This window comes from Platalea leucorodia, assembly GCF_965183815.1.
Source record: "Platalea leucorodia genome assembly, chromosome: 18".
In the NCBI taxonomy this organism is placed as follows: domain Eukaryota; kingdom Metazoa; phylum Chordata; class Aves; order Pelecaniformes; family Threskiornithidae; genus Platalea; species Platalea leucorodia.
In genome coordinates, this window is record NC_138840.1 from 3,649,721 (window position 1) to 3,930,013 (window position 280,293).

A 280,293-nucleotide genomic window follows, 5' to 3' on the forward strand; every position below is an offset into this window, starting at 1 on the left:
AAGGAGCTTGGATGCTGAAGGCAAGGTCTAATCCTGCACAGGCTGCACAGGCAGCCTGGACGCTGGGCATGGGGTGGGGATCTGAGCAGCACATGATGGGGGCTGGTGGTGGGATGGCAAAATCTTGCTTCTCTGCACTATCGTCTCATCATCACTTTGCATCTCTCCCGCTGGCCTTCAGCCAGTCCATCACCTTCCCCTCTTGTGCTTTAACTGGTCATCGCCACAGCCGAATGACGTTACTGAGCATCCCCAGCCCGAACCAAGCAGCTCAGCACGTGCCCACGGTTCTCACCCCTGTGGCACGACAGCGTCAGGGCTCAGCGGCACCACAAGGACGGAGCTCTTGTGCTGGGAGAACGCTGTGTTGCATGAAGATGCCCGAGGTTTGGGGGCATCCCAGCCTGGATACGGCCTTGTAGGGCACTTTCTGGTGGCCTCTGTGCAAGAGGCAGCTTTTGCCATGATGGGGCTGGCTCGATTCCCAAGAGACTTGACCGAGGGGACACGACACATCCCAGCACTGTGTCCTCCCTCCACCTCTTCCCAGTATCTTCCACCGCAGCCCATCTCCAGGAGGGATTAAGGTTTATTTCTGCCCTACCCTCCTGTATCCCATTAGGGGCATTAAAGCAGGAGCCAGCGGCCCCGAGGACCTTCCATGTGACTCCGGGAGCTTTGTTAAGTTGAGCCCACATTAAGCCTCGCAGAAACTATCCCTGCTTAGAGGGGGAAATCGCCGCTTGCTGGGTGGAGGCCCAAGGTTTATGCAACGTCATTTGCCCAGCACTGGGTTGGATTTGCTGCCTGCGGGGCCGGGAAGACGTGGCAGCGCTTGGCAGGGGGTGGGCATTGGTACCTCGGCTCTTGCTCCCAAGGGAGCCCAGGGATGCAGGGGGACGGGGGACAGCCCGATGGGCTCCCCGTGACAGTGGTGCTGCATCCCAGGAGCGCTCAGGATCTTCCCCCTGTGACAACCCCCAGGGGTTTCGGTCCCCTCTGGGGTCCCAGCTGCTTTTCTGTCTGCGCCAGCATGAAAGTCCTGATCTCCCTGCACGGCTCTGTGGTGCGCTGGGGGAGCATATGGGGTGTAAGCCCTGCCTGCGTCCCGGGCACCCCGTCCCCGGCATCCCTGGAGATGTTCAGCTGCAGGAAGGAGACGGGCCGGATCCAGCCTGGTCTCAGAGGCTGTTTATTGCCTGGTTCTCCAGTGCCCGAGCCGGCAGGAGCCGCTGGGGCTGCTGGGAAGGCAGCTTTGATCCAGCGCTGCAGGGCTCCCGTCTTGCTGGGGTGTGCAAAGAGCCAGTCTGTGTCTGTGTGTGTGCAGCGTGCGTGTGCACGTGTGCATTCATGTGTATACGCATCTGTGCATGCATGCCGCGCATGTGCATGAATGCTTCGTGCGTGTCTGTGTGCATGCGCGGTTGCATGTGTGCACGCATGACTTTATGCATATGTGTGAACATGAGTGTACACACATATGTGCATGTGTGCACGCTCACGTGCTCGCACCATCGCGCACGCCAGGCGTGTGACCCCGGCTCACCCCAGCCCCTGTTCCCAAACGGTTGCCAGGGCGACACGGCGGGTGCCGCGGTGCTGTCACGGATGCTACGCGCTGCCTGCCCGTGTCCCGCTGCCTGGAGCAGGGGCTGCTGGGCCGCGGGCTCCCGCCGGGGGAGCTGGCGTTGCTGTGGGGCGCTTGGTGCCAAATGAGGGACGTGAACTTGAACGTGTGGTGTGCGATGAGAAACCCTGTGAGCAGGACATGACACGGCTCCGGTGCTAACAGGAGCTGGCAGGAGCCCTGGCGCTGACAGAGGGGTGCACACGTGTGCGGGCGTGCATACAGTGCACATAGCATGCACACGTGTGCCAGGGGTGCCATGCATGCACATGCATGTGCCACGATGCAGCATGCATGCACGTGTGTGCCAGAGGGTGCCACGCATGCATGCTCACATGCCAGGGGGTGCCATGCAAGCACATATATGTGTCATGGGACACCATGCGCGCACATGTGCACCAGCGAGCACCACGCATGCACACCCTGGGGCTCAGCTCCAGCTGCACGTACACGTACACTCACACACAACAGCCCAGCCAGAGGTGATGCACGCAAACGTGCACATACACGTGCCAATGCACACGCAAATGCACACAGCTCCAGAGTGCCATAGAAGGTGCACGCGTGCATGCACACCTGCACAGGCAGCATCACACCTCTGCTGTGTCTTTGCCACGGCTCAGCCACTGCTCGCAGGGCCGCCAACCCTGCCCTCGTCACACACCCGAGCCTCGCTCCGTGCCTCAGTTTCCCCACCTGAGAAGGGCCTGGGTCCTGCCCCGCGCCGGGCAGCCGCCCCATGACTAATCACCGCCCGGGTTAATCATTCATTTCTCCTCCTCGCAGGCAGCCGGGGTCGCTCGTCCCGCTCAGCACAGCGCCTGTGCCCAAGGACTCGGGGACCTTGGCTCGTCCTCTGCCGGAGAGTGATTCCCAGGGCGGCACTGGTGAGTTCATGCCCCCCACAGCAGGACAAGCTCCCACTGCCACCAGCTTGGGGACACCAGTCCCATCGTTGCCACCAGCATCTGGCCTGGAGGGGACAGGGCTGCTCGGGTGATGGCTTGGGGGTCCCTGAGTCCCATGAGGGGGTTGAATGGGTTTGGGGAGGGTGGAGGCCACCCCGTCCCTGCAAGGTCCTGGGCCAGCTGCAAAACCCTTCTGCAAAAGTCAAAAATACTTACCAGCGCTGAGCAAACATCCCGGTAAGGTCCCGGCAGCGGCGTGCACCGGGGTCGGATCCACGCCGGTGGGATCTGCACAGTGCCGGGGGCTTCCCAGGAGAGCCCCCCGCCCGCTTGAGGGGACCCCAGTGTCACCAGAGCCTGCCCTGGCTCAGCAAGAGCCACTCTCCAGGGGACACGGTGTTGTCCCCAGGTTGAGGACGATGTGCCCTTGTCCCATAGCACTGCAGCTGGTCCCGCTGTGCCCTCTCAGCCTCCCTTGCCATCCCGCCTCCCAGCTGGGTGCCACCTCCATGTCCCCATCCCGGCTGCCATCCATGCCTTGCTGCCATCACCTCCTCCTGCCTGCCCACCAGGGACGAGGGGTCCCTGCCCTTCACAGCCTGCCTTGGTGTAGCCACGAGTGCTATGGGTGCCCCGCATGGGGACACAGCCTCTCCCACCCCCAGAAGGGCTCCCTGCTCCCTCCTTCCCACCCCATCGGCACCAGCCTCAGGAGCCGTTGCTGACCCCCTGCTCTGCCTCCCCCCAGGTCGGAGCAGAGGGGACCCACTGGGAGCCCCCATCTCCCGTGGGGTCCCTTGCTGGCTGGGAGACGTCCGGAGGGGGAACCGCCGAGCCGAGGAGCAGAGGATCCACAGCACCAGGCCAGGCTGGAGGGTGCCCGGTAAGGCTGCTCGGGTGGGGGGTGCTAGTGGGACCCCTGAGGACCCCCCCTTCCTCCATGATGTGGTGACCAGTGGAGGTCACAGCACCCAAAGGTGCCAGCCCTGGGGACAGGGGAGTCCCACGGGCAGCGTGGCCCCTGCCTTCGCTTGTGGAGAGCCTGCGCAGGGTGGGCAGAGGGCTTAGCCCTACTCCCGGGGCAGCTGCAGGCAGGGGATGCTGCCTGCCCTGAACCAGAGCACCCTGCCTGCGCCAGAGCCACCCTCCATGCTCGGGGGCTGGGTGCCACCTTGCCCAGCGCTGCTGACGGGGAAGGGGACCATGTCTCTCCAGGGTTAGCATGACCGAGGTGGAACCCGTGCTGGACTTCGCATCCTCCGGGAGAACGGGCCGGCGCAATGCCCTGCCCGACATCCTGGGCTCGCCGGCCGGCGTCAGCCCCTCGGACCTGCCCCTCAAGCTGGCCGAGATGTCCCTGAACGCAGGTAGGCGATGGGGAAGATGGAGGACAAGGCGGGGAGGGCAGGAACCAGGGTTGCTCATATCCTCCTCTCTCCTCGCAGGCAGCGCCCAGGAGATGCAGTCGCCCTCGGCGGAGGTGCCCCCTCCGCAGCCCCCCAGCCCCGAGCTGAAGGACACGTCCTAACCCCGCTCAGAGGGGGGACGTTGCTGACCAGCGGAGGAAAGAGGAGGCTGCAGAGCATCAGCCCAGCTTTCCTGGCACGGCCGGAGTCCGCTGGGTTTTCCTCGGTGCTACCGCAGCGAGACCGTCGGGTGTCATCCCACCCCGCCATGGGGGGAGCGTCGCGTGGCGGGGACCTACCGTGACGAAGGGGCGATTCCTACCCGCGCCCTGGGCGAGGACCCGGGGGGGGGGGGATTTTTTGCCTCCCTGGAGGGGAGGAATATTTTTCTTCTGGGGCATTTGGCAGAGCCGAGCGCAGGGGGTTCGCCAGGGGGGTTCCTCCTCGTCGCAGGAGCAGCCCACGGGTGTTTCTAGCTGAGTGTGGTGTTCACTGTGATGTTTTGGGTACCACTGCCGTCTCCTGGCCTTTCTTCCTGGGTGATCCAGGAGCCTTTTTCAAGAAGAGGAGGGGGGAAGCACTGCACAACCCCAGCAGCCGCCCCAGCCCATGAGCAAAGCCCCTTCCCCAGCAGCCGGCACCTTGCTGAGGGGTCCCACCATGGATTGGAGCACCCCAGGGTGGTCCCTGCCCCGGGAGTGCAGGGGTCTCGGCTCCCTGTCCCCAGTCACCCTCTCCGCTGGCTCCGGGTCCCCACGGGAGGGAGGCAGCTCTGCCTCTGGGGAGGGTGCGGGTGATTTCGGAGCGGGTGAGCAGGGTGATGCTGTTTTGGGCATCCCCAGCCCTGCACACCACCCCGGCCCCCCGTGCTGGGGCCACCCATGGCTCCCCATGCCTGCTCCCCTCCTGCAGCCCTGGGATCCCCCGCTGTGTCCCCGGAGAAAACCCGGGGAGGGGGGCGCAGCAGAGAAGGGGGCCAGCCGGGTGCTGCAGCGCTTTGGGGATGTGCAAGAAATGGAGTCGGGCTTTTCCAGGCTCTGGCCATGCTCCCCAAAACCCCTGCTTCTGCTGGCGGGTGGGATGGGGACCCTCCCGCCCGGGCACCGAGGGGCTGGGGGCGGCGAGAGGTGGGAAGGCCTTGGGTTGCCCGGACCCTGCCCAGGCCAGGGGCTGCTTGCCCAGGCTGGGCTTTGCTGGCCGGAGCCTGGAGCCGGGCAGGGTGGCTGCAGGCTGTGCTGGAGCCAGCTCCATCACGGATGGTCACCTATAGCTGTCGCTGTGGGACCAGCAAATAAATCCCAAAGCCCAGGTCCACTCTGGCCACCGCCGGGGTGGTGACCGGGTCCAGGACAGCTGTCCGGGGCCATGCACAGGGCCACCGTGTCCAGCAGCCCCCTCCCCAGCACCCCAGGGTGGCCCTGGCCACCCCCAGGGCTCTTGGGCAAGGACACCGGCTGCCTGTCCCTTGGTGTGGAGGCCAGCCCCAGCCAGGACGTGGCGTCCTGTGTGCGTGGGCACCCGTGTGCGTGGGCATCCATGTGCGTGGGCATCCATGCATGTGTGTGTGCGTGGGCACCCGTGTGCGTGGGCATCCATGTGCGTGGGCATCCATGTGCGTGGGCATCCATGCATGTGTGTGTGCGTGCGCACCCATGTGCATGGGCACCTGCGTGCATGGGGGCCTCCGTGCATGGAGCACCCACATGTGTGGGCACCTTTGTGCATCCATGTGCGTGGGTGCTGTGCACATGGGTGTCAGCGTGCGTGCGTGGGCATGGTGGGCATGTTCATGGGTGATCCTGTGGGTGGGTGCTGCTGTGGGTGGGTGTCCGTGTGCGCGTGTGTTCATGTGGGTGTCTGTGCTTATGTGCATGGGCACCCATGTGCGTGGTGGCTCTCTGTCAGCATGACTGTCCGTGCGGGTGGGTGTCTGTGTGGGTGGGTGTCCATGTGCATGGGCAGCTGTGTGCATGCGTGTTCATGTGCATGTGTGTCCGTGTGCGTGGGTGCTCATGCGCATGGGCACCCATGTGTGTGGTGAGTCTGTCAGCATGGGTGGCTGTGTGCGTGGGTGCTCCTGTGGGTGGGTATCCATGCGCACAGGCAGGCATGTGTATGCATGTTTATATGTGTGGGTGTCTGTGTGCATGTGTGCTCATGTGCATGGGCACCCATGTGTGTGGTGAGTCTGTGTGAGCACGGGTGTCCATGTGCATGGGCGTTCCTGTGGGTTGGTGGGTGTCCATGTGCATGGGTGCTCCTGTGGGGGGGTGTCATGTGCGTGGGCAGCCATGTGCGTATGTTTTCATGTGCGTAGATGTCTGCGTGCATGGGCACCCATGTGCATGATGGGTCTTTAAGCATGGGTGTCCCCATGCATGGGAGCTTCTGTGGGTGGGCGTCCGTGTGCGTGGGTGTCCACGTGTGTGGGTGTCCATGTGCATGGGCAGGTGTGTGCATGCGTGTTCACGTGCATGGGTGCTCGTGTGCATTGGCACCCATGTGCATGGTGAGTTTCTGTCAGCATGGGTGTCCATGTGCGTGGGTGCTCCTGTGGGTGGGTGTCTGGGTGCTTGGGTGTCCATGTGCGGGGGTATCTGTGTGGGGGGTGCGGCTGTGCGTGTGTGTCCATGCGTGTGGGTGTCCGTGTGTGGGGGTGCTCCTGTGGGTGGGTGTCTGTGTGCATGGGCAGGTGTGTGCATGCGTGTTCATGTGCATGGGTGCTTGTCTCCATTGGCACCCATGTGCGTGGTGAGTTTCTGTCAGCATGGGTGACCATGTGCATGGGTGCTCACCCATGTGCGTGGGTGTCCATGTGTCTGGCTGTCTGTGTGTACGGGCGACCGTGTGCGTGGTGCATCTCTGTGAGCATGGGTGTCCACATGCATGGGAGCTTCTCTGGGTGGGCATGTGTCTGTGTGTGTGGGTGTCCCTGTGCTTGGGTGCTCCTGTGGGTGGGTGCCCGGCTGCATGGGTGTCCATGTGCATGGGTGTCTGCGTGTGGGGGTGCTGCTGTGAGTGGGTGTCCATGTGTGTGGGTGTCCACGTGTGCGGGTGCTCCTGTGCCTGGGTGCTCCTGTGGGTGCGTGTCCATGTGGATGGGCAGCCGTGTGCACGCGTGTCCATGTGCACGTGTGTTCACGTGCGGCGGTACCCATGTGCGTGGTGGGTGTCTCTCGGCATGGGTGCCCACGTGCGTGGGTGCTGCTGCGGGTGGCTGTCCCCGTGCGTGGGCAGTCACACCGCTGAGCGTCCCCATCTCACGGTTCCGCTGTCGGGGGGAGCCGGGGAGCGCGTGTGGGGACCAGGCCGTGCAGGTCTGGGACACCGACGCCCAGGAGGGTGAGGGGCCAGGGGCCAGCCCCTGCCCTCGTCGTCCCCTCCAGGGCCACCTGGGTGGGTGTGAGCGGGGGCTCTGGCTCCCGGGGACTTGTCCGGGGAAGAAATCGTCCATCTTCCCCTGGGGAGCCGTGCCCTGCGGGCTGCCCCAGCCGGGGCGGGGGGACACCCGTGCCGCGGGGCCTGGTGCCTGTCCCCCCGGGGGCGCGAGGCCAGGGGTCCCGCTCGCAGACACTGCCGGCGGGAGGAGGCTGAACATGAGCTCCCGGCTATTTTTGGGTGTCCGCGATGACACCTTGGGGCCAGGGAGAGGGAGAAAGCGTCCCCGCGTCCCTCCCGGACCTGGTCGCTTTGACCCCCATGTCCCCAGGATGGCGGGGGGACACCCGATCGCCCCAGCTGGGACCCTCCGCTGCCTGGGGACGGGGGCAGGCAGAGGCGCGTCCCCAGGGAGCCGGGGCACAGGGGACACCGAATCCCACGGCCACAGGTGACCCCCGGCACGCTGGGAAGGGACTGGGGACACGCTGGCCTCGACCCCACTGCCACCGGAGCCCGAAGCAAGGGGAGGCGTGGGGGGACATGCTGCGGGTCCCACGGCCCCATGGCTGCCCTTGGCCCCAACATCCCCCACACAGAGCATCTCTGGGGGCACACGTGTGTGTGTCCCCCAACCACACGGGGCGAGGACAGGGCCACACGTGTCCCCACGCTCCCCTGACCTCCCCACCCTGGTTCTTGCTGCTTCCCGTGCCTCAGTTTCCCCAGCTCAGCTTCCCTGTCCCCAGGAGACGTTCCCCTGAAGGACACTGCCATTGCTGCTGTCCCCGTGTCCTGGCTGTGCCCCACCGCCCGCAGCCCACGGGCAGCGCCTGCCCCCCACCTTGGGGCTGCCATGGCGGGCACACAGCTGCCGTGCCCAGCTCTGCCCTGCCTCAGTTTCCCCATATCCCACGCCCTTTGGCCACCCTGCAGAGACTGTACCCAACTCGTGACACAACTGACCCGCTCTGCTCTCCCCATCTTTCACCCCACCCAACCTGACCCTCTGCGACCAGGGGGTCCGGGCAGAGGCTGGTGGCCGGTGGCGGGTGGCGGGTGGCCGCTGGCAGCGCTGCCGAGGAGTATTTCTGGAGCGTGGTTGTGCTCTTTCCAATCATGTGATGAGGACATTATTTAAGGCGGGCGCGAGGCCGGCGGCAGCTGCGAGCTGGGCTGTGCAGCGCGGCGCTCGCAGGCGGCCGGACCCCCGGGCCCCCCGTGCACGCGCGTGGCTCTGTCCCCCCGCACCCCTCGCCATGGTCGACGCCTTCGTGGGCACCTGGAAGCTGGTGGACACGGCCAATTTCGATGAGTACATGAAGGCGCTGGGTGAGTGGGGGGGGGGGGTGCGGGGGGGGGGCTGGAGTCGGGACATCACCCCCTTTTTTTTCTACTCCCCCCCCCCCCCCCGTTTGCCTGGCCGAGCCCCCCCGCAGACGGGGCTCTGGCTGCGGGGGGGCTGCAGGCAGTGGGCGTGGGGTTTGGGGGGCTCTGGGGCTTTCTGCTGGGCTGGGGAGGGGGTGTCGTCCTCCCCCTGTCCCCCCCCCGGGGACAGCCCTTGGCAGAGGGAGGGGATGGCCCCCCCAGGGTGCAGGGAGCTGCCCGGGACCCCTCCAGCCTTCATCCCCCCCCTCCGAGCCCCCCATCACCCAGCCCCTGTGCAGCTCCTGGGCAGGGTGGGACCCCCATCCAAGAGCAGTCAGGGGGGTGGGGGTGACACCAGTGCCCCCCCCTCGCCCCCCCCCAGCCCCGGAGCTGGTGGGTGCTGGTGCAGGATCCTTCCCCGAGCAATGGCAGCGTCCCCAGCCCCCCCCACCCCCGCGCTCCTGCCCCGGAGCCTCCCCAAGTGTGGGGGGCACACACGGGGTCCCCTGGGACCGCAGGTGGGGAGCGGTTTTGGGGTTCCCCCCCCAATATCAGAGGGAGGAAGGGCTCCGGAGCGATGCTGGCAGGGACCGGAGGCTGACGGTCGCATCCCCCCACCTTGCACCCCGCAGGCGTGGGCTTCGCCACCCGGCAGATGGCCGGCCTCACCAAACCCACCACCATCATCGAGGTGGAGGGCGACAAGATCACGGTGAAGACCCAAAGCACCTTCAAGAGCACGGAGATCAGCTTCAAGCTGGGTGAGGAGTTTGACGAGACCACGGCGGACGACAGGCACGTCAAGGTGAGCCCCCAGCGCCTGCTCCCCTGCGTCGGACCCCCAAAAAGGGTTTGTGGGCTCTGCCGGATCCGGCCATCAGCTCTTGGCTCTGGGGCTCCATCCTTTTTGCCTTTGGAAGGGTAAAACAGCTTTGCCCGCTGGGGCTGGTGCTCAAGCCCAGTCTCACCCAGCCGATCCCCCCCTCCTCACCCCGTTTTGCAGCAGGGTTTTCCCCCGGGGAACAGAACGGGGCCGGAGCTGCCGGGAAGGTTGTGCAAGAAGCAGGCTTGCAAACGCCAGCTGCCGCCCAGGGGCTTGCTCAAGAGGCGAGGGGACGTGGTGGGGTGGCAGCGAGTGTTGTCCCTGCTGCGGGAGGGGAGAGGGACACGAGACCTGCTTTTGAGCCCCCTCTTTGCTTGCCCTACAGAGCAGGCAGCCCCGCAGGCAGGGATAGAGCCGCTGGTGATCCTGCCTGGCCGATGCCTCCCCAGGGGCGGGGGGGCCCTGGGAGGCCGATACCTCCCCGGTTGGGTGGTTCCTCTCGGTAAGAGCAAGGAAAAAACCACCTCGAGAGGGGTCAGAGCTGCTTTCGTGGCCTCTCCCACCCTGCAGAGGTGCTTCCCCTCGCAGGGCAGATCCAGCCCCTGCTTTTTGCTAGTTTCCCAGCTGCCAGTCCCACGCACCATTAAATACGCTGTGCATGGAGCAGCGGGCAGCCCCATGCCCCCCGCCTGGCCCAGGGGGGCCTTGGTGGGGGATCCTGGGGCTCCTTGGACCCCAAACCCCTTCCCTGGCCCCGAAGGAGCAAACGCAAGGGCTGGGCGCAAAGCGGGGACGGGCTGCAATGGGACGAGCGCGAGCAAGGCGGTAGCGCCGGGCAGACCCAGGGCAGCACGTCCCTGCCCGCAGCGCTGCCGCCGCCCGGGCCCGCCAGAGCTGGTGGAAACTGTTCAAAGCTCCTGCCCGCAGCCCGGGGAGGTGCCCTTCAGGTGCCCCTCGGATGGTGGCCAGAGGGCACAGGGCAGGGCAGCGGGGGCCGGGCCGGCTGCCGGAGCCATGGGCGGCGTGGGATGGGGCAGGTGGGGCCTGCCCCGCCGTGGGGTGCGCCGAGGCGCGGGGCACCCGCGCTGCGCAGGCAGCCGAGGCGCGGGGAGACCCAAGGGGTGCGGAGCCCCTGAGCCATGGGGAGACCCGAGCTGCAGAGGCACCCGAGGGGCAGCACCCGGCTCTCGAGGGGCTGGGTGGGGGGCACGGGGCAGGATGGGGCCGGGCAGCCGGTGCCGCTGCCTGTCCCGGCACAACCCCGCACCGCGCTGCCCCGCGGCCGTGCCCAGCCGGCTGTCACACCAACCTTGGCACCGGACGGGCTCTCGGGGCTGAGTCAACAGCTACAGCTGAGCAAACAGCAGCCCCGGCGAGCAGAGGCGTGTTTGCCGGATCAGCCCCTCCAAAAACCCTCGCCGGGCCGTCCAGTTCAAAGCACCGATACCTGCTCCGATACCTGCCCTGCCTCTTTGATTCCCTCCGGCACCGGAGCCAGCGAGCCGTGCTTGGGAGCGGCCGGGATCAGGTCCCGGAGCAGGATGCGGCCCTGGGCAGGGCTCCCTGTGCTGCCCTGGGTCAGGGAGGGCAGGGTCACCGTGACAGGGCCCACGGTGGGGTTACTGGGGGGCAGCCGAGGCCGTGGCCCGGCCGGTGGCCAGAGAAGGATCCAACCTGTGCTGAACTCAGCTGGCAAAGTCAGGCGGGGTGCTGGCAGATGGGCACCCCGATGGTGGCACCCGCAGCCCGTCCCTGAGCCCTGCGGGGCTCCAGGGCGAGCACGAGGAGGCCCAGCGTCGTCCCCTCCGAGGGACAAAGCCCGCAGAGCCGAGGAACCCCGGGGAGGAGGGTAACGGCGGGTTGTGCTCTCTCCCCGCAGTCCTTGGTCAAGCTGGATGGAGGCAAACTCATCCACGTGCAGAAGTGGGATGGGAAGGAGACGTCACTGGTCCGGGAGCTGAAGGATGGGAAATTAATTCTGGTAAGGAAATAGAAATGGGTTTAAATTGGGGGGGTTCAGCCCGGGACACGGCAAGCTGGGAGCTGAACCAGCTCAGCACCACTAACCCCCCCATTTCTGCCACCAGACTCTCACCATGGGCAACGTCGTCTCCACCCGCACCTACGAGAAGGCGACATAGGCGCCGTCCCCAGCTCCCCCGCCCGTCACCCGGTGCCGCATTCGCCCCCCGCCTCGCCTCCACCCTCGCCCCGCGCCGGGCACGGCTCGCCGCGGCCTCGGAGCTCGCCGCGCCCGCCGGGGCTGCCTGCTGCCCCGCTCCCCATCGCCTCCTGGGGCTGCCCGGGGCTTGGGTGGTGGTTTCGTGGTTTGGGGTTCTTTTTTGTATTAACAGTGGGAAAACCCACATGGAAAAATAATAAAGGCCATGTTGTTACAGCTCTGTGATCAGTTGACTTGGAAAAAGGCTTGACTCTGTGTGAGCCCTGCTCAGCAGTAACCAAACCATCCCCGTGTTACCAACACTTGCCAGCACAAACCCAAAACACAGCCCCATACCAGCTACTGCGAAGAAAACGAGCTCTGCCCCAGCCAAAACCAGCACAGGGGGTTAAACCATCAGTGATCCCAGTAGCCCTTCTCAGCTGGTTCTCCGAGCTGTGGAAATAAGAGGTGGTTATGGTCAGAAACGTGCTTTTACGGGGGATAGCATTTTACTCCCACCGCAGCTCTGCCATCAAGGGCCCGGGATCCAGGCACGCTCCATCCCAGCGAGAGCGATCTTTCCGCCACCGGCGCAGGCGGGCGCGCTCTGCCAAAGCATCAGCTGATGGCGCGCACCCGGCAGCGGCCGAGCCGGGAATCAAGGTCACGAGCACTTTGTCTCTGGGTTTGGGAAGGGAACCGGTCCAAAAGGGGGGAACTCGGCCCTGGGGCAAGGAGCACTGGAAAGGGCAGAGCCCAGGGAGAGGGGGCGGGCTGCCTCCAGCAGCCCCCAGTCCCCCTCCTGCTACAGCAACCGGCAACCATCAGCCCCACTCTCGCTTGCCCGTAGCCAGCCCGGCCCTCTGCCATCCCACCCCCCTGACCTTCAGCTCCAGTTACAAGATTTATGCTCCAGTTGCTCGTTACCAGAAGGCACCAGGCTTCTCGGAGGGGTTACCTCATCGCACACCCCCTTCCCACCCCGGGGAGGCTCCGAAAGCAGCCAGGACTGCCAAAAACCCCTTTAATGCAGGTCACGTCCCCCCCCAAACAGCCAGCCCTGTTCTTTCACCGCCCAAGATGAAGCGTGGAGCACGTAGAAGAAAAGACGCAGTACAAAGTACAACTGGAGATCGAAGACATTTATTTTCCATCACTTACCAAGGCGGCAAACACACCACAGTTAATGTTTACTTAAAATATCTCCACTCCCCCACTTGCTTCTTACTCTTCCACTCCCAATGTTTGCAGACAAAATGAGCGAGGCCGGGGGAGGGTTTGCAGTGCAAAGCCAAGCGGCTCTGCACCGTTACTGGCGGGGAGGACGTGGCCCCATCGCATGGCCCAGCAAGAACCAGCCCCGTGCCCGAGCACGGTGCGGGGACGGGCAGGGAGAGCACAGCCGCGCAGCTCCAGCTTTTACAGGCAAGCGGATGGGGGCCGATGTCACGCAGGCTCGGCGCGGCCGGCCGCGCTGTCCAGGGGAGCCGCCGAGCGCTGGCAGCTTCCCCAGCGAAACATGAGGCTACAGGATGGGAGCGGTGCCGACGAAGGGGTGCAATGAGCCAATTTTGGCAGGAGTGCCTACCAGTGGGAGAACGGCAGCCCGTGCCTAAGGCAACAGAGGACAGCTTGTATCAAAGTCAACGCCTGTAACGCCGAGCGCTGCTGTTAGGAGAAGGAAACTCCTTGTCCCCGGAGCAAGGGGAGCGCCGATTCAGTTCTGCTCGCTCCTCGTGGTGTGCGCCAGGGACTCGTGATGCCGCTACCCCTGCCTGCCCGCTCAGTCCCGGGGCTTCTTCTTGTGCTTCTTTTTCTTCTTCTTCTTCTGGGCCTTGCTGGGCTTCCCCGAATGCTTGGGCCTCTTGCTGGCCGGCTGAGCCCCATCGCTCTCCGAGTCCGAGCTGTCTGAGTCCGACTCGGAGGATTGCTTATTCTTGTGCTTCTTTTTCTTCTTCTTTTCCTAGCGAATGAAGGAAAATAAATAAAAAGCCTTGCATGTGGGAAACCTGTCATTCATGCTCACCGGGGCAGCAAGACACTTTCTGGAACGAGTGCCTGGCAAGCTGGGACGGGCCGAGCCCGTTCCGACACAGAAGGTGCACACAGCTTCTGCCCCGTGAGTCAGGATTTAACCACGGCTGCTGGTCCGGGCAGCACCGGGCGGGGTACGGCAGCTTCCAGAGCAGAGGGGCACCCGAACGCAAACCCAAGCCTAAAAACTGTTTGTCAAATCCCGAGAGGCCTTGCCATCCCTCCACAGTCAGAGCTTACTCCGTTATTGAGGGCTATTCTTTACGAATAGAGCTTGGCAGGATGAAGCCTTTTTGCCAAGGAAATGGGCTTCTAAAACAGGCAGCTGGACGCGAGCGCCATCCCCCTTCCCCGCACCACCGTCGGCCCGCGGGCTGCCAGGAAAGCGCCAACGACAGCACGCCCTGCTTGCAGGGAAGCCCAAGCCCAAGCCACGCCAGTCAGAGCTTCTTGCAGCCGTCCCCGGAGGGGAGCCGGCGTGAGGCAAGCGCGCTTTTGCAAGCAGCATCTCTTTGCGCAATCTCACAACAGATTGCACCCCCTCCTGCTCCTGCGGCTTCCCGCCCTCTCCCCCCGCGCGCAGGCAGGGTCCGGGGCAGCGCTGAGCCCCCCGGCTGCGCATCTGCGAGGCCCTGAAGCAACAGCAACGCAGAGCTCAAGACCGGACATTTAGATGCAGAATAACAACAGCTGCTGCTGGAATAAAGCTCACGAAAGGGATCTCAACCCCCAATTTTGAGGCATCTGACAGTACCTACCAAGCAGAGAGTACTCCGAGATCAGTACCGCAGTACGCCTGCCCCGGGATCGCATCGGGCAGAGCACCCCAAAGCAGATAAAGACGCAGTACAGCAATTTGTGTATATTTAATTCGAAAGCAGCACCGGGGGAGAGGATCCGATCTGCCTGTGCTGGCAGCACGCAGCCCCGCTGCTAGCCCCGCTCTGCCCATCGCTTCACCCGCTTCCAGCGAGGAGCGGGAGGAGAAACGCTGAGCGCCGCTCTCGGGAACCTCGAGCACCACGGCGGCCTAACGGCTCGGTAAACCAGCGCCCTCCGGCCCGAGCGGGCCAGCGCCGGGGCGGGTGGGCAGCCAGCGCCAGCCCGAGCGGTGCCGGTGCCAGGAGCACCAAATCTGAGCCCAGCACAACTCACCTTTCTCATTCTCTGAATAACCTGCAAAACCATCACATAGACCAACTCTTGGAACAAGATGAAAGAGATCTTTTTCAGGTATATTTTAGGAAGATGCTTTGAAAAAGAAATTATTTTCCTGCAAAAGTGAGGTATTATCTCAGAGCCCCTCGTTTCTGGGAAGTAAAGGAAAGCAGCATGCAGGTGAGAGGGCCCATAAAAAAGTAATTTTAATATTTTGAAGTGCTTTGTATTAAGCACGTGCAAGATTGCTAAGATCAGTAGGGGTTCCAGCTTTCCCTCCAAGCCCAGCAACACTGGCCTCCAAGGAGGATCCACTGATCTCATCCACGGTCACATCAACATCAAAGAGAGACCTTCCTGTGAAAATGGCTACTGTGAATTTCCATTCCATTCAAGGCCGTAGAGAGGACACAAGGAAAGAAGCACGGGAGGGTTTCATGAAGCGGAGAGGGGCCAGCAAGGCAACCCAAGCCCGTGCGATTGCCTGCGACAGGCTTAGACGACACCAGTCAGGAATGCAACCCAGCCAGCAAAGCCTGCTGCTTTGGCTGAGCCATATACCGGCATTTTTGCTTAAAGCGAGCTGCACCTTCCCGGCTGACCCGCGTCTGCTCGCTGCTCTGGAGCTGGTGCACCCGCAAGACTGGGTGCACTCCCCAAACTTGCTGCAATCCAGCATCCTCTTCTCTTCCATAATTTAACTACGCAGCCGGGCGCCAGGATACACGTCCTACAGCCAGCTGCACTAGATGAGGTTTCAGCCCCTAGCCGTTGCCCACTCCTTTCCCCCTGCGCGTACTTCATCCTTACTGGATGCATCTCCTGTAGACCGGTGTCACCCTGGGTTTGTAAAAACATGCCCCGCAGTCGAGAGGGCACAGCGGCACTGCAGCCGGGGTCAAAGCGAGTCCTCGAAGCAGAGCGTGAGCAAGGAGCCATGGCACTGCCTCCCAGTCTGACCAGCACCTCTGCAGGGCCGAGCTCTCCCTTAGCAGCAGTAAAGTCTGCTGAGCCTGCGCCAACGGGTGGGAGAAGCCCAGGGCATTCACTCCAAGGCATCGCCAGACCAGGAGGAGGAGCCTTGGTAAGCCAGACAAAAAGCTGTGTTTCCCCCCCACACCTCTAATTTAGAGGCTGAATGACGGCTTGTTCAGAGCGCGGCTGTGCGCACAGGGAGCAGCACAATAGGAGACGGACAGCGGTCAAATGACAGTCCCAAACATAACACAAACGTGTTTTACATTCCACTACGGAAGGGAGCGTAATGGGAGAAGCCTGGAGCCCCCAGGCCAACAGCTCCACTTATTTTCTTTGCCAAGAGTGTCCCCAATGACCTCAAGGCCACCCTTGGGCTTGCAGAGTTTTACTGGGAGGGTTTGCTGTAAGTCAGCCCTGCCTTGGCAGGGCTGCTAGGGCCACGCTCTTGTTTCATGAGAAAGCAGCAGCGAGCCCAAGGGCATGGTTATGCCAGTCACAGGACTACAGGCAGGACGAGTCCTTGGGGAGGTGGCCCTCCTTGGCCAGCAGCTGCAGACATCCACAGCCACCCGAGAAGCTAAGCCAAGGGAGAGAAAACAAACGCATGATTAGATGAAAGGAACAGTGGCAATCAGCCACACGTACACGAGATACCTGTACAATATCAGAATGGCTGGTGTGGGAAGTATTTCTACCCGCTCCAACGCACCCAGGCGCAGCTCAAGGCTGGCCAAAGGTCTGAACCCGGTGCCGACATTGGTTTTGTGGGTCCAGCGTGAGATACCGCCTCCTCCCTCGGGTGCCCGCAGGTGCTGCCTTAGGCCTGCTACACACCCACCCTACCCAGGGGAAAAGAACAGCCCTGGCTGGAAATGGGTTGGAAAGCATCCACGTACAGAAAACTCGCTCCACAGAAGGAAGCCCGAGACACGGCAGCACGTGCACATTCACCCAGAAGACTCCAAGCTAAGAAACCAGCACTCATCTGTTCGAAACAGAAGCCAGAAGCAGCTGCTGAGTGCAGCAGGAAAAATGAGGCAAAGAGGCGGGGGAGAAATCCCCTGCAGTAACCGACTTTTACATCCCGACTCTGCTTCGCCTGCTGTAGGCTTGGAGGTGCTCAGGTAGCTCACAACAAGGCAGGTGAGCACGTCAAAGCCAAGCCTACGCTGTATTTAGGTATGCGTTAACAGCCAGGGCACAGGGTTGCTGGCAGCCCTTCAGTGCCACCCACAATCTTCCCCTGAGGGCAAATTGTCTTAAAATTGTTTGGGGAAAAATAAGCGTCCCAATGCAGAGAGCACAGAGGTTCTGGGTTCCCCCCTCCTCCCCACAAGACATTTCTTCCATTAGCTTTGGCCACTTTCAGACAAGCGCAGTTTCCATATGAAGATCAATATACTGGCTTACGGGAAGGCAAGCCGAGTCTGCCTATATTTCATTTAAAACCAATGTATTCTCCCGTAAGAGGGGGGACACAAAAGGCTCAGCTAAAGAGAGCAATTTAGCATGGACTGTGTGTCGCAGCACCAGATACAGGCTATCAGTTAGGGACAGCAAAGGAAGGGAGCTAGTAGCTTATTTAATGTGAAACAGAACAACTCTTTTAGAGAGGTGGAAGAGCAAAGACAACACGTGGCTTGGAGCTGAACATCAGGCAGAGCCCTCTGGGACTCCAGGGAAGAGAGCAGACGACTGAGTTCACTCCACACCTCACAGACCCGGGGCAGGTATCGGTTTTGTAGCTTCACCATAGCACTATGATCATTGATGTCACCCAAAATTTGACAGTCTCAATTTTTCTGTGGGACAATGCCAGACTCACTACAAAGTCCCCTACCCACAAAGGGCAAAAGCAAATCATAACAGTCTTCAGAAGAGGATGGTAAAGAGTTAAGTCTTCTAGAGAAAAGGATGCAGCAAGGAGAATTTTCTCAAGCTTTTCCAGCCTGTGCACATGGTGAGAAAGTTTGACAAGACCTTAACAACTAACAGAGTTTCATTCCAGAGCTTGGGAAACTTTCTCAGCATGTGCAGGATGTCACACCAGTCCCTTCAGGATGACTGGGGAAATAAAAGTACACACGTGGACATTGTGCTGTTAGGAAAAAAAAACAAACCACAAACCAAACCAAAAAAACCCACTTCAGTTTCCCCTTTTTGGGGGATTTCTAACAGCAAAACCACTCACAACCCCACAGCAAAAGGACTTCCAGTGCAGTAATGCAAGCACCACAGCATAAGCACACGCTGGACTGCAAATACTGCAGGGAGCAAGCCAGCGACAGAAGAGCTTAACATTTTCTGTAGCAGAAGGCAGCGCTGCTGTGAAATCATTCTGCACAAGCAGCATCCTTCTATTAGACCACAGATTTCTTTAAACTCCAGCACCCCCGTACTGGGAGACAAGCACTCCGCTGGTCACCAGTTAACTCACCGTTGCGCAAGCGGGAGCATTTCTCCAGTCTGTGTTTCTTTAGTTTACGTATGGAGAGGGCACTGCCAGGGCGAAGGCCAGATTTCTGCCTCCAGCAACAGCAGCAAAGCCCTGCCACACCCTGAGCGTCAAAGTGGTCTCCAGAACCCATGGCTGCTGATGGATGAAGCTCAGCTCGGCTCGCAGGCACACCCAGGCACTCCCCCCGAACCGCAAACACTGCGCTTGTGTCAACATTTTGAGCGGATTTTGCCTAAGCAGACTCCCCGTGTAAAGACGCAGAGGCCCAACAAGTCCGAAGACCTGCACGTCACAGCTCCTTGCACGTTCTGTCCAATTTACGTAGCGATTACAATTCTACCAAAACAGAACAAATTTGCTTCAAAATCTCTCATCTGTCAACCCCGTGTCGGGAGCTGGCACACAGACGAGCACCAGCCTGGGCTACGGCCCGACAGTGCTGGTTCTCCTCTGCTCTAGTTATTTTTCAAGGCTGGCACTAAGAGGGGACCACGTTAGCACCCCAGGCTCCCTCCGGTCCTTTGTAAGGAAAGCTGCTCGGGGCTAGGCTTTAAGAATGTTACAACAGCTCATTCCTTCTAAAGGTATTTGATTTTGAGATAAGAGGAGAGCGCCCAGAACTCTCCAAGAAGTTTAAATATTTTTCACCAGACCCTTTTGTGGAGTTCTGGTCTTATTTGGAGACTTTATGTCTGTCCTTGTGAAAAATTAGAATGGATTTCCAGATACAGGTCTTTCTGCATCTCCAGAGAGGTGCCAGTATTCCTTCTAGGGTTTTTTAATTCTTAAAAAGAAAAGAAAAAAGTTAAATTCCACGGCCCAATTTAATTCCAAACAAGATTCATTACGTAAATCTAAAGGTATTATTGCATCCCTTGTTTGAGGACCAGTCAGAATTAATCTGATGAGAAGAATCCAGTCCGTGGTCATTAAATAAATACAACAAAGTTCAGAAAAGCACAGATACAGACAACAAGAGGAGAGCATAGTGTGTGAAGAGCTGTGCCCTACGCTAATGCCATTTAAGAACCAGCAAAACAAGTACCAGCTACAAGTGAGGATGGACTAAGGCTTGATGACCTACAGGTCACTGAACAAACAATAATTAAGAAGGTGCAGTTTATATGTGAAGAGACAACATCTGCAAGCAGATTGCCTGGAAATCTTTTGCACAGTGGGAGGAAAGAGCAGCAAAGTCTGCCGAAAAGCCACCACAGGTCACATTTACCATGCAATTCCGATGACCGTTGCAAAACTACCCCAGGGATAAGTAAGTTAATCAATGTATCCGAGCAGAAGATGGGACACTTGTGTAGAATTCCAATTAAAGGAGTTACTCCTAGTGGGAAAACAGCAAATCTTTAAAGAAAAGACAGACAGGAGAGAAGAGTCGGAAGGGTTAATTTCTTCTCCGCACACTCTCTCCCAGGCAAGCTGAGCACAGGCAAGCTGCCCCGTTCCCATAGGAGCTTCTTCACCCTGCGACCCAAAGAGTAAAAGCGAAAGGGAGGCAGCCTGCGCAGCTGCCAGCGGCTCCTCGGAGATCTCCGGTGCTTCCTCACAGCACCGCGACAGCGGCGTCTCCGCTTCTCCCCCAAGTCGCCTATTTTCTCAGGGGTCACGGGAGGCAGGACAGGGCTCTCACGTGCAGAGTAGTACCAGGGCACTAACGTCTGCCACTAGCACTTGTGCCCTGGGTCGCGCCAGAAGCCTGGGCCAGTGCAGAGACCTGAAGCCTCCAGCTGTCTTACTCCTGTAAATGCTGTAGGGCTCAGGCAGGAGGAAAGCGAGGAACTGAGGAACCGCTGGGAAGGCAAGCCGAGAAAACAGGGAGCGAGGACCCCGGCGTATCTCTGGAAGGAGTCTCTGGGGAGAGTGAAGAGCACCAGGGGACTGCAAGGAAGCATCAGGTCAAGGAAACAGAAAATATTGATCATGAACAACCAAAAGTGTTAATACCATTGCTAGGACACTACACGGATGGTTGGTAGGTAGCCCTATCTACTCAAATATAAGCTCTTGCATAAATATAAATTTATAATATTAAAAATATAAGCTCAACATAAATGTTATGTTACAAGCATCAGAAGGGATGGGGTCAGCAAGGCCACTGTTAGTAGGTAGACTGAGCTATTTCCACTTCGTGTAAATCCCCCGGGGCCTCCAGGCAAGCAGGGAAGCACATGGTGGCTCCCAGACAAGATCACAGCAGGCACTCGAGACAACAAGGGAGCTATTCATTTCAAGGATCCCACATCCTGCCTCCAGAAAGCTCAAAGTTTTGTTTTCCAGCACTGGAAAACATCTGAAAACTTTTGATCTCCTCCTTGAGAAGGGAGGAAGATCAAAGGAACAAGCAAGACAAAGGAAGGCTGTTAACCCACAGACCCCCAAAAAATCAGTAACAAATTCAGGACGGTGACCCACGTATCCTGCAGTCCCAGCAGGGCAGGACTCCACAGGGACTCCCCACCCCAGTGGATGGGCACTGATAGGACAATGCGCTATTTGCGCACCTTAGTGTAATTTTTCCCCCATAGCATTTAAATGGCAGTTACACAGGCCTTTACCAGACAAACCATCACCACTGCTAGAGGGAAGAGAACCCAAGCCCTGCTGAGGTATTACCGACGGCCTGCTCTCACACCGCTCCACGGCAGGAGAGAAGCCCAACGTCTGGAGTCCGGAAAGGTCAGAGTCGCAGTTAGCCGGGGATCCGAGACACAACTTGGTTCAGTCGTGCGCTTCCAAGATCAGAATAGAAAGGAGAGTATGTGTATTTTCTGTCGCAGCATAACGACACTCTGCAGACAAGTCCAAGACATTCTTGAATACGTGCCTAAGTGGTGGGGAAGCAAAGCACATCTCAGGACGGAACCAGGCGACAGGATCTACAGTCAAGAGAGATCCTGTTCCCACTACTGGATCAGCTGTCCAGAGTGCTACTGAGCAAACAAGAACTGCAAATTAGGCATCAAATTAACACTAACTTCATTTTGTACTGACTGTAGGGCAGAAACAGGTACGCAACAGGGCAAGGGCTGAGACAAGGAAAGTCACAACACACCTGGCTCTTCTACTCTGCCGCAGTCATCACCTCCAATCCCACAAACAAAATCCCTACTCCTCTCTCAAATAAAAGTGTACCAAAGTGCCAGAAACCACAGTACCAGTGAAAAACACGACTGGAAGCGAAACTTCAGCGACCAGCGCCAGTCACTCTGGACTGGTCTGAGTGTTGCCATCAAAGCAGACTCCTCTGTTCCCTGTTGCCAGCCTCTCCTACCAGCAGCTGTACCGCGGTGCTGCACAGGGAGCTCCGCAGCGAGCCTGGGAGAACCGAGCCCTCAGAGGTTAGTTCTCACTATGTGATTGCTAACAGCGTCCTTGTCTCTCTCCTGTAAAAATGAAATCCACCACCTGCTTGTTGCCCTTCTCCAGGGCTACAGACAGGCCACAGAGCTAGAAAGAGAAAGGAAAGAAAAGAAAAAAAAACAAAGGGAAGTGTAATTAAAAAGTTGGACATCAGTTGTGAAGGGGCTGATGAAACAGTTTATTTACTGAAGTCTAGAGCTGGAATACTCATTGCTGTATAAACAGACTGACCACCAAAAGCTCCCGTTTGGGATTCAAGTCTCCCCTGCGTTTTATACCAGCATGCTCTGAAGCTAGAGTTCAAACACTGGCCATAAAAGGTGTCTTAGCTCTTGACATTTTCACATGGACAAAAATTGCGTTAGAGCCTGGAAATGGAGTACACTCCCTGTGCAAATACAGCCAGCGATTTTCCCCTGGTGTGTGCAGCTAAGCCCGGCTCACATCGCACTCACTGGGTCAGGATACCTGCTGCAGCAAGGCAGCAGGGCATTTACTTCAGATTAAAGAAAGGTGTGAGGGCAGGAGCAGCGAGAAGGGAGGGCAGCCAGCATTATGGGCAAGAATCATAGAAATTCAGGACACGGAAGCAATTTCTATAAAGCCTCACAAAGACCAAGAAAAAATTATAATCCTTTTCTCACTATAAGAAATCTCTTCTGAGGACTGTGCATTATAGCACAAAACCCTGTTAGAGACAGTTGAAGAAGAACAAAGGGAGAAAGTATAAGAATTACTAAAAAGTCTGCAGATTCCTGTTTTGCTACAGAATCTGCACAAAACTGAGCCACCTTCTCAGCCCGTTACTGGCAACTCATAACCACGTCACTGTAGTGAATCACAGATGTAACTACACAGAACAAATTATCTGGCTCACTTTTCCAGGCCAGCAGTAGGGCACCTCGTACCTTTTTCCTTTTTTTTGAAGAATCATCAGCCAGGCTGGTCTTTTTCTCTCTTTCATATCCTGCTGCTGCCACCTCCTCTTCCTCCTCTTCTGGAATGAGGCTATATTTGGTACCTCCAGGCTGCACGAAACACTCCTTGGCAAAGTGACCTGTAAAATAGGGTTTGAAGAAGCAACCCACCTCCTCTTTTTTTTTTCTCTCCAAACAACTGCATTTCAGACCCCTGAAGTGACACCAATGATCTTTTTATTATCAGTCACAGTAAGAGAATCTACACATTTTTTGTCCTAGGATTTCAGCTAGTTTAATGTGCCCTGATTAAACAAGCCAGGGGAGCAAACGCAACCCAGGTCATTCTGGAAAGATTAATCAGGCAACAACTAAGATGCTCTTGTCTGAAGAGGGTAATTGGTAGAAACGTGTCTGTGCAAGGGCTTAAAATGGTATTTTAAAGATAGTTATCTACCACTACAGAGAACCATGCTTATTATTAACCTCCTCCAGAACAGCATTAACTCCAGCTTAACTATTTACTCTATGGCTAAACAACGTAAGACAAGTAGGGTGCAGCAAAAACTCCATGTACAAAAAGCTACTTTATGCCTCAGCAACTTGCAAAAAGCTACTGGAAAAGCATCACAGAAGACAACTTCCCATTGCTGTATAGGCAAAACACAAATTTCACCAGGTTAAAAAAACCAAACGCTTGTTTTCAGCTCTAAGACACCGCTCACAAGCTAACACTGCGTTCCCAGCAACCGATCAGTAATTTCCACTGATCATTCTTCATCACAAAATCGTCTGGTGAAGGCATAGGTTTATTTCTTAAAATGCAAAACTGGATCGAGACCTCAGCTATAAGTCACATTAAGACAAATACTGGAAGAAGGGAACCTGCACTGAGCCTGTACTCAGTAGGAAGGTTCTTCACTGGAAGCTCAAAGGGATGCAATTTTAAGAAACAAACCTTTATAAAAGGAATTCAGCTAAGTCTTTTCTTTTCATAAGAAGTGATAGAAAATGTAGTTCTCCTCTAAAAGAGACACGTGGAAGCAAAATCCAGTCCTTGTACACAACCATGAGAGGTGTGTCAATGCAATCCTATCTACAGGTCACTACCTGGTTAGAAGGAGGCTACATCAAAAGAACAAGACAACGCCGCACAAGCGTACCTTTGCAACCGCATTTCTTGCACACAGTGTTCAAGACAGCTTCAAGCGTGATCTTCTGGCTAGTATAGTCTCTGAACGTGCGTTTTTTCCTCTCATCCTGACTGGAAAGAGAAGGACAGCTCCATTTTCAATCCACTCTCACCTTTAACCCGACGTATTTATATGGACACAATCTAAACACAAGTTTTTTCAAATGTTGCTCTAAAAGCACCACTTAACCAGCTAAACCAAAGAACGGAGCTGACCAACTGCTCATTAGTATAAACCACATTGGTAACAGCATATTACCTGTCATCATCTACTTTTGATATTAACTGAGCACTCTCTACACAAAGCAAATGCGGGGAGCTGCAGTTACACCCTTTATATTAACATCTGTATTACATATGTGAAGATACACACAGATATATACTTGCACAGTATGAAAACAAAGCAATTTTACTTGACCTGCGAGAGGCATCGCAAAAAAAGGTACACAAGGAAGCTCTGAAACATCCGAGCAGTTAAGATTTGATTTCGTAGTATGTGAAAACGAGACAAATCCCCAGCTGGGATGAAGAGTCCTTCGGTACAAGCACACGGCCATCACAATGCAGGAATGAAAATCCTGCCGTGGTACGAAGGGCTGGAACTCGCTGCAGCCTCCTCCAGCTCCTGCCTGCCTCTAGGCAGCGTAACCGCGGGAGCGCCTTCAGTCAACCGCCAGCCAGGGCATCGCTGGGGGGCTCAGGAAGAGCTCCAAAGGAGGGGGGGCCGAGAGAATAGGTATGGCAGGAGAGCCAGGCAGGAAAAAGCAGGCAGTAGCAACCTGTTATATTCTGCTCAGGAGATTTACCTACTCAAGAGAAACGTTGTTTGGATCGAGGTCTTTTCCTGTGCCTTGGTTAACAACCTTCATGGAGAGGGAAAGTTTCAGTTTGTCATCTTTCATCTGAAGAGGAAGATAGGGAACAAGAGGAGTAAATGACAAAGATGTCTGGAGGCCTACAGAGAAGGAAGGAAATTGGTTAGCAAAGAGCAGCACCACAAAGGAGACTCCATAGAAATGCTTTTGTTCTATTGTTTTGTAGCTGCATTTGGAGTATTCCAGCTAATAAAACAGCTCCTGTTAAGCAGCTATCGCAGTAATAAGACAAGATCAAACTATAGGTCCGTTCAGATTAACATTCTGCTTTCAATATGACCAAACCCAAGACCTGCAGACGAAAGTGCACGTTTGGCAGCTTTGCTGTAATTCTCAAATCATCCACCCCCAAGGCAGCTCCCCCAGACCAGTAATTTGGCCGACTTGCATCCTGAAAAATAAAACTCGATATCCTTTTTCCCATTTCGATCCTCTTAGGAGACTAAAAATGTTTTCAGTATCTCTATTAGGGACTTACTCTTTTCTGAATCCTAGTAAAACCTCTCTTGCCACATTATCACTTTAGAAGCAAGAGCAAAAGTTGTACGTTTGGAGTTTTTTCAAGCCTTTCTTACACCTGCCTGCATTTTTACCGATGCTGCTTTTGAAGGTATTTCTGTTTTGTTTTTGACATCTGTGCAGTTATTTGCAGGCAACCTAACAATGAACTCTTCTGCTGTCCACCTCTCCAACAGGCTTCCACCCCTTGCCTCTACAGCAAAGGCAGCAGGAACCCAACAACTGTGGTCCAGATAAAGAAAACAGTGGCTTAATAAAAATTTATGCAAACAAAATGAAAAAAAAAGCACACCACAGATTGCTAAAAAGCTGCGAAGTCTTTCATATCGTTTTTCTATACTGTGTAAATAAGACCAAGTTTCTCAACCCGTTTCCCTTATCTCACACAAAATTAAGTCCTTGTTTTGTACATCAACCCGACTTTCGTCTTTGGGAAAAAAAAAAAAAACGCAGAGCATTTACAGCCAAATCCTGTGCAACTTTGAACTGAATGCTTCCACCTTGACCCCAACAAAACACAGTCGGCTTGCTTTGTTTTCATGGCTCGCCAAAGCAAGAGCCTCTGGTTTTTGTTCCAAGTAATCCTTAGACACAGACGATATGCCTATTGTCACATCTTCTGCAGAAGAAAAAGCAATATAGATTGTAGGGGGAAAATAAGGTATCACGGTCTTACTTCAAAACAAACAAAAAGCCTCTATTTTCTCTTGGGCGTAATGCACTGCCACTGATACTTTTTTGAAAACACACACACAAAAACCTCAGCTTCTTCTAAGACCACGCCTGTCTCACAGAACAGTTAATGAACGGTGTTTATACTGGCTCTTATCTTGGGATCCTCTCAAATTGCTCATTTAGCCACCAAATCACAGCGTGAAAGCGATGCAAGCTGCAAAGGGTGTGCAGGGGAAGAAAGGGAAGCGTTTTGTTGCTTTTAATCCAAAAGCTTTTCTGAAGTCCCTTTTCCTGAACCGCGCTGTTGCTGGTCCCAGAAGCGATGTGCCCGAAGTCACGCCTGGAGGTAAAGAGAATTCACCTGTCCGTAAAACAGAGCCCGTCAAACCCCAACACAGCGACAGGAACACACGGCCTCTGTGCGCAGAAGTTCTCAGTGTTTTTGCAGTATTTTTTATCTACACAGCACTAAAGAAACAAGAATTAACGTTACCTCTTTTCCGATAAGCTTCACCCATACTTTGTCTCCAACATCTACTATCTCTGAGGGTTTATCCACGCGGCAGGAGGACATGTGAGTCTTATGGACAAGGCCTGGTCGCGGTTTTGGAAGAGAAGAAAGGGAAAAAATAAAGACAAGTCTCCAGTGAATCGCAGTTTTGTCCCCTAGGACAGCAGTCTCCAAAGTGGGGTGGATGCAAGACAATCCTTTGGGGTGTGGGAAGAAAATATTTTTGTACCATTAATGAATAAAATAATAATAAAAAAATTAATAGTGCTTATTTCATCTTTAGCTCATCCTTTTTTAATGTCCATTTTTGAGTTTGTTTTACAATGCACATAACATTAGTACCGTAGTACACGTATATAATTTATAATTAAATATACGTATATCGGGGGGCATGTGCCCAGAAGTTTTTTAATTGATAGGGTTAACTGATTGTAACCGATCATGCACTGGGGGTGCACAATAAAAAACATTCGGAGGCCACTGCTCTGGGAGACAGGGAACACGTCCAGTGGTTGCCCTAAACAAAACTAACCATTTCCTTCCTCCAGTACACTGTGCAGGTGAGAATCAACTAATTGCATCAATCAAACATATAAAAGCTCATCAAGATCTGCTCCAAATTACCTCAGAGAAGCAGGCCCCCAAAGCAACGTCTTTGTACGCAAAATATCAGGCGTCCATATGGAAAACTGCAGCAGGCACTAACACCTCTCCCTTCCCGCCTCTCCTCTGAGGCCGCCCCAAGCGCCGGAGAATAAAGAGCCCATTTCACGCATCAGCAACACAATACTTTGCTGGCAAAGCCAAAAGCATGAACCACCAAGGCTGCCCTGATCTCCTACGCTTGCAAGGTCACGCAGCCCCAAAACTGTATTTTTAATTTGCACGAATGACACGTGGGCTCCAGGGTTATACAAGGGAGAATAAATATGGAAACACACCTTGCTGTCCAGGCTCATATTTCAGGGCCTGTTCGCGTCTCAAAGCAACTTCCCTCCAGCAGCCACACTTCTGTCCAAAACCTTTTATTAGAACTGGCACTACAGTGACCGGGCACTTCAAGAGGAGTGGAGCAGGGGTTATTTCTGGGCCTACCAGCACCTGGCAGAACATCCACCGCAAGCTGCTTCGCTTGTAAAATGAGTTTGTCTGACTTTGCAAGTTTCCCACAAATGTAGACAGAGCTTTAAGTCAACTTTTCTGGTTTATTTTTTATTTGAGCTTTATGTCAGTCTGTTTTTATTTAATTCATTCATATCGGTCATAAAAGAAACAAATTGGGCAAACTATCTAACTGTAGAAAGGTTCTATAGTTTGTCCAACACCTTAAAATGATTCTCTAAAATACCCTGAAGTTACCAAAAAGCCCTCTGAATCGTTTTGGTATTCATGCAAACATACCATCATATTCTAAATACTTTCTGAGAACCTCAATTTCTTCCTAATTTAGAAAATAAAACTTTTTCTGAGCTTTTTTTAAGAGCTAGCAAGCCTTTAACTCCAAGAACAACCGCTTGGCTGAAATATGCCAACGTGAAACTAAATCTGAACAAAATAAGAGAAACAAACCTTGTTTCCTGCAGCCTGGAATTTTTATAAATGCCCCATATTCCGTCACTGTAGCAACCTGTGAAGAAAATCGACACAACACCTAATGTACAGCCCTTCACAAAACACCTGTTTGCAAACCACAGGTTAGAATACGCGCAAGAAGTCTACGCGGCTCTCCTGCTTTCCTTCAGCTTTAGGTTTCAAGGCCGGTTAGGCACTGCAAGGCTTGGGAACTCTGGAGCAGGTGTGGTCAGCCAAGCACTCCTATGTTATTCAGATAAGCATCTGAAGCATACAAGTGTATGTGTGTATATCTATACATATGTACATAAACACACAAAAACACAAACAGAGGTGTGTATATACATGGAACAGAACCGTCAGCTACCCAAACTGAACTAAGTAGTGCCTAAAACAACAAAATAGAGAGATAAAGAAGGACGCCACAGGCCCGAACGTCTGCCAGGGCCGCAGGCAGCAGCGCCGCACACCTCGCCCTGGAAGATGGCGTAGAGCTCGGGCAGCCCCTCCATCGCCGCGGGCCTCGCGGGTCCAGGCGAGAGACGCTCCGAGGGTGCCGGGCCAGCTGCGTCCACCCCGGGCTGCTGCACATCCACCGCCCGAGTTCAGGGAGCCGCCTTGAAAAAGAAAGAGCTCGTTACCACGGGAAGCCACCTGCGGACAGGCCCATCATCAGCCAACAGCGGTGACTTCACCTTGCCTCAGGCTGCAACGCGCACCGACCCCGAGCGCCCCGCGGGGCCGCTCACAGCGCGCCCCGACGCCCTCTGCCCTCGCACCGCGGGGTTCAGCGGCTCACAGCGGCTCACAGGGGCCGAGGCTGCGGGGGAGCGGCTGGGCTGGGCCCGAGCCGGGGGCCGCGGTGCCGGCCCGGCCTGGCGCGGTGAGGCGGGATGGGCCCTGCCCAGCGGCGGCGGGGAAACCGGGGCCATCAACGCCTGGCGCAGCACTTGCCAACCACCAGCATCACTCTCCCCGCCCCGGCCGCCGCCATTTTACTCCCTCCCTCACCTTACGGCACCTCTTCACTCCGCCAATCGCCGCGCGTAATGATGGAGGGTGGCAGCCTCCAGCCAATCAGCGTTACCCGTGTTAGGCGGTGCCCTCCCTCTGGCCAATCCGCGCGGGGACCGCCCCGCCGGCACCCGGCGCCGCTCCTCCGTCAGCCGCGCGCCGGAAGTAAGGCGGCGGGGGGCGGGCCATCCGGCCGCGCTCTGCCAGTCGGCGCGGCAGGAAGCGACGCGGCTGGCCAATGAGGGAGCGGGCGGGCGGGCGCGCGCGCGGCCGGCGGCGATGATCGAGCAGCACAAGCGGAAGGTCCCGGGCCCCGGCCCCGGCCCCGCTCCCGGCCCCGCGCCCGCCCCCGGCCCCGACCTCCCGCTGGTGCCCGCGGCGGCCAAGCGGCCCCGCCATGAGCTGCCGGGGGCGCCGGGTGGCGGCGGCGGCGGTGGCGGCGGCGGTGGTGGAGGAGGGGGACAGCCCCCCCCGGGGGCCCTGCTGCAGGCGGTACGGCGGGGCGGGGGCCTGCGGGGATGGCGGGGGGGAGAAGGCCCGGGGGGGTGAAAGGGTGAGGGGAGAAGGCCCGGGAGGGGATGGCGGGGGCTCTGGCGTTGCTGGCCGTGCCCCTTGCTCCGCTCCACGGCGTCCCCTCACCCGTCGCCTCCCGCAGGGCCCGCCGCGCTGCTCCTCCCTGCAGGCGCCCATCATGCTGCTCTCGGGGCACGAAGGAGAGGTGTACTGCTGCAAGTTCCACCCCAACGGCAACACCCTGGCCTCCGCCGGCTTCGACAGGCTCATCCGTGAGTGTCGGGCACCGCTGGCCCAGCCGGTGCTGCGCGGGGCTGGGGCTTGCGTGATTTGTGTGGCTCACATCATGTGTGGCCAGCAGGAGCAGGGCAGGGATCGTCCCCCTGTGCTGGGCACTGGTGAGGCCGCCCCTCGAATGCTGTGCTCAGCGCTGGGCCCCGCACCCCAAGGCGGCCATGGAGGGGCTGGAGCGTGGCCAGAGCAGGGCAGCGAGGCTGGGGCAGGGGCTGGAGCACAAGGCTGGGGAGGAGCGGCTGGGGGAGCTGGGGGGGCTCAGCCTGGAGAAGAGGAGGCTGAGGGGAGCCCTCATCGCTCTCTGCAACGGCCTGAAAGGAGGCTGGAGCCGGGGGGGTCGGTCTCTGCTCCCCAGGAACAAGCGCTGGGACGAGAGGGAACGGCCTCAAGCTGCGCCAGGGCAGGGTTGGGTTGGATATTGGGAAAAACTTCTTCACCGAAAGGGTGGTCAAGCATTGGAACAGGCTGCCCAGGGCAGGGGTTGAGTCTCCATCCCTGGGGGGATTTAAAAGCCGGGGAGATGTGGTGCTGAGGGACATGGTTTAGTGGTGGGCTTGGCAGTGCTGGGTTAACGGTTGGACTTGGTGATCATAAGGGTATTTCCCAACCCAAATGATTCTATAATTCTGTGATTTCAGGCCATTGTGCTGTGACAGGGTTTTATCTCAGCCATCAGCTTGCTGGGTCCTGAGCGTGAAGTCCTTCCCAAGGGGGTGAGCAGGAAACTTCTGCCAGCTCCTCCGGCAGGTCGCTGTCCTGCTGGTCCGCAGGTGGGGCTGGTAACACACCTGGCTTGTCACAGCCCCGTGTTCCCAGGTCCCTCGCGCAGGTTGCCATCAGACTGCAGCAGTCTGCAGAAATGCAATTTTTAATGCTTTGGGTTGCTGAGGTGGAGATCGTTATTTTTCTTAGCAAATTTGGCTTGATCTAAAGCCATAAACCAGCTCAAACCAGCTGTCTGTCTTTGTGGAGTTTACACAATGTGTCTTTATGGCTACACATCACCCCAGATTGGAGACAGTAGTGGCGATGGTACATAGTTCGTTTTGCTGAATTCCCGGAGAACGGCTCCGTCCACAGCAGGGAGGTGTTTCCGTCTTTCCTGTGCTTACCTCTCCCTTCCTTCCCTCAGTGCTGTGGAACGTCTACGGGGACTGCGATAACTACGCCACCCTGAAGGGACACAGCGGGGCAGTTATGGAGCTGCACTATAACACGGATGGCAGGTAAGCGGCGTGCAGACGGCTTTTGGCCGCAGGCCTGGCTCTTTCTGAAGGAAAAAAAAAAAAAACAAACTTCTTCATGGAAAGGGCTGTCAGGCCCTGGCCCAGGCTGCCCAGGGCGGGGGCTGAGTCCCCGTCCCTGGGGGTATTTCAAAGACGTGTAGATATGGTGCTTAGGGACATGGTTTAGTGGTGGCCTTGGCAGTGCTGAGTTAACGGTTGGACTCAATGATCTTAAAGGTCTTTTCCAAACTAAATGACTCTGTGATTCTAAGATGCTTTCTGCTGGCCAGAGTCCCTTAGAGCACCTCGTCGTTGCCCCTGCTCAGTCCACATACAGCGAATGCTTGTAGCGCGGCTCTCCCAGATAAGGAACAGTGCCTACTTGAACTTGAGCAAAGGATCCGGAGTCACCTGTGACCCATCAGTGCCCTTGATTTCAGTCTTGAGGAACAGAGGAAAGTTAGTGTCGGTCATCTGGGAGACACCGGGGAGGGAAAGAAAACAAGTGAGGTATTTGTTAATTTAAAAGGCTGTTCCGCTATTGTGTCTGAGCTATTGCCGCTGAGCTTTCCTTCCTGTGTTCGTCCCATATAGTGTTTGAGGAGGTGGAAAACTAATTTATATATATCTAGAAACGGGGGTTAATGGGAGTGCCCCCAGCGTAGCTGCCCCACTGTCAGTCAGCCTCCTCTGGAACACCACCTTAGTCTTGGTGTATGGGGGAGATTCTTCTCCGTGGCGTATTTCCAGCTTTGATCACAGAACTTGAGAGTAAAAAAGGTGGGAGGGGAGAAATGCTTCCAATACTGAGAACCTGACGGCGATTCTTCTCCGCAGCATGCTCTTCTCAGCATCCACAGACAAAACCGTGGCTGTGTGGGATAGCGAGACTGGAGAGAGAGTGAAGAGGCTGAAGGGCCATACCTCGTTTGTTAACTCCTGTTACCCAGCGAGGCGAGGACCCCAGCTTGTCTGTACAGGCAGCGACGACGGGACAGTGAAGGTCAGTATATTGTGCAAGGAGATAGTCTGGAATGAAAGTAAGATAGGATCTTTGAAAGAATTTTGGAGGGTCTTCCTATTTAAGTGGGCTAAATTCAGCCTTTCGTTACTCTTATAATGTCATTATCTAAGAACTTGGATTTCAGAAATAAAAAATTCAAAGTAAAATTTGACTGCTCCCTTTTTTCTGTAATTCTGGGGGGGAGGGTAAGAAGATTCATCTACTCAGTTGTGCTTTTTCCACTGATCTGCATTAACCAAAGATGGGAAAGGCGAGCCGTTACTGAAATCTCGCATGCCAGCCTCTTCTCCCCCCACCACTGCCGTGTTCCTGTGCTCCAGCCACACCAGACTTTTACTTTTTTTTTGTAGAGATCTCCTGAGATCTCAGAGAGGGAATTTCAGGAGAGCAGTCTGAGCCTCTGCCAAGCATCTGTGCAACTTCCTGAAATTTTGTCGTTAAATATCTGTATGCGACTTTTACAACTGCAGTGTCTTTTCAGCTGTGGGATATCAGGAAAAAAGCTGCTGTCCAGACATTTCAGAACACGTACCAGGTCTTGGCTGTAACTTTCAATGACACCAGTGATCAGATCATATCCGGAGGCATCGACAACGATATTAAGGTAGGACGCCCGTGTCCTCGTGTGCCTTTCCAACCGTGTGCTCCTTTTCCATCCCGTCACATCTTGCTTGTAGCAGTGTGCAAGGCACCGCGTTGGTCAAGGACAAATGTGGAAGCCCGTTGGTTAATTTTACAGTCACAAGAACCACGCAGACCTCCTGTGTCCGACCTCGCTGTTGAGATAGGGCCAATAAACGCCGAGGGAGTTGCTCCAGGGCTGTTTGCCATGTGACAGCCTGGGCAGCCGTGGCATTCCTGGCCAGGTGTCCCAGCTCTGCTGTCACCCGCTGGAGCCGATACGGTATGCTGGCTCTTTGGCAGCCTGGGCCCGTCCCAGCGGCTCTAGAGCCATATATGAGGTAAACTAAAGAAAATGTGGTGACACATCCACACTTGCTGCCCTCTGCTCCAGTTTGCAACTTACTTTGTCACCTGCTAGTGTGGAAAGTTCTTATTTAAGTGCGAGCTCAGTGTTTCATTCAGCTGGTAACTGAGATTCTCCTGATAGCTGTACGGTTCAGTCGGTCTTACTGTCCTTTTAGCCTTGGGCTCCAGCCTTAACTGGGCGTGGGGAGCATGTGCGTGTCAGAGGGCCATCGCTAAGTGTAGCACTGACATGAGATCTGTTCTGACCGCCCCTTGAAAGGCAGGAACTCTTTGGGAAAGAACAGCATGAAGTTTTGGGAACTGGGCAACAGCTGCTCTGTGCCGTGCCAGTGGAATCTGGGAGCTGGAGGAGCTATAGACAGGTAGAGAGGGATTCCTGCATGCATGGGGCTGCTGGCGTTTAACTCCTTGGTTGTTGGATACATGCGGTAATAAGTCTTTCAAGGGGCAAATTCCGTTTTCCCTACAGGACACACAAAATTCTAGCCTTACATTTTAGCTATTCAGACCCCACCAACCGAAATTGAAATCTGATGTCATCAGCTGACTGATCACTGCCAGTGTGAAACGCTTTGGAAAGAGCGGTTCCAACAGTCTTGGCTGTCTTTTTGATAAACTGCCATGTTGTGTCTGAAAGGTGTGGGACCTTCGCCAGAACAAGCTCACTTACACGATGAGAGGACACGCGGACTCGGTGACAGGCCTCAGTCTGAGTTCGGAAGGCTCCTACCTGCTCTCCAACGCGATGGACAACACGGGTACGTCCTACCTGATGTGAGAGCCCAGCTGTGCAGACAGCTGTTGGCACTGACGCTACCTTTGCATGGCATTACAAAACAGCTCAAACTGTTTGACGTAGAAAAACAAGAGCCAGATGTGGGGATGGGCTGAAGGGAGTTTGGCTCCGGAGATAAAGCTCGAATTCGTGTTGTTACACCGGTGACAGTCGCGTCCTTTGCAGGGAGGGAGCAGCTGCGTCAGAAGGGTTTGTCGCGTCTCCCGAAGGGCAGCGAGGACGCGAGCTGTGGCACGCGTTATCTGCGCGGACAGTTGAACGCGGTCTCGGTCTGGCTCTTGTCAGGGCGGTTTGGCTCTTTCCCTGCAGCAGGGAATGACAGCACAGTTTCCAAACTGCCTGACTCCTGCGTGGGGGTGCTCAGCGAAGCTGATCTGATTAGAAGCATGATCATGGAGTGTGTTAGAGCAAAGCAAATGCTCATGTAAGGAGACGGTGGCTCATTTGTTTAATAGTTGTTTTGGATTTTTCCCCTCCCGTTGGCAGTGGTCTTCGTGTAATTATAAATGTCTGCATTTGACCTTTCATGTCAAAGCTTTCTGCAGGGGAAAGCTGCTGGTTTCCTTTTGCTTCTGGGGAAACTTAGGCATGAGGAGAACAAGGAGCATGACCAGGTCTTTGCTTGTTAGCAGCATGTCTTAGGAAAAGGAACGTTTCCAGAAGCTGACCTTGCCCCCGTGTCTCTGCCATCTTCAGCTAATTACTGTGAACGCTCTGTTGCAGTTCGCATCTGGGACGTGCGACCGTTTGCCCCTAAAGAGAGATGTGTAAAGATTTTCCAGGGGAACGTGCATAATTTTGAAAAGGTGAGTGAACCGCAGACCAAAACACGATTGTTTGTAAAATGCTGCTGCTATTAACTTTTCTGTAAATTGTTTTTTAAATTCAAGTTTAAACCAGAAAGGCTTTAATAAGAACTCAAAGAAAGATAAATGCACAAAGTGGGATTCCAATTAAAGCTGCAGTAACAAGATTTCTTTGCTCGGTTCAGCTATAATTAGCTATAAATTAAGTATTTTCTACATTTACTATCTACTTTGTGTAAAATAACAAGGCACTGGATGTTTCCAGCAATAAAATAAAATCTGTAATTACCATCTCATTTTCCAAAGGGAGATCATTAAAGTGGTGCTCATGATATTTAAAGTCTCGTGGTGATTTTAATTCAAGTAGAAGGGGAAAACTAAATCTTCCTTTGGAAATAGATCTGCGCATGTTCTTTTATTTTAGAATCTTCTGAGGTGCTCTTGGTCCCCGGATGGGAGCAAAATAGCAGGGGGATCGGCCGACAGGTGAGTTACCACTGCGTTCATCTGTTACCGTCAGTCCCAAACAGTTTTGCAGGCCCTCCTGAAATGAGCTGGATCACGTCTGAAATGAATCTGAAGACTCTGAGTTGTGCCTAGAGGTGTGAAGGCCCGAACAAACCCCTGTGGTCTTCTGTGGGCACTGCCTGCCCTGATTACAGTAGTGATGTCTTTATATATTGCCCTTGTGTCAGTGGAGGAGCACCTTAGAGTTGTAAAAATCTTCTTATTATTGTCAAAAGCTGACTAGAGAACTGGTTTACTGCTTATGTTCGGCCACAGGATCCAACACCAGGACCAGCAGATGACAGGAGCATGGTTGTACCCTCGCGGTCGTACCAGATGCTTGTGAGAGCCTGAGAAGCGAGGAGTCTGGGGAAGTGTGTGTAGTGAGGGGTTACACCGATAAGGACCACAAAGACCAGTTAAATTGCTGCTTGGCGGCTTGCAGGAGGCACCAGTGGTGTTCCAAGGATCATTCTTGATCCTTAATTTAATTAACGAGTAAGAAGAAATAGAGATCTGACTCAATTAGCACATATTGGACTTTGAAATGAGATATTCTGTAAACTAAGGCAACTGAGGAGTAGAACGGGTAGAGGGAGGAAGCCAGCAGAGGGTCCATGCCAGGCACTGAAGGTCACCGTGAAGGATACCAGCCTTCGCTGGAGCCAATCCAGACGCACTCGCAGTGACATCGAGACAGGAATTCCTGCAGGCTGGAGTCCAGGGCATGGAGCAGTAGTAATCAGCTAATTAATGAGTTTCTGATAGAGGACAGGGAGAACTTTAGCTCTCACTGCTCCGATATAGCGGGGCCAGCTGTCACAGCGAGCGGCTGAGACGTGACTCTCCCTTCCAGTCCTGCAGGGCAGTACCGGAGGAATGCTGCGTGTTAGCCTGCTGGGGCTGATGCGCTCAGCGGCGAGCCTTGGGCCGTTAGGTTAGTTCTGCAGACGCCGATGTAGCTCTCTGGTCTGACAGCAACTTTGTGGTGACATCCGTGGGGAAGAGCACGCAGCCAGGTCCCGGGGCAGGTTAGGCAAGGCCACTCAAATCTTCCTGCTATCTCTGAGCTTTTAATTTTTTTTTTTTTTTTTGAGGAGTATCTGCTGGGAAAGTAAAGCGAGATTAAACAAACCTTGCATTTGTCTGAGTACAAAATAGTTCCCCAATGATCACTCTCTTCCTCTGCACTGCGTGGAGTGCGTGTGTATGTTGGAGGGACAATTATCTGAATTTTTTTTTTTTTTCGCTATTGAGCCCTTCAGAAGGGTTATAGTAAAATTGACTACTTAAAGTGCTTGCCTGCTTTGCGATACCAAATTAAAAACACATCAGCAGAGTGCTTCGAGAAAGCGTTTGATACAATTCTTGCTGGCTAGATAAAATAGTTGTGCTTGAAGAAATGCTGCTTTAACTAAGATTTATGACTTAAGTTGCAGGCTTGAATTTTTCCCTTTTATGTGTTTAAAGAAAACAAATTAATGAATAACACCGGCCTGAAAATGAACGCTCCTAACAAAGCAGATCTGTGTTGGCATCCAGTGTCCTCTCTGCCTAGCCAGCAAGTGGTATAAATCATTCAGTGCTTTGGGGGGGGAAAGAAGCTCACTTCTATTTCAACTAAAAGACAGGCTAATTGTAAAAGGAAAATCTTGGGTTTTGTCCGGTCTGCAGAGCCCTGACAAACGGAGAGGAACAGGTGAAACTGAGGAACCCACTGTCGGTGGTGGTGCCTAAGCCTGAAGGGGTCCGGCCTTGGTATTCGGAGCTTGGGCCGATGAAGGGGCTGTTGATCCCCCGCACGCTTGAATTTACGCGGGTGAGACATGGGGATGCGCAGTGGCATTTGCAGCAGCCTTTTTTTGGAGGAGTGTAATGCAGTAGATTGATTTTACCTGTGTTTTACGGGCTGTCCCCCGTGCCCTCGCCCGCTGCAGCCCCCGGTGGATAGCCGGAGTGATGCCTCGGGGCCTGCGGGCAGCGGAGCTGCCCTTCATGCCAAACCCGGCCAGTTACTGCCCTGCCGCTTCCCTTTTCTGCCCCAGCAGATTTCGGTTGAGCTGCCAGTCACCTCCCTAAAGAGCAAAATGAGAAAGCAGAGCGAGTGTAATTCAGAACTGGCAACTTTCCCGAGCCACCCATTTTTTTGCAGAGCTGTGAACCTTGTACCAAATGCCGTTCCCCGTGGCGAGGCCGTTGTGTTTGGGAGGGAGGGATGCGGCGTTCCCGTGCAGGTGGGGTGCAGCGTCGCTTTACCTGGGTTCTAGGATGTTGCTCAGGGCTCTTCTCCTTTTGATGCATTAAAAATCCCCACCCGCTCCTCGGGATGCTTACCGTAACCGGGGTCAAAGCACCGCTCTGCTTCCCAGTGGAGCTTGCACGTGGCCGCCACACCGTGCAGGCAGCAATCAACACCCGTGGGGCACAAGCAGTGACCTCGGGTACAGTGTGATTTGCAGCAAGGCACCGTTTCTCCCACTCTCTGAGACCATTTATAAGAGTAATCCGAAAGCTGGTCCGTGCCTGGTGCCCGCAGTTTCTTTCTGACCCCCTGCCTGAAGGATCCCGGTGGCTTCTGCGCTGCCCTTCAGCCAAGGGGCGGTGCTCGGGCAGCGGGGGGAGCCTGCGGCGAGGCCTGCAGGAGGGTAACCAAAGGGCTGGGCGCAATCCAGTCGGCCCCCTAATAAGTGCTGGGAAGGGAATCATGACTTTAATGGCACAGCAGGAAGAAATCTGTAGATAAAGCTGTTGGCTGCGGGGGATTACACTGTAGCAGGGGCTGGGGGAGCACCCGAGCTCCTCGCTGCTTGCCTGCCAGCCTGAACTGCAGGTGGCCGCCGGGCTTGCAGGCAGGTACTTGCGAGGGTGAGAACCCTCCTCCCCGCTCCCAACGCTAATTTTCTCCCTTAGCCCGCTGTGGTGTTGCCATATTGAGGGTCTCTGTGGCCTCACGCTTTCAAATCCGTCTCCGTGCCCCGAGGGGTGCGATGGGGCTGCCGTGCCATGACGGTGGTGAGGCTTTCAACACCAAGTTGACACGTTAGCTCCTAGCTGCTCAGACCTCTGCTCTCCTGGATTTGACAGTGCAGCATTTTGCTCCTGAGAAGCTCCTTGTTTATCCACACTAAGAGCTGCATCTATTTCAGCCCAGGTGGTGAACTGCTGCAGGAAGAAGCCGTTGGTGTGAGGGGCAGCTGCTTTCCCTTCTCAAATGCCTGCTCTCATAATGACTCTCTTGTAGGTTTGTCTACGTGTGGGACACCACATCCAGGAGGATTTTGTACAAGCTGCCAGGCCATGCTGGGTCGGTGAACGAACTGGCCTTCCACCCGGAGGAACCAATTAGTAAGTCCTCCCCACCTCAAGTCAGCTGGGGAAGTAGTTTCAGGGCTGGCTGAACTGCTGATCCTCTGGAAAACAGCCCCAAAATTGCCTGTGGCCCAGAGCCCCGAGCATCAGAGACAAATTTAGGGCTAGCAGACGCCTGCCTGCTCCTCTCCTGCAGAGTGGAGTTGGGCTGGGCGTGCCCTGGGGTCCTGGGCTGTAGGAAGCAAAGCAAGCTCTTTGTGCGGCGGGTTTTGTCCCCACTCTAGAGGTATCCTGCGCGTGGCACCACGTTTCAGCACTGGTGGCTTTTTCAGAACCATTTTAACCCCCGTGCGTTAGCCAGGACCAGGTTTCTTAGCGCAGCATGCGGCCCAGGCAGGACCGTGGGGTGCTGTTCGTTTCTATGGAAACACTTGCACCATCAGCCAGGTCACCGCGTTGCTCCAGCCAAAATTTGACAAGAGTCAACCCCGGAGTGAAGCCAAGAGCTGGGTTGTGCCGAGGATGACAGTCTCTGCAGCAGGGCAGTGAGTTATGGGTTTGTTCCTTGGTTATTCATTGCCCTGTCTTCAGATTGGAGACTGCTGGAAGAGCGGAGCGATCTCTCCTCTCCGGTTTGGAGCGGATTGGTTGCAGTTGTATTCTGCTGAGCTCCTCTTTGTGAATCAATCAGTCAGCTTAAAATAAAAATTAAAAACCTACCTAGGCGTTGCATGCGAGTTATGCAATTGATTTCTGTTAACATCTGGGAACGTTAATCTTGTAAATCGCTGCACCCGCTCCGCATCATCATCTGCACGGGAGGGTGCGTGGGGAGCCGAAATGCGGCAAGATGACAGACGCCAGTCTGCGAGTTCATGTAGAAATTCCCCAAATCTCTCCCGGACTCGAATGAAACTGCTGTCAGTGTCAAGAGCAGCGCTTCTGGGTCATTCTCTTGATGCTTGTGTCTTGAATCCCCTGAAGAGCCTTTTCGGAGTGAAGGTGGTTCGGTGGCGTGCTGTAGTTGGGCGCCAGCCGCGTTTCGCCCGTTCTGATAAAACCCTGACTTGCCGGCGGGGCTTTCCTGGCCAGCCTGTGCCCTCTAGCGGCATGCAGTCCTGACGGCAGTGCCAGGTTTGCAATCTGAACGCTCCTCGCAATGAAAATAACGTTTCAGGATGCCTGAGAGCGTTAACAGCGTGTTTATGCGCCTCTCTCTACCATTTTAATGCTTAGACATTACATGCGGTACGCCGTTACGCCTGCCTCGGGACAGGGGGAATGGCAGCCACGACGCGCGGCATGTGATTAGGTGTCAGAGTTGTAAATCCATGAACTGTTTTTTGGGGAGCAAATGAAATTTGGCTTTCTAGATCACTTACAGCAAGCAAAATGAGTTGTTCAATTCAAAGGGTGTGTCGTTAGTGGAAGTCTCAAACTGTCGCCTTTAATTTTCATGTTCCTCCCTTCCCCTTCTCTCTCCCGCAGTACTCTCCGCGTCCAGCGACAAAAGACTGTACATGGGGGAGATCCAGTGAAGCCGACGAGGAGACGGTGGATTCGTGCCCTCACGATCCTTGGTTTGCAGAAGCCGGATTGGCTTCCCTCTCACCGGTGCCAGCCCCCCTCACGCTTGTGGCGGTGGGAAAACGTTGAAGCAGCTTGATGTGACAAGCCGCCCTCTCGTAGGCTGTAATGCCTGCGTGGTCTCGCTGTACAGCTTTTTTCCACCCCCCCCCTTCTTTGGGGAGGACGGAAAATTTGGAATTGAAAAGAATTTGGTTTTGGCTGTACCATCGACTATTAAACCCTTACCCAGATCACTTGAAATTGGTAAAATTTGTTTAAATTCCATATGTGGCTTGTATATTCCCTGTCCAGTTTCTCTTGTTGTTTTTTTTATATGGTCAAAACTGAAATAGATAGCTTTTTACAAGAACCGTGTGAGTGGGATTTATTGTTCTGGTTTACTTTTCTATTGTACAATACTAAATCAAGGCTCTCACTCGTATATAACCCGGGGAAACCATAGACGTTAACTTCAGAAGAGCAGCTTTATTTTTTATTCACGGCAATAAAAATGACCACACTTGAAATAATTATTAGGCTACTGCTGGATCCTATTTTCATGTTTTGAGTAAAATCCAGCCTCCTGCTATAAATAAATGGGAAGGGAGTGAGTTTTCTGTGACGGGCGCTGTGTATTCAGAGCTCAGCAGTGGGGGAACCGGCCTGGCCGCGTGTTCCCCTCTCCCCGAGCAGGCTGGCAGCAGGGCGGCCCGAGACGGCGGCCGCTCCTGGAGCAGGCATGGGGAGGTCGGTTAGGTCCGTACCTCCCACACCTGCGGCTGACCCGGGCTGAGCCTCGGCTGGTCCTTGTGAGGACACGCCAGGAGGGTTCCCCATGCCACAGGTCGTTGTCTGATGTTAACTTGCCGTGGGTACCTGCTGCATTTCTCTTCTGAATGTGTCCGCCTCAGCTTTCATCCTTTTTCCTCATTTTTCCCCCCCATTTTCTGCCTTGGCTCAGGTTGTATCAGGCGTTTCTCACCTCTCGCTGCCTTTCTGCCCCATCCCAGAGGAGGCTGCCCGAGGGCTGCAGTTCAGCTGGGACGATGGAGCGTGGACACGCGATGCTCCCACCCCAGCGGTGCCGTGCCCTAGGACTGTCCCGCAGAGGCTTGGCCAGCGTTTGACCAGGAGGAATCTGCTGCAGCTGCCAGGTATTTCAGAGCTGGGAAATGGGAACAGTTTGTGCAGTGAAAAGGGAAGAAGCGCAGTGTCCCCTTGAGAGCGTGTCTTGCCCTGCTTTGCTGCTGTGGGCAGAAGAGAAAAGCCAGAGGATGGGACATTTGGGGCCAAACCAGACCTGTCAGCTTTTAAGGAGGCAGGGAAACGTGGCTGTGTGTTCCCCGGGAGGCGAGATGATGTCTCCTGGGCGTGGGGTGTGTGGCATTGTCCCTGGTCCCCGTCACCCGGGATGGTTCCTGTCCCGGCGCCGTGTGCTGTGTGCAGGTGGCCGCAGGCTGCTCCATCCCTCAGGGCTGCGGGGCCTCGCTCACCGCAGTGTTTCTCTTGAAGCCCTTGGGGCTGGAGCGGAGCTGGTCTCAGCTCCCGGTTCCTAAATCGTCGCAGTTAAAGTGACTTTGGGTGCAGGCAGGGGTGGGGTGGAGAGCACAGACGGGTTTCACTGTTGGGAAACCATCACCTCCAACTGTGCCTCCTTCACTGACCGTGTTCATCCATGGGTTGATGGATTCGAGCATCAGGTTTGAATGCTCGGACTCAGCAGAGCTTAAATCTAGGGAAGCTCAGCTTCACCGGCGCGGGTCTGGTCCCTGTCGGCTGCCGACATCCACCTCCCGTCGTTCCTCCGATTCCCAACGGGAACGGCAGGCAGGAGCCCGCAGGAACAGCTGCTGCAGCCCTGGGACTCTGCGGTCACCCCCGGGCTGCTGCTGTCCCCACGGGGGAACCGTGCCCAGCTGGAGCCCGGCGTCGGGGAGGTGATGGGGCAGACAGGGGGAAGACCCCTCCCCAGATCACAGTGAATGAATGTATCTGAACGCAAACAAATCACCCTTCAGCTGAAGAGGCGGGCGGAGAGAGCTGGAGGCAGGGGGAAGATTTATTTTTAACTCTGCGGAGTATTAAATAACGCGCCCTGAAACGCATGTAAATGAGCGCTGGGACTCCAGCCGCGATTCAGGATGGAGCTCCCCAGAGGCACCGGCGTGGGGACCCTGCGCCCGGGGACCCACACCGTGCCTGTGTCCCCTCACCCAGGGCTGCTGGGCAAGGAGGGTGCCGGCACGTGGATTTAGTGCTTTATTAGACCCTGTTATAATCCTCGAGGGTTTAGGGTTTTATTTGAATATATGCCCAAGTGTCAAAGGGAAGAGAGACTCTCAGGGCTGAGCTGGCGGTGCCGCGATGATAACCCTGCAGTTTGCTGAATCTTTCTTGTTTAAAAGAAGAAAAAAAGGGTTTGGGTTTTTTTTTTCCTAATTCCCAACCCAGGAACCTGCAGGGAAGCGAGGGAGGGGCGTCTCTCCCCGCCGCCCTGAGTCCTGGAGGGTTTTGTTGGGCAGCGGTTGCTGCGCCCCGGGGGTACCGCGGAGCCTGGGGGTCCCGCGGAGCCTGGGGGTCCCGTGCAGGCCGCTCAGCAGGCGGCAGCTCCCAGCACCAGGCAGTGGGGGCTGGATGGATCCGCACCCCCCCCAGGGGTGAGCGGGTGCCCCCCTCTGCCCTCAGACACCCCTCCGGCACGTCGGCACAGGTGTCCATGGAGCTGTGACCCAGATCGGGGAAATGATCCGGATTAATGCTAAATCCCCCGGTCTCGCGGGAGCAGCGGGGCAGATCGAGCCGGGCGCCGCTTTGCTTTCAGGGCATCTTCCCGCTGCACGCACCGCTGCCACCCGAGCACTAGCAAACTCACCGCAGCAGTGAGTGCCCAGCCCAGCTTCCCAGGCAGGTTCTTGCACCCATCCCAGTGCTGCAAGATAAATCTCTGTTCCCCAGCGCCGGGGAACTTGCAGATCAAAGAAACATCTGATGGCAATGGGAGGGTGAGGGGGGAGACGTGGGCAGTCGCAGCTCTGAGATACCGCCGCCAATTACCATCCGCAATTAGGGCCGGATCGATGCCCAGCCGCTTGCATCGGTGATGGATCGGGCCACGTGCCAACGGCCCAGCCCCTGGGGAGAGCCCGAAAGCCGATTTAGGAGAGGCACCTGCCTGCTTCTAACGGGACACACGCTCAGTGGATCGTAACTGCGGCGCTGTCGGGACGGTTTGCGGATTTAATGTAATTTGCTGTGGGCTGGTACCTGGAGCTCAGCAGGTTTAATGCTCTGCAGAGCCCCACGGGGCATCGGTGAGCGCGGCTGGCCCCGTGCCACCTTCCCCCGGGCTCAGCCTTCCCCTGGGCTCACTGCCGGGCCATGGAGGCTGCCGGGAGCACCGGGCACCCGCTGCGGGGCTGGCACCCACCGCGGGGGGCTGGCACCCGCTGCGGGGCTGGCTGGTGCAGTGGCAAACCCTTGCTGGGCAAAGTGAGTGCTGCCAGGCTGCGCCCCGCGTGTGCATGCATGTACATACCTGCACACATGCACATGCACAAGCCCATGCACATGCATGCATGTACACGTGCATGTGTACACACGTGCACATTTGTGCATACACACACGCGTGTGCACACACATGCATGCACATCCATGCATACACATGCTCACACAAATGCCCTCGCGTGCAGACAGGTGCAAACACGCACACATGCACGCACACATGCACGCTCACAGCCAGATGCACATGCACAGGCACCCGCACACGTGCACCCACACGTACCCACGCACCCCCAGACACTGCCAGGGCCAGCACCGCCACCAGGCCTCGGGGGCAGGGCGATGCCCCGCACCGGGCAGCCGAGCACCCGGGGGGATTTGGGGCCGGTTTCCCCCCGGTTCCCGGCTGCTGCTGGCCGCGGCCAGGCGAGCGCGGGCCCCTCTTGGCTCCTGTCCCACGCCGGAGCCGTGCCAGCTCCGGGGCATCGCAGCAGCAAATCGTTAAAGGCATAATCCGAGCACAGAGAAAATTGTTTTCTTGAACAGGTTTATTCCTCCAAGGGAGGTATTTGCTTGAGAGATTTCCACAATAAATTAAATCTGTCCCGGGATCCAGAAAAAAGGCCTCTGTGGGATAGAGCTGCTCTGGCGGGGGGCTGCTGGCTGCTTCCCGGCCTTTCGGAGGGGACTGGGAGGGACTGGCAGTGACCCCGCGTGGCCTCACGTGGCTGTCCCCATCCTCGTCCCCATCCTCATCCCCCATCCCCATCCTGGTCCTCGACCCTTCAGCAACACCAGCGTCAGCGAGTGATCCCGGCCGGAGGCGGCTGCGGTACCCAGCGCACCCCGGCGTTGGGCAGCGGGCCGGATCCTGCGCTGGGTGCTGGTGATCCCCGTGCTGGGCGCAATGGGGGCATCACCGGGAGGTCCCGGCTCAGCCGAGGGCAGCCCTGGCCCTGCCACCCCCTCTGACCACCTCCCTGTCCTTCCCCCAGCGCTTTGCCCACCTTTCCCCGCTGCCGCTTGGAGGCTTCTAATGAATTATGATGGTTACAATAAGCAAGTGATAATTTCTAAAAGAATGGAAAACAATTATTTGCTCTGTTGGGGGATTAGATGATATTTAGTCTCTATTTAATGGAAAACTAATTAAATTACATGAGCAAGTGAATAGGAATTTTTTGTTAATTATGAATTTTGCGAGCTACAAAGGCTAAATGAAGATGGATTCTGTAATCTGCCGCGCTTTTCGCTAGACGCCGAGATAAGATGACAACTGAGAAAGAATGGCGTGAATGCATTTTAATTTCTGTATCGATTCAATAACAGCCGGCTGAACAGCGATCCGTTACCGGTGATCCGCGGGAGCTGGCATTGATTGGCAGGCTGCTGGCTAGTTATGTTAAAATCGGGGAGAGGCTGGTTAAATAGATGGGTGTTTATTGCTGGAGGTGGTCGGGGAAGTCGCTTTGGTTTGGTTCGCCCCGTCCTGGCCCTTCCCGTGGTCCCTGCGGGGCCGGGCGGTGGGGGTGGCCCGCGTCGGGGGACACGAGGTGTCCCCTGGGGCTCCGAGGCGCTGGGCCTTGGGGCTGCTCCCAGGGGAAGCGAGGAGGGACGGGTCTGATGCCCAGATTTGGGCTCCCCATCCCAGAGAGCACCCAGGGATGGAGCAGCCCTGACCCCAGAGCCGGAGCAGCCCTGGCCCTGGGACGGGGCTGTCCCTGTCCCCAAGCCGCTCTGTGCCAGCGCAGCCCGGAGGAGCCGTGTCCGTCCCCGCCGCCTGCTCCAGCCCCGCTGCCCCATGGCAAGGCGCTGGGCTGCACCTCCTCACCCTCCCCCTCGCGCTTACTGGTCACAGTATCTAAATACCCGACGAAATCGCACCGAGCTGCTCGCCACGCCGGCCGCTGGTTCGTTAGGGGCTCGTTAGCCCGACTCCCGGGGACCTCCATCCCTTCGGCTGCAAAGGGCTGCGGATCGGGGCTCTGCAGCCGAAATCCGGCCGCCCACCAGCCTCCGGAGGGATTCAGCTCGAGCCAAGCGCAAACCCCATCCCCGTTAAGGGGAATTACCCGACCGGCTTCGTTACGCACGACCCGTGCCGATGATTTGCACGTATTTACCCCGCGCTGATTTACATAACGCATCAGAATAAATATCTTTTCCCCGTCACCATAACCCAGATAGATGGGGCCCCTTCGAAGATTTCTTTGCCAATAAAGCTGCCAAAAATCATCGTTTTGTCTTGTTTTGACAACTTAGTGCTGTTAATTACTGCCTGAGTGGGTAAAAGATGCTCGTGAGTCCCCTTGGCTTTGTCTCTGCGGGCAGCTCACTCCGAAGCATCGCCAGGCCCAGACGACGCTTTCAGCCCAAAAGAAGGAAAAAAAACATCAACCCCAAGAGCCCAGGAGGAAAAGAAGGGAAAAAAACCCCACCCCAACGCCAGGGCTCAGGGCTGCAAAAGTGTGATGTCCCGTGTGCGTTTTCTATTGCCCTAAAACCTCCCTTTTTTCCCTGGTTTTGCCTTTTTAAAGGCAGCAAACGGCGTCGCAGCCCGCCGTGCCCTGCGGCGGCTTTGCGCCTGCCTCTTCCCCCAAAGAGCTCTTCGCTCCCTGCGCTGGGAGCGTTGCTGATGCTCATCCTGGGGCGATATATTTTATTTTTTGGTGCCGTTTGGAAATATTGAATCATTCTGGTGGTGGATGCAAGTGCCCAGAGTCCTGGTGTCCCGGCAGGTAGCCGGCCCCACGCTGTGCGTCCCTGCCGGCGGCCACGCAAGGGGAGCAGGAGTTGCCAGTGGTGTGATTTCTTTTTGTGACAGATTTTTTTTGGGGGGGAAAAAAGGGAAAAAAAATCTAAAAACACAATCCTTGTGTTGGTTTTCTTGAGCAAAAAATAGCCATTTTGGGGTAAAAATACTGGTTTAGTGAAAAAAACCCCTATTTTCATGTGTTCTGTGTGTACCCCTGGCAGACAGATCTCTCTGGCACAGGGATACAGGCAGTTTTTACTTAAACCGCCCCTTTTTGGTGGGAGGAGATGATTTTGTGCAGCCGGGGACGCGATCCCACCTGGCTCCTCCTGCCCTGGGGACGGAGCGCTTGGCCGGGCCGGATTCGGCCCCGCTGCCGGAGCCCCTGGGCGAGCAGAGCGATCGTCTGCCGCGGTGCAAAAGCTGGGCGCCAGGGTGTCCCCGTGGCTGGTGACCGCGGTGGCCGTGGGGGACACCTCCTGTCACCCCCCCGTGGGATGTGGGGTGGCAGCGAAGCAGAGGCTCAGCCCCGGAGGGAGAAGGTTCCTCTCCCGTCTCCATCCCAAAGGGCCGGGATGGGGGCTGGAGCCGTACCCAGGCTCCTGGAGGGCAGGGATGCAGGATTTGGGATGAGGCTCCGGCATCGCCGTGGGTGTTGGGGAAACTGAGGCCCACCAGGGCTTGGTGGCAGCTCCAGGTGCAGATCAAAGCACGGATCTTCACGGCTTCCTCCCATCCCCATGAATGGGTAACGGGCCCATGATTTAATTTCCTCCTAATATTTCCTCCGTAACTTTGGTCATCTGAGTTTTTTCTTGCAAAAAAAAAAAAAAAAAAAAAGCGTGGGGTCTGGAGGGTGGTGGGTTATGAGCGGAGCAAAAGCCAAAATGTTGGGCTCCTTTCCCACCCACTCGCGAATGAAGTTATCTCCTCGCCTTCTAGGGAAGCGCCTTGACATGCTATATTGACCTTTTTTAATCTAAAATTGATTCTTCACGGAACTCCACCTGGCCAAGAGTCATTTTCATGATTTTACGTCAGGGTGTTTTGCCTTTCTCCGGTATTCTTTGGAGCTGACGGCGAGGGTTGAGCTGAGCGGATTTGCCCAGCCATTGCCAAGGAGATGCTGTGGGGCGGTTGGGTCCTCATCTTTTTTTGACCTGTGGGGTGAGCCCGGTCCCTCTGCTCCGGGTTTCTGCTGTGCTTAAATCCCCGAGGAGCCCACAAGCTCGATGCTGGAGATGGGGCTGGTCCCCCCCGTTACGGCCCCAGATAACCCCTAGGAGCCTGGGACACCTCTCCCTGTGGGATGAGGGCGACGGGACCTCTCTCAGGCTCTTGGTGAGGACGTGGAGATGATGGAGCCAGGAGCGCCAGGGGTGGTGGAGCCAAGCCCCCAGTGGGGATGACACAGGGGGGCCGGGTCCACGGGTGGGACCCTCGGCAGCCTGCATGGCGTGGGCGTACGCAGGGCTGGTGGAGGTTGCAGCTCACTGTGTGCTCAGTTAACCAGCCTGAGACAGCGTGGAACAACTGCGGAGGTCCCCGTGGTTCACACGCCCGCTGGCTCAGTCTGGGTTCAACCACCTCGCCCAGGACCCCTGGTTAAGAGCATCGCTTGGTGAACCCGCTGCAGTTCTGCGGCATGGTTTTTGCGTTCATGGAAGCCAAGTGTTTTCTGCAAAGCCCCGTCCTTCAGCCATGCGTGAGCCTCCCAAAATGCTCCTGGGAGCGCAGAACAGCTGGGAGGGAGAGAAATTCCCACTGCGGAAGATGAAGGGAAAGCTCCAGGTGTGGTAGGTGCTGTAGGCTGGTCCCAGCAGTGCACGGGGATGCGTGGTCTGGCTGCGCCTTTGCAAAGTGGCCGTGGTCTAACCAGACCAACACTCGCACACAAATGCATCTGTAAGGTTGCAGCCCCTCAGATCCTGTGCAGAGCTGCTCTGACACCTGAGAGTGCGGGGGGCTGGTTTAGGAGATGCTTCCTCATAAAAATCAGGGCTGAGGAATAAGAAATCATGGAATTGAAAAGCAGGAAGCTGTTCCCAAGTCCTTCTGCTGGGTGGCATTTCGGAAGGAGGTTTCTAAAGCACTGGAAAAGCAGCATCCCGGTTATTCCTTGGCAGCTGTGCGCTCTCTGATCCCCCTGAAGGTGTGCTGTGAAAAAAGAACAAAGGCGAGCCGGGTGGGTGGCGGTTAGGGGCCATACCCTGCCAGCTCTGTCTGCACCCACCTCCTTGCCCAGACCTGCTGGATCTCAGCCTGCGAGCCCGCTGGGAGCAGAGACCCAAAGGCGATGGCTGGGTGCTGGCTTGCCTCTGGCCAGCGGTCGCTCCCGGGCCTGGAGCCGCGTGTGCTGGGCTGCGGAGCAGGGCTCTGCAGGGGGATCTTGGGGGCTTTGCTCCCAGGGCTGGGCCATCTGCCCTCCCCGCGAGCCCAGCTGCTGCCCTGGCAGGGCCACCCCAGGGAGCCCCCAGAGGAGGCGGCTGCGGGGTCCCTGTGCTGCGGGTCCAGGCACCACCCCCGGGCCGCAGGGCCGAGAGAAGGGGGAGGGCAGCAGCTCACCAGCCCTTTGCATTTGCGAATCGCCAGGATTTAACCCAGGCGCACCTGGCTCCGGAGGAGGAAAAAAAAAATAAAAATAATAACCTGCGATTCAAAAGACAAATACTGACGATAACGAAAGGCGGGCGCGACCAGGAGCCGCGCCTGCCGCCGGCTGCGGCGAAGGGACGGCGCTGCCCGGCGCCCCCGGAAGCCGCCAAGGGCTCGGCGCGGCGCGGCGTGCCCGGCCTCGCCTCCCCCCGCCCGGCCGCGCCGCCCGCCGGGCCCCGCCGGGAGCGCGTCTCGCCTTGTTCCGGCGGCCGCGGCCCGCCCTGCCCGGCGCGCCCCCGACCCCACCCGCCGCCTCCTCCTCCCCGCCCGCCCGCGGAGCGCGGCTGTGCGGGAGAGACAATAGAGGGGCCGGGCGGGCTCCGCGCAAACCTGCGCGTCCCGGGGATGGATGGCGAGGTGTGCGCGGCCCTGGGGTCCCTGCACCGGGGGCTGGGGCGGTAGCGGGCTCGGGGGGAGCGGGGCTCGGCGCGGGGGGAAGGTGGAGAAGGGGGGCGATGGCCCTTGCTGAGCCCAGCCCGCCTCTGTGCTAACCTGGCAGGATGCGGGAGACGGCAGGGCTGCTGTGAAGAAAGTAGCGGGGCTGGCCGGAGGCTGGAGAGCGGGACATGTTGCTGGTGCCCCCCTGATGCTCCCCGGGTGGCGGCTCTGCTGGCGAAGGGGAGGCTGGTGAGGAGCTGGAGGACGGCGACGCGAGGCCACCGTGGGGGAAACCCGAGGCTCCGGCTGGGAAACCATGGGGAGATGCAATGGGAGATGTACGCTGGTCGGATTCTGCTGCCTGCAGCTGGTAAGGCGAGGGGCCGTCTGCGCTCATCAGCATGCCGGGTTGTGCTTTGTGCGAGATGTTGGCTGTCACTGTTACCCACTCCGGCTCAGCGGTGACCTTGCTGTGGGACCAGCTTGGGGATGCTTCGCTGCCATCCAAAAAAAAAAAAAAAAAAGAAAAAGAAAAAATAATAATGAAGGAGGAACGAAATGCCACCCTCGTCCCCTGCCTCAACCCAGCGCTGCCTGGAGTTGCGGCTGGGGGAGATGGATGCGAACCCGTTCCCTGCGCTGTCAGCGCCTGGGGATGCGTCTCCAGCAGGTGTGAGCTTTGTTTCCAACTGCAATCTCTTCCCTCCGAGTTTGCTCCCGCCGGCGATTTCCCACCCCGGTGACTCCGAGGATGTTTCTTGGGGCGCTGGTCCCCTGAGTTGGGGCAAGAGGGAAACTTGGAGCCGCTGCCAGCACTTTGTAAACTCTCCTGCTTTCAAGCGGGACCCGTCTGCCCGCGGCCGGGAGACGCCGGGATGTTGGGGCAGAGAGAAGGGAGAGGTTTAATTTTAATAGGATTGTCGGTCTTCATAATAATTAGGTGCTGTGCTTGCCACCGCCCGCGAATCAATCTTCATCAGGCTGCTGAGAGAGGAGCGGGCGAAGGGAGCATGTGGGGTGTTCGGGGGGTTTTCTGCTAAAACCAGCGCCGCTGAGGTTGCAGTTAATTATGCCGCCGGGTGGTTCATTAACGGAGAATCAGCATCCTACAACTTGCCCCTGCGGCCATGCCGGGGCTCGTCGCAGTGAGGAAAACGAGGAGAGGATGGCCAAAACGTGTGGCGGTCAGCCCGTGGTGCCCCCGGGGACTGGGGGTGATGGGGTGGATGGAGGCAGCGATGGAAACGGGCTCCGGGTCCGCTCTGGAGGTGATGGTGGCATCCTGCTGACGGGCACTTTCCTCCTGGCGTTGCTCTTGTTCATTCTCCATCCTTCGGAAGGCAGCGAGCGGGGAGGGGTCCCCACCTTTGGGTGGAGGGGGGCACCGGGCTTTCCTGGCAGGACATGGGAAGCTTCGAAGCTGGTCCTGAACCTCGGGGGGAGCGAAGCCGCCGCGGGCTCATCCCTGGGCTGAAGTCCTGCCGTTCCCAGCGGGAATGGCCTCTTGTGTCCCCGCCTGTCCCTCCGGTTTGGTCTGTAAAGTCTTGCTCCGCGCTTCACTTACCTTCTCCCTTATTCATGATAAATCCGACGGGTGTTTTCCAGGTGTGCGGGAGTTTCCCAGCTTTCGGTCACTTCTTTTTTTGCCACTCAGCTCCCAAACAGGTTTGTTGGCGTTTATTCCCTGAGATATCCCAGACCCAAGAGATTTTAATCTCTCTATTTTGGGGGAAGAAATGAATCGGTGTGAGCTCCCGGGCTGGGAGAGCAGCTCCTGCTTGCACCCGGAGAAACTTTGTGCCGCAGATCGGGGTCGGGCTCTCCTCCCCACCCCTCGCCCTGTGTGTCCCGGTGCTGCTGGCATCCCCAAAGGCTTGGCTCCGACATTGTCCCTTACCGGTGGCCTTTCCACCCCAGGCTCTCCCCGTACCCCAGCTCATCCCCTCCCAGCCTGCAGGATGCTCTCCCAAGCTCCTTCCCAGCTCCAGAGGCAGCAGCTTGCATCCCACCGACCGTGGGGAGATTCCCCCCAAGCACCCCATCCCACAGCAGCGGCACCCACTAAGGTGCCACTGGGTGCCCTGCCCGGGGTGGGGGGTCTGGGTGCCCCCCCACAGCCCTGGGCTGAGCCAGCCCCAGGGCGGTGGAGGTGGCGGGTGCCATCAGGGCGTCCCCTTGGGTGACCGAGGCCAATATTCATCCCCGAGGTGGCGTGGCCAGGGTGAGCGGACCAGGCGGTGCCGAGGTTTGGGAGGGGACGATGGGGAGCGGGGATGATGCCTGACCCCGGCTCTGCTCCTCTCCTCTGCTTCGGCTGCTCTGTGCCACCCCCGACATGGGGACGGCACCACGGGGCTCCACGCCTGTCCAGGGCACGCGGCACTATGGGACAGCCGTGCTCCCAGTGCTCCCAGCTGCTGGGGCCGGGGTTGGACTGGTGTGTGCTGGGGCTGCTCGGGAAGCTGTACCCCATTGCTGTGGGGCCAGCTCATGCCAACAGTGGGGCTACCCAGCGAGCACGCTGGCTTGCTGAACTTCCAAATCACCGGCTAGCCTGTGCCTCAGTTTCCCTTAAATGAAGCAGCGTGGGTGAGGCTCAGCCTGCCCCAGGGTGATGCCACCATCTCCGGCTGGTCCTCGCTGCCGGGCCACCTTCCCACAGGCACCTTCCCGCAGCTCCGAGGTGCCGCTGTGACCCCCAGGCAGGTTCTCGTATCTCCGCTGGTTTCCTCAATATTTGCAACCTGGGCCCCGGGGGATGCGCCCCTGGTCCCTCCTCCTCCCTGGCCACGGGGGATGCTCGTGGTGGCAGAGGATGCTCCACGGCTGCAGTGTGCTGGGGGGGTGCTGGCACCCACTGGGCGCAAGGTCCATGGGCAGGGTTCCCCATGCTGGGGTGGGAGAAGGCAACAGCCCTGCCCAGTGCAGGCAGAGCCCTGCCTGCTCCACGCCCTGCAGCCCAGACCTCGGGGCAGCGGTTGCATCTGAACCAGTTTGGGAAACTGGTTTTTGGGCCGTGTCACGGCGGGGAGCCAGGGCAGCCACTTCAGAGCATCCAAATGTCCTACATGTTCCTTCTCCACCGCGAGGCGAGGCGATGCTGCAAGCGCTGGGTGTCTCCGTTCCCAAGGGACAAGCAGCACCCGCCAGATTTTGCCTCCATTTATGCTTTTCTCCAGAAAAAGCCAAAACACCGCCCGGGGATCCACCTGCCAGACACGCACCAGCCCTGCCCCACCTCGAGAGATATTTGTGCTGATGAGGTGGGATGAAATCAAAACTCTCAGGTTTTGGCCAGTCCTCCCCATCATCCAGGACACTGAAGAACCGGCTGGGGGGTTTGCAGCGCCTTATTGAACCTTTCTTCAGGACATTGTTGTTGGGAGGATTTATCTTTTCTTTATGCAAAGATGAAAGCTGCTGAGGCGGTTGGATGGAAAACGAACCTGGATGCCGCTTGCCACTGCCAGCGCAGGCACAGGGGTGTGAGAGCCACAAGCCACCACTCTTGTTAACTCTGAAGCCTAGTGGTGTCGGTTGCAGATCCGGACAGCCGTGCTGCTGGGGGGGGGGTGTGTGCCCAGCCTTGGAGGCAGTGATATGGGACATCAGGATGTGGGCTGCTGGAAGTTGAGGTCTGGCTGGATCCGGCCGGCTGCTGTCATGCGCCCCTTGGCCGTCCCGCTCCGCACCCTGGGGCCGTGCTCAGGCCCTGGCACAGGGCAGGCTCCTCCTCCATCCCCAAGTGGTGACCCCATTGCCTCCTGCTGTGGCGTGGGGCTCATCGAGGGGTGGGATGCAGCCCCAGCCCCGGAGCCAGGTGGGGACAGGAGATGCTCAGCGCTCCCACCTCCGCCTGGCGGAGCTCCGCGTCGCTCCGAACTGGGGTTTCATTTCCTTCTTTGTTTCTCTCCTTCTCCTTTAATTGGCTGGAAAAGCAAAGCTCAGTTGGCACCTCCCGCCCGGCTGAGCCTGCCGGAGCCTGCCAGGCTGGCGGTGTGCGGTGCCATGCCACGCTGTGCCACGCTGTGCCATGCTGTGCCGGCACTGGCATCCTTCCTCCCGCAGCCTCCCGGGGTCGGGGTGCAGGGAGAGGGGCCGCCCGTCCTGCCCGCCCGAGCCGTGGGGTTCGCACTGGGCACCGAGAGCCTCCGGGATGCGACTCCCCGTCACCGAGCCTGGAGAAGGAGCTAACGGGGTCGGCTTAACGAAGGATGGGCGAAGGGAGAGGCTGGTCCCATCGCCTGCGTCCCTCAACCGCCCACCGGCCCTAGGTGACATCCCCTTCCCCAGCGGGACCCCGCTGCTCCCTCCGGGGCTTCATGGCCCTGCTGTCCCCTGCTGTCCCCGTCACCCCTCCTGCCCTCATTTGCCTGTTTTTGGCCACCGACCCTCCGGCACCGGCGAGAGCCAGCCGCCTCCGACATCTGCCGGCATCTTTTGTCCTCACGCGGTTGCCATCGTGCCCGGGGACGGCACGAGGACAGCAGGGCCGGAGCTGCCCCCGGCCACCTTCCCACCGCCAGGGAAGGGGGAAAGGAGCCCGGGCTGAACTCTGGATGGGGGTTTTCAATTACACAATTAAATGCACAATTAGGTATAATTACCAGCGCTCAGAAGGCGCGACTGTTCATAATAGGCATGTAATCTACTGCAGTCACTGTTTATACTGCTCGGCTCTGCTCCCTAATGATTATGGAAAGCTTTCACATTTGCATGGTTGCCATGGAAATGGGGGGCTGACGGAGGCCTCAGGGATGGCGAGCCCCTCGTTTCCCCGCAGCCGGCTCCGCGGGATGGGACACGATGGGTGCGGTGATGCCTCTGTGCCTGGGGGTGCTGTGGGGTGGTGGGTGCTGGCGTGCAGGGATGGGGATGCTCCAGGGATGGGCAGCGCCGAGGATCCGGCGACAGCCCCAAGGTGGGAATTGCGTGTGTTAGAGGCATGAAAAACCCCAACCTACCGCGTCACCTCCCCGGGTGACCACCCCAAGAGCCACAGGAGGGACCGCGGGTGCGGGTGGCCGTGGAGAAGCATCCCAGCCTGGCGGGACCTCCGCGTGGACGCGCATCCTCCGGTGCAGCCGCATTATTCACAGGCAGAGCTTTGCTTGACAGGCCGCTATAAAGGTTTATTGGCGCGCGTTTGGGAAGGCAGAGCGTTACGGCTTGCAATTAAAACCGCGATTAAAGTGTAGTACGTCTAAATTTGCAGGACCAGCTAATGTGCACCCAAGAGTATTAACGAGACCGGTTGAAGAACTCTCTAAATCATTCACACCAGTTCGTAACAGAGCTGGGAACGATGGGGACTGGAAAATAAATGTCTCGGAGGGCTGGGTTGTAGAGAAAATAAAAAGGATGAGCCAGAAAACAGCCTGGCCTGACACCGAAGCCATGAGAGCACGGGAAGGAAAGGTTGATGCACAGTGTGATCAGCAAAGCCTAAAAGCCAGTGGCCTAATTGATGCCTGGGAAAATGAGTCTCGTCCAGCCAAACTTGATCTTGTTTCTTATTGAGCTCCCAAGTTTGGCTGCCGAAAGGGACTGAGCTGCTGTAATAGTGTTTAGATGCCGATAAGCAATTTGATTTAATCCCAGGTGGCTTTCTGTTAGGAAAAAAATTAGCACTATAAAAAATCAATGATGCTCGTTTCAGTAATAAAAAGAAAGAAGAGAAGAAATAAAATCATTGCCAGAGAAAACGTGCGGACCGCTGGGACGGTGGCGAGCATCGCCTGGCACAGGGAGCGTCAGGGACAGGCACCCCGGTGCCACATCCCGGCCAGCCCGTGGGGCAGCTGGGTCTCCCATCCCAAAATGCATCGCCAAGACGTTGGGAAGCGACTGGGAAGAGAGATCTGGGGTTGGAAGATGAAGCAAAGTGGCTTCTTGAGAAGCTCAGTCTCTGTGGCTGGTCCGAGGGAAGACGGGGAGGAAGAAGAGATTCCTGGTACCGACGGGCCTTAATATGGGAGCAATAAGGCAAAGGGAGCGTTTTTTGGGGGAGAAAAGTGACTTTTTAGCCACGAAGGGGACTAACAGCAGCAAGAAATTACCTCCAGGTGCAATGGCTTTTCCCTGCTGCCTTTGGCCAATGCTTGCCCTGGGCTTGATGCCGGCGGTTGGCTCCATGCATCCACATGGGATGCGGGCGACCACGGGGATGTCCCCACGCCGGCGACAAGTGGCTGCGTTTGGGAGGTGCCAAGTGCCCTGGGCTGTGAATCGGCAGTGAACCGGTTGGTTTTGCTGTGGGAACTCGCTGCTCATGGATCGATGAACATCTCGGCCGAGTTCCTCGTGGCTTGATTTGTTTGCAGACGCGGAGCCCCGGGGGATGCTCTCCCCCAGCCCGTAGGCACCGATGGCTCCCACCACTTTTTCCCCCTGCAATGGAGATGTCGGCTCCTCTTCCTCCCGTTTCTCTGGAGAGAAAGCACAGGGAGGACCTGGAGGGGCTGAATAATTGAGCGGGGAGAAGGATTCAGGGCTCAAATGGTTCAAAACTCATCGTGGAGAAATTCAATTCCTGATGGGAAACCAACATCCCTTTCTGGGACCCAGAGCTGGCGCTGAGCCCGCGGCACTGCCAGCCCTGCACTGATCCTGCTTCACCCACGGATGTCGATGCGGCGGTGGGTTACGGCTGTTGGGAGGATGCTGGGTGCAGGCTCCGGGGTACCGGCATCCTCCCAGCCTTGTGCCGATGCTCTGGGGCTGGAAAAGGGCTCTGTAACCTGGCACCCATTGCACATCACCCCGGGGAGCGGGGTTCTGCTGGCATCGCCATCCTCCGCGGGGCTGGGGACCCCTTGCGACGCTGCAGCCGTCGCTGGGTACCGAGGCTTGGGGGGTATCCTTACGGAAAGGGGAGAAAACATCCAGGAGCACATGGCAGGGATGAAAGACCCACAAAACCCTGATATCCCCATCAACGCCAGCCGCACATCTTAACAGCTCCATCAGCGCCAGCCGGCGAGATGCGGGTTATTACGTATTGATCGCTGTGGCGCCTGGCCAAGCTGAGCTGCAGGCGGGCGGGCAGCTTCAGACCCCTCCATCCCGGCGGTTCAGGCTGTATCCCCATCCTTCGTCCTCCTGGGATGCCCGGGGATGTCCTTGTCCCCATCGGAGTGTGGAGCTGGGGGCGGTTTTTGGCTGGAAGCGCTGGAGTGTTGGGTGTTGTGCGGGGAGAAAATATCCTTCCTGAAGTGCGGGGGGATGCTCGGAGGGGCAGAGGGGCTCAGGATGGGCCCCTTGATGTCTTTTTTTTCTTCCCCCCATTTGGAAGCAGCTATTTGTTTCAATTTTCAAAATATGTACGTAACAGCCTGGAAAACTGGAAAGGCAAAGTTGGCAGAGAGCAGCCCCGGTCGTATTTAAACAGGACATTAAGCCCCAAGTGGTTTATTAATAAGATTAATAACGGCTCCCATGTGCTTGGCTGGGAAATTTCACCCGTCTTTGGTTTTTGCTCTGCCGCAGAAGGAGATTTGGGGCAGAAAAAACCAATTGCCCAAGTGCTGCTTCGCCTGCACCCAGATGGGAGCAGCGGGGCAGGATGCGGTCTCTGCCCCGGCCACCCTCCCACCCGCCCTGGTCGGGCTCGTGCACCGGCACATTTTGCCTTATTATTTAATAGGGAATTTTACAGCCAGTTGCCCCTGTGCCAGGGCGGGAGGTGCCGCGGGGACCCGTGTTGGGGTGACGTTTTCTCCTTCCCCGTCAGGGATCGGCTGCTGGGAGCCTGCAGGGTGCTGGGGGGCTCCGCACGTCCCGGCGATGCTGGGAGATTTAGCAAGAATGAGCTTCAAGGGAGGGATGCAGGAGGGCTCAGGGTGGGTTTCAAGGGGTGCATTTGGGCTGCTCTGATGCCCAAAAGCGTGCACAAGTATTTGGGGGGCTGGAGGGGGGACCCCCTTGCAGGGGGGACCCTGCCCAGAGATGCTGGGGGCAGGTGCTGCCTCCATCGCTCCTGCGCTCCCACGTGGCCTCCGTCGCTTCGTGGCTTGAGGCAACACACGAGTGAAGAAAATCCTCCCGACGCTGTTTTGTGAGCCCTGGAGGGGACCGCGGGGCAGGCTGGCAAGGGGGGCGTCCCGCCAGCCCCTCGGGGACCTGCGGGGGTCCCCCGGGAGCACCCCATGGTGGCTCGGTCCTGCATTGGCCGGGGGGCACCCGCTGCCACCCCTCCAGGGCTGTGGCTGCGTAAGGGGGTGCAGGATCAGGCCCGGACCCCTCCCTAGACAAACATCTCACCCCTGCGGTCCCCAGACAGGGATGGAGCCGTGGGGGCACAGAGCTTTCCAGGGGCTATTCCCCCCAAAAATCCTCCCCACCACCCGCAGCCCTCCCTTCCCCATCAGGGATCGGCTGCTGGGAGCCCGCAGGGAGTTGGGGGGCTTGGCACGGGTCTTGGGGGGCTCGGCGCAGGTTTTGGGGGGCTCGGCACATCCCAGCAACGCTGGGGGGGTGTTTAGGAAGCAGGAGCTTTGAAGGAGGGATGCAGGAGGCTGCGGCGTGGGCTTGGAGGGGTAAATGCCCGAGCTGCTTGGATGCCCAAAAGCGTGTGAGGAAACACAAATATTTGGGGCTGCGGCAAATCCAGCTGCATCCCCCAGGGCCCAGCGGGACCCCCGAGCTGGGCTGGGGGCTGTTTGCAGCCCATGGTGGGGACGGTTCGGGAATCACCCAACAGGGGACTTCCCACGCAGCCCTTCATCACGCGCGCGTGGGCAAGCTGGTCACCGCGCAGGAGCGGTGCCACATCCTGGCTCCCACCCGGCAGCGGGGACCCGTCCTCGGGCCCCCCGGGGCTGGCGGTGACAGCAATGGCACTGGCCAAGCTGTTGGGCTTCTGGCCTGGCCGTGTCCCAGCACCCTCGTCATCCTCACTGCCCAGACTGGGTGTCATCTAAGCAGGGGACGCAGCTACCGTGCCTGGTCTGGTGTCGCAGCCACACAGGGCACAGCCAAAGGCAGGGCAGGCAGCAAGCTCAGGGCTGGCCTGCTGCTTGGTTCTCAGACTAATTGCCTTGATTAAGGCTAATTAGCGCTCTGGGCTGCTCTGCTCTCTTCCCATAACCGGATCGATAGCGCAGCCCTTTCCCACCATACATGTGTGGGGCAGAGCCCATGTCCTGGGGAAACCAGGAGCGTGGCACTGGGGAGCCGCTGCAGAGTGGGTTTGCTTGGTCTCTTGCCGGGGAAGGAAAATGTGAAGACCTTTGGTGGAAGGGATTTGGGAAGCCAAAGGGCTGGGGATGGCCTGGCTCTGCCTCGGAGAGTGTCCCGGTTTGGGGCTGGGGGTTGCAGGGAGCCATGGGCACATCGTGCTGGTGCTGGAGTGCCTCTGCCTGGCACCTCGTCCCCTGGGCCCGCTCGTGCCATCCCGCAGGGATACCCAGGTACAAAGCCCCAGCTGGGAAATGTCCCAGGGGAGAGGAGGATGCTCGGGGTGGGCGGGGAGGGTGCTTGGGGTGAGCATGGAGGATGCTCAGGGTGAGCATGGAGGGTGCTTGGGGTGGGAGCAGAGGAGGCTCCGGTTGGAGTGGAGGATGCTTGGGGTCATCATGGAGGATGCTCAGGTGGGAGAAGAGGGTGCTTGGGGTGAGCATGGAGGACACTTGGGGCGGGAGCGGAGGGTGCTCAGAGTGGGAGTGGAGAATGCTCAGGCAGCACAGCGAGGGATGCTGAGGCTAACGGGAGCCCACGGGAAAACCTGTCCGCTCTCTACTTCTGTGCAGTAACGGCTCAGATTGATGGTGGTCCTCAGCTATTGCCTGTAAATGTCGAGCTGAGAGTCCTTGTCCCCATCCCCGGTAATCCCTCGGGGCTCTCTCCCGCACACACGTCCTCCCTCTCCTCCTCCGCCGGCCGTGGCCGTGGGGGTCAGCCGGGGTCCCTGCTGCCCTGACCGCATCCCCCAGCCCCGGGGAAGGGACCCGGCACCCACCCCGCGGGGGCAGCAGCCAGGCACGGGGCCGGCAGCTTTGCACAAACCCCTTGAAGGCTCTGATTTATATTTTCTCTTTTTTTTTCCCCCCCATCTTGGCTCAGGAACCAGCCCCGTCCCCCTTACCCACGTCGGGGGCACGGCGTCCCCATCTGCACCTCTGGGACCACCCCCCTGCTCCTGTCCCCTGCTGTCCCCTCCTCTGCCGCCACTTCCAGCCCGTCACCGGCCGGTTGCCAATTCCCCTTGGCAGCTGCTGGGACTCTCAGGCGAAGCCGTCCTTTCCTGGCCCCTTTTTGTAGCATCTGGCACAGTTTTCCCTTGGCTCGGGGCGGGAGGGACACAGCAGGAGCCCTGTGACGGGCACCGGGCTGGCACTGAGTCCCTGTGGCAGAGTGGGGACCGCTGGCACGGCGGCTGGGGAGGTGATCAAAGTGCAGCGAGGTTTGGAGGAGTCTGGGGGTGCCCGTTTGCTCCCCAGGGCTGGAGATGGCACTGGGGGCTTGCTGGAGGGTGGCACGTGTGTGTCGGTGGTGGCATCCCCCCGGCAGCCCCATGGCCATGGATACTGCAGCTGGGCTTTGGTGGGGACATCGCAGGGACAACGCTGAAGGGCTGGGACCGGGTGTGGAGGCCCCCCAAGGGCTGGGGGTCCCGGTGCCCAGCCGTGCCGTGCCTCCATCCCCTCCAGCTCCTGGCTCTCCCGCTGCAGCCCCAGACACGGTCACGTCCCCTCGCCCTTTGCTCCTGCGGGACACCCAGGGTGTCACCCTCCTTTCCCCTGGGAGGGACAGGGGACAGAGCCCGGAGGGACGGGGAAGCACATGCAGGATCAGTGCCAGGACCTGTTTTATTCCCTCCTGGGAATTCGCATCACGTCTCTGACTCGGTGGCTCCAAACAAGGATTTAATTTGGCAGCAGCAGGCTGGTATTGTTACGACCTGCTCGATAAACACCAATTGATTATTAAAGGCTTTATTTATATATTTTTTACATTTCCTGCCCCCTGTAGCTCAACAGCTGCATGGGTGATGGCGAGCAGAGGCTGGGGCAGGTCCCCATGGTCCCTTCCAGTGTAGGAGGGGGACACATCCCTGTCCCACCCCTGGGGCCACCAACCTTCCTCGGGCTGCGTCTCAGCCTGGATTTGGCCCTGGGCTGCAGGGCTGAGCTCAGGACCGGTGACGGGCAGGGTGCTGGCAATGCCCGCGCCTGGCGCTGGGGATGGTTGATCTGGGAAGCGCAGGCAAGTGCAGTAAATTTAGAGTGTCTACCTGGGGTTCCGGTGGGTGTCAGGGGCTGTATCTGGGGACACCCTCACCCATTTTGGGCTGGTTTATGCCCCATCGGGTGCAGGTCCTCCCCATCATCCCGTGAGCACTCCCACCCCACTGTCCAGGAGATGGGTGCTGCCCCAACTTTGGCACCCGCAGGTTGCTGCCACCCCAAACCATCCCCCAAGTTGGGTGCACCCACAGGAGGGATGAGGATTTCCATCTCAAAATTTGGGGGAAGACCCAGCCCAGCAGCACCCATGGCCTGGACACAGGACTGATGCTCCCACCCCCCCCGGTGTCCCCACACGGGTCCCCCCCATGGGAAATGGGGCTCTGGGGCTCTCCCTGTGTCCCCCTGCTCCATCCCCTCCTCTGCCCAGGGCATGCTGACCCCACTAACGACCCCGACCCCGCTAACGACATCGCCTCCCACCTCGCAGCAGCCCCAGGCCCTAATTATTTTTAATTAAGCCCCCCCAAAGAAGGAGCTGCGTGGCGGCCGGGTCGGGGGGGTCCCGCAGGGAGGCAGCACTTGCCAGACAAAGCAAACCCAGCCCTAACAAAGGGGCTTGAATTATACATGGGGTGCGGGCTCGCCGCCTGCCCGGCAATTAGCGGCGCCCTCGTTAGCGGGGTCGATGGCGGGGTTGGTGTCCCCCACCCAGCGGAGGAGGGGATGGAGCAGGGGGACACGGGGAGAGCCCCGGAGCCCCATTTCCCATGGGGGGACCCATGGCGGGACCCCAGGAGGTGGTGGGAGCACCAGTCCTGTGTCCAGACCATGGGGGGTCCCATGTGGGGACCCCAGGAGTCCCCCCCATTCCTGTGTCCAGGCCATGAGTGCTGCTGGGTTGAGTTTTTCCCAAACATTTTGAGATGGAAATCTCATCCCTCCTGCAGGTGAACCCAAAAGGGGGGATGGCTTGGGGCAGCACCCGTCACCCAGCTGGCAAAGCCATCCCATGTGGTTACGGGGGAAAAACAGGGTTTTGGGGAAAATCGCAGCTTCCCTGATGTGGGGCTGGCCCCGATGCCAGGGGAATGGGCTCACGTCCCTGTTGGATGCAGGGGACTGATGGCTGTGCCGGCCCCGCTGCAGGGTTTGGGATGCTTGGGGCGGCATCGTCCCCCTGCTCAGCTGCAGCGTTGTCACCTGTCGCGACATCCCAGTGTCATGCCTTGTCATTAAAGGATGCGGCCGAGCGGAGCGGGAAGGCCCCAGGGTGGGCGCTGGGATGGATCCAGCCCCGGGAGCTCCCCATCCACCACCATGCAACAAAGGGGTTTGTAAAAAGCAACCCCAAAAACCCCTCCCGAACACAGTGGGTATAAAAAGAGGATGAACCAATTAATAAAAGCAATTTTTATGGGTGTTTTAGAAGTCTCTAATGAGCTCTCATCCGCGGCAGCTGCTGGTCGCTGCATTTAATAATGCGCCGGTGGTCACGGCACGCTCTGCTACGGCGCCTTATTAAATCCTCTCCGCGATGAATGGGAAGGGTATCGGCGGGTTTAACAGCACCGGCTCTTTCGCTAAAGGAATTGTTCAAAATATTCAGGTTTCTGGTTTTATTAGGATGGCGCATCCCTCTGGATGCCTCTCCAGCTCCGATACTCCGGTTTGTGATCGTCCTGGGATGCGGGTGGATGGGGTGATGGCAGCGGTCGGACGCTCTGGTCCTGCGGGATCGCAGCCCTGGGCTGGACCACGGTCCCACTGCCGGAGCAGTGGGGCTCCACTCCCATCCCTGGTCGTGGTGACAGTGATGGGGGAAATTTAAGGGAAATGCAGGATGGGATTGTTATTAAATCCCTCAACAGATAATGAGCAGCACTAATGATGTCCTGTGCAGCCCTTCACTCCTTAAAGCACCCCAAAAAGCATCATGGATGCTTGGGGAAACAGCCAAGTCTCTTCCGTGCCGCTCGCTGCCAGCTCTGGCTGCTTCCCACCGCCTGGGTGCTTTTATATTCAGCCCATGGGAAGATTTATCCTTGCCTTGCCAGCACCCATGGGTGCCTCAAGCGTCTTCTTGCAGGGTGCTGGGGTGAGGGACACATCCAGCCAGGAGGAGACCCCCAAACTCCTCCAGGAGCTTGGGCCCATTATTCAATACAGAAATAAGAATAAATCCCCAGTTCTCCCAGAAACTCTGACCCATGAAGGTTTCGCTCACCCGGGGATGAGCGTGGGCATGACAGCCCTGCCAGCAGCGGGCAGCGATGCCCCTCACCAGGCGTCGTGGCTGCCCGTGGGGTGGGGAATCACCCCGAGGAGAGGGAAACCCGCAGTTTATAGTATAAATCCTTTTTGTGCTGGCAGCTACCTCTTCACGGGCTGCTGGGCAGCTCAATCTCTTAAACCCACGTCTCAGGGTGGTTTTATCCTGTATTTTAAGGTTTAAAGATTGGATAAGTGCTGGAAGAAACACCTCCGCTTGTGGGGCTCGGTGGGTGCCCCCAGTCGCCCCTGCGTACCACCTCCGGATGTCCCCTTCATCCCTCCAGGATGCAGGAGCATCCCCTCCTCCTCCGAAACAGCTCTATCTTCCCATAAAAATAAATATTTTGGGAGCCGCGCGCGGTTTCGCCTCCCCACCGGCTGCCGCCGGCTGCTCCTTTCACAGCGGCATCGCTCCAAGGGATTATTTTTGCTCCCCGGCTCATTAACGGCGTTGTTACCAGGCAGATTTCCTCATCCGATTTTCTCCTTCCCAGCCTGCGGGTCGTGGGAGGAGGGACTGCCGGTTTCCATAGCAATGCGCTTGGCTTTAATCAGTATTTCTTTCCTGGGAGAATTGATTACGAAAGGTGTCACTAAATAAGTCAGTAAATTGGATTTTTTTATACGTATATATATATATATATATATTTTCTCCCCTCTATCGGATTATATTAACGGCGTCTTTGAGGCGCCGTTTGAAATCCAGGGAAAATTACCTCTTGCTTCTCGCGGATGTTGGGCTAAAGAACTTAACTGGGAGAATTAACATCGAAATTGCCTGTGGCTTAATCCTTGTCCAAATGGGCTCGGCCACCGCAGGCTGGGGGGGACATCTCGGCCAGGATCCGTCCCATCCCACCCGGCACAGCGTCTGGTGGGTTTTTGCAAATTTTTGGGTACCAGCTTGTCCCACTCGTCTGCTTTCCAGTCGCCCAGAGCTGCTTTTCCTGGGCTCCCCCCCAGCCAGAGCCAAGCAGCCGGGTTCTGCTCACGCCCCAGCCTGGTCCAGCCCCAGCATTTGCCTGTGTCTCACCCCAGAATTTGTTATTTAGGGGGTCAGGCTCCCTGTATCTCTCCATCTTGTTTGCCATCCCTGTGCACCCCCCAGATTTAAGCCCAAGATCCCCTAGATTTAAGTCCCAAATTCTCCAAATTTAAGCCCAAGCTCTCCCAGATCTAAGCCCAAGATCCCCCAAATTTAAGCCCAAGATCTCCCAAATTTAAGCCCCAAATCCACCAGATCTAAGCCCAAGATGCCTCAGATCTAAGCTGAAGATCTCTCAAATTTAAGCCCAAGATTCCCAGACTTAAACTGAAGATCCCCCAAATTTAAGCCGAAGATCTCCCAAATTTAAGCCCCAAACCCCCCAGATCTAAGCCCAAGATCCCCCAGATTTAAGTTCCAAACCCCCCAGATTTACACCCAAGGTCTCCCAAATTTAAGCCCAAGATCCCTCAGCTCTAAGCTGAAGAGCTCTCAAATTTAAGCCCAAGATCCCCAGACTTAAGCCCAAGATCCCCCAAATTTAAGCCCAAGATCCCCCAGATGTAAGCCCCGGCTTCCCTCCTAAGCTGGAGCAGGGCGGGATGACTCCTCCCCTGCGGTGCGTTGATGGCTCCATCATTCCGGAGCACCGAGCGCCTGCGAGGCTCCTCCTCGCCCCGGCGACGGGGGGACAAGGGGTCGGGTGAGCGGTGGGGTCTCCGCGGGCGGTGGGGGATGTCCCCTTCGTCACCGTGTCCCACAGGCAAACCGGCACCGGCGGAGGTGTCTGGGTGCCGGAGATGCTCTGCCAGGGTCAGGGATGCAGCTCCACTTGGCATCTCCAGACTCACAGGGAGAAATCCCCCTGCTCCGAGCAATTCCCCGTTTGCTCAGGGCTTTTTTTAGGGTTTTTTGTTCCATTTTAATTAATTCTCCGCCTGTCAGTGGCCATGCCGCTAATGTGCTTTCTGCTGCGAGTCTCCGGCGTGATGACAAGCCGCGGCTCGTTGTGGCTAATTGAGGCGCTTGATTAATCCCAATTTTCTTCATCGGAAAGGCTGGTTGTTGAAGTCGGCTTTTGCGGGGGCGGGGTTGCCAATGGTTCGGAGACAGCAAGTGCTTCCGAGGCTGAGCCAGGGATCTGTCTTGGACCAGGGCGAGGGGTTTATTTGCTGTGAGACGGGATGGGATGGGACGGGATGGGACGGGACGGGATGGGACGGGATGGGATGGGATGGATGGGATGGATGGGATGGATGGGATGGGATGGGATGGATGGGATGGATGGGATGGGGTGGGGAGGAGTGGGATGGGACGGGATGGATGGGATGGGATGGGATGGGATGGATGGGATGGGGAGGAGTGGGATGGGACGGGATGGATGGGGTGGGATGGGATGGGATGGATGGGATGGGGGGGATGGGAGGGGGGGATGGGGTGGGGTGGATGTGGTGGGGTGGGATGGCATGGATGATGAGTTGGATTGGATGGGATGAATGGGATGCATAGGATAGATGGGATGGGATTGATAGGATGGATAAGATGGGATGGATAAGATGGATGGGATGAATGGAATGCATGGGATGCATAGGATGGATAGGATAGTATGGGAGGGCATTGATGGACAGGATGGATGGGGTGGGGTGGGATGGGTGGATGGATGGGACAGCAGGCTCCCCCGTTCACGCTCCATCCCCGACACACAGCTGGGTTATTCGGGCACGGCACGGGGCTGTAGGGCCCCTTCACTTCCCCCTCTGCTTCCGGGTGGATTTGCTCCGACCCGCAGCCTGACTTCTCTGTCTGTGGCTGCCCGAGGCAGCGTGGCCGCGCTCTGCCCCGCGTCCCCTCGCTCCCCTGCGCCCCTTCCTCCTGCAGCCCCGTGCCGCTGGCCGTTGCCCACCTCTCTTCTCTTGATTTCTCCTCGTGGCTTAACTTAGGCTAAAAGTTGCTATTCAGCAAGATTCAGTCCAAATCCCATCTCTCCGTGCCAGCCCAGCGGTCCCAGCCCTGCTCCCGTGGGTTTGGAGCAGCTCGGCCCAGTGTCCTCAGGGCACAGCCTTTCTCCAGGGCTTGAGTTTCTGGTCTTCTCCACCAGCCCTCTGTGCCTCAGTTTCCCCATTAGACCTGCTCTGATGGAGCTGGTCACCCTGACCAAGAGTCACTGCTCCCCAGTGCGATGCTGGGCAGGGCCAGGCGGGACTTAGCCCATTTTGCAGGTAAACTGAGGCACGGCAAAGCAGTGCACAGCACCCGGGCAGTGCAGGATCAGCCCTTCCCTGGCCATCACCCGCGACCTTGGTGCTTCAGCCCTGCAGGTGTGAAAGCACCTCAGCCTCACGGGAGTGGATGGCTGGGTCGCACTGGGGTTGCAGACCCGTGCCTCAGTTTCCCCTCCACAGCAAGTGCCTCCTCGGGCACCACTGCTGTCCCCGCTGCCCATTCCCCGCCCAGGGACACTGCTGGCACCTCCTTACCCCATCCCTTCTGTGCCACCACCCCACGTCCTCCCCACCCCGGGGTCCTGGGTTGTTTCAAGGTCGTTTGCAAGGTCAGGCTGGGTGGATGCAGAGCGGCACAAGCTCGGGGTTAACGGGATCAGCCCGCTCCCCTCTCCGGGGAGACTGAAATGGGTTTGGAGCAATTCCTGAGGGGATGGAGCAATTCCCTGCAGGAATAAAGCGGGAGGGCATCGCTCCGGAGCCAACCTCTGATGGGCGAGATGGAGATTGAGCTGCGTCGACTTCCTTGGCTTTCCCTCAGCATGGAAACGTTTCCTTGCTGGGAGGCGAGAGAAAGAAAAAAGTCTCGTCTCAGCGTTCATAGGATGGTGCAAATAATAGATGTAATCTTGTATTAAAGTTAAATAGATGCAATATTGTATTAAAGTTAAATAGATGTAATATTGTATTGAGTTAAACCAGCCTGCTCTCGGGGAAATTTGAAATTTGTGATGTTTGCTGGAAAAAAAAACCCTATCAAAATTCCTCGGCGGGTAATGACCCGCTGCGGGTCCTCGCTGGGGACATCGGAGCTGGCGAGAGCCAAACGCACCCGCAGCCCTCAGCCTGGGGAGCCAACGGGCCCGGCGGTGGCTCGGGGCTTTGTCACAGCAGGTGTAAATCAGGAGGAGCCCGGGGGGTGACGGAGCATCCCTCTGCGCGGGGGACACTCGCTGCCCCGGGTTTTGGCGGTCCCAGCATCCCAGAGCACTGTGAAAGTCTGGGGGTGTCTCCCCGTGCCGTGCCTCAGTTTCCCTTCCCTATGACGGAGCCAAACCAGGAGGGGGCTGGGTTTAATCTGCCTTGTGCAAAGGGCACTTTGCAACCCTCAGGCTCCATTTAGGGGATTTATTATTATTATTGTTATTATTATTGCTATTGTTATTGCTATTATTATTATAGCCGTCAGCCAGCCTGAGGCTGTGTTTGCCAGCCCTCCTTGTACGGAACCCCCAGGGACGGATGGAGCCGGGAGCAGGGCTTGGAGGGGACCCAGCCCTATGGGTGCTGGGGTCTCCTGGGGGTCCTGGGGATGGGTGCAGTGGGTGACCTCGAACGCAGGGGTGCAGCCCACCCCGGGGCCGTAGCCAGCCCATGGAGCAGGCTGCCGGCGGCGAGCTCCTGGGGCTCAGCGTCTAGACAAGCGCATCCAGCCGGGGCTGCCGCCGCGTTCCCATGGTAACGCTGCCGGATGCGGTGAAATGAAATAATAAATAACCAGGAATGGGGGGGGGGGAATAGGCGAGAGGAAGGAAAGCCCATGGGATGGGTGGTGGGTGATGGGGAGCTGTGGCGGGGGACCCCCTGCACCCCAAGGCTCTGCCTGTGTCCTCAGCGCCCGCAGCCACCTCCTGGAGAGCTGGGATGCTTGAGCCACGTGCTGGGAGCTCTTAAATCCAGCGATGCGGGTGTTGGGGGGCAGAAAGGGGCTGTGCAGAGGCCAGGAGCCCCCCAAAACCCACTGACATCAACAAGGGGTTGCAAAAGCTGGGAAAGGACCCAATTTGTGCCTCTTTCACCCCACTTTTTGCTCCTGCCATGTTTTGCAATGGGGCCGCTTGGTCCCAGAGCATCTTCTTGGCCAAGGGCCGCATCCTGCTCATCACCACCCGACGCCGGAGAGCGATCAAGGCTCCGGCGCCTTTAATTTCTTTTCCTCTGCGATTTCACGAAGGCTTTTGCAAGTTGGAAGTAGGTCAAGAACTTGTTTCCAAGTCATTAAATGAAGTCCCTGGGTTCACAGCGGTGTTTGCACTTTCTTAATAGTCAATTCGCTCGCTTGCCGTTCATTTAAATCGCAGCCAATTTCCCTAAGTGGAGATGGGCGGCTCGTGGGGACCGCACGATGAAAACGCCTCCGACAGCTCCTCGGGCTCCCCAGGAGCGGGGAGAAGGCGCTGGCAGAGCAAAAATCAGAAAAATGCTTTAAAGTGCCTCAAAAAGAGAGGTTGTCGGGGGTGGGTGAGCCTCTGAGGGGGTGCTTGGGTGCTGCGGGGGCTCAGGGTGGGGATGTGGGGCCCTGTAGCATCCTTTGGTTGTGAATGGAGCTGGGAGCTGGGCTTTGCTTTCCCTCCTGATCTGGCCGGACCCGGGAGCCCTGTGCGCTTCGTTAGCCCCGATGATGCTCCATCTGCTGCGGGAAACATCCCTTATGGGGACCGACAGCACCGGGCATCCCGCTAGCGGGCCGGGTCCTGCCCTGCGCCTCTGCCCGGGGGGTGTTTTCTCCCTAAACCCCAACATTTTTTTGGCCAAAGCTCCTAGAAACGGGGCATTTCTGCCCCAAAGAGCCAGGACGAGCTCAGCAGCGGGGGAGCGATGCTCTCGCAGCTTCTTCGGATACAGCACAGAGGGGAATTCGAGGTGGAATAAAACGCCACATCTCTTCAAAATGCAGCGAAATGAAAAGTTAAATCCCCGGCGAGCCCCAGGCATATGGTGTGCGGGAGGAAATCACCCGGCTGAAGGATAATAACCCATCGGGGGGTACCGAAGCCCCGCTCGGCTCCCGCCAGGCCGCGGCGCGGAGGGGAGGGCAGGGGTTATTTCAGCCCGAGGCACAGATGCTGCTGCTGAGCTCAAGGGCAGCAGGCAGCCGGGGGAGCGTCCTGCCTGCGCTGCCTGCTCCGGCCTCGCCGACACCGCAAACAGAATGCGGCTGGGTGGTCAGGGCTTTTCAGTCTTTAGGGAGAATATTTTCAGGGAGGAAACCTTTTTTTTTCTCGGATGGAACCTCTTCCCATCTATTTTTTTCCTCCTTTCTGGGAAAAAACAGGGGGAGAATATCCCCTTCCCTTGCCCGCATGGCTAGGAAGGGGGTACCCTTGGGAGGGCAATGGGCAGGTTTGCTCCTGCCTGCAAATGTCGGAGCCACATCCCAGGGAGCCGGCAGCAGAAAAGCTGTAGTCTCGGTGATGGGGAAAAAAAATCCCTTAAAAATCCCTTTTCTCCAGCCTCTACCCCTGGGGGGAGCTTGTGGCTCCCGGTGCATCAAACCCCCCCAAGATCTGGGGCGAGGCCCCGTGTGCTCGGGGATGCCGGGTGCACCGCTTTGCTGGTTGAGAATCCCCCCGTTGTGGGGTGTCGTGTTTGGGGGTTCACCCCTCCGCCCCCTCCCCGCCCACGGCTGGGTCCCCGGGGGGCTCCTGGGGTGCTGTGTCCCGGCTGGCAGCGGGGGCCGTGCCCGGATGCTTCCCGCTCTGCCGAAAATGAGGTTGTTGGGGACCGGCGCGGGATGCAGGGTACTGACGCGGGATGCGGGGTACTGGCACGGGATGCGGGGTACTGGCACGGACCCCGGCGTGATGGGCACACGGCAGGCGCGCGAGGCCCACGCACCCCGTCCCGGTGGGGCGCTGGGGAGGGGGCGGTGAGGGCAGGGCTGGGGCAGCGGGGAGTCCTGAGCACCCCGATTTCAGCCGTCCCACTCTGAGGGTGAGGAGGGGGGCAGTGTGCAGGCAGGCCATGTGTGCAGGCAGGCCGTGCGTGCAGGCAGACTGTGCAGGCAGACCATGTGTGCAGGCAGGCTGTGTGTGCAGGCAGACTGTGCAGGCAGGCAGGCTGTGTGTGCAGGCAGGCTGTGTGTGCGGGCAGGCTGTGTGTGCGGGCAGACTGTGAGTGCAGGCAGACCATGTGTGCAGGCAGGCTGTGAGTGCAGGCAGGCCATGAGTGCAGGCAGGCTGTGTATGCAGGCAGGCCGTGTGTGCAGGCAGACTGTGAGTGCAGGCAGACCATGTGTGCAGGCAGGCTGTGAGTGCAGGCAGGCCATGAGTGCAGGCAGGTTGAGTGCAGGCAGGCCATGAATGCCCACGTGCTGCCTGCTCCTGCCACTGGCCCTGAGCCCTCCACAGCACAGGCAGCCCACGGGCTCCGGTCGGCGGCTGCTCCCCGTCCTCAGCCAGCGCCTCCAATGCTGCCGGATCTCCCGGGCTCAGCCTGGAGCTGGGAATCCCAACCCAGCTCCCCCCAAGGGAAGCAGCTCCCCCCTCCTGCCAGGGCACCCGCCATCCCCGAGCAGACAGGGTCTGGCCCCAGATTTTGGGGGGTTTTACCACGCAGCTCCCCCCAGCCAGTCCCAGGGATGAAGGCTGAGGAAAAGAGGATTTTTAGGGAATTTCCCCCCTGCCCCCATCCCCATCAGCTTTTCTGCTGCCGCCTCCCTGGGACGTGGCTGTGACATTTGCAGGCAGGAGCAAACCTGCCCGTCGCCCTTCCGAGGGTTTTAATAATCCACGTGGGCAGGGGAAGGGGACATTTCCACCCTGATTTTTCCTAGAAAGGGGAAAAAAATAGACGGGAAGTTTCCATCCCAGAAAAAAGGGATGTTCCCCGCCCAGAAAGTGTTTTTGTTTGTAGTAAAAATGTGCAAACTCTTTATTCTGCCCCAAAACAGCCCAGCTGAAGCGGCAGCGAGCCCGGGGAGCCCAGGACGGGGAAGGGCACATGGTGGCCTGTCCGAGGCCGTCCCCGTGGGCAGAGGGACGGGGTGACCGGTGCCACCCTGTGCGAATTAACAGGGCTGGACCCCTGTGTCACTGCCCCCCCCATGTCACCACTGCCCCATGCGCTCCAGACGCCCGGGTTCCCCCTTGGGGATGTCGAGGACAGGGGGCTTTTATTTAAAAGCAATTAAATACATAACCATGTACCCAGAAAAATCGCTGCCTGGGCACGGGGGTGGCACGGCTTGAGATGCAGCTGGGGACGGGGGGGTCACTGCCCCGTGTCCCCAGGCATGGCTCCCTGCCCGCTGCGTCCTGGGCTGTTGGTGCACCCCGGGGTGATGCTCGGGGGCCTGGGGCTGAGCGAGGGTGCGGCGAGCAGCAGGGATGGCCCCAGAGCATTGCCCAGCACCCAACCGTGTGGCTCTGCACCTTGGGGGGCTCAGGGAGAGGCAGAGGGACCGGCCGTGAGTGGGCAGGATGGAGGGACCGTCCCCCTCCCCAGCTCCGCCAGGAGATGACCCCCCCGCCCAGCGCCGGAGCGAGCTCCCATCTCTCTCCACCCGTTAATTATTGAGGCTTTGGGGATGCAATAATATATTTATGCATGTGTGTCAGCAAATGTGTCACCTCCATCGCAGCCGAGGCGAGAGGATGGAGCGCAGGGTCGGGGGCAGCGCCGCCTCCCCCACAGAGCCCGGGGGGACCAGGGGCCGCAGCCGGGCCAGCGTCCTCGCCCCGGGCCCTGGTGCCACGAGTGTCACCTCCCCTGGGCACTGCAGGGAAGGACACGGATAAATTGTCCCTGCGATTGCCAGGAGTGCTGAGCAACCGGAGACGTGTGCCCTGGGGTCACTTGTGTCCACAGGTGACCGTGTCCTCATGTCCCTTCAGTTTTGGTGGTAATTAAGTGGGTTTTGGAGATGTCTCTGAGAGCCATCAGGTGTGACAGACATGATGGAGGACCTGCTGCTGAATCCTGCTTCCTTCAGCGTCCATAAATCCCAGGCAGGGTCATGGGCTGGGGGGGGCTGTGGTGGCTCCAGCCTGTCCCAGTGGGGACAGTGGGAGGAGGGATGGCCCCAGGTGGCACGGAGAGCTCACAGCCACCCTGCGGACGTGGTGTCCATCTCGCGAGGCAGAGGCAGGTCTTGGTCCCCACAGGCAGCCTGTCCACTGCCGAGTCACCACGGGGGGCAGGGTTGGTTTTATCTCGGGAACAGAGGGTGGGATGCAATAAAAGGTTCCCCCTCCAACATCCGTGTCTCTAAACTGGAAAGATGTGGGTTTGATGGGACCATAGAAGGATAAGGAATTTGCTGGATGGGTGCATCCAAAGAGTTGCAGTCAATGGCTCAGTGTCCAAGTGGAGATGGGTAATGAGTTGTGTCCCTTAAAGGTCTGTACTGGGACCAGTACTATTTAATATCTTCATCAGTGACATAGATGGTGGGATCGAGTCCACCCTCAGCAAGTCTGCAGATGACACCAAGCTGAGTGGGGCAGTGGATGGGCTGGAGGGAGGGGACGCCATCCAGAGGGACCTGGACAGGCTGGAGGAGTGGGCTGAAGATCAACCAGGCCAAGTGCAAGGTCCTGCACCTGGGACAGGGCAATCCCCAGTACCAGTACAGCCTGGGGGAAGAATGGGATTGAGAGCAGCCCTGAGGAGAAGGACTTGGGGGTACTGATAGAGGAAAAGCTGGCCATGAGCCGGCAATGTGCGCTTGCAGCCCTGAAAGCCAAGCGTCTCCTGGGCTGCATCCCCCGCAGCGTGGGCAGCGGGGTGAGGGGGGGATTCTGCCCCTCTGCTCCGCTCTGGGGAGACCCCCCTGGAGCCCTGCGTCCAGCTCGGGGGTCCCCAGCACGGGAAGGACATGGAGCTGTTGGAGCGGAGCCGGGGGAGGCCACAGCGATGGTCTGAGGGTTGGAACATGTCTCTTATGGAGAAAGGCTGAGAGAGTTGGGGTCGTTCAGCCTGGAGAAGAGAAGGCTGCGGGGAGACCTTATGGCGTGGTCTCACACAATACTTTCAATACTTAAAGGGGCTTAGAAGAGAGATGGAGACAGGCTTTTTACCAGGGCCTGGAGTGACAAGACAAGGGGCGACAAAAGAGGGTAGGGTTAGATTGGACATAGGGAAGCAATGTTGCACGGTGAGGGTGGTGAGGCACTGGAACAGGTTGCCCAGAGAACCCGTAGACGCCCCATTCCTGGCAGTGTTCAAGGTCAGGTTGGATGGGGCTTCGAGCAACCTGAAAGATGCTCCAAAGATGTCATGGCAGGGGGCGTGGATTGGATGATCTTTGAAGGTCCCTTCCAACCCAAACCGTTCTGTGATTCTATATTGGAAGTGTTCAAGGTCAGGTTGGACGGGGCAACCTGACCTAGTGGAAGATGTCCCTACCCATGGCAGGGGCGTTGGATGAGATGGATCTCTGAAGGTCCCTCCAGCCAAACCCATCCCGTGATTCTCTGATTCCAAGAGAGCAAAAATGGCAGCTGCTGGGCAAAAAGGTTTCTGCTTTAGCACCGCAGGGTGGTGGGTTGGGGATGCTCCTCCCGGGGCCCAGCGCTGCCCAGCTTGGTCACAGGAGGGATTTCCAACCTCAAAATATCAAATCGGGTGGGGATGGGACATGGGAGAAGGTGCTCCCTGCTGTCTGTGCCATCCTCCTGGCACAGCTGCAGTGGCTTTCATCTCTCCCGTCCTTGTCATGGGGATCAAAAAGGACTGGGAAAACCGCACCGGTAACGGGATGGGTCCAAGGAAGGTGAAGGTGCCATAACCAAAGGGTGATTTGGGGACAGGCGAGCTCCTTCCCACTTGAATTTGCTGCCAGCACCCCTGAAAAAATCCCCTTTTCCCCCAGCTCTGCCTCACTGGTTCTGCCTGCCCAGAGCCCCTGGGCCGAGCCCCGGTGGCTCCCTGTCCCCAGGGGGCTGCACCGGCGTCCCCTCCTGCCGCGGTCCTCCCCGGGGACGGCCACGCGCTGATGGAGCCCGGCCCCGCGTCTCGCCTGCTTCGATTTCTTGATTAAAATAAAATCATTGCAGGCAACACGTTTCAATTAGCAGGACTCTGGCGCACGCCTGCCCCCGACTAATTGATATGATTTGCTGCAAAGGGAACTTTTGGGGCCGATCGATAAACTAGAGAGTGTTTAATTAAGAGGGAGCCCTAAAACTCGTTGCATTGATCGGCTGCAAGGTTTATCTTAATTAGCAGCGGGATGGTGTGCGGTTCTGGCCCCTCACCCCAGGAGCATCATGGCTTTGATGGCGGAGCAGCAGTAAGAGCTGAGAGGGGAGAGGAGGGTGTTAATGAGGGTGGATCATTAACGGGGCTGCTATTAGCATGGGAAATACCCCTCACAGGAGGAGCACAGGCCGGGGAGGATGCTCTGAGCTCCACAAGTCACCTGGTTTGGGGGGGGCTGGATGCTGCCGGTCCCCAAGTTGCTTGGAGGTTTCTTGCAGAGTGCGCCGAGAGCTTGCAGAGCCGCTTGCCGTGCTTGCAGGCGGCGCCGAGCCCTGCGGCCAGGCTCGCTCGCTGCTCGTGCTTCATTTAGGGCCACCGTTGAGAACAGCTGGCGGTGGCTGCATGAAAAGCCTGGCTGGCTTGAAGTTTGCTGCCGGGGGACATCTCATCCCCAAAGGATCAGGCGAGGATGCTCTGGGTGGTGGACCAGCCTGGGGTCCGCAGCGAGCGAGCAGCGAGAAGCGCTTGGAGCAAGCCAGGAGCATCGGGCTGAGCCGGACGGTGCTCGCTCAGCCCCGCCATGCCCCATGCGAGGATTGCCAAACCTGTGCCACCCACTCCCCCTGGAGCGTGGCCGTGCCTCAGTTTCCCCACTTGTGAAACTGGGTGTAAGGCTGCTGAGCTGCCCTTGGGATGCCCTTGGCGCTTTGCAGGCGGCGAGTGCTGGGGGAGCTGCAGCCGCAGACTCGCTGCGTTTGTGCTGTGTCTCCGTATTTTCCTTAACCTTAAGCAGGATCTGACGAGGCTTAAAAACAAAAATTTTGCTTTTCACATGGAGGGAATAAGCTCGAATAACGGCGCACAGAAAGCAGCGTTTTACCTGCCAGGGTGGCTCCAGCAAAGCTTTTTGGTGCAATTAGCAGCCCTCGCTCATCCGTGGGAGACTGTGGTGTTTGCCGCTTATTTTGCCTCTCCTTGGGATGAAGAAGGATTCGGTTCAACCAGGCTTTTCCCAGCTCCTTCTCCTTCAGCCTGTCCTGGCTTGAGGGACTGGAATTAAGGAGCCGCACGGGTGTAAGCCCATTGCTCCAGCTCGATGGGATGCTTTCAGGGGCTCTTCCCAGCCCTGTCCCTTGACTCGGAGACTCACCGGTACCCAAAACTTGCAGCCTTCGCATCTAGCTCCTGCTAAGCAGCTCTGTCAACAGCCACCAGATCGATGGATGGCTATAAAACCCCGAGCACCACTCTCCTTGTATCATTTATTATTTACATTCCTCAATTTAAAAGATTTACGGCCCAGTTGTAAGTATTTCCAAAGGCTGTTTCCTCGGAGAGTTTAAATAGCGTGGAAGTGAATTAAGTCTCAGTGCAAACAGCCTTGGTCCCGGCCCTGCAGAGCCAAGGGCTGCCCAGGCTCGGCTGCTCCGTGGCTTTGCATCGGCTTTAGTTGAAGCCAGGGTCCTGCCGGCACGGATCCAGCAGATCCTGTCCGCGGCGTAGGGTAGGGGATGGGATATCACAGTCCTTGTCTCTGCCTTTGGCTTTGCTCCCGCTGGCAGGATGGAGCTGGGCTAAAATAGGCATTAATTAGAGCCCTCGCTAAGCCAATTCAATGGGTGCGTGATGCTTTACGGATGGGGAAACTGAGGCACGGCTCTGGGTTGCGCACACGGATGCATTAGCCATGCCGCATCCTCACGAAACGCTTAGGGAAGGACTTTTGCCACCTGATTTCTTTCTACCCTGTAATTAGGACGCATTAAGCTGGGCTGGCTGGGCAGGGCTGCTGCGGGGCCCTGGGGCAGCCCTGCGGCCACAACCCCCGTCGGAGCTTCAGGGAGCGCCAGGACGCAGCTCCCCTGAATCCAGATCACTGGGGAGCTGCCGGTGAACGGCGCGGGGGGTGTAAAGCCCATTTTCTCCTGTGCTTTTCAGGATAAACTCCCGCTTCTCTGCCAGGATGAGAATCATTGCACTGCGGGGGGAAACTGAGGCACGGTGCCGCGGGGAGGACTCAGGGCCCTGGAGCTCGCAGGGTTTATCGGGTGAATCTGGGGCATCTCAAAGAGCGACGAGACAGGGCTGGGCTGTCAAAAAGATAAATATAAAGAGGTTTTTTGGTTTGCAAGGCTGCTGGAGACACGTCGCTGCAGCCCTGTCCCTGCGCCCTTGGGGCCTGTGGCACCTGAGGCACCCCAAAGCTCCCTAAAAGTTCCCTATAAAACCATAGCCTCATCAAATCTCCATTTTTTAACTTAAAACCATTGGCAAATGCTCCGGCGCTCCCACCTCACCTTTGCTACCACTTTTCTTTAAGCTAATCCTGTAATTAAGAGTAATAGACCCTGAGCTGCTAGCAAATGGAGCCATAAATAAGCGCTGGGGTAACAGGCAGATCGCACCAGCTACCACCTCTGATTTTGCGTGCCGTGCGATTTATTAAGCTGCATCACGTCCTTCTTTACGGATTACAAAAGATAATGGCAATCAAAACTGAATGGCGTTAAATAGGGGAAGGCAGGCGACGAGCTGGTGAGAAGGGGCAGAAAAATCACTTGCAAAATACTGGGGGACCCCGTGCATGACCTGGGCAGGAGGTTTTCCCTGGATAAGCTGAGCTCAGGGATAAACCCAGCCTGGAGCGTGATTATCAGCAGTGCCTGAGACCTGAGTGATGGGGAAACTGAGGCACGGAGGCTGCTGGTGGGGCAACAAGCTGGCATCTCCCTGCTCCCCCTTCTCAGCTCCAGTTATTCCTAATAACCCCTCGCTCGCCGCCATGCGTTCGCCCACCGCCGGCCGATGCATCACGCAGACGTTTCAGCCTATTCCAATTAATTATCCATGGGATTTCCCATTAATTAGCGGCTGCTCTTTGCCTTTAGCATCCCAGGAGCTGCTGTGGTGACCGATGCCCTGCTTTAATGCCTGCAACCCCTCCTTTGCTCTCTTGCAGGTAGCGGCGCTGGAGAGGCAGATCTTTGATTTCCTGGGCTACCAGTGGGCACCCATCCTGGCTAATTTTTTACACATCATGGCCGTTATTTTGGGTATTTTTGGGACCATCCAGTACAGATCCAAATACCTCATGATGGTAGGTACCGTCGCGGATGCCGCTCCCCGCACCCAGGTGCAGCATCGTTCCCCCCAGGGATGGCTCAGCCCCCGTTCCCCTCCCGTATCCAAACCCAAATCCCTGTGGATCCGGTGGGATCGAGCGAGCGGGGCGGAGGGGGGATGGACTGAGGGATGTCCGTTCGGCATGGCATGCCCTGACCGGCTCTCTTCTCGGCAGTACGCGGTGTGGCTGGTGCTGTGGGTCGGCTGGAACGCCTTCATCATCTGCTTCTACCTGGAGGTCGGACGCCTGTCGCAGGTAAAGCCCCCCCGCCTGCCTCCTCTTCCTCCCCCCGCCCGCCTTCCCTCCATCTTTCCATCCTTCCTGCTCTCCTGCCCTTGCCCTCCTCCTCCTCCTTCCCCAGCTCCACAGCTCTGCCCCCAAAAGGGACCCAGAGCCTCTGGGTGCCCCCACCCCAGCGGCAAAGCACCCACCTGGGTGCTGGGGGTGCCTCCCCGGGGGCTCCCGGCTGCAGCACCGAGCACCCGGGCACGTGTGGGACAGACAGACGGACGGTTCAGGCCAAGGTGGCAGTGGGGAGGAGGCTTTGAAGAGGGAGTGCAAAATTAATGAGGCTGATGAGTGGGGAATTGCAGGGCGCTCGTTAATCACTGGTGGACCCTCGGCGCTCCCGGGGTTTATGGGGTGCAGAAATTGGACGGTGCCATTTCCTAATGTGCCGGCGAGGAGATGAAGCGGAGAAGGGACACGGGGACTGGGGACGAGCAATGACGGGAAGGTTTGGGGCAGGGTCTCGGCTCGCAGTGCAGGCAGGGCTGGGCAAGGCAGCGGGGTGGGGAGGAGGAGACCCCCCTGCTGCAGATTCCCAATTTTCCGGGGTCTTCTGGGGCTCTGCAAGTGCCGCTCGGTCCCAGAGCACCCAGCAGCGGCAAGAGAGCGGCTGGACATCATTAATGGCTTTGAAAAGTCATCCTGGTGGCGATGGGGGTGAGGATGCTGCGTCCAGAGCAGGGCAGCGAGGCTGGGGCAGGGGCTGGAGCACAAGGCTGGGGAGGAGCGGCTGGGGGAGCTGGGGGGGCTCAGCCTGGAGAAGAGGAGGCTGAGGGGAGCCCTCATCGCTCTCTGCAACGGCCTGAAAGGAGGCTGGAGCCGGGGGGGTCGGTCTCTGCTCCCCAGGAACAAGCGCTGGGACGAGAGGGAACGGCCTCAAGCTGCGCCAGGGCAGGGTTGGGTTGGGTATTGGGAAAAACTTCTTCACCGAAAGGGTGGTCAAGTATTGGCACAGGCTGCCCAGGGCAGGGGTTGAGTCTCCATCCCTGGAGGTATTTAAAGAACGGATGGATATGGTGCTCGAGGACATGGTATAGATGGACTCGGCAGTGACAGGTTAACGGTTGGACTCGATGATCTTAAGGGTCTTTTCTAACCTTGACGATTCTGTGATTCTATGATTCTATGTGAGTGGGGCCCTGCTTCTACGTGTCTCTCTGCCCCACCTTGGGCTCTTATAGCTCTTATACAAAGAAGAGCAAAACTCAATGTAGTGATGATGTGTCACTAGATGGTTTGTGTCTCCTCAGCCCGTGGCCGGGGCACCTGTGCCAAGGATGTGCCCCGCTCCCGCGTCCCGCTCCCGGCTCCGAGGATGCTGTTCCCTGCGCTGTGCTCGGGGGATCACAGGCGGCTCGGGGAAACGGGCTCCGGCTCGCTCTGCGGCTGCCCGCAGCGGGCAAAAGGGCTTCTTGCGGGGTTCGCAAGGACAAAACCACCTTCCCGGGTTGCTGCGGGTCATTTGAAGCTCTTCTGAAAAGCTGAAATGCCGGATATGTGCAGCAGGCACGGAGGATGCAATAGGGGAGAATTCGCTCCCACCAAGTGTTTTCGGTGGAAATCCCCAATTTCTCAGTGCTGCTGCAGTGCCAGCACACCCCCTCCGTGCTTCCCAGCACAGAAACCCACATCCTTTGGGTTTAGAAACCGAAACCCACTTTCTTTCTATTTTTTCCGCCCCCACCCACAAAAATCTTTTAATCCCAGATCGGTGATTTCCCACAAGGAATGCTCAGCGGGTTTCCCAGCCTGCTGCAGACCCAAGGGCTGGCGGTGTGGAGAGGGGCTGGGAGGACCCTGCGTGGGGTGGGTGCTCACCCAGCCATGCCAGGAGGACCCTGCGTGGGGTGGGTGCTCACCCAGCCGTGCCAGGAGGACCCTGCGTGGGGTGGGTGCCCACCCAGCCGTGCCACTGCTGCCTGCGGGAGCCCTGTGCCGGGGCTGCATCCCAACCTGCGCAGCCCCCGTCTCCCTGCCGGATCCACGGGCAGGGGCATTGGCATCGACCGTGCCACGGTGCCTCCTGGCATCGCGCCCAGGAGCTTAGCCTCGCCCGAGCCTGCTGGGGGAAGGGCACAGGCAGGGGCTGGGGGATTGACCCTGCGTCTTATCTGGCCCCGGTGACAGCCCGCAGCCATGCCTTGCTCCTAAAAGCTGCTGGAGATGAAACAGGGAGAGCCCCAAAGCCTGGTACTGTGCTTGCGAGGAGGGGACGTGGGTGAGCAGGGCCCCCACAAGGCTCCATGGGGATGGGGGGATGGCACCCCGAAACCCTCTCAGCTCTGCATCCCTGGAGCACGCTGATGGGGCGATCCCATAGTCCCATCTTTTGGATGGCTGGATGCGGCCGGCAGCATCGCACGCGGGTGCTTCCCTGCCCGAAGGCCAAGCCGGCGCACTGGTGACCGCTCAGTGACATCCGTGATGCCACCTGGTCGTCATGGCACACCTGGGTGCTGCTTGACCAAATGGTCCCTGACACCAGCGTGGGAGGAAGCCACAAACCCCGGGGACGCCGGCTGCGAGTTCGGGAGATGCGGGGGCTCATGGGCCGCACTGCATTAACGCGGTCTGGGTCTCGTGGAGCATCCTTGGGCTGAAAAAGCCCATTTTCTGTCCAGCCTCTCTGCAAAGAGCCTCGGCTCCACGGTCTGTGCCTCCTCCTCTGCTCCCCTCCCGCAGGACCGAGACTTCATCATGACCTTCAATACCTCACTGCATCGCTCGTGGTGGATGGAGAACGGGCCAGGCTGCCTGGTGACGCCGGTGATGAACTCCAACCTGGCGCCCGAGGATCATCACGTCATCACCGTCAGCGGCTGCCTGCTCGACTACCAGTACATCGAGGTAGTGAGCAGCGCCACGCAGATATTCCTGGCGGTAAGGGCAGCTGCCGGCACTTTTCCTCCTCATCCCGAATTGTGAAGCGAGAGAGGAAGGACGGTGGCGGGGACCGGGCTGGGCAGAGCCGCCGTGGTCCAGCTGGAGATGTCCCACCGTTGCGCATCCATTTTATAGCATCAAGTGTGGCGTCGGCTCAGGGGTGGGAAGAGAGGAGCAGACGGAGGCCAGGCCAGCACCCCGGGGGTGCTGCCCACCCCAAAACCTGGCAGGCTGTGGGCTGGATGCTCGGGGATCGGAGGGCTCGCGGTGTAACGCACCCGGGCGCGTTGGCGGAGCGTGAGCCGGTGGGATGTGGCGCTCGCTGGAAAGGGAGGGTCCCCCCTTCCCAGTGGCTGTCGCACCCCGTGGGGAGGTGGGAAGGGGACATAGCTGGATGGAAAGCTCCTGGGGAGCCTTGAGGGCTGCAAGAAAATAAAGCTTTAAAGGGGACTGGGGTCCAGAGCGGCTGCCACGCACCCGCCAAAGGGGCACCCAGCGCTACTTGGGGCTCAGCACCCTCTGCGCTGCCATCCCAGTGTGGTGCCAGCCCGTCCCCCCAAGAGCCACCACCCTTGTTCCCCCGGTGCAGCTGAAACCATCCGGCCTTGCTGCATCCCAAACTAGCACCCAGACCCACCAGAGATGGGCTCCAGCACCACGGCAGCCCTGATCCTGCCCAGGGTCCCCCCAGGATGCTCCCAGGCACCCACCTGGCAGCACCCAGCTCCGTCCCCCCACCGACACCCTGCCAGTCACAATGCCCATCACCCCGATAACTGACTTCTCTCTGCCCGCTTTCGTTTCGCAGCTCTTTGGCTTCGTCTACGCCTGCTACGTCAGCAAAGTGTTCCTGGAGGAAGAAGACAGCTGTAAGTGCTTTTGCTATCAGTCACGGGGGGGAGAGCCGCAGCGCTGCAAAATGGCCTCGGCTAACGGCGGCCAGCGCCTTGCCGGGGCGGCAGCTCCCGGCCGGGGTGGGGGAGCAAGGCCTGGGTCGCAGGTGGGCGAAGGGATCCCTTTAGTTGGGTTTTTTGCCCCATTTTTCCATCCCTGACGAGGCAGATGTGCTGGGGTGTGATGTGCCACCCCGTGCCACCAGCGGTTGCCCCTGCCAGCCTCGGGGAGGCTGCTGCACCCTGGCCGGGGCTGGGAGAGGAGGGGGACGGGGACACCAAGCCCTGAGCTGCCGCATCTCCCATGGGACCGCAGCGCTCACAACCTTCGGGTGCAGGAACGGGACCAGTTTCATCCAACGCGTGGCGTCGGGCTTCATCCCTGCATCAGCCCACGGAGAGGCTGAGGTGGTGCCCGGTCCCCGGTCCCCACACCAGCATTGCGGCACTGGGTCCAGCTCCCGTTGATGTTGGGATGCTCATCCCCATGCGTGGCCGCTCAGGGGTGGATTTGGGGCCGGCATCGCTCTCACTGCTCCCCGCTGACCTGAATTCAGAGCATCTCCTCTGGGACAGAGCGTCTCCTCCGGGACAGAGCATCTCCTCCAGGATGGAGCATCTCCCCCAGGTCCCTGGTCCAGCGTAGCAGTGGGGAGAATCGCCCTTGCTGTAAAAAGCCACCTCCAAGCCCCAATAAATTCACAGATCTGCTCCTCCTGGTGCGGATCCGGCCCCGTGGGGGCTGGAGGAGAGCCGGCCTCCCTGCTCACGTCTCCCGGCACCAGCCATCCCCTGCCTCGCCCTTTCAACAGCCACCTGGGGCTTGGGGACGATGAAATGGGAACTATTATGTCCCCTCGGCCAGCATCTCCATGGAGAGCGGGGTGGCAGAGGCCTCCTCCCCGCCTCGAGGTTTTTCACCCCAAAGCAGGGGGAAAACCAGCAATTTAAGCAAAGTTACGGGCTAATTTTTATACAATCTATATTGTGCTTTCCAATCTGACAACGATCCCTGCAAAAACCCCTCCGGAAGCGCTGAGCACCCCAGCCCCAATTAACCAGGTGGTTAAGGCTGTAGCCATCCAACCGCATTAAATGCTCATCTGCCATTAATTAATTCGCACCAGCTGGCAGCTCCCGGCAGCCGACCACAGGCCGGGATGTGCCGCAACCGCCGGCGTGGCAAAAGCCACCCAGATGCGCTCAGCATCGGGCTCCTTCCCCGCAGTGTCGGGATCAGCGTCCCTGCCGGGGCCGTGGACCCGCAAACAGGCCCAGCCCAGCCCGGGAGATGCCGGGGTTCAGCATCCTCCTGTTTTTCCCCCGCTGCCAGGAACCGGTGTAGCGGAAAAGGAAAATCTTCGTGTGAAATTGGACACTGCCTGCGGTAATAACTTGTTTCTGTACCGGGGGAGCTGGCAAAAGGGTTTATCTACCGCCGCCGGCTTTGAAGCGTGTTTGCATTCAAACAAACTCCCGCATTCAATACACTTTTAATATTAATGCTGCTGGAGCCCAAGATTCAAATGCATCTTTTTTAATGGAATATCTTATTAGATTTGGAAATGGATGGATGGCGTTAAAATTGAGAGCTGGCTGAATATTAAGTTGGGAAGATAAATATGCTGGGAGAACTGGGCTCCCCCCTCGGGCTCACTGCTGTTTCCCGGACACCCGTGTGCGAATCCACCTGGATCACGGCTCCTTGGGGATTAATATAGTTGTTTTGGGGAGACGGTTGTGCGACGGCTCCCGTGACGGCGTGGATACCGCGGCCTGGCTGCGCGTGGTGCCCGTTCCTGGGCTGGCTGAGCAGCCGCCAGCTGTGCCCGTGGGAGGGTTCAGGTCTGGGGGTGCGTAGGATGATCGTGGGAGAAGCTGGGGTACCCCCAGCCACCCATCGCTCCCACTGCATGGAGCCAGGGCCAAGGGCTGGCATCGGCCCCACCATCCCTGCGGCAAGCGCCCGGGGGCTCGGCGGGCGGGTGGTGGGGTCTGGATGAACCACCCGGCTGGGAATGGCAGCCGTGAAAACCGATATATTGGTGTCTGCAATTCCCCGAAATGACACGCTTTAAACGAGATGTAATTCCCCCATAATTCTCCTTAAATGCCCACTCTGGAGACAACGAGAAGGTAATTTTACCCACTTTGTCCAGCCTGCAACGCAAGGGCTGTGTGGTGAGGAGAAGAGAGCCCGAGGGATCTCTGCAAGTCAGTCCAGCTCCTTTCCTCTGTTCCTTGCCAGCACTTTCCTGGGATGCTGCAGTGACCCGGGATGTTGCAGCAATCCAGGATGCTGCTGCGACCCAGGACGCTGCGTGTCCCTGGGATGCTGCTGCGACGCGGGACGCTGCGTGTCCCTGGGATGCTGCTGCGACCCAGGATGCTGCGTGTCCCTGGGATGCTGCAGTGACCTGGGATGTTGCAGCAATCCGGGATGCTGCTGCGACCCGGGACGCTGCATGTCCCTGGGATGCTGCTGCGACGCGGGACGCTGCGTGTCCCTGGGATGCTGCAGTGACCTGGGATGTTGCAGCAATCCGGGATGCTGTGGTGACCTGGGATGCTGCACTTCCCCAGGGTGCGGTGGCGACCTGGGATGCTGCGATGACCCAGGATGCTGTGGCATCCCAGAATGTTGCAGCAAGCTAGGATGCTGCACTTCCCTGGGATGCTGCTTTTTTCCAAGATGCTGCTCTTTCCTGGGATGCTGCTGGGACCTGGGATGCTGTGGCGACCTGGGATGCTGCATGTCCCCAGGATGCTGTGGCGACAGGGATGCTGTGGTGACCCAGGGTGCTACTGCATACTGGGATGCTGCACTTCCCTGGGATGCTGCTGTGACTCAGGATGCTGCACTTCCCTGGGATGCTGCACTTCCCTGGGTTGCTGTGCTGACCCGGGATGCTGCACTTCTCCGGGATTCTGCTGCAAACCAGGATGCTGTGGCAACATGGGATGCTGCAGTTCCCCAAGATGCTGCTGCAGCCCGGGATGCTGTGTGACCCACGCGTGCCGTCGGGGCAGGGGGAGGCAGGGAAATCGCCCCGCTGCCCTCCCCAGCTCACCTCGCTGCTCTCCCCCCTCTCCCCAGTCGACTTCATCGGTGGGTTTGACTCCTACGGCTACCAAGCGCCACAGAAGACGTCGCACCTACAGCTACAGCCGCTCTACACGTGAGTCTGCGCCGGGCCGGGGAAAGCCCTGGGGGGCTCAGGGATGCTCAGGGATGCAGGAGCCCCTCCAGGGTGCCTCATCGCACCGTCGTAACCCAAAAGATTTGGGTCTGTGAGTCCGCTCGGCCTCAATATAAAGCCCAGCGGCTGCGGTGGGGCTGGGGCTGGGCAGTTTTAGGAGGGATCGTGCCCTTGTTTTGCCTTTTGCTGCTTTTTGGCTGCCGAGCCTTGACGCGCCAGGGCTGCCCAGGGGAGCGGCAGCTCGGCAGATAGCGTAGCTGACTTTTCTTTTTTCCTCTCCCTTACCCATTAAGCTTAACTAGATAAATGCTCAAATGAGATAAGGCTGCAAAATCTAGAGGGATTAGCCTCGTGTGGGCTTTGCCAGGTGCCAAAAATTAATTATATTTTGAGCCTTCTATGCAAATTCAAGGGCACGCCACGCAATTAGAGATGCAAGGAGGGGACTGTGGTGGAACAAATGCATTTGTGATATTGCTTGGCCCGCCCTGGGCATTTGGGCCTGTGTACCCGCCCCGGTGCATGGGTGAAGGTAAGCACCCATGGGTGCTGTGCTCCCGGGCATTGAGCTGGTCCTTCCCTGGGAGCCCCCCAGCCCTCCAGGTGTGAGCAGAGCGTGGTGGGATGGGAGCTTCCCGGGATGGGGACATGGATGGTGGCACTGGCATTTCACCACGGTGTCACCCTGGGGTGGGAGTGATGCCAGCACCCACATCCTGGGTGGTGTCCTGCCACCCATCGACATGGGTGTCCTGCCCTTCCCCAGCTGGGTGCCCACCCCCGGGGGGGCCCAGGGGAGCATTGTCCCATGGATGGGACATGTCCCATGGATGGTGTCCCCCAGGGAACCCCTTCAGACCTGCCTTGGTGGGATGGCGCAAAGCCACCGTGGCAAAAACGGGCAGCAGGGAAGGCAGGGACCAGGGGGGAGCCCTGCCTGACCCTCTCCTGCCTGCAGCCTCCGGGGGCACAGGGGGCACGGGGGGCTGCCGCGGGCCCAGCGTTCCCCAGCGGCTGCAGGATGAGTGCAGAGAGCTGCAGCATTTGGGAATATCAGCAGGAATATCAGTTTTAGGTGGGGGCTATATCAATTTTAGGTGGGACGAATATCAGTTTTAGATATACAGAGGGCCCAAAAGCTGATGGCAGAGAAACTCAGCGCTGACATACCAGGATGGGGAGACCTCAGCAGGGTGCAGAGCTGCTGGGGCAATCCCTCTCCTCCCTTTCTGGGAGATGTTTAACCCAAGCCCTGTATCCTCTGCCAAACCCAGCCCCGTTCTGGGGCTCCCCCAGCTGCCCAGGACCTGTTTTGGGGTGATGGGGGGATTTGGGGTGGCACACCCACCGGGGTACCGGAGCATCCCGTCCCAAGGTGATGCTGGGGACGGTGCTGCCTGCCTCCCCGGCACGGATCCAGCCCCTGGCCTCGCTCCCTGCCCGCAACAACCCCGTGGGCAAGCCCCAAAGCCCTTTGCGGGCAGCGTGTTGGGAGCTGCCAGCTCTCGCCCTGCCTGCAGGGCTGGCTTGGGCAGCGCTCCTTGTAATTAGATTGCTTCCTAATTAATCAAGCTCATGGGCCACCCGCATCCTTGTGGCCTTTCTGCAGGCAGAGCCCGGGAGGGGTCACAACTGGGACCCTGCCACCGCGCTGCCAGCTCCCCGCTGCCCGCAGCCCCCTCCGTCCTACCCCGGCAGCTCATTAATAACCCACCACCTAATTAATGCAGCTATAATTTATATCAAGGCACTTTCATCGCCCTGCCAGCAGTGGCGGCTCGGGCTCATGGACTCCAAAAAAGCCAGTGCTGGGGGTTGCCCCCTGTCCCCGAGGCGGAAGACGCCAGGTCCCGCCACGGTGGCACCCGTGGGGACCCAAGGGGGTGCTGGGACAGTGGTAACCCCATCCCGGGGGGAGCGTGGGGGGGCCTCGCTGCCACCCGTCACCCCTGAGGGATGTACAAGGTGCCGTCCCGGCTCGGTGGAGCAGATCTGGACACTTGCGTCCCCAGGGGACAGTCGGGCAGGAGGGACGCGGGGCTGCCGTCCTAGCCTGAGAAATTAAAGCTTATTCTGCAGTTAGCAATTAGCTATAATTGGATTAACGGCGGGCGCGGGGGAGGGTTTCCACCCAGCGGAAGGAGGAGGATGTGCCATGCCAGCACCCGCTCCTCGTCCCCTTGGGTCCCTCCTGCCCGGCCAGGGTGGCAGCGGGTCCCCACCCATGTCATGTCCCCCACCCAGGACGGGGGCTCTCGCCTCCGAAATCCCTCCTGTAGCACATGGGGAAGGGGGGAAACGCAGGCTGGGAGCTGGGAGCTGAGACCTGGGCAGTTGGGACAGGGGTGTGCAGGGGGGTCTGCAGGGGGTCCCCCTGCGCTGTCCGGGGGGGGACGGGGGATTTTTTCCCTTTCAGGTGTGCGGGGCTGCGTGCTTGCCCCGTGCTGCGGCTGTGCGCGGTGCGGCTGTGCGCGGTGCGGCTGTGCGAGCGCCTGGTGTGGCGGGGGCTGCGGGGCTGGGGCAGGGTCCGGCCTCCCCACGCATTTTAAACGTGCGTGTGTACACACGAGGAGGCACAGCAATGCCCGTGCGTGCACACGTGTGCGCACAGACAGACCTGCCGGCGCACACGCTCCTGTGCAGACACACTCACACGCCTGCACACACCAGCACACGTGCACAGGGAGCAGCCGGCCTGCAGGTGTGTGCAGCATCCCCCAGACCCCGGGGGAACAGCCAGCGAGTGCCCCACTGCGGTCAGGGGTCCTGGGCCCCTCCGTGTCCCCTCAGTGCCTGCAAGCAGGCAGGGACAGGTGAGCGGGGCAGCCTCGATGGCAGTCCCCGTGTCACTGTGGAGGGGGACATCAACCCATTGGGGCTTCCCAGCCTGGCCCCAGTTGCTCTCTTATATTTTGGGGGGTGAAATGTGGGTGATGGCCATGCCCGAGCCACCCCAGGTCATCCCAGCAGGTCCCTGTCCCCCGGGATGGGCAGTCGGTGGCTGCCCGTGGCCGTGCCTCCTTGTCCCCTCACTCGGTGGGACACAGGGACACGTGGCGGGGATGACTCCCCGAACCCCGGTCTCACCCCTAACACCTCCTCTCCCCTTCTCTCCCCAGATCCGGGTAACCTCCTCCTGCCCTGGATCCGGCCCCGGCCCGGCGTGGGAGCCCAAGGCGACGGGACCCCCCCTAGAGCGAACTGTCCCACACCCGATGACACGAGCCCCGGTGAGGTGGGGGGACAACGCCGAGCCACCTGGTCCCCTCCTGCCTCCCTGCACCCCACAAGACCCCCGAAAATGGAGCCGGGAGCTGCACATCCATCCCACCCTGGATGCCTCTGAGCCCAAACCACCCACCCACAGCAGGATCGGGGGGGACTGGATACAGGGGGACCCCCCCAAGCTGTGCCACCCCCCCGAGCTCCCACACCCTCCCCAGGATGGGGACACGGGGACACGCGGGGAGGTGGCATCGCTCGCCGGACACCGTTTTCTTCTCTTTCTCCCAGCCTGGTTTTTCCTTGGAGCAGCAGGGCCCTTCCCGGCGTGCCGGGCAGGAGGGGGGCCCAGAGTGGGATTGGGGCGAAAAACAGCCGGTTTGGAGCAAACTGGGATGGGGATGGGATGAACACCGCTTCGGGGACAGCGGGGCACACAGGACAGCTTCGTCCTCCGCGGGGCTGGGACGACTTCATGAAAACGCCAGGTTTGGGAGTTGGGCTGGCCCCAAAAATGGGCTTTTTGCTCCCAAAAGGAATTTTCCAGCCCCCCTGGTTGGATGAAACAGCGTCGAAGGGGCTCAGTTTGGGCCGTTCCCCTCGCCCCGAGGAGCTGGATCCAGCCATCAGCGTCTTGCCTCAACCCCCCCAAGACCTGGGGATGGGGGGCAGAGCACCCCAAAATCCCCCCACAAGCCCCCCCACCCCTGCCGCATCGCGGGGGGATTTTGCTCAAATTTGGCAATACTGACGCTGCTTTCGACACAGCCTCTTTCCGGCTGTTTTAATGAATTTAATGAATGTTTTGGGTTGTTTTTTTTAATTATTATTATTATTTTTTTTAATTTAAAGTGCCTGAGTAGACTCTGGCTGAGCACGACCCCCCCGGCGAGCCTGCGCCGGGTCCCCCCCAAGGCCAACATCGTGCCTTCAGCACCGCCCTGCCCGGCCGGGGCTGCCCCGCTGCCCCCAGCCCCTCGCCCGGGGCTGCGGGGGGGCAGCTCGGGGCCTCTCCGCCCCCCCAGCCCCTCCGTCCATCGGGGGTCTCAGTGGCAAACCCCCCCAGCAGGTTCGGCGGCAGAAGAGGGGCGACGTCGGCGCGTGGGGAATGATTATTTTGGGGTGATGGGCAAGGTGCGTTGGGCAGCGATCGCTTTGCAAGATGAAGATGAGCTGGGAATTAAAAGCCTTGGCTGAAGCTGGAAGGAAAAAAGTAGTTTCACAAAGCATCCCAGCTCCCCCCGACCTCCTTGTTCTTTTTTTCCCGGAGGTGGGATGTGGTTTCTCCTGGATCCCTGGATCTGGCCCCAAGCCCACCCTTTGCATCTGGGAGCAGGGGTATCGCATCAGTTTTCCTTCCCAGGAGTTCTTCCTCCAGTCCTGGGGTTATTTGGGGATTTTTTTTGCACCTTGGAGTGATTTTTTTTTGTCCTTCCCAACAAGCAGCCGTGAAGTGCCAACGACCGAAGCTGCCCGAGCCCAAACCCTGGGCAGGGGACGGGCTCCAGCCCCCCGCCAGCCCCTCCACCACCTCCAGCCAAGCTGCGAACTTTACAGGCAATAATTTTTCTGCCTTTTCCCCTCTTTTTTCCAAGGAAAATAATGTTTTTCAAGCAATGGATCCCCCCCGTCCCCCAAAACACCTCCCCAAGCACTGCCCAGCCCCAGGGACAGCAGCATCTTCGGGGTTTATTTGCCTCTCCAGGACCAAGGATGCTCTTGCTGACCCACGGCGGGATGGGATGGGATGGGATGGGATGGGATGGGATGGGCAGACGCTTGCCTGCTCGAAGCCCTTCTCAAACCCAGCAGGAAGCAGAAGGAAAAGCTTGCCGTCATTTAAAACTCATTCGAAAGAGCTTCCCTCCCTCCTGAGCTCGGCAGGAGCCAGGCACCGGCCCTCCGTGACCTTTTTTTTTTTTTCTTTTCCGTTGGCTTGTTTTTATATGAGACTGTATTTGTAACGTGAACCGAGGATTTCTTTTCTATTCTGTAATTATAAAACTCGAAGGAAAGTTTCATCCGATGGCTGTTCTGGTTTTGGGGCATTTCCCCTGTGCAGTTGAAGTGATTAAAAAGCGGTGGGGTTTTTATTTTGCCTTTTTTTTCCCCCTCTTTAATGCTGCCAGCTCGCTCCCACGGGCTCTGCATCCCCCAGCTTTGTGCTGCCTTACAACCCAGCGCTTTGGTTTAGTGATGCCCGGCGGAGGCTCTGCCTCCTCCCTCCCTGCCCACACAGGTAATTTCCTCCCTGGTAGTAAAATAACAGGAAAAAAAAAAGTTTTAAAAAAGCAGAAATGCAGACAAGCAGCATCCTCCCGGCCGGGTGTGGGTACCACCCGCCCTGCGATGGGCATCGCTGGGCATGGGGCAGCCGGGGGGGTCTGCAGCCTCCCTTCCCCTAGGAGAAACATTAATAATCCCCCCCAAGGAAATATTAAGAACCCCTCTGGGGTGTTTTTTCAGGTCGAGCTCCCGAAATCAAACTTTCCAGCCCTGCTAGGGGCGAGGGCAGGAATTCCCCAGCAGGAGACGCCGGGTCGTGGCCGCAGCCCCATGGAAAAAGTTTCCTTTTCTCCCCAAATATTCAGATTTTCCATCATCAAAGCAGCAATTTTAATTGAGTCCAATGCCACCCTTCGGGGTGACGCTTGCTTCGCACATGGTTTCATTCAAAGCATCCGAAGCCATTTCGCTTGCTCTCTTTTTAATTGATTCCAAACGAAAGGCAGTCGCCTCCTGCTCCCATCCTCTGCCTTCGGGTTTTCTCCCCTTTGCTGCCTTTTCCAGCTCAGCGGGAGAAGGAAGGGGGCAATGACAATGAATTAAATCTTATTTTTTAAATCAAAATGGAAATGTGGTAAGGCCAGGGTGGCAAACACGGTGTCTTCGGTGACATTGGGGACCGGAGCAGCTCCTTCTCCCCCGGGCTCAGCTCCCCGTGATGCTGCTGCTTGGCGACTCCTTGCCGTGGCGTTTTGTCACTGGCTTTTTGGGGACACAGTGCTTGTGTTGACTTGTTCCCACTTGTTCCCAAATCTCTGTCCCCGTGGGAAGTGAGCCTTCATCCCCGTAAGGGTCCTCCTGTGCCCAGCTCCGGCTGGACAGTGGGGACAGGCTGGAGCGTGGCAGTGCTGTCCCCCGCAGCCCTGGGTGTCCCTGGGCCAGGGCTGGTGGCCCTGAGCCGATGTCACCGGGTCACTCTCCGGTTCCGCTAACTCAGCTCCACTGCGGGACCCCATCCCCGGGGTCCAGTCTTTAATAGAAAAGACTAAAAGCAGGTTTCCAGACCTAAAATCCATGGATTTTAGGGGGCTGCCCAGGGATGGAGGAGCCACAGGGTTTGTCCTGGCCATGGGGACAGTGGGGTGTCCCCGCACCCCGGGGACAGGCGGGTGTTGCCTCAAAGCAGTGGGTGCGAGGGGTGAAGGTGGCCCCCACTGGGGCACGGGGGTTTCCCCGTGGGTGGGGGGAGACGAGCAGCCCCTGGCCTCGAATGGGTCCCCAGGGAGGGGACCCAGAGGACCCCCTGGTGTGGGTGCAGGTGCCAGGGTGGGTGGGGACAGCACCCACTGCCGCCATGGGTAGTGATGTGTTTGGGTGAAGCCCGATCAAACGAGCTACCTCATGCCTTGCGGGTGCTAAGGAAGGGGGGAGGATTTTTTTTAGGGGGGAGTGAGCAGGGATGGAGGCCTGTTTCTATGACAACAGTGAGGCCAATCGGACCCTGTGGCCATGGACCAGGGAAGGAGCAGGTCAGCATCCCCACGGTCCCACTGGAGCATCCCATGGCCACGCTGCTGGAGGATCCCCTGGACACGATGCTGGAGCATCCCACGGCCGCACTGCTGGAGCATCCCATGGACACGCTGCTGGAGCATCCATGGCCATGCTCCCGGAGCATCTCATGGCTGCAGTGCTTGAGCATCCCATGGCCATGCTGCTGGAGGATCCCCTGGACGCGATGCTGGAGCATCCATGGCCGTGCTGCTGGAGCATCCCATGGACACGCTGCTGGAGGATCTGTGGCCGTGCTCCTGGAGCATCTCATGGCTGCAGTGCTTGAGCATCCCATGGCCACGCTGCCAGAGCATCCATGGCCACGCTGCTAGAGCATCTCATGGCTGCAGTGCTTGAACATGCCATGGCCACACTGCTGGAGCATCCCGTGGCCACGCTGATGGAGAATCCTGCAGGCGCGCTGCCAGAGCATCCCTTGCTGTCAGAGCATCCCACAGCCATGCTGCTGGAGCATCCCATCGCGCTCCTCCTCCCCCGCCAGGGAGGAAGGGGGAAACCTGTTTGCCTGCCCACACCCATCGATCTGCCTCTTGCAAAACAGCCTCCTGCTGCCCAGCCCTGTCCCAGCGCCGGCAGCCTGCCCGGGCACGCCGGGACACCCTCTGACGGTAACGGCCCTCCAGCCTTCGGCCTCGCCATGCCCCCTGTTCTGCCTCCTGTACCCGGGAGGGTGCCAGTAAGGGGAGGTAAGCACCAAACTGGAGGCTGAAATAGGGTTCTTAAAGTGGTTTTCAATTAAAATCTTTAATTTTGGGAGGCATCTTCCAGTTTATTGCACAGTGTTTGTGGTCATAAAATTCGTTGTCCTTTATCTGACAGGGGTTGGGTCCCTTTGGAGGCGGCTGCTGCAGTGAAAGGGGGTTGGGGGGCTGGGAGACGTCACCCGGGCAAGGGAAATAAAACCCCGTCACGTGCAGGTGTTGGCTGGGTAATGATTGCGACGGGAATTCATTCAGAAACGGGTCTGGAACACACGTTGGGGTTTTTTTCTGCGGGTGCTGCCGTGGCACGGCTGGTGAGATGCCTCCCACACTGGGAAGGTGGCACTGGTGGGACTGGGGAACGCGGGGGATGGCTCCGGGAGCCTTGCTGGGAGGGACTTTATTGGTGTTCCTAAACTGGCCCTAAGTCGGAGCAAGGCGATGGCTCCCTGCAGCCCTGGCCTCGCCTCAGTGCGGGGATGAGGTTGTTTCTAGCAGCCCCTCCAAAAGCCAGGGCCACCGTCCCCCTCCCGCGGCCGCCATCAGGGAGGTGCTTCCCGGCTCCAAAACAGCCCCACAGCGCAGAAAAAGAGATAAGAACACTTGGGAAGCGGCTTTGCAAGCAAAAAACCCATCCTGGCTGGGGGCAGTGCCTTAGTTCTGGGCATCCCCAGCGGGGCTGTGGGACGTGGGTGCGCTCGGGTGCAGCTGAAGCCACCCCACGCACCGCGGGGCTGCAGAGGGGGCTCAGCACCGCTCCGAAGCGGCTCTCCTCCAGAAACCCTTCCGCCAGCTCCGGGGCGAGGGAGGTGAGGGGTTCTGCTGGTCCGGCCTGGGGTCATATACTTAAAATTTAAATAGTTAGCTAGTTTTAAATAACATTTATTTATTTTTAAAACTTATTTACTTATTTATAAATAAATATATTAACTTATTTATTTTTTATGGTAAATAAAAATACTTCATTCATTATAAGTAAATATATTAACTTGTTTATTTATTTATAGTAAATAAAAATTATTTATTATAAGCAAATATATTAACTTACTTATGTATAAGTAAATAAATTAAGTAAATAAATAAGTAAGTTTTAAAAGTGAATAAATAAGTAAAAGGGAAAGTGTGAAACCGCATCCATAGACAAAGAACAAAACTGTACTGGGGGGGTTCAGGGGTTACAACAACTCAGATTTTAATGTCTTATAACAGAGGAGCTTTTTTAAACCAAATCGCCAGCCTGCAAAAGCCGGTTTTAAAGCTTTTCCCAACCTGAGGGCTGGGAAAACACGTTTCGGAGGCGGCTTTGTGCCGTTTGCTCGGTGCTTGTGGCCAGCGGGACGTCCCAGGAGGGCGGGAGGGCTGAGGTTTGCTTTGCAGGTAATAAATCTCCTGGGTTTGGGGCTGGAAATTCGGAGGATGGTCCATGTGCCTCCCCCCGAGGCAAAGCCAACAGCATCCCGGCCCTCGCCACACTGAGACAGAGAGGAAAAATTCAGGATATAGAGGAAAACCAACCACCCACTTCCCAGCGTTTCCCTCCTCCCCGTTTCCTTTCCGACCCTTTTCCCACAGGCATTCCCCTCCAAATTTTTATTTGCAAATTTAGAGCCGCGTTGTCCAAGCGGGATCATTTGGAAATGGCAAAGCCGGCTCGCGACCAGCCGCCGAAAACCAAACTGTGAATTTTTTGGGGGTGTCACAGCTCCTTTTCCCTGCATCTCAAGCAGCATCTCCCATGCCGGAGCCGCATCCCACCAGCAGTACCGCCATCACCGGCTGGCTCCCAGGGAGCCCAGCCTGCCACAGCGGTTATCGCTGCTGGCCGCCAGCTGAACCTGGGTGCCACGCACCCGCCCCGGGGTCCTCGGGCACGGCTGGGCGCTGGCGCAGACCCGTCGGAGGAGATGAAGGCGGTCGATAACCCAACCCAACCCAACTCGCATCCCAACACGACTGATGGGGAGAGCGAACAGCGGGGAGCATCACCGCATCTGTTCCATTATTTGGGCACGCTACATTCTCAAATCCCTTCTTTCTCTTGGGAAATGGATATTAAAACATCTCCTGCCTTTCTGCCTTCCCCAGGAAAGCCTGACTCCTTTCGCCTCCCGGTTTGCATCTGGTGCATCCTTTGCCGAGCGGGGAGGATGCTCGGCACGTGAGCGGGTGCCTTTGCCCCAGGTCCCCGCAGACGAAGGGTTCATCACCCCCGTCAGTTTTACAGCCATAATCTGACTTTCAGAGCCGCAGAGAAAATTCTTCAAAATAAAAACGATGTGAATAATCACCCGAATGGCACCGGCCGTCCCTGATACGAGATGTGCCCCCTCCTGCTCCCACCCCAGGCTGGAGCTGGGACGCGGGTGCAGCATCCCCAGCAGCAATGCTCTTGCTGCCCCCAAAACTATCAAGGCACCCCAAATTTAAAAAGCATGTGAGTGTGAGCATTGCACCACTACCCACAGCCATGGTGGGGTTTGGGGGGGCTTTGCTTTGAACCCCTTACACCCTGGGCCAAGCTGGTCCCTCCTTACAGCCACTGTCCCCTGCCTGGCCACGGCTGAGATGTAATTACAGAGTCCAAGCATCTCTTGCCGCTATCATGTGAAGAAACCCTGTGTCGCCGTAAACAGGAAGGGCAGGAAGAAAAACAAGTTGATTTTCTTCCATCCCAACCCGAGCAAAGAAATGGCTGAGGAGCAACAAAGGATTAATTTACCCTGCGCAGAAACGCCAGCTCCCTCCCGCAGCCGCGGGACCCCGGCGAGTCACAGATGTTAAGGAGTAAAAAAGCCGCTTTCACAACCTCAAACAAAGGCATAGAGACGCTTTTCAGGGACTCGAGGAGATCTGTAGATCCGGCTGCTGTGGTCCTAGGTGTGCCGAGTTAAATACGGCTGGTTCCAGGGAAATGGGAGCGGGAGCGAGGCCGGTACGATGCGGTGGGTCAATGGGAACAATGTTTTCATGCTTGGAGGGAAGCTCACTGCTTGCTTTTGGTGGTAAATTGATTAAGAAACATATTCTGGGCCTTATTTTTCCCCCTTTGATTCCTTAGTGGGGATGGATGGCTCTCCAGTGGTCCCTGCCAGGTCGAAGATGCAGTGACATCCCCAAGGGACACCCTCCTCCTGGCATCACGTCGCCCAGCAGACCTGTGCCACAGTACGGGTGTGAGGCCCCGAAATCCCCAGCCCCACATCCCTAAAAAGATGGGTGCTCCCATCGCCTCCAGTCCCAGCTGGAAGGTGACACGTGGACGGGTGTTCACCCAGACGAACATCGGATGGACGCGACGGCTGCCTTGGTGGGAGTTCTTGGGCTTTCTCTGCCGGCTGCAGTGCATCCGCGGGCATGTGCACAATTTTTGGCTCAGGACGCACAACACATGGCTCATCCTGGGCAGAGACTAAAGCGCGTGACGAGTTCCCTGCAGCCTGCCTGCTTGCACCGGGAACTGGCTTCTCCTGAAAGATGCTGCACATATACATATATTATATATATCTATGCGGACCACTGGCCCCGTCACTCCCCAGGAAAGCAGTTAAGATGCCTTTGCAACATCGTGCTCCAGTCTTGCAACAGAACCAGCTCCACATCTGCTGGCTTTTAGCTCCAGAGCATCAAGAAGGGGGCAAGGATGGGCTGGAGTGTGCCTGGGAGCCAGGGCTGGAGCTGAAAACACGGAGGGGAAAGCCAAGGCACGGTGGGGGCAATGAGGGTGGAGTTTGCAAGGGATTTGGTGCCAGGACTCCTGCCAGCAGCATGCCGGTCCCAGCGCCGCGGCGGGCAGGACAGGGGATGCATCCAGGTGCAGGGGGAAGGCGGGAGCCGGTGCGGGCAGCTGGCGGGGCGGGAATAGCTCCATGTTGCTCCTGCAAGCAGGGCGGGTGCCAGCCGTGTTGCACCATTCCCCAAACTTGTCTCCCTGCCCTGTTGCCATGGGGCTCCCCGTGTTGTTCCTGGCACCGGTGTCTCTTGCTTCAGGTGGTTTGGTTGCCTCTCCGGGGCCTTCTCCATGTACGCGGTGGAACCGCTTTCCCAAACTCCCCCTGCAAACCATGTTCACCCCTCTGGGCTCCAACCAGAGCTGCACAGCCAGAAAGGCGGGTTTTTACCTGTGAAAGCAATGGAGATGCAACTGCCACGCATCACCTCCCATGCAGGGAAAATGCAGGGATGGCGGCTCCGGGGCTGGCAGAAGGATGTACAGCTCTTCGTCACTGCCAGCACAATGCCTGGGTGTGATCCAGAGTAAATCCACCAAGTTACAGTCAAGCTGGGTGCAAGAACAGGGAATAACGGGCAAATGACCACCTGGGGTTGGCTGAACGCGCAGCCAACGCTCAGGATGCTCCAAATCAGATGTCTCTGAGGTCTCTGCAATGCCTCGTCCCTCTGCACGTGCAAAGCTCGGCTCCTGCCGACGCCCGTTGCAGCTTTGCTCAGGCAAATCCCGGTCTGCAAGCAGGCACCCCGAGGAAGGGGCCAGCACTGCCCTGAAGCCTGGGGTCACCCGTGTTAGGCACCTCCGTTGGGTGCTGCTCCGCTGCCCTCGCTCCCTCCGGCCTCACAGGAGGAGCAGGGGCAGGTCCGGGGGGTGAATCAGCCCTTCTAAGCACGGGCTCGCTGCCTCCAGATTACGCTGAGGGCAATCAGGTTTCTAAGCCGGGTGCCTCCAGGGTGTATCCGAGCCTCTGTCTGTGCAATGAAGATCAAACCAGGAGCGCTGGCGAGGAGCTGGGAGCTTGCGGCTGGGAAGCGCGGTGCCGGCCCTGCGAGCTCCGGTGCACGGAGGACATGGGAGCCGAGTGCTGCTCGGGCAAGGCACCGGTGGGCTGGGTTTAGCAAGCACTTGGGAACCATCATCTCTGGCCCCCCAGCAAACCCCAGGCCTCCCTCCATGCAAAACGAGCCGCGCTGGGAGGTTTTGCTGGCAAAGCTGTCGGTCACAAATCGCTCCGCAGCCAGGTCCCCGCTGTGCAAAGCACCCTTGCCTTTAGGCTGAGCCGTTTGTGGAGCTTCGTGGCACATGGGATGTGCAAGCAGAGGCAGGAGGCACCCAGGTCCCTGGGCTGTCACCCCAGGCTGGGCTGGGCTGCAGCAGGCAGGCAGGAGGAGAAGCTGCCTGCATTAGGCAGAGCTGCAGGAACCGCTGGGCTGCCTTCTGCAAGGAAGTTGGAATAAAAGCAGCCTCCACCCAGCGCCCAGGCCCATCTCAGTGTCCAAATCAAAGGTGTGCGTGGGCGGAGGGACGGCGCGGAGCTCGGCTTGACAGAAGGTCTCTGTCTGTGCAAGAGGAGGGGAGGGAGGAGGCAGCCCGGGAGCCCCAGGCAGCCCGGGGAGGCGGCGGCGAGGAGGTCTGGGGGGGATGCTGGTGGCAGTGGCGTTTGGAGCTGGGACCAGAGAGGCTCCACCTTCACCCTTCACTCTTTCTTGCTCAGCAAACCCTCCTGCAGCACCCTGGATTTTAGCAGAATTACTTGGGTTATGAGAGAGAAGAAATGCAAATGCATTTCAAGCATCAGACCTCTGTCCTTCACGTCGCATGCTCCTTCCAGCTTGGGCAGGAGGAGACACGGGGGTCCCACATCCACATCTCCCCCACTGCTCTGCCCCGGGACAGAGCCAGCCCTAACTGGGCCACGGGTGCCGTGGGAAAAACCTCGTCTCTGAAGCTGTAATTAAAGACTGGATCGCAAAGCATGTGCCTAAGGGGGCTGAACTAAGGTTGTGCAGGCAAATGTAATGCTGGTATTTCCTAAATTTGAGCATGTGAGTCTGCAGCTGGGGTGATGTTCTTCTAAACGTGACAATTTGTTGGGTTGTTTTTTTCTTAACTGGGAACATAACAGGAAACACATCTTGAACGTGCGGCATGCAGATAGCTGTGCCCTGGGGAGGGCCCGGGGAGGCCACCGTGACGGCTGGCAGCAGGAGCACGTTGTCAACCTCTCCGGGTGAGGGACAAGAGAGAACTGGACTACTTAAACCCGAAGAAATAAGGTCTGGGAAAGCTGGAAGCAAAGGAGAAGCAGGGTTGGGGACTGGGTAAACCTGGCTGACCCACCGTCTGCAAAGTCACCGCTCATCCCCTTGCTCCTGTCTGAGCATTGCTGCCCTGCGACTCTGCCTCTATACACAGTCTGTATTTTTCCAGTAATAATATACATTTTCCTATATATATATATATTCCAGTAAATAGCTCTGTCTGCAGGTAAAGGATATGCCAGTCTTGATGCCATGCTCCAGCCTGGCTCGGCTCGGGAGACGTTAGAAAGTCGGAGCATCCCTCCCACTCGTCTTCCAGTGCCGAGGAAGAGCTGATGCAATGCAAATGGGAAGCGCGGAGCTGGCAGACGGAAGTCGCTCCCCACAAAACACAATCAGGCTACGGGACTGCAAGAAGAAGTCATGTGGGCTGAGAAGGTAGCAAGCTTCCAAAGGGCTTAGTCATGTAATTGCCTGTCAAGAAAATCCAGCGTTGATATATTTAATGATAACAAACAAGCTGGAAAGCTTAATCAGCCTCCTGCTTCGGAGCTCTAATGATTAGAAATCGGGATGAGACACGGTGTGGGGGATGATCCCCAAGAACAGGAGCCTCACAAGCACTCACCGAGGAGGTGGTGTTGCTCCTACAGCATATGGGGACAATGTGCCACCAGTGGACATCAGATGTCCCCAGGCAGCACTTACCTGCCTCACTGATGGGACAGCAGTAGCAGAGGGACCCCTGTGTCCCATCCCCTTGCTCCTGGTGGGTGTCCATACCCTCCTGGGGCCCATGAAGCAGGGAGGTGGGTAGGTGTAAGGATCTAGCCTGGATCTTGGGGGGATCTAGCTAGACCAGACATAGGTACAATCCTTTGATTCCCCAGGCTACGGCTGGCCTGGGACACATTTGGCGGCACAGCCGCTGTGGGTGGGACACCCTGAGCAGGGACAAGTCTCCACTACGACTTGGCAAGTGCTGGCCAAGAGCAGCCCTGGAGCCTGCCAGCTCCTTTCCAGCTGGGTATTGACCCAGCCATGGCCAGCAGCCCACGCTCAGTGGGGACACCACCGCCACCTCCCCCTTGGGAGGAAGGTGCCACCACCCGAACTCTCCTGCCTGCAGCTGCTTTGCTGAGCCATAGGATTTGTCAGATCCCATCAGCTCCCGGGGCTGGGCTCAACCCAGCTGCTGTCCCCCCGCAGCGCAGCCCTACCTGCCCGCAAGGCTCTCGGGAGGGAGCGGCTGCTCATACCCCAAGCCTTCACTTATTTTATCCACCAGCATCTATCAGAGCTCCCATTTTCTCTGCAGCTCTGGTGTCCGGGTCCCTGCAGGGTTCGGAGGCTGGTTAAAAATGCTGATGAAAAGGTAGGAACGTGGAGCAGGGCTCGGCCCTGCTCCTTGCTGCCGTGACAGGTCTCAGCAGCAAGGTCCAGGGGGAAAATCCACACGGTTTAAAAAACAAACAATAATTTCCTTTTCCCTGGTTTATAGCTGCCATCAGTTGTTTGTGTGGCTGTTTTTTCTGCAGGTTTCTGAATTACCTTGTCATTAATAGACTACACCAGTGGGCTGGCAGAGGGGCACCCAAGGATCCTTCCCAATGACACTCAGCCCCACGTGCCAGTGACCCTGCCAAAAACATTTCTTGCCTCCTGGTCCCTGGGGAAAACACCTTCTTTACCCCATAAGAGTGAGAAGTCCTGTGTGTCTCTTCTCATCCTGGATTTAACTCACTCTGGATCCTATAAATCCATCCCGGATTTATCTCCACTTTTCCAGGGGTTTTTTTGCTGCCTGCCTCTGGCTGTCTTCTTCCGCGGTGGCTCTGTGAGCCGTGGCAAACTGGAGGGAGGACAGCAGAGGACATCACCGGGATGCGGAGGAAGGCATTGGCACAGCTGTTTTCTATCTGTGGGACGTGTGGCGTGGCTTTGCCAGCTGCCTGCCTGCACACAGAGAGGAAATAGTGGGATTTGTTGGTAATGACCCTCAAGACATCACCCAGAGTTGCTTGGTTGTTGTCCCTGCACCCAGGATTGGGGACTCCGTGTCGGGCTTGGTACAACCCTGAGCACAGCCGACTGGTGGGAGTTGCTTAAAAACTTTAATGTTAGGGGGGTGTATTTTTGCAAGAAAAAGTGATTTTCCAGCCAAAATGAAACTTTACTGTTGTCAGGTGGGTCTGCAGCCAGAATTTCCTTCAGCTTACCGTAACCGCAACATTTCACCAGCCGCTTTTAGACACTTGGCTGCTGACTCCTGAAAATGTCTGCGTTGGGTTTCTCAACAAGAGCGTGGAAACCTGTAGGCGAAAAGTGTCGGTGAAAACCACAGTTTTATCTGATCGCTGAAAGCTGCTGCAGAAACGCAGGGACGTTTCCCGTCGAGGTCCGCTGATGACGACAGGTTCAGCCCAGAAAGCATTTACGTGTGCGCCCTGCATCTGCATGCATGTGGGACTGGGCTCTTACGGGGAAGGTCCCATGGGGAAGGTCCGCGATTTTAGGTCTCCGGCCACCTTTGCGAAGCCGCTGATGGAGCAATGGATGGGTCAGCACGCAGCCCATGTTCATGAACAAGTATTAAAGCTGCCCAGCTGCAGGGCTGGTTATTACTTTTTATCTCAAGGCAACGTGGTTTGATGAAACACTGTCCCAAGGATGAAGCTGAATGATGTAGTTTGCTCTTAAAGCTTTTTCGTCAAGCTGGCACATTTTGAAAGTATCCTGCATGAAGATCTCAGCAGGTTTTGGCTTGGTTTAGAAAAAATCAAGTAATTCAATAGATTTTTTTTTTTTTTTTCTGGTGGACAACAAAATTTTGCTGCCCCACTGAAGAACCTGGCACTGGGGAGGAGACGCTCTTTCCTCCCATCTGATTTTTCATTTCAGAGACCAAGTTGTCATTGAAATAAAAGTGCTGGACCTCTCTACACTTCGCAGAGGCTGGGGACAGCCAGGTCCATCTAGGGGCAGTACCGAAGCCACTCATCTGTGATTTATGGAGTCACTCAATCTATTTTCTTTTCCAGCTGAATCCCCTGTCCTGTGCACGTGTCTCTTCTGTCAAGCTGTGGGAAGCTCTGCTCCAAGGAGTATGAATCACAGCAGCACTGGGTTTATTTGCTCTTAGACTAGAAGGCTCCTTCAAAGAGAAGACACTGTCGTGTTGGGCATCGTGCCACCAGGATGGGCAGAGCATGGATGGAGGGTCTGGATTTGGGCATTTGGCTTTGGATGTGTCACTTTGGTGTTTAATGAAGAGCCCAGTTGACTGAAGCCCCTTCTGTGGTCAATGGAGGGAGAAGGGCACTTCTAGCGAGTCATTCGGAGGTTAGGAGGACATCAATCACCTTCTGGAGGCACCTTTTTCTCTTTTTAGACCGAAGACAAAGCCCAGGATAACTTAGGCCAGGACTGCTACAGGGTGAGCCAGGGCCAGGGAGCTGGGGCTTCCCTTGACGACCAACGGTGCCACAAAGATCAGAAGGACATTTTCACCTCCAGGTTTTTTCCATGGAGATGGAAGTTATTTTGCTGCCCGCACTGCCTCTTCCTCCCTGCCTGCCCTCCGTGGCTCTGACGTCTCTGGAGCAGCATGTTCTCCCAGTGGGAGACTTCCTACGGATTACAACAAGCTGGAAGATCGGGAAAGGTCCAAGGGGCAAGATAGCGGATGGCAGCAGTGGGAGGCAGAAGAGGCTGTGGGAGGGGCGGAGGTGCTGGAGGTGAGACCCAAACTTCAACTCAGTCCCACAGCCACAGGGCTGCGTGCCCCACGTGCCATTTCCCTGCACCTTTCTTCCTAAACTGAATAAACTACTACTGGCATAAGTGCGTTTTAACCACTAATGCTTCATCCACAGGAGGACTCTTTCCCTCCCCCTCTCATTATACTGGTATAAATGTAATTATCCCAGGTATAATTAACAGAAACTGTGTTTCTAGTGTCAGCAAGCAGCCTGGGTGTGTGCTGCAACCCGCCGCGGCGTAGCTGTTATCTCTGGCTCACAGCGGAGGGTCAGCACTGCTCGGGGACCTCTGTGCTACCGCCGGCAGGATAGCTCGGGGACGGGCGGCCCCACCAGCAAGGTGGGGTGCTGAGGTTGCCAGTTTGCAAGCACAGCACCTCAAAAGCTGGCCAGCAGAAACAGGTAGGGACCTGCCAGCCCTCCTTCCCCCGGGCTCCGCAGTGAAGACATGGTGTGGGAAAGAGCTCATGCTTTGCAGCCCAAATATTCGTCACCCAAGAGTCAACGCTGATGTCTGTATCAGCCCGGGATGTTCAGGAGATGTTGCAGAATACAACCAACGGAGAAGGATGTCTGGCCAGATTTACTTGCTCTGGTGCCAAGATGACATGTTTTCACTATTCACATCTCCGCTACACCATGACGTCGGCCTTGCTTACACTGGCAGCGTTTTGGGGACGTTGCATGGTCCACTGTGGCATGGCAGAGCCAGGTTTAGGGCTCTACCAGCTAGAAGGTGGAGAACTGATCCGGCCTCCCTCCACAAGCATGCTTCTGACGGGCTGACTGCATCACCGAGGCAGTTTCCTTGTAACAGGGCAGCGCAGCTCGGCAGAATGAGCTGTGTCTTCGTTAGGGATGCTCGCCAGAAGAACCTGCTGATGCTCCTATTCCGGTGAAGAGCCTGAGGCGGCCAGGCCTCGCTAACAGGAGCTACTCATTGTGCAGGATCCACGCCGCAGCCGTTTGCGGAATGCTCAGGGCCCGGCAGGGCTGCGCGGCAGCAGGGCAGGGGGGTCCATGCCAAGTGCCACGCACCCGCTTGGGCAGCATGCTGCTGCGGCGCAGGCAGCTGAACCCAGCAGAGCCGAGTGTATCACAGCAGGGTTTTGCCATGTCAAATAATCCACGCCGGCGCTGGCCAAAGAAAGCTCTGGTGGTTATACAAGGCTTGGCTTATAAAACAGCATCGACAGCGGAAGTCTTTGCTGTTTATCCTGAAGGTCTGCTGTCACGCCCAGCCTGGGGTACTCGGCACCTCCCAGGCTGCAGCCATGAGCTGTAATTCCCCAGGGTTTTGGAGCGTGGCTGGGGTGAGGCCCCGCTTCCTCGCAAGCCCTGGCCGGCTGGGCTGCACACACCATCGCAGTTGTGGGCACCTGGAAGAGGCAGCGTGGCAGCGGAGACGCCCATCACCCCAGCAGCCCTTCAGGGAGAAAATGGATGCAAGCTACGCAGCCAGATCTCAGCTGGATCCGGCCCTGCTCATGCTTTAATGACAGCGATAAACCGGGCTTGAAGTAACTTCTTGTACCTGAACCCACAACCCGCTTGCTTCGCCCACGAAAGCTCAGACCCAGGGAAATCTCTCGCCGAGCCCTGTGCAGTCCACAGGGCCCCATCGGCTGATGAAGCCCTTGCGCTGGGCTGCTGCTTGTTTGCTCTCTGCCTGCATGTGAGGGCATGCCCCGAGCCGCTTCTCTGCGCCAGCAGTTTCCTCCCGTTTTTCACGTGTGGTTCGCTCGCCTGGCTAGGAGAAGAGACAATATTACACCTAAGCATCGAGCACAGGTGCTAAATCCCCCCCAAAACATAGGAGCCCAACACCCCGAGGCAGGAGGGTGCACAAACCCCGCAGCGGCCGCTCCCGAACGGGCTGTCCCTTTAACATGGAGGTGTTATTGCAGAAACTACCGCTCCCAGAGTACAGCGCTTTGTTTTAATGTCCAGACTGCGAGCCTGGCCGGCGCCGGAGCGGCGCACGCTGGGCTCTGTAGTTTCCCCACGGCCCTGGCTTTGTGGGGAAGGGGAGTGGGGGGGGGGGACACGAAGGGAAAACACCCCAAAATCGTGCTTGGCTGCTGGCGCTGGGGTTGTACAGGCGCGGGGCGAGGAAGAGCCGCTCTCCCTGCCCACGTTCTGCTCCGCTTCGTGCCGCCGGTGCGGTTCTTCGCTGCCTTTGTGTGAGCAGGCCGCGGGTGATGGCTGCAGTTTCGGGCAGGGGGGCTGGCAGCTGCCTGCCCGGGGCGCCCAGGGCCCGGGGCGGTGGCGGCGGTGCGGGGCTCGCCCACAGCCCCGTTAGCCGAGGGAGCGCTGACGGCGGCAGCGCCGGGCCGAGCACGGCCCGTGCCCCCCAGCCGCGGGTACAGCCGGAGGCCGCCGGGCCTGGCCCCGACCCGAGCCTGGCCTGGCCCCAAGCCGGCCTGGGCCTGGCCGGGGGGCGCCGACGCCCCCGAGGGGACGCGCAGGAGGGCGCCGGGCACGGCCCGTCCCCCGCGCGGTGCGGGCTGGGGGGCGGAAGGGGCGCGGCGCGGTGCGGCGCGGTGCGGCGCGGTGCAGCGGGCAGGGCCCGGCCCGGCCGGGGGAGCGGCGGCCCGGCGCCGCTTGGAGCGGCCTCGCCTTCCCGGCGTGCAGCGCGGCGCCCGTCCCCGCCGGGCCGCCATGTTGTCGGACTGAAAGAGAGAGGCAGGCGGCGAGCGGCCTGGGGGGGGCCGAGATCCGTCTTCATCCTACCGCTCCGCCCGTGAGTATCGGCACCGGACCGGGCCCCCGCCGCGCCGCGCACCTCAGCGGAGCCGCCGGTGGGGCCATATTGGTGGGGGGGACGGGCGGAGCGGCGCCAGGCCGCCCCGAAGGCGAGCGGCGGCGGGGCGCTGCGCCCGCCTCTCCCGCCCGGCTCCTTGTCGGCGCTCGGGGGCCGGGGCCTGGCCCCTATTGTTACCGGGGACGGGGGGGGGGCGCGGCGGGCCCCCGCCTCCCGTCAGCGGCTCCCCGGCCGCTCGCCGCCGCGCCCCGGCCGGCCGGGAGCGGGGTGTTGTTGTGGGGGGGCCGCGGGCCCATCCCGTCCGGGCGGCGGCGACCCCCGCCCGCGTCCCCCCGGGCCCGGCCCGCCGCGGGGGCCCCCCGGGGCTCCCCGTTCTCCCGGGGGGGGCCCGGCCCGGCTCGCCGGGGAGGGCCGAGGCCCCGCTTTGTTGCCGCGGGGGGCCCGGCCCGGCGCTGGCCCGCTTGGGTGCGGGGGTTCGTGTCCCCCCCGGCCTTGGGGGGGTCTTCGGTGGGGCTGGGGGGGCCTCGGCGTCCCTGGCCGAGGAGGGGGACGGTGCCTCGCAAATGGGAGGGAAGGAAAATGCAGACAATACTTTTTGATGTGCTGGGTGACCCTGGGGTTTTTGTGTTTGTGTGTTTTTTTTTTTTTTCCCCCCCCTTGTTTTTATCTCGTTTTCCCGTAATAACAGCGTTTGGCCCTTTTTAATTGCACGCTTGTAATTTTAAGAGTCTGTCTCTTGCCCCAACGTGAGAAATACTCGAATTATATTTTTTTTCTTTTGGTCAATGTTTAATAACTTTGTTCTGAGCGGAGATTTTATTCGCCAGATCATGAGTAAGGAATTTCCTTTATTAAGAGCGAGGGAGGTGGGGTAAGGGGTAGCATTTATCTTACGATGTTTTAATGCTGGTTTAAGCAATTTGGTCGGTGATCGACTTACCCGCTTTTGCTGCGTCTCCCCACATTTTCAGGAAAACACAAGGTTTAACGTTAAAAGTTCTTGTAGGCCACACAGCTCTCGAACAATGGCTGTGCTTTAATTTCCAGTCTAACTTTCAAAAAAAAAAGAAAAACCACCACCCAACCCAAACTCTCTTCTGGTTCACGATTGAACTTTTGGAAACGTGCATCTTGTGCCAACTTAATTTTTAATCTTGTCTGTTATTTTTAGAGGAATATTGACCAAGAGCAAGGAAGCTCTGAACGCGTAGCTGTGCTCGATGTGGATTAAAGCTGCCTTATTCAGTGTCGTCGCCACTTAAGCTTAAAACTTGCTTGGAGATGTCCCCGAAGTTTTTGTTGCTTGTGGAACATCCCGTATTCTAAAGTATTTTGCTTGTAATGATAACACGGAGCAGTTTATTTATGTGCTATGTTTTTATCACGGGCAAAGGAAAATTGTCCTCTTGGAGTGCATTGTAGCGGTGTAGAAGCCTTTGTCTGTAAATCCGTAACTCTTCCCAGCACGGGGTTTACCTAGGAAAAGTTGACGATATATTTTTAACGGAGAGTTGGGGAATGAAAAGGGTCCCAGTAGCCATTAGCAGCGGCGAGTCTTGCAGCTGCTGGTTAGCTAATGAATGTGCGTTGTGTAGGTGACTTAACATATTTCTGATGCTCTGTGTGCTTTGAATGACAGGATTCAGCTGTCCGCTACATTTAACACGGCATTTCTATAAAAACACGTCTTGGAACTAAACTTGAACTACCCAGAATGCTCTTTTCCCCTTTGCTCCCTTTCAAAATGTCGCCTTTGCCAAGTTTTTCTCTCGCGTTTGGAGCTGCCTCGTCTGTATCAGACGAAAGAGGAAGCGTCTGGGAGCAGCAGGCACTTGTGTGGATCTTCACAGTACCTTGACTGAGATTTTCTAGAGTCTCAACCCCCCCCTGTTTTTATAGTAACGCAATTATTAACGATCTGCATGCAAATGAAACCAGGAATGAATTTCTGCTGGTGAACAGAGGGACTTTGCAGCACGATGCCTTTTGAGGGAGGAAAGTAAGCTGTGGCTGTGCTGACTTTCACTCCCAACTTTGTACCTCCTGGTTATTTCCAACTGGAAACAGGGGCTTGTCACAACATATCAATACTTGAAAGTTTTTGTGGATTCATAGTATCTTCGTATATTTTTTAAAGACTGCCCTGAGATAACTTGTAACCTCTGTTCATAGGGGCTGCTCAGAGTTAATTGTCTACAATTAATATACACCCCAACTTGGTGATGTGTGAATTTCTTATCAGTAATTACTTAATTATTTTTTCTTATCGTGTAGCGGAGCTTTATTGCTTCATTTCACGTTACTGGAGGATTTTGATAATGATGCTTTATTAAAGGGAAAATACCAGTAAATCATGGTATTGTATTCTGTGAATACAGTGAAGGTTTAGTAATACCAGGCGTTGTCACAATGTTTTTTTGAAATATTTGGGGAAGGTAGTGATTTCCAGACTTTTTGGAAGACAGAGGAGTTAGTGCTGTTAGATGTTACTGGTATTTAAGTTGTGAAGGTCTTTGAACGTATAAAACCTTGCAGAGTTGCTTGCTTATGTGGCCATGGAGGCTCTGCGTGTGTGTGTTGACAAATGCATGTTGTAGGTGCAATAAAAAAAATCATACTACTGCAGTTCTTACAGTAATTTTCTTCTGAATTATTAACACTGTTCTCAATTAGTGGGACAAACCTGAGTATGTTTGATCAAAGACAGGACTTGGATTTTTTTGGGGGGGGGAAGGGAGGGGTCAACTTTCTCTCTCCATGGTTAGAAAATTGTTCTTGGAAGTCGCTTGTAGTAGTTGACCGTTGTTCAAAGCTACTATGATGGGCAGAGAGGAAACAGAGCCACCTTTCAGGCGGTCGGAGCTGCTGGCAGGATCAGGGCCGAGGTTTGCAGCCACCAGGGTACGGGAGTTACGGCATTCTGGTGCTGGTGTGCTGGGAGTCGCGAGGGCTCCGCACCCCCCGGCCCCGGGTTCGTCCGTAGAACTCTCTGTGGTATTTGTGGGGTTGCGTTTAGGTAACTGAAGTCATAAACTAGCAATCTTTAAAAAAAAAAAAAAAAATTCTGACCATACCATGCCTTTAAAAACAAATTTGATTTGTGTGTGCACTCTGCATGGGCTTAGCATTACATAATGGGGTAAAACGCTTTTTTATTCACCTGTAATGTCTTTATTGCTCTCAGGATCAGCTCATAATGTTGTCTTAAAATAACAAACAAACAAACTTGTGTGGTTTTGTGCTGCTGGCAAGCTATCAAAATATTTGGGGGGGATAATAAATTAGTGAGTTGCTGTCAGCCTAGTCTGCCTGTTGTCCTCCTGCAGGCAGATGGTTTTGGGTGTGTGCAAAGCATTTGGGGTATTTTTGGTGTTGGACGGTTTCTGTGACTCGTCCAGCTTTCCCCTGGTGCCGTCGACAGCGGGACTGGCGCTGCTGGCTCTGGAAGGTTCTGCCGAGATCCCGAGCACCGCGAGGTTAGCTGCTCTTTTTCCAGGGAATCTTGTCCAAAACATGCCGGTGCGTTTTACCATCTCATGGGCGAAGCCAGCTTTTGAGTTTGCAGGAAGAGTGCACGTTGTGTTTGGGGCTTAATTAACTATATAAGCAGAAATCCAGTATTTTAAGTTTGCATTTGGAAAAAAAAACAACCCAAAAACCTGTTGCCTTAATGTTTTGCATGACTGAGTGAACACATCGTGATACAGCGGGACTCGTGTATCGATTGAAGATCTGCCTCGTAATTTGTCAGGTGTAAACAAGCGTGGCAGGCACTGCTGGTGCAATTTGTGTTCCACCAGCTTTTTCGGGGGCTTTTTTCTAGCAATCTTCTGTGGCAGCGCTCCAGTCGGTGTTTTGTCCATCGCGTAAATTGGCATTCCAATTTCAGTATGATGGGCACCTTACGTGAATCCTGCATATACTGATAACGCTTTGCAGCACAAAATGTAGGATTTTTGGCTAGCATGCGTTTTTCTATGATGTTTTAGTTGCTAGGTGGATGGAGCAAATAACTATGTTAAAAGGAGTCAGATTTGGCATTGTGATGTTTCCCTGCCAGTCACAAGATGGGTGTGTTATTTAATATGTAAAGCTGAAGCTGTAAGGATTTCATGTTTTCTTTTCCTTCTCTCTTTCTCGCCGTCTCTCCCCCTTCCCCTCACCCCCCGTAGGTGTTGGTGGAATGAGCGTTGCGTGTGTTTTGAAGAGAAAAGCAGTACTCTGGCAGGACTCGTTCAGCCCCCACCTGAAACAGCACGCTCAAGATACAGCTAATCCCAACATGCCTATTGTATTGACATCTGGAACAGGGTCCCAGGCTCAGCAACAGCCAGCTGCAAATCAGGCGCTTGCAGCAGGGACACACTCCAGTCCTGTTCCTGGATCCATAGGAGTAGCAGGCCGCTCCCAGGACGACGCTATGGTGGATTACTTCTTCCAGAGGCAGCATGGTGAGCAGCTTGGGGGAGGAGGAAGTGGTGGAGGCGGCTATAATAACAGCAAACATCGCTGGCCTACTGGGGATAACATTCATGCAGAACATCAGGTAAAGAAACAGTTCAATGTTTCCAAACTCAACACGTGAACGCACCGGGCTTATGATAGATGCTTTTAATGACGCTTTGTAAAGCTTAAGCTGGTTATTGTGCAGTTGGAATGGCAACAGTCGTACTTTTTGTTTTCTCTTTTCAGGATTGCAGTGCCTTGGTAGCTATAAGCTGAAACGTTGCTGCCCTTGAGGGTGTTGAAATCCCAATCCACTCTCTGTGACAGTCAAATGCATGTTGGCAAATTTATCATTCCCTTTATTGATTTTTCTTTTTTTTTTTTTTTTTTGGATGTGTGAACCAGCGTAGCAGTGACTGCTGCTGCTTTTCAGATCTGTTGCTGTAGTTAAATAATTCTTATGTAATGGTATTACAAAACTGCCAATCCATGTAGGTTGGGCTTTTACCATTCCCAATATTGAAAAACACAGTTCTGGAAGTTGCTGGTAATGTGTTTTCCTGGGTTTCTTTGCTTGTTTGTTTTGGGGTTTTGGGTTTGGAGTTTTTTTGGTTCTAATTGGGAGGGGAAGGAGCTATTAATGTACATAGCTGAACTGAGAAGAGAACAGCCTTAAGAATGTCATGAAACAGTGCTTTTAGAAACACAGCTAACGTCTTACAGCAACTTAACGTTTCTAAAAGGGTAGTGGGCCAAAACATGTCTCAGTAGTAGTGTTTACTAGAAGTCTGTTCAGTAGTTGCATTGTCAGATGTGCTGCGAGTTAAATGAGTGCATGACTCACTCTAGCTTTCTGTCTGTGACCTGTAAGTAACTCGTCAAAGGAGGAGATGTGCTTCCCCTTAAGTGCAAGCACATTTTGAAAACGAATGGTTCCCACAAATATTGCCAGAGCAGCAGACACAAAGCTTTTGCAATCTTTATGAATATCTCCTGCCTCTAGTTTTTCAAATAAAAGCGAACAAGCCCTTGCTCCTCTGCTCTGCCTCCCCAGGGGATGTGTTGCCATCCGGACCATTTAAAAGCAAACATTGCAGTGAATTTTGCAACCTCACTGAAGTCAGTGTGTACATCAACAAAGAAGTAAACCCAAGTGCCCTGTTAATTTGTTCTGGAAGAAAAATCACATAAAATACTGCAATATGAACCAAGTAGCTAGAAGAATATTGTAGTTATTCCCTCGTGTGGAAACATAGTATTTAGTTATCACTTTAAAGGAAATAACTGCATTGAAATGAGATGTAATTTTTCTGTTAACTGTCCAAGTTTCCAGTCACTAAATGTAAAACTTGTTGCAACGGACGTCGACGGAAGAGATCTTAATGCGCCTTAAGTTTTGTAAGAAACAGTAAGCAAAAATTAATAACTGAAAGGCAGCAACTTTTAGGTTTTTCAAATAAAAACTGTCACGCAGTCTGGTGTGGAGATGTTTGGGCAGGGACTGCTTTTGCTTGGATGTTTTGTGGAAAGATGACTTCATGAATTAAAATGAACGTCATAAAATTCTCAATCCTCTTTTCCTCTAACTCGCACTTTCGTCTTCCTTTCTCTGAAAATCCCTAAAAGCAAAGACAGCAAAACTCACTGGAGATGGGGGGGCGGGGACAGGACACCCAAACCTTGCACTCATTAAAAACTGCGCTGGTATTTGAACTTTTTTTACTGCATTCTTTAATAACCAGAAGACTTAAACTTTCACTCAAAGAAAAGAATCCTACCTGTTACAGCAACTTGCCCTGATACTAGTAGATGTGTTGCTCTTCCTCAGCTTGATTTTCTTCAGTTACTTCTTGAATGAAATGATACTAATAAATGTACCACTTAATGAAAGAAAAACTCATTAGCTTATACTGGTTTAAATGAACTTTTGAAAAATAATGCATGTATTCTTTGGAGGCAGAACACTTCTGAGAAGGTTGTACGGACAAAATATACCTGCAGGATTAATCTCACAAGGTTCTGTGCGATGTCTCTGTTTTCCCCCCATGTGTTCTGTGATCTGAAGCTCAAGAAATACCCACTGTAATATAATTAACGTTGGGGCCTTATCTGTTCTACTTCCTGGTGGTTTTTACATTGGCTGTAACGTATTTGTCACACAGTCCTGATGTTTTGCATTCAGCATGTATCTTTAAACCAATCTTTGCGTTTAATTTCTTCCAAGTCAACTCCGCGATGGGGCAGTAACCCTTTTCTCATGTGTCTTACTTGATACCGTATACTCCAGTGATTGCTGGGCAGTTTTATCTATGTGTTTATTGCTTCAGCCTTTCTTGAGCGCCTCTTTTTCCATGGTTCTCTGCTTGCCTCGGGGGTTTTACTCATGGGAAGCAGAATGCAGGATATATGTAATCCTAATACTGCCATTCCTTTTGACTTTTTGGCCGCCTCTGCATCTGCTTCTTAAATTATAAATTCCTTGGAGGAAGAACTAGTCTTATGCATGCAAAATGATTTAATTCGGTTTGGGCTTAGCCGGAGTAGAATTGAATTTGTCCTGCAAGAATAGAAGTGGAAGGAAGTGCTGGGACATGCAGAGAGGTGGGGAATCATTATGGATGTCTGCTAAGTCTCAATTTCTTATGGATACACTTACATTACTGCACTTTTGCTTTTAGACTTTCAAAGATAATGCAGTGAGGGCCATTGCCTTGTTGCCTTGAAGACTGGTTAGGAAACTCAGTAGCTAAAAGATAATGGAAAGTCAGAAAAAATAATTATAGGGTAATATAGGTTAATGTCTGCCTAGGGCTTGGGAGGTCATAATTAAAGGTAGAGGGATTTTTTTTAATTGTTGAATCCCAGTTTCTTCTTTGTTACATATGCAGACAGACATCTATCTCTGTCTGTTGGTGATAATACTCCAGTGATTTTTACCAAATGATAGCATTTCATCATGTGTTATTAAACAGCTATGAGTGTTGTGAGTCAGAACTTATTTACGGTATCCTTGCTTTTCATTTTTTATTGTGCTGGCTGTTCGTCCTTGTCATTTGTTCGTACTTTGACTAGCAGCTCTGAGAATTGAGCTGTGAATGGCTTTAGTAGGCATGACTTAAGAAAAAGTTTCTTTGCTCCCAAGGACATAGATAGTGTCCTCTTGTTGGAAACAGCAGGAAAATGCTGGTTCTTTTTGTATTTTACCTAGAAACTTTCTTTTCCCTTTGCATTTTTCCCTTCCCCTCCAGAAGCCGGGGGGGGGGGGGGGCAAGTTTTTATATAAAATTAAGCAATTAAAGATGCTACTGTCATTTTACATATTTAGGTATCAAAGATAAACCATCCACACAAATAGCAGATATTCTAAATTCCTCTTTGTTCTTGCAGACACTGAAGTAATGGGACTTTTTTTTCTAGATTGGAATCTCTGAACTCCTAAGCAAACTTCCAGCTGTCTGCAGCTACGAGTACTTAATCACCAAACTTCACACGGAGGACGCTTCCATCAGCCAGGTCTTGACTGCAAAACGCAGTCTTCCCTTTTTATCGACAAAAAGCAGCAAGATGAGGTTGAGTGTCAGTGTCCACCAGTAATTCTGAGATTCAAACTGAAGAGGTTTAGGCTGTCGTTCATCTACGATGCCCGATTACTCGTCAGGCTGTTTGGGCAGACAGTTACGCTAGCTGCACTGGGGTGTTTGTGTGCTGTTTATCCTGGAAAAAAATGGGTAGAGATCAGAACTTGATGTAGGTGAGTGAAGAGGTACAAGATGACTCCTGATGAGTAATGGCCTAGGCTGGGTTTGTCTTGCTTATGAAAGGTTGCATATCTCATTACAAATCCAAACAGCCATCTACTGCTTCTGAGTGGAATGAAAAGATGGTCGACATATTCAGCTGGGACGAGTTATCAACATTAAGCAGTTTTTTTAGGAAAATTGGCTGGGTTTTCTTGGATGGGGTCTCCTGCGACTTGTGCACGCGTGTATGTTCTTGCACTGGAGTGAAGAGAGGGTTTCTTTGGTGGTGGTCCCTTCTGAATTACAGTGAATGGATATACTTAGACTGTCTGAATTGCAGTTAGGGTAATATGGGAGTTGCTTAGTAGAAGCAAATGATTTTAGGCATTTGCTTTCTTTGAGAGCATGTTTAATTAATAATATGAGACAATAGAACTCTGCGGGGATCGTCTTGTTGAATGTGGGGAATTTTTCACATATAGTTGGTGAAGAATAGTGAGAGCAACAGGGCTGGGACTGGATTTTATGCTCAGTTTTGCCTTTTGGCAATGTGACCGTGCAACTTCTTAACTGGGAACTTGAATTCAAGTGGAGACAGAAGGTAATTCTGCTGGCACCTGCCCTTCTAGAGCACAGCTACTCAAACTGTGCTGCTTGCTGCTGGGAAAGTGTCTGGATTTGATGTTGTTTGACAATGTTTGGTGCCTGTTGGTAGGCACCATGACCAGAGTTTGCCTTAAAGTTGTGGCAAGGTCCTCTAAAAAGATCCTGGAAGCTGAGGAAGCAGAAGCCCTGGTGTTCGTTCTTCCAAAGTGAAATCCCATTTAAGTGACAGTTAACTCTTCAGGACAGAGATTTCCTCATCTGCCTATGGAAAGTGCATGAAGGCCACTGTGGTCCAAATAATCTGGCTTGTTGTCTGGGCGAGAGTTGAAGGCATGGAGCGAGTCCTTAATCACGTACGCCACGTGATAGAAGGTGTGCCTCTGTTCTCGAAGAACGTTTTCTGAGGTATGTTTCATTAAATCTGTTGAATTTTCATGGGTGCCTCCTTGTATCCCCGTGAACTGGTTAGGGCTCTTCTTATGTCGACACTGAGATGGCTGGGCTAACTTGATACCCAGATAATTTAGAACATAATAACTTGCTGAAATGAAATGTCTAGTTCGGCTGATTTGTTTCGCAGAGATTTCTCTATGGTAAAGGGGTATCCTGGGGGAGGGGAATCGGAACATTTGATTTGGTTTTCTGCTTTACGTTGCCCTTTGAAAATTCCTCCTGAGACAGAAGGAGCATGAGTGGATTGGCTAAGTCAGATATTTAAGGTTGGGTATTGGAAAATCCTTCTCTTGTATAGGGGAGAAGAAACACCCTGAAATCTTCAGAAAGTCAGTTTAAGAGTCTCCTTCCTTTGAACCTGTAGGTTTTACTGTCCCTGACAGGCAGTTGCAAGATATCTGGCCCTAGTTGGGATTGCAGAAGCGACCTGGTGCGCTGGCTTTGGGATTTCTCTGTGGTATATCATCTTTGTAGTCTGCTTCCTTGCTGTGGTGGTTGCTCAGGAAGAGCAAAGATTTTTTCACGCTATTGAATTTGCAAATTTCAATGCTTCAAGACGACTTCAAGTTTTTCAGTTAATATATTGCACCCAAGTCTGTTTTGAATAGAGCTTTATTGGAGTATAGCTTCTGCTTGTTTTCTTCCTCCCCTCTCTCCATCTTTGCTTTTCCCCTTATCAGCTCTTTTGTGGTTTGCTGAGTTGGTGTGACCTATCTGTGCTTCTGCAGAACAGGTTGTGATACTCGTAGCATTTTTGTAAATGAGTGAAGCTTTGCATAAGATACAAGCCATATAATCCATCCACAGTAGCCTCTTCCTCGCAAACTGCCACAATTAATTTCGACTGCTGATCGGAAGTCTCCTTAACAAAGAGCTGTTCCGGAGCATTGAATCTGGCGTTGCCTGTGTCCGAACACTTGCTTATAGGTGTGTGCTGAGACAATTTTAAAGCTGTCTTCTCTGAGTGATGATCTTGCGGGTCTGCGATGAACAAACTTGCCTTTGTGCGCAGATATCGTGTGATGCTGCGCTCCCTCCCGTCAAGCGATCTCCTCTCAGATATCGTGTTACTCCTCTTCCTTTGTTAAGGGTAACTTTTGTTCTAGGGCAGTTGTTTTTACTGGCAGCATCTGGCCGTGTTACTTACCTTGTACTGAAGCTGCGCTTCAGACCTTGATTCTGCACTGGGCTGAAACTCGACTGTTAATAAACCCTCAAATTAGCCCTTCGCCCTGCTGCCAGCGGCCGCTGTGGCATGGGGCCACTCGCATCTGTTTCTGACAGAAGTACTGAGCTTGGCACCGGCATTAAACATTGCTGCGTCCCTTCTTTACACCTTTTTCCCTCTGAATTTAAACCTCGGAAGGTCAGAGTAGGGGTGGGAGTGAAAGGAAAAGCCTTCCCAAGGGTCAAACGAGCCAGATCTTGGTGTAGTCCTGAGTGCTTGCACAAAAACACTGATCCACACACGCATCTGGGAAGCAGAAGGCGGTGTTCCCAAGGTATTGCCAGCTCCAGTTGTGCAAAATTAAGGTTGCTTCTTCTGTAATCCGATATTTTGGAAGTTTGCGCCCCAGCAATATGCACCCAAGACATCGCAGAGTAACCTAAATTCTACGTTAAGGAAACGCTTCCCTCGGTGAATAAATTCTGAGGAAAAACATAATTAGCTAACTAAGCCGAGCCATTCTGAAAGGCTGCCTTTCTTGCATTTATTTCTGTACCCTGAATCATTAATCGTCTTGGCTAAACGCCACATAAAGCATTAGCCAATCTGCAATTTCAATAGCTTTTTGCTTTGAATGCTAATGGTAGTAGCAATTCTAATGATGAATCCTTTACTACAAAAATAGTAGTTAAACCACCTAATCCTGTCTAATACTTGTGACTTCACATTCTTTCTTTACCGACTATTGTTATAGTAGAGGACTAAAAATAGTGCTGTAATCAGTTGATGGAACAACATATTTTAACCCTGGATCTAGTCGTTAGTGGTAAGCCTGTTGTTGACAGTGCGCCGTGCTTTTCTTATTGTCAGCTGGTAAATACTTTTTTTTTCCTCTCCTAGATACTATATATGTGTGTATGTACGCAGTCAGAGTAGATATTTTTTAAATAACGTGCTATGTGAGCTGTTGAAACAAGACAAATGCGGGCGGTCTCCCACAGCTGAGTAGGAGGCATTTGTTTCCATCTGAAATTTGTAAACCTTTGGTTAATTTAAAAAGCTTTAACAACTTGTGAGTATATAAATCAAGTGCTACAAAGTATTTAGGCTGTTCAACCAGCCATATTTTTTTTTTTTCCCCCCCTCCTCGCCATTCTAAGGATGTTCTGTTCAGGCAGCAGCTTGACTATTTTTGATATTTCTTGTTCTTACTGCCTCAATCCCGGTGTTCTTGCAGTAATGTTGACTTTTTGGGGGGAATGTTTTACTAGAAAACAGAGGTTTGGTTTTGTTTTTTTTCCTATTACAAATTGAACAAGACTTAATGTGGAGGCCTAATGAATGGAAACTTTACACGACACTTGCCTTTTTGTACTTGCAGAGTGCACGTGAATTAAAAATAAATAAATAAATAAATAAATAAATATCCAAGTAATAATCCCACTTTTGAGGTGCTCTAGGTAAGCACCCGGAATGTACCTGTGCAAACAGGGAAAGCTTGGAATCTCTCATCCGTTATCTTCTCGCAGAAACAAACAAATGCTATTTATCTTAGATCAAAAAGTTACCATTTCTCAGCTCCTATCCTGACAAGTAGAACAGTAACAATGATTTCTCGCATTACTCTGTAGGGGCAGAAAAGCAAAACAAGCGGTCTCATGGCGAGGTGGTCCCATCGAGCTTGTGCAGAGCTAAAACTGGGGGGGGCTCCCCCAGGCTCGCCGGGAGCACAGCCAGCATCAGCAGAGGCTGAAGAAGGAGCCCTGCCCGGGGGTTTGTGGTCCCAGCACCTGGCCCTTGCCCCTGCTTTTGTTTGCCAGGATGGCAGATAAGTTTAGGGTGCTTCGCCCAGAATTCCTTATGGTAGTGTCTGTGGGATACCCTGGAGTTGGTTTGCTTGGCTGGCAGGACTGAAGGCTGCAGCCGGCCCTGTAATTTACTGTAGATCAAAGAAATTTTGAAAGTGGCCATTTACATGTTCCAGCGTAATGAAACCCTGTCTTTGCAGGGCCCGTTCTACCTCGGGTTTAGCAGATGCTGGCCTGGGGGTTTTGCCTCCTGGTCAGAAGTAGAATTGGGGGAGAGGCGTAGTGGGAGAATCAGTGCTGTAACCGAAGGGAGGGACAGCTGGGGGCAAGGTGGGTCCTGGCGTAAGAAAGTGCTGGGGAGGGAGAAAGGCGGCCTTTGAAATGCGGCCACGTGGGGAGCGGCGTCGGGGAGAGGGGCAGTGGGGAGACTGGAGAGCTGGGGCTTACAGAAGCAGCCTTCTGGTTTGCTTCGGTTACCCTGTTTAACATAATTGGCTTAATAGAAACAGGTAGTTTAAACCATCTTCAATCACTGCAACCGCTGATAAATGCCCGTATTTGATCTGTTTAACGTTGTCCAACATCAAAAAATAAAATAAATATCATAAACCCTCAGGCTTCATGGTGCACTTTTTTAGAGACAATTTTTTTTAGATCATCAGCTAGAGTATTTCTCAGCTGGTTATTTCTCAGCTTCTTTTTTTCCAAAGGAATTTCTAGTTTATTTGCCTGTTTTTTCCGCTGTATGTTTGGCTCTTTTTCTTTGTTTAATTCTGTCTGTCCTGTCTCTTACTGGGAAACATCACTTGCATAAGGAGGAAGAAAAAATCCTTTGTGATTAAGAGTGAAATTTAGCCTTTGATAGTTTTGCTGTGTCTGTAGGTGAATATAAATTCTACATAAATGAGGATTCCTTAATATATAAGGCTAGCGTACAATCCCCGGAGATACCTGCAGACCATGAAATGTGGTACAGTATTACACTTTGAATTTACACGTAAAGGTCATATTAGCAACCATATTTGCTTAATATAAGGTGGAGTATTAACACTGATTATTGACGTTAATATTAACTTAAAATTGCAATTCAGCTACTTTGCTGGTAGCTATTGGTTTGGGAAAAAACCCTTGGATTATTCTAGAATAAAAAAATATGATACTGGGAATCCAGAAGGTAAATATACTGTTGCTCTCATGTTAATTTGTTAGGTCCTTCAAATCCCTGTTTAGGAATCGTAAGGACAGTTCGGGGCCCCGGTTCCTGTTAATTTAACCGACTGCAGAATTCCTTGTGACAAGTGCCGTTCAGCCCTGTGGGCCTTGTTGTTTGCTGGGGTAAAATTAACGCGAGGTTTCAGTACCAGCAGTGCAGCGTGTCCTGTCGGGTGCTTGGCTTGATTCCTTCTTTCGGTGGGCATGCTGGTGCTTGTGCAGGTTGTCCTGCTCGTCTGCTGCTGCGTTGCAGCTTTTCAGCCCTGGGGACGTCGGACCCTGGGTTGGGATGGCCTGTTAGCGGTGTGACGGGGAGGGCTGGCCCTGGGCTCTGCCTCTGGGTTCTTCCCTCTGCTCTCGCCCCTCTCTCCTGGGTGATTCAGAGCCTGGGGTCTTTGATGCCGGGGATGATCGCCTGAGTCTGCTTTGCTCTTCCATATGAAAAAACTTCCCAAACTTTTAAATACTTGGCTCTGTCTGTGACAGCGTGTGTTTCTGGGGGGGTTCAGAGGCAGGGAAAATTGTCTTGCCTGCGTTCCTGGTGTGCTAGGTGAGCAGCAGGTCCCATACCAAACAATGCCAGCACATAGAACATCTTTAGCTGCTGGAATATTGCTTTCTCTGTTTCTGGTGTAGCTATATAAATTCAAAAGTGTTCCAGATACGGACAAGGACTAGTGTCTGTGTAGCTTTGGGACCAGGAAAGCGTTTGCTTCTGAGTTGCTGCGATTGAGTTTTGCAGTGGTGAGGTCTTCGAATCTTATTTAAAAAAAAAAAAGTGTAATTGTCCCATGTAAGATGGCTGCCTGACAGAAATGAGCTGTGTGCTGCTGGAGGGGCTGGAAAATCTGCAGTGAATACGGTCGATGCAGGGCTGCCGAGAAGCTCTTCTGCTGCATGGGTGGTTGGGTTTTGAAAGTGGCCACTGACCTCGGGGGAGATTGGTCTGCGCTGTTGCAGTCTGCAGCAGGCGAGGGCAGAGAGCATTCTGTCTTTTGTCTTGTCCTCTCTAAAATAGGCGGTGGGTACCTACGTGGAAAGGCCTCTGTGGCCTCAGCGTGTCTGAGACCGAGGGTTTTTATTCAGGAGACTGAAAATAAGATTTGGAGGTCTGACCTAGAGTGACTGTGTAATGAGTAAAACAGCCGTCGGTTGCTTTGTCGCCTGTTTTTCAGAGCAAAGGTGAAAATCGGTTAAGAGGCCTTTTGAGAGGCTGGGTTGACTTCAGCCTCGGCGAGGCGAAGCACGCTGGTGGGTTTGCTCCAGCTCTCGGCGTGGCTGGTAGCGAGTGCGCCGGGCGAGTCCGCTCTGGGGCACGCGCTTCCGCCGTGCCGGCAGGCAAGTATTTATGAGCCAGTAAGTGGCTATGAGGTGGAGTGTGTTATAGTGACACACATTTGTATATTAGCGTGCATGGAAATTACTCTTCTTGAATGAGATTCTCATTAATTTGGGTGAGATGTACGTAATTCCTGAGCGCGTACGCGGCGTTTAATGTGAAGGGGGGGAATGTCCTTGTGCAGCGATATCGCTTTGTAACTCTCGTTCAGTAGCAGTGCTGCTGATGCACAGAGCCTTAATTTTGTTAAGCAGGCTTCAAAAGCAAGCTTGCTGGTTTTCTGCATTGTCAGAAAGAACAAGTACTCTTGACAAGAAGGTAGGGAGGCCTGTTCTCGGTCGTTGGCGAGGATGCACGCTTTGCGTTTTGCTTTGCAGAGGCAGCGTGCCTGGAAGAGGCTGAAATGGGGGTGCGACTGAGGGGTGCTGCTGGCTGAGAGCGGAGTCAGGTTTTGCTGGATCACTTAGGAAGCAGTTGGGACTACAGCTGACCTCTCTTCCTGCGATTCCTGATGGTTCTTGCCATCCTCCAAGGAGCCAGGTTGTCATGTCGTATCCAGGTGTCAGGGCATCGCTTCCTTGTGCAGCCAGTTTATCTTGGCGTTGTCTTCTGGATTTCTTTCAAACCTCTGGTTCAGCGGTGAACCAGATTTTATGGCAATCAAATCTCATTGACGTTAGCGCTCATCTGTGAAGAAGTTCTTTCTCTGTGGACCTTGTTTCTAGTGTTTACACCATCGTGACTCTGCTCTATGTGTCTGTGTTCGTTATAGGTCAGCGATAGCTAGCAGGAATAGATCCCGATGAGGTCGTAGATCATCTATATCATTTAATTACCATTTCAGAGTGTTGCCTGCCTTTTGGAGTACTAAGGTGTAGAAGTCATGACTTTGGCTTTAAGTTCTGTTTCAGAAGCTATTTGTTCTTTCAAAGGGAAATGAAGGAGCCCAGTGATATTTGTGCATACTGTGTAAGAAAATGAGGTGAAGAGCTATTTAATACTATAGAAGTGAGGAAATGAGAAGAGGACCTTTGGGGTCCAGTCTTTGACAACTGAATAGTAAACTAGCCTGTATTACAAACAAACAGATACAATGATCAGTGGAGATAAAGGAACTACGTGACTGAGAGAAAGGGCCTCAGAATTGGTGATTATATACAGTTTGAGCATACGGTGCCCGAAAGTCAGGCACAAAGACCTGATTTAGAAAATGTTTTTATCCGTAAATGTTAGGATTGATGAAAGAGAGATGAGTAGGGGTATGACTTAAATATCTGTAACGAATAATTTCTTCCATTACCTGACCTCTGATGGCAGATAGAGAAGCCAGTATTATTTTATTTCCTTTTGATAGTCACTGGGGCAAAGTATATTTGGGAAGGAGATGGAGGCAGCCCATTCCCACTGCGTATGGTTTAGCAGGGGAGGCTAGGGTGGCGATTTGCCAACTGAGACATGTTTGAAGGATGGCTTCCTTCAGGCCCTTGGGAGAGGAGTGAGAATAATAGCGCTCCGTTAGGTGTGCAATTAAACCAGCCAGGTGTGGAAAAGCTGGAGTCCACGTTGCTTTCGTGTTTATCCTGCTTTTTGCCCTTTACCACTCCTTATCTTGGTCTCTGTATCACCTCTGTAGTAATCAATTATCATGGCATCGTTTGAAGACAAACGTGCCTTTCCATGTTGGAAACGGACAAATGGTCCATGCTGAGGAGAGCTGTGTGTGCTTAGTGCAGTGCAGCTCTTGGAGAAACGGGAGTTGCTAAATCCTTGTGGTTTCTGGTGGAGGATCGTGAACTTGCATTGAAGCGGTTGGCGATCGTGTCGTTTGTAGTTACACCAGCTCCAGCTTCTCCACCACGAATTCCGGCCAGCGCGGGCGCACGGCTTCACACGCGGATGTAAAGCACGTATTTGCGCTGCTGTAAGTGGTTTAACAAGATGCTAACACGTTTTTCTACTCAAGACAAACGCTTGAACAAGACATCTGTGCAAACATTCTTGCATCTAATGTGAACAAATAAAATACATGATTCTAGCATTTTTTAAAACGTTTGGTGGAGTAAGGACGGCCATGTAGCATGCCCAGGTACCATAGAGAAGGGGCTGAGAAGAGAGGTAGGGTTCAGTCTGGTTCAGGCACTGCCTGCAGGTTCTGCGCGGGGCTTTCACCAGCGATGGCAGCGCAGCCGAAGCTGCAAGGGGAGCTCGGCTTGGCAGCGGGGCGTTGACAGGGCTGGGATACGACCAAACCAAAATACAAATGTCTCTTAATATTCTTTTGATTTATGCTAGGAATGTAATGATTATATCTTTCTAGCAGCTTTGTTTTGAGGTTCCCGTAGCACAAGACCTACCTTTGGGAGTGAGTTTGTTTTGGCGAAGCTGGGGGACACGCACAAAGCGGCCTCTTTCTCCACTAGCACTTGCCACAGCGCTGCAAGTCCTGGATCAGTGCCATTGCGGCCGCATCTGTGGTTTGCTGGGACATTGCTTCGGCACCGAGAGTAATGAACATCACCTACTGAATCTCTTTGTATAGCTTCTCTGTTCCTCAGATGTCTCATTGAAATAATGATTTGCTACTGTTCGGCTTTTGTGGCTTAGCATGTCTGGGGGTTGCAGCACTTTCCATGAGTTCAGCTTGAAATGCTTCACGGAAGAATTTGATCTTATTAACTTCTGTCTCGCATGAGGCAACTGAGATATCTTCCCTGGCAGATCAGTGATGGAGTTGACAGTAAATGAAAGTCTTTGGTGTTGCCTGGTGCTGTAGTTTCTGGAAGGTGGACTCCTGTTCTCACTCTGTGTTCATGGTTGATGTGCATCACCGCAGAAGGTGGCAAGACTGAGGCATAACTGAAAAAAGTAATAAGAGGATACCTTATTTTTAAACTGTGTTTGAGTGACTGGCCATTGAGGATGTGCAAATTACAGAAATACGTATGAGATAATTGAACTATGTTGCTAATCTTTTGCAAAGTAGTATTGTCACAGAATAGTAGAGGAATTCAGGCTGGAGGGGACTTCTGGAGTTTATCGGTGGTGCTTTCCCTACATCTGATATGCTTGGATGAGGTCTACTGAATCTTGTCTTGAAATAAAGTGTAATCCCAACAAAGTCTTGACTTGGTTCTGCTGGAAGTAGTGGCACGAGTATCAGAAGTCAGGGTTAAGGTCAGTGAACGCGGTGTAACTGCTTACAGCGCTGGTCGCTGGCAGGGTGGTGCATTAGCATCTAAACCAGTTTGGGGGTTTTTTGTCCTATAAATCACCCACCAGGTATTACTGGGTTCCTTCCCTTGGCCTGGAGGAGGCTGCATCCAAGTCGCCCGCTGTCTTTGGTGGTGACACGACTAAACACTGCGTGTTAAAAAGAGCCCGTAAAGGGCGGCGGTGAATAGAGCGTGTGGATTACTCGTAAAGAAGTGTTTTACAAACTATAACCCCTCCTCTAGCAGAAAGGTGTATCAGGTCTGTGGGCTTGCAGGGATTATGTAAACGTTGAGTAGGAGGCGTGTAGTATTGCTTAGGTGCCATCCGTAAGGGTTTGTGGCTGTTGTAATAAGCGCTGCTTTGATACAGGTGTGTTATCTGAGGAGGGCAATAATTTAGTCTGAATCCTAGCACGTGGCTGAACTTCTGTGCTTTGTCCTCAAGTCCACAGTTGGGTTTTTTCGTTGCTTCTGCACGTGCGCTCGATGGCTGCATCTGGAAGGACTTGCCTGGATGAGATTTGGGAATGAAAAATCAGACGTGTATTCTTGCATTTTCAACAGATCCGACTTCCTTAGCTAACAGTTTTAAATTGCTGGGTTGTTTATGTTCTCATTGAATCAATTTTCATCAAATCACGATCCAGAGCAGAAGCAGAAAATGGCCCAACTCCCCAAGTAAATGTACAGTTACAGGTCCTCCAGGCGAGCAAGGCCAGCGTCGCCTCCCGGGGCCGTCCCCTTGCTCCCGCAGCGCCCGAGCTCTGCCCTGCGTGGGTCTGGAAGGGCGGCTGCACCGCTGCCTTTCCCCCGCCTGCCTTGCGGCTGGCGAGTCTCGGGGCCCCCGGCACAGCCATGGAGCTGGGTGGCTGCCGTCCCACACCCCGGCAGCCTCTTGGGAGTGAGGAAAAGGCCGTACCCGATCAGGGGTTTTCTTAAGGTGTTTTGCACCTTCTTTGTGCTTCTGGATTTCCACTTTGAGCCGTCGTCGTGGGTACAGTAGCTAAAATCGGCAACTGATCTTAAGGCATTGCTTGCTCTCCTTCACCCCCTGCCCCCCATTTCAAATGGTGCTATTTAATTTCATTTGCTTTTTGTTTCTACCGTTGTGTTTTTTCTCTCTCATATCAATGTAACTTGAATATAAATCTGCCTTATACAAGAGTCTTTACTTGATTTTTTTTTTTTTAACCTGAAAGGAAACGATGCTGACTCGCTTGCTTATGGATTGACTCCCTCACCTGAAATCAGGCAGCTCACTGTGAAATATTAGTCCCTGCAATACACTTAGCAAAGGCAGTTGCGTTAGACTTTGCGTGTCTTAAAAGTAATTGCTAGTTTTTCCTTTTTTGTGCATGTATAAATCTAACTCTATAAAAGTTGTAGCTTCTGGGAGTCTTAAAGGTAAGTCATCTTTTGGAGCTCAATAACCTTGTTATATGCTGTAATATGGAATGTAGCTCTCAGTCTGTATCAGAAAAACTGCTATAAACTATGATTATTATTAAGAAAAACAAATGCAAGCATTTCCTCATGTATTTTTCTTACCCGTCTATAAATAGGTGCGTTCCATGGATGAACTGAATCATGATTTTCAAGCGCTTGCTCTGGAAGGACGGGCTATGGGAGAGGTAAGTGAAAGGCCTATAGAAAAAAAATCTGTGTATTTTGGGGGGAGGAAAATAAATTACAGTTTTTGAGGCTGCTGGAATGATTCTGAACGTGAGAGTTCTCCATTATGACTGGTGAAGCGTGTGTGAGAGTGTGTGTGTGTGTGTGTGTGTGTGCTTTAACAAAATAAAAACCTGTCAGGCTGGAATACATCTTAGTAGGAGGAACAGCTAAGCCCTCCACCTGTTGTATCATCAACAGTAAAATGGTGGTTGTAAAAGAACAGTTAGAAATATGTCTTGTGACAAGTGTTACAATACTTGTAGCATGTTTATTTTGGGATCCAGTGATCTCAGACCCCATAATATTGTGGGTTTAGTTGTCTGTCATTGTCTGCTGCCCTGTTTCCACTCCTGGCCACCTTTTGGCTCTTGTCATGAGGCACAGGACTGTGTTTAACGTTGAAAGTAGCTGGGCAACGTAATCAAGGGCTGCAGAAGTGATAAGTGCTTCGGACAGGTCAAAGGACTGAGCAGGAGCTGTCAGATAATGGGCCCTTCAGTTCTAACTTCATAGAAACCCAGTGAGAGTTATTTTCATCTCCCGGCGCAGGAAGGAGGCGGCAGATTTGGGGGAGGCGGCCATTGGTTTTCTTTGAAAAGACAGAATTTACCTGTTTCTAGGGTGACTTGAAAGAATAGCAAGTTACTGTAGTTGGCTGTGTTAGGTTCCTGCAAGTTGGATGTAAACGCTCTTTTCCTTGCCTCGTTCCCTTTTCCTTTATAGTCAGTCCCTTTAGAGGCTTGTGGAAGAACAGAGATGAGAAAATCACGGCTTGTAGGAGGATATTAATGTGCGGCAGGTCAGCTTGATACAGGTCTGTTGGTTTGGAGAGCCTTCCTTTTTGCATTCCTGTGTGTTCAGTTCAGACTAGTTTATTTTCTCCATGTTCAGTCCATCCTATCTCTGTTACCTAGTTTATGAGCCAGGTGGGGGGGGGAAAAAAAACAAACCACCAACCAAAAAAGTCCCTAGAACCCAAAAATTTTTGGTTTGGAGAAAACAGCAAACTGGGACCATTGTGTGGTGGGATTCATAAGGAGGTGCCCTCTCTCAGGTGAAAGACCTCAGGGAGTTCATGGTGCTTGCAGCTTAGCTTCTCTCCTCTCCTTCCTTCCTCCTCTGGAAGACCGTAATACTGAGTTGCATTTTAATTTGACAGTACTTGATAGGAAAATCTCTGTTTCTCTAGGTTATATTAACCTACATTGAGACTGTTGACTAAGAGTAGATGAAAATGATTTACAAAGGAGAAAACATGACATTAAAAATCCATCTAAAGCTGCTGAAAAGCAGCTGATGTGCCTCCATATGAAGCATGCCAGTGGAATGACGGGGCTGTGAGTGTTCTGTGAATATTATTTTTTAACGCCTCACTTGAGCAAGACATTAATTTTCAGATACAGAGCGCACAGGCTCTTTGAAAGCCCGTTAAGAATAAGTATGGCGCTTGTGGCATTAGGTCATGTTAGCTTAAATGCCTGAAGGCATTCCTAAATATGCTGATTTTTACCAGCTCTTGGCTTATTTAGCCATTTCTTGAGAGCAGTGAATGTGGGTTTGTTTTTTTGGAGGATGTGAGGTTTGCCTTCCAGTGATGACTCACCTTCTTCCCCCCCTTCTTCTTGTAATGGTGATGCAGAAGGTTTCGGAGATGGCATCCTTTTGTCGCTGGGCTTTCCCACATACGGGAGTGTGCATGTTTTTCCACGAAAGGTGGCATTTCACCCTTCTCTTTAAGCTAAGACACTGTTTCTTGTTTCTCTTGGGGGTTTTTCTCCCTCAGTCGCGCGGTTTCTTTTCTTTATTGAATTTTCTCTATATTTCCTAAGGTATTTCAGCATGCATCCAGCTGGCCGATTTAAGGAACTATGTAAGCGGAGATCCCCGCAGGATATGCATAGCGGTTTTCAAGACTGTGTTCTTCAGCTACGGGCTTTGATTTTTGTGCGGCATGCCCTGTCTGTTGTTTAGATGCCTTAGCAAGGCGCTGATGGTTTCCTTCCCTCCTCCCGCTCCTGGAATGTGAAGGAAACTCATGGAGAAAGTCAGTGTACTAAGAGAAAACTTAAGTCTGAAATAAATGAGGAGAAGCGTGGATTTGATTTGTGTTTCTTGATCTTGTGTCTTCTGAGCCTTGCCTGCAGGAAGTGTCAGGAATCTCATACTTGGAGTTGATAGTGAAAAACCTGGAGGAGAAAGATGAGGAAAAGAGTGTTTACGCGTTTAGTGTATCATCATCTTGTTTTCTTCCTTCTTGGTAAGCAACATCATCATAATTTTAGTGATTTAAGGAGTTTGTGCCCCTGAAGACAGCAGAGATTTTTTTTAAAGGGTTCTGTCAAACAATTAAATCTTTTATCTGCATTTTGACAGCAGGATAGATAATATTTGGTGATGAACCAGGGGTCCTAATCTGAGAAAATTAAGAATAGTTTAAAAAAAACCCCACAAGTTTCATCTGCCTTGTGGCTGTTCCCATCTTCAAAATCCCACCTTCCCCCACTGCAGCCAGCCTTGTACCCCCCCTAAACTTCTGCGTGAGGGGAAGTACAACACTTGAGAAAGTGAGAGACTGAAAAAAAGAGCCACAGAAACCCTTTGCTCTGCTCTAAAATGGAAAAGATTTGGGCTGTTGATAGTGAACGCGGTCGATTAATGTGGAAAGTAGCCTTCTGAAAGGGTTCTTTCTGTTCTCATTTTTTTAGCACTTTGTCCAGGTCGTTAGCTGTAACGAAGGAAATCATCTTGCAGCCTTACTACAAGCCGCGTAAGCGTAATGAAATCCTCACTAGTTTTGTATCAAACTCCCCTCCTCAGCAGATGTGGAACTGGAAAGTAATAAAAAGAAATAGTGAAGGAAGAGAATGGCGCTTCGGACGTCGCAGGCAGGGGCCGGTCGGTGGTGCTGCTTTAGTGCATAGACCAGGACACGTCCCTGCTGCTCGTCCCGTCTGCCGAGGCCTCTGATCACGCAGCAGCGATACTTATCTGGGGCTTAACGTGAGCTATGCAGGCTCTCATTCTTTTCCAGCCTTTGAGACAGGGAGCTGGAGATCTGCTTTTCTTCGCTTAAATCCCTTTTCTCTGTGGCTTTGCAATATTGAATATTCACGCGGTGTCTTTTTGGGATAGCGGACAGTGCAGAGAGACCGCGAGGTGGTGGTTGTCGCTGTCATCAGCGCGTTACGTGCATTTTGAACTGCGGCAGCGTTCTTGATTTGGTAGTAGGTTATGCTGGGAGATAAGCCTGCCTCTAGAATAAAAGAGCAGCTGGGTGAGTAGCTAGCTGTAACTTAATCCAGGAGGGTGGGAGGAGGACGGGAACAGAGAGACCTTAGGCAACTGGTAGGTACTTAACTTCCAAAATGGAAGGAATTGGACCAAAAATTTTGAGGTATGAATGTCTGGGGTAACGGTGAATCGCACCCTACTCTTGAAAAGAAATGCTGGTGAGAAATATTTTCCGTTTTCACCTGATGAGAATTTAATTATTGCTCTCTGCTGCTGTCCACTGCAGGTTTTAGCGCTGGAGTCTAGGGTAGGTCTGACTGGCCAAACAGTGAAATTGCCACGAGCCCCGGGGCTCCTTGTAGCAGATCTCTTACACGGCAAAGGCCGCAGTGGTAGGTGGTTCAGCACGTCCGTGTTTCTGTCCCTTTGGTGCCATTGGTTAGGTCCCAGATAAGCCCCTGCCTCTCCAGTGGCCAGTGCTATTTTTTTAAGCAGAGTGGGTGTGACACTGGGCCTAGGCATTCTTGTGTCTGGTTTAAAAAAAAAAACAACAAAACCAACAACAAAACCAACCACCAAACAAAAAAAACCCAAGCAAAAAAAACCCCTACCCCCCCCCCCCGACTCTGCTTTCCCTGCTAATGATACCTTTACTGTGTTCTCATAAATTTATGATTCATTGGTAGCTGGGCTGGGGAGTGTTGACAATTTTGAATGATGTTTCTGTTCAGGTTTGGTTCCGCCCCCCCCCCCCCTTCAATTGATCTCGTGCTAGCAGCATTAGAAATGGGAGGGTTGAAGCCGTGTTTGTGAAGCGTGACGGTGCCGCAGCAGCTACGCGGGCAGGTCCGACGGCTCGGTGCAGGGTCTGGGAGCACCAGAGCCGGGGCAGGAGCTGAGACAGCACGCACTGGGGCACGGCGAGGGGCAGTGTACGGCCGCGGGGTCAGTGAAATGCAGGTAGACTGCTGAACAGCTTGCTTAGCGGGTAACCTTCCCCACCATATTCCCAATTGTATGATCCTGCCCCTGGTTTTTGTGCTCTCGGACCCTCCTGCGAGCCAGTTTAACTCCCTGAGCTGGCAGAAAGCTGCCCACTCCTTGGGATGGGAGAGCAAAAGCCGTCCTTGCAGCGGCTGTACAGCTCGGCTTGCTTGCTGTGTGCTCAGCCTCCCTGTCTGGTTTGTTTTTTAGATGGCGACATTTTTTTTTAGCATAGATAACATCTTAGTGTTTCTAAACCTGCAGTGCTCCCCAAACGTGACTTGTAAATACACGCTCTGCCTTCTCCTACCTGTTGCTGCAGATAAACTGAGTTCTCCAACTGCACAGATGGCTTCTTTTATCTTAATATTTGCCTTGTCTGAAGGGGATCAGTTTACTTAATTTGTCTGATTCGTAATCCCATCTCAGTGGGATCTATATGCACAGGCTCTGTACTTGTTGGTTGTAGAATTGCTTTTGTTGATGTGTAAGTCGTCCCCTCCCCTCCTCCCCGCTCTGCTAAATTGAATATTGGCCTAGCTCTGTAAGTCCTCTGTAAGAGGGCTTAGAAGGATTATTTTCATACTAGATAGGGTCAATTTTAATAAAAAACGGGGAACAAATAAACTAGTCTAGTTCTAAACTGCTGCGTGTTCTTTTTTAATTTCCAACCTGAAGAACTGGATGATGTTCACTTAAAATAATTTTGGCCTGGTTTTTTTTTTGTTTCTCCATTGCAACTGACAACTTTTCCCTGAGGAAAAATTTGTTGTCTTGGCAGCCTGTTGCGTAATTCAGGACAGATGATTACCGCTTGCTAAACCTCTAGTTTTGCTTGGAGCAGTCCTTGACAGAACAGGGACCCCCATTGCCATCTCTTAATATTGTCTTTTGGTTTTTCCCCTCCCCAATATCTGTAAATACATCCGGAATCCATATGTAAAGCAAACATTTATATTCTCTTTCCTTCTGGTTATGGGACAGAGCTTCCAGTCGGAAACTTTATGCTTCGGGGGGGGGGGGGGGGGGGGGGGCGGAGATTAAATTGTAGGGGACAGAGTTGTAGTTGTGCAGTAAGGGCGGGTGTGTGCATGAGATAGTGAGTATTAGAATTTTTCCTAATCCTTGTCTGTGATTCACTGCAAAACCGTAAGAAGGTGTTGGGGTGCGGTTCTTCAGGATCTTGTTGGTAAGTGGGTGTGTTTCCAGCCTTAAGAAAGGGGTAGAGGGTAGGTGAAACAGCAAAGGGCTAGATTAGTCTCAGGTCGCCCTCCAGCCAGAGGAAATGGTCTTGCTACCTTTTGTGGTGGTGACCCAGTTTGTATGGTCAGGAAAATCGCAATATTAACTTAAATGAGCAACCAGAATACAAATAAAAGTTTGCTCTGTATATTCCACTTCAGAACACAGCTCGTGACTGTGGGTTGTAAACACATCTTCCCATGAAGTCTTCGTTTGCCTTATCGTTCAGTTAGAAGTGCACGCCTGGGTTATGCAGCTATCTAAGTGCGTCTGAACCTGGTGCCTTGTGTCTGCGGATGTCCCTTTCCGCGTCTTTAGTGTATAATTTTGTTAGAATGGGGATTTGAAAGTCTTTCATGAGACATAGCCTGCCTGCGTTGGCAATACGGGTTTAGGGGATTCTTGTTCGTACAGTGTCCAGGGGGGCTCATGGCTGTTGCAAACTTCTCCCCTTGCCTCCTCGAGCCCTCTCAGCAGCCAGATGTGCAGACTGCTCTTTGCAAGGGCTCTGACCGATTTGCAGCATGGGCCTGCAAAAGATGGCTCTTTCTAAAGAGGGGCTCTGAGGGGGCACCTGGGGGGAAAGACCTTTGCCTGGCGTCGCTGCTGAAGACAAAGTATTGTCGAAGCATGGCCTTACTCCGATGAATTCGGTTGGAGCTGCTGGTTTGGAAATGTGTTGCAAATTTTAAAATTATAGAAATGAAAAATCTCATTTTGTTGCCACTGTATTTCATGAGAAAGCGAGTACCTCAAGCTATTAAAACCAAGAAGGGAGGTTGACCCTAGTTACCTCTAGCAGACTTCCTCAGGAGAAGTAACTACCGAACCTTTACGTGTGTTTGCTTCAGGTTTTAGGATTGCTTTAAAAATGCTGAGACTACCTGTTGCCGTGACTGTGTGAACCAGGCAGGTGCTGGGCTCCCTGTTGCCCTTTTCTGTGCTGGTTTACAGATTTCCTCTTAGCTTTGCTTTTTTTGCTTAAGTTCCATGTTGCCTTTAAGGTAGAAATAAATTTCATAAGTGTAGAATTCACTATTGCTTTCTTGTATCTATCAGGAAAACTTACTAACATTTTGGAAACTCAAGAGCTTGTGAAAGGAGTTTAATTTTCTTGTAAACTAGAGATTGCTCTTTCCTCGAGCAGAAAATACTCTCTTCTGCTCACTTCTCTCCTGTCTCCTTTCTGCAAGCCCATGCCCCTTCTCATCCTGCCCTTGGGGGTGACTGCAGACCCGATTCTGTCCTCCTGCGCTGCAAGGTATTGTCAAAGGAAATGAGAAGTGTTTAGTTGCAGCCAAAATTTTGTTTAATCGGTCTGTATCGCTTTCTTCAAAATTCCTTGAAATGGATTGAGGGGGAGAGTAGTTATTTTTGCTGGGGTGGCAGCAGCAGAGTGAAAAAGCTGCATTTTAAGAACTACGGGAATGACAGAAGCTTAAAAAAAATCGTAACGCACCTGATGTGTGTTTATGTGTGCGAATGCTAGAGAGCACTGCCTTGGCTTTCACCTCCTTAACGTCACCCCATGGTGCAGATGGAGGAACAGGTTAGTCTGTGTGTTTTGAAATGAGTTTTGCTGATGGGAGTCGCTTGTCCTTACAGTTGTCTGCAGTTATTTTTGGATTACATGAAAGGGGAGTGCGGTTGAGAGAATCATGAGCAGCCCTACGCTGTGTTTACGATGCAATGATAAATCCTAAAGTCACCGACACGCTTTAAGAAGTGAGTGACGTGCCGATATCTCGTGGTGTTTCTGCTGGTTGCAGAGAAGCAGCAGCTGGGGAAAACGCTGTTTTCTACTCAGTGGTTTGAGAGTTAAAAGAACAAGTTGAGTCTTGTTCTCTCAGTAGGAAGAGGACAATAAAAACCCAGAGGTAGCTTAGCACTTGGATTAAAATGCTTTGTTCAAAGTTTAACCTTTATGAGAGGAAATGACTTGCTGCTGAAAAAGATTGAAACTAGAATGGGACGCCTTGTAGAGAAAAGAGGCAATTAAATGGTCTTGCTTGGACAGGCTGTGTGCAAGATATGGAGCGTGTAGGCATGGATGGTGTGCCAAATACTGAAGAACTGGGAAAAGCAAAAGTTTGGAGTTTCTGTACTGTAAAAATTCTGATACTCAAAGCCAGTGTTTTGAACAAATATTTGACTGTAGGGAAAGGAAGTCTTTTCCTTCCTTGCGCTAAAGGGAGAATTCTTGGACACAAGGAAGAGATTCTTTCCGATGAGGGTGGTGAGGCACTGGAAGAGGTTGCCCAGAGAAGTTGTGGCTGCCCCATCACTGGAAGTGTTTGAGGTTGGGTTGGACGGGGCTTTGAGCAACCCGAAAGATGCTGAAAAGATGTCGGTGCTCATGGCAGGAGGGGTGGATTGGATGATCTTGGAAGGTCCCTTCCAACCCAAACCACTCTGCATCTGTAATGAACGCTGCGAAGCAGGGTGGGTACAAGTCCTGCATGTCCCTGGCGCTTTTTGTACAGCTGTTTGACCTGCCCTAGGGACAGCCCAGGTCCTGGTGTCCGTACGTCCGGGTAGGGTTGAAGTACAGACACCTTTGAAGGACTTTGGAGTACGCTGCGTTGTGCTCGAGCACGGAAGGTGCTCATCTCATCCCGAGTTTGAAAACTAATCTGAAAGATTTTTGCTTTTGAATTAGTAGGAGGAAGGCTGTTGCGAGTGGGAAGAGGAGGTTAGGGTGGGGAAGTAAGTTACACAAGGGTATGCTTTCAGTAAACGAAAAACTGCAATTTAATTGAGCAACATTCATCTGTAAATAAGTTTTGTTTAGCGCTGTGGCAGCAAACAGCACACAGACCCACACGCACGGCGTCTTCAGCCTTGGAGGAGGATCTCAGCTGGTTCAGAAGTGGCCGCCTCTGTGCTGGAGCTCCTGGTGTGCCTGGCACAAGGGGAGGAGGGTTGCTGGCACATGTCATCCGAAATTTGACCTCTTAGGTGTTCGTTTGAGATGCTGATTCAACCTCCGTACCTGAGGATTGCTTTGTTTTACATTCCTGCGTGCTTGTACAGACAATATGCAGGTGTTTGTATAAATGTTTCAGTTCAGCTGGAAAATGCCCCCGCGCCAGCTCTTGCTCAGGGCTTGCAGGCAGCGGCGGCAGCAGCAGCGAGCCGGGCGCTGTAAAACCTGCACGGCTGTGTAGAGCTTGAGGTTTGACCGAGGGCCCCTGAGGCAGCGCTGCTTCTGCTCCGAGCTCTGCTCGGACGCTGTGCCCGCCCTCCATCTTGTGCCTGTACACGCTTTTTTTCCAAAGGGATTGCATTTATATATTTATTTTTTTCCTTGTAGGCAACTGCTGTGCTTAAGTCATGGAATGATCTTATTCTCTCCTGATCTTGGTGCAAAAGCAGGTTTACTTTTAGTTAACAGCAACTTTGAGTGTTAGTTAAATAGCTGAATGTAATTGCTCTCTTATCTGTGATGGGTTTTGTTTTGTTAGAATTTGGAAGGAGTTCTGTTTTTCAGGTGTGGGGTAAAATGGACGTTGCTTTCATTATAAGACCTTTCTTCTGTGTAATCTGTCCAGTTATCCAAATCTGAACCTCAGGTTTAATCTGTGCACAGACCTGCTTCGTGATACGTTTCTGGGGAAACAGATCTTCCTTAAGTTAAAAAGTAAATGGTGAGCCCCACCTTTCTGATAGTCTGTCTTAAACCGGAGCACACTGCAGGCTGGGGGCTCCTCGATCATTGATGCTTGCTTCATCCTCGGCCAGCAGCCGATTTACTCTGTTGTGCCCTAGCCTTAAATTTGCACGGCTGCTGCTGGAGTATAGAGTTATCAACACGTCTAATATATAGGAGACACGGACTAATCTGATGATTCTTGTTTGTTCTGTGGTAATTTCAAACAGATGCAAGTACTTGTTAATCTTCCAGTTCCTTCAGTTTTATTCCAACTTCAGCAGGCAAGGCTCATTTATTTTGTTAATTTGCTATGAATGTAGTGTTGTTTCCTGTCTGAATTGCATGCATCCCATTCAGCTTGAAGATTTAATTTGGAGATTGTATGCTTGACATCTAAGGCACTTAAGCAGGGCTCGAAATTCCCCTTGCCATATGTAGATGCCATGCGGCAGGTGTTTCCTCGGCGAAGCTGGTATTTTCAAAATACATCTGCCAAACAGGGCACGCTGTCCTTTCTGCCATCTTCTGAACTTCAGAACAATCTTCCTTGGATTCATTCAAGCCAAGGATGACTTTCTGTCGCGTTCTCAGTAAGTGCATAAGCTTTTTCTTTTCATCCCGTCGGAACAATACGCGCGTGGCAGGGGCGGTGGCCCAGAACTGTTCACTCTTATTAGTGTTTACAGATAACCTTCCTAGCGTGGAGAGTCCTCAGCAGTCATTAAATAAGCGAGGAGCGAGAGCTCTTGGCACCTCTTGAGCTATTCAGTCCCTGCCAGCATCAGAACCTCAGTATGTGAAGGCAAGAATTTGTGCTCGAAGTGCTGGGCAGGTGTAGAGGTATCCTCACAGCGCAGGTGGAAGTCACGATAATGTTGTGATCGGGACAGGTTTTCTTGCTAATATTTTTCTTGCAAGTAGCTCTCGTGCTGAGGGGCTGGGGAATGTAAATTGTATGTGTGTGCTTACGTGTGTGGGGTTCATAAAGCATTTAAGAATGTAAGAGGATTGCTGAGATTGAATCATTATCTCAGTTGCTGTATGGCTTTCACCCTAGGAGTATATAAATATTTTGATTATAAAGCATGTATCAGTTTGTGTTTAATGATTGATTCATGTTTAGAAGGGAGACGCTTATGGTTTATGTTTGCATTTTATACTTATTTTAATCATGCTTTGTTTTTTGTTTTTTGTTTTTTTTTTTTTAATTGCAGCAGCTGTTGCCGGGTAAAAAGTTTTGGGAATCTGATGATTCCAGCAAAGATGGACCAAAAGGGATATTTCTGGGAGATCAGTGGAGAGACAGTGCTTGGGGAACATCAGGTAGCTCCATTATTTACTTAATTTAGTTGGGGTTGAATACAGAAATGTGCAACTCATCTACTCAAAATTGCTGGCCGGTCTGGATGACACAGCTTTTAAAAGATTTTTAAAAACATCTGTTTTACGTAATAGAAAACTAACAGAAAAACCCACATTGCTTTGTGATAGAGTTAAAAGATATCCATAGTTATAAAAAGATGGTTTAACGTGAACGTGTGTACCCTTATGTTTATCTGCTTAAAAATTTTAGATTGCCATTAAAATTTCAATTTAAACTTTCTGATGTGTTTTCTGCCCTGGGATGGATTACTCGAAGTTTGAACAAAGATATTAGAGAAGAAGATTAGTTAAAAACAAAAACAAAAACAAAAAAAACCAACCCCCCAAAAAACCAAACCAAAACAACAATCCCACAAGTTTTTAAATACTAAACTAGCCAACCAAAACCCAACAACATTCAGTTTAAAAAAGAAGAAAACAGGGATGTTTTGAATTAGTAGTGTTGAAGTTTATCTGCCATGAATTTTGTTCTTGGATCCGACACTGCCCCTTATTTTGAATTTAAGGGGAGAGTGTTCAGGTTGGTTTTAGTTAAATGGCGAAAAGTCACATGCATGTGCTGAATTTGAAATGCTAACCTTTTCCTTTTTGTTTTCTGTGCTTTCTCTATGTAATGAATATGCTCCTTAAACACTGCTGAGTATCTCGTGCAGTTTCCAAACAACTGCGCAGAACTGCAGCTCCAGGGGAGGGGTGATTTAGAGGAACTTCACTGTTGTGTGGAGTTTTTTTTTTCCTGCTGGAAATATCCATTATTAGAGTGAAGGTATTGGGATAGCGATAAGGGCATCTCTTTATTAATTACATGTCAAAATGACTGTGAAAAGGGGATAAAGCTTCTCCAAATCTGATCGGCTGAATATTGCGGTCTGGCTGGGTAGTGGGGAGGTTTTGGGGCGCTGCTGCCTCCGGCTGCCTGGCTTGCCTGCCCGCAGCCCATCTCCGTAGCAGCGCCTGCATCCAGTCCTCAGCAACAGTTTGTGCCTGGTTGCATTAATATAAACTGAGGGTGGATTAAAGGGCTGAGCCAGACTCCGAACAGCAACAGCTGAGAAGGAGACTTTCTCCTTTGCTGCCTCGGTGGTTATATCCACCAGACAGGCAGGGTAGACATCTAGGGGAGGTAACCTCCTACGCTGGTTGAGCACAAATCTCCATGAGTCAAAGCCCTTCGTCTCATCTCTTCCTTTGTTTATTCTCAGTTAATCCTGCGCACCTTACAGCCTTTATTCCTCAGCCGTGGCCTGCACTGCTGTCTGTGAGTCAGGGAAGTCATAGTTTCCCCTTTTGCTCATCTGAAATGAGGAGAACGGCCACGGTCTGGGCAGTTGCTCAAGGTCACTGCCCCGGCGCAAGGAGCACAGCTTGGAGGAGGGGTGTGGAAGGGTCCTTGGCCAGAAGACTAGTTTGTTCCATGAGCAGTGGAGCTAGGGAAGCCTGGCTTTCTGTAAGACACCCTTCGCTCCATCCATTTTCCTTTCCGTCCGTGTCCACAGTACGCACTGCAGTCTTCCCATATGGCTTTGGCTCTTCACTACTCCGCCTTGAAGTTGTCATTTTAAAGCAATTAAAGGCAGTACCACTAAAAGAAGCAGTCCTGTCTGATGCAGGCCACTCCTTTCTTCCCCTCCTGATGGTACAAGCAGTTATGCCGCAGCGCAACGAAACCCGCTGGGGAATTGATCTGGGTTAAAACTAGCTTTTATCTTTTCTTTGTTAGCCCGGAAAAGCCTCCCCAGTCCCCTTCGCTTTGGGGCCCCATAGATTCTTGTCCTGGTTTGAGGGAGAAGGCAGGAAAGCCTAGCTGGGAGCAACGACAGAATAGAATTACTTCTCTTGACAGCTTATGCCTGCTTTATAAGAAAACCACGTTATCGATATTGTTGCATGTCCCTTCCACCATCCCCTGGCAACTACTCTGTCTGCTGCCTGCGGTTACTGGCTCGCTGGCTGTTGCCAGCCTGAGCAGGCAGGAGCGGAGCGCTTCTTCCCTTCCCGCGCTGGGGACGTAAGGTCACCTGCTGCTGCCCGGCCGGCGACGCTGGCAGAGCTGGTAAGGACCTGGAGACATCTGTCCGTAGGCTGTTCTGCTTGGATCTCAGCCCCTCATGCTGCAGGGGGGATGAAGGGATGGAGCGGATGCAGGAGCAGAGGGGATGAGGAGGAAGAAATGAAGTTCTCAAACTTTTTCTTGAGGAGATAGAACTAAGAGAAACCCTGATCATTTCATGAGTATGACAGTTCACACGACCAAGAAAACAAACGTAGGCTGGTGTCATGGTAGGCTGATGTTTTAAATGACAAACCAAGACTGATTGTTTTTTCACTGTACTAATGCAAGAGTTTTACTAAAACTAAAAACTAGATCTTTGTTTTTTTAATTGCAACCTTTCCTTAGAGACTTACATTTCTGAAATTTTATGATTTTAGACTTTAAATGTAGTTATCGCTTGTAGGTTTACAGGTTCTAGTATTTAAAAAATGAGAAAGCCATCCTACTTTTTCTAATGGACGTGATCAGAGTCAAAAAGCTGGCACTTCTTAGTACAATGAAGACACTAGAGAGTGCGTATTTAATGACTTGCCTCCTTTGAATAGTTGGATCTACTTATAAGAATTACACATGTTTTTGTTCCAGATCACTCTGTTTCCCAACCAATTATGGTTCAGAGAAGACCTGGTCAGGGCTTTCATGTGAATAGTGAAGTCAACTCAGTGCTTTCACCACGGTCAGAGAGTGGAGGACTTGGAGTTAGCATGGTGGAGTATGTGTTGAGCTCATCTCCTGGAGATTCCTGCCTAAGGAAAGGAGGATTTGTAAGTGTGCCTGATTCTGACATTTGAGTTCCCATTATGTTATTTTCTCCATTTGCTGCTTGGTTTGTTTGTTTGTTTGTTAATCCATTCCTAAAGGCAGATGTTTTCTTCTTTCTTTTATTTGCTCTTAGTTTAGCTTTCTTTCTTAAAAGGGGTCGGCTAGCAGTTTAACCGTTGTTCTTGACTTAGGGGATGCGGTATGGGAGATGGGTGTACAGGAGTGAAGGTTGCTGACGTTCCCTGGTTCTTCAGATAAGCACCCCGGCAGTAACACCCCATCTAAGCTTGTCGTTGGAAAAGTATGCAAATATACCTGTGGTTTTTGAATGAGCGTGTGGCTGCTTTGTTGCTGGCTAAGAACAAAAAGCTCCATGGAATGATGCTAGAGATGTAATGTAGCTACAAAAGCCACTCCAGCTGGGGAATGCTTTCGAGGGCATATCGTTTCCTACAGAGAAACGGCGTCAGTCACTGCGCTTCGTGGGGTGGGGAAGGGAGCGCAGTTGCTGCTGCCTCGAATCGAAGGATGTGGTGAGAGAGGCATAATCAAGCCCCATCCCTGTAGTGGGGAAAAAGGGGCTGCGTCTCAGCTCTACCGCATCGGCCAAGTGCTAGACCAGGAACGGTCGAAAAACATGAAAGCGGAGTAGGTTTGTTACTGTTAGACTGCTGTGCGCATCTCTTCAGGGAGCTGATTTGTGGCTTCCTTCATCCATCCTCTTATTTTTGTCCCTCATTAGTGGGCACCTGATAACCTCGTTGAACCCTGAGCCTAAGAAAGATGATTTTTGAGAAATGAGCGATCAGTGGAAGGAGCCAATTTGTCATCCGAATTGGGGGTTAGAGAGGTGTCTGCTCTGCAGCATTGCGAGTCAGGGTGCCCGTTCTGAAGCGAAGGGTCTCACTGGTGGATATCACATTGCGGGCTGAGAACTGGGCTCCAAATTTCTATTTACAATTGGCATTTCCAAGTCTGCTCTTTAATATTAAGGAAGCATGATTTTATTTTCTTGAAGAAGCAGCATCAGAAGATGATTGCTTTTAAAAAAATCTTTTTTTTTTTTTTTCCTAAATATGGGGGGAGAAATCCCCCCCTCCAATTAGAGAGAATGGAAAAATGATTTAGCTGATACAGGGTTCAAATGCCCTGTTATGGATGAAGTACTTTTCCCTCAAATGAAGTGGAAGACAGGGTTTCAATGTCTGTCTGTGTGACAGCACCAAAGCTGTCTCTGATAAATATGTTTATATGCCCCTTGCTGTTTTTTATCATAAATTATGTTGTTTTTCCTCTCCCTTTTGTTGTTCAAAACTCTGCCCCTGGCATAGTCACCCTTTATTCTTCTCCCAAGTGAAATAAAACGCAGACATTAAGGGCAGAAATGCTGCAGATGTAATACCACTCATAAAATGCTCAACAGAACAGAAACCCTTTTTTTCTCTCTCTCCTTTCCCTCCCCCCCTTCCTTTTTCCCCCTCCAAAAATGTGCTTTAGGATTGTATGAACCAGTGATCGAGCTAGTGACTGACTTGAGTGCTCTTAAATGAGCCGTACCTTGGAATTCACCGTGCAAATCACGGTAATGCCCCCCAAAACCGAGGTGACCCTGTTCTGCTCCAGTACAGGCACTCGTCCCGTCAGTCACCGCATCTTTGCCACTGAGACAGTGACTGTCGGAGAGGCGCTAATTCAGTTTATAGCCCTTCAGTACATGCTGTCGTATTTAAAAGTTCCTGAGTTAAATCTGAAGTGCCTAAGTCCCATCTAGAAAGAGGATTTGGATAAGTATTCTTTAAGATTATTTTGGGGTGGGATTTTTAGAGCCTATGGAAGCAGACCCTCAATTACTAAATGGAAGAAACTGAACAGGTAGATAAAACCTCTCTTGGAGGAGTGAGAACTAATTCCCTTATTTCTTTGATTATGATTGACTGTTTTGCTTTTTTATATTTTTATTTGTAAGAACTAATGTTTGCAAGTGACTTACTTTATTGTGACGTGTTTCTTTGATTTGTTACCGTCTCGGACTAAAAGTAAAATTGATCTGAAAACTAAGCTTATTAAAATAATGTCTCTTTTGCCTAGGGGCCAAGGGATGCAGAGAATGATGAGAATGACAAAGGGGATAAGAAAAATAAGGGCACATTTGATGGCGATAAATTAGGAGATCTGAAGGAGGAGGGGGACGTGATGGATAAAACAAATGGTTTGCCTGTACAGAATGGAATTGACGCGGATGTCAAAGACTTCAGGTATGTCCACCATTAGTTAATAACTGATCAGTGTCGCACTTAACATTTTTTTTGAATGATTTTCCACGCTGTAGTGAAAAAGCCTTTGACTCATGGGAACAGCGTCATAAGGACGTTGCAGTGTGCGCAGGGAAGCACTGTGAGGGGGTGGAGGGATAACACCGGATAGCTCTAGTCTGTGCAGGCCTACTTCTGTATATTGTAATCTTGTTTTATTTTCACACCTGTTTTTACTTACTCTGTGTGGGATTCCTGTGGAGATACCTACTGAAGATACTGACTCTGCTTATATGTTGGTCTAAATTATACTTGGGGTTCTGGACTTTCTCCTTGTAGCTCTCGAGATTAAAGCCTTCTGAAGTTGTGGCTATTGATGTAATCAATGCATTTGTACTTCTTGCTACCTTACCTGCTTGCTGTGCCTCACGTTGACATGTAGGAAAACTGTAAAAGCAAACCAAACGTGCTGTGAGGGGCATGCTGCCGGCCCTGCATTGAGATGAACCGTTTCCCACTTGAGTCCAATTCTTATGTTAGGTAATGAGGAAACCATGGCAGCTCCTTTAGAAAGGTTTCAAGTGAGATACAGTGCCAGAGCGTCACACGGTTAATAATTACCAAATAGCTTTATGAAAAAATAACTTTGCCATTTCTGAAATCCTGTCTTGTTATAACTGACTCTGTCAATTGAGGAGAAAAAAGAAACTGAATTTTTTTACACTTGTACTGTAACAGGTCTGTGAGGTAGGGGGACTGGGGGTTTTGTGGGTGGTTTTTTTGTTTGCTTTTTAAAATGTTCTGTAGAATTCATTTAGGGAACTATTTCAGACCATCCTTTCATTTTCCCCCCCCCCTTATCACAACATCTATAAGCAGTTCTGGTGAGTACTAGTGCCTGTTGCTGTTAATCGATGCTGTGTGAGAGAGCATTAAATGGATGTGCTTAGTGACGAGTATCTTTTCTTTCCGCGTAGCCGTACACCCGGTAATTGCCAGAACTCTGCTAGTGAAGTAGATCTTTTGGGTCCAAACCAGAATGGATCAGAGGGCTTAGCCCAGCTGGCGAGTACCAATGGTGCCAAGCCGGTGGAGGATTTCTCCAACATCGAGTCCCAGAGCGTCCCTCTGGATCCCATGGAGCACGTTGGCATGGAGCCTCTTCAGTTTGATTATTCTGGCACTCAAGTACCTGTGGACTCGGCCGCAGCCACCGTGGGGCTCTTCGATTACAATTCCCAACAGCAGGTAAAGTGTTGGCCGTTGGTCCTACCCTGCCGCTCCAGTTCCTTCAGGAGAGCCGTCATGGGGCTAGCATGAGCTCGGGCTCTTGTCTTGGGGAGAGGGACGGAGGAAGACTTGGAATGGTTTCATCATCTCTATGCCATCTATAGAGCGCTGCACGTGTCCTCCTGGGAGCTCGGTGCAGGAGACCCACTTAACATGGCCATCTGAACAGCAGTCTTAAGGACCTGTAATAAACAGCGGTTATCAACAGCACGTTTCTGCGTATTAATCATTTTTAGCTTGAGTAAGTTTGCATTGGAGAAGAGCTTTAAATTAGTAAAAACTGCTAAATAAACAAAAAACCAAACCCAACAACCCATCCTCGAGCCCTTCAAGTGACTTAAAGGTCAAACGACCGTGCAGCCTCGGTGCTGCAGCCCCGCTTTGGGATCTCTGCAGTACCGCGCCGGAGCGGGCTGGAGGAATAATGAGTTTAAACTGGCTTGCTTGTACTTGAGCATGGTTTAAAACCTGAGGTCAGAGTCCAATACTACAAAACTTTATCTCAGCCCAGCGGGTTTGTTTGACCTTTTCTCCCATGCAAGCGGCCCGAGCTTCTCATCCCGGACAAGTAACGCAAGTCCTTGCTTTGCTGTTGGCTTCTCTTGAATGCCGGGCCTAGATCCAACGATCGACTCGTAATCCACTCCTGTTCCTGCTAGTTTGGGTAACGATTGTAAACTTTTATTGCTTTCCTTTTGTAACTATGATATCCCTCAAACAAGAATAAAATCCTTTGTTGTAGCTGATTGCAGGAGTATATAACCGGCCCTGGGTTTCCTGAAATATCTGATCTTTTTTAGCAAAATAGACTGTTGGCACTCTGTATTGAGGAAAGACCGTTGCCAGGTTTGTGCTAAAGGCCCACCTTCGGAGCGTTATCATAGTCTTAAAAGCAATGTAAATAGCTCTGTTATAGCTTAATCGGTTGTTTTATTATATAGCATGTTGGGGAGGTTAATGATGGAAAATATTTAATGATTAAATAGCTGCTGCGTAGTTCAAAAAGGAAAAAAAGAAAGCTAGTTTCAAGACTTTGTCTTATTCTGGTGTAGGACCTTGAATGCAAGAATTACTTTCAAACAATGAAACGTGTGTATTTTTTTAAAACTGTATGTTAGAGCTAAAGAATTGAACTGCTTTTTAAAGAACCGTGAGATATGGGAAAATAACTGCAGGAATGTGAAGCCTGTAATTTGTATTTTGCCAGGTTTTTATTTAAATTAAGGCTCATTTACAAGTTCAAGTCGTTTTTATTTGTTTCTTCCAGCCTTTAAAAATAGGATTTAAAATTTGGCACGTCTTGCGCCTAGCTAGTGGCAATAAAAACTCTGGAAGTCAGGCCAGCCTGGACAGGGTGCCGCTCTCCGCAGCGACTGCAGCGCGGCGCTCTGGCTCTGGCTGCGGATGGCCCTGTCGACAGGCCTGGTTTCTTTTTCTTTGTATGAAGTGGATGGGTAATACCCACGTAGGGCGAATGTCACCTCCATGCAATCGTGCTTCAAGCTCTCTGCCGGGTCGCCCGCGAAGCTGCGGCGCGCTCTGGTCCCTCTGAACCGTGAGCGTTGGCGGGGAGCGGGAGGCCCCGGGGCCGCGGGCATCGCGGGTCGCTCTGGCACGCTCGGCTCCCGCCCTGGTCGTGCTGAGCGTAAGCAGGCCAGGCTGTTGAATAAGGCCTGTTATTTTAGTTTCAGCTTTGTTGCAATAGCTACTTACACCTACGGTAAATGCAAACGACAGGCTTTTGTAAGCGTAAATGCTGTATTAAAGATAAGGATTCACTCTTCTGCCAAATGTGACCTCTCGGTGCACATTTGTGTAAATGCAAGGTATCTTGGCTCGGAGTTGTACCCATTTTCTTAATATATCCAGCAGCCAGTGTTTCTTGGTATTCGCTGTCTGCCAGTTACCGCCTGTATGAAAGAAATCTCTCTTTTGGCAGTATAGTCTTTTTCATTCAGTTGTCAGAAGGAAATACGTCCTGAACAAAAGGATCTTGTCTGTAAAAGTGTCTTTCTCGGTCCATTGGGAAGCGTCATATACTTTGAAGGGATTACAAGCAAGTACAGCTAAAAGCAATATTAAGAAGGGAAGGTCTTAACCACGTGTAATCTGATTAGAGATGTCAGATGTTTATGTTGCAGAAGGAACTGGCTTACAGAAATCTCATCATACAACGTTCCCATAACTCTCTCATCCAGACTGCGATGTTCTGGTTTCTTGGAATTCCCTCGCCGAACTCCCCCGTGTGTTGTAAACGATGCTTCATTCACGTCCACGTGTGAGAGAGGAAAACAGCCTTGCTTTTTGAAGTGGCGGGTGATCCAGCTGAACTGCTCCGAAGCTGGCTCGGTAGTCTGTAGGTTTTCACTCTGAATGCGATTTCTAAGAGGCAAAAATGCTCTGTGCCTACTTCTTATAACTTCAGCCTCGCTTTGTAAATTCCAGTTAATATTCCTGTTAAAGAGGTTTCTTTTCCTTTTTCCACTTACTGCAGACCACAATTTAATACTGATGCGTAGGTTTTTTGGAATCTCGGTCTTTGCTGTCAGCAGATGGAGACAGTGCATTGAGGCTTTAATAACTCTTCCTAAATACGTAGAGTTGATGATTCCCAGAGCTCACGTGGCGTAGGGGCTTATCTGGCAAAGTAAAGCCTGCAACTGTGATAGGTTTTTCTTGGCTCCGCTTCTTTGTATGTGCTACAGGCAGTATGAAATCTGCAGCTGCAAAAAGTTTTAGCTGTTCACACTGGGTTTATTCTGGGTAAGCTGAGTCTAGAGTCTGGCTTTGCAGGCTTGCAGAAACTGCGACTTGGAGCAGGCAGAGGGAGAGGTCGCCGGTTTGAGTCACTGCCCGAGTGCATGGCTTAGATACCAACATTTATCTGACCTTTCCTCGGAAGGGAAGCTCCATAAAGATTTGAGAGGAGGTCTGCCACAGGCAGAAGGGATCCAGCCCTTCCTCGGGCTTGCGCCGCAGCGTGAGTGCAGAGCGTTTGCATGTGGCTGTAAAGAAGGTCGGGAATGTTGTCCGAGGAAGTAAGCGTCTCTAAGTTGGAGCTAAGTCCTTAGGTTTCTTTGACTTGAGGATGCAGACGTACTCTCAGTGATTTTCTGAGCAGATGAAAGGACTCTGCCCAGCCACTCTGATCCTTATTCCTCCCTTCTCTAATACCAGTAATTTTAGATAAAGGAGCATCTTTTCAATCTCCCTCTTTGAGTCTCTAGGTAAACTCTAACAGCTGCTGACAGCAGCCATTTGCAGAGCATTTTGGATACTGAGGCTTGATTTCAGCAAAAGAAAAATGCACAAAGCTAGTGTGGGTAGTTGTGTGTCTGAAAGTCAAATTTAGCAGGCATCAGCTGCGCTCACAAGTGGGAGAGAGCAAGCAGGCAACAAGAAAAATACAGCAGCAGCAGGTGAAATATTCATGCTTTCAGTAGCTGTGTATTCTCTTTTTGCTAGCACTTCTCATTTAAAAATGGATCATTGAGATGCATTGGGAGGTGTAGAAGTCATCACACATGTAAACTGAGCAAAAGAAAAAGTATTTTCAGAGAAGATAAGTGCTTTTTTGCCCTTAAGATAGGCAGCTAATAATCTAGCCTTTTCCTCAGCTGTTCACCTTGGCGGAATACACATTAGCAGACTGGAAAAACGGGTCCCGGGGATACAAAACAATATGAAAACGAAAGGTTTTGGTGAAGTGTTTGCAGCTGAAGAAAGCTAAAATATTGGATTGCTGAACTCAATACAAAAGTAGACCATGAAACCAAGGGTGTCTGTTCTAGATGTGTCTCTACCCAGCAGTGAAGCAGTTTAAGGGAGATATAGATAGATAGATAGATAATTAGATAGATATATAGATATATATTTTCTCCCCCCCATATCTGCTGATTCTGATCAGAGAAGGGGATGTTGCTGGAGACTCCTACAGAGCCGGTATCCCTCATTCCATTTTCTATAGGTCACGTTGTCCATGATGTCCTTGCTTTTTTTAACTAAAAGATGGCAGTAGAGCATTTGATCCAGCTCCTAATGACAGATGGTATATTAATGAAGATTACACCCCTTATAAGCACTCCACTTGGTGTAAACATGAAGTATTGTTGTATGACACATTTAAAAAAGAAAAGAAAAAGAAGTTTGTTCTGCATAAAGACTGGTAGGAATGTTTTATGGCCCTCCTGATGTTAGGCCCAGGGAGGTGATAAAATAGCTGTGGATTTGACGCGTGTCTCCAGCAGCAGCATTACGATACCCCTTGATATCCAGAGGGGCCCCGCCATCTGAAGGGGTGAGCATCTGGGGGGAAAACAGATTTTTAGGGTTTTGGCACACAGAAGATCAATTCTGCATCCCTTAAGTATTGAGTTCCACACCTTAAATCTGATACTGATCCCTTGCACGTGGGTTTTTTTCCTCCTTCTGAACTTGTAAAAGGTGATGGTCTACCTCTATTTTCTTCTCTGGTCTTTTTTCATGTTTTCTGCCTGAACAGCGCAGTTGCTCACCCTGCTCTCAGGAGAACCAACTCCAATTTTTGTCTATTTAAAAAAACCCCTAATTTTCTAAATGATTCCGTGCTTCTTCTTGATGGTTGTGAGTTTCTGCCAAAAATTTGGGCAGAATTATTATTGCTGCTTCTGACAGCTGAAGTAGTTCACTTGTCTTGCCTGAAAGGAGGGCAGAGATAATAGGTGTGAAAATTGTATAGCATTTAGGCCTATTTTTTTCCAAGTGAGTGGAGAGAGAAAACATTTATCACAGCGGTTTGTGAAGTCGTTCACACCTAGAAACGATCACTTTTGGAAGTAAGTGGGGATGAGCATTGCTTCTGGATAGTTTCAGAGTAGCTATTCAGCTGGTGTATGCTTAAATGTTTTAATTAGAGCTGAGCGATGGTCTGCTAATGCATTGATTCAGGGAGTGTTTCCCTTCCATAGAGGCATCTGCTCTGGCGTAGGAAGCTGGGGAGGTAAGCTTAGTAAGGACTTGGATGAATGGAAGAAACAAAACAAAACCCTGACCAAAAATACTTTTTCTTTAAAGACTAATGTAATCCTCTCTCTTTTCTTTTCCTATTGAGAACGACTTTTTTTTCCTATTGAAAAATTTCCTATTTCCTATTTTTTTCCTATTGAGAACGACTGTTCTCAATATTTATTGAAACATATTTAATATGTTTCCTATTGAGAACGACTGTTCTTAATAATAATAATAATAATAATAATAATAATAATAATAATAATAATAATAATGTTCTCAATCTTAGGGAGCAATGGGCAGTGTTATTGAGAACAAACAGTCTCCCTAAGATTGTAGTAAGCTGTAAGCTGGCAAACTTGTGTATACTTTGGAGGATTTAACCAAAAAGCCCCTGGGTCTGGTTTCTCTCTGTGGTCAAGAATTTACGCTCCTTGCCTGGATTCATGTAGGAGATGCTGGAGGTGGAAGGCCGCAGATAAAGGAAGGATTTTGTCCAGGGGTTGGTGAGCTCCGGAGGATGCTGTCCCACCCGATGGCTCTTCAGCTGGCTCTGAAGCCATCTCAAGTTGTCATCTCTCCCACGCCTGGCTCCGCAGGCCGCCTGCCGCCCCGCTTGCCGCTTCGGGGCCTCTGGGAGGGTTGGGGGGTGTCCACTGGCGTAACCGCGATTTCACCGCGCTCACCGGTGTTCGAGACCTGGAAGCGCTCGTGGCAGCGACCGGTGATCAGGGGCTGCGTGTTTGAGGAGGAGTTGGGGGAAAAAAAGGCTTTCAGGCATTGTGCAGAGAATAGCAGAGAAAACCCTGGCTCTGGTTTAGCTGTACTTCAGAATTTTTTTTTTTTTTTTTTTTTCCGGATGGATTATCCTGGGCAATTGATTTCAAAGGGATTTGGTTTTTTCAATTCCTTTTGAAATGTTTCCCTTTAAAGAGGAGTGTCTGTAGTTGTGAAAATAAATCTAGTGTAGAGGAATTGCTTTGAAAGCAAGTAAGAGAATGCTTTTTGTGCATGAGTAAAGGACCGTATTTGTGCTTTTGTCCCTTCAGTTGTTCCAAAGACCGAATGCACTCGCTGTGCAACAGCTAACAGCGGCGCAGCAGCAGCAGTACGCCTTGGCAGCTGCCCATCAGCCTCACATAGGTAAGTCTTGCATTTAATACATTACGTTTTACTGGACTTCTGTTAGTCCTCAAAATACGTTGGGAAAGTAGCGGGGGAAAAGGATTGGTAGGTTTTAGAGAATCCTAAATATGTTTTTGCAACTGGTAATCGACACGCAAGCAGAAGTATATTGTTTGGAGATTTACTTGACAAGTTCTGGAGGTATCTCTTGCACACTTTGACAGCTCTAGAGCGTTCACGTCTGGCAGGAGCGACGCTCTTACCCTTGCTGAGAGTGCCGTTCAGTAACGAGAGCATTTCGAAGTACTTGCTTGCTCTGAGGCATGAATGGGGGTAAGCGGCACAGTGAAGTGAGGGGAAGATGCGCAATTCAGTATACACCTGACTCTGCTTTCTGTGGTTCAGGTGCCCAGGGTCTGCCTTTAAGCTAAAGATGTAATTTATGCAAACACGATTCATATTATTAAAACAGTATAGATTAAAACAGATAGGAAGAAAGCACTTAATCCTGTGCGTAGAACAGGAGAACTGTGGAAGGGCTACGCATGGATTATTGGAGTTAAACTATCCTAGGGTTAAACATTTTTCGCACAGTAAGCAATTTAAGCGGTAGTTCTTCCTACCCAAAAGCCCAATCCAAATGCGTTGGGGCTCTCCTGGCTCTGTGCAGCGCGCTTGTATGCGTATTGGAGTTCAGGGGTAGGCCTGAATTAAAATCATTTAGCTTTTTAACTTACTCCCCTTCGCCTTCGCCTCCCCTCCACGCCCCCGCCCGCCCACGGGTAATTTCTCTAATGATTAAACTGTTCCCTTGCAGAGGAAGGTAATGCCTACGCGGCAGTGACAGTGCCCTGCGATCTTACTGGTACACTCCTGAGCTCCTTCCAGACTGATTAATTGACCTACTGGTATTGTGTAGGGGGCAGGGAACTCAGAAAGTAGGGTAAATTGGTTCTTGATCAACTTGCTATTGAAAATACAGAATAGTAACGAGCGATTAGATAACGTTAACATCTAGCTGGTGTTAAGTCACCTAAACAGTAAGGGTGTATCTGTGCTGCAGAGATACCTGAGCCAGTATGGGTATTATATAGAGAGTATTTTACACTTCAGCTTTCCTTACGGGGCATTGCATCCTTGGAATTAGGTTTCTTTTATGTAAATAATATCCTCTGTAGATTGTTCTGTTAAGACTCTGGGAAATGCAGTGGTTGCTCACTCCCTCTAGAAAACAACCTGTAAAACGCTCGAAAAATCCTAAAGCAACCTGAGCTTTTGTGTTTGCCAGCCAGGTAGCCAGAGGTATTTTGGTAGGGCTTCAGTTCTAGTTAAGTTTGTTTTTACTGACAGGTATGTTTTCAGCAGGTTTAGCTCCTGCTGCCTTTGTCCCCAATCCGTACATCATCAGCGCCGCTCCGCCGGGAACAGATCCGTACGCAGCCGGACTCGCAGCAGCTGCGACATTAGGTGAGGTGCTTCCAGTTGTCCCTGCATTCGTGACCTGTTTCTGTACCAAAACTGCTCTTGAGTCTGTGATTGTGGAAATTAAATGTTAGTACACTGTAATTTCTGTGGAGAGATAATTGTATACTGGTGAGTTGCAACAGAATTTGTCTTGGAAACCGTATTTTCTGTAGATTAAATGTGATAATTTTTGTATAACACTTGCTATGGGCCCTCTTTCTGTTGAGGGTAAACAACCAGAGCAAATCTGAAATGAAACGCTTGCAGACATAAATGTTGCTACATGTTTGGGGATTTTTGGTAACTGACAGTAGTGAGAGATACCTTTGAAAATATACTTATTAAATGCTAGAAAGATGGAGGATGTGTTTTCCTGCCAGGAAAGCTGTATCTCGTTGCTGTTTTGCTTGATTTACTGTAGTGCATTCTGCAAACGATATCGTTCCCTTTTGCTAGAGTCTGTTAGGAATTTATGCTTTTTAGGTTCTCTAGGTAAAAACATCCCGTATCTGCTGTGAGGCTTATCCTATGAATATGCAGTTTTCCAGATGGCAAGCAAAGATGGTGGCTCTTGTCTTTGTGCAAGATCTTTCTCCCAAACATTCATGTATCGGTTTCCAAATTCTTGCCAACTGTCATAGCCAAAATTGTTGTATCTTGAGATGACAGCTCAGTAAAACAGCTTATCAGGCAGTGTGAAGAACACATTGTACGTTGAACTTTTGCTGCGTATGCCATAAAGTTCTTGCCTAAGCACTGAGGACAAAGGAAGAATGTACTTTCAGAAAAACATTTTTATAACCCTGCTTTCCTTTCCGTGAGCCACCGGGAAAGGAAGCCTTCTACTTTTTAAACAAAAACTGCTTGGTTCAGAGTAGTGGTGATTCCTAGCAGAGCCTGCACGCTGATGCCACGCTCCATTTACAACCCGCATACTCACTGCAAAGCTCTTCCACTGGGGATAGCTTGTACTCGCACCTCGAGTCCTGTGCTCAGCGCTGGGCCCCACACCCCACGAAGGCCATGCAGGGGCTGGAGCACAAGGCTGGGGAGGAGCGGCTGGGGGAGCTGGGGGGGCTCAGCCTGGAGAAGAGGAGGCTGAGGGGAGCCCTCATCACTCTCTGCAACGGCCTGAAAGGAGGCTGGAGCCGGGGGGGTCGGTCTCTGCTCCCCAGGAACAAGCGATGGGACGAGAGGGAACGGCCTCAAGCTGCGCCAGGGCAGGGTTGGGTTGGGTATTGGGAAAAACTTCCTCACCGAAAGGATGGTCAAGTATTGGCACAGGCTGCCCAGGGCAGGGGTTGAGTCTCCATCCCTGGAGGTATTTAAAGGACAGGTAGATGTGGTGCTTGAGGACATGGTTTAGTGGTGGGCTTGGCAGTGCTAGGTTAACGGTTGGACTTGATGATCTTAAGGGTCTTTTCCAACCTTAACGATTCTGTGATTCTGTGATAAATCAAAACCATAAGATGCTGGCTGGTCGCGAATATAGCGCTCTGCCAAACAGCGTCGTGGTTTGGGATGGGACTTTTTGGGGTGTTGAACAGCTGCTGTGTAACCGCTGCTTAGCTTTTAAGCTTTGAGGCCAGTATCAGGTCAAGCTCTGAAATGAGTTTTCAGCAACTATTACCCAGTTGGATGGCATTTTTCATGGATCAAATGGAAGTATGTAAAGAATCAAGATTATAATTTGAAGATGTGGGCGATGGACTTTTTGGCTGCTGTGAATTTTGTATGCTGATTGCATAATAACAATGCAAGATTAGGTTTAGGTAACAACATGTTGTTGGCAAACAAATGACGCTGTGATTAAATGGAAGAAAGCCAAGAGCTAGAGTACAAGGATATTTCTAATGGTCCAGGAGTCGATAAGCTAGCATGTGATGATGAATGTGTGGCGGTGAATGAATGACCTGAACTCTGGTGGCAAATAGGCGTAGGAAGCTTCAGTCAGGACTTAGCGGGGAAGAGGTGCAAGAGCACTCGCGATTCCAGTTACCGGCAGAAGAGGTGCTTTGTAAATGAATGCTATAAAAATACTATAAAAAGAGGATTTTGGTTGGCCTTTTTGCATCACCTCAGTGCTTCTGAAGCTAGTGCTCCTTCTTCGGTAACGCACTGAAGTTCAGTGGAGCAGGAGGTCAGCGCCTTCGTTTCATAGAAAGACCACACGTAACTGCTGCCAGATTTCTAGGAAACAGCAAGCATGTTTGCCACAACTTTTTTTTTTTTTTCTTCCTTTTTCTCAGCAGTATTGAAGCTGCAGCTGCCTGAATATCTGATTAGGGCCTTATAAATTCGAACTGAGAAGTAGCATACCCCAGGATACCTAAAGCATCCCAAAACTTGGCATCAGGATCTCTCCTTGAATAGTTTTTAAGCTTTATGACTCTTGAAAGCAAAGCAAAAGAATGCGCTGCAATGTACTCACAGTGTTACAGCACTGAGAAATACGAGTTCCTTCATCCGTCTCATTGGGCTTCGGAGCCTAGCGGCTAGAAATGGCAATATAACAAACTTCACTCCTTGATGATGTTTGTTTTAGGAAAAGCACCTTTTCTGTCTAGACTGGAGCAGTTTTGAAAGCCTTTTCTCTGTAATGACCGAGCGTAGCACTGAAGGGGCGTGGGGCAGTTTAGATGTTTAGAGTTAGGCATAAAGTCAGAAGGCCTCCCTGATGCGGAGGGGAGTGTTGAATTGGGAGGACTTGGAGAAGTTTATGAGATGGAAGAAATGAGTTTAGAGCTGTTGGTAGTTTATTGCTCACAGTTACTCGTAGTGCGGAGGGGAAACTTTTGTGTGTTTTATGGCGGAGATAATTCTGTCAATTAAGATTCTGCCGTTATGGCAGCTTTTTCATGATTGTAAGACTGTCAGCCCTGTGATAATACTCTTTTCTTCCCAACAATAGTAGCGTTTTAAAGAACAAATTTGAATGCAGAGGGAAGGGCTTCCTAGGCTCAAGAAAAAAATCACTTGAGTTTAAACCGTGGGGAAGATACTGCTGGCTTTAAAAAGTGTTGTGAAATTGCCTTCTATCATTTGAGAAAGATGTCACTCAAGAAAAAGAAATCTTTCCTTTTGCAAGACAAGTTGGGAGATGTTGATTCCCCCTGAGGTGGTGTGGTACAGGTAGAAAAGTGTTTCTGTTCTTTGTAGAGAAGTGGATGCTGGAATAATCTGCATACAGGAAAAACACAGTGCTCCTAGACTGAAGGTAGAGTCGGTTTGGCTGTGTCTGCACCGTGCTTCTCAAGCTTGGGTTTCTTAGAAGCCTCACTCACTTGGTGCCGAGCTGTGTCCCGTGCGGAGCCAGCTCGGAGCTGGAGGCAGGTATGGCTGCATGCACGTACCGCCGAGGAGCGGGGCTTGGGGGAGCACCTACAGCTGGCCCTTCCCCAGCTGCCTCGGGCACGGTGTCACACAGGGGTGCCTCTCCTCTTCTGCATCCGTGCCGGCCCCAGCCGCTGTACGGCAGGGTTGGCACCGGGCTGCACCAGAGCCCTTTGAGTTCGGCTGTTTCTCACCTCCATCCCTAAAAAGACACCGCTTCGTGGCTCTCTGTGGCTGCCGTACCGGTAACTGTGAAGCGATCAGCTCACAAGTCGATAGTATTTGATAAAGTTGCTGTTTGCAGCCTTGCATTTTCAGACGTGCGATTCTTGAGGCTGTTTAACCTGGTGGTCACTAAGCCCTCATCCGTGGCCAGAGGGGGCTGGCTGGTCCTGCAGAGAGCAGGTAGGGCTTCTGCTCACAGAGCTTGGGTTGTGAAGGCTGAGATTAAAAGCAAAAATTTTGTTATGAACACACTTACAGATGGTTTTGCTAATGTTTCTTGAAAGAAATATTTGTGGGTGTCTGTGGCCAACGTGTGAGACGTAGTAGTGGGAATATTTGGTTTCAAAGGCACTAGAATAACTTTTATTTTCTCATGTATGAGTATCTTTAATAAGTGTAAAAGCAGTTGCAATATCTCCTGAAGTAAAGAAACACTCTGCGTGTTTTTGTAAGTCTGGCAATGATGACACACTTGCCCTCACTGAGAACACTGTTCAATAATGAGCCTCACCATGCGCTCAAATGAGCTGAGCCAGACTTGCAGCTCTTTTAAGCCCAGCTGCCTGCAAACTTCAAAGACTTTGTGTCTCTTCTTCTTTTAAACACCTAAGGCTTTTGCAGATCTGATGAGCAACCTCTAACTAGGAAAAAAACCCATCTAGACTACGCTTGTTTGATAATTAGAACTGAGATTAAAATAACCCAGAGAGATGCCCACGTTTTGCCCAGATGAAGGGTATTCCAGCAGCTTCCCAGTAGCCCAAGGGCAAATGCAGACTAATTACTGGCATAAAACAGAGCAGTTGCAACTATTTTCCCGTTGAGTTCAGAAGCACCCTAGCAGTTGCCGTCTGGTGTGCGTTGACTGAATATAAACAGGTTATAATCCACCGATTAGCTGCGTCTGCAACTACTTAGGTCAAGACAGGCAGTGCCATTGTGGGACTGATTCATTTTCTGCAGGTGTTTTAATTTTAGCTACCACAGCTCATGAATTTCCAGGTTGGGAGGTAAGAAACAAACGGTTGCTGCTCCAAGACAAATCTGAGTAAGACGGACAAGTCACCTTCTCTGACTGCCGGTACACAGTAAATCCAGCAAGGATGGATTTCCTGGCAGGGCGTTAGTGTGCGATGCAAATCCGACGGCGCAGCGTGCGTTGCCTGGCGTCAGACAGCAGGCTGCTTGGCTCGTCTCCCTGCTGCACCCGGAGCTGGGCACGGGCGTTAGTGACGCTGCTAAATTGGGGCAAGTACAGTGGTCGGATGCAAAATAATAACGGAGAGTAACTATTACGCTTTTGAAATATGAATTAAATATTTGACATGAAATATGAAATGAATAACCGGCGGCGTTGCTGGATCTCACCAGTCCGCAGGATGGATCGCGGGAGCAGCGGTTCGGCCGGGCTGCCGTCCCGACTGTCGCACAGGGGATTGCTTTGGCATTACTTAACAGCTCGTTTGAGACGAACACGTCGCTGCATAAATGAAACAAAAAGAAAAACGTTATTTCCTGGATTTTCCCCCCTTTGTCATACCCAAGCTTACGCTCAGCAGTGTCTTTTTGCATCTTCTTTTTTAATGTCATCCCTCATTTTGGGGGGAATATTTTTTAAGTCCCTTGGGGCAAACGCTCATGCTCTTTATGTGTGTTTCGCTCCTTCTCCTTGCAGGGCCTTACTGTAAGACGTAGCTAACAGCAATACTAAAGTGACTTGGTTAGAACTCAAACGCTAACCGTCTCCCTTAAAATAGAAGCTCTTTTTACTCCATATAAGAACAAGCTTGTGGTTTGAATTCACTAAAGACTTGTTTATTCTACAGTGTCGAATACGGCTGTGGCACTCTACCGTAGAAAGGCTAGCGTGCCCTCAGTTACTCCTGCTGTGGGGAAGGAACCTGTGGGATAGGTGATGTATTTGAAAAGCAAAGGAAATAGTTCTACTTTTCTGCTGACCTTTCCAGAAGATACAGAACAGACATATTAAAAAAATATTATTGGATTCACATACGTGTTATTTGGTGGGAAGGGCTCCACCGCTCAGCGCAGGGTACTCGCTGCTTCCTCCCTGTTAATGCCATTCTTCACCAGCTAGAATTATTTAAGGATATAGGCTGCCATTCTGCTATCACCAAATTAAGTGTGCAGTATCCTGAGACTTGATAAAACACAGTGAATCTTCTGAAGTTATGCTTTTTCTATTGCTCTCCAAGATTATTTTTTTTTAAGCCTCTTAAATGTAGCTGGCAGTTTGAGGAGGAAGGAATATGAAAAGAGACAGGATCATGCAGGCTCTTTTAAGGTGGTTTGCGAATGCAAAGTAGGAGTGAGTGGCTAGAAAAATAACATTTTAGACACTCGAGAATTGATGCTATCCAGCTGCGAAGAGTTTATTGGTTTTTTTAATTTATTAGAGAGCTAAATGATAGGTGTCACTGAGCTGTGAATGTCCGCTGAGATTAGAAGAGATTTGCATACCTCTGTGCTTCAACAAGTTTCCTTCTCTTTTGGTTAGAGATAAAGTTTTACTCCTTCACTATAAAATTAGGGCACAACAATAAAAACATGGAATTTCAACAGGATCGCTGGTAGCAGAATTTGACATCATCCAATAAGGTAAAAGCAAGTGCAGATGAAATTTCAGGTCTGACTTCTAAGCTTTTTAAAAATGAATAATACAAATGCCAGAATCCTTCCGTATTTGCAAAGGATTTAAAGCAGATCACCTTGAAATAGGATTTGTTAAACCAAATACGATGAGCAGGTACTTTCGGTGACAGTTTGCTGCGTAACGCTTGTCAGGCTACAGAAGCTCACTGATTCCCCTCGCGTTTCAGGTCCGGCGGTTGTTCCTCACCAGTACTATGGAGTTACACCCTGGGGAGTTTACCCTGCCAGTCTCTTCCAGCAGCAAGCCGCCGCGGCTGCCGCTGCAACTAATTCGGCAAATCAGCAGACCACTCAGCAAACCCAGCAGGGCCAACAACAGGTAAGGGGTGGGATGCTGTGCACATCGAGTCCTTTACAGGGAACACGGCAGCTTTGAAGAACCACGATTTTTTTTTTTTTTTTTTTTTTCAATGACCGCTCCTGATGCCGAGTTGTAATTGAGGAGAAGAGCCTTTAGCCTCTCTTAAAAAAGCAGAATAAACACCTATACATTCTGTTATGCCATTTCTGCACCATGCACGTGGAGGATAGCACGCGTACGTTTGTGGTGGTGAATTATTGCGTGGTAATGCTTTGGAAAACAATCAATCTCCTCAGTTTGCGAACACCGCTGAGCGACCCAGCAGCAAGCGCAATGCTGTTGGCGTGCGAGTGGAAATCGGCATCTTGCAATCTGTTTTCGTGCCCATCGCTGCAACTGGAAGGCCACGAAGACAACGAAAACGTCTGTCAAATACTAAATGTCGATGAGCGTATTCTTATCTTCAGGGTGCTGTCCAGTATAGGACGCTTTTTTTGATGAAGATGAGCTTTAAAAGGGTCGAAATAACAGCAGAATCAATTGGTTTGGTATCCCTGTGAGGACTTGGAGACAAAAGATGAGCATGAAAAGAAAACACTGAATTTGCTGTTTTGAACTGTGCAGCTGTTTTGCTTTAGTCTGCACAAAAATTTGGAGAATTTGACACCTAAACCACCAAAATTAATGAAGTTAGTGAAGGCTTTTCATATGATCTACTGTCACCCCTTTAAGTGTGTTAGAGATGAATATTGAGACTGGTATCTGTTGTTTAAATGGTACTTGCTTTTTTTTTTAAAAAAAAAAAAAAGGACCAATGAGGAGGTCACACTGGGAGCTGAGAAGGGGAAGTTTTGCCTTACCTACTTTGCGAATGATGTGTGCTGGATGGGGTTTGCATCATCCACCTCTTCTGTCTTAATCCCTTGGCAGTGACAGCATCTTGGATTATATAGCCTGGACTTGTTCTTCTGTTGCACATTGCTGTGCATCTTTGTGGTCAGTCACTGTGTGATTTCTTGTTCAGGGTTTGTTGTTTGGGTTTTTTGTTTTTTTTTTTTTTCTATACTTGGAATTTAAGTAGGTTAATTTTCCTAACTTCAGTTAGGTAAAAAAAGCATTTTAAAGGTCTGGTATTCAGTCATAGTTAGGCCTTTGATGCAGATGACACAAATGTAAATCTGGCAACTACTGGAGCAGAAGGTGGAAATGGAGAGACTGGTATGAGAATTAATAGGGAACAATAACTTCTTTCCTTTACTATAACAAAAAGCCCTCATAAATGTTTTATGAAGGTGTATGGGAGTGCAAATTGTTAGCTTGCTATTTAAACCAGCATTTTAAGAAAAAAACAAATCCAAACTTTCAGACTAAACTGATGGTGGCTAAACCTGTGTAGTTAAGCGCTAAGGATGATGAGAGGCGTCCCACCATCCTTGCTTTGGTTCTTGTTCCCCTGGGGCACGCGGTTGGATGTACTCTGCTTTTCTCCTTTCGGACCTCGGAAGGGCCGGCAGGACGGGTGTCCACGAGCAGGCTCGGGTCTGTTGCGCGGCCGGCTCTCCGGCACAGCCCCGGCGGGTTTGTCTGGCGTTCGGTTGGGCGCTGGTCCTCGCCTGGCCTCGGCTTTGTACGGTTTTATCAGCCTCTGTCCCGCAGCGCTTCCTCCTTGGAAACAAGGTGGGCTCGTTCCCCCGCCGAGCGGGGAGAGGGGTCCTTCCGCGCTGTAACACCAGGCCGGCCTGCCTGCTCCTCTGCGTTTGAGACCGCAGCTGTAGAAGATAGCAATGGCACCTGAATTTATTCTGAATTATTCTGCTTTGAAAACTAAAGCAAAAACCCCAGCGTTTGGTAGTATTATAAAGCCTTTTTGGATAATAAACGCAGTGATGTTTTCACACCAGCGATTCTGGACCAGTGATCGGAGGAGAACACTTTGCTCCTGACAAAGTTACTCCTCAGACCTCCCCGCGCGGCAGGTCACGGGCAGGAGCGCGTTGAACGGACCTCCTGCACGCCCCCGCGCGCAGGTGAAACGGCATCGGAGTGCGTTAAAGCCGCTTCTGCTCTGGCGTTCAAACTGGGAGCCTTTCCCGTAAGGAAGGTGTGGGCTAAGAGAGCTTCTCCAAAGGCTTAGGCTATTAAAATAAAACATACCTGTCATCAGTAGGCTTTATAATACTCTTCTTTACTCTTATAGCCATGAAGCAGGCATGAGCGGGGATCACGGGTATTGTTTTTAGTGCAAACCTTCCATCTGTAAGAGGATACAGCGTATATTTTTTGGATGAAGTTTTTCTAAGAAGTGCTGAGGCAAATCTTTTGGAAACCTAGAGCGATGATTAGGGACAGTTGATTTGTGACGCTTACGACATCTTAACAACGTATTTATATAAAAGGCCAATGTTTTCCCTTCCTGGCGCCTGCCATCCATCGCCTGTGTTCAGCGCAGCGCCCTTGCCCGGCGCGCGCTTACCAAGGGCTGCAGCTTTGAGGCTCCCTGGGCTGAAGAGTCCACGTTCAGGCTTTGATCAGCGACGGCAGACTGGGACGCACATCTGAATCAGTCAGCTTCAGGATCCTGTCCCAGTCCCTCAGTGCGCAAAGTCATTTTTTGCTTTTAATAACTTTTATCGGATGACACACGCGACGTTACTTTCTGCAGCGAGGCATGCCGAGTACCAAAGGACGGCTTTTTTAATAAGCTGACCTCGCTGGTGGGTGCAGACTCTTGCATCACCGCTTTGAGTAAAAGGCTTTTGCAAACAAAGCCTGTCACAGGTAATTACAGGAAAGGTCAGTTTGCCATCTTCCCTTTTGAGAGCAACATGTGCTTAAACCACAAGAGCTACATATAAAAGACGGTGTGTGATCTTTGGTCATTATTTCCGATGAGTAAGTGTCGTGTCACTGGGTCGCTGTTTTCTACGGGGGCTGGCAGCTTGGAAAAACCCTTGTCACCTCGTGTCATCAGCCCCCAGCTCTTAAGTTGGGCTTTTTAAGGTTTCTGCTCAAGTGGGCTGTCAGCGGCGCTTTTGTGGCAGAGACAAAATGTTGTCTGGGATGGGGCAGATGGCTCGCAAACGCTTCTGACGGAGGCTGAGTACTGAAGGTATATCAAGAAACCAAAGAGATCAAACGATGAAGCGCTTCCAGATTACGCTCACTAAGCCCGAGAGGGGAAGTATTATTTAAATGGGGTCTTCTGCATTTACCCATGGTAGTAGTGTGAAGGCTCGTGGTGGCGGAGGCAGCTCTGCCCTGAGTAAAGGGGAGGGGTTGTCACACGCTGGTTGTGACAAAGCCGCCGTTGCCTGCAAGAACTTCAGCTAGATGGTTGCTGATGCTCCTGCAAGCCTCTGGTGGTTGCGGCTTGCTCCTGGGTCCCAAAATAAACGGATCCATGTTTCTCTGTCTTCTCCAGGTCCTACGCGGAGGAGCCAGTCAGCGTCCTTTGACCCCAAATCAGAACCAGCAGGGACAGCAGACTGATCCGCTGGTGGCTGCTGCAGCCGTCAATTCGGCCCTTGCCTTTGGACAAGGGCTGGCGGCGGGGATGCCAGGTAGGGGCTGCGAGGGAGCTGCGACTTCTCCGGTGCCCAGGGAGATCAACGAAAATTCTGTCCTGGGTCTCTGCGTGGTGTCACGTTTGCCTGGCATTCAGCAGGGTTTTCGTTTTACTGTTTTTTTGGTTTTAATCTGGGGGTGTAGAAGGCATTTTCGAGAGGCTGTTAGATGTGAACCTAACTACCTATGCAGCATTTAAGCTGAAGGGTTTAGGTCCCCGTGTCACAGATGCAAACAGCAGTTATCAGCTGTCTTGCTGTACGGTGCATTGGTTGCTTGCGTACCCAAAAGGATTGGTGGCTCCTATTGGAAGTCGCTTTCAGATTTTTCTGTGGATCATGCTAGCTTCTGTGATCTTTATTTTAAAACCTGAGAGGTATCTTAGTCCTATTCATTAGCCTTGTTTTTCCATCCCTGCCAGGTGCTTGACTTTAACAGCATAAGGACTTCCCCTTCATAATTTCTTCCAGGCGAATACTAGTGGCTTAAAAACAAGAAAGGAAAATGGATGAAAGGAAGCAGGGTTTTATTGTGATTTATAATTCTGCAAGAGGGGAGCTCCTGTATGAATTTTAGCTTTGATCCACAAGGCTGTGTGGTATAAATGCTTTTGACGTTCAGTTATACAGAATATTATTGTAATGGCAAAGGGCAAACGTAAGTATTTTTTTGAATAATGTGGAATTATGTCCTGCTGGTCAAATGTAAGAGAACAGGATTATTTTGGCCTCGGGTCTCCTCACTGGAAGTGTCACATGGTTGTTACACAGGGGTTTTTTATAGCTTAAGAATGTCGCTGTATTAAGTTACAGAGTGAATTGTGACATGCACGTTTTTAAAGTAGTCTGCAGATTTCCTTAAATCTGCATTATTGGGGTTTTAAGGGTTTATATTTGCAAAGCAAATATTCACGGAGAACATTCTCCTTGTGACCCCACCATGGAGAATCACTTCACTTTCTTCCTGAAAGTTTTATTTAACGGTAGAATGACATAGCGAGGTACCTAAATAGCTATAGACTACTGAAAATCTGTTGCTTTGTGTATCACCAGCGTATTTGATTGAAGAGTTTTTATTTATATATATTAAAGAATGCTTTATGGCACTTACCTCTGAAAATACATAACTTTTAAGTCCCACATCTCATTTGCACGTGCGTGCACACTGAACAACTTCAGCATACAGTGGGAGAGTTGGAAGTGCTCTGTGGTCGCATATACAAGTCGCACACGTCGTACTTATAAGGGAAAAGAAATAGTGCTTTTGTATTTTAAGACCTTTTTTTTGTTTTTAATTCATATAACTGAATTTACACAGAGGGCTATGCTGGTATAGTAGGTTTGGGGAAAAAAAAGCACTGGGAAGTCTTACTAGTGTAAGGTCATAGACTGTTAATATGGATTTATTTTTTTTTTTGCTTCAGGAGAAGCAGAGCTGCTGTTGCTTTTTCTTTTTCCATTCAGATTTTGCTTTAAAAATTCTCTTGCGCCATACTCACCTGAAGACGCTCGATCTGCCGTGTGTTACGCTGCTTTTACTTTACCTGTGCGCCTCTCCTTTGCCTCTTCAGGTTACCCAGTGCTGGCTCCTGCTGCTTACTACGACCAAACTGGTGCTCTCGTGGTGAACGCCGGGGCCAGGAACGGCCTGGGGGCCCCTGTCCGTCTGGTAGCCCCCGCTCCGGTCATCATCAGCTCCTCCGCGGCGCAAGCAGGTGAGTCCCAGTCCCGTCAAGTGAAAAACTGCTCCGTCCCTGGCGTCCCCGAGGACCTGAAATCCTCTGGGCTCTGCTGGCGACGCCGCCGCGCTTGCCCTCACCGAGATCCGTTGCGGGGATTGTTGTTGAGAACATCCTCTGTGCTCACTGTGGGCAGCCTCAGAGAGGTAACGTCACAGAAACTCTGTTATTTTGCAGAGTTGCATGACAGTTATTTTAAATTTGTCTGCTGGCATCTGGGTTTCCCACATAATAAAAGGTTTTAGCCTGTGTAGAACTCTCAAATGATCACCTTGCATAAAATGTTACACGCCTGGCCTTTGCCATGCATTTTTTTGGGGTTTATTAGGGTTCTTTGGGAGTTCAAGGCTTTAAAAGCAATTTTTCAGCCAGAATTTGTGCGTGTAAGCACTCTTTGCCAGTGTTAGTAACAGATTATGAAAAGGGCCTTTTAATTGTTTCCTTGTAGCTCTTGTTTATTTTGCCTTTTTTTTTACTTTGGAACCGGCTGAAAAACAAAAGGACTTGGTTTTGATGTTCTTAGCACCTCAGGATTGCGTTGTGTGCACTAAAGGACAATTTTGCGTATTTCAAAACTTGTGCTGCTTAATTGGGTATTGCTAAGTGCGTGGCTGTATTGATTTGAATCTTAGGTCTTGGGAGAAAGGGAACGTTTTTGGGTGTTTGATCTATGGAGCTCTAATAATACAAACAGCAGTAATAACAACTGGGCGTTGTTGGTGTTCAGTGGCTCTGTGCAGGACTTGCGGAGCTCAGATATAAAGCAAAGAGACTTTATGCAGAGTTTGCTGCACAAGGGAGATTTTCATCTTGAGAGGAAAGAAAATCTAGAGTAACTGAAAGGAACCTGCTAAGTTTTAACTTCCCAAACTGCTACCAAAATGGCTTTTTCAGTCTATGCTTCCAATTACTTTCTCTCTAGCAGTTGCAGCGGCTGCAGCTTCGGCCAACGGTGCAGCGGGCGGCCTGGCAGGAACGACAAACGGACCATTTCGCCCTCTGGGAACTCAGCAGCCCCAACCCCAGCCCCAGCAGCAGCCCACCAACAACCTGGCGTCCAGCTCGTTTTACGGCAACAACTCTCTCAGCAGCAATTCCCAGAGCAGCTCGCTCTTTTCTCAGGGCTCTGCCCAGCCTGCCAACACTTCCCTGGGGTTCGGAAGCAGCAGCTCTCTCGGTGCCACGCTGGGGTCTGCGCTGGGAGGATTTGGGACAGCAGGTAAGAACAGCAGGCTCTTGATGGGGAAAAAGGAGAGAAGCAAGTAGCTCCAAACGCAGGCAGGGGGCTTGCGAGCCACTGGAGCTGGCCCTGGCACACCGAGCTGCTGAGCCCCCCGCTTCATCCGTCTGAGGCCAAATGGAAATTTTCCTTGAGGGGACTACTTTGGCTTTCCAAATCTGCAGCGCTTTCTGGTGAAACTTTTTTTAGTAGATGATATGTTAGAAGTACCAAAGTAATGAATTTGTTTTGTTATACGCATTATCAGTCGTCCCCTTTTTGCTACAAATTAAGTTTTTTTAAACAGCTTTACATTTTCTTGCCTTTACCTGCGTGTGCTTGGTGGAGATACTGGACCAACAGGAATTGGCTCCAGAGTGGTAACCATCCGCCTGCTAACTCTTACTTCAGAATAATGGCTAAGTAACTTTCCGTGATTTTAAAAAAGCTGATCTGAGGTGGTTTCCATGCTTTATTCTGGGAATTGTTTCTATCACACACCAAAAAAGGTCACTTATTGTGGTTGCAAATGTTACATACATGGTTTGTTTTCATTTGTTTGTTAGGCAGTTAGAGACAAAGACTTTTCTCAGAATAAAACCAAAACAGAAAGATGTCTGTGGGTTGGGTTTTTTTTCCTTTAGGTTTGTTTTTTTTGAAGTGGAACAATTGTTTTAATTACTGCTTAGTCTCAGAGGTAGTCATTACGTCCTGAACTTCCCTGCTTCCATTGGTGTGAAGGGCAAGTTAAAACATGCCTTTCGAACCTGCTGCACCAGAAAAGTCTGCGGGACATACTGTCACTGCATCAAATCACGGTTTTAAATAGAAGTTATTTTAAATACTTTTCTTAAACCCAGCCTGAGAATTTGAACCATCTTGGATTCAGGTAAACGCAGCATTCCCTTCTTTCACTTCAGTTTATTTAACGAATTGAATGCAATTACTAGGTCGCTCAATGCCAAGATGCACAAACTTGTTTTCCCTCAATCGATGAATAAAAATGTGAGGCTGTTGCTTCTAGAACTTGTGTGCACTCATGAAAAATGATTAGTTCATTACAGTTAACAATTTCACTATTTATTAAACAAGATTTTAATACAAAATTGATTTTTTTTCCTCAAGTTGACAGTGCATTTGAAGAGTTTGTATTTGACTGTCAAGACAACTCTTCAAAAAAATGTTGGGTTTATGTGTTAAATTGAATTCTGATTTCCATCTCAATAAAGCTTGGTGCAAACAGGAGCTGTTTTCTAATATAATGAAAGGTGAGCACAAGGATTTCAAGTAAATGTACACGAAGCTGTACATGCTCTTAAGTAAACACGAATAGATAAAAGCTCTTGTTGGATTTGTTTTAGCTCTAATGGCCAAAGAATAAATACGAGGCAATGCTTGTAGGGCGATCTAATATCTTCTGTTAAACTAAGTGATGTGCCTGGGGGAAAAGAGCTTTGAAGTATGCAAACCTTCTTCTGAAGGTTCAGAAGCAAAGCGTGAAGTGTTTGCGTCCAAAAGTCAACCTGTTTGCTGTCATTTCGTTCTGTCGCTTCCTTTAGGTAGATTTTTATCTTCTTGATCTTTCTGCTTGTAGGTTTTTGGAGCTGTATTTCTCGATGTGTTCTGTTGGTATAAAAACTAGAAAACTAAATGCAAAGACAGGATTCAAGCTAATTTTTTAAATCGAGGATTTCTGCTTGATCATTAACAGCGTGGTTTTAATTAATGCGTTTCATTTGGGCACATGCAACACCCTCAGGAAAAGAACAGGCTGGTGCAGTGAGGTTGTTAATAGGTGCGGTTGTCCTGGCTCTCCAGCTCTCCGGTTGTCGGGCAGCTTGTTGGCATCACGCAATTTTGGTCTCTTCCTCTTTCCAGTTGCTAACTCCAACACGGGCAGTGGCTCCCGCCGAGACTCCCTTACAGGGAGCAGCGACCTGTACAAGAGGACATCCAGCAGTTTGACACCTATAGGACACAGTTTTTATAATGGCCTTGGGTTTTCCTCCTCTCCTGGACCTGTGGGAATGCCTCTGCCCAGCCAAGGACCTGGCCACTCTCAGACTCCACCACCTTCCTTATCTTCACATGGATCATCTTCAAGTCTAAACCTGGGTAAGAGCCACAGTGCCACTGTCATAGAATTGTAGAATCATTAAGGTTGGAAAGGACCTTTGAGATCATTGAGTCCAACCGTTAACCTAACTGCCTGGTCCACCTCTAAACCATGTCCCTACGCACCACATCCACACGTTTTTTTGAATACTTCCAGGGACTGTGATTGCGGCACTGCCCTGGGCAGGCTGTTCCAATGCTTCACCACTCTCTCCGTGAAGAAATTTTTCCTAATATCCAACCCAACCCTGCCCTGGCGCAGCTTGAGGCCGTTCCCTCTCGTCCCATCGCTTGTTCCTGGGGAGCAGAGACCGACCCCCCCGGCTCCAGCCTCCTTTCAGGCCGTTGCAGAGAGCGATGAGGGCTCCCCTCAGCCTCCTCTTCTCCAGGCTGAGCCCCCCCAGCTCCCCCAGCCGCTCCTCCCCAGCCTTGTGCTCCAGCCCCTGCCCCAGCCTCGCTGCCCTGCTCTGGCCACGCTCCAGCCCCGCCGTGTCCTGCTCTCCCCTGGTGCGGAGCTGTGAGCGCCCCGCTGCTGGGTAGGCGAGGTACCTGCTGCCTCCCTGCCGCGCTCCTTCCTGCGGCAGGGTCCCTGCTTTTGCAGAAGTAGGTGAAACGCTGAAGCGTTGTAGCACCGACGTTGTGTGTTTGTCTCTTGCAGTGGTTCAGCTGTTAAACAGGAAGGTTTCTGTATTGCCTCCTTGTTTCTTCATCTCTGAATTATGGAAAACATTTCCAAGTGTTTAAAAACAAACTGTTTTTCTTGCGCAGGTCTCGGTAACAGCACCGATTGTTTGTTATCCTTGAATAAAATGGATATGTAGGGCTGGTCCTTAAACTTGTCAAATGTTTTAAAATACCTGTGAAGTTTTCAATAATAAATTAATGGGCTTAGATTACAGTTTCTCCTTTTAACCAAAATGTGCAATGTTATCTGGAGCAGTACTTAGCTTTTAGCTGAGGATTTTGTGAGTTTGCTTCTGAAAATTTCCTGTCAATGTGGCTTTATCAGAAGCACATTAGTGCATGGGAGCAGCTTTCTTAATTTTGGTAAGATACGTTACTTTATGCAAGCCACATCTTCTGGAAGAGCTTCTAGTTGGCCCAGAGCTCTTACATATAATAAAGTAAATCTTTAAAATAAATAAAGCAAATATTAAGTAATAAAGCAATCCTCATCTGAACTTCCTGAAGTTTTCGTTTCCAGGCCTCGTAAGCAAACAAGATAGGTTATTCGTTGCATCTGCACCAGATAATTTAGTACTTGCTCAAAAAATCACTTTGTTTTGGTTCTGTCCCGTATCTCTCTGGATTTAACAAAACTTTTGGTTATTGGAACAGTTTTCCATGCATATACACACTCATCAAATAATATATTTATCATGTTTATTACATGTGTGTGTGATAAATTTGATGCTGGCTAAAGGTTAGCATGAAATAGTAATAAATATGATTTCTCGAGATCAATTTTTGATTTACCATCTTTCCTTGTTCAGAGCTTTAATAGAATTGGAAGGGGTTTTAGCTTTATTTATGCAGCTGTACAGTCCTTAAGCTGACAGTTAAATAGCTACAATAAATTAATGCTGAAGACTAACCGGATTCCAAACCTGGCACTAGAAAAAGTCTGTTGCCCCTGCAGGCAAACAAAAGAATGAATCTTACTGGAAAGGTTAATCCGTTCGAGAACAAACTCTGGAAAGAAAGCGGAGTTACCGCTTACAGAAACGGGCTGTGCCCCAGAGCAGTTAGCGTGGGTCTTCCCGTCTTGACAAAATATTCCTCTCCTTGTAGCCAGGTTTCCTCCATGCTTGGTAATGCTGCAAGAAAAATCTCATGTAGAACAGCTCTGCGTTTGTGTGGTTCTCACCTTGAAATCCCTAAAAGGTCATTTTCTTTTTTGAGTTTCTCTTTCACCTGTAATGGAAGACAGCGTGACATGTCGTTGTACTTTCTTTTGGTTATAAAATAAGTTTTAATGCTATAAAAACAGCACAGGCATTGTTTTTCCTTATAAGCAGCTTGAGGCTGACGCCTTTTCTATTTGGGAGTGATATCAGAAGTAGTTTGTGATAAAGAGGACGAGGAGTATTTTTCTGAATCTCTAAAAATGAAAGGACAGATGGGAACCCCCAGACGTGTCGTTTGCAGAAAGGGAAATTAGAGCCGTCGGGTTTAGAACCGCGTCCAGCCGCTGTGGTACGTGGGGGGACACAGCCTGGGGGAGTCACTCAAGTAACTTTGATGTCAGGGTTCCACAATGACATAAGAAGCTGGCATTAAACCTGACCTAGAAGCAGCAAATCTATGGTTCAGTGCAGTGCAGGTTGTGGTTTGGCTTTGTCCCGTCTCATGGATGCGCAAGTGGATCATTTGTTGGGTTGGTGGCGTGTGTAAAGATTCAGCTCTGGCTCTTCTGGCTTTCTGAAAGCTTACAGCTGTGAAAAATGGTGTGTATTTATCAAGCTAGGCTTTTTTCTGGTGTTGTAAAGTCACCTTGTGAAACGTCTGGGCAATCACGAGTACCTGAAATAACCAGGCAGCCAGTTCTTAGGAAAAGAACTACTGGAGGAGGAAGGCTGAGCTAAACACATCCTTTAAAGTCAAAGGTGTACGTGACATACGCAACGGTGCATAGCTGGGATAAAGCAACTGTAAATGAATACGCGCTTTTGGGTGCTAAAGCAGCAGGGGCCCTCTTCTTCCCCAGTATTGATCCAAACTGTAGAATTACACATTACTAAATAATTTTTTTATTTTTAATTATAAAATTTGCTTTTGGCCAGGTTACACTTCACATGAGCTCGCGTAGACCCACGAGCAGTTTTTGTCAGCCCTCGTGCCTGTGTAGCTGGCATGGTCCCAATAGGAACACTTGCCACGCTGCAGCCCGGGGCCGAAAGTCTCCAACTTGGGGTTTTCCCAGTTTGGAATGGGGACCAGGATTTGCAGCGGATAAGTAATTATTTTAATTTTATGATATTCTTGCAGGAGCTGCTGGGGAGAGAGCTGCCCCATACTGTAGCCAGCCTGTAATTTAAAAGGCGGGATCGGTGTGAGGAAGCTGATGCACGCACGTGGGAATTTAATTTATCAGAGGGTCTTTGGGAAAACTGGCTGGGGAGTTGATAACCAGTTGGCTGTGACCGACTGGGAGGGCTGTAGGGCTGCGTCGCGCCGGGCGGCTGGCGGCACAGCCCGGCACTGGGCTGCAGGGGGTGACCGGTTGGGGCGGTGACACTGGGGGGCCTCGGGGGCTGCTGGCTCCTGCCCTCCCCAGCCCCGGGGAGGCGGCGTGGGGTCCCCTTGGCCGGGCGGGCGCTGCCTGGCGCCTCTGCGCTGGGCCCTCCGTGGGGGACAGCAGCGGGGACGTCTCCTCCGCCTGCTTTCTCACAGAGCCGTCTTTTCATCTTCCTTTTTTTCCCATTGTTCTGGCATTTCTCATAGCGGGAACTCCTGCGTTGCAGAGCAATTTGAGGGCCTTGTAAAAGTCCCCTGGAAGCTTGCTTAAGAAGTGTTTTGTTCTCAGACAGCAGCCTTTGTGTTTCTTCCCCTGTGTTTTCTTTTCGACTCATCCTTTCATTGTCCTTTCCTTTCCCTGAAATCAGTAATTCTTTCAGGTTAACATCTGTCTCGAGTGTCCCAGCAAGCACCAAGCGCTGAGACGATGGCTTACCATTGCAAAATAGGAACCGCTCAGTTGTTACGGCCACAGTGTGAGTCCGAGTAACGCATCCGCCTTGGAGTCCCCAGGATAGAGTCTGTGCGCTTTGTCCTCCCCAGATACAGGTTTTTCCTGACATATCCCAGATGCTTTTAAGAAAATATGGTCGATATGTTCAGAGACAGAACCACCCCATAGCTGTCCCTTCTGTGCAACCTCTGTGTAGTGCACACAGCGCCGGTTTGCTGTCGTGTGCGCGCCAAGTGCTTTGCGCGGGCAGCGTGGTGTTAGCACGGGTGGCTCCACACGGTTTGCAGACCCCCTTTTGAAGGCTGTTGTGGCTGAGGGTGTGGGAGAAACAACGCCAACATCTTGGAGGAGTCCTGTCCCTTCTTTGGGGTTTTTGCCCCTTTTCTGCCCTAGCGTCCCTAAGAGCTTCGGGAGCTTCCAGCCTCCGCGTACTGCGCTTGAGCAAGGAGCTGTTTCATTCTGGTTATTGGTAAGATCCCGTTGAAGCCTGGGATCTGGCAAAGTCACTGTGTTCCCAGCCACACTGGCACAAAGGAGCTTGAGGTGTTCCAAGGTTTCTGGCCTTTGGTGGTTGACAGATGGGTTTCAGAAGCACTTGCTTAGGTTAGGAAAGCTGTCCCCTACATGGTCTCTTAATTCCCAGTAGGATGTTGAATGTCATGGGGAGGCCTGCAGTCAGCATCAGGAGAGAGAGAGAGATGGGTAGAAAGCTGGAGTAACTCATGTTTATTTTGAATCTCCAAAAACACGAGAAGGTTTTTCTCAGAAAACCTCTGACAGAGAAGACTTTGCACAAACTGTGCTTTCCCTCTTAACTAAGAGATAAGGCATAGGTGATAACAGTCTGTGTGCTAAACCCTTTCCTCTCACACCTGGTTGCAGGTGATCAGGAGCTAGTTTTCCACCTCAGTGTGTTAGTGCTATGACTCTTACTTGCTCCAGGCTTTCAAAAAACAAGCAGTAATTCTCAGCTCTTCGAATGCCATGGAAAACGTCAGTACGCCATTGCTCAGCTTGTTGCTGTTGGGGTTCCTTTACCTGAGAGGTGATTTACTGTTCCTTTGAATGTCCTGGTCCTTCCAGCAGTAAGGAATATCACTTGGTCACCTTTCGGAGTTCTTGCTCAGTTAAGAAGTCGGGTGGATGGAGACGATGATGGCCACGCCATTGGGAAGGTAGCATAAGAAAGAGATGTGAACAAGAAGCTCTCAAGCCTCCTTCTCCTTGAGGTTTGGCACCAGCTTGGGAGAAGTCAGAACACGTTTGCCCAGCTCAGAGCCAGGGGAACTTAATTAGGCCGTTATCAGACACTTAATCCTCATGTAGTGTTTCCTGCACGGGAGCTTCCTTCAGGCACTGATGGCAGAGGAGTGCAGTTCCCTCAGCTCTTCTTTTGTTTTATTTAATATTTTTATTACAGACACCGTCATGTGCACAGCTGCCAGGAGAGGGTCTGGTCTCTTTGCAGACAGCCCTACCGATCATGGCCTTGAAGATCTTCCCTCCTTTGCAAAGACTTCTTGTAGCTTTTTTTTTTCCAGGTGGTTTGCCCTCGCTGCCTCACGTTGGCTTTTCAGGTGGCAGGTTCCCATGCCGTAAGAACATTTTTCCTGGGAGGACTTTGTCCCACCCAGGAAAAACCATACTCGCTGAAGGCATCTTGCGGTCTTTGACCAGCAGAGGGATCCCGAGCCCTGCAAGAAAGGGAAGAGTCCTCTGCCATAGCTCGGAAGCAAATTTCGAGAAATTACAGGCAAGGAAACAGCGTTTCAAGGTTTAAGTTGGTTCCTATCAACACTTGCGGTTTGCTAACTATGAGATGAAGCATTACCTGCTCCCCATACCTGTTACTGGGTAACTCAGCAGCTGTCTTAATGTGGATAAAAACCTTTGGGGCATTTGTGAAAGCACAGGGTTTTTTAAAGTATTTATTTATTGTTTTTAATTCATTGGTATTTACCTGTATTTAATAGTGATTTGGTTTTTATATCCAGAATTTTTGTACTTGCGTCTTGCTGCCTTTTTCTTATCTAATTTTGTCTTAGTTCTGTCCCCGCCCTCAGTATGCTTCTTTTAAATCAGTCCTTTGCACGGCAGCAGGATAGGTGGAAAAAAAAACGGAGGATGGAGGATCAGGTAATTAGAAACAGCAAGTTAGCAAGTGGTGGAATTGACAATTCATCTGTTTTAGATGGTTTCGACACAGAGTGGGGAACAGAAGTTGGTACAGTCTGTTCTTTGCTGAATCTGTAGCTGATCCTAACAATACAACGGTGCCACGCTAAGGAACTGCGCTCGAACACGTCCTCAGCTAAATCATTTGGGGGCAGCTCCCTCAGCTTAGTTGAGAATACTTCCTAGCCAAACCATGTCGGAAACCCACCTCGGTGGAAAAGGAGTGATTAGAAGTGAAATGGCAGGCACAGGTTGTAAACGAATCCCTCGGCCACTTTATTTCATTTTGTGAAATACTCTTGTTTTTATGACTCGCAGGAGGGCTCACGAATGGGAGTGGCCGTTACATCTCTGCTGCTCCTGGAGCTGAAGCCAAGTACCGCAGCGCAAGCAGTGCCTCCAGCCTCTTCAGCCCCAGCAGTACGCTCTTCCCTTCATCTCGCTTGCGCTATGGGATGTCCGACGTTATGCCCTCTGGCCGAAGCAGGCTGCTTGAAGACTTTCGCAATAACCGGTACCCTAATTTACAGCTGAGGGAGATTGCTGGTCACATCATGGAGTTCTCCCAAGATCAGCATGGATCCAGGTGGGATTAAAAACCTTGCGCTGTGGGAAGCTTTTGGGACCGCTGCTCTTTGAGTTAGGCTGGTTTGCAGTTTGCATCACGTCCTGAAGCAAAGAGGCAGAACAGGGAAAAGGAGGTGTGAAAAGCCAAGTAGTGTAACGTTCTGACCCTACTTTTTGAAAGATTGTTTGGGTACAAATGCTGATAGCGGGAGTCCCTCCTCTGACGAGGAGCTTGCTTGCTTCGTAATTTGCTTGCTAGTCCCACTCGCATAGCTTAACTCCTTTTAAAGAGCCGCCTGGATGCGAGACCTTGCTGTATTATTCTCCCGAGACCCGCTTTGCTTGGAATGCAGAGATTTTTGGGGTACACACAATGACGTGTGGCCATGGACCTCATGGCTGCGACCACCCGCGGTTTTGGATAGCTGGATAGGGCAGCTGTGTTTTGAAGATCTGTGTTTTGTAAGAGCTCAGTGTATGAAGCTTTTGAATGGCTTTGTATTAACAAATGTGTTGGGGCCATATATGCCAGTGGCATCACACCAGCCCTGTTTTTCAGGTTTATTCAGCTGAAACTGGAGCGTGCTACCCCAGCAGAACGCCAGCTTGTGTTCAACGAGATCCTCCAGGCAGCTTATCAGTTGATGGTCGATGTATTTGGAAATTACGTCATCCAGAAGTTCTTTGAAGTAAGTCTGCATTTCCCTGCAAGTCTTACTCAGATGCCTGCTGTCCTGAGGTAGTGGATGAGCTCGTAGAAACCCTTCTGTTTGGCTAAAACGATGGATAACTGTCAACAGGGATGTTGTCTCCTGCCCACAGGCTGCTGCCTCAGTCCTGTTGGGGTGACTGAGGTGTGGGACTCAAAGCTTAATCTGAAAACTAACACTTTGCTTTGAGATGCAAAAGGTGTAGGGATAACTAGCAACATACCCAGGAGGTGTAGGTCCACCAAGACCTCTCAGGGACGCTGTGCTGAGCTGTCAGTACTCGCATGTTTAGGAACAAAAGAAACTTTTCTGGTGAAGAGCATCCACTGGAAGAAAGTGTTGTGTTTCATACCAGGAGGTTGGGCGGACGCCCATCTCTCCCTCTTGAAACTGGTCTGTTCCAAGCCTTGGTGGTTCTTTTATCCAGTAATTTTATAGCAGCCCTGTCCAGGGTTAGTGAACGGCCACGTGTCGCCCTGGTGGCTCCAACGCCTCTGACTCTGGAGTTCGTTCCACGTGTCGGGCATGTCTGACAGACACACCGCAGGCGTCGGGCTTGTGCCTGTTCGCATCCATCGAGGCGTGGTTGGTGTTTTCTTTCATTTCAGTAGGCACAGTGTTTCTTGTTCCACACTTTGGCATGGGAGGGCTGCCGTGCCGCTTGGCCACCTGAGGGTTTTGTGCTTGTAGTGATTGGTTTTCATCTTCCCAGTTTGGCAGCCTGGAACAGAAGTTAGCCTTGGCAGAACGTATCCGTGGGCACGTTCTGTCCCTGGCTCTGCAGATGTACGGCTGCAGGGTGATCCAGAAGGCCCTTGAGTTTATTCCCCCAGACCAGCAGGTAATTGTAAGTTTCAATTTTAACTTTCTTCTTGATGTTTAACGTTCCTTGCCGTTTGGTGACCTGAACTGCGACCTTCTGTTCCTCTTGTGGCTGCTGTTCTTTTGGTTTGGTTTATAGCATGGTTTTGGTACGTTTTATGTGCATGATAAGTTGGTGACACCGTTCTTGGGCCTCAGTTATATCCTCGTTCCACTTAACTGGTAATGGTTCTCTGTTAATTCCCTGAAATCAGATTATGTGTGTAGGGGAAACTGAGAACGATAGTGAATTAGAAGATACTTTTAAATCCCTTGAAGGAAGCAGTGCCAGAGTTTTGCCTTTAATATTCGCTGAGCTATCACTGCTTTGATATGTGGGTCAGTATTCTGCTTTCCTGCAGTGAGGCGTACGAGGAGCTCCTAGTTCCTGTCGCGCCGCGCCTGGCGTTGGAGAGACGTGGGTGATAGCCAGAGTCCCGCTCAAAGCTCATTAATAAAGGACTTCCTCTAGGGTTTTATGAACAATGAATTAAGATGAAAAAATACGCTAGGCAAGCTAGCTAATAAAGGTGTTAGGAATCGTAATACAAGAATCTCAATGTAGGTTATTGAATTAAAAAACTGAAACGGGCTTTAGGAATGCCCGTTCCCTTTAGGTCGAGCCTGGGTGAGACGCTGGTCAGCAGGGCGGGGGTGGTGGCCCGAACTCTGGCACTTCTGGTCCGAGGATTTACTGGCTGTCTTCTTCCAGAATGGTGTTTTGGGGTACGCTGTACTCCTGAAATGCCTGGTTTTGTATGAGTTGCAAAACGGAACTTGGCCAATTTTGTAATGTCATTAAATTCCCCCAAACTGTCATTCGCTGTTTTCTGATTGTGAATCTTTTAGCCTGCATGTGTGTTATTTTAGTCATATCTAAACCTTATCTTCTCGGTTTCCTTAGTTATCATGCAATATGACCTTGCCTATGTAAAATGCTAGCTAGTTCTTATCCCAGTGCTGACCCCATTTTAGTGACATATGAAGCTGATACGTGAGAAGTTTGTGAAGTTGGGGCATTTTAGCTTGCTTTCTCTTTTGGGGGAGCAGAGGAGGGAATGGGGGATGCACAGTAAAGTTGTGTAGCAGTACAGTTTCTTAAATTTGGATACTTAACTTGTAAGAGGGCACTCGATTCATGAATTGAGTGCTTCACCTTCATTTTGTACTAGCATTTTTCTTGGTGGTTTCTGTAGCACAGCAGGCTTCATCTCAGCACTTGGCCACTGGAAAACTTCCAGTTGGAAAGACATCAGCGCATCCTTCATACCTTTCATATTCATTACCACGTTTAGCAGTGAAAACTCTGCATTTATCAGCCGTGAATCCTGGTGGTGCTTTCTGTTTGTCTTTCTCTCCTCCTAATAGAATGAGATGGTACGGGAGTTGGATGGCCATGTCCTGAAGTGCGTGAAAGACCAGAACGGTAATCATGTGGTGCAGAAGTGTATTGAGTGTGTGCAGCCTCAGTCCCTGCAGTTTATCATTGATGCGTTTAAGGGACAGGTAAGTCCTTAACCAAGATACTGACTCTAATTCCGTGTATGCTTATATGTTGCTTTGAATAGCATGATAGTGGCTGTAACTTGTTCAAATATTTTGAATTTCAAATGTTAGCAAGCATCCGTTGAAAGTGTTAGGGAGCCTGGAAACACTTTGGTCGTGTCTCTGTTACCATTGTTGTGCAGGTATATCGCAGTAAAGCATCCTTGCAAAAATCTGTTTTCCTGGAACATCAAGTATTTTTTGGCTGATGGAGGGGAAAACAAGTTTCTCAGTAATCCATCTTCATAGTAAGGGTGGTGAGCAGAGTTTTGTGATGGGTATAGTAAAATTCATTATGATCCTCTCTGGGAGGATGGCTTAGAGGACTGCTGTTTCCCGAGGGTCTTGGCCCAGGGAAAAAACATGAGTTTCATCTAGAGAAGGGCAGTTACTTGTGCTTCGTTCTCCCAGTTTTTCCTTGGTATCCTCTCCTGAGTTGATGCCCTGGATATTAATTGCGTAGCTGGCTTTATTCTGCCTCTAGTCAGCTCGTCTTCCATTACAAAAGCGCTGGTTTGGGTGTTTCCAGCTTCAACTTAATTGGTTTTGGAGGGGGGCTTTGAAGTATTGAGGGTTTTGCCACGGGGATGTGAGGATAGCCCGGGGTTTTTATAGCAGGAACCAGGCTTTATTAGTTTGGCTGCTCCTGGAACAGCTGTGAGAGTGGGGACTTGCTTGGCTATGTCAAAACAAGCAGGATTCTAGCTGGAAACTTGCTCAGCAGATTTGCTGGTTAGAGTTTAGCTTTGCACCTTCCACTAGGGAGTTAGGTGAGGCAGAAATGCCGCTGGGAACTTGGTTGATGGCACTGACGTTTCTTTGACCAGCCGTCCCAGTTTCATCTGAACTTTCCTATGAAGGATTAAAGTTGCCACCACAAGACTATTTTTCTGCAGTTAATTGCACTTCAAGTCCTGTTTTCCTGCACAGTTTACTCAATAGTTATTAAAAATTTGTAGACTGTCAATTTAACTTCAGTGCTTGGATTTGCTACTTCTGTTAATTTTAAGCAACCAAATAGGACTCTGTGCTTTAGACGGAAAACTGCAGCAATGCTGAAATGCGTCGTGTTCTTACCAACAGATTTGGTAATCCGTTAGAAAGGAGAAAGAAGGTTCGTTGTTGTCACTTCTGCTAAGCGCAGTTAAGGCTTTTAAACAAATCCAAATAGTTGAGGAAAATCCCTTGCTGAGCATTTTTAACCTTTCTGGTTCATACCGTTTCTTACATAGCTTAAAATAGGTAGCTGGCAAACAGGATTTATTCTTCTGAAACTGTTTTTTAACACAGCTTCTAATAATGCTTGGCTGTCCCAGTGTTGCTCTTATTAATCAAGAGGCTTTGCCGTTTGTTTTCCTGTCCCATGAACGGGGAAGCCGAAGCACAGGTAGGGCTGTGGTGTGCCTGCCATCACCCAGCCGCTCCTGTGGCGGTGGGGAGCAGATGTTTCCAGTTTCGGTTTACGCTGTCTGGAGCTGCCGTGCTGCAAGCTGACGTTACCTACCGTGCCCGGGACAAACCACCGTGTGTTCATTTAATTCCGAAAGGTTTCTAGGATTGACAAAGACTAACAGAGGCATTGCTGCCTGTGCTTGCCTGTCTTTGTTGAACGCAGGTTTTTGCCTTGTCTACGCATCCCTATGGCTGTCGTGTGATCCAGAGGATCCTCGAGCACTGTCTTCCTGAGCAGACCCTTCCCATCTTGGAGGAGCTTCACCAACACACCGAGCAGCTTGTTCAGGTCAGTGTGGGAAGGGGGAATGTGGGTGCTGTGAGATGTTTCTTGGTTACTGCTTTGTACTAGGAAAGCTCCTATTTGGCACTGCAGCTGTAGTGCTGCTGGGGTCGTCTGAATGCAGGGACTCTGTTCCTGAGGAGGAATGGGAAGGAACATGGCAGACCAGGACTGGTTTTGGCTATGTGCAAATATCCAGCAGGTATCAAAGTTGTAGTTACGATCCTTTTCAAAAAGGAAAGTAAGTATTGAGGGGGTGCACGTCCTGACGCTTCACTCCAGAAGTTACAGTGCAAGTACGATCTTAAGGGAGTTGATGCGAAGAGCTGATTACTTCTAGGAGAAGAAAATGCCAGGTAATTGGGGTTCTTAAAATGTGTTGGTTTTACACACATCCCCTTCCTGGCTGCCTTTCCTCTTCCTTGCAGTCCTTCCAGGAACTTGTTTTTCTAGGATTCTGCTGTTGGGGCACAATGGATATAACAGCAGATGGACCCCGTCCTGTAGGCTCACGTATTTAGCACGTGGAAAGTGGGAAGAGGTTGGGCACGGAGGCGAGGCATCGGGTCATGCCTCTGGTATTGTGAACGGGGAAAATACGTATCTTGTGATTCGAATATACACACATTCGGAGTATGAACATGCATAAGGACAGTCTCCCGTAGCTAGAACCCTGGCACAGCCTTCCAGGATGTGTGATTTAGTATGTTTGAACCTGGAGAAAGCAAAGAAACTTGAAATAAGCGGAGTATTGACATTTCATGTTCAAGGAAATTGTTTTGAGTTTTATAATTGGTACAAAGATGTAGTATCTTACCTCCTGGTAAAACTCTAGAATGCACATTTCTGTAGAAGTAGAAAGTATTTCATGATTTATACAGTAGATATTTTAATTAGTGTTTAGTTCAAGTTTGTAAGTCTTAATGCACATTGGGAACTAGTTTGATATTAATGGTTCCTGTCCACGTTTTATCACACACTTCTGCTGTCTCTCAAACAGGATCAGTATGGGAACTATGTTATCCAGCATGTACTAGAACATGGTCGGCCTGAGGATAAGAGCAAGATTGTAGCAGAAATTAGAGGCAACGTGCTCGTGTTGAGTCAACATAAATTTGCTAGGTATGAATTTGTTCCTTAAAGTCTCCACGCCCCGTGGGAGCATGGACACATGCTAGAGTTGCAGAAGAGTTAGGGGTGGGGTGTAGGTAGGTGAAGGGAGGTGAAACTAACTTTTCGCTTAACAACAGAGTGCTATTTATAACTGCTTGTAAACTGGGATGAGTGGCTGGCAAGGTAAGTTGTACTTGTAATGAGTGACTGGCAAGGTAAGTTGTACTTGTAATGAAGGAGGATGAAGATGTGGAAGAGTAGCTCTAATCCAGGTTCCTGAACTTGACCAAGAGTTTTCATGTGCGTTGGGTTTTTTTGTTTTGTTTTGGTGTTTTTTAAGTGGTCACTATGCCTTGGATAACAACATGCCATAAGAGCATTTCACTGCCTCTGGGATGCTGTGTCAAGCCCCAAGGGAGTTTGGAAAATCAATGCAGCAACAATTCTTTTTCATCCCACTTTTCACCAAAGAATCTCTGCTCTTGGTATGCTAAGTCTCGCAGTCCTTTTTTGAGGCATGCCTAATGATACCCTCCTAGGGAAGCCGCGGCAGTCCGAGGGTGTTAGTCCAGATGCTGCAGAGCTACACGTGGGTAGCAGCAAAATCCAGGTGCCTTAGTGGATGTCAAGATGAAGTAATACTTCCCACATTTGTAAATTCCTTTTGTGTGTGTTTCTAGCCATTTGAACACGAAGGCTGAGCTCTTCAAAGGCTTAATATTCTCACCTTTTTACGATTAGTAAAATAGTGCTTTAATACTTACGGACACAAGGGAAGTGTAACATTAACAAGAATTAGAAGAGCATGGTCTTAATGTTATTATTTCAGATTCTTCCTCCCTGACTTGCCTTGCTCTTTTTTTCTAAACCTCTTTGCAGATGGAGCGTTAATTAGCGTAGGATGTCCCCTGAGCTGAGCACGAGTTGTGGCAAACCGCTTGGTGATTTTGTGATTCAGTCAGGGATGCAGAAGACTAGCAAAACTCTCTGTCCCCTTTCCTATATCCTATTTAACTTGGCTCTCTGGAGAGCAGAGGCTAGTCATCTAATATATTCAGGAATTTTGGAAGTTCTCTGCCTCTGCTAAGATCTTTCGTTCCTGAATAAGCATTTCCCTGTTGTTCTAACCTTGGACCTCCGTTCCCATCAAGCTCCAGTACTGAGAAAACCAAACAAAGAACAACTCGTCTGCTTCTCCAGTGGGCACACTATGAGAACAGACGCTGATCTCCGATACGGCATCATTGTAGAGTTGCACAAATTTGGGTGAAATAAAACCTGAACTGGTCCTTTACCCAAATTCCCACTCAGATCCCAAGTTCCTTGAACTGCCCTTCTGTTTCACATTGCTGAACTCCTGTGCCAGCACATACGTCTCTCCCAAATGGTCTGCCCTTGCTGGAAGCATGAGAGATCTCCGTGGGGTTGAATGCGAAAGCCCGGTGGAGATGTTGCGTGCTCACAGATTGTCCTTCTCTTATTGTTACAGCAACGTGGTGGAGAAATGCGTTACTCACGCCTCCCGTACGGAGCGTGCCATGTTGATCGATGAGGTGTGCACTATGAATGATGGCCCTCACAGTGCCTTATACACCATGATGAAAGATCAGTACGCCAACTACGTGGTACAGAAGATGATCGATGTGGCAGAGCCAGCTCAGCGGAAGATTGTCATGCACAAGGTAAGCAGCTGCCATCGACTGATAAGGATGTAAGGCTTGTCACTGCCACACTGGTCGTGGAGAGAAAATAAGGCTGAGATGATTGCTTTTGCCATTAGAATTTCCCCACGATGGAGGTATTTCAAAGTAGCATGTTTCAGTAGTAGCTGAAATATGAAAATGTGAAATAACGAGATGCTGTTTGGACTTAAAACTAGCTGGTTGCTTCTAGCAATCTCTTCTGACCTAGTAACCTAGTTCTGCACTCGTGGCATAGCAAACGCTGCTCAAAACCACCGAGACTTAGTGCAGCAGCGCCTTCGGGTTGGTGCCTCGCGAGGGACCCTCCCAAGGTCTGGCGATGACGACACTCTTGCCCTCACTGAGAACAGCGTTCGCTGATGAGAGCAGCTTTATGCGCTCAGTGGAGCCGAGCCAGACCTCGACACGCCCGAAGCCCGAGCGTGGACCCGCTGCTTGCGTTTCTGGGGGCTGCCGGCGCTGCCCTGTGGCTTCACATCCCCGGTCGGGAGGGTGGGGCTGGCTGCTGGCACCGCGCGCGCCGCGCGTCTCGCGGTAGCGTCTGCGCCGGCAGCCATTAATCACATTCTCTGTTGCTCGCTTTTGAATACGGTTTTGATGAGAGACTTCCACGGTTTAGCATTGTGCTGCAGCGTTTGAATGCACAACAGTTTCAGGAATTAATATTTGTCAAAGATGAAGACGCTTTGGAATTAACTATGCATCGCTGCCAGTCCTGCCTCCCAAGGCTATATGCCTGCTGCCCCAAGGGCAGGAAGCTCTAAAAATCAGGTGATGCCTTCATTTTCCTGCTTTTAAAGGTCACATTTGCAGGCCCTTATAGTTGTAATGAACGGAAAAAAATATGCTTTTAAACATGCAGTGGAACTGAGATTATCTTCTTCAGTCACACGTTTTAGGGTCCGTTACTTTGTGAAAAATAGTAGCTACAGCTAGACCTCTTATGAGAAATAAAATACTGACTAATGCTGGCTTGGAAAACCCCATATTTATTTATTTTTAAGAGGAACTGTGAAGAGCGTCAGGTATTCAAATCCCAATGAAATCAAGTATATTTAAGAATCCTTGAGTAAAATGGACAGAGCGATTTTTCTGTAAAAAGAAGTGGGTGTTACCTGTGTAAGGGAGCTGATTTTTACCTACACGAGGCAGTTGATCAGTATGGAGACAACATACAGGCAGCTGAAAGAATCTTCAGGGAGGTTAATTCTGAGGTTTAGGAATCATTCAGAGTAGTTCTTTTAAACCAAAATCTGTATTAGTCCAAAAGAACTTATAAAGATAATTAAATATAAATGTATGGCAAGGGATATATGCAGTTTAACTGTAGCAGAATGACCTGTAGCTTTGCCAATCTATATATAGATATGTATATATTAAAAAAAAAAAATTATGTATGAATGATCTTCACTGACATGTTCTTTCTGCTGTCAAGCAAAGTCTTTTGAATCAAATGCTAATTAGGTTATCAGTGTGGATGTCAAAAATAGAACTGGCATGACAGCTAAATAGGACTGACTGAATATGAAGATTTCGGCTACGTTATCGAGCTGAATGAAAGCCTGGGAAAACTGGGTGTATCGACTGTTGCTTTTGGATTGTGAAAATTGCTATGAGTACAAACAAGCAGTTTGTTATTGTTAAAGACGGCACTTTTATTTTTAAAAAATATTGGAAAGTAATTTCAATAGTCAGTTCTATCAGTTAAAAAAAAAGTCAGAAACGAAGATGGAACAAGGAATGAACTGCTGGACCCGGGGAGCTTTTCTCCTCCTTAACCTGAGAGCAGCAGTCAGCCCTTCTCGGAAACGGGATGCGGGGAGGGCCAAGGCATCAAGTTATGATCATTACGAGATGGGTCCTTGAACTGAAATAGGAATTTAAACGGTTAGAGGCTGAGCTGCTTGTTCAGGCTGAGCTCGGGCTGGGTTTCCCATGGGAGCTGTAGGGCCAGTGCTGGCTCAGGCAGCGAGGAGGGCGATGGGTCCGCCCGAGGAGCGCGGCGTGCGGCGCACCGCCGTCTGCCCGCTCCCTCGCCCGTCCGCAGCCTCCACCGCAGAGGAAAAAGTCCGCGGTAATTGCGTTACTGAAGGAACGTGCTGGCGGGGTGGTGTCGTGGTTTAACCCCAGCCAGCAACTAAGCACCACGCAGCCGCTCGCTCGCTCCCCACCAGTGGGATGGGGGAGAGAATCAGAAGGGTAAAAGGGAGGAAACTCGCGGATTGAGATAAGAACGGTTTAATAATTGAAGTAAAATGAAATAGAGCAGTTAAATAGGCAAAGCAAAAACCGTGCACGCAAACAAAACAGAACAAGGAATTCATTCACTACTTCCCATGGGCAGGCAGGTGGTCAGCCATCTCCAGGAAAGCAGGGCTCCATCACGCGTAACGGTTACTTGGGAAGACAAACACCGTCATACCCAATGTCCCCCCTTCCTTCTTCTTCCCCCAGCTTTATATACTGAGCATGACGCCATATGGTATGGAATAGCCCTTGGGCCAGTCTGGGTCAGCCCCCCTGGCCGTGCCCCCTCCCAGCTTCTTGTGCCCCCGGCAGAGCAGGGGAAGCTGAGAAGTCCTTGACCAGTGTGAGCGCCACTTAGCACCTATTTAGAGACAGCTTAGCACTACTCAGCAAGAACCAAAGCATCAGTGTATCATCGACATTGTTCTCATCCTGAACCCAAAACACAGCCCCATACCGGCTACCAAGACGAAAATTAACTCTATCCCAGCTGAAACCAGGACAGGTGGGATATGTCTCACCTAGTAAGGAAAATGAATTGCTCTTATGTCTCCTTTCTCTGAAACCGTCCAGGAGAATCTCAGCAGCATAATGATGTTACTGCAACACAACCGGCTTTCCTTGCTCCGCCAGTAAAGGCGGTTTTCCTCTGGCCGCAGCCATTAGTACAGCGACTCTTACTGTGAAGCGGTGCGAGCGGGTGAAGATTGCTTCCACAGACCTCTCCTCTGCTTAGAATAAATATTTTCATTGTCAGGTTCCGAAATGAAACTGCTGTTCAGCCCAGGAACGCTGCATACCTCTCCTAGTAGCTCTTTCAAATAGACGGCTGCAATTCATACCAGCAACTCTTTTGGGCTTTTAGCGGTTTGTTGAAGTTCAGCCTGTAGCCTGGAAGGAGGCAGAGGATCCTGCTCACGTTCAGCAAAAGCTAGACCCCTCTGACGCCTTTTCTGCCTTAGCGTGTCTGCCCCGGGCCGGGGCAGGGTGTCGGGGCACCCTTGGGAAGCTCGAGCACCCAGGGCTCGCGTCCTTCCAGCCTCCGCTCTCGGGACAAAGCCTTGTAGTCACCCGCACGCTGGAATCCAACTGGATTCCAGTAATATGGCTCAAAACGATGCCACCTGCTTGACCAGAAGTTCCTCCTAAAAATAACATCAGGGAGTTAGGGAACATTAGCCTGATTCACCATAATTGAGGTGATTACAGCAAATGGCACTTTAATATTTCAAGCGTTTTTGCGGTCTTCTGCTGGTGGCCGGCACCCTGACCGTACGTTACCCGGAGCTCCCTCGGGATCGACGTGGCCGTCACTCGCGTTCCTAACCTTCGCTCGCTCTTCTCTTGTCTCCTAGATCCGGCCTCACATCGCTACCCTGCGTAAATACACCTACGGCAAACACATTCTGGCCAAGCTGGAGAAGTACTACATGAAGAACGGGGTGGACCTAGGGCCCATCTGTGGGCCACCGAACGGGATCATTTGAGGCAGCGAACCGGGGAGGAGCTCACTGGCCATCGGCATCTACAACCAGCAACCGACAATATTCCAGTATACAGTTAGAACAGGTTTTATGGTTGCTAACCTGCTAAAAAAAAGAAAAAAAGAAAAGCCTTTGTAAATTTCTTTAATTTTATTATGCATAACATGTACTAATTATTTTTTTTAATTAACTAATTGCCCTGCTGTTTTACTGGTGTATAGAATACTTGTACATAGGTATCAAATGTACATGGAAGGCCACATTTTTGTTCACTGTTGTATCTATATTCCAAATGTGGAAACTTTCAGGGTGGTTGGTTTGAAGAAAACAAACAAACAAAAACCCGTTTTTAATTCATCTGCCTTGCAGGCACCTTTTTTGCAAATACCTGGGTTTTTTCTCTCCTTTTAGTCAAAAGTCAGCAAGAAGTTTGAATTTTAGTTAAACGGCACAAACGATGCATTTAACGCTGTTTATAAATAAATAAAAAAAAAATTCAACTTGCTAAAGCTTCAGTTTAAAAAAAAATTAAGTTTTTGAAACTTTTTAATTGCTTTTTTTTTTTTTTTTTTTTTTTTGAGTAGAACATGCTAAAGGAGGTAGCTTAGCTGTCGTTTTGGGGGAAGAAAACGTACACGCCCAGCAAGTTTTTAAAGCGCGGGGTGGGGGCGGGTGGACTGGCTTACCCCCGCCTCGGTTTGTTCTGTTACCATTGAGAGACACAATTTGATTATTTAGCATGAGGGGAAAAAAAAAAAAAAATCCAACTCGGCTTTGGTCTTGCTTCTATAAATATATAGTGTATACTTGGTGTAGACTTTACATATATAAAAATTTGTAGTATTTTCTTGTTTTGATGTCTGATCTGTATCTATAATGTACCCTAGTAGTGGAACATACTTCTGACTGTACAATTGTACATTTGTAAACCTCTGTAATGTAAATGTGGAGAAGTTTGAATCGACATAAACCCGTTTTTTGGTAAGAAAAAAAGAATTAGCAAAACCTGTGCATTTCAGTGTATATTCACACCTTTTATGGTCGTAGCATATAGTGTTGTATATTGTAAATTGTAATTTCAACCAGAAGTAAATTTTTTCTTTTGAAGGAAATGTTCTCTTTATACAGCCTAGTTAATGTTTAAAAAGAAAAAACAAATAAATGCTTGGTTTTATTTGTCACCTAGTTGAACAGTAGCGATCCTTTCTAAATGTTATACAAAAATGATTCAGTTCAAAATAGTGTTTTTTTGAATCTTAAAAAGTAATGTTTTGCTTATTTTGTGACAGTAAGAAACAGAAAGTGCAAAAGTACAGAACCCCCTAGTTTTCCTTACAATCAGAGTCCCTTTTCACCTTGTAAAGTGTGAATCACCTTCCCTTTTTGTACAGAAGATGAACTGTATTTTGCATTTTGTCTACTTGTAAGTGAATGTAACATACTGTCAATTTTCCTTGTTTGAATATAGAATTGTAACACTACACGGTGTACATTTACAGAGCCTTGTGTATATTTCCAATGAACTTTTTTGCAAGCACACTTGTAACCATATGTGTATAATTAACAAACCTGTGTATGCTTATGCCTGGGCGACTATTTTTTGTAACTCTTGTGTAGATTGTCTCTAAACAACGTGTGATCTTTATTTTGAAAAATACAGAACTTTGGAATCTGGCTTTGCGTTTGCTTCGCACGCCTTCGGCAGAGGGCCGAGGGCCGTCCCCGCGGCGTTTTGCCTCTCTTTTTTAATTGCAGGGCGGCCGTGTCCGCTCCCGGCGGCGGATGCGGGTGGAAGGGAAGAGCGGAGCGACCGCGGCTGCCCTGCCTCCGCCTGGGCCCGGGGATTTCGGATTCCTCTCCCCTTGGAGCACAGCCAGAGCCCCTACAACCTCGTCGCACCCGCAGCCTCCATCCCCCGGGCAGCGGTTGGAGGGGAGCGACCACCCAGCCTCTCTCGGCTGCGCAAGGCTTTCCCTGGTGCCTCTCCCCTTCCCCTCCTGGTTGCTGCTGCTGCTCCCCTCCTGGCAGGCTCGGGCTGGGGCTCTGCGCAGCCGATGGCTCTGCAGAAGCTGGTCGCATCCTCCTCTTCCTCGCTTGCTGGGGCGGGAGCAGGAAAGGCGCTGGGAGGGACTGGGGAGCGGCAGCCGACCCTGGAGCTGGGGATGCCGCGGTGCTATTCAGTGCCGCCGTGCTTTCTGGCTCGTTGGGACCGGCTAGAGAAGCAAGAGCGACCACCGAGCTGCCTTCCCGGGGAGTTTCGCCAGTCCCAAGGCTCAGCCCGGCGCCCAGCGCGGGGCCAGCAGTCGGGCCCGGCCTCGCCTGCACGGCGGCCCCCTGCCCCGCCGCCTGCCGCCCAGGCCCCTTCTTGGGCACCTCCTCGGGCCGCCTTGGCCCTCGCTTCCCCAGCTCCCCGCCGGGGCAAGCTCCAGCCCTGCGCTTCGCCCCCGGCCCGCCGAGCAGGACCCCGCCTGTGACCCTTGCTCGCGGAGAAAATCGGCCTCTTCCCACCACCGGTGTTTCTCCGTGTACAAGCGCACGGGACCTCCCCCGTCCCTGTGCTGCGGTTCAGCGGCTGCTGGCTTGGAAGACCTTTTCTGAAGGTTATCATCGGAATCATTTGGCAAATCCTGATAAGTTTGAGCATTTGTGCAAACAGGGTGATGTGTGATAAATTGATGGAGAGGAAGAAACTTCCCATTTTACAGGAAATTAGTTTTTTGGCTTAGGGCACGAAAACGTTTGATTTTGGACTACGTGTCACATCACCGCTCCTTCCCGTGCTGCCACCTTCTTCCTCTCACCCCTCAACAAAAACCAGTGCCCCTCTGAGCCAGCAGTGGTTTTTATCAGTTTTCACAGCCGTTGTTTTTAAATTTAGCAGGGAGAGCTGACCTGGGCTTTCGGACACCTTTTTTGCCCCGGGTTGGAAGCCAGGCTGTGCAACAAGCAGCAGCCATCGCCCAGCCAGGAGGGTCCCACGCGTCCTGGAGCCCCTGGGGCTCTGGTAGCTCTCACAGCTCCTTAGCGCTTCATTTACCCCGCGTCTTCAAGCAGCTCAGCCAGGCAGCGCCGTGGCTGTGGATTTGGGGCAGAATGTGATGAAAGCAGGGGATATTTTTATTTTTTTAAGTTGAACGTATCTCACGTTCAAGAGTGGGGTGAGAGTCTGCCCAGGCTCCGCATTTCTGGGCCTGGGGTTAGCCCTGGGCACCCTTCCCACCGCGGCAGCGGCAGCAAAGGTGTTTCGGAACCAATTCCATGGTTTTAGCTCTTGCCCAGACCTGCACGGGCCATGGCGGGGCCTGCAGGGAGGGATACGGCTGGGGCGCTCGGGCCGGGCCCAGCTTGGGTTGCTCCTGAGCATGGCTGGTGGTCGCTGCTGGAGAAGGGATGCAAAGGGATCCATCACATCGGCCAGGGTCCGTCACATCAGCCAGGGTCCATCATGACACCCAGGGTCCATCACATCGGCCAGGGTCCATCACATCATCTGGAGTCCATCATATAAGCCAGGATCCATCACGTCAGACAGGGTCCACCACGACATCCACCACATCAGCTGGGGACCGACACATCAGCCAGGATCTATCACATCAGCCACGAACCTTCATGTCAGCTGGGATCCGTCATGACATCCCGGATCCATCACGCAAGCCAGGGTCCATCATGTCAGCCAGGATCCGTCACAACGCCCAAGGTCCATCACATCAGCTGGGATCCATCACGTCAGCCAGGGTCCATCACGATGCCTGGGATCCATCACATCGTCTGGGATCCATCACACTCACCCTGACCCGATGGAACAAGATCTCCCGCTTCCAACGGGGCCGCAACGGGGTGGAAAAGGCCCCGGTGGCAGCCGGGCAGCGCCACCCCCCCGCCCCCTCCCGTGGGACCCCGACTCGCGTGTGCAGGCACCCTCTCGCCCCTCCACGCCTCGGGGGCCACCCCTCGGGTGCCACCCCCCTGGTGGGGACCTCGCAGGGACTTTGGCCTCCCGGCCCCGGGCCCTGCGGGGGGGACAGCGCGGCGGAGCTGCAGGGGTGGCCGCGGCCACGGCGGGGCGGTGCAGCCCCAGCAACGCGCCCCCGGCCCGGCGCCTGCGCCGGCCCCGCTCCGGTCCCCCCGGCCCCAGGGAGCCCCTGCCCCAGGGACCCCCCCCACTGCCCCAGGGACCCCCCCGGCCCCAGGGACCCCCTGCCCTAGGGACCCCCCCGGCCCCAGGGAGCCCCCCCCCCCGCCCCAGGGACCCCCCCGGCCCCAGGGACACCCTGCCCTAGGGACCCCCCCGGCCCCAGGGAGCCCCCCCCCCCTGCCCCAGGGACCACCCCGGCCCCAGGGAGCCCCCGGCCCCAGGGACCCCCTGCCCTAGGGACCCCCCCCACTGCCCCAGGGAGCCCCCGGCCGCAGGGAGCCCCTGCCCTAGGGACCCCCCCACTGCCCCAGGGACCCCCTGCCCCAGGGACCCCCCCGGCCCCAGGGACCCCCCCCCACTGCCCCAGGGACCCCCCCGGCCCCAGGGAGCCCCTGCCCCAGGGACCCCCCACTGCCCCAGGGAGCCCCCGGCCCCAGGGACCCCCTGCCCCAGGGACCCCCCCACTGCCCCAGGGACCCCCCCGGCCCCAGGGACCCCCCACTGCCCCAGGGACCCCCTGCCCCAGGGACCACCCCTGCCCTAGGGACCCCCCCACTGCCCCAGGGAGCCCCCGGCCCCAGGGACACCCCCTGCCCTAGGGACCCCCCCACTGCCCCAGGGAGCCCCCTGCCCCAGGGACCACCCCTGCCCTAGGGACCCCCTGCCCTAGGGACCCCCCCGGCCCCAGGGAGCCCCCGGCCCCAGGGACCCCCTCACTGCCCCAGGGACCCCCTGCCCTAGGGACCCCCCCACTGCCCCAGAGACACCCCCCCCCGCCCTAGAGACCCCCCCACTGCCCCAGGGAGCCCCCGGCCCCAGGGGCCCCTGCCCCAGGGACCCCCCACTGCCCCAGGGACCCCCCCACTGCCCCAGAGCTCCCCCCCCCGCCCCAGGGCCCCCCCCAGCACCCCACCCCATCCCCACTGCGTTTCCCCGCCACCCAAAGCCTCTCCCGGGGTTTTGCCCCCCGCCAGCTTCTCGCTGATGATATTAATACCCCTTTTTTTTTTTTTTTAATGATTATTAATTTGGATCCTGCTGATTACACGCAAGTAAAACAGGGAGAAGTGGCTCAGGGGGGGCCCCGAGGCGGAGCCCCCCGCGCTGTTCCGCAGCCCCGAGGAGCTGGGCTGCTCTGAGCCTCCAGCGGCCGGGGCGCGGGGGGTGCCGCGGCGTGGGCCCAGCCCCGCGCCCCCCGGGAGGGGCCGCAGCGCAGGGCTTGGCCGAACTGGGCTGATTTCCCCTCCTCAACCGGCGGTGCTGGGAGGCCAATGCCCCTTACTGCGGGGAAGCCCCCCTCTCCCCCCTCCGCCCCCTCCCGGCACAGAATTGTGCATTCAGATGAGGGGTTTTCATGAGAATCTGCGTATATTTTTAGGCTTTTCACAGAAAGCGTGCGAAAGCCATTAGGAGGAATTACACGTGTGTGAGAAACAGCTCATTTATATCCCAGCCCGTCTGTTCCCAGCTCACCCACAGCTACCGCCTCCCGGGCCCAGCGGGGGACTGAACACCCAAATTTGGAGCAAAGTCACCCCAGGGTCGCCTGGCAGCCACCAGAAAGTCACTGTCGCGACAGGGGACTGCCCTGTCCTCTGGTCCCGCTGTTATCCCCCCCTTTTTTTTTTTTGGAAGGGGAAACTGAGGCACGGTGCTGTGGGGCTGGTCCAGCTATCGGCCCAGGGCTGGGACTGAGTCCCGGCTCTTCCCAGAGGATTTTCCCCACCTGGGTTGTAGGGGGGGCCCTGGGCCCAGCACCCATCCAGGGGTGACCGAGGGTCCCACGGCGCGGAGGCGCAGGCAGCGGGGCAGGGTGGGGGGCCCACCCTGGGGGCAGATCCCAGGGCCCCCATCTGCCCCTGCTTCCTCTCCCCCGTTCACCCTGAGGTGACCCCGTCTGCCCCAGGATCCCCCCATCTGCCCCTGGGCCCCCGTTTGCCCGCTGATCCCTCCCCATACTCCCCTGAGCCCTCCCACTGCCCCTGAGCCCCCCCACTGCCCCTGAGCCCCCCCCATTTGCCCCTGAGCCCCCCCACTGCCCCTGAGCCCCCCCATCTGCCCCTGAGCCCCCCCCATCTGCCCCTGAGCCCTCCCACTGCCCCTGAGCCCCCCCACTGCCCCTGAGCCCCCCCATCTGCCCCTGAGCCCCCCCCATCTGCCCCTGAGCCCTCCCACTGCCCCTGAGCCCCCCCATCTGCCCCTGAGCCCCCCCACTGCCCCTGAGCCCCCCCATCTGCCCCTGAGCCCCCCCCAACTGCCCCTGAGCCCCCCCAACTGTCCCTGAGCCCCCCCATCTGCCCCTGAGCCCCCCCTTGCCTCAGCGCTGCCCCTGCTGCCCTGGCTTCCCCCGTCTGCCCCAGGACCCCTGCTCCATCTGCCCCAGCTCCCCCTGGGACCCCACAATCTGTCCCAGTCCCCCCCATCTCCCCTAGTCCTCCTCCCATCCACCCCTGGGTCCCCCCCATCTGCCCCAGGTCCCCCCTGTGTCTACCCTTGCCCCCCATCTGCTCCTGGGTCCCCAGGCCCTCCCATCTACCCCTGCATCCCCCCAGTCTGCCCCAGCCCCCCCTATATCTACCCCAGGGTCCCCCCACCTGCCCCAGGCCCCCTCATCTACCCATAGGTCCCCCCCCAATCTGTCCCAGGTCTCCCCCATCTACCCCTGGATCCCCACAGTCTGCCCCAGGCCTCCCCCGCAGTTTGCTCCAGTCCCCTCCCAGTTTGCCCCAGTCCCCTCCTTTACCTACCCCAGTGCATCCCATCTACCCCTGGGTCCCCCCAGGGTCCCCTCCGTTTGCACCAGGCTCCCCCCCCATTTACCCCTAGATCCCCCCATCTCCCCTTGGATCCCCCCAATCTGTCCCATCCCCACAGTCTGCCCCAGCCCACCCCTACTTTGCCCCAGTCCCCTCCCAGTTTGCCCCAGTCCCCTCCTTTACCTGCCCCAGTGCACCTCATCTGCACTAGGCTCCCCCCCATCTACCCTAGGGTCCCCTCATCTGCCCCATGCCCCCTCATCTACCCCTGGGGCCCCCCAATCTGTCCCAGCCCCCCCCATCTGCACCAGGCTCCCCTCCATTTACCCCTGGATCCCCCCATTTGCCCCAGGGTCCCTCCCATCTGCCCCAGGGTCCCCCCATTTACCCTCGGGTCCCCCGGTCTGTCCCAGGTGTGTGTCCCCCCCCGGATCCCCCCATCTGCCCCAGGGCCCCCCCCCACCCCGCCCCGGGTCCCCGCGGACGGGGCCGTGCCGGGGCCGGGGGCGGGGGGGGGACCCCGGGGCCGGGGTCCGGCGCGACGGCGGCCCGCACCCGCACCGAGCCCCACCCACAGCCACACCCCCACCCACGGCCCCACCCACGGCCCCACCCACGCCCACACCCACGCCCCCACCGCCTCCCGCGGGCGGCGGCAACAAAGGCCCTTCCCCGCCCCCGCCTCCCGCCGCCGCCTCCCGCCGCCGCTGCAGCCGCCGCCGCCGCTGCCCGTCCTTGCGGCAGGAAGATGCCCGGGGAGGTGCCGGTGCCGGCGCCCCGGGCGCTGCGGAGCCTCTCGGTGCTGCTGCTGCTGCTGAGCGCCCGCGCCGCGCTGGTGAGTGCGGGGGGACCGGTACCGGGCGGGGGCGACCGGTACCGGCATCGTGCGTGGAGGGGTAAAGGCCGGGGGGGGGGGGGGGGGGGAGGCGTGGGACCGGTATCGGTACCGTGCGTGGAGCGGCACCGGGCTGGGGGCGTGGGACCGGTATCGGTACCGTGCGTGGAGCGGCACCGGGCTGGGGGCGTGGGACCGGTATCGGTACCGTGCGTGGAGCGGCACCGGGCTGGGGGCGTGGGACCGGTATCGGTACCGTGCGTGGAGCGGCACAGGCCCCCCCGGCACCGTGCGCGGGGAGCGGTGCTGGCGGGGGGACGTGGGAGCAGCCCCGGGCACGGCTGGGTCCCGGGCGGGGGGGCTGGGAGCGGCATCGGCACCGTGCGGGGGAGGGCGGGGGGCTGGCAGCGGCAGCCTCCCGGGGCGGGGGCACCCCCGGAGCCGGGGCGGGGGGGTCCCGGAGCCGGCACCCTGCGGGGGGCAGTGGGGACCCGCACCCTGCCCGGGTGGGGTCGGGCCGGCACCGGGCTGGGGGGGCTCCGGGACTCCGCCGCCCACCCTGGGGCACCCAGCACCCTGCTCCCCGCCAGCCCCTCCCCGCCTGCACAGCCCCCAAAGCCGCGGACCCCCAGCAGGCAGCACAGGCAGGAGCCGGTGCCCCCCACCCCAGGGGTGCAGGCAGGGCTGGGCAAGGAGCAGGCAGGCGGGGGGGCAGGCAGGGTGCCGGGGCCCGGGCGTGTGCGTGGGGAGGGGGATGCAGGCAGATGCCGTTTGAAGGTCGTAGGGAAACACGCCTTAAAAATAACCCTGCGTGGGGGGAGAGGGAGGAAAATCCCGCTCCTGCACGGTCCCGGGGGCAGAAGAAACTTGGGGGGGGTCTTGCCCTGTCCCTGCAGGCACCGAGCCCCGCCTGCCCCCCCCCGCCTGCCCCCCGGAATCTCTCTTGCACCTCCAGCCCTGTGCAGGGGTAGATGCAGGCAAGCCCTGCCTGCTGCTCGCCCCTTGCCTGCACAGGCAGGGCCCCCCTCTGCCCAGGCGCTTCCCAGGAGGTTTTCCCAGCCCTGCTCGCGGGAGAGGGTTTCCACGCTGGCAGGAGGAAGGGGTTATGTCTGTGGTTTCTCGTGGCACTTCCAAAACCGCTTCTCCCTATGCTCCAGCTGGGAAACCTCCACCGGAGCCACCCTGCCCTGCCTGCACCCTGCCCTGCCCGCACCCTGCCCAGCGCTCACTCTTCCACGAGCCGCTTATGGGAGCGTTTGGGGGAGCCAGGGTGGCTTTGCGGGGCGCTGGCTGTTGGGTGATGCTCTCCGGGAAGGATCCTCCTGTAACCAGGAGATGCTTTTCCCATGCAACCGGTTGTGCTCCAGGGCGTCAGGAGAAGCAGCTGCTCGGGAGGACCGGGAGGAAAGCTGCATCCTCCTCCTCCTCCTCCCTTTTAAGAGAGGAAGAAGTCCCAGGGCCTGACCGCTCACCAGCATGCGACCTGCTGCATTAAATAACCCAGAGCTCTTCCCCATCCTCCCAGGGTTCTGGTTTGTGGGTGCCGTGGGCTGGCACCCCTATTTCTGCGGGGCGGTGGGTGCATGCGGGGCGTTTGCCCGCCTTTCCCGGCTGTGGTTACTCCCCCTCCCGAAGAGCCAGATGCAACTTTGGAGTTTCCGAGGAGGTTGCTGAGCCGTTACTGAGAAGACCATCGGGTGCATGATTTACTCGGGCGAGCGGCGATAAACATCGTGGCTCCCGGCGATGCCGCGCGGCCGCTTGCGCGCTGTACCAAGGGGCAGTTTATTAAGCTGAGTATTGCGCTTTGCCATTGATCCGGGGAAGCCCAAGCTCCGCTGGCAGCTCCCCTCCATCGCTGGGTGCCCACGGCAGCGAGAGGTGTGTGCGGCTGTGCTGGCATCTCCAGCACCCATGGCGGGCGCGGGGTCGGCTGCATGGGTGCTCGCTCCCCCCCAATAAGCCTTTCCCCCTTCCCCATTTGGGGAATTGTAGTTGCTGGCTGGTGGATGGCGATGCAGGCGGTTGCTGGCATTTGCTGAGGGTAATTAGGCAGGAAAGGTTACGGGCTTGTTAAATGCCAGGATGGGAGGTGATGGGATGCTGGGATGCTCCTGGGGACCATGGGGCAGCTCCGGGGCTGGGAGGAGGCTGCTTTCCCCGTGAGGGATGCTCCAGGGGACATCGGGCATCCTCAGCCGGAGGGGACCGAGGTCTCCTCTCCCCTCCTTCTCTTCGCTGGAGGTTTTAAATCGTTCGGTCTCGTTGGACAAAGCCTCGGCTTCTCCCTGGGGTCACCGGGATGGGAAGCAGTGACTGGGCACAGCTCTGGTGCATCCCCACCGGCTGCCGTGATAATGGGATGGGGGATGGATTTGGGGACCCCCGTCCCCCTGGTGAAGTTGTGCAGGCAACTGGGTAACGCTGGCTGCAAACCCCGCGCCGGACCCTGGTCCCTGCCGGGGAGCCCTTCTCCGGAGCGGCACCTGGAGAATGAATTCATATTTGCACTGCAGAGACGGGACAAATGACTCCGGCTCCCGCTGGCACCGAGCCCACGAGCTCCCCGGGATGGGCCCAGTGCCCTGTGTCCGTGTCTCCGACCCGGGGGAGCGTGGAGGGACGGGGCTGCCGGCCTCGGCCCGGGGACGTGGTGTGGCTGGAGTGTGTGGGAACTGTAATGAGTCTCCTGGGACTCAGCGCTTCCCTTTGATCTCCCGGTGGCTGTGATCCCTCTTGGCCCCGGCTTTGGGGAAGCAGGGATTGGTCCCTTTAACCCTTTGTGTGCCTCCGTGGGAACGCTGTGGGGCAGGGGCTGCCTCTCCTGCCGAGACCCAATCCTGGCAGTGGGATTTCCCAACAGCATCACAGACACGCAGGCTTGGTCTTGGCTGGGATTCCCCAGGGCTGTAAAGCTCACGAGCTCACCCTGTCCATCTCCTGCCTCATCGCTTCGGAGCCGGCTGCGGCCCACTTTGAGAGAGGACGGGCTCCGGACCTGTTTGGGAGATCCAGGCAGCTCGGTGGAGAGGAGCCCCCGCATCAGCCGTGCCTGTGGCGGGCTCAACCCCTTATTAGACACCTGAGAATCCAAGAGTGGGCTGTTTTCTGTGCAGGCGGGAGAGCTGGCTGCTCCCCAGCCCGCAGACCACACGCAGGCCGAGGGGGTAGCTCCTTCCTCCTCCTCCTCCTCCTCCTCCTGCTCTGCGCAGGGCCTGGATGGGGAGCCGGGATGCTGGCAGCCGAGCGGCGTCCGGGGACAGAGCGGGCAGGGGGAGCGGGCAGCGGCAGGCAGCTCTGCTCCCGTTAATTAGATGCAGGCAAAGCGTGGGCCGATGAGCTTTAATCAGCGAGGGTGGCCTGTGCGCCGGGCTGCGGCAAGATGCCGGGGGAGCGGGTGCGTCCAGCCAGCCCTGCGCGACACCCCCGGCCTGGGGACCCCGAGTCCCTCGGCGTGCGGGGGAAGGATGCTGTGCCTCGGCCCCGGCTGGCCGGCCGAGCCGCGACCTTAGGGGATCAACTCGTCACCTTAATTACTGAGAGCGTCGGTTAGCCGTAACCTTTCCGCGGGTCCCGCCGCGCACGTCCCTGTCCTCGCTGGAGCTTTGCCTGGGATGGCTCCGGGGCCCGGCTGCTTTGGGGCCGGCCTCATCCTGCTCCTCTTTGTAGGGTACTGGGGAGGTGATTTTGCTGTAGTCCTGGAGCGTGTTTCCATGGGGCTCTCCCGGCGAGGGTTAATGTGGTGTGGCATCCCTTGCTCCTTGCAATCCCTTACAATCCACCCTTGGCTCAATGCGGAGGGATGATGGGGAACGCGGGACCCAGAGATGCCCCACGGCCCCGCAGAGGTTTGGGGTGGAGCATCCGCCTCCCCCCGCAGAGGCTTTGGGGGTTTCAGCATCCCCTGCAGCGCTGGGCCCCCCCGGTGCCGACGTGGGGGCTTGGGGCTTTGCAGGGCGCCCTTGTTCCCACAATGTTTGCCGACGGTCTGGGGTTGGCAGCTCCCTGGTGGCATCGGGGCCACGGGGAGTCTTTCCCTTCTGAGGTTTGTGCTCTGGGACTGCCGTGATGTTGTGTGGCATGTAATGAGTTTGCTAGGAGTCAGCCTGGCTCCCGGCGGGGGATTTGAGGTGTGAGCTGGGGTAATGCCGTGGTTTGACCCAGCCCTGTTTGTCACCTGGACGTCCCAGCTCTCCCCATCCGGCTGTGCTCAGCACCCAGCTCCTTCCTCTTACGAGCAAGCGGTGAAGCAGGTTTATGGAGAAACTGAGGGGAAGAAAAAAAAGGGTCCCAGAGCTTCACAAGGGGCACAGGGTCCTCTGGCCACTTAACTCTGTTACGTCCCCAAGTGTCCCTAGGGCTCCTCTTCCCCTCGGAAGAGCGGCCGGGAGACGCGCGGCAGCCCTGGGAGACGGCAGCCGGGCCGGGGGAATGCCGGGCCCCGGCGCGACGTGAGCCGGGTACCAAACCCTGCGGGGCTGGTCAGCTGGGGAGGCACCGACACCGGGGCCGTGCCCTGCGAGACGGGAGCCTTGCTCCCCCCCCTGAACCTTTGAAGACTTTAAAATGTTTTTAAGTCGGGGCATTAATTCTGAACACACATTCTCTTCCCCCCGAGCTTTCCCCATGCTCGGAGCGGGACAGGGAGGCCGCGTCTGATCACCTCCTTGCACCCTGCGTGGCTCTGGGTGTGCTTTTTGCTTTTATTCTGCTCCTCAATGCATGAACCCGGCACTCGGCATCTCTGCAAACCCAGCCTTGATGCTCAGGAGAGGGAGAGCAGTTATCCGGGGGGAGAAACCCCCTTCAGCATGTGGTTTGGCATCCCCTGGGAGCAGCAGGCAGGTGCCTTTGCCAGAGCTGTGGCCCTCAGCATCCCTCAGCATCCCTCAGCATCCCTCAGCATCCCTCAGCATCCCTCAGCATCCCTCAGCATCCCTCAGCATCCCTCAGCATCCCTCAGCATCCCTCAGCATCCCTCAGCATCCCTCAGCATCCCTCAGCATCCTCCCTGCTCTGGTTAACGCCTGCACGAGGCTGCTTTGGCTCAGGACCCCAGGCAGCTGCTGGGGAAGGATTTATCCTGCAAAATGGGTGATGCCATCGAGCCTCTCGCCCACAGAAAGGGGGGCGAGCCTCTGTTTTTCACCCCGGCGGTGTCAGCCTGGCCCCGGCAGAAGATGCTCGTCCCTCGCCGGCCGTGTCCCTGGAGACGGTGCCGCAACACGTGTGCGGAGGGAGGAGCGGCGGCTGCCGGAGAGGTTTTCCCAGCTTTTCCATCCTCGCTTTGTGCTTTTCCCTGTTCCCTTGTTGAGGTGCTTTATGGGGGGGGGGAATATTCGCCATCGGGGGTGTCCAGCGGTCCTTCACCTCCCCCAGCCGTGGCTTTCACAAGCTGCAGCCGATGCCCCGCGCTGGGGAGAGCGGAGGTGGGAGGAAGGGCGGAGGGGCGAAACAGAGAGCTTTTTGTGGCAACGCATACATCTTTCCCAGTTAATTAATTTGACATTTACGCCGAGCTTCTCATGCAAAGCTCCCGAGCGTTTCGGCGACCTTCGTGTGCAGAGCGCGGGGCAAAGGCCCCCCGTTTGTGCCCGGCCCCGCGGGGCAGGAGGCGAGCGGCCGCTGTGCTGGGGGTCAAGGCGGGGGGGAAGGACGTGGCCAGATCCAGGCAGAGGGCCGCTCCTGGGGCTGCTGAACTGAGCCTGGTTGCAGCATCCGCCCCTCTCAAACTGTATTTTTTGGGGTCTTGCTGTGGTTGGGAAGGAATGGGATTGAACCTGGGGTCGTGCGGTGGCACAGGAATGCTGCTGTCGGGAAGGTGAAAGCGTTTTTAGAGCCAGTTCTTTCAAGGCTTTTTGTTAAAAATGACTCAAAAAGTTAATTCTGGTCCTGGTTAAACCAGTATTTAACGCAGCTGCGGCGGTGCCCGCGATGCATTGAGCCGATGGAGGGGACAGCATCGATTTGGGGGTGAACAGCGATGGGGACTGTGGTCCCCACCCTGGGAGTGATGGTCCCCAAACCTTACATCCCCCTTTTCCACCTCGGCATCCCAGAATAGGCAACTTCATCCCTCTCTGGGCTGGATTGGGATGTTCGCTCTGCCCCGGCCATGCGATGTGCCCCCGCCAAGACGGAGGCTGCGTGTGTTTATATCTCCGCGGCCACAATGCAAAGCATCTCCCTCCCTCGGAACAGCTTGGCCGTGGCTCAAACTATTTATTTCAAGATAAAAATAACAGCAGCAACCTCAGGGCTGCTGCTTCTTTCCCGGCCGATGGCAAAACAAAAATTATTTTAGCAAGGGGGGGGGAAAAAAACCCTCAATGTGGGGAAGCCTGGGGATGTGTCCCCACCGCTGCAGCCCCAATGTGGGACCCGAATCGGGGCCCATTGGGGCGGAGGAGGCTGGAGCCAGGGAGAAGCATCATCTCTCAGGCAGCATGGAGCACAACTTGTTGGCAAAACAGTTTATTTGCCAAAAAATGCTGTTTTCCAGAGGAGGAGGAGGGGAATGAAGCTATTTCACGAGCTGCGTTGGTCGGGCTGAATAACTGCTGAGAAGGGCAGGCAGTCCTGAGCGCATTTGGCTTGGTTTAGGAGCAATGTTCGTGTTGGCAAGTGTCAAAAATATAGCAGAGGGCTGCATTTTGGGGAAAGAGAGTGGGAGTTTTGGTCCAAAATGGGCATTTAAAAAAAAAAAAATCTTCTTTCTTATTTTTTGCAAGGAAAGCTGTAAGTGAGCAGAAAGGCCCTGTGTTTCTCTCCTACCCCAGAGCAGTTTTCCCTGCAGAGGCAGCGAGTGGTGCTGGCATGGAGCATGCAGAGAGCTTTACTGCCCCAAACTAGGTGTCAGTCCACCATTTCCAGCTCCTTTAAGGCAAATTCGGGTCCACTGGGCTCCTAACAACTTTTCTAGGTGCTGCCTGTCCTAGGGATATCTGTTGTGTCCCGAGATGCTGCTGGGAAACGGCTCCATCGCACCCCATACAGATTAATCAGAGGAAGCTGGAATAATGCGGTTTTTTTTCCCATTTTTGGGGGGCTTTTTGGCGAGTAGCATTGTCCAGCTTTTAATTTTCCTTCTCCCTCATGCACAGGCTGCACGTGCGTTTGCTCGGTGCGAGTGTTGTGGGAATCTCCTGCCACTGGGACGAGGGTATTTAAGAGCCAGAGCCAAGTGTCACCGGAGATGGCACTTAGGGGGAGCGTGGGGAGCAGGCAGGGACCGGCACTTAAAGCTCTCCGAAGCCCTGGCTCCGGCCCAATGGAAAAACCCAGAGCTGCCAGGTATTTGTTGATGAAATGGGATGATTTTATGCAGCTCCGGCGATGCTTTAACCCGCACCCGGGAGGCTGCTCGGAGTGCAAGGTTCCCTTTTTTGGAGGCGCTGGGAGTGATGGCCACCATGTCCCCGTGACTTTGGGGTGTTTTGGTCCTCGGCCGGTGTCACCGCTCCCTCTTCTCGCCTCCTCCTCTGGGACAAATAACACAGAATATAATAAATCAGCTTTGCAGGGTGCTCCCCTCTGCCTGAGGCCTGACAAGCTCGGTGCGCACCAGCCCGGGCAGCGTGCTTGGGTGCCAGGGGGCCGTGACCTGGAGCACCCACTCCTCGTGCTCCCGTGGCACCACCGAGTGCCAATTAGGCCCTAAGTAGCCACCAGTGGTTGCAAGTCGGTGCCCAGCCAGCAGGCATGGCTCACGTCCCGCGTGGTGCTGCCATTGCCTCTGTCAGATGATTGCAAACCTGGGTGGGATCCTGGGGTTAATTAGCCTGGCGCTAATTAGGGAGCGTGCCGACATGTATTTGCTGATGGGGAAACCCGGGTGTTAAATGGGGACCTGGGCATCAAACAGGGACTCGAGGCATCAAGTGCAGTGAGCTGGGATGAAATAGGGTCCTGAGCTGGGCTCAGTGGCCGTGGGGCATCGTCATCCCACGGGGCTCCCTGGGGACCCGCAGGTGCCAGAGCTGCACCCGGCTGGGATGCGCAGGTGAGCGGAGCCGCCTGTGACGCAGCACCCAGCCTCCGTAATCGGTTGTTTTTGTTTTCTCCTGGTGCTGAAAGGAGCTGTTTCTCCCCATTTATCAGTAAATAATTGTTTTGGGTGCAACTTGCTCGTTAGCTGCCTGGCAAGCTGCAATTAGGCTGTGGGAGAGGGCTGTGGGGGGGTTAGCGTAGCGTCGGGGCGTCCCCTGAGGCATTGAGGCATCTCCTGCAGTGCTGGGGCTGCGGGGGCTCGCACTGCTGGGCAGGACCCCCTGGATTTTTGGGGTGTTAATTATGAGCCACATCCCACGGGGCTGTAATTGGGGTGATGCAGCTAGTTCTCTCTCTTTGCCCTCTTGTCTTTAATTGGGATTAATTAATGCCTGCTCCTCCAACTCAAGGTACCTGTCCCATCTTCTGGCTGCGGCATTTAAAGCCCTGCGCACACACCTTGCAGCGTGGGTCACGCCATCCCCAAATGTCCCTACGTAGCTGGCCTTAAAGCCACCGCGGGTGATCCCAGGGATGTTTGTGCGGAGGTGGGTAGATGCTCTCCGTGCCGCAGGGATCATTGCAGCCCTGGTCCTGGACGGGAACAGGTCCTGGCTGTAGAGCATCCTGAATCCCTTTATTTTCCACGGCGAGAGCTCTTCAAGCACCCAGCCAAAGGCTGGAGGAGGAGGAGGGTGGGAGGGAAGGCTCTTGCTGCCGTGGAGGAAGAGAGAGAATCCATTGAACGTGGCACGGGGACTGGATGGGCATGGCTGGGTTTGCAGGGATTGCCTGGTACCCACGGGCCGGTCCCTGGCGCATCGTCCCTTGCGGGGACGTAGGCATCCCTACGGACATTTCACCATTGCTGGCATCCCACAGCAGTGCTCACCGTGCTCGGAGCAGCTGTGCCTCCTTGCCTTTGGGCTGAGCTCAACTGCACTGTGCCTGCTTACTCTTGCAGTAAAAAAGGGCTGCAAAGAGCCAGCAGGGAGGATGCGCCATGGGTTCTGCATCCTCGGAGCAAGACATCCCCCTCTGCCAGCCTGAAATCCTCCACATCCCCGGGATGCTCACGGGACGCCCCTGCCATGCGCACGCTCGCCCAGCCGGAGACATGTGTGCAAAGGATGCTGCTTACCAAAGTCTGGGCTCAGTGTGCAGACAACCAACCTCTATTTGTGTCTCTAACATCCCAAATGAGACCCAGAAATAGTCTGCGAGGAGCATGTCCTTTGAGTATTTTTGGTTGATGTGCAGAGAAGTGGAAGGAAAAAAACCAAAACAAACAAACAAACAAAAACCCAAAAAAAACCAACAAAACCTGGCCGGGCTCTGGGTGCTGCAATCCGGCTTCAAACGCGCCCCGACCCGAGAGGGAATTGGGATTCCACCGGCTGTAAAGGGAAGGCGGCAGGCTGGGGTGGCTGGGGCTGAAGGAAGCAATAGCTCCGTGTCCTGCCCCCTCCCGTGAGAGGATTGAGGTTTTGGGTCTAAACAGTGACTTTTTGGGTCTAAATGGTTGGGGCTGTCTCCTCGGGGTGCTCCCTTCCAGCCCTTGAGCACTTGGGTTTTGTGCTGGGCTAAAAGCATCAGCGAAGAGACTGGGGAAGATCAACCCCATGGGCTCCTGTGTATAGACTCTGACACAATATTTGGTAAAAACAGTTTATTTCTGTTTTTCTTTTTTCCAAGGAGCTTTTTGGCTGCTGGTCCCACCAGCTTGGTGCAAGGCTGAGGATCTGGCTGGGGCCATCCCGGCTGCAAAGCACCTGGCGGTAGGGGAGGGGGTCCTGGGAACCCAAATGTGGGGGTTTTTCCTTCTGACCCAGCTCCAAACTCCCTGTTTGCTCTCGCCAGCTCCAGCACAAGCAAAGGATATATCTGCAGCTGGGTTAAATCCCTGGGGCCGAGCATCCCGGTGCTGTAACCCCTGGATGAAAAGCATTACTGAATCCGTGCTGCACAGCTTCACACCACTAGTGATGATGGGGATGCTAAGACAGAGAAGGGAGCAGTTGCTTTCCATCAGGCAGGATTGGGGTGCAAAGCCCCCATGCTCCCGACCTGCTCTTCATCCCCGCTTGCATCGTGCCGGCAGGATTTTTGCATCCCCCAGCTCAGGAAATGGCCGCTGCCTGCGTGTCCCCCTCTTCATCCCTCTCCCCCCTTATTTTCCTTCCTTCAGCTGGTGTGTTTTGCCTGATGGACTGTATTAAAGTCAGGATGTGAGGAGGACAAGCTGCCAGCAATTAGGCGGTGCGAGCCCTCCCCCAGCTGGGTGTGGAGGAGGAGCAGGGCTGGGCGCGAGGTTTTGGGAGAAGGGACCGTTTCTTCCTTCCTGCTCCACTTTGGATGCTCGGAGCAGACGAGGGGCCGCGTGGGGTGGATTTCCCATCCCCTGGGAAATGCTTTTGGTGAAATGGGTTGGGCGCCTGCTTTTTTGGATAGGAGCCACAGACCAGCTGCTGGGCTGTTCCTGAGCCTCTCGGCTCTGTGGCTCATCCTCTTTGTTCCAGATTTGGCCAAAAAGCTCCTAATCCTTCCCCACCCCCCCCTAACCCCTGGCAGGTAAGCACCCACACCTTCTCTCCCATGGCAGTTCAGGAGACGGGCATTTTTGGGGCCGATCCTGGCTGCCAGGCGGGATGCTCATCCCTGTGCCCCCTCCCCTGCCGCAGGCATGGGCCGGATCCTGCCTCTCCCGGTGCAATTCCAGCTGCTCCCAGCAAGCGCAGTCGGAGTTTGCCTCCAGCTATAAATATCTCGGAGAGCAGCAAAGCCCCCAAAGGGTTTAGGCACTATATATAGTTTTCTGCAGCAGAAAGACATTTTGCACAGAGGCTGGGCGGTGGGATCTCCTTCTAGGAACGGGGAGAAGGAGAGGACGCGATGCGGGGGATGATAGCTTTCCATGTGGATGTGGGGCTGGATCGTCTCCCTGTGGCTGGTGTCCTGGTCCCTTTGCACCCTGGCAGCACCCAACTGCTCCGCTCCGGGTCTTGCTTACGCCAAACATCAGCAGAAGTTGCTGCCTGAGTGTAGAGGAAAGGGACATAAAACATTTATAGCCCTTGAAAATCATCAAGGAAATGTCTGTCTCGGTTAAAATAGCAAGAGCAATTAGAGGGAAAAAAAAAACCACCCCCAACAACACGGTTTGTATGTTATTCCAGCTCTTTTCTGAGTGCTTCCCATCCTCAGCTGGGGTTGCAGGCTCCCTGCCTCCTGCTCTCCCATCTCCTCTTGGCTCGGGAGGCTGGGACAAGCTCTAACCCCCCTCCCGTAACCCGGAGCTCCAAACCTGTCTGAAAACCCAATCTTGTGGCTCTCCCAAGTACGTCGTAAACTCAATCTTGACTTAAAATGAAAGCGCACCAAGAAGTTCATTGGGTTTCTTCTTCTTTTTAGTGTTTGCAGCAATGCCGAAGTGGGGTCGGTGCCTCCTCCGTGTCTCTGGTCGCTGTTAATTAGGGAAGCCCCAAACCTTAACTTCCCCAGTGCCTTCGCCAGCTGCAGCGGGATTTATCCTATGCAAAGGGGTCCTTCCCCTCCCCGGGATGGGGCGGGAGATGAGGAAAAGCATGCACTCCCAGAGAAACGGGCCAAATCCTGCAGATAAGGGGAAATTTGTTGTTGCTTCATTTGACCCAGTATCTTCCAGGGAAAAAATTCCTAGTCCTCTGGCAGGCAGCAGGGCTCGAGGGTTGTGCTCCTTTGCTCAAGCCTTGCATTTCCCTGCCTAAAAATCAGTGGTTTAGTGGGTTTTCATGATTTTTTTTCTTTCCCCCTGCAAAGGTTTTAACCTGGCTGAGGAGCACGGCTGCTTCTGTGGGATTCAGGGTCCACCATGGTCGTGGGCTGGGAGCGGGTCGGGGCTCTTTGCATACTGAAGGTTTTGGGGGCCAGGGCTTATCTTGGCAAAGAGCTCCAAGGGTTTGCATGCCCCAGTCGGGTGGCTCTGGGACCAAGCACCTGGCACGGCACGGCTTGAACCTTGCTTGAATGAGAAAGAGGAAAGAAAATCGCAGGAGGGGAAATCCAGGGAGGAAGAGCAGATCTGGGTGAAACGGCCAGAAGGGCACCGAGCGGGTGCTGCCCGGGAGCAGCAGCAGGCCCTGCCCATGGAAGGAGGGAGGGGGACTTGGAAAGCCACATTTTTCTGGAGATGAAGTGTAGAAAAGCGTTTCCTGGGTGGAAAAAAAAAAAAAGAAGGTGTTACGAAGACAAGCTGGCTTGTTTTGACTTGAAAACGAAGGGTCAGTTGGTGTTTCAGGCTAGTAAATGTCTTGACTTTATGTTCGCTTTTGCGATGGCGTGCCTTTCTGATGGGATCACACCAGTCATGAAACCCACATGAAAATCTTCCCATTTTGTGAAATCAAAATTTTGGGTCCATTTCCTTCACCCACTGGGCTGTGAGAGCTTCTTGGGGTCCTGTTTTGAAGCTTTGCCTCCTGGCTTAAGAGCTGGAAATACTTTTCCACGCACGAGGTGAATGCCTCGACTTGTGGAGCTGAGGCTCAGAGGAAAACACGGTGCTTGGTGGGAGGTGGTCACTGCATGGAGAGAGTCTTCCTCGCTCTGTATGGAAGCCAGAAACATCTTCCTAGGGCAGCAAGCTGAGCACGGGGTGAAACAAGCCCTGTGGTTTCTCCCGCTGGTGGCTGCTGGGGAGCCGTGGGCGTCGCAGTGCCCTGGGAGCGTGCTGACCTGGGATTCAGTGCTCCCTACTTTAATTTTCCTCCTGGTCTGACGGCTTTTGGGTTGTGAGTGAGAAGAGTTGCAGGGCTTGGGACACTGAGGCTGGGTCCTGGGTGTAGTTGGCTGGTATCTGCCTGGGGATGCTGGTACTTGTCCCTGTGCAGGGGTGCTGGTGTGTTTGACTTGTTACTTCTCCCAAGTAGCAAGTGATAGGACAAGAGAAAATGGCCTCAAGCTGCGCCAGGGCAGGTTTAGGCTGGATGTTAGGAAAAACTTCTTCACTGAAAGAGTAGTCAGGCCCTGGCAGAGGCTGCCCAGGGCAGGGGTTGAGTCCCCATCCCTGGAGGTATTTAAAAGATGTGTAGGTGTAGTGCTTAGTGACATGGTTTAGTGGTGGACTTGGCAGTGTTAGGTTAACGGTTGGACTTGATGATCTTAAGGGTCTTTTCCAACCTAAACGATTCTGTGATTCTGTGACGGTTGCCCCTGCAGGGATACCGATACCCATCCCTGCGCAGGGACACCAGTACTGGTCCCCATGCAGGGGTGTCGGTACATTTGACAGGCCCACCATGTGGATGCAGGTACCCGTCCCCCCCAGCGATGCTGGTACATTTGACAGTGCACTGACCACCCACCCTCAGAAGAAATGTTTCTCTTCTTTCTTCCCCTCTCAACCCTCCCTGGCTGGGCAGAACATTTCTCTTTTCCTTTTGTCTCATCCTCTTGTGCTTTCAGCCATTGGGCACTAAAGCAAACTACTCTGGATGGATAAAAGAGGCCTCAGGTGTGCTGAAACACCCACCTCTTGCATTGGTTGGTTGTTCCTCGCCTGCTTCCAGGGACTATCTCTGAGAGCTGATTGAGATGGTTTTTATTTTCCTTCTACAAGAATAAGTTTTTCTTCAACAGCAGAGACTGGAAGCCCTGAATAGCTCTGAACAAATAACACAAAATGTGTCAGGAAGGGGCATTTCCACCAGAAGGCTAAAGCTGCTTTGAATCTTTGCTATTGTAGAAAGACGGCGCAGAAACCTCCTTCCTGCCTGGATATTTGCTGAGAGCTGCCCATGCTGAGGGAAACAACAGGGTGTGAAATAAATACCGGCATTTCTCCCCTCGGGGACTTCCCAGTGCCATCCCCAATTCAGACCCGCAGGTGAACGCTGCTGAAACGCCTGCGAGCGAGAAGATGCTCAGCAGCGGTGGATTATGGTGTGTTTCTTTTTTTTTTTTTCTTAATGGAAAAAAGCCATGTTTGTACAGAAACCAATCGGTTTCTGCGGTCCTTAAGGGAAGGAGCATCCCAGGGGCACCGGTAAAAGCTTATTGCTTTATGCTCAGTGTTGCAAAAAGGCTTATGAAATTAAAAATAGCGTGTACAGGGTGCGTGGACGTCTTTATACCATGTGCCCCATCTTGCAAGAGCCTTGTGCTGGCGGACTCTGGAATGGCAGCGAGGACTGGGAGACGGAGACGTGCAGGCGCTGAGACCCATAGGTGACACGTGCGGGAACCGGGGCCTGAGCTTGCTCAGAGCGCCAGAGCAAGTCGCAGCGAGCGTGTGATTAAACCCGATGGATGCTCCGAGCCCACCAGTCCCTTCCCACAGGTATCAACGCCAGCAGCGTTTCGGAGGCGCAAGCAGCCGTCACATCCTCTGGGAGCTGCTGTTTTGGGTGCGAAAACCTGGGGATGCGTCAAAAGCGGGACTCCCAACCTATTTCTGCTCATCATGAGGGGGAAGGCTGCTCCGGAGAGGCTGAGCTGAGCCCGCCACAGCCCCCAAACGCGCCCACGTCCCGCTGGGGCCGCAGGAAAGTAGGTCGTGGCCGCGCTGGCGTGGCGGGCTCCGTCCTACATATGTAAATCGGGTCTATTTATGGCCGCTCGGATGACTGCGGGCTCAGGCGGCTCTGAGCAATACCTCGCTCTCCGTCCCCTCTGCAGGGCTCATCCCGGGGCCCTGTGGGTGGGTCCAAACCTGTTTGCACCTCTGGCGTGAATGGATGCTCATGGGTCTGCAGTTTTGGGGTGAAGCTTTGGGATTGCGTCCCAGTCCAAACGGGCAGGGAAGGTGAGATGAAACCTCTCCTCTCCTGGGATGGGTGCTGAGCTCCCTGCCTCCATCCCTGCCTGCACCGGGCATTTCTGGCAGCAGTTGCTGGCAGATCCCACCTTGGCTCCTTGCTTCCCTATATTTTGGAGTTTTTTTAATTCCTCCTGGTGACAGGGCAGAAAAAAAATCCCTTTAAAGCTGCATTTGCAAAGCATGAAGCTTGTCTGGGCAGAGGTGGGGCATCTCATTTCTCTCTCCATCCCCATGCCTGGAAAGGGGACAGCTCTCCCTCCAACAATTCCCCTTTAACCCAGCGCCGGATTACTCCAGCTAATCTCCTTCAGGCTGGAGTCCCTCTGAAAATTGCGGCACGTTTGCATTTGGCAAGCGCAGCATCTTAATCAACATCCATTACAATTTCCATGACAACTCTGGGGAAGGTGGGCAGAAACTCCTTTCCGTTGACTACACGCAAGCTTGCAAATACCCCATCCTATTGCTTGGGCCCGCGGTCCGCCAAGCACCACCCTTGATTAATTATTCCTAATTAAATGCCGTCAGGAAAAGGGCTCCTTCATTTTTTTGCCAGTGGTTTGGGGGACCTGCTGTTGGGGAGGGGGAGTTGGTATTAATCTTCAGCCAGCAAAGCTGCATGCAGGAGGCTCTAATATATTCCTGATTAATCATTATTAGGAGGTTCATTAGCTGTGGCTCAGCGTGAGAACAGATGGGGAGGGGCAACAGGGCTCCAGTAACTGAACTGCAACAGTTTTAGGAGCAGATAGGCGACGGTTATCGCAGCGTCAGGACAGCGATAGCTTTTCTCCTTTCCATACTGCTGAAGCGTGGCATGAATGAAGCATTTCTCCTTGTCCCCCCACAATCCCCCTTTTAAAAGTATTTATTGCCATTTTCATGGTTGCTGTGCGACCTGGACCTGGGTGCTTTCTGCATCCCTAAAAATGATGCTTAGAGTTTGTGCACCCTCCTATGGCTGGGGCTGATGCCCTTGGGGGGGCTCCCAGCATCCAAGGAAGGGGCAGCTTGTGGGGGGAGCCGTTGGGGATTTCCCAAGTGTTACAGGCTGGTGCATTGGGAGCAGCTTCAGAAAGTGGTTTCTCATGTGCTGGTATTGGTGAGTTTTGCACAAAACACTCAGAAAGCTGTTAAAACATAGGGGACCACGTGGCTGTGCGGGTTCTGCTGCCTGCCCTCGCCGTGGGGGCAGGATGCGGCCCCTCCACCTGCTCCGTGTTGCTGACCTGGTGTGCTTGGAAACCACGGAGAAAATCCCCCTTAATGGTGGCAGTTGCTTTGCTTGTGGAACTGATGGCTGGGAAAGGTCTCGGGTCCAGCTCCTCGAGGGGAAAAACCCCACCAAGCATCTCTGCTGTGGCATGTGGAGGGCTGGCTGCGACCAGGAGTCCTCGGTTAGGGGATGGGGAAACTGAGGCAGCCCCAGGAGGGAGAGGAGCTGGCAGCCGAGGGGGTGGTTGGGAGGAGGAGGATGGTTTGTAGGGCTGGAGGATCTTCCCTCTAAGAGCAAAGGGGCTGAGATCTGCCCCCATAGCCCTCCTCGCCCCAGCCCATCCCTTGGGGGCTCAGTGTTCCCCTTGGAACCTTAATGACCACAGTTAAGCCAATCCCAGAAAATGAAGTGGCATTTAAAAACAAAACAAAATAAAATAAAATAAAAAAGCCCACAATTGCTTTTTGTGGTCATTAAGAGGCTGTTTATTCCCACGGCTGCCTCTCCTGCGGTTTTGGTGGAGCATCCCTTGGCACGGTGACAGCACCCCGGCTCACCGAAGCCATCCCGCGCTCCCCGGGGGGCTCTTTTGGGGGAGTCCAGATTCCTCCTTAGTCCCTTGGGGGGAAAAATAGTTATGGTGCATCTGACCTGTGCCAATATCCCCCACAGTGGGACAACTCGCCCCACAGAGGTGTTCCTCACGGAGGGAGGTGACATGGTGGTGGCCTTGTGCCCGTGGAAGGAGGTGACATGGTGACAATCCTCAGACCAGGGGGATTTCTGCCTCCTGAGTCACCCTGGCTGCTCCGGCTGGGAAGGGCATCACGTGCCTGAAAGCAGAAGAGGTTTTCAGCCTAGCTTGTGCTCCCTGGGCTGTGTCCTCACATCCCCGAATAACCGTGCTGAGCTCATCCCATCCCTGCTGGTCCCGGGGAGGGCTGAGCCCTTGCCTCTCCCCATTGGAAACCTCATGGAAAAGAGATTTGAGGTGTGGCGTGGCCGGTTCCCATGTCCCACCTCCGTCGGTGGGTGATTTCCCTTGGCATGCAGGCGTTTCTAGCTGAAACCTTTTCTTCCATCTTCCCACAACACAATTAAGCATTGTCCTCTCTATTCCCCTGAAAATTAAGGAGGGGATATGATGTAAAATACTGTGATCCGCTTCCCAGCATTGAAGGAGCTGGGATGTGGCTCCCCAAAGCCTTTCCCCCACTGCAAGGAAGGGTTTTGCCCTGGTAGAGGAGGGGACCTGCCGGGTCATGGGGACCAAATCTGTGCTGCCGGTTCCTGCCTGCATCTTGGCGCTAGGACCGACCCAGCCTGGTACGTGGGTGGGAGGGTTGGGGCTGCGCTTGGCTGCCTTTTAAAAAGAGTAATTGCTCTTTTCCTTGCGTTTTCATTGTTTAGCAAAGGGCTGTTATCTAAGCAGGCAGGGAACAGCAGTCTGGCAGCGCTGGTGCTTGGCTGGAGCAGCGTTTCAACCTGCCCGACTGGGCTGAGGCTTCAGGTTTGGGGGACAGAAAAATAACAACCCCATTTTTTTGTGGGGCTATGGAGAGCCAGCCCAAAGAAGGAGCTGGAGCTGGCCTGTATTGCTTGGGAAGGCTGAGGAAGAGGAGGGTGTAAAGAGGCTCCTGGGAGCCCTGTAAACCCAAATGCTGCTCACAGGTGCCCATCTGGGTGCACACAGAGGGTCCTGAAGGGTCCTGCTATTGCGGAATGAAGCCCGTGAGCATCCCTGTGCAATGCTGCGGGGGCAGAGACTCCCTCTGCTCCACCCAATGGGTATTTATTTGCTGTTGGGGATTTGGCGTTAGGGAGAGCATCTGACTCTTCACCTTGTGCACCTGCCTCCATGCAGCACCCGCTGCTCAGCCCAAGCGTCGTGCAACACCCTTCTCCTGTACCGCGCACTACCAGCAAAGGTGAGATGCACCCCGGGACACAAAGACACCCTAAAACCCCATTATCCCGAGCTGGGAGAGCCATGCCAGCATCACCCATGGAGCCAGCGCAGATGGGGACGTGCCACCAGCCCATCTTTGGAGCCCATCTGCTCGGTGTCCTGGTGCTGTCCGTGCTTTGCCAAGTCCCCGTGAGTCACCCGCGGCTCATCCCCACGCGGGATATTTTTACATCCATTGCTTCAGGCTCCCGTGTTGCACATCTCCCTCCACAGCTTTCCTTTTTTTATCCCCCTTAATTAATGGAAACTATCCAGGTGTGTAATAATAGCTCCGAGTGACCTGTATTTTGCACGCTCTGCATTGTAATTAGGAGCCGGAGCATAGAGACCGCACTCCCTAGCGCGGCAAACCTTTCCTGGCCATAATTAGGGAGAGAAAACCAGGGGATTTTTTTTTTTAATCCATGGTGGGAAATGTGGCAGGAGGGTACCAAGCCTGGATCCGGCCCTGCTGCCTCCCACCCATTTCCAGCAGCTCCCATCTCTGCTGTGCCATCCCAAGGTGTAGATCTGGTGGGATATATGTTGGTGGGGAGGTTTTAAGCCTGGAAAGGACTGTGCAGTCATCAAGTCCAGGGTTTTATGCAGCTCCTTCAGGCTCAGAGGCTATTTTTCCTTCGAAGGACGTGGGGTACATGGCCAGAGCCTGCCGTGGCCTTGGCTCCTTGTGTACGGAGAAGGTGCACGCCAGCAACGTGCAACCAGCACTGAAAATGCACCCGGGGCAGGAACATGGGGGTGTTAAATCTGGCTTTTCTAGGGACCGTTCCCATAGCTTTGTTGTTGCATCATTGCACAGGGAGGGAATTAACCCCTCAAGAGCATCACAAAGCTGTCTGCAGCTCCCAGCCTGTGGCCCATCCCCCTCCAAAGTGCCCATGTTTCAGTACTGTCCCTTGGTTTGGGACCTTCCTATCCCCTGCGTCTTTTCTGCTCCATAAGCTGTCTGCCCGGAGGTCCCAGACCTCTCCTCACCCATGCCGGGCAGGATTAGGCTCCCTTGAGCCATCTTGTCCCTGCAGGAACAGACCCTGGCTCAGCTCCCTGCAAGCCCTGAGCCGATCCCCGCAGCCCCGTACCCATGCTGGGGACAGCCTCCAGTGACATCCATCCCGGGGATGCCCTCGTGAGGGGCTCATCCATACAGGGAGAATTATCCCCGGCACCTCCCCGTGTCTGCCCCGTGGCTGCGGAGGGAATGGCTGTGCCTGGCTTGGGGGAAGCACCTTGTTTTGAGGCCACTGGGGTGGCAGGGATGGGTGCCACCTTCGGGGGCCGAGTTTGGAGCCAGGCGTGTGGGTGCTTATGGAAATAGAGAGGGGGAAACACCCCACGGGCACATCTCACCTATGTTTAGGGAAGGTTTGGACCAGACCCACCTGCTGTGATTGGGAATAAGATGGAGGATAAGGGGACTCTCCCCCTGCACTCAACGGGGAGCCCCGGGGAGGATGCTCTTGGCTGGGGACTGCTCTCAGGTGGCACCTTGGCTCCTGCCTTGTTGCTGGCTACTGCTCCGGCTTGCTGCTGCCAGTGCATTTAAGCAGTGGGTATAATTCCCTTTAATCCTCGCAGGCAGGCTCCTGTTGCAACCCGCAAAGCACCGCCCGCTTCACCTGGTGGCTGGCGAGCCGGCGGCACGCCGGAGGTTCACCGCGGGCAACCCCAGCACCGGCGGCAGCACCGGCAATCGGCTTAAGGAAGATAAAGCTGCAGGGACAGGAGCGGCGAAGGGAGGTGGTGGGGTTTGGGCGGAGGAAATGAACCGTTAGGGGTCTTGCAATTAGAGCTTGGGGCCTCCTGGGTGGCAGTGGTGTCACCCCTGGGTGACACTGGACAGGTCACCCTGGGGGGCTGGATGGCAGCCTTTGCTTGCTCAGGACATGCCTAGCTCAAGACTGGGCTGAGGTCAAATGATGATGGATGCCAGCACTGAAGAAGATCTTTTTTTGGGGTGGGGGAGCAGTCCTGTGCATCGGAGAGGGGGATCATGGCATTATTGACCTCTCTGGGTAAAGCCTGGCCTTGAGATCCCAGCTCTGCCTCGCTCCTGGCATCTGGGGGCTTTTCCTGGAGGGTTTTGGAGCAATTGGCCCCAGCTCACTGGGATGGCGTATGGACATGGAGCATTGCCTGAAATTGCAGGTGAGCGCGGTGGGGATGCTCGCTGCCTTCTGCAGCTGAGCAATCCCCCACCTCCAATGGCACCTTCTTACTCCCATGCGCTGCACTGGCATTCTTCAGTGGGGACCCCCAGAATTGCGTGCCTGTGTGGGGACAAGTGATGCCAAGTGCCCAGCCTGAGCAGCGGTTGAGGAGGGAACCCAGGCGCCTGGGTCGCCCTGCACAAGGCAGGCGCAGGCAGGAGCAGGCAGGCACTACTGTGGTCATGGACAAGCAGTGACAGACATGTCCTACAGCCAGAAAAATTTGTGCCAGGCAACAGGAACCCTGTCTTGGTTGGGATGTGCTGGGATAAAGGGGCTGTGGGATGCTGTGCAAACCCGTTGCTGGAGATGCTAAAGGCTGGGTTAGCTCAGCGCATCGGGAACCAGAGCCGCAGAGCTGGTCCTGGCCCAGGGATGGCTTTGGGCAGGGAGCGGGGCTCAGCGGAGCCCAGCCGGGTGAGCAAAGGGTAGAAATCAAGATTTCTATGCAGCGCATGTGGGGAGCATCCTCTGTAGCATACCTGCAGCAGCATGGACCCAGGGAGGGAGCTACAAAAGGAAACTCCACATTAATCCTCCGTGTTTGGCCAGGCTGCATGCTCAGCCCAGTCCTGGCAGGGTTTCGGGGCCAGGGAGAGCGGAGCCATCACCGCTTCGCCAGCGTTCCCACTCCCAGACTGGGATGTGGTTGGAAATCCACATTTTTAGAGCAGCCTGGAGTGTGTAAACCACTTTATTTTGGATAGTTGGGGATGAACGTAGAGGACACCCTCTTCTCCCCACCAGCAACGTGCAAGTTTATAACCTTGTTTTTATTCTGGCTGGTGTAAGCGTGCCTTCCCCGTCCCTGGGTTTGATGCACCCTTCTGAAACCTTGTCCCTGGGGATGCCACATGTAGCAGCAAGTCCCAGAGGTTAATGATACGAGATGCTAAAAATAGCACTTTTTATCTACAAACACTTTGGGAAGCGGGCAGGAGGAAAGGTGGAAGCGGAGCTGGGATGAGTGCAAGCTCCGGGCTGCTGGGTGCAATGTGGAGGTTGGGGTGCTCTTTGGTGTGCTCGGGGTGCTGATGCTTGTGGCTGTAGGAAAGAGCAAGGGAGATTCCCGCTCATCTCTGAGGTCTTTCGTGGTGAAGTTGATGGGAGAATTGACTTACAGCCATGCTGGAGATTTGCTCCATGACTCAGTTTCCCCATGGGTGAAAAGGGGATGGAGGTGCCTTGCTGAGCTGCTCAGAGACTGGCAGAGGGTTATGAATTCTTGGGGAAAAAGTGCCCCTTCGGTCAGACGAGGATTGCTCACCCATCGCAGTGTTGCAGTGGATGTCGCTTGCTTCTGCTACCACATGCGCAGCTCCCTGGTGTAATTTTAGCATTTAGGTAAATCCTCCATTTTATTACACCACAAAAGAATCCATCAAATGCAAAGGCATGAGGTTTTATGCTGCCCTTCCCCCCCGGCACAGGCACTCTGCTGGGATCTGGGCGCCCAGCGAGGGCTGTGGGTAATCCCCTCCGCTATCGCATCCTTAATCCTCGCCCTGTCCCTCGCTGAACTGGCCGCTGGGCAGAGGAAGCGAGCACGGGGTGAGCTTGGGTTTGCTTTCAAGTGAGTGATCACCAGGGTTGGGTAAGAGTGCTGCCTGGACAGGGCCAAAATCTGCTGGTGGGGCGCAAGGAGCTGTACAAGCCTGGCTGCTGGGGTTGCGTTGCGGTGGGCTTGCAGCAAGGTGCATGTCCTGCCGCTCTCCTTGCACAAGGGAAGGCTGGAAGGGGCACCAGCCACTGATGTCCCCAGCAGGAGGGAGATGTCCTGGATTTGGAGGACCTGGGAGCCTGATTTGCAGGAGCATCACCATTTCAGCCTGGAGTTTGGGGACTGGGCACCCAGGGAGAGCCGGTCTGTGGGACCGCGGTCTCCTGTCCATCACCTGCACCGCATCCCAGTGTTTTGATCCCCCGTCCCCACTCTGAGGATCCAAACGTGCTCCCCAGCACAGACCTGCTTCCCCGGGTCTCCTGCTCTCCCCACCCACAGCAAAACAGCCAAGGGGACCCCGACACAGCCAGGCAGCTGCCTTCATTCAAGGCTGGGCTCCAGCCTTGGTTTCCCAGCTTGCTTGCACCCAAGCCTTGCTGCTTCCTTTGCATGCAGACCATCTCCCATGGCTTTTCCAACATCATTTCTGGTGCTGGGTGGGCACTGAGGATTTGTGCTGAGCCCTGTGCAAGGCTGGGAACATGGTGGGAAGATCACTACCAGCTGTGAAAATAAATAGGGAGAAGGAGGCAGATTTTTGAACATAAATTCTTGCTTTTTTAAAAATTTTTTGTGTGTGCTAAGCAGCAGCTGGGTGAGTTGTAACCTTGTCACTCCTCTGCTGAGTGATAGCAGTCGGGAACCTTGCTGCTCGCTCCAGCCGGCGGAGAAATCAATGGTAGTGGTAGTTGCACGGGTGGAAGGGTGACAGTCAAAGGATGTGAGTGCGAGGAGGCTGGCAGGGAGAGGTCGTATCTTTTATTAGAGCAACCTATAGAGTTGGGGAAAAAAAGCTCCAAAGTAGATAAGCTTTTGGGCTCAGAAGTCCTTATTCAGGTCCTAAATAGAAACAGCTAAGTCAGATCACTGGGTTTATTTTAATCAATTTTAGATCTGACAAAAAGTCTGGTGAGCCAAAAATCTTTGGGTTGTTTTTTTTTCCTAGGGTTTTTTTTTTTTTCCTTTCTTTTTTTGTTTTCCGGGGAGCCCCGTCACTCTGTGGGGCCGGATGGTGCTGTGAGCGTGTCAGGCAAGATGCTGGAGGGGGTCATGGCCCCGACACCCCCAGACACACCAATTTTTGGCTTTCCACATCTCCTGAGGAGAGGCTGTGTGAGACGGAGGCCAGGGCTCCTGGGATCCTCTCCCAGGCTATTGCAGGCTTTTGGGGAGATGCTGCCCAGTTGCTTTGTGACTCAGTTTCCCCACCTGAACGGCAGAGAGGATGCTCCCTGTGAGCCAGGCTGGCCCTACAACTTACAGCTGCCCTTTTGAGGTGCGTGGAGCTCGGGGGGGTATGTGTCGCACCAGGATGCTGCCGTCATCTGTGGGATGAAGCATGGTCGCATTGCAGGGGCTCCTTCAGCTCTGCTACCCCCCCTCAGGGGCGAAGCTGAGCCCTCCAGCTGGGCTGCGGGGTCTCTCCCCACTCCAGCACGGGCTCTTGTAAGTGCACATAAATGTGGCTGTTCCCTGGGTCGTTGCAACCCCACCCCAATCCTGCGGGCAGGATGCTCCGAGGTGCCCAGGCTGGAGATGCTCAGCTCTCTGGGCACCAGGGATTTGCCTTCAGCCGTTCCCAGGATTCATCCATCCATGGTGGACATCAGCACCCCCGATTGCTGCCTCCGTCCGCCGGAGATCTCCTCTCCGTGGGAAACACAACGTTTCCTCCCCCAAGGAGAGGGGAATTGATGTTGGGTGTCTGTCCTTGCTGATGCACCGAGCGGGCATGGCACCCAGCACCTGTGGGCATGGCACCCAGCACCCAGACTGTCTTCTCTGCTGGTGGCACAGCGCTGCCCTGGGCTCTTGCAAGTGTTGAAAGGCTAGAAATCCTTCTTGCTGCCAAAGTGACCTGTCTTCAAACTGCATGGCGCTGGAGGAAGGCAAAGGAATTTGACCAAGGGGGTGAAGGAGACATGGTGAGGACTCAAACCTGCTTACTACCAGTGCTGCCCAGCCCTAGGCACGGGGATGTCTTGCTGTGTCTGGCTGAGCCCTGCCAGCTTGAGAAGGTGGAGGAGAGCAAAGGCTGCCCTTATTTATTAAGAAGATGCTGGACTCTGCCACTGATGTTCATTCTTTTGCTCTGCCTCAGTTTCCCTCTCCCTGTCAAGCAGAGGAGGATGTTTTTCCCCTTCTATCACCAAGTGTTTTGGGATGGGTGAGGTGGAGATACCAGGAGAGGCTCTGTAAGGGGCATTTCCCTCCAGAAAACTCAAATACCAGCTCCAACACGTGCAGCCTCCACCCCTGCGTGTGGTCCCACTGTTTTGCTCCGGCTGCTTATTCCCTGACAAAATTAAATACCTGCTGTGATGATGATAACATCCCACGCAGGGAAGAGGGTAAAGAACAATCAGGGGCTGGGACGAACCCGGTGGCCCTCCCCAGCCAGTGGCACAGAGGGGCTCTTGCCCCAGGACCGGTGATGCCATCTCGGGCCCGTGAACAGCCCAGCCGGGTGGATGGGTGCTGGGGTCCGCGGCAAGGTCACACCACTGAAATACAAACCCTCTTCCCAAAGCTTTGGGGCTGACGCTGCCTGGTAGATGTTGCCTTAAGGACGCTGGTTTTCATCTCTCTGGCAGGGTGTTGAAACGCTGCCATCCCACTTACTGTATCAGCCGTAATTATTGTTGGAAAGGCAGAATGGAAGCGGTTTGTTTAGTTACATTTCATTAAAAGGACTTCATCTGGGGGCAGGAAACAAGGAGGCTCAGGCTGTATAAATATTTGAACAGCTCCTTCCAGCAGCATAACCCCCTTTCACACATACACCCATTGCACGCGGATGGGATACCTCAAAACATTTCCCACCGCATGCAAAAAGCTTTCAAATCCCCCATTCCCGGCGTGGGGGCAGCGAGAGCGTGGAGTGGTTTTGTCCATTGGCAGAAGCTTTGCTCATTTATAAGGCTTGAAGCCTCCAGCTCTTTTGTTTTCTCAGTAAGCCGAGCCCTGCAGGGCTGGCGGTGTTTCCTGGGCAAGGAGCAGTAACCAGAGATGGGCAACGCTCAGGTCAAGGCTCTGATCTTCGGCAGATTTGAGACATTTTCTTTCATCTTGCAACATTAGCTTTATTGGCGCGATGCAGAGCCTAAGCGCTTCCAGACGTGATGCATGGGGGAACCAGGTCCCGGTGTCCCAGCTGCTCTGCCCTGTCCCACTGGTGGCCGCGTTTGGGGTCACCCTGTTGCTAGGGGCTGTCCCGGTGCTCCTGCAGCCGGTGGGTCCCCTGGGACCATTTCTCCTCCCTTTGCACAAAACAGGGCGACATCCAAAAAGGCAGAGTTCTAACAAATGCATGAGCTACCCCATGCGGGGAAAACTGGCTTTTTTTAATTGCATTTTTATTTTTCTTTGTCACACATCACATTTGATTGCTTAACGCCTCTGGATGCAGAGAGGGGAGGGTGGCTGTGCAGCCGCCAAGCTGAAGAGGCCGGTGCCGTCAGAAGGGAGATTGATTACATTTCCAGACGAATAACTGCAGCAGATAAAGTTCAGGGCAGATAAATACAGGCTGAGGGCTCTTTGTGAATGGACTAGAAAGAGGAAATACCATTTTTTTTTATAAATCGAGGAGCTCCAGTGGTGATCTGCTGCGGGTGGGAAATGTTGACCTGCTCCTGAGCACTTTTGGAGGGAGGTGGGCTGATTTTGCAGCTGAAAAGATGCAGCTGAAATGAGTCTCATGGCTGGGATGGGTGCTGTCGTACCCAGAGGAGCTGGGTAGAGCCAGAATGTGGCCCCAAGCTGGCTGCTGGCCTTTCTCTGCTTCGTGGCCTCTCCTCTCTGGGCATGGTGGGGAGGGCAGGGAGTCCAGTGTGAACTCCCCACCCTGCTCTAATTCTTGTTGGAGAGCTGAGTGATGAGGCAAGACAGCAGAAACTGGGTTACTCTCGGCGGTGAGAAGCGCTTCCATGTGCACTGGGAACCGCTCACTGTTCGCAAGGAGCCTGAGCTGGGGTTTTCACACTCCCTTTGCAGTGCTAACACCTGGTTGCTCTGAATCTAATCACCCATCAATCTATTTCTGAGGTGCAAAAAATTGGGGTATTTAAGTGTCAAGCAAGCAACACTTGGCACTTCTGCATCTTTCAAGTGCTGATTGATTAACTCTCTCAACACCCCCAAAATCAGGTGCCTTCCTCCTGTGATAGTGGCACATCAGTCCCAGGAAATCACTGCACCTCACTGGGATCCTGACGGCCCCAGCATTATCCCCGCACCCGTCACCCACGCATTCCTCCCTGGGTTTTGCTTTGGGGTCTTGTCCTCAGGATGGTCTCGACAAGGATTAACCCCTTTGCCAGAGTCCGTCCCAGCTTAGGGGCTTGCAATAAATGGGAGCGCAGTGCGTGCAAAATGTCGCTCCATCCCTGCCTTGCTTTTAATGCACCGGGCATTAAATCGTTGCGTCTTGAGGGTTGGCGCCACCATAATATTTTGTTAGCGCTGCTGCCTGCCTTGTCAGTGCTTTAACACAGAAGAGCTGGGAAATCCGAGCGGGGAGGGAGCAGGATTAGGTTTCCCCCGCTCTGACCGTGCAGCGTGGCTGGTGGAGAACAAGGACGCCAGTGTCCAAGGCGCCATGCATCAAACCATCCCGCCACCTATTTTTTTTTCCCCCTTTTCTGCTGCTGGGGTTGTAAAGAAAAACTGAACCTGAAGGGACCCGTTTGCTCCAGGGGGATTGTGGACATTGGGTGCATGGTGGTGGCTTTTCTCTGGCTGCGGTGGCCATCCTTCCCTAGCCACGGAGAAGGGAAGCAAATGGGCAGCAAATAGGAAGGAAAGAAAAAAAGCTCCTTCCCTATCTGAGGCTGGGAGAATAAATATTTTCTCCTTGCTTGGGAGCTGGTGGGCCTGTGGAATCACTGGCAGTGCCCTCGGGTGACCTGGGAAGCGTGTAATCAGCCCAGCCATCTGGCTGGGGAGATTTGGATGTGTGGAGGAGCTCAAGCTGTCGCCAAAAACCACCCAGCTCTCGACAGGGCTTGCGCTCGGCTGCAGCCAGCGCTGCCAGTGGCCTTTGCAAGGGCTGAACCTCCAATGATGAACCAAAAAGAATCAGCCAGCCCTTGGGACTGGAGAAAACCCCTTACGAGGCCAAAATAACCAGGGAGCTATTTATTTTCACCCACCCTCGATGGGCAACAAGCAGGAGGATGCATAAAGGCATCACATTAAATGGGAATAATTAGTTCAGGTCCCCACCAAAAGCCTCTCAGGTGTAATTAGGAGAGTAATTAGGAGAGAGGAGGCTGCTTTCCAGCAAGGTGCAGCACCCCAGTTCTGCCCCACATTGTGCCCCCGCAGCTCCTTGGCGTCGGGTTTGTTCCTCTATGGGCCAAAACTTAGGGTGTGCAAAACTTTGTGTTGAGCCCCTCTTGCATCTCAGGTCTGGCTTAAAAGCTCTTGAGTACTTGTTTGTTTTTTTCTTTTTTTTTTTTTTTTCTTCTAGTTTTGAGGCATTAAGGTATAGATTTCTGGTCTTTCCAGTAAAAGGGGCTGGAAAATGAGCTTTTTCTCTCCATCTCTTTGATGGGAAGAGCAAAGCGGTTCGGTCAATGCCCTGGCTCCTGAAGCATGGAATTGAGGGGAAAAATGAAAAGGTTAAAAGTAAGGAAAAAAAATAAAGGGGGAAAATTAAAAAAAAAAGGAAAAATAAAAGGATGAAAAAGAGCTCGAGAGGAGAAATGCCATCAGTGCCAGCGCACATCCAGCTCACAGGAGTGGCTCTTGCCAGGCTGGAGACCTTCACCTGCCACCAGCCTGGCTGTCCGGCTCGCCAGCTGTGGTCCCAGCGTGCAGCACCCACCCCGGCTTTGTGGGTGCTCTGAACCCCTCAAGGACCTCAAGACCAGGGCTCTGCTCGCCCCCAGCCCCCTCCCCACAGGCAGGCACCTCTTCATTCCCCTCCCAGCTTGCAAACGCCATCTCCAACTCCACCTGTTTGGGTCTGCATGGGGAAGGTTTTTTTTCCCTCCATAGGGAAAAGTCCCTTCACCCTGTGCCCAGCAGCAGCTGCAGGATCCGGCCTAAGGCCAGCGCTCACCCGTGGGACCCAGCCCAGGGGATGCTCCCAGCATGGGAGCTGGCCACCACGGCGTTTGCACGGCTCAAAAACTCCAACCCAAAAACTCCAAACAGGGTTTTTAACCTCTCTTTAATGTGACGGTAGCCCTTGGCGTCATTCAAGTCTCAATTTGATTTTTTTTAATATCCGCTCTGACAGTGAGGCTGTCTTGTGCGCTGGGGCTCCAGCAAGGTTAAAACAAGATGCAGAATAAACCACCAAGCCCTGAGCAGACCCATCCGCCTGTCCCCTTCCAGCTCTGCCTTCCAGCTCGTCCCTGCTGCCATCCCACATCAGGAGGTCGAGTCCTGGTTGGGGAGGACATTGTGCCTTTCCCCTGCGGTCCTCAGGGAAGGAGGAAACTGAGGCAAGGGCTGACGATGCCTTTGCCCGCAGTGTGCTGCCCACCAGCACTAGCAGACGTGATATAATCCATGGCACAGAGGTTACTTCTCCTGCTGGCCTCTCCGTCTGCCCCAGGAGGCTGCTCACCCTTTTATGTGTCTGACTGGTGGGGAAGCTGTGACTATCAGCCCAGAGTTGCAGCCAGGGGTTGGGGGAGCAGAGAAACATGAGCTGCTGGGACAGTGGGGTGTGAGATGTGGATGTCCCTCTGCAGAGACGCACCATGGTCCCCAGAGCCCCAGGGATGGGAGAAGAGCCTCTGCCTGTTCCCTTCCCCTGCCCTGCATTGTTTGCACCTATTTCACAGGCAGGTAAACTGAGGCACACAATGACTTGTCCCCAGTGCGTCCCACCCAGGCATGTGGCCATGTCCGCAGGTCCCTGCCCCTTGACAACACCAAAGATGCTTGTTTTGGCTGAACTCCATCTCCATGGCCTGAATACGGAGCACGGGACCATCTTCCCCTGGGCTGGGTAGGGCGAGCGCTCCCGGGGGCCTCTCTGTGCTGCTGGCTCTCTGTGGAAGAGCCGGAGGCGAGACAGGGAGCGTGTGAATCCCAAAGTGCCAATTAGCAACGTCCTGCTGCCGGGAGGCCACTGGGGAGGTGTTTAACAGACATAGCAGCAGTCCCTGTGCCAAGTGCTTGAGGAAGGGCAGGGAAAAAAAATATATATAAAGTCCTATTTTGCAGCTCTTTGGAGAGCTGAGTCTCAGGGAGGGGAGTGAGCTCTGAAATGCGCCTTTGTGGAAGGTGAAGAAAAGCTTGAGACAGTTTTGCATGTTAAGCTGCAATAGGATTATGGAGCAGAGCAAATTAAATCGGTTCTGTAATGACTGGGGGGGAGTTCCTGCTGATGGAGGTGGCTCCCGAGTCCCGGGAAGGAACCGGTGGATGGAGCTGGGGGCTGAGACCCACCGTGAGCATCCGGGGATGGTGGCCTGGGGTCCGCGGGCAGTGTGCCGGCGAGGGCAGGATTTTCCTGGGGCTGCCTGCGTTTCCATGGCAATGCACAAACCCATGGGAATTAATGAGTCTGGAGTGCACCGTGAGTCCTTCGGGGTGGAAAAGAAATCGGCCTGGCCAGGTAGAGCAGGGAGGTGGAGGAGGGCAGGTGGCAGAGCTGGGGGTGCAGCCATCCGGGCTGCTGAGCCCTGCCCATCCCTGCCTCCCAGCCTGGCTGGTTTTGCTCCATCCCATGCAGGTTGTTTCCATTGCCCTGCCTGCGTTAGCAAGATGCTCTCTGTAGGATGGAGGGCATAGTAGGTTTGGGATTTTTCGGCAAGTGGATATCGCCCCACTCCTGGGTACCAAGCGGGGTCTGTAAAGCCCAGCTCTGGCTTGGCTTTTCCCCTACGCCGGCTCACCCAGGCTTGGGGGAACCTCCTGCCCCGCTCCCACATCTGCCAAGAGTATAATTTCCAGCCAAGTGCTCCATCAGCTCTGGCCAAACCCACAGCCGTGGGGTGAAGGGCCGCACTTTGAACCACTGCCGATGCAGCAGGAGCCAAACACGGCGGTCCCCAGGGGTGCTTAGGGCTTGGGGGGACCTGCCACCCCAGTAGTGCCCCAAGAAGCCACCTCGACTGCGTGATGCAATCCCAGCCGACGCGTGGCAGAGCCTCGCTGGGCTCTTTTGTGCCTCTTCATCTGGCATTTTGCATGCAGCAGGAGGTGGGGACTTTTGTTTGTGTGTTTGGTTTTTTTTTTTTTTCCTCCTCCATATCCCTGGAGGTAAAAAGCGGAGCGTGCTGGGAGATGAGGTGTTAGCAACAATTTACGTTGGGAGGTTTGCTATTTTTCATGCCAGCCTTGGCTCGGGGATATTTATTGTGTAGTGGTGTAGGATCTGGCATTAATCCATTGAAGAATGGGGATAAAAAATGACGGTGGAGACAGACAATCCCGAGGAGGAGGAGGAAGAGATGCTGTTTGAAGAGCTGAGCCTGGTCCAGGGTACCTGGACCCAGTGGTTCATTATACTCCCCAAGAGAAGATTAAACACTCATGAGCGTATGCGTCCGAACACAGGTTTTGGGATGCGCCCGCACCCAGCCGGGCTCCTCGCAGCGTTGCCTGCATTGGCAGAGGAGAATCGATACAAAGCCAGAATAATTGCTGCTTTTCGGTAAATGTTAATGATTATTTTACTTGCATAAAATAACCGGCCTATTAAATCAAAATGCACTGGGGTTTAGGCAGCTGTTATTCAGGGGCTTAATTAATCTGGGAAAGAATGAAGTTACACAAAATAACTGGCTGCTTCTTGCCCAAGCTCACACCACATTTTGCAAGTGGGATCTCTGCCAGCTGTGAGCATCAGCCCCCCAGTTTCCACCAGCAACCTTCACCCCCAAACTCCAGCCATGCCATGGCACTGCCTTCTAGCCCAGCCACCTCGGCTTTGCCCTGGGCATCTCCATCTCAAGCAGCTTTGCTGGTCTCTAGCATCAGTCCTTGGGCAAAAACTTGGCCGGGGCTGACCATGCTGGGACATTGCGGACTTTTCCCGAAGCAGTGGGTCTCGGCGACACTGAGATGCTGTCTGGAGCAGCTTTCCAACGGACTTATTTTTAACTCGCAGCCTTGGATTGAAGAGTGGAAATTCAGTGATATTTTGTAGTGGGAAAAGAATTGTGGAGTCTTTAAGGTTCAGAAACAATGTTTTCATTCCAACTTTATGTGCGAGTTAATATTATTTCAACTGTTTATAGTATCACTAAATCACGTGTTGGGATGAGTTATTAAGGTTTTCTGTATAAAACACCAAAAAAAGGTGCTTTCAAGGGGTGATTAATTGAAAATATCCCATGGAAAATATCATAGAAATAATTGATGCTTTTCCTGCGATATGTTCTCAGTTTAAATGTGTTTTCCTGGAGAAAATGGCTTTTAGTCCCTGACAGATTGCTGACCGGGGCTGCATCTTTCCGAGCTTTCCAACGTGACCAGATTCAGCATTTCCCTTGGAGGACACACTCCGGGTCACTGTTGCTGTTGCATGCTGCCGTCGCCATTTGCATCGCTCTGTCCTGGCAAGGGCGGTCTCCTGCCCACCTTGTCCTCTCCCCTTGGCCTTGCACCGTGCAAGACTGTGGGTCTGCTGCTGGGAGCAGGGGGTTTGGACTTCCCAAAGCTGTCTCACTGGGTTGAAATGCAAACAGACCTTTAGCAAGAGCACTGGGGTGTTGGCTTTCTGGTTTTGCTGTTCATTTTGCAAGCAGGATGGGCAGGGGATGGGATGCAGAGACTGGGACAAGAACCTTTGCTTGACATCAAGGGACAGGGCAGTGAGCCGATCCTCCTGGTTGCCTGCACCACCCTGTCCCATTCTCCAGGCTGCTTTTACACTGATTCAATCTTATTCTTCCTCTTTAACTGCCCACCCATCGAGATGTGGAGCAAGCTGGTCCCCAGTGTCCCTGCTGATGCTCTCCACATGTGTCCTTTCCCCTGCCTTGGCCCCGTCTCGTGCCCTAGAGTTGTGCCAGTGGCTGCTGGATGGCCATCCATACCATGGGATAAAACCGCCTCCATCCCCAGCTTGTCATGCCAATTCTCCCTGCAGCAGGAGCCTTCCCATCCGAAACCCCAGGCGTGGTGCTGGGGGCTGCGGCCAGACTCAGTTGAAGGAGGCGTGTGGGCTCCTCAGGCTGTGATGCTTTCCTGGGGTTTGCTTTGCCCTAGGGTTGCTCGGCTCTGCTCGCCGTGCACGCTGCCAATGAGCCTTAGACACGTGCCAGGGAAAGGGTTTTGCCACTGAGCTTTGTCCCCCATCACCACCAGCCTGAGCTCCGGGCATGAACCAATTCTGCATCCCAACTGCCTTAGAAACCACCAAATTTAATCCTTTTTTATTCCCCTTCTGATTCCTTCAGGGAAAACTCTCGAGCTTCTGTCCGCAGCCAGGAGGGCTCAAAACATCCACAGCCTTCAATCACTTCCACCACCCAGACTGGGGCAGACAAATCCCAGCCAGGGCCGCTGGGCTGTGGGGAGATGCTCTGACCCTCCGCAAAGTCCTGCAGACAGCGGACGCCAGGACTCGAGTCGCGATTTATCCCCCCCGCCCAGACCGCTCCCACAGGATCTCCTCCGTGCTTTCAGAGGCGGCTCTTCTCCCACTCTCCCCCCTTAGCCCACTCCATGAGGCTCTTTAATTCCTCCTTCCCTGCGACACCCCTGGGGAAGCAGACCCCAGACCCGGTTTGGGTGGATGCGCTGGAGGACACCACCCATCGCCCTGCACCAGCGATGGATGCGTCGCCATGGAGGAGGTGGTTTCCATGGTGACCGTTGCCATGCCGATGGCTACTGGCGAAGGGCCTGAGAGCATCCCGGGGAGCTTCACCAGCCTCTCCCCGTGGTTAAAGATGGATTGATTTATAAGGCTCCCTTCCTCCTGGTGTGAAAGCCAGACACTCAGCAGTGAATATTGCTTTTGCAACAGCAGCACATTTGGGGTTTAGTGTTCGGGGCAGGTGTCGGGGATTTTAAGAATCTCTGTGAAAGCCCTGCCATGGAGTGGGAACACCCTAAAAAATGTAACACCCTAATCCTCCCTGCCTAGGGAAGGAGGGACGTGCAAGCAAGGGTGTGCAGGAAATTTAGGAAGACCCAAACCAGTTGGTCCCCGTCCCCCAGGACACGTTCAAAGATGTAGAGGGGTCTGTAGGAGCATGTTTGTACCATACACAGAGGTGGCGGGCAGGTCCCCTCTGTGCCTTGGTTTCCTCATGTTTTAAGCCCCTAAATCTTCTGGTGTATGTGGAGAGCTGCTCGTGGGAGGGCTGAGTGTGTCAGTGGGACCCTTTTCCCAAGCTTTACATTTTTTTCACCTGTAAAATGGTGTCAGCCACCTTGGTAAAGGGAGCGAAGAGGGAGGGATGGGGCGTCTGCTGTGCTGGGGGGGGTTAGATGTGCATAGATGATGGAGAGGGACTGAAGCCTCTCTAATCTCCCTGCTCAGCTCCAATGGTGCCGGGCCAAAGGGCCTGAGCTCTTGCTTTCCAAGGCTCTTAGCACAGGATTTGGGTGTGATTTGTGCTGCTGTGGCCCGTTGGCTGCTGTTCCCGGCCAGTCCAGCCAAGCCGCGGAGCAGAGGCATCGAAGGGGACAGCGAGCGGCCGGGTGGGCGTCATTGCCTGCCAGTCTCGCTCAGCCCTGTGGCAGCTGTGGGAGCGAAAGAGTCCTCTGGGATCAAGTGGGAGATGTTTTTCTTATCTGAGCTCGATGTAGCGGCCATGTCACCTCCAGAGCTGCTGACATCCAAATTCTTTGGGTCTGGCACTGATTTTGGGTCATTTAGAGCATTGGAGGAATGTTCACTGAAATTTGACTTTCTGGCCCTGCTCTATAGAGACTGCTTTGCATTGGAGCTTGCTTTTATAGCAGCAGATCTGTGACCTTTTTAGATGTTGGAGGAGTAGAAATAGGGCAGGCAATTGGGGTCTGGATGATGCCAGAGCTGGATCCTGGCCCAGGCTGCCCCCATGGCTGGCATGGCAGTGACTGGGTATGGGATGGGCCGTGGGGACATGGCACGAGCCATTCCCTTTCTGCAGGACAGTCCTGAGCATGGCCCAGCAGAGAACCAGCACCTCTCAGGGCACATTTAAACCTTTCCGCTCCTTTTCACCTCTCACGGACTTGAACATCACCAAAGGCAATGCAACACCCCCAGGCCCAGCTGGTGTCTTGGGCCTCAGCGCCTCCAGCAGCTTTGCCTTGACCCCTAGTTTAATTTCCCTAATGAAGCCCATCCGGGGAAAGCAGGGCTGAGCTGGTTAATGAAACACCCTGCCAAGAGCCATTAGCTGGGAAGTTGTAATTGTACGGATGGGACCTGCTGTCCCTTGGCTTGAGCTGGCTAATTGGTGGCCCTCGGCATCCCACTACAGGCAGGGCAGGGGCTGGCGTGGGGCAGGATCACTGGGGCCAGGGTGAGCATTGCGCTGGGGTTTCCTCCCTGCCCCAAGGAGGCTCTGCCTGCCTGGTTCAGCTTTGCATTGGACACCCAGAGAAGGCTGCACAGAGGACCCAGGAGTCCAGTGAGCAGGTTGCCCCATCCCAACGGTGGGAGGGGATGGATCAAGCGTGTGGATGCGGCTTGCCTGACTCCCAGACCTAGGCAGGCATGAAATTCATGCCGTGGAAGACCCTTGCTTGGGGCTAGCAGTCCACGACAGCTGCACAGGCTTCGCAGCCCAGTGCCGGGGTTCCCACTGGGGTGGCAGCCCTGTCCCTCCTGCAGCGGGGTCGGGACAGTCTGTGACACCATCCCCAGGGTTGCAAGGGACAGATCCAGCACGCCCGGCTGTCCTGCCAGTGGGCTCCCTCCAACCTTTCTCTGACCACACAGAGCCTGCACTGCCAGGGATAAAGTCTGAGTGAAGTTTCTCTTTTGGGGCAAATCCAGCCAGCTGTGTCTTTGCTGCGATGCAGGCTGTGACGCATGGGGAGGCAGCCGCAGGTCGGGAGGTGGGAGCTGCTGTCCTGCGTGATTTGTGATTTCCCGGGCTGGCAAAATCACCACTCCTCTCTGCTTCATCCCAGCCATGCAAGAGGGAGCAGGCCTCTCGATGCTGGAGGGAGGCTGGGGGCCATGCATGACTGTGGGGCTTGCTGCATGTGGAGTATTAACGATCTAAGCAGCAGTAAATCCAAATAAACACCGACTGTTCCCAAGATTTATTGCGTGAGCTTGACCTAATACCATCAGGGCTGCAGCTGGGGCAGCCTGGCCGGGAGGAGGTTTACGTTAGTGCCTTGGGAGTGGAGTGGCATGGGGGCTTTTTTGGGAACAGCCATGTCCCAAACACCCCCCCTCTGCACCAGGAACACCTGGAGATGTTTCATAAGTCTTATCAATAAATCTTTGTGAAGACTGGGGGGCTGGGGCTGTGCTTACTGCAGTCAGGGGCTCCCCCCATACCTGGTCCTGGCTGTGTGGTTGTTTAGGGTTTTGTGCTGGGCAGATGCAATCCTAGGATGAAGGATGCTGGAGAGGAGCAAAGGGTTGTCCAGCATCCATTGCTGCTTGCCATGGTTTTGTATCACCACCTCCCCCTGTGCGCAGGAGTGGCTCAGGAGCAGCCTCTGGAGACTTGCAGCCAAGCAAGAGAAGGAAAACTCTCTGCCATCCCACTTTAGGTCCCGTTTCACCTCCCCCGAGCAGCAGGAATGCTGCTTCTTTGTGCATGTTGCAGTGCAACAGCAGCGTGGGGCCTGGTCACGCGGGCACTGGTATTACATGCACTGAGCTGGCCAGGCAGCAGCTGGAGCTGGGCTGCTGGTGGGCTGCCCTGTGCAGCGGGCTGCCGTAGTCCCTCCTTGGTATAAACTCCACTGATCGCTGCCGATCCTCTGGAATCCACTTAGGGCAAAACCTGGCTGAGAACATCTCTGCTCTCCTGCAGGCTGGCATGTGAGGGGCAGGCGTGGGAGAGATGTCTCTCACATCGAAGGATTTGTCTTCAGAGAGTGAGTTTTGGCCCTGCGAGGTGTTTTAGTGCTGTGAAGTTGTTCCTGCCGCAGTCAGCAGCTCTGGGAGATGGATCCCTGTGGGGCTGTGGTGTGGATCCTGCTCCCTTAACCTGGAGGGATCGAAGGTGTTTGCACAGTGCAGGGGGTGCAGATCTGGGGAGAAGACAGACCCGGAGGAAGGGCTCACAGTTCCAAATCTGCATCACATTGGGGAGCCACACACTGCACGTTGGAGCACCGCATGGGTTGGTGTCCCGGGAGGATGCAGGGACCCGGCAGCAGTGCCTGGGGAGTCCTCCCCGGCCATGTGCTGAGCAGGGGGGTGCTGGGCTCAGTTGCTGTCTGAGCAAAATATGGGGGTGTGATTCTCATGGGAAGGTTTGCTTTTGGATTTGGGGCTGGACAATTCTCACCAGCATCTACCCATCTGCCCTCACTGCATCACTCCAGGCTTTTCTCCTGGGCAAAGCAGATCCAGGACACGCGTTGGCTGTGCTGAGTCTCTCCACCCTGTGGGATGGATGGATGGATGGATGGATGGGGGCTGGCGTGGCATGCTGGGGCCATGCGCTTCCGTTTTTGTTTCCTGGTCCAAGCACGGGGAGCCGAGGAGTCGGTGGATGGAGCTGCCTTGTCTGGTTCCAATTTAAGGGAGAAACAGGCTTGATGGAGCTGGGCCATGTGGCTCCCATTACAGTGAGGCTTTGCAGCTCAGGCAGAGAGAATCTGGCCTTCGGGGAGCTCGCCTGGGTTAGCTGGCAGGGGTGAGGGGTGGTCTGGGGAGCGCCTGCACAGTGGTCTCTTCGTTTCTTGGTGAGCCTCAATATTTTGGTGTAATAATCAAAAGGCAAATAAAAACAACTCCAAATGTTTCTTCCTCCCATCCCTCAAACCTTGTAATTTTTCCTGGCTTTCCCATCAGTTTTGGTGGCCTGTCTCATAATTTATGGGCTCCTATGGGTGGTGTACCCCATCAGCCTTCAAAAGACACTGAACCAGCCCCTGCATGTCCCCTGGGATGTCGTGGTCCTTGGCTTCCCTGCACTGGGTACAGTGACAGAGAAGCCCTGGACGGGCTGTTTCGCAGTGGGTGAGCTCCATAGCTTTGTCCTACTGATCCAGGAAGGACATTGACCCGAATGTTTTGGAGTCAGTGCTGGGGAGTCATGGAAAACTTGCATGGTGAAACCAAAAGCGGTTCTTGGGGTCTTTTACTTCTATCCACTGCCTTCCCCCTGGGCTACAGCAGATCCTGCCCAGGCATCTCTTTGTTATTGCATTTTATTCATTTTGTTGTTGCATACCAGTGAGATATAACTTATTTAGCAAAATCACTTGTACTGATCCTTGGTGCATCAGTTTTTCCCTACTTTTTACCATCTCCTCTCCAGGAGCGGGAGCCTATTCCTCCATAGATCAGAGCAAAGGATTATTTGAAATCATTTGGCAACACCGAGCTCATCTCTTGTCACTCATTGGTGACACTTTGATGTCCAAGGAGGGAAAGCAAGCTCCTGCCTTGCAGGGATGTGTCCCCCTCACTCTTGGCTACCCCCTGCCTCCATCCCATCTCTCCTGGTCCCTCCTCTCCGGGCCGTTTCCCCAGCACCGTGGCCATTGCTGGGCTTTCCAGCATCTCTGCAGGGTTAATCAGCACCAACTCCCAGATTCAGAGCACATTGCTTCCATCCTCAGCCTCGTGCTGCAGTGGGGTTTGGCCCCTGTGGCTTGGCAAGGAGCCACATGAGTCCCAGTTCCGTGAGGATTAATTCTGGTGGATAACAGACTTCTTCAGTGAGCTGCTGGCAACCGTGTATTTGAAACTCCAGGATGGTGCATTATCTCTGGGGCAAAGACTGAGTCTTCCCAGCGATTTGGAAAGTACACGGCACGTTGGAGACTGGCAGGATATAACCAGTGGCTACGGTGATAGGGGAGAGCACTGCTGTTGCTGGAGATGAAGGCATAGGTCCAGCCCAAAAAAGCTCATCAGTGCTTTCAGGAGAGACAGACACTTAAAAGCCCAACTCCTCTTGACCTTCCCAAGAGATTTATGTCCCCAGGAATGTGCTCTTGCTGTCACTGTGGGTGTATGACACAAAGTGGTACATCTGCAGCACCCCAGTGACTATATAGGCAGGGTTTGGGCAGCAGACATCTCCTTGGCTTGGGCACCACAGCAGCAATCAGCCCATAGCCCCTGGGAAGTGTCCTTCCACCTCCCAGTCCTGAGCATCTCGCTGCGGCCGAGAGCTGCTGGATTTTCTCTCCCCTGCCAGCTGATGGGCTCCAGGAGAAGAGATGTGGGGACAAAATGCAAGTCAAGAAGTCCCAAATTTCTATGTCATGGGACCTTCTGACTTTTCAAAATTCCTTTTTGTTCCAATCTGGAATGAAAACAAAGAAACTCAAATCTGTTGTCTAGAGGTAAAATGCTCTAATAGGTGAAGGGGACCCTTCTACCCCTTTATTTTAAATTTAAGCACTAACCTGGCTTGTTACATCTTGAAACATCTGATGCTATCTTGCAGATCAAAGCCTCCTTGTTTGGGTTGTAATGAAGTGTCAAACTGTTTCCTTGCAACACTTTGATCTGCAAAACAAGATGTTTAAGAGCCCTACTAGCAAGGGCTCTTCAAGTTTTTGCGGCACTGCAGAGAAGTGGAATATTTGAGGTCTGATATTGTTTCACATTGAGACTTTCCAGGTTATGGCAGTTGATAGTGTGTGTTACTGTCACACCAGGAATCACATGAAAATAATCTAAAATGAAACAATAGCGAGCTGGAGAACCAAATCGATAATTTTTCTAACTGTTTCCAAAAGCAGTAGTTGTTTTTTTCCTCCCTTTTTCCAGAAGGCTCATTTCCATGGGAAATGTTATCAGAATCAATGTGAGCTCTCCACAAAATGTCAGCTTGTCTGAAAGATTTGCAGCAGCGAATTGTTTTGGGGAAAAAAACCCCACAATTCTGGGTGGTTCAGCTGGGGAGCGCTGCCTGCGCTCCTGCTCCTTTGGTCTTGCTTTTCCCTGGCCCATTTAACCTGTGCATCGCTGCGTGAAGGCTGTCTGGCGGTGTCTGTGCAGGGACAGGTCTTGATTCAGTCGGGGTGGAGCTGCTCACGAGTCTCTCCCCACTCGGCTGCAGGCTCAGCGCTGGCGCAACGAGAACTATGAGAGGCCGGTGGACCTGGAGGGCTCTGGGGACGATGACCCCTTTGGGGATGATGAACTGGACGATGTCTACTCGGGCTCCGGCTCGGGGTGTAAGTAGCTGCGGGACTCCTGGGGAAGGGTCCCTGGGGAGCCTGGCCACGGGTTTCGGTGGGACAGGAGAGGGGCTTGCTGTGGGATGCGAGGGAGGGGATCGCCCCTTGCCCATCTCTGGAAGCACCCTCCTGCTCTCTCCTAGACAAAACCAAAGGGAACAGTCCCAAAGGTTGGGCTCAAGTGACTCCATTTCCCATTTCAGTCTCTGGTCCTACTGGACAGGATTAACCTTTCCCCAGCATGATAGCATGTCCCAATGTTATAGAGGTTTCATTGACCCCAGAGAGGGGCTTTGACTGCCACATGGGAATTTGCAGCCCTTGGTTTCTGCTGAGCCCATAATCAGTCCATGCTCCCATTTTTTTGGGGGTGAGGCCAGGTGGGTGTGACCCTGGGAAATGCCAGGGCAGCAGAAGCTTCACCCTTTGCTCTTCTCCCCCTCTTTCAGATTTTGAGCAGGAGTCGGGGCTCGAGACAGCAGTGAGCCTCACCACGGACACGTCCATCACGCTCCCCACCACGGCGGCCGTGCTGCCCATCACCTTGGTGCAGCCTGTGGCAACCCCCTATGAACCATTCCCTGCTGAGGACACCACCCCCGAGCAGACAACCAGCATCTTGTATATCCCCAGCATGACAGAGACACCAGTGATCCCCAGTTGGAAAGCAACCACCACCAGTACCACTGCCAGCGACTCCCCTACTACCACAACCACCACCACGACCACCACGGCAGCCGCCACCACAACCACTGTGGCTACGACCACGACCAGCACCACCATGGCCACTGCCAAGCCCACCACAGTCCGGAGATTCCTGCTCCCTTTTGTCACCAAGGCAGCCACCACCCGAGTCACCACCCTGGAGACACCCACCACCTCCATCCTCGAAACCAGCACACCAACAGAGGTGGCCACGTCACGACTTGTCCCCACTAGCACGGTCAAGCCCAGGTCCTTGCCAAAACCAAGCACCTCCAGGACTGCAGACCTCACAGAAAAAAGCACTGCCGTGCCATCCAGTCCTGCCACGCTGCCGCCCACAGAAGCCCCCCAGGTAGGAGGCAGGAGCCCTTCTCACCTGCTAAAGGGCTCGTGGGCCATGTTTGAAGCCAAGCAATGGTGATGGGAAGCTTTTTGGATTAGATCCATCCTGAACCAGTTGCTCAGAGGGAGGTCAAGCCAGGTTGGGCTCTTCCCAGCTCTGCGGAGAGTGGAACATTTGGGGAGCTGGAGAGGGGAGATTAAAGGGTGGGGGGTCTAGCATGGGCAGAGCATGGTGATGAGGCTGGTGCAAGAGCTGATGGGGGGCACCCAGGGGTGTGCCACACAGCCCCGGTGCCCCTGGCTGTGCCTTGCCCAAGCTGCTCCAGAGCAGCTTCCCCAGGCAGGAGGGGAGCAGGGCTGGGGGTACCACCACCCCATAGGGAAAGAGAGGCTTTCCTCTGGGTTTGGTGTCTGGGCTCATCGTGCCATTTCCCAACTCACAGCCCATCAGTAGGAGGCCCAAACGCTCCGAAATTACGGCTTGACAGTGCCTTTCCAGCCCATCGGGTGTCCTGAGCAGAGGATTTAATCTGCTGATCCATCTCTCATTCAGAGCCCCTCAGGGGCCCTTAGAAAACTGCTTTGACTGAAAGGTGGAGTGATTAGTCTAAACCAGTCCCTCTTTTCTGTGTACATATATGTATGTATAGCTCTGGGCTCTCGCTGACCGTCAATTAATCTCTGTCGCAAAAACGCCTGCTTGTGGGAAGCAGTGAGCCATGCGCTCGCGCCGGGGGCAGCGTGACATGGAGAGGGCTCCTGCTCGCCCGTCCTGGCTTCGGCCCATTGAGCTCTTTGCTCATCCCAATTTGTAACACCCTGAGGCAGCTGTGGAGGGAGCCATTTGCTCCGTGAAGGAGGGATCCTGGGGAGGTTTTGCTTGGGGATGCTCAGTGCAGTCCAGCTCAGCATGTGGACACGTAGCAGGTCAGGCTGCGGGGACAAGGAGGAAGGTCAGGGGAGATTTGGCCCTGAGGGAGCTGCGGGTGTGGGGGATGCCAGGAGGCAATGAAAAGGTCAGGGTTGGGCTGGAAGGGGGAGAGAGTGGCTCATCTGCCCAGCCCATGTTTGCTATCCAGGTTGGGTTCACCTGCTTGCCAAGGGGGCTTGGTCAGGGACCACGGCAGGGAGCTGGGCTGGCTCCATGTCCTGGGTGAGAAGGACCCATCTTCCTGCTCCTGCTCGGTGCCGCAGGGCTGCAACCATAAGAGCAGGATGAAGGGAGAAAAGGGAGAGGGAAGGGACCCCCTTGGGGTTCATCCGATGGCATCTGATCCTGATGCTTTCTACGTTGCTGTAGCACAAACGGTTGCATCACTTCATGTCTAGCAAGGAGGTATCTATCATCTGTGAGATGTTTTAGCCAGCCATCGGTCTACAGTGGGGACAGAGAGCCCAAATGAGGATCTGGGATGTGGGGCTCTCTTTAGGGGAAGCTACAGGGAACAGGAGAGAGTTTGTGCAGCTCGAGGGCACCTGGGATGGGGACAGACAAGAGTGGTCCAGCTCAACCATGGTGACCTCAGCCTTTTGGTGACCATCAAGATGTGGGGTTGTGTTGCTTGCTGCAATATAACCATCCACTTCATGGCACAGGGAAGGGATACCCCAACGTTATCCCCCATGTTCCCTGCTGAGAGGGCCACCTTGTCATCGGTACTGTGATGTCCTTCCTCTGGACACATCAGAGCTGCTGGAGGCAGGAACTCCCCTTTGGTCCTTGTCCCCTGCTCCATCTTGTCCTTTCTCCCAGATGGAGCCAGGGGAGGTGACGACAGTCCTCGACAACGAGCTGGAGGTCCCAGTCAGCAGTGGCCCCAGCGGGGACTTTGAGATCCGGGAGGAGGAAGAGACGACTCGTCCCGAGCTCGGTAATGAGGTGATGGCTGTGGTGACACCGCCATCGGGACCTGGGCTGGGCAAGAACGCGGAGCCGGGGCTGATCGACAACACGATAGACTCCGGTAACTCGGCCGCTCAGCTCCCCCAGAAAAACATCCTGGAGAGGAAAGAAGTGTTGATAGGTGAGACCGGAGGCCATGGGCTTGTGGGGGAAGAGCTGGTGTGTTTGCGGGAGGGGACAGACAGCTGGGCTGTCCATGCCCCAGGAGAGGGGTCAGTCTTTGGCAGGGTCTTGGGGCAGTGTCAAACCTGGGATAACCCACACTCACCTGCCAAAATAGCTCCAGGGCCTGTGCTGGGGGGTTCCCAGGGGTCTTCATGTCTTTGCCAGGAGAGTGCAGAGCTGTGCACAATTTGCTTTTGCTAAGAAGGGTTTCAAGGAAAAACAGGATGTTAGTGGAAAGATGTGCTACAGTGCTGGCTGAATACCACCGGCCACTCTGACTGCAGGGGAGGAGAGAGGTGCCCTGGGAGGGCCACTCATCCCAGCCAGAGGGACATCAGAGATGGGGCAGAGGTGTCAGTGTCCCACTGCCAGCTAAAGGGAGCTGGAGGCGATGGCATGGCAAAGCAGCTGTTGTTCTGGTGGTCTTCAGCTGAGCGTGGTGGATGCCAGCAGGCACCCAAATGAACAGCTCTTTGGGGGACTTTCTGCACCCTCCTTGCATGAGGGTACAGCCTGTGCAGGGACCTCTCTCTGTACCTGGGCTGCCTCGTGCCAGTCCATTGCCCACCGTGCAGCTGTAGAGTAGGTGCCTTCGGGTCCTACCCACCCTTCAGCATCGCTGCACTGCTTGTTGAAGCTCCTTGAATCACACGATTGCATTAGCCCTTCACCTTCATTTTCAGTTTCCTTAACCATAGATTTCAGGAGAAAAGTTGCTTGCAAACTTGCAAAGCACAAAACCAAGCTGGAATCCAAAATGATCCCCCCCAAATTATTTGCGCTGAAAGCCAGGCTGGGGCTGCGGGGCAGCACTGACAGCTGTGCCACTTCTCTGTGTTGCAGCGGTGATCGTGGGCGGCGTGGTGGGAGCTCTCTTCGCTGCCTTCCTGGTCATGCTACTCATCTACCGGATGAAAAAGAAGGACGAAGGCAGTTACACGCTGGAGGAGCCCAAGCAAGCCAACGTGACGTACCAGAAGCCCGACAAGCAGGAGGAGTTTTACGCGTAGAAGGAGAGCCCAGCGTGCCTCGCGCTCCCTCCCTCCCTGCTCCAAACTCTCCCCCCTCCTCTACTTCATCCAGTCTCTCTCTTTCTCTTTCTCTCTCTCTCTCTCTCTCTTTTTCGGATCAGACTGTGAATTTAAAAAGCAAAACCTGCAACAGCTAAAGGAGAAAACACATCTTTGACATGATGAAAAGTCAAGTGCCCAGAGCATCGCCGAGTTCAGACCGAGTACCGCTGGCCTTTCTGCAGCGGGAGGGACGGGGCAAGGAGCCAACGCCAAGGAACCCGTGCCTGGGGAGTGCCCTGGCGAGCATGGGATGGGGCGGTCAGGCTGCTGACGGCGGCTGGAGGTCACTGGGCTTTTCCCACCAACACAACGGACTATGAGATCCAGACACCTTCTACCAGCCCTGGGGCACAGGGGGGTTGGTTTGGATTTATCTTCCTTTTTTTTTTCCCTTTGGAAAGGAGGGAGGTTTCTTTCCTTCTCCCTTCTTTTTATTTTTTATTTTCTTTTTGAATGGGGTTGGTTGCTTTGCAGGAATTGCCTTGCTCCCTGCTTCTGTTTGAAGAGAGGACACGACTCTCAAATACGCTTCGAACCTTGAAAAAAGCACAAGGGGCTGGAATACCTGATGCCCCAGGGTTTGCTCTTGGAGTGGAGAAAAATAAATAAATACAAACATGGCCAGTACGCTGGAAATGATCTCTTAGATCACCTCTTCGGAGAGTTTGTGGAGCAGCAAGAAGCCGCATTGGGGTATCTCGTGCTGCTCCCCTCCTGGCACCACCTCACTTCACTGCATCGCTGTGCACAGCCAGAGACCTTAAATCTATAGAAATTGTGTGTCGCCAGCTGCTGAGGGGTTTGGTTGAGAAGAGACCTTGCTTTTGCTGGGTTTTCACTGTGACCAATAAAACTCAGCTTGCACAGTACGACCAACAGCACTGGTTTTAAAACGGAGCGGAACGTTGCGTGGTGGGGAGTTGGCAGGGAGAGGAGTTGGAAATGGAGAAGCTAAATCCTCTCCCCAGTACCTCCAAAGGGGATGACAAAGCTCGACAAGTTGTGAGATGCAGCATAAGAAAAGAAATGCAAAGCAGAGGCAATACTCCATCCCCTCGGGGGTCAGGCAGGGGTCCCCGCCAGGCCACTGGCACCCAGAAGGTGAGGAAGGTGAGGCAGAACAGTGGCTTTCCACCGGTCAGCCCCAGGGCAGGTCAGCTGCTGCTGCTTTTTTCTAAGACCCAGGACTGATGGTTTGCGTTTCTTTTGTTGTTGCTTAACTTCCAGTATAATCCATAGGGCCACGGATTGGCTCCGGGCACCCAGGAACCCGAGCTAAAGACCCTAGAAGCCATCATCACCCAAGTGCAGTGGTTTCCCCTCTGAGGCTACCTAAGGGGCAGAGCAGCAAGGCCTGATCCAGAGCCCAACTGTGCCTTCTAGAAAGGCTAGGTTTTTCAGAGCAAGCTCTCTGCACAGAAAAGTCAATTAGATATTTCAATGAGTTGGCTTTTAATTAGCTGAAGCGCTATTTGCAATGCAGTCAAGGAGCTTTGTTTTCATGGTGGTTGCGAGCTCGATGGTGTCCCATGGAGACCTTGGCTTTGCTCTTAGAGCAATTTAAACAGGAAAATGGAAGAAAAATTGGTTGCTTTGACTCTGTTGCATTGTGAATTAACCTGCACAGACACAGTGACACTTTGTCCCCTCAGGGTGTTAGTGGATATAGGGATTTAAGACCCTGGTGGAGGCTACAAGACAGCAGCTCTTCTTTATGTTAGGAATTTGAGAGGCCAAATGCGCATATTTTATATATATATATATATATATATATATATACCCACATACATACACAGTTATATATATATATGAAATAAAATCCCTGTAAATTTTCATTGCACTGCATATGGTGGCTGGATGGGACTTCGAGGTTGTGAAGATGTGAGGTTTGGGTTACGCTCCCTTGGGGTGCGCAGTGCAGGGTCTGCAACCCAAACCACCAACCTGGTTTTACTTCAGGGTAGGGAGCAGAGCGCCTGCGCACAGGCCAGCTCTAAAATCCCCAGTTTAGAGATGTCAACCCGAAAATCGTCCTTGTTTCGGTTCTTTGAGTTTGGAGAATATGGTCCTGTTGGATGTTTTGGATGGTGATGCTGAAAGGCAGATGGGGGGGTGGCGTGTGCCCATTTCTTGGGTCCATCCTGGCTGCAGAGGATGAGGATGCTGTGAAGGGGGACCACATGTCTGAAGAAAGCTTGTGCCAACCTGGCTCCAAGAGACACTTTCTCCGACCTGCTCGAAGGGGAGAGTTTCAAGTCATGGGTTTGATGGTTCTGGGGTTTTTTTGGTCCTGTTGGGACTATACAAAGGGCCCTAGCTGTTGGGGAGTGGCAGAAATCAAGCCTCTTCATGATTTAATGAGTTGGGCATGGCAAGTATCAAGGCCACCCAAAATAACCATCTTTTAGAAAAATGTGGACTTAATCTTTTGAGCTTGCATTAAAAAAAAAAACCTTCCCAGCTTAATCTTTAAATGCTGCTTTTCTTAGCTGCTTCCCTAATCTTCTTCATTCATTTTTTTTTCCCATTTAATAGTCTGAAGTTCTATAATACAATTTTTTTATTCATTCAAGCTTAACCTCAGTTTGCTCAGCTGGTGTTAAGTTGTAATCCCGGCACTTAAATCCGTTACAGTTTCAGAGTGAGGAAGGCTCGAAATGGGAGGGCGAGAGAAGGCTGGGCAGCGCTTTCTCTTGCAGTAATTAAAAGTATGAGACAACCATGCGCAAAAATAAGTGAAGGCAATTAAACTGGTAATCAGAATTGACCAAAGTCTTAATTCATTGTATGTCTGCTGCTTCCATGTGTTTGCTGTATTGCTCTCTGCCTGGAGAGGAGATGTGAGCTCAAGGAGAGTGTCTTTTGGGCTTGAAGCCCACTTTTATCTGGTGATAAATCATGATGGAGTCTTCCCTGTCACCTCAGCTCCCCAGGAGCACCGGGCTAGTTGTTGGAGTTGATGCTTGGGAAAAAAGCCTTGTCTTGCTGAAGGATGGCTGATCTTGTGCCTCCCTTGTAGGGCAGGGGCTGGTGGGATGGAGCTGAATGTGGGCTGTGTTGTTTTGGGAAAGCCCAGCTCCAAAAAAACTCAGATACCATCAGTGCTCTATTACCAGAGCAATGGGGATGGGTAAAACCCCAGTGAAACCCAGATGCAAGATGATGCCGGGGCCTGTAAGGGGGTTGTGGTGGTGGTGGGGGCTGTAGTGTGGCCATCCTCGAAGCTGTGCATGGCACCATGTGAACGTGGTGTGTTGCAGCTCCTGGCCCTGTGCCAGGCGGCGGTGCCGAGCCCGTGGCCGTGCCGAGGGTGGCCGGAGGCAGATGGTGAGCAGCGGGGCGCAGCTGCTCCCTCCAGCAGGTGCTCTGCACGGGCGCACGTGTCTCACCGCTCTCTGGGGCTTTTGAGGGATTCCTGGTGTGAAGACGGATGGGGAAGAGGTGAGAAAGCACGGGGGAGAGGAACGAAAGCATCTTTTCTCAGCTGTTGATTTGGCCGCAGAGGAAGTTTTTAGGAAAATTAACTCCAATGGTAGCTTGAGCATCTCCCACATCATCCCCTCCCAAAGCCTGCCAGATTTGGCATCGTCCTCCTCTGCACAAATTCAGCCCCTTCCCCAGCCTGTGCATATCCATGAATGGCTGCAGTCTCCCAGCTGGGGCAGTGCCCAGATGTGCTTGTCCTTCCAGCTGTGCGCCCCGAGGACGTGGGTGGCCATGTGGGAGGAGGACTTTTCCACTTGCTTTTCCATTTCTATTCTGCATGCTTGAGTATGCATATGATACACCAGAGCTGAAGGAAGCCTTTGCCATACCAGTTTTGTAATTTTAGGAGAGCTGCAATTGCAAAGCATGAAAGATGGCGTCGGCTCCTCTCCCAGCTCTGCTGGTTTTCAGTTTCTCCCTCTCTGCGGTGATTTGCAGCAGCCAATGCCTTGGAGGAGAATGATAAAGCAGCCAGTGACTCCTGGGCCACATAAATAAGGACGAGGCAGGAGGAGGGGGTCAAAGGGAAGGGGGCGGGGGGCAGAAAATCTGTGTGTGAGTCCAAACGAGGGGCTGGAAGCAGGAGATGGGAACAGCAGGAGATGGAGTTGGACCCAGGTTTTGCAGGGCTGGGTGTGAGTTGCCCCTTTCCTCCAAAAAATCTCTTTGATTTTGGACCTTTCAAAAATAAGCAGCAGGACCCTGTGCAGGGAGGGATCCCGCTGCAGGGAAGGTGATGGAGCTGGGCTGGATGTGTGCCGTGGCATGCTGGTTTGCCTCTAAATTTCCCATTCCCTCCCCATTTTGCCTGGTGGGTGCTGAAGGTCCCTGTGCAGGAGCTGCTTTGCTCCACGCGAACCTTGGCTCCTGGTCCCCAGACTCATAATTCAGAACTATCCAACCCCTGCCACAAGTCACCAGCACGGAAGCTTTAATGGGAACAAAACCATTAGCTAAAAACAAGAATGGAGTTTTAATTACTTTTTTTTCCCCCTCAACCACCCTTTTTATGATTATAAGCGTTTCTGGGCTCAGAGGTTTTCTGTGAGGCTCTGGCAGCTCCTAAAGTGACATTGAGTTTTCAACACTGAAAGGTTTATGAGAATAACTGGCGTCTCGCTGGGCGCCTCGCCAGCTGCTCGGCCAGGCTGGAGGCTGCGGCAACAGGGATGGGTGTGGCGTGCGTGTATGTATGTATATATATGTGTATGTAATTAATATATATGTATATATGTATATACGCGTGTGTGCAAAGCACGCACGCGTGCACGGGTTCAATGCACCTAATGAGGTGGAGGGGGGCTTATGAGCCAACATCATGTGCTGGACTCTGCAGCCCTTGGACCCCGTGCCTCTGCTGCGGGCTGCAGGATTTGGCCCCGCGCTGCTGGCTCCTTCCTTCTCTCCCACTCTTTGCGCTCTCATAGCAAGGGCCTGATCCTGGCCACCTCGGCGCTGGGTTGGGGTCTGCCAAGGTTGGGGATAAGGAGCCTTTTGCCGACTGCCGTATCCCTGGCCAAAGCTGAAGCGGAGCCTGGGATGCTGGCGAGGCAGCCAAAGCCCCGCCGAGGCTCCGTGTTCGCCCTGGTTTGTCCCACGTACCTTGTGCCTGCAGCTCCGCGGACGTATCCACACCCAGTCTCTATAGAGAAATCTCAGTCTGGAGTGTACACACTTTTTTGTTTTTTTTTTTTTGTTATTGTTGTTTCTTGGTTTTTTTTTTACTATTATTTTTATTTTTGGGAAAAAATCACCCTAGGAGACGCCCAGGTGATGCCCAGGTGTTTTTTTTCCACCCCACCTTCCAGACAGCTCATCCACCGCATCTCCAAAGACCTCAAGGGTACCAGTGACTTTACATGCATAAGCTACCCCTGTTCTGGGTCCCCCTGGTCTAAGTCATGAAAGTACAGCTGACAATCAAACCAGACAGAACTGCTGACTTTAGAAAAATATATACCCATTGCAGTTTGATAGAAATACTTTTTAAAATCACATGCTTATCTCTCACTAACGCTCATCACCATGTCTCCAGGATAAATCGCCACCATTGGTCCTTCTGTAAATAAACATGAAACATTCTTGTATAAATTAAAAAAAAAAAAGAAAACAAACAAACAAACAAAAAATCCATTGATATATGTCCAAAAAAATATCCCTTTCCAGAAGATTTAAATAATTCAAAGAAAAAGAAAAGCCCAACAAGTGAGCCCCACTTAACTTTTTCTTTGGAGCTGATTTAAATTCCCAATAGGAGAATGAAAAATCTTTAACAATAGAAGAAACTACAAGTGTTTTACCTTTCAATGAATATGGGAGGGAAAAAATGCATGTAAATATTTTTAATAGGAAACATATCTTAAACAGAACTTTTTTTTGTATGTACATAACTCTTCTAGAGTTTAGTACTTAAATTGCTTCATAGTGTCTGTTAAAAAACAAAAATTAAATAAAATAAAATGTTTGTTAATTGTTTTTGTTCTTACTCAATGGCCAAAACTTTAAAAATAATAAAGATGACTATAAAAATAATCTTTGCCAATGGATCTAGCACTGTAATGGTACTGTCTATTTTTTTTAATTATTTCTGTGCTGTGCCCATTTATAAAAGGAGAAAAAAAATAAAGTCATTTAAACATTGTCTGCCCAGGGCCTCGCCTGCTTTCTTGCTGCGGACTGCCTGTCCCCGCGTTTTTGTCATGCCAGCATGCAATGAAGGTGAAGGGAGAAGATCTCACTTGTTCTTGGGGCTCGATACCGTCAGGTGAGGGATGGTGGATAATTAATGGTCTCCATGGCAACTCTGCAGCGATGCTGAGGAGCCGGCAGCAGCGTGGACCACCCCAGTTGCGCCTGTGCTGGACCATGGGGGAGGTTTGGATGCAGGGGTTGCTGCAAATGATAGAGGTGTGTCTAACGGCATGAAGAGCTGCAGAGCATTTCGGCTGAGCCCCCACGTCCCCACATCCCGCGAGCGTCACCAGCAAGCTGGAGAAGATGCCCAAGGTGTAAGAGCCATCCCCTCCCCAAGCAGGAGGGGGAAGCAGCCTCGGCTGTTGGCCCGGGGTCCCGCTCCCACAGCTCTCTTTCCAAAGTGATTCCTGGAAGCGAACGTGGTGAGAGATTTGGCAGCGATGCTGTTGGCCTCCGTAAGGAGATACTTGGATGTATTTAACCAGCTCCTGCGTTGCAGAGGCCAGACCTCCGTGAATGCATCCCGACTTGCAGCAGAAGGCATGGTTTGTATGGCCTCATGCTGTCTTGAGAGTCAGCCACGGCCAAGGGCAAATGCCGCGCCTCAGGAGGTTACCAGCAGTATTTCCCCAGCCCCACGGGCTGGATGTGCTCCATGCTATATGCCAGCAAATCTGCACGCAGCCCCAGTGATGTTGTACTGCTGGCATGAATTTCAGGGAACGTCACTTTGTTTGGGCTTGGGGTACAGTTTTTGAAGTGTTGCTGGTTTTTATTACCAGCCTGGACCCTGCTTCCCTTGTAAATCTCTGGCTGAAAGTTCTCATGCTCCATCACTAAGTCCTTCATCCACTAAAAAATGGTTAAACTGCTGCTCTGTATAACCCAACACTCAGCCTTTAGCAAGGGTCACCGACTGCTACACTGGACAAAACCTATCCTTCCTTTGACGCCAGGCGGCTCAGAAGTACCTTGTTGGATGGTGGTAGCAGATAGAGCCCCAAATCACCTCCCTTTCCACCCCAACTATCGGCTCTCGGAGCCGGGCAGGTCCCAATCACCCCCAGCCCCTATGTACCCCCAGGACTGCTCCCCGCAGCAGCTCTCCCTGCCTGCAGAAAGATTTCAGATTTACCAGGGCCACCCATTCAGGTTTTCAAGCTTGTCCCCAGCCCCAGCAATAATGATTTCACTGTGCTGGCGGTCAGACTACCCGTACACTTGGCAGCAGCCGCAGCCAGCTGCTGTTAGAAGTGAAGTGAATAACTGCTTGCAGTGAGGTGTTGGTATTCAGGCTGAAGGCTTGAAACAGCCTCTAATTATATCCCCATCCCCATTTCTTGTAAATTTTTTTCCCGCAATGGCTGTTATGGGAACGTTCCCTTCCCACAGCACCATTGCAGAGCCCCAGGATTTGGTAGGATAACCCCAAATGGTCCAAGTGGGGCTTTTTTTTTGCAGCAAAAGGGGCTCCCTATGACTCACTCATTATAATTCTCTGTGGCGTGAGCACAGCGTTCAAAAATGAAACTGTAATTGAGATTTCACCTTGCAAATTAGCGGGCCAAAGGCACTAACCCCACCTTGGTTCAAAGGGCTTTTAGGTAACTGCATGAGAACAGCCATGCTGCACAGCTGAGTGTCCAGTACTGACCACCCCGTGGAGACACAGCTGGGAAAGATCTTCAGGTACCAACCCTGAGCTGAGCTGGCAAGAGCATGGAGGGAAACAAGATTGTCACTGCTGTTCTGGGTAAACTCTCCCCAAAGCCTTCAAGAACGAACACTTAGGACAATCCTTGGGCCCATGCTGCAAAAGATGCCCACTTTAGGGGTAAAACTAGGACTCCGGCTTGACTTAAGCTTGGAGAGTGGAGATCCAGGTTGATATGGACTGTCACTGCTCCTAGAAACTGGGATATGAATGAATAACCCTAAAGCAATAACCACCACCTTAGCTGAAATACAGCATTTCCTTCTAGTCAGCTTTAAGAGATTTCGGAAAACACTGTAATTACTTGCATTAGTACTAACAGGCTTCAGATGGAGCAGGAAAATGCTCTGCTCAGCCTCCAAAGGAAAGGATTAAATAGCAGCAAGCCAAAGAGTTAACATTGGGCTTGGCTTTTTAGGCACTTTGATGACATGGGCTCTCACAACTGGCTTTCCAGTCACGAGGAATTGAAAGATCAGGGCGAATTTATCCCAGATAAATGCAGTGAGTGGTTTAGAGAGGATGGATGTGGAACAGCTCCCTATGTCTGTCCATGTGCTTAGGGGATGCACTGCAGAAAGGCAGCCAAAGTCAAACCTGACACCAAGGTCCACAGGGTGCAAGTCTTAGCCCTGAGGTCTCACCGAGTCTTCACAGAGAAGCACAGATACAGGTGAGAAGCCAAATCAGGAGCTAAGGAATGAACAAGCTGTTCATAGATAGATGTTTTCAAACAACCTGGATCCAATAAGCATCTTAAAAACCCAGCTGAGCCATTTGGAAGCATTGGTTCCCATTGGAGACCTGTGAAAAGACTTCCAAAAAGGTGGGAAAAGAAGAACCAGGGTGCTTTGAACTTCCAAGTTTACTTAAAGCTAGAAAAATATTGGATGAAATAGTCACATTTTTTGTAAGCACCCTGAAGATGACAAGGATATTAGTTTTGATGGACTTGTCAAGAACTGATGTGTCAAATCAATCTACTGTCCTTTTGTGACCAGGAACTTTGCTCTATGTACAGACAAGGACCTGTCTCTGTCAAACATGGTCAGGGCAGTGAGGTTTTGCTGCTGTCTCACAGGGGATCCTCATCTATATGCAGTTTATCATAGGATGGGTGAAAAACCTGTTTGTGAGGTACCTGGGGAGTGGTTACCAGCAGTTCACTGTCAAAATGGACAGATGGATTGAGTAGGCATCCAGACAGGTCTCTCCTGGGGGCAGGTTTATTCAATATTTTCATTAACAGTTGAATGATGGCATAACACTGATGATTATTAAATTTGCAGACAACACCTCGCTGGAGGGGACAGCAAGTACATCAGAGGACAGGGCTGGAATTCCAAGTGATCTTAATAAATTGGAAAGGTATCATAAAAAAAAAAAATCACCTCCACGATCAGTGGAGAGATCAGTACCACCAAAGGACAGGTCATTCACCATGGTCTATCCAAGTATCCAATACAGAAACCTTGAGAAGGCAATTTGTCCTGCCTGTTTCTTTGCTCAACATAGCAGGGGTCAAGAGATTTCCTTCAAAGCAATCTAATGCATTCTAAAATTTGTTGGGAGATAACATTTATTGAGATGCAAATCAAGGTACTGTGCATCTCTGTGATACAGAGCCAGCAAAATCACAGCAGACCACCAGTGCGGCTCCATGTGCCATGTCCACGCCTGCACTTCACCCCAGGCCGGGTCAGCACCTGCAGATGAGTGCTGTCCTCTGTGAGTCACCAGCCCAGAGGTGGCCCAGCTGTCCTTGCCCACGACCCCAGGGTATGTCTGCTGCAAGGATGTGGCTGCTATCCAGGTCGGGGACAGCCCATTTGGCATCCACCACCCAAAGCCACCACACTGGTGGCTCTTGCTTTCTGACGTGCCTCAAGCCTAGGAATAGGTTCAGGGCTCCTGAGCATCCCTCACCAGGGCATCAGGCCACTGAGCTATCTTGCTTTCTTGCATGGATATAGCCAAGGCAACAGTGGTACAGAGGGGGCATTTTTAACAGTCATGAAAGATGCATTAGCATATCTGAAATGAAGCACACCTGCATGAACTATCCTGCTGCTTCAGATGGATTTGGGTTTTTGTTGCCCATACCTGCTGTGGAGATGTGCTTCTCCAAGGCAGCATTTCAAAGGCATGATGGAGTCAGGTGCCAGGGACATTGGCACCACAGGATGCCACGTATGAATGTCCTGGCAGTCCCCAGAGCCTGAGCAGGCCCCCCAGGGTGCCCCAATGCTATAGGATATTTGGGTGCAATGGAAGGGTGTTGACAGGGGTTTGCATGCTGGATGGCCACATCCTACGTGAGCCATTGGGGCACGCTGGAAGGGAAGCAGGGCAGGGAGGGATAGGTACCACTGCCTGGGATTTACCAAGACCATAAATCCACCTAAACATTCAGGTATTGAAGAACGAGGTCAGCCTCAAATGCCTTTATGGCTTTACTCCCACTCCCAGACTTCACATCGCACCACCCCAGCACCAGCTGCGTTTCAGCAGTGGTAGAGCCACCCCCGTTAGATCCTCAGAGGGTTACAAATCCTTTCTGAGCTTTTCTACGTACTCCAAATAAACAGTATTTACCAACTGTTCTGACTAACGCTGACTTAGTGCTCCCAAGGCAGCTTTGCTGAAGGCGGTGATGGGCTGTCCTGCCTCATTCCAGAGAGCAGGCAGCTGCTGCTCTGCTCCAACCTCGGTACATGGACATGGTGGGTCATCTCCTGCCTCCCTTTCCTCCAGCTCCCTGACAGGCCTCATCCTGTATGCACAAAGTCCTATTTCAGAGTCTTCTGCATTGTTGTAAATAAATAATCCCCACAGTCTCATCCCCATCTTTTCCCATTTCTTCTGAGGTCCCTCCCACGCAGCTCATCTCTGGGGCTCAACAAATCCCCCTCACCCAAGTGTCCTCCCTGTGTTCCCCCCACCTTTTGTAGTGCCTGGACTCTTTCCCCTGCTTTCCAAGGACAGGAAGTCCTTTAAAAAAAAAAATATCCCAGCAGAGAACAGCCGGATAAAACTCCTTGTCCTGGTCTGCAAGACAGCACTGCCTGATGGGAACGATGGATATCTGGGCACAGCGGACGCCAAAGGCTCCAGAATGCTGCCTTGGAGTGTTTTTGGTCTATTGTACAGGATTCGAGGCAAAGAGCAGCCTATTCCTGCTCTGCATGACAACATTTCCTGAGCATCAGCAGATATTAATAGTCAGTTAATACAGCAGTCAAACATTTCCCATTATTTACCTGCTTCAAGACAATTGGCATCTGCGCCGATAAACATACCGTTGGGATTTGCACATGTCCCTCACCTACCCCCTGCCCTGCTCAGAAGTATTTCCTCCCCTCTGCAAACGAGGCACTGTTTTTCCTGAGGCTGCATCCATCCCCGTGATGGGTGGACAGGACAGTTCACCCTGTGTCCCATAACTGAGAGGACAGAGAATTTCCTGGTGGAATATTTCCCCCTATAGAAAGGTTCAAAAAAACCAGCATTTGTCCAGGACTGCTGGAGCCTGGACATTTGGTGCCTGGATTTGCATTCCAAGTGAAATTCCACTGGTTGACAATCTGTGTTCAATCTAATGAGGAACAAAGCCAATTAAAAATAATAGGGACCCTGTGCTACTGCCTGTAACAAAACAATAATAATAAAGGCTAAATCAATTTATGTGTTCCATTTAGATAAAATCCAAACATTCTAATCTGATTCTGCCTTTCTCATTATTTTTTGTAATCCTCTTTCATCAACACTAAGTCATTGGAAATAGAGAATTGGAACAGCTGGTTCTGATAAAACTCAGACCAGATTTCATACCTGTCAATGACTTCCAGAGGAAAACATGAGCAGCCCCACTCCTCCCACCATGCATGCGGTTTCCTGACATGGCCATGGGATTTCTCTCTAGACTTAGCCCATTGAGTTGCAGGAAGCCTCTTCAGCTTCCACAACTTGAATTTTGGGGAAAGGATTATGTCAGAGGCAGAAGTCGTCATCATCCTCCTCTTATAGCATAGGTTGGGGAGGTCTCCTACAGGTCTGGTCTAAGTAAACTTACCTGGCAAGAGGAATGCTGGGCAATTCTGCTTGCCTTTTACTACAGAAATCATTAGCATTCTGTTTAAAAAACAAAGCTGCAGAAGCTTAGAAATACTTGAGAAAACCATTAGTTAGATCCCACAACTACCACACACCATCCAGCTGGATCACATCTCCTAACACAATCTTCTTCCTTTAAATATCAGGGCAGGAGCTCATTTAACAAATATGAGAAGTGGTCTCTGTATGCAAATCATCCATACAGCTGCAAATCATTGCATTAAACAGTTTGCAGGATATTTGCCACATAGGGTAGGAAGTTTCTTACAGGCAATGTTGTTGTGGCTTTACCTTTCACGAGGTGGGTAAATTGGAGATCCACTCCCTTCCCTGCAAAGCTGGGGTGGTGATGGCTGCTTGAAGACCCTCTGGGTGGCATCCCCTGGGAACAGGCAGGGGACAGAGGTGTTCCTACCATCCCACTGCCAGCAAAAGGGGCAACCTGAGGGCCAGGGGCAGCAGGAGGGGCAATCCTCCCCACCACCTTGTCTGGAACGGTCTACAACAGAGGAGAAGCTCCAGAGGGAGGCTGTTCTGATTTGAACTTACTGAGGCTATGTGAAACGTGTTTTTTCTTTATTCCCTCACCTGTGTCTTCTACAAACATCTCTGGCTCTGTTGTCTATTTTTGGATGCTGGGAATTAACACTTTTATTTGCATTTTGGCCTGAGTTAAAAGTGATTTCAAGGTAATTGGATAATGACAATGCTTTCATCGGCCAAGGCTGTGGCAAGTCTCCACACCTGAGTCACAGGAGAGGCTATAACAAGTGCCCTGGCACCCAGGGGTGCTCTCCAGATAACTGCAGGGCAGCAGTGTCCCTGAGGAGCTGCTGTGGGTGGGGGAGAGGAGGGACTGGGGGAAGACAGGGAATTTTCTGGCAAGATCCTAAAATCATAGTCAGCATGCTTGAACCAGGAGGCTATCTGAGTTTTAGGCTTTTTGGCTGAACTGTTTCTTTAGCTTCCTCTTAGCCACGTACTAGGGAAACTGAGGCACAGGCAGTGATTTCTCTCTAATCTGATAGTTTCTCTCATAGCATCAGCTAGGGATGCAGCTGGGGATGGAAATGATTCCTTCTGCTGCCCTCTAAACTGGAGGTGAAAGTTTCTTCCTGGCTGTGAACAGTTAGGAGTTAATTCCTGCTCAGAAACATTAGGTCTTGTGCTCGGTCTGGGGCTCAGGTTTCAGTCTGAATCCATATTATTATACCCCAGGGCATTTCCCTTTGTAATAGCCCAACACTCTTTGAATCCAAAATGACTCAAGGTAATGAGTTCAACAGCTAAAATCTGTGAAAAAACTCTAAAAGTGAGCTGGTTTTTAGGTACTTCTTGCCTGTGTGTTTTGCTTGAAGAGTGGTGCCATGGGAAGGCTCGTCTCTGAAACTTGATGTTACAAGGTCTCCATGGGTTGATATCGTAGAATGGTTTGGGTTGGAAGGGACCTTAAAGATCATCTGGTTCCACTCCCCCTGCCACGGGCAGGGACCCCTTCCACCAGACCAGGCTGCTCAAAGCCCCATCCAGCCTGGCCTTGGACACTTCCAGGGAGGGGGCATCCACAGCTTCTCTGGGCAACCTGCTCCAGTGCCTCACCACCCTCAGAGTGAAGAATTTCTTCCTTATATCTCATCTAAATCTCCCCTCTTTCAGTTTAAAGCCATTACCCCTTGTCCTATCACTACATGCCCTTGCAAAAAGTCCCTCTCCAGCTTTCTTGTAGGCCCCCTTCAGGTACGGGAAGGCTGCTATAAGCTCTCCCCGGAGCCTTCTCTTCTCCAGGCTGAACAACCCCAGCTCTCTCAGACTGTTCTCATAGGAGAGATGCTCCATCCCTCTCATCATCTTCGTGGCCCTCCTCTGGACTTGCTCCAACAGGTCTATGTCCTTATGTTGGGGGCCCCAGAGCTGGACTCAGTGCTCCAGGTGGGGTCTCAGGAGAGCAGAGTAGAGGGGCAGACTCACCTCCCTCGACCTGCTGGCCACGCTTCTTTTGATGCAGCCCAGGATATGGTTGGCTTTCTGGGCTGCAAGCGCACATTGACGACTCATGTTGAGCTTCTCATCAACGGACACCCCCAAGTCCTTCTCCTCAGGGATGCTCTCAATCCATTCTCTGTTCAGCCTGTGTTTGTGCTTGGGATTGCCCCATGTGCAGGACCTTGCACTTGGCCTTGAACTCAGAAGCTAGAAGATGCTTTAGGTAGAGAGAGCACTGCACATCAGTGTGGACATGGACACAACACCCTGATCTGTCTGGCATGGGATAAGTACAACATGCACTCGGTGTCCTCCTGCTCCACCAAGAAGATTTTGGACCACAACCTTCCCATCTTGCCTGGCTTTCTGCTTCTGCTCTGGAAAAACACTACTCACATCTTTAAACTGTTCTCTATGCTACTACTACCTCTCCTATAAGATAGTATAGACTGTGTATACTGCTTCGGCATGCAGTTTAATACATATGGAAATCCTGGGCTGTTGTTTCTTCTGGAGGCATCTGAAGAGCCTCTCTGTCTCCTCCCCATTCCTCTGTTCATGTTCACCTCAGGGCACGGTGTGGAGCAGGGCTATAACAATATCATCTCTCCTCATGGCAGGCTCTTGCCATCTGCAACTGCAGTCCCACCAGCTGGAGCTGAGTCTGGTGCCGAGCAGAATGTCAGCAGTTAATAATTACAATAAATTAATAATAGCCTAATTAATATTTTTTCATTATTTCTGCCTCCTCAAGATATCCCGGAGGCACTGAATAATCCGCTGAAACGTTTTGTACTACGAGTTCCAATAAGCACAAATGTTTGGGAAGCCGAGTGAATGGCAGCTCCCCTCCGAGCCCCGGCACCGAGGAGCTGCAGCCTGGGGTGGGGACATGGGGAAGACTGCTATAGCCTGGACCCCCCTTGCATCAGAGGGACTCTGCCTTGTGATGTGGAAAACTCATCTCTTGATGCATACATCTGCACTAATAGCAAGCTAAAAATTACCAGTTGAATTGATTTTGATGGGGGAAGGAGAGGAAATCTTTTCTTTCCAGGCTGTGGTGTTCTGTGTGCCTTTTTATTTGTAACCCACGGTACAACACACCTGGTCAAGGATGGGTTGTTCCTTCTAAAAGCCACCTGAGAGGCTATGTCAGCCCAAGCCCTGTCTCTGGTCAGGGAAGAGACCGGCTCCTCTGAAGGGCGATTCAGCCATCCTTCGGTGGTTGTTTGCATCTCTTCCAGCCCTGAGTCTCGAGAGTAGCTTGGGCCAAACACCTGGGCAGATGTAAGAGACATGAGCCAATATCTGCTCTCTGTGTGCAGTTTGCATCTCTGCAAAGACAACATGAAACTAGAAGAGGAGCCAAGAAATGTTCTCGGGATGTTTGGGGAGCCCCAAGCATTTTTTTCTGAGAGACCACAATACCCAGTGTTTAACCCTGTAACCAGAGGCTGAGCAGGAGCTTCTGTTTCTAATAGCATCCAAAGGATTAGTGCTAAGGAGGGAGAAGAGCTATTTAAGCTTGAAGGCAATAATTAGGAAATAAGTGGGTATAAACTAGCATAAATAAATTTAAACTAGAAATTACAAGCTTCCTAAAAATCCAAGGAGTAAGGGCTGGAGAAGCATCTGAGAGGGACCCGGGAGGCAAGAACCGGAGTCAGGTCAAGGGGGAAGACCGTGATCGCTTTGGGATGCTATGGCCTCTATCCTCTGCAGGTAAGCACTGCGGGGTGAGAGATTATAAAAGATGCGAGATGCTTTCCCTGCCCTGGAATGGGACTAAACATCTCCATATTGGGTCTTCATGTGACTTCTGCAGAGCTGGAGAAAAACAATCCCACCCGGGTCAACAGGAAGATTTTGCTTTAGTAATTCTGAAATACCCCAAATTAAAACAATGCCTGTGAAGGAAAGTGGTGTGGCAATGGGCTTTCATTTCAAAATGGTTTGTCATTTTAAAATGGGAAACCTATCTTGTGTCATCTTTGAAAATGGCAAACTGCACCATTTCAACTATTTTTAAGAAACTACTCTAAAATATTCACATTAAGAAGGGTAGTGAAGTAGATCTTTCACTTTAAAAGTGTTGTTTTTGTTGAATATTAATTGTATGATGAAAATGAAGTCTGATTTTTGATGTCTGTGGTGAAGAAGACAAGACATCATGAGTTTAAATTACAGCAAGAGGGAATAATAATGCCCTACAGGTAGGGATAGCAGAGCAGGGGCTGGATTACCCAGGACGGTTCTGGGATCTCCACATTTAGCCTTCCGAGGACTTTTAATGATTCTTTCGGTTTGAATTTCCATATTTCCACACCATGTGTGTAGGAAAGCTGCTGTCGCACACCTCTGACAAAGCTGTGTCCTGTCCTGAAATGAAGGGGGAAATGGACACTGCAAGGAAATATCTGCTCCCCAGCCACCTCTGAAAAGCCTCATATTTCACCTTGTTTTGCTAATTCTGGGCAAGGTGAAGGGCAGGGAGCCGAGGGGTCCGTGGGAGCCCTCACCTTCGCAGCCAAAGGACGTTGCTCCCAATAAATCAACTCCTGCAGCAGATGGTGAGGGCAATGGATGGACAGGCAAAAGGCCATTTGATTTTTACAATTTAACGTATTAAAAATAAAACCAGAGGTTACATTTACACCACCCTGCCCCTTTAAAAGCAGCGGATGTTTCCTTGTCCCCATCAGCCTGCTAGAAGACAAAAGCAGGTGGTGTTGAAAAAAGGGAAAGGAAAGCTTTTAGCATCCTTCAGGGTGTCTCACCAGGCACTCAGCAGTGACAATTACCGAGCAGGTAATGAAGACAGAGCAGAAACACTGATTTGCTGCTTGTGGAGAACAAAAGAAATTGCCATTGTTCTATCTCCATAGATCAGGGCAAATAAACAGCTGCTTTAATAATGAAATCTGCCTTGATGTGCCCAAGATAGGATGTCTCCTGCTGGGAGGAGCTGGTCAGCTGATAACAGGCAGTGTTTCTTTATCACTAGCCCCAAATGGCAAAGATTATCTCCCATGGTAAATGTACTAGAGGCTGCCAGATCAAATACTTTTTACAAAGAGATTTAGGGGGGAAAGAAAAACGTTTAATGCTTCTCCTTCCTCATCACCATAGTTTGCACATCTCAGAGCCCCTTGACTGTGCTGGGACATGACTTTGTCTGTCCTGGGGGAGCTGAGGAGAGGACAGAGCAGAAATGCAACTGCAGAGGTGTCCAGGATGGGAAGGGGAATACACAGCAGATTTGAGGTTTTGCCAGGGGTTCACATTATAATATCTGAGTAATTCTTATTTGCTGAAATGAAAATCATCCCACTGTGTCTTGGTATCCAGGAAGTAATGTTATCCCATATTTATAGCACTGAGGCGTGGAGATGGACACTGTGGGGTCAGGGCAGAGCTGGGAGATGGACTTGCCAAGCTGCAGTGTCATGCTATAGTGCAAGACCCACCAGGCCTGGAAGAGCAGGGCCTGGGGTCTTTCCCCAAGCTCCTTTCCAGGCGGGTTAGGAACATGGAGAAGAGGAAAATCGTAACACCAATTTACACATTGGTTTTCAGTGAGCGGACAGTGGGATTCATCGTCAGGTGCCCACCAGGGCTTTACATCTTTCCTCTGTAGCCTGTGAGAACAGGAGGAAATAATCCCCCAAAGCTGCAGTTGTTTCAAGAAAAGAGAGAAAACTCTTGAATCCTGCTACATTTGAGGGAGCTTTTAAGGAGCAGCAAAAGCAAAGCCTGGGGGCTCGTGCCTGGCTTTGGTAGGAGCTTGCTGCTCAAGGCCACTTTGGACATCTCTAGAAACCTGCAGACTTTTTTTCCTTACTGGAGTCCCGGATCTTTCACTTGGAGGAGAATGGGAATGAAAATGCAACTGAAAGATTAATTGTGGCTGGCAGAGGGGAGTGCTGGGGAGGTGAGCCGCTGAGGTTTCAGGCTGGCCAGAGAGGAGGGTAATTTCGTGGGAGGTGATGCGTGTAACTTTCTGGCTGGCAGAGAAGAGGGTAATTGAGTGGGAGTTGATCTCTTGAGGTTTTTGCTGTGTAGAGAAGAGAATAACTTGCAGAAGGAGACTCATGGGCGGGTTCTCTTTAGTTTCAGGTTTCATAGTAAGTTTCTTTTTTAACTTTAGGACCGTCTTCCCCAGATGACTCTTCTATTTGCTGTTTCATATGCCTGATTAAAGAGCAGCTCTTTGAGGATGCTGAATGGCTCAGGGGCATGGGAAGGGGGAACAGAGACTTTCTCCAGCCCATGGTGCCGGTGACCCCTTGGGTGGTGTGTCAGAAAGAGCTGCCAGCTCACGGTCCTTCTTCCTGGGGCTGCACTGCCGTTTCGTAAAAATCCACCAGTGTAACTGATCTCAGCAAAGAGGTCGGGCTGGAGCTTTTGATCACTATAGCCTTATCTTCTTATGGAAAAGGTCATCTCTGGGTACCTCTCCAGGTCTGATGCTTCATTCTGCTCCACTGGAGCGAGAATTTCAGCTTTGCCAGGTGGCTCAGAGCATTTTAGCTGTGTTTTCCAACAGCAGGAGCACAGATAAAGTCCTCCATTTTCCTAGAGATCTCATGGATCAATCCTTTGGTCAAACCAGAGCCAGGAAGATTTCCTTGCAGCTGGGATTTTTATAGCCTTTTCCTCCTGTGTGAATAGTCAGGAGCCTAACAAAGGCTAAATCTATATGGCAGCTTTTCCCTCAGAATTTTCTTATGACCTATTTCCACAAAACTGGTAGAGAAATTATTTCCTTAAGACTTCTTACCCTATGTCAAATGGCATTGAAGTCAGCCAGCAGGTTTGCAAGTTACTCAGGACAGACAGATGCAATAATAGCTGCTAGTGTGATCATGCACCCTGTTTCCAGCAGGGAGAAGATTCAATGGGTGCTCTGGTCTTTCAGCTCTCATGTCGCAGACTCAGTTCAACACATGCATGGGCAATGCTTTTGGCAGAGACCAATTCCAGTAGCCTCAGGTCCAACTCATGTTTAATTCATCTTCCTGCTTGAAAGACACTCAAAGCAAACCTTCATTTCCCTCCTCCCAGAGGGCATGGCTGAGATATCTCCAAGCCTAGTCTCCAAAACCAGCTTTAGATGGGGTGAGATGTCTGGGCTGTAGGGCCTGGAGCCAGCAGAGAAGGGACTCCAAGAACCGTGGGCTGAAGTCAATGTTGTCATGAAATGCATCACAACCTCACAGGCTCACTAGGGCTAAGACCACCTCAACCTTTGGCTGTTTAAATGTTAGATGTCTGTTTTACGAAGTCCCCTTTGCCGAGAAGAGAGAGAGGCATTTCAGGAGTGTGTCTGAGATGGGAGGGCTCAGCAGTCCTCTGGCATTGCTTGCCTCTTGGAGAAAACCCTTCCATTTTAGACAGCTACAGTTATTCATACAGTGCCTAACAAAAGAAGGCCCTAATCCCTTGAGAGGTTTCAAGATGCTCCTGTCATATGGCTAATATTTAGATTAAATCCCTCTTTTGCTAAGTAACAATATCATTCAAACTTTATTTCAGAACACCCCACCAGAGCCTGATTTTGTAACAATTTTTCCTGCGTTAGCAGAGAGCTCCTGTCTATTTATATACATCTCCTCCACACCTAATAACCACAAGAATAACTAATAGGAAGTGCTTGAAGCATGTCTTAATTAGTCTGACATTAGCAAGCTCCAATGTCTTTAGTTAATTGATAGATTTTAGCACGACTGAATCTCAGAAATTGAGTGAGGGTTTCATCTACCTTCATCAGAGGCTGAACAAACTGTGTTCATATATCTCTCGGGGCAAGGATATTTGACACAACAGCAGTTGATTGAATGGAGAGGAACCACCTCTAAGAGCAGCTGAAGGAGCACCCAGAACTGCCTCCCATCTAGTCTGCATTAGGTGTGACTAAATGCAAAAGATATTATTCACGCTTAGCTAACAGCTAGAGGAGCCAGCGTTTGCCCTACAGCAGTCATACTCTCCAGAGACAAAGTATATAACAGAGAGAGGGACTGATTCATCAGCATCACCCAGCTCCGGGTCCTTCCCTGCACCCCATTTTCAAGGCCACAGGCCAAGGTGGACCAACACATCATACAGGGAGAGCCCACAGGAGCAGGGATGGCGTCTGCTGGTGCCAATGAGGATGGAAAGGGAATTGTGTGCTTCTGATCAGCTACTGTGCTGATACCTCTCTGGGCTCCTGGTCAGCCCTGTTTGTCAGAGACCAGTCTGACAGCTGTATGAACCCTCATGGGTCTTGGTTTGGATCTGCCCACTACTATTAGTAATTTCATCTAATGGTTGGACTTCTCTGTCTTTCTTGCTCCCTACATGCACTGAAGTGCTCAGTGGAGATGAACTCACGGTGCTCCAGAGCTCCCAGTCATTCTTGGGGGTGATGTGTGTGGCAGGAGAACTTGTCGAGTCTACCAAAGGCAGGAAGGGAGAGACCTGCTCTCACAGGCACGTCCTAGCAGAGCAACTTGTACTTAAGTCAGTCATCTGCACTGCTCATATCTGCCGGGAGTGGTTTCTGCAGGCAGCCGGCACAACCAGACAACGTGGAATTTTCATCTAATTTCATGGAGGCAGTAGGTTGATGTAAAGTGAGCGGTGCCAAATGTCTTCCAAGAGTTGACCCTACAGATACAGTAGGGGTCCCAGTTCTGAAGACCATTTTTTTAGCCTGTAAAGGGGCCTCATCCAACACTTGTGAGAAAGCATTTTCTTGGCAGGCATAATCCAGTGACCTTCCCGTCCTTCCTGCAGCTCCAAGGAGCAGGCAGCAGAGAGAGACCCCATTCGAGGCAAACCTCAAAGCTTTGCAGTGTGTTTGCAAAGCAACTGCTGTGCTGCCGAACTCATTTCACTGAATAAAAGGCCCGCAAGGAACATCTCAGGCCTATTTGCTTTGGATTTATAATGACGTCTCAGCAAGTTAACCTGGCTTTTGAAAAAATTTCCCCCATGTTGGAGTCGTCAGAGTAGGGGAAGGGGAGACGATGAAAACATTTAAAGGAAGCCCTGTGGGGATGACTCCAGATTTAAGCCCTCATAAAATGCAACTGGTTTTCCAAAACATGCAGAGCCAGATTATTGTGACAGCAAATAGGTGAGGGGGAATCGGCCAAGTGGAATTGTCTTAATGGCCACTAGAAAAGCAACTGCTGTGTAAATGTTGTAAAAAACATTAACAAGCCGGACGCTGCTGTTTTGACAAGCCGCATGTGTAGAAGTGAGAAGAAATCCTTGCAGCACCTTGTTCGCAGCATCCAAGTTCCTCAGAGGGTGTTTTATGACTTAATCCCCATCACATTGTGCTGACACTGGGATGTGCGCCTATCCTGTGTGCTGGGGATCCCCATTAGGGACTTCTACCGCCATTCCTTGCTGCATGCTCCATCAAAGCTCATTTGTGCAGTCTAACATCAAAGATATCATTTCCATGATGTCACAGTACTTACTTGATTTAGGAATGAATAGAAAACATGTTTCTTGCCTTAATTTGAGATATCAGATTATTAGAGCAACTTCAGAGTCAAGGAGAGAAATGTATTCACTCGTTAAAACAAGTTTCCCCACAAGTAGCTGGGGTTGGGATACTTGATTGCCTTTTCTTTTCACTTGCTCCTGTGCCTAAAGAAATGCAATTTCTGACCACAGCTTCTCCTGAGGTTGGGTACAGTCCTAACAGCACTCTCCAGCATGGGCTTGCTGATGCTTGACACCTTAGATAAATTAATCCTGCAGCCATCCGGTGAGACATTAACAGGATCTCCTCTGTAACACATTTGAAACTTTTCCCACTTTATTAAATTTGCTGGAAATTAATCGGCAAGTTCAAAAGCTACTGGGAGGAATGGAAAGCCAATTAGATTTTCCTAAGTGAATGGGCCAAAAAATAGGAAACTCTGCTGAACCCTCCCCATCAACACTGAATTATTTCCAACCAAGCCTCTATTCAGCTGAGGAGGGAAATCTAATAGAAGCATCACTCTGGCATACATCAGGGACCACAGTGTTTGCTCTTGCCTGTGGCAGCTGGCGAGCAGAGCTAATAGGAGAAGTTGCTTGGTGGAGAGTCCTGCAGGTGGACATCCATACAGAGTCTGTTGGGGTTTGGAAGACCTCCATGACAGCCCTCCTGTGTGATCAGTCCCCACAGAGGGATTTAGTGTCCCATCCTCTCTCTGTTGCTGCCAAACCTGGTCTTTTAGCTAAGATTTTCATCCACAATATCCCCTAGACCTTCAGTTTCTGCTGGTGAACATGTGGCTTATCACAGACCTTTCTCTGGCAGAGCACCTCAAACCATGGCCATGGGCTTTCAACAGTCCAACACTGCAAAGTGCAGGTGTATCACGATGCTCCCCAGGGGTTGTGAAGGAAAGCCTCAATCAGGCATGGCAATACTGTGCACTAACCACTTTTCACTCAGGTCCTCAGTGTGTCCCCAGCGAGTCCCCAGCATGGCCTGGAGCTGACCTTGTAGCATGGAGTCAGACCCCCATTCCCTGCATGGAAATAGGTTTCCAGCCTGTTCATGGATGCCGATTCCTCTGCTTTGCCCTATATAATTGGACCTACAGCAGAAAGATGGTTGTCCCTTGGGGCTCAGATACTCTGCATGATCCCAGATCACAGCCTTCTCCAGATGCTGGGTGCCACTGGAGCTGGAAGTTTCCCACCAGCAGCCGGAGGAGGGCAGGCAGGGGTGCACGTTTAGCTCTGTCCCCCACTCCCCCCAAAGTGGCTGCATCCCCTGACTGATCCTCCAGCCTTCCCCCTGGTTTCACGTGAGTGGCACGGCTACAACAAGAAGAAAAAAAAACCCATATTTCTAACAAACAGCTCTGCCGGCACCCTTTGGGCTTTCACGAGAGGGGCTTTGATCGACACGGTGCACCAGCGGGCTCCGTGCCAGGCTGATGAGAACCGAGGAGATTGTAATGAGATTCCTTTTGTAATTCTTGTCAAGACACAAAACCAGTGAGCCTTGGTAAATCAGCGAAGCCTTTCGTGTTCCCTGTCTTGATGGAAACATCAGTAGAGAGACACTTGGTGCTAAATTGTCTGCTCGTTGGCAGGTAACCAGTCCTGAGAGCAAGAGGAGGGTAGAGGGAAATAGGGGAGGGTAGCATGGGGTGAGACTCTTCCTCCAGCCTTGAGGGCCAGATCCATCCATGCGGTGGTCTGAAGGGGCACATCCTTGGAGAAGGAAAGTGCCCTGCAGGTAAACTCATACCTGTGGGGCTCTTTGAGCTGACAGCACCAGAAAGAGGGACCCAGCAGCTCAACCCAGGGAGGGATGCAGGGAAAGAGCAATGCCCTTTGCATTGGTGATCACAAGGCAGTTCTCCACCTTTTTTTCATGTCCGGGGGCATCACAGTCACAGCAAAAAGCAGAGGTCTCTAACATCAGTGTCATGTTTTCTTAGTGTTTAGGAATTACTACATATATATATATATATATAAAAGGCAGGGAAGAAAGGTGAGGACTAGGATTTGAGGAGGAGTCAGGTCCTCAGGACCCTGAAAGTGGTTCATGAAGTGGCTGCCTTGCCCCAAGAGCATTGCAGATCTGTGTCTTCAGCCTAGCTCTGCTACCAGTCCCATGACAGCAGGATGGGGCCTCCGGCCACTGCCTGATGAATAGCACCTGTGGGGCCCAAACCCACCCAGTCAAGTGCTGTGGGGCTGTTGTCACAGCTGATGTGATGGTTCAGATACTGCTGGGCTTTCTCAGAGCTGTGAACTCAACTCCCTTCAGTCCTCTCACCTACCTCAGTCTTGTTTGTTGAATTATTTAGGTCTCCTTGCTAAGATTTAAAACATCTCCTCGTTAGCCTGGTGAAAAATGTACCTAGTTAGCAACATCTATCCTGCCTGGATCCATTTCAGGTATGTCTAGTGGTGATGGATGCGGAGACCGGGAAGGCTTTCCTCCTCCTTTTCTCCAGCCTTAGCCTTGCATGTTCCCTGCTAGAGGATGCTGTTCCAGAGACTTTATTTATTTACCTTTGAGAGGCTATGCATCTTCTCCTGCTGAGATCCTGCCAGGTTTATGAGCCATCCAGCCCCTCTGAGCTTGGCTGCTTGGATCAGCATCCTGGATGCTGATGTCTGTTGGAATGGAAGGAGATGAGGTGGGTGGACATGTTGGGAGGGCAGCGGCAAAGTTCCCGTTGTCTGAGCTGACACCGCCGAGCCAAGAGGACTCGATTCACCGGCCACTTGATAGCTAAGCTCCCTCAGCACCAGTTCCTGCAATTTGTATAATCTGGGGGTAATTAGCTGTTTTTCTGTCTTGCGACTGCATAGTGTCTGCTTGTTCTCAGCTCTGATCTACCATTTGACAGTTCCCAGCTTGGTGGAAAATGTTGCAATTAAATGCTCTTTCAGGTCAAACTGTATTTCAGGGTGGAAAACAGTGACTAGCTCTAACTGGAGCGTTAAAGTCTGCTGGGTGGCTGTGTATACTCTCGCAGCACTGTGCTGGGAAGGAACGTTTGGCACTCGAGGAGCGACCAAGTCCTTCTGGCGTCCCTATGAGGAAGCAGCAAACCCAGGCTTCTGTGTGGGTTCAGTCTAGCAGACAGATGATGCCTTTTTGGATGTGGTGGCATGAATTCTGGAAGGAGGATTCAAGCAGTTTGAAAATCTGCATCTTTCGAGGCTCCTACCCCTGCCATTGCACCATGACTGTTCCTAAATGCACTGTATTTCATCCTGATGCCTAGTGGGCTTCTTGGGCTTCTTCTCCCTGTTGCCCTAAGCCTTTACCTTCTCCACCTTACATGGAAGTATAAGTCTGTGATAAGTGTTTACAGAAGAGAGGTGGCACCTCAGACAGCCACACCATGTCCTGATGGGAGGAAGGAGTCAGTTAATGTTTGGGGGACACAGGGAGAAGGTCTTTACTCTTCCATGTTGGGACATGGACTGCATTTTCTACCTGCACCCAGAAAGCTGTTGAAGACTTTGGGAATGTTATGCTGGAGAAATGCCTGAGTGTGTCTGTGGGACTTCTTGCTTTAAAGCTCTATTTCACTGCATTTTGCTTCCATAGACTACGCTACTGCAGCAAACAGCCGCCCTTACAGCTCTTTCTTACCCACCATTCCCTCCCTCCTCCCTCTCTTGCAGGAAAGCAGAGCAAAGCTTTGTATAAACTGCTGCTCTCCAGATCCCTTTGAACGTTGTCAGAGCCCCCTTGTTCTGTGTGAGCAAAGCAGGTTTCAATATACATGAGACTAACCAGGCACTAAAAAAAAAAAATCCCAAACCACAAACATCTGGGTGAGTTCTTGAAAAAAGGAATCTCTTCCTTTAAATTTTTTTTAAACAAAATTACCACCAGCAACACAACAACAAAAAGCTTTCAAGTCTTTTTCAGACACGTGTCTGAGATTTCCGCCTTTGACAGAGGATGCTTTGCGTAGGGTGCCTTGTGTCGAATTGGGCTCATTTCAGATGTTTCCAAACAACAGATGCTTGTAAAACAAGAGCAATAAAGCGAGCCGTGGCTGATCCTGCTTTGTCTTGAAAACTAACTTGCAAGACACTCCTGTCTGCTCTGCTTCTCTGGAGACGTAGTAGTAAAGGCTCTGCCCGCTTGGATGGCAGTGATGGGCTTCTGGCTATGTTGGGTGAAGCCTGGATTTAACCCACAGTAACAAGTGCACTCTGGCACAGTCTTGGAATAAAGATGCTCAGAATGAGATGCATCTTCTCAGACATTTGGCTTCGGGGCCTGACGCTCAGCCCTGCCACCCATGTGCAATTCCTCTCATTGCTGGCCAGGATCCTGGAGAATAAATATCTTTGAACATCAGGCCCCTAAACTGCATTTTTGCATGTCAAGCCTTGGAAAGGGCTTTGCTTTGGAGTCTGCTCCTGCAATCCCAAAGGAGCTGTCTGCCAGCTCCTCACAGTCACTTTGTGCTTTCATACATATTGGAGTCAGAGTGGCAGATGAACCACAGCCCAGGTGCAATTTCCCTTCTCCAGAAACACTATATTGATTTAACTAATGGTGTGCACTCTGCAAGCACCCTCTGAGGGAGGATGACATCGGGAGAGGATGCATGTGATGAGATCCTGCCATACCTTGTCTCCCTCCTAGAAATTCCCCCTTTGCACAGCCTTCTCCGGTCAACAAGAAAAAATTGCGGTATCAAAACCATCATCTGGAACAGCCTGTGTTCCTCCTCCCCTAGCACCATGTTCCTCCTCCGTGGAGCTAACGAGGTCTCATTTACATCATGGGATGTTTTGCATGAAGTTGGAGAGGTCCAATGGGAGGTCTATGGTCTGTGGGATGGTATAAAAGGGATCGGTGCTGGAGCAGGTGGACAGAAGGCTTTGGGTAGTGGGTAGGTGAAGGGTGCAATGGCTGGAGCTTAAAGCAGTCTGTATCTGGGCATTGGAATAGAGATAAATAAGGGGAGCTCAGGAAATCGGTTATTTCTCAAGCGTAATGTTTGAGGTGTTCAGGAGAGGGATGGAAAAGCAGCAGAGAAATGCTGCAGCTTGTAAAATTCCCGATGGGGAGGATGGGTATCTCTCCCAGTGGTTGAAGGGGACCCCAAGCATCCTGACACCTGGTTCCCAGCTCTCCTCAGGATCTCCTGTGTCAGATGGGATCAATCAGTTGAAGGGCCCTTTTGCAGGGGGACTAAGGGAAGAAGCTAGATCTGGGCTGAACCCCAAGGGTTAACCAACCCCACAGTCAGCTCCTCTGCCGGCAGATCAAAGCGGCTGCTCTCCCCAAGCCCTCGCCTTGGCCATGTGCTCTGTGGTGACTCCATTGTATTCCCTCCACAATGAGAGCTCTGTGGCGGCCGGGAAACCCCCAGCACGTCCTCACCCAGAGACTGTCACGCTAGCGAGGGGTTTCGCCTGCATCCGGGCGCATGAAAGGGGGAGTCACGCAAGGGAGATGATGTCTTCATTTGAAGTCTCTGGCAGGGCAAGCGCTGCTGCTGTATGGCAGCTCGGGTATGCTTATCACTGGTGGGGGGGTGGATGTTTTCTCAAGGACTTTGTCTTTCAAGAGTAGCCGGGCTCTGTTCAGCTGCCGTCGCCGGCTTTTGATGCTGGGGCTCAGCAGTGTGTTGCCCAGCTGGAGCAGCCAACGGCTCAGCGCTTGCGGGTGCAAAGAGGAAGGGACTTGCCCCAGCCCAGGCAGTGGGACAGTGGCAGGGACAGCACTGAGAGCTCTGATTCCCGCTCCTGGGTTTATGCTGCTGTAAAATGGTGTCTTCACGTGTGGGTGGGAGCATAAAAGAAAAGGAGCGCTGTCTGACGAGCTCGGTTTGCCAAATCTCTGCCATCCAGAGCACGGGCAATGACACCTGATGGTTTCACCGATGCCAAGCTGATGGGAAGTGCCTGCTATACACAGTCCCCGTGTTCTGATTGACAGCATTTTCGGTTATCATTGCATATGCAAATCCTTGCAATGTGATTTCCAAAAGCTCTGAGCATTTGCTAACTCCCTTCACAGAGGGCTATGTACTGAGTTACTGTGAATTTACACTCGTGTAATTGAGAACAGGATTTGGCTTGCTGTCAGTACATCATGGGGTTGTTAAGAATAGGATGTGGCATTCCTGTAGCCACTGCATTTGGAACAAATTGTGTTTTTAATACTAAGATGTGGTTACTTAGTGCCAACGACTGATCACAAAGAAATCTATAGAAGAAGAGATTATATTGGGTGGGTAGTGGTAGCACCCCCCCTTTGCAGCATTCACTAGTAGTCCCCATGGTAGACCTCTGATTTCAATTGTTTATCATTTTGCCAAGTGTTTAATCTTTGGGTTGAAATGTCCCAGGCTCAGTTTTTGCTCCAGGTTGAAAGCTGGTGGAGATGTTCAGGAAAAGCAGCTGAGCTTTTGTAGAGTAAACCTTAAAATGGGTCAGGCCACCGTGCTGAACTTCTGTTTTCCAGTTTTTAAAAACAAACTCAAGGGATCCCAGTACCTCATGCGAAGTTAATTTGGAGGTCAGGAAGGTGCCTTTTTTTGCACCTTGGAAAACAACTCCAGGTTTGGTCAAAGTAGGCTCTGAGCTGAGTGTTTTGGAGGCTCTGCATGTTCCTGCACCGTCAATGTGTTGCTGTTCCAAGTAGCTCAAAAGATGATGCTGATCTCAGGCAACCACTGGCTTGTGATTTGGCTTCTGGATGGGATGACTTGAGGCTGGTTTTATGTGAGGCCTCGACTAAACCTGAGCTTCTGTGGCTTTGGGTTCCCAGCTGCCCATATTGGTGCCAGAGCCGCTGTATCTCCTGCTTTCCTCCTCAGAGAAGGTGCAGAGCTCATCCAGACACAATTCCAAGCTCACCCAGACATAGATTTGGATATGCAGCTGGACCTGGAGCTGGAATTGCTCCTGACTGCATGATTTCGGTTGATTTAATCTAGTTTTCAGTTGCATGGTTTTGTCATCGGCTTTGCAATCACGTGCCCCTGTGACAAGCAGACCACCGCAAAGCCGTTTGCTCAGCCCATCAGCTGCCGGCTGTCAGCACATGAAGGGGCAGAAATCTCACACTACAGTTCGACAAAAAAGCAAGGGAAAAGCCTCCAAATTTTTATTCCCAAATAGTTTCTGTCTTCCTTTGGGGCTCATTATGCCAGGCACTGAAAAAAACACAGGGATAGTCCTCTCCCACTGCAAAACACATTTTTCAGGCCCTGGTTCAGCAAAGCATTTAAAAGCACGCTTAATTTCAGGCTGTGTGCGTAATCCCCTTGAAATCAATGGGAGTTAAGCATTCGCTTAAATGCTTCGCTGAGTTGGACCCTAAGCAGACAAGCCAGACAAAGAGGGGATGAAGAAGAGATTTTGATTTTCTCCTGGGAGTGGCAGCAATAAGAATCCATCTCTTTGAATCATTACCTTGCTGCTTCTGTCATGCTAGATGGGATCCTTCCTCTCTCGTAGATGCTGCTGTTAGCCTGGGGTACCTCTTTAATCAGCCAGCTATGTCTGGGGAGAAGAAAACCTTGGAGGCTCAAAACTCTCGCAGGGTGCCTGCCGCAGCTGTAGGCATGTGCATCTCCACGCATGCATGCAGATGTCGTTTAGAGGAAAGCAGCAAGTTACAATGGATGGGAATACAAGCAGGAAATCCTCTTCCACTGCACAAATCTGGCCTTTTTCCAGATACCATGTCATCACTATCCGCCTATGTTAAAAAAACTGACCTTCTGCTGCCTTTGCTTGCAGCGAGTTTAAATTACTTAAGGCTTTTTTCCAGATGCTGTTTTCTTAAATTACTTACTGAGAAAGCCTAAGTCAATCTACATATTAAACATGCCGGAGATTGGAGTCCAATTCAATGTGGCTCATGACAGTCCTAGGAAACCAAATCTCTCTCCCTGTGAGCCTGCACTCCCCCTTCTCTTTCTCCTTTAGCTTAAGGCAATAAAACTTTGAAGATGTAATCTAGGCATTATCTGCCTTTTTGGATAATGTTCAACAGTAATTTTAGCATCGTCTTTATCTCCAAAATTGTTGCTTTAAATTCAGCTGATTCCTTCCCAGAGGCTTGGTTTTTTAGGCAGCAAAGCATCTTTCCCTGTGTATTTCCTTCTGGTGGGTCAGATCTTTTTGGTCCTGGTTTATTCTATTTATTTTCCCCTTCTGCCTTACTTCCTCATCAGCATTGTTTGGCTTTTATTATATTGGGATTTATTCTCCCTATGAAAGGATTCATCCACACAGAAGAGCTCAAAGCATATTCCAGAGGTGGGACCTGGGAGCCGTTCCTGTTTCCCCACCAGCGCCCTTCCAGCATGTGCTGCTGGAAAGGGTCAAGACAAGAAGACACCCTCTTTCAGGGACTGACCCAAATTTTCAAAACCTCCTCCCAAGATAGATACCACAGGATATTACCCCTCATCCTAGCCTGTTTCCCTTCTGGTTTAAGTTCATCACGATTTTGGTGTGCCTTTCAAAGCTCATAAGTTAAGTCAGAAACATCAGTAACAAGGTTTACTTCTCTCTGCTTAAAAAAGAAATTTGAAAACTGGGTCAGTTCATATTTTCCCAATCTAGATAATTTTCTGTGGGGAAACAGAACTGTTCCCTCCTCCTTTTTTTTTTTTCCTCCTGACAAATCCTTTAGCATTAGTATGCAGTCTCAAATATATATTACCTTCCTTCTCACAGAGACTGAACCTGCTTCCAATAAAACTTCCCCCGAGACACTGGATCTGGCTTTGACTTTCCTGATTAAATGGGCTATGGATTTAATTTGACAAGAGAGGGAACTGATTTAGCAGATAAAGTATCTTGTTCAAAAGGTGATGTTTCTATTGCAGCCCAGTCTCTATCAGGTCCCCCCCCGTCACGTGTGGTTGGAGTCTACTATGAAACATCACCTTTTGCTAAGTTATATTTATCGCAGTCTCTCTCTTTTCCCCATGTTTTTTATTAGATCTGTCTGAAGCTGTGTGATTTTGTAGACAACACGGCATGTGTTTCTGTGGACTATGGACAGGCTGAAGGACCCCCTGCAAAGTGACTGGGAACCCCCACTTAGCCAAGTGTCAGGAGCTCGTCTGATGGAGCCGGAGGGACGTGGATCTACCCCTGGCTCAGCATAGCAGAGATTTATGTCCAGCTCTTACTTTCCAGCATGGCTCTGGACATAACATTGCTTTTCCCCTTCTGCTGTGATTGTGTCTGCATGGCTTGGGCTGCGGGGAAGGCAGGGAGTGTCCCTGCCTTATGGAGGGCACGGTGGGGTTTTGGGGGGGGGGGGGGGGGGAATCATGCTGTTAGCAGCATTTCCAAAGATCAAACACCTTCTTAAGTGAAGTCTGGGGGCCTTTGTCCTTGTCAGTGCCTGTTTTAAGAAGGATGGGTTTGGCAGAGATTGCTTGCAGGCACGTAATGCTTTGCCGTGGGAGGGGCAGGATTTGAGCACATCCCGCTCCACTCCCTTGCCAGGACCTATGGGAGCAGCCCAGCAGCAGTAAAGGGCAGCCGTCCGTGGGGTGCCGAAGCAGGGAGTGTTTATATGGAGTTCCCAATAAAATCCACTCATCTGCTAATGGCACCATTTGCTTAACTGTGGTGTCAGCAAGCTGTGCGTGATTGCATCCTCTTTAACACAGGCTGTTCTCCAGCATTTGAAATACTCGCAGCCTTGGTGGCGGCAGGTGTGGGACAGAACCCCATCCCACCCATAGCATCTCGCCAGATCTCAGCTTCATCGCTGGCACACGCCGACGCACGCCTCCATGTCATGAAACCAAGGCATCAGCAAGCTCTGCCAACGAGGGTTGATGACCCAGGCAGAAATCCTTCATGTGTGAGTGTCTCTACAACGGAGCTGAGGCATGTTTCTCCTGTAAGCTCTGACTGGCATCCCCTGCTCGCGGCTCGTATATAGGTCACCGGTTCTGAAATAGCGTCAAGTCAGGCACTCGTGTCCCCGGTGTCTGCCTGCCTACAGGAGGTCTGGCAAGGAATATACTGAATGCTGAAGGAAGAGCTGGTAAAAAACAAATTCATCCTTATTGCTGGTGCCTATACAAAAGAATAGATTCTTCTGGAAATCAAGACCATTAAATGCATGTGTTGGATCCACTGTAGCTTATTACCATGTGTGTCTCTAAATTCTTCTTACAACTGCTGTCATAGCAGCCCTAAAGATGTCCCTTATGTGTTCATATATATATATGGCACATCATACATACTGCTGCTGCATGACTCCTACCTCCTACCATTTATTCCCATGTTACCATCCATCAGGCTCTTTCTCCAGGTGGGCTTTCTGGGGGGATGGAAGGAGAATGGGCATCTGTGGCCGGTTCATCCCACAGACAGCCCATGACCACTTAGAAGAGTTGCCCGGCCCTTTTCAACACTAAATTATAATCTCAGGCTTGTTGAGGTGGAAGACTTCTGTAAAGGGTCATCCCTGCTAAGAATGATCTGCTTGGGAGCTGCCTGAAAAGGAATTGCTGGAAAATGCTGCACATGAATATCTCCTCTTCCGATCACCTTTCCTCAGGCACTTCTTCAGGGGGAGATGTCCCCTCTTCCAGGGCTATTCTCACAGGCTTTTGATCTGCAGGTTTATAGGAATTTTTTAGCCACTCTGGTAAAACATTTCTCCTTCCCCTGCTGATGATGAGGGAAACCATCAAATTCCTGGTCATGTCACAGGTAATAGCTACTTCGTTGATTAAGGACCACCTCAGCAAGCAGAATTTCACTGGAGGAGACATTGCTCAAGAAGATGCATTAGTGCACCTGAGCAATTTTTTGCAAGGCTAGCGGAGACTCGTTGCCCTTTTGTCTGGCCTGCTGTAATTTAGCTGCTGCTTATACTGTACCATGTTAGAGACACAAAGTGGCAACTTTAACGGTTCATTCTTAATAGCTGCTTTAAAGAAAACATTTTGGAAAGCTGTAGTTTGTATTAGAAATGAAGAAAAAGCTATTTGCTATAGGTGAAGGCAAACTGAGGATAGACATAGATGGTTTCCTTGTCACCAGCTGCAGGGATAGTGCGGTGGATATAATAATTTATATTCTCCCTGATCCTATGCTGCTTTAGTTTTGGGTCATGTGTTCAGCCATGGCCTATTCTGACATTAAAAGATTCAGATGTTTTGCCCAGTGTGTGTCTTTGTGATATACAGTCTGAAGCCCCTGCATCAAATAGACCATTGCACTGGTGTTGGGAAATACCTGCTCAGCTTAACGACTCTGTCTGATAAGCAGAGACACTGGAAGATGGACATAAGGCAACAAGTAGCTATTGCAGTTTAATGAACATATTGTTCTTATGGGAGATGCTAGTTTGCCCAGTTTGTACAGACAGAGGAATTAAGACTTTGCCCTGATAAACCAGGGGTGGGATCCATCTCACCGTAACTAGATGTCTCCATCTAATCCAGACCTCTAAGTGCCTTATATGGCCTGTAGAGACAAATAGTGAACTCCAGGATATTTCACCTTGACTTAAGGCAGACTTCTGGAATAACACAGCTGAAGTAAGCCATGAAGTTTCCTGAGAGTATGAAGTGAGCCCAAAATAACTATCACTGAGGCGGATAAATATGCCTTAGAGATTTGAGTCTGCTACTGGTTGTCTATGTGGTTTTGGTTTAGTTACTGCCTCTTTATGGACTTCCTTTTCCTTTCCCACTGTCTGGTCTTGTCTCTTTAGGCTGATAAGCTCTTCTCAGCAGGCACTGCCTTGAGTATAAGCAGCCACAAGCTCAGTAGGGTCAGGATTCGGCTGGGATGAATCACACACCTACCTTAATAACAGCAATGTGTTCTGGAATGCTGCGAGGTGAGGAAACAGCAGAAGAACCAGTGAAAAGAGGAACAAGAACATCTCATGTCCTGAGTCAGTAGAAACAGCTAGTGTCTCTGAAAGCGCCTGTCTGACAGTCAAGTGCTCCAGTGATGGAAAAGGCAAGCCTTCTGGCTGCTGAAGAAAAGAGAGTTACTGTAGAGAAAGCGCTAAGGATGGCAACCATAGAAACCACAGACCAGAGAAGACTGGGGCAAGAGGTGATGCAGAAGGCGGCAACGTGTGGGTTCCCTGCAGCTGTACCCAGGTACATGCCTGCTTGAACAGCTTTTTACCACCCAATAGAGAGCTGATAAAATGTCTCTTTAATGCCCATTATCACCAACCTTTCTTAATTGCATCCTTCTGGGAGCGTTTTTCAGCGGCATCATTAATGGTATAAGCTTCATGACTCATTAGCATTGCCACAAAGAAGTGGTTTGTATGAAGTTACTACAACCACCTCCCTCCTAAAATAATAGCTCTGATGTTCATCAGACTTGATTGAAAAACTCCCAGCATTGCACGGGACTTTGCAACAGGTTTGATTTATGGAGAGCTGCTGAGCCTGGACCACGGCAAGCAACAGCACAAGTTTTGGAAGACAGCGCGTGTGTACATGTGTGTGCACATTCCCACACGTGTTTGTGCAGACAGTGAGTCTGGTGGTCCTTCCTGCCCCCAACCCTCTCACTTCCACCCCATCTCGCTGCAAAGTCCATCTTCTGAATTAATCGGGCTCTGCTTCCATCTTCCTTGTCTTTGAAAGAAATAACACGTGTTGCTGCAAAGCATGAATGAAGGGAAGGCAGAAGCATGCAGCCCATCCCCACTCCAGCCAGGGAGTGTCCATAGCCTGCATTAACAGCAGCAGAGCCTGGTGTGAGCAAAGCAGAGAAGCCAGCATGATAGATAGGAGCAATTACTGGGGGCCTTTTCTTCTCTGTCATCTCTGACTTTCTCTTTACAAATGCAGTACTTCCTACTTGTTTCAAATGCTGTTGAGGCATTGAGAATCTTCAGTAAATAATGACCAGTCCCTGTAAACAGAGGAATAAATGAGAGTCGTGCCTCAGTGATGGCTCCCAGAAGGCTCCCCATAATGGAAGGAGAGGATAGCAGCCAGCCAGGTCTGCGAGGGCTGTTATTCACGCTTCACTGGGAACGTGGCTTAGATCAAGGGAAGGTTTTCTCTACATTTTGTCTCTTCCTAGATTCATAACCCTCAGGCTGTTAGTCCATCTTATCTGACTTCCTGGAGACCGTAAGTCCATCTCATCTGGCTTTCCAGTATGGTGAAATTTCCCCCTCCTCCTGTTCCTTGCACAGAACAAAGCAATTAGTGCTGTGGCCAAAGCATGTTTTCCCCGCTCGGTCACGGGGTCCAGTCTCCATCAGCCTCTTATGTCTGTGCTGTTGAGTCTGGGAAAGACAGCAGGTCAGAGTCAGACCTCCTCTCTTTTTCTGTGCTCAGCCACCCTAGAGCTGAGCTAGCTGGGAGCTGCGGCGTGGGTCCTGCTTTCTACCCCCCATCACCACCGCTGCAGATGCTACTTTCCAAGCTGCTCACTCAGCTTTCAGCCTGTACTGCATCTGGCTGGGATGGAGTAATTTTCAAGCTGGATGCCCAGTTGCGCTATCAGATGAAGGGTAAAACGAAGGCTCCTGTTTCCATGTGATTGTGTCTCAACCCTCTTGTTTTATAAGGGACTCCTCAACGGAAAAGCTCCAGCACTAGTCTGAGTACATCCTCAGCACGTGCAAATCAGTGAAGCATTAGTGTAAGTCAGTGGAGCATCATTAGTTTATCAAGCTGAAGTTCTGGCTTTGTCCATAGGTTCTGTACTGTGTTTTACCCCGCTGGTGGGACAACGACACCTGGCTCAGCAAGCAGGTGAGAAGCATCAGGTTTGCTAATGCTCTGTAGGGCCCCTAACACATTGTTAAGTGAAAGGGCTGGTGGTGTGGGGTCTGCTCATCTGGTCCCATCTCACATCAAAACATGGTGCTGACCATGCGCCTCTGAGCACTTTGGGCAGTGATGGCTCTCGCTGCAGGATCCCAAAGATGTTCCATGGAGAGCACTGAAAGAATAGAGGAGCTTTTGATCTTCTGCGGGTTCTTGCCTGCCCCTTTTCTTCTCTTTATGTTCTGGGGTGTGTGTTTCTCTCAAAAAAAAGATCAGTCAAGACAGTTCCCAGGGTATCCATGAGTGTTCCCGTTGCAAAAGGGGAGGGCACATGTAAGAGGCACTCCTGATCTCTCTTTCTGTGACACTTTGTGTTTATGGCTTTCGGTATTTTGCTACAGGCTTATCTGTGCTCTGGGTGTCAAGCTCTACAGCCTGGAGATATGCAAAACAGACACGCTTTGAATCCTCTGGATTTACCAGCTTTTCTGTGATAACTGGTGATGGAAGGGGGCTGTATGGTCCTTTCTCCTTCTGGTTCCTATGTCTGGGTATTTTACTGGGTACCTGTGACTGAGAATTGGTATAGCCTTTTTAAGTTCACTGTGCGCATGACTTACGCTATGATGGGGCTTCCCATGGCAAGCCAGTCTCCTTGATGGTGCACGCTGGCTTGCAGGCTAGCTTCAGGCTGAAGGGCTGGCTATCCTGGTGGGGAACCCAAACAAAAAGAGAGATACCAGCTCAAATCTGAGCTCTTCCGCTACTGGCAGGAGGGACAAAACTGTCCTAAGTCCTTTGGCTCTGAAAACCTGACCTGGGCTTGAATTCACCTCCCCAAGACTGAACAAACTGAATTTGTGTGCTTTATGCAGGGCCAGGCTGTTCCAGGCATGAAGAAGACAAGCATGGTCTTCCTTCAGAGCAGCCTGCTCTAGTTCACTGAAGACCATGCTACTCACACCAGGCACAGGGGGTCTTCCAGTTCTCCGATCCTCCATGGCCCTCTTTGACCCGAGCCTCTGTTAAAAGCATGTGTAAGGCCCTATCAAGAGAGAAATCCCCCAGGATGCGTGCTTAAAAAGCACGAAAGCAGTGTAAAGTCAGGCTGTCAGGAGTGGTTTTGTCACTCATACGAAGCACAAACACTGCATGCTGGTTTTTCTTGTCGCATTTGGTGTGAATTTACTCTGGTGGGAGATGCCAGGCTGTTAACTATGGAGACTACAGTCCTCAATTTGTCCAGAGGGCAGGCACAGCACAGATGCTATCAGCTTTCAGATGTCCCTCTATGGGGATGCTTGGGAAATGAGACAGAAGCGAGGCCATTCATGTGCAGGAATTACTACTTGCATATAATAGGCACTATGCTCATTACGGTATTGTTACCTGGTGCTTTGCTGGATGTCTTTTGTATTCACTGGCTGCTTTTCATCTTTTATTTAGACCATGTGGACTTGCTGTTCTATTTTTATACAGCACCTATCACCAGGGGACAGGCCAAAATGATCCTTCCAGCTTTCCCCCAGTGAGATTCAGCCTTTTCCATCCTCACCCCCATCTTTCGTCAGTCTCTGTTCTTCCCCAAGACACATACTTTTCTCTAAACAAGGATCAGAAGTGTGATTTTAGAAGTTACCTGGTTTGCTCTAACTAACATTTTCTCCATTACTTTCTGGATGTTTCAAAGTATAATTGAGTTATCCTGACTGGGGTTTTAGGAGCACCCAGGTTATATCTAGGGAGATAATGCCCTTTCTTCAAAAGCAAGCTCAGAAAGGAGATCTGGCTAGTCAGCCAGATGCCTAGTTATGATCCAACATCATGCCAAAAATCCCTGTCTAGACTGCGGCCAGCAGAACTCCGTCCCCACAGCAGTGTGGTCCCTCCAGGAGTGGCTGATGACAGACATATGCCTAAAGTAACCAGCCAAGATTGCCATCTCCTCATTACCCAGCTAAAGCCACGGGGAGCCCAAGGATGCCTGCAAAACATTCAGTAATGAGGCCAAATGAGGACCTTACACTTCCAACTTGATCTCCCTGTAGCCCTTCCTCATGCTGTGTGCATAGTCCTGTGCCCTGGAGGGGTGGGTGGGTGGATGGAGAGGATACCGCTGGCCATTCTTTCTTTCTGCCTGCTCCTACCTGGCCCTGGGAGAGGAGATGGGAAGCCAGCACAGCTCGCAGGTCTGAGGGAGGGAAAGACTGCTGGCATTTATTTGCTAGGAAGCAGACAGGTTGGCCTGATATTGCACCCCAGGCACCCTGCTATTTTCTTAGGAAAACAAAAAATGCATGTAGCCAGCAGCACAGGGTGCAACGGTCAGCTCTGGAGCAATGCTGGCTGTTCCCATGAGGATGCTGAGTCTGTCTACCTCTTCCCTCTCTGCAGCTGATGAACCAGGTCATTTACTCTGCTTAGTTTTAAAACCTCCCTTATCAACCAAGTGTGGCGCCTGGTGGCTGAGCGGAAAGGGGCCCAAGGCAGGTGAAGCCCCTTGAGACCTGAGGATCCCGGTCACTGCATGACTCCAGATGATATTTTTACCTCAGGAAGATGAACTGAGTTTGCTGCATTTACTACAGATTCAGATTTTTTCCCTGTCCTTTACCAGGTAGGAAGGGGTCTTTTTTCACCAAATTATTTCTTGATCCCTCCTGTTCAAGGGAGACTAACACTGCTGTGGTTGGTGAATCACTGCATGCCTTACTGACAGCCCCAAAACTTGCTGAGGGGTAGGCAGGCTTCCTCCATGGAAAAATCACATTATTCCATGTCTCCTGCTGTTGAACCTTATTTTGTATTGCATTAAGAAACGCACTGGATACAGACCACTAAAGTGGTGGATGCAGATTTTACCAGCTCTTTGACGAGACCAAACTGTTCGTCATCCATGAAGCACTAGGATGGGAATGGGCTTAGAGGCTTAGAGTGGCCCAGTCCCAGATTGACCCTGGAAGAAGACTGCAGGTTTTGTAAGGGCAGCTGAACTCAGGCTCTATCTCAGAAAATCTACCTGGGAAGTCTGCCTCCTTTCCCAAGGCACACAGACTGATGGTTTCATGCTTCCATCACACCAGGGGGATGATTAGCAGGTTAATTATCTCAGTCATCATCTATTTTCACACGTCTCTCTCTTTGCTTGCTAGTTCTCATTATTTCCCCCCAGGGGGAAGGTCATCCTCCACAGATCTGGCTTTAAGGATTTTCCACCTCGAACTGTGCCTGGAAGTGAGGTTAGATAGTGGCATCAGGAGGATGGGAATTCACTGCATGGTTTAATGAGCTCCTTGGGATCATTGCCTGTTTTCTAAGACAGCAATTGAGCAACCTAAAAGGACAGCAGCCAAGAAAGGAACGGCTCAGTCCATCTTGCCTGCCCCATGCTGATCCCCAGCTCCAGGTGGTGGTCTATGGGACATCATCAGATGTGGGGATTTAGTCCCTCCCTCCCCCTTTCTTTCTTTCTTCACTTCCCTTCCTTTTAATTCATTCATCTCTAAGCAAGCTTTTCCTGTTTACAACCTCTCTAAAACACTTACAAATGATATATCAAGAAGAATATTAACTGTACATGCAGCTTGTTCCATTCATAATGTTCATCTCACAGCAAGCATCACCTAGAGTCCACTTATGACATATTAATAACATAGATGACAGACTTGACATTTAGAGCACTCTTTCTAAATGACTTCTCCCACTCCCAACCCTACTCGTATTGGTTCAGGAGAGAATACGCTGTCACATATAGCTTTCTGATGGGGAAAGTAATACATTTAATAGACATCATAAAACTATACTGGTTATCAGTATCAATCTTTGAATCTGTTGTGACTGCAAATATGTAGATGAGATATCTATATAAAATGTTGATATATCAACACATCAGTCCTCATTTACATCTACTGCATTATTTAGGATGAAGGGGATTTGTAAAATTATGCTGGTGATGTCTGGATTTATGGAGTAGGTGCTGGTGTGAGGAGTCTTACCTGCCTGTTGTAGACTAAACAGTCCCCATTGGCTTTGTTTTAGTCCCAGACTATATATGGGCAGAACTGGAGGTTTTCCATTATCAAGTGTTCAGAAATGTCACCCAACTCAAAATCTGCTGGGGAATTTAGTCCTTTTCTTTGACAGCTGTGTTGAGCTAGGAATGGCACAGGACGTTCCTTTGTAGGCATTTGGCATCACAGAGAGGTTGATGGATTGGAGCGTGTTAAGAGAAAAGCAACAGGAAAGGACATAAGAGCTGAAGAGACTGATTTATGGGAAAAGATAAAAGGAAATCAATGTAGAGGGAGAACTCTCTCAGGCTCTGGTACTTAGACGAGCTCCAGGATTTCTCAGCTTTCATGGCCTTACTGCCTGATGCCCTTCTGAGAGGGAAGCATTTTGATCCCACTCTACAGACTCCAGATCTGGGAAAACCAGACTCTTTTCTGGAGTGACACAGAAGACAAGAAGTACCTTGGCTCTCCTCAGATTGAGCCAGCCTGCCCTGAGCTTACCCCTGCCTTTACCTCCAAGTCTTTGGCCATTGTAAGGACCTGTTGAGGGCCAGATGCTGTTGGGAGCAAATTCCCTCATACTGAGCATTTTGGGTGTCCCCATGAAAGCCCTGAGGGTGAAAGGGCAGGAGCCAGGGACTCCCACAGCATGCAGCCATGGGTAAACGGGGCAGAGATGATGTGGCATGGTTCCTGGCTTCAGTCTGGGGCATTATAGTGCATAAAACTGGACTAACACAGTGATCAGAGCCATGTGCTGGGTGGAAGTGAGCTGTGAAGTTTTCTAGAGAAGGAAAAGGGAAGGGGGACAGCCGCAGAGGACTGGGGTCACTGCTCTGGGAACCTCCCACTGGAAACAGGCTCAACGCTCCAGCCTGGCAGTGAGTGCTGTGATTGCTTCTGTGGTTATAATGGTATAATCTAGAGGTCTGCAGAAGGGTTGCAATATGTTGACGATGCCAATACAATTTCTGCATTCACCCAAGGTCCTGAGAGCTACAGAAGCAGTTCCTGCTGAAACATGAAGGATGATAACCTGAAGGTTGTTCATGTTGTACCCTCCTGCTACCCAAGCATGGAACGAGAGGAATCTGTGATGGTCTTCTAGAAGTTTCAGGGTAGGAAATGGGACATTGATGTGAATTCGGGACCAGTCAGCCAAGAGGTGGAAAGCGAAGAAAGAGCTGCAGGTCAGAGCTGCACACATGGCTGTCACACCAGCACCTGCAGGATACTGCAGTGTTTGCTGGGAGGAGGAAGCTGGGCTCCATCCCTAATGCTGGGGCAATCCACGGCAGGGAAGGCTGGGACTGTGTCTGCTCCTCTGACCTTGCAGGCGCTTGCTCTCATCGTCCTGTTTTTTCTCAAAGCCCTTCACAGAGCCAGTGCTGTATCCATGGCAATCAGGGATTTCCTACTTGTGGCTTTCTTGCGTGCCATGGTCAGCAAGGACCTTCTGAAGATGCAGGGTTTCAAGGGAAGCTTGGATTTTCCTGCCTGGAAAACCACAAGCTCTTGACACAGGAATGCAGGAGAAATCCCTGTTATTAGCAGCTCTTTTACCATTTCTGATTGTGCCTGGGAGAGCATTGGTCTCAGATCTACATATAAAACAACTGCAGCCACACAAAGTGCTAAAGGATTGCCCTGCACACACAGAAGAAAATATTGTGGCACGTAAAATACTGCCTGGGAGCTGCAAAAATGGCAACAGTGGTTTTCTTCACTAAACAGTAATGTAACGGCTCCTTAGGAGGCTAAATTTATCACCAAAAGTGGCATAAACATGCATTTTATGGAGCAGTTAGCAATGGCCAAAGGAGAGGAATATTTGGGGCATTTGTGAAGGTTGTCCTTTTTTCGGACATCAGAGGTTATTAGGTGAGGAAGGTCGGGGTACAGTGCGCTGGGCTCTGGATAATAGATTCTATTTTTCGGCCATTCCTTGTTTTTGCTGCCATTTCCCCGCTCCCAGCCTCCAGTGAATTCAGCAGTGGGGTTTAGACGGAGGAAGCCACAGGTTCTGTTTTGCTCAGGGAGGTATGTGGTGCCTTGGGAAAACCATTTTAGCTCCTTCACAGTTGTAATCCCTTCATCCCTACCCTCCTCCTCCCTCCTTTTACACCTGCCTTTGAAATGGAGATAGAAAAGAAAAACAATTTTAATTTATTAGTGTTTGCAAAGGGCTTTGAGATCTTTAAATGGAGGTGAGAATGCAGGGTTGTATGGCAGTAGCTAGCTGTAGTGTTGCTCAGTGTTAGACTGGAATCACCTTCCTCGGGTATTGAAAATAGCTTCTGCTCTAATTAGTGTGCTAAGTACTTGTCTTCTTTTCTTGTTTGAAGTGTCAGATTTTCATTACAGAACAAACAGGTGACTCCTTAGAAAATTTTCTCTCAATTAGTAGCAAGTAGAAACGGACGTGATTGTTCAAAAAGTGGGAAATGGTCAAAATAAAAGTACGACCTGTACTGGCTCCTGCATTCCCAGTACGACACGCTCTGTCACACTGTGGCATGGCAGGAGTAGCAGCTAATGCATCATGTTCTTTCTGTCACCACTAACATGGAGTGGCATGTCATATTATGTACTGTCACTGAAGTCATGTCATTAAACACTGGAAACATAAGAAAAACCACACACAATTAAAATGATCCTGGGGCAAAAAAATCCATTTACAAAAATCAAATACAACATTTTTTTTACATAAAATTAATTCAGTTTTGTTTACACAAGATTCGCTGTTGAAGCTGCTAGAATTTCCTGAAGATCTTTGTCTCCGCTTCAATTATTTCCTGCTCTTGGAGATTTTGACAATGCTGTTCAGACCATTGCAGTGGAGACGTCGTGGAGCCCATCAGCTCCTGTGCTGCCAGGCACCTGTCTTGCTGTAAAACCCTACGGGAGACCAGTAAAATGTAGATTTTGCTCTGATGTTGCTGGAGGAGATGAATACTATTCTCTCCGGCTATACACCTCTGCCTGATGTAGAACCTGGGTAGGGAGATATATCCAGGTAAAACCTACAAGGTCTTGTCTCCTCTCCGGTTCCCTGCATGACAGCTAGCTCTGTTCGTTATCTCAGGAGATCTTCTCTCCTTTGAGAGCAGGAAGATGTGCAGCGTTGCAGTACCAGTATGAAGATTGGTATAACCTGGAGCTTGCCTACCAGAGACATTTTTTCCCTTCCTGATGTCAAGGCTAATTCATGGCTTTATATGACTGATTGAACACATGGAGGTGTTCATTGCCCCTTTTGCAAGTTGTCTGAACGGGGCACTCAGGCTGGATCTGGGATGAGGGTTTCTGGGATGATCGGGGAAGGGGACACTCAAAAGCAGAGCGGGGGACAGCTATTCATAAAAGGCTACTTCAGCTTATGCAGCCTAATTTCTTTAAAGTCTGCCCTGTCGATGAAAAGAGAAGGACTCCTTCAGCAGGTGATTCAGAGCAAGAAGCCAAGGTATCTGCTCCAGATCCCCCTCTGGAAAAGCCACTTCTCACCCCATCGACTGCAGAGAGGCCATGGGGGGACCTTCTGCCGCAAGCGCTCCCCACTCCCGTCCTGGTCCGCCCAGGGACGCGCAGGAGCAGATGCGATGGCTCTCCTCGAGCAGAGCAACACAGCGCAGGGATGTGCCGTGCAGGGAGAACCAAGGGATGAAGCTGGCCTGTGACCAAATAGTTACAAAATGGCCATCAATAAACCAAGTCCGGAAATTAGAAGGTCTTGAAGCTTGGAGGAGTGAGGTCCTGGAACAGGTTCCAGCAGGAGCGGTGGCGGCAAGAAGCCCACGTAGTTTAAAATGGAGCTTTATGAATAGGTTTTATTATGCGGCTGCCAGCAACAGCAAGGGCTGAATTGATGGCTGGGAAAGTTCCTTTTAACGCATTTTGGTCTTTGCTCCATGCTTTGCATTCTCCTGGGAGTTTTTAAGGTGACCTTCAAAGGATGTCTTTTAGAAAGCGAATTCTGTCATGCTGTGATTTCTTCGCAATGTATAAAGAAACCCTGAAAGATTTTTAAATATTTGTGTTAGTTTATGCTTGACGGTTGCTCTCGAATGAGCAGGAAAGTTGAGTCTAGTTTTGCTGGAAGACCTGCTGGTCTTCTAATGCGTCTACTGGGAGAGAGGCTTTCATGTCTGGACTCCTCCAGTGAGTTCATTGTTCAAAGAATTTTAGATAGGCAGAATCTGGGAAAAGAATAAAAATTACTTCATGAAACCATCTACCCTTTTGCTTATATTATAATGACAAATGCTTTTTTTTTTCTTTTGTAGCTGTCTCATTTAGGTGACTCATAGAAATGTCTTAATCTTTTTATTGATTTCCCTTTCACTTACCTTTATCCTCTATTTACTTTTTTAAAAGCTGAGCTCTTCCTAACCTTATCTGGTCACCAGTTTATGAAACTGAAATCAGTGACTGACTAAGTATATGGATCACAAAGAACATTGTTAATCAAGAATATGTTTATGTCAGGATGTGAATTTTGCCAGGCTCTTCAGACTGTACTGGGGCTGTCATATGAATATAGGAATATGCATGCACCCATCATGTGATTAATCATACATATTCTTGCGTTATGGCGGCTAGTAGTATATACTTAAAGATCCACTGTAATTCATATCTTTATAGGAAGGAAGGTAATTTTCTGTGTTATGTCAGGCTGTGAACCAAATTCCCATGGTGCTTCAGCACTGATGTCAAAGCTGTAACTAAACTCTGGGTAACCTCTGTATTGCAAAAGATGCCAAACGCAATACAGTTAGGAATTTGTAAAGGTGATTTCCCAGGCGCAGGTGATGCACATGTTCTGTGCCAGCACTAATTTGGCACCAAAACTACAGTGCCCTTGTGGATTCAATGTAAGAGTGTATTGCAAGAGAGAACAAAATGGATTATGCCATTGATTCCTAGCAAGCATGTCCCCCATGGCGAGGCAGGTTAGAGCAGGCTGCCTTTGAGCTCTGCTCAGCTTCTCACATTGTTTGTTGGAAATGAAATAAGAACCATAAGTGCTTCACAGGCGTTTAGCGAAGATACAGCATATTCCAGCAATATTTTTGGTGGGAGCAAGGGATCCGAATTCAAGAACTTCCACGGGTGGCTTGGCCTAATGTGCTTCAGGGATGCTGCTGAGGCACAGCACACAGGGTTGGCAATATGCGCTTTATCTAAATATGTTTGTGTTTATATAAACAAGGCAGCGACATAAAGAGCTTTATTTACCAAAATCAATAAACTTGTTAACTTGGTCTTCTCTATCAGAAAAGATTAGTAACTAATCCTTTCTCCTTCACCTTGGGGGCAGTCCAGGCATATTTATTGCAGAATAGGAACCTTTCTGCATCAGCCTGGGGGATCATTAAAAAAAGCTACCAATGCCCAGCCACCAACATAGCTGTGCCAGTGCCCACCACATGGAGGGCGCGGTTAGCTGTGACTTCCCAAGGTACACAAGGAACCAGGAATATTTTTGTAGAGCTCAAGGACGAGGCTCCGAAAGGAGAGTCGCTGTCCAACGGCCCTTAGCACGCTCTGTGTGTGCATTTGCAGAAGAGTTTCTGTACTAAGCCTGGATTTTGAGGGTGCCCTCAAAGCTGCCAGAGTTAATAGGAGATTTAGGGCGCTGGGGCTCTGGATAGTGGTGGGTGGGAGGCTGCTGGGAGGGTGGGCATTTGGTTAAGTCTAGGATGAACCATTTGCTTAGCGCAGGTAGAAGTCTTTGCAATCCACTTGGGCTTTGTCAGGCTAAGCTTTGTATCCAACTCAATGAACCATTAAAAGGGAGAATTTCCTTTTGTTCCTGGATTGTTCTTTGTATCTTCAAGAGAGACAATAGGGAGATTTTTTTTTTCAATAATAATTTAAGAGCTCAGTGAACACAGATCAAGCAACAATAACTGGTGGCAAATAAAAAGGCACTTGAGGTATGAGATGGATGAAGGTTGTTGGCTATGGGAAGCTATACACCTAGCACAATAAGGCAGGATGAACATATATTATCCAGCTTAAAGATCCCTGCATTTATTCTTTATTTTAAAGGGTGATTTAAGATGAAATCCTGGCTTTGCTAAAAAAAAAAAAAAAGAAAAAAGTGGTAGTTTAACCTTTGATTTCAGTGGGGCTAGTTTCTACCTCCTGAAAGTTAAATAGAAGCTATTATAGTTGTTGGAAATGTAGGAACAGAATCACTAAGAGGGTGAAGATGGGACAGAGGAGGGATGAGAGGCAAAGCTGCCTGTGGAAGAAGAGAAGCATCCTGGAAAAGGAGAGTCACAAGCTGAAGAAGATCTCAGAGAAGCTTTCAGGAGAAGATTCAAGCCAGACTACTTTTTTTATAGGTTCTGTACCTATATATTTGGGGGAAAGACCTGCCATGGTTTTAAGACGGAGCTTTCAAAAGGGGAGCTAGGCTGAGTTATATAAAGTGAGGGTCAGGGGACAGGTAATCTTCCCTGTACAAGGAGAGAGTCTGGTCCTTCCACGGTGTTGCAGAGAGCCACAGCCACAATCTCACCTGCTTTAGGCTGAATTGGAAAAAGTGCATTTGAGTCTGTTTCTGCTCTGTCGCACACCACTCTTTCAAAAGCCTCAGGGAGCAAGAAAGTTGTTCACAGTCTTTTGTTGGAAAAGTGTTGTGCTTAGTTTTAGGCAGAGAACGGTTAAAGGACAGCCTAGAAATCATCAGAAATGCATCAGAAGGTTTTTTTTTTCATTCCATTCGTCAATCAAAGAATCTGGTGTAATTGGTCTTTAGTGGGATGATTTATTCACAGTGTTTTAATGTGACCTAAATCCAATCTTACTCATCATCAGCAACCATTGTTCTTGGCACTCGTTTTAATCAGATGTCTCACTAATCCAGACTGATTGTCTAGTGGCTTTCACACATGCAGAGACGGGGTTCTTCAGAGCAAGGAAAAAATCCAGGAAAAGTTCTTTTCTTTGCAATGTCCTAAGCTAGACCTTGTGTGCCATGTATTTCTTAGCTCTAGGACAGCCCTGTTGTTGGATGTTTCCAGCTCAGGCTTTCTTTTGATTTCATTCAGCTGCTATTTAACTAGGGTCCAGAGTCAGTTTTTCTCCCCTTTATTTTCTGAGTAATCTAAACTACACCAGGACTTAGGAGCAGCACTAGGCAGGGATTCATTTCTCCTCTGCTAGATATCAAAGTTGGGTTTCATCCCAGGTCCTGTCACTGAAGGAAGCATCGAATCATTCTAGTTATTTCAGAGATGCATTTTGGGATGGAGGAAGTGTCTCTGAAGGGTGCCAGAGCCACCTGAACCTCCCCAGTATCTCAGGGGGGTGAATCGAAGGGAATCTTTCCATTAGCCTCATGCAATTCAGATGAGGCCAGGAAGGGGCGCAGGAGCCCCGGGCTGCTGGGACCTTGCTGGTTGTGCCATCCTCCAGCCAGCTTTAGGTGAAGAGGTGGCAAAATTTGGCACTTCCTCCTTCCTCAGTGCTCAGTTTTGCAACTTCACAAGCATTCTTTTGTTATTGCTTTTGAAGCAACAGCGAAGGTTAATAATTAAACAAGCTTTGACTGTAGAAGACTAACAGGAACCTAGACTGTGGGAGATCCCACATCGGAGAGGCAGAGAACTGGGGGAGCTTCACTGGCCTGGTTTGCCCAGACCAAGAGCTGGTGGGTCCTTGGTGATGGGGTCTGAGTGCTGGGAAACCTGCCGAGGAGGAGCCGATATCCTTCACCTCCCTGCTGCAAACAGGGAGTGTGGCGAGGGGGCAGCCGTAGCCCCACAGCACTGGTGACGGTTTGGGGGAAAATAGGATGCTCACGAGTGTTTTGATTGAAAGTGACAGCAGATCCCTATCTAGGTTGGGGGAGGGGGCTTGGTTTTGGTTTTTTTTTTTTTTGTATTATTAATCTTTGCTCAGGAGGGTGCCATGGTCCTGTTGTAACATGCTGCTGCTCACATAGGTGTGGGGAAAGGCAATGCAGACAGAATGTCTTCTTAAGCGAAGTAACGGCTGCATTTTTAATGGTTTCCTTTACTTCTCTTTTTTTTTTTTTTGAATCCCACACTGCTGTAGAGCTGACCTCGCAGGCCCCACGCCAACTCGTGGCTGCGCAGAGCAAGCTCAGAGCTCCTGGTTCAGTTCCTGGTGAACTGAACATCATTTCTAAATAATGTCTCCAAACACAGACATTTTCTCTCTAATTTCCCCATGTCCTGCATTCCTTACTCTGCCTCTTATAGCAGGTATGTGGTTCTTGATCCTATATGTAAGAATATCTTGGTCCGATATGTAAGAATAGCAGTGAGTGCTTGAAACCCTTAGGGTTTCATCCTGGTGTGCCGAGTGCCCAGTCTGGCCCGCTGCAGCTTTAAATATGTGAATCCCCATTAGCTTTGATTATCACCATAAT

The 280,293-nt window shown here is 52.5% G+C and overlaps 7 protein-coding genes across 27 annotated transcripts; 6 read left to right on the top strand and 1 right to left on the bottom strand.

Moving 5' to 3' along the window:
• Positions 1 to 3,624: 3,624 nt before the first annotated feature.
• On the top strand, positions 3,625 to 4,063 carry LOC309598588 (cAMP-dependent protein kinase inhibitor alpha-like; the record flags this gene model as incomplete). The annotated part of the gene is made up of 2 exons (XM_082329319.1): positions 3,625 to 3,902; positions 3,981 to 4,063. The coding sequence occupies exons 1-2, from the start codon at positions 3,758 to 3,760 to the stop codon at positions 4,061 to 4,063; spliced, it is 228 nt and encodes a 75-aa protein (XP_082185445.1). The 5' UTR covers positions 3,625 to 3,757.
• Positions 4,064 to 8,464: 4,401 nt separating this feature from the next.
• Positions 8,465 to 11,908, top strand: FABP3 (fatty acid binding protein 3). Its single transcript, XM_082329421.1, has 4 exons — positions 8,465 to 8,651; positions 9,320 to 9,492; positions 11,390 to 11,491; positions 11,598 to 11,908. The coding sequence occupies exons 1-4, from the start codon at positions 8,579 to 8,581 to the stop codon at positions 11,649 to 11,651; spliced, it is 402 nt and encodes a 133-aa protein (XP_082185547.1). The 5' UTR covers positions 8,465 to 8,578; the 3' UTR covers positions 11,652 to 11,908.
• Positions 11,909 to 12,801: 893 nt separating this feature from the next.
• ZCCHC17 (zinc finger CCHC-type containing 17) lies at positions 12,802 to 28,926 on the bottom strand. Of its 8 annotated transcripts, none has more exons than XM_082329479.1 (8): positions 28,748 to 28,926; positions 28,409 to 28,555; positions 27,936 to 27,993; positions 26,349 to 26,449; positions 24,597 to 24,688; positions 23,758 to 23,858; positions 22,586 to 22,734; positions 12,802 to 13,637 (listed from the first exon to the last, which is right to left on the bottom strand). In XM_082329479.1, the coding sequence occupies exons 2-8, from the start codon at positions 28,448 to 28,450 to the stop codon at positions 13,458 to 13,460; spliced, it is 723 nt and encodes a 240-aa protein (XP_082185605.1). In that variant the 5' UTR covers positions 28,451 to 28,555; positions 28,748 to 28,926; the 3' UTR covers positions 12,802 to 13,457. The 8 variants fall into 8 exon arrangements, 6 of the variants coding, with proteins under 6 accessions (XP_082185605.1, XP_082185603.1, XP_082185604.1 ...); XM_082329477.1 differs by having other exon boundaries at positions 28,634 to 28,926; XR_014230104.1 differs by lacking the exons at positions 27,936 to 27,993; positions 28,409 to 28,555; positions 28,748 to 28,926 and adding exons at positions 18,282 to 20,195; positions 20,931 to 21,141; positions 27,308 to 27,929 and having other exon boundaries at positions 13,559 to 13,637.
• Positions 28,927 to 29,231: 305 nt separating this feature from the next.
• Positions 29,232 to 42,665, top strand: SNRNP40 (small nuclear ribonucleoprotein U5 subunit 40; the record flags this gene model as incomplete). Of its 3 annotated transcripts, none has more annotated exons than XR_014230112.1 (11): positions 29,232 to 29,444; positions 29,608 to 29,737; positions 30,892 to 30,985; positions 31,823 to 31,988; positions 32,491 to 32,613; positions 33,637 to 33,757; positions 34,519 to 34,601; positions 35,026 to 35,087; positions 38,350 to 38,453; positions 39,906 to 40,250; positions 40,948 to 42,665. XR_014230112.1 is itself a non-coding variant. In XM_082329590.1 (10 exons), 10 exons carry the CDS (start codon positions 29,232 to 29,234, stop codon positions 39,953 to 39,955), a joined length of 1,146 nt encoding a protein of 381 aa, XP_082185716.1. In that variant the 3' UTR covers positions 39,956 to 40,529. The 3 variants fall into 3 exon arrangements, 1 of the variants encoding a protein (XP_082185716.1); XR_014230113.1 differs by having other exon boundaries at positions 40,997 to 42,665; XM_082329590.1 differs by lacking the exon at positions 40,948 to 42,665 and having other exon boundaries at positions 39,906 to 40,529.
• Positions 42,666 to 49,588: 6,923 nt separating this feature from the next.
• NKAIN1 (sodium/potassium transporting ATPase interacting 1) lies at positions 49,589 to 87,459 on the top strand (the record flags this gene model as incomplete). Its single annotated transcript, XM_082329906.1, has 7 exons — positions 49,589 to 49,642; positions 76,822 to 76,959; positions 77,161 to 77,241; positions 79,957 to 80,154; positions 80,966 to 81,026; positions 84,148 to 84,229; positions 87,370 to 87,459. The coding sequence occupies 7 exons, from the start codon at positions 49,589 to 49,591 to the stop codon at positions 87,377 to 87,379; spliced, it is 624 nt and encodes a 207-aa protein (XP_082186032.1). The 3' UTR covers positions 87,380 to 87,459.
• A 16,860-nt stretch (positions 87,460 to 104,319) lies between these two features.
• Positions 104,320 to 183,245, top strand: PUM1 (pumilio RNA binding family member 1). 12 transcript variants are annotated; one of them, XM_082329636.1, is made up of 22 exons: positions 104,328 to 104,469; positions 108,663 to 109,036; positions 124,037 to 124,105; positions 134,472 to 134,580; positions 137,279 to 137,457; positions 139,544 to 139,710; positions 140,685 to 140,955; positions 147,033 to 147,126; positions 148,459 to 148,575; positions 154,971 to 155,122; positions 158,526 to 158,664; positions 160,239 to 160,382; positions 161,329 to 161,625; positions 163,504 to 163,740; positions 169,925 to 170,192; positions 170,733 to 170,862; positions 171,596 to 171,730; positions 173,113 to 173,250; positions 174,905 to 175,030; positions 176,025 to 176,146; positions 177,627 to 177,819; positions 181,443 to 183,245. In XM_082329636.1, the coding sequence occupies exons 2-22, from the start codon at positions 108,674 to 108,676 to the stop codon at positions 181,572 to 181,574; spliced, it is 3,582 nt and encodes a 1,193-aa protein (XP_082185762.1). In that variant the 5' UTR covers positions 104,328 to 104,469; positions 108,663 to 108,673; the 3' UTR covers positions 181,575 to 183,245. The 12 variants fall into 12 exon arrangements, with proteins under 12 accessions (XP_082185765.1, XP_082185773.1, XP_082185762.1 ...); XM_082329641.1 differs by having other exon boundaries at positions 171,596 to 171,724; XM_082329642.1 differs by having other exon boundaries at positions 148,471 to 148,575.
• Positions 183,246 to 189,162: 5,917 nt separating this feature from the next.
• On the top strand, positions 189,163 to 236,622 carry SDC3 (syndecan 3). Its single transcript, XM_082329384.1, has 5 exons — positions 189,163 to 189,297; positions 228,324 to 228,441; positions 228,894 to 229,501; positions 231,245 to 231,515; positions 232,403 to 236,622. The coding sequence occupies exons 1-5, from the start codon at positions 189,211 to 189,213 to the stop codon at positions 232,567 to 232,569; spliced, it is 1,251 nt and encodes a 416-aa protein (XP_082185510.1). The 5' UTR covers positions 189,163 to 189,210; the 3' UTR covers positions 232,570 to 236,622.
• The last annotated feature ends 43,671 nt before the right edge of the window (positions 236,623 to 280,293 follow it).

What these genes read in the sequence shown, in the direction of transcription:
- FABP3 (XM_082329421.1), top strand. Translation starts at nt 8,579, where the DNA reads ATGGTCGACGCCTTCGTGGGCACCTGGAAGCTGGTGGACACGGCCAAT. An exon ending in TGAGTACATGAAGGCGCTGG is followed by an intron (nt 8,652 to 9,319) that starts GTGAGTGGGGGG and finishes TGCACCCCGCAG; the next exon opens with GCGTGGGCTTCGCCACCCGG. An exon ending in CGGACGACAGGCACGTCAAG is followed by an intron (nt 9,493 to 11,389) that starts GTGAGCCCCCAG and finishes CTCTCCCCGCAG; the next exon opens with TCCTTGGTCAAGCTGGATGG.
- SDC3 (XM_082329384.1), top strand. Translation starts at nt 189,211, where the DNA reads ATGCCCGGGGAGGTGCCGGTGCCGGCGCCCCGGGCGCTGCGGAGCCTC. An exon ending in CTCGGGCTCCGGCTCGGGGT is followed by an intron (nt 228,442 to 228,893) that starts GTAAGTAGCTGC and finishes CCCCTCTTTCAG; the next exon opens with ATTTTGAGCAGGAGTCGGGG. An exon ending in GAGGAAAGAAGTGTTGATAG is followed by an intron (nt 231,516 to 232,402) that starts GTGAGACCGGAG and finishes TCTGTGTTGCAG; the next exon opens with CGGTGATCGTGGGCGGCGTG.
- PUM1 (XM_082329636.1), top strand. Translation starts at nt 108,674, where the DNA reads ATGAGCGTTGCGTGTGTTTTGAAGAGAAAAGCAGTACTCTGGCAGGAC. An exon ending in ATTACAATTCCCAACAGCAG is followed by an intron (nt 140,956 to 147,032) that starts GTAAAGTGTTGG and finishes TTGTCCCTTCAG; the next exon opens with TTGTTCCAAAGACCGAATGC. An exon ending in TGCCCATCAGCCTCACATAG is followed by an intron (nt 147,127 to 148,458) that starts GTAAGTCTTGCA and finishes TTTTACTGACAG; the next exon opens with GTATGTTTTCAGCAGGTTTA.
- ZCCHC17 (XM_082329476.1), bottom strand. Translation starts at nt 27,479, where the DNA reads ATGTTCTGCCAGGTGCTGGTAGGCCCAGAAATAACCCCTGCTCCACTC. An exon ending in ATATGAGCCTGGACAGCAAG is followed by an intron (nt 26,450 to 27,307) that starts GTGTGTTTCCAT and finishes AACCGCGACCAG; the next exon opens with GCCTTGTCCATAAGACTCAC. An exon ending in CAAGAAATGCGGTTGCAAAG is followed by an intron (nt 22,735 to 23,757) that starts GTACGCTTGTGC and finishes CCTATTTTACAG; the next exon opens with GTCACTTTGCCAAGGAGTGT.